Here is a 273261-nt window from a genome sequence, read left to right as displayed (position 1 = left end):
AGCCCCTCACTCTGCTCCTCTGCCTCCCACATCCTGGCTCACCCCCCGCCCCGACCCTCCACCCTGTGTCCACCTTCACCATCAGTAATCCGAGAGTCAGTCCAGGAGCACACCAGACTGTGTCGTGCCCTGGGTAATAGCCTCTAGTGGCTTCCCGTCACTTAAAGTCAGACACGACCTGCCTTCTGGTCTCGCCGTAACCACACTCGCACTGCCACAGATTCTCCATCTCTCTGGTGTCCAGGCTTCTCCACGTGGTGCTCCCTTCCCCTGGGACACCTTTTTGACTCCTTTGTGTCCTCGGAGTCACTGCTCATAGGCATCACCACCTTCTCGAAGGCTTCCCTTACCCCTCTAGCTGGTGCTACCCAGCCAGAGCTCTTGCCACTCACCGTTGTCCCCGAGGGCTCACAGGTCTGCCCCCTTCCTGTCCCCACCAGCACAGAGGGCTGCCTAGCTTTAACTCCTAGTGCCAGCGGCGTGCCTGAGTGAGCAGGGGGAGCTCGGTGCGCTTGCATGGAACCAATAGAAGACAGTTACAGTGGGAGGCGGGATTGAGGAATACTGGGCAGAGTCCTCAACAGGGTCCAAGACCTCTTCGCATTTTGCCTTATGCTATCTGGCAACTTCCCTCTCTCACTATGCCTCATGGTGCAACCAACATCCGGCCTCTCAGCCTTGGTCATCTGTCCCCAGACAGGCACTCTCACTCCTTTGGGCCCTTGCCCATAGAGTTCCCCTGTGCTGGAATTCCATTTCCTCTCTTTTCCACTGGGGAGCTTCTGCTCATCCTTCAGTGTCCAGCCCAACTGTCACCTCCTCCGGGAAGCTGTCCAGGCTGCTCAGGAAGAATGAGCCATTATTCCTTCTATTCGGGCTCCAGCTTTTGTCCTCACCTCTTTAGATACTGAAGCTCAACTTGTTTGCATCTGATCCCGCCTCCTGAACCATGAGCCCTTTGAGAGGAGGGATCCCTTCATTCTGGCTCCCCAGAGCCTACCCAGCCCCTGGTAATGGAAGAGGCCTACGGAGGGTATAAGGAGAAAGTGCTTAGGCTCCAGGGGAGCCCAAGGAGCCAGGCTCTGAGCCATGCTGCTGGGCATGCTTTCCCTCTGACATGGGCGAGGCTCCCCAGCCTAGAAGTTGGCCTGAGCTCCTTGAGGGCAGGGGAGAGGGGAAGCTGGTGGCAGCAGTTCTGAGCACACTCAGATCTCCAGACCGCCCCCGCCCCCGCCCCTGCCCCCAGCAGTTCTGTCCCCAGCTCTAGGAGAACACCTGGCTAAGATTGCCAGAGGGCTGAGGGCAATCCTTCAGGAATGGCTCTAAGAAGGAAAAGAGAGGGTACATGGGTACGGGGGCAGGGGTAATCTGGATTTCCACTGGGACAGATGGCGGATTCTGCCAACTTCACTGGGTGTGTTGGAGGCGGCCACCAGGCAGGAATCAGAGATAGGTCATTGAGGGATGACCCCTGAACACCGAGAGGAAGGGGCTGGGCCCCTCAGAACAGTCCCTGCATAAGCAGCCACTTCCTTCCAAGCTGTAGGTGCTGGGGCAGCAGACCAGGGAGTTACTGCAGGCACAAGGTCTCTCTGAGAGGCATCTGACCTTATCTTTTATGGAATCCCTGTGAAATTGCAAAAGGAGGGAGACCGATCGTGGTTATTAGAACGAATATTCTGCACTGTTGTAACTGGTGGATAGACTGACCTGTGCTCCAAGGAAGCTGATTCATGGGTTGGTATCACATTAGATGGACATGTTTAGTGGAGGACCACAGGGCTCTGTCTTCACCCATGTCTGATCTGGTATGTTCGCCATTGACTGGATGGAACATTGATAATCTGATGATCAGATTCATCGATGACAGCACCTGGGGAGCCTCATAAATAGAGTCACTTTCTTTTTTTTTCCTTTTTAAAAAAGAATATTTATTTATTTGATAGATATCACAAGTAGGCAGAGAGGTAGGCAGAGAGAGAGGGGGAAGCAGGCTCCCCGCCAAGCAGAAAGCCCGATTCAGGGCTCAATCCCAGGTCCCTGGGATCATGACCTGAGCTGAAGGCAGAGGCTTAACCCACTGAGCCACCAAGGCGCCCCTAGAGTCATTTTCTAAAAGGACTCACTAGACTGGACAAATGGAAGACACTGAAGAAGGTGGAACAGGACAGAGAAAATTCCCTCACTCTGAAGCCAGATCCCAAGCGAACTTTCTAAAATTGGAATAGGATAGACATCATTTAGACGCAGCATATTTAGGAAGGATTTAAGGGTCTTCAGTGGTCACAGACCCGATCTGAGTCAATACTATCCTGTGGCTGCCAAAAGGGCATGTTATCTTAGGCTGCATCAACAAAGACATGATGTCTAGAATGGGGAGGTGATAAGAAATATACAGGTGGTCAGAATCCCTATCTTCAAATACTTGAAGGATTATAGAGGATTTAGACCAAACCTGGCTGAATCTGTGAGGAAGCTTGTTAGGATCAGATAGGGTTGGGAAACCTGGGTGGTTCAGTCTGTCAAGTGTCCAACTCTTGATTTTGGCTCAGGTCATGATCTCAGGGTCCTGAGATCGAGCCCCACAATAGGCTCTGTGCTGAGCTTGGAGCCTGCTTAAGATTCTCTCTCTCCCTCTCCCTCTCCCCCTCCCCCTTGCACATAAGTCCACACTCTCTCTAAGAAAAAGACAAAGAATTAGGTGGGGTTGCCAGATTTGGCTAATAAAAAATACTAGGGAAGGGCGCCTGGGTGGCTCAGTTGGTTAAGCGTCTGCCTTTGGCTCAAGTCATGATCCCAGGGTCTTGGGATCGAGGCTCACATGGGAGTCTCTGCTCAGCAGGGAGCCTGCTTCTCCCTCTCCCTCTGCCTCTCCACCCTGCTTGTGCTCTCTCTCTCTCTCTCTCTCTCTCTCTCAAATAAATAAATAAATAAAAGTCTTTAAGAAAAATACTAAGATGCAAGTTAAATTAAATTTGAATTTCATGAACTTCATATTTGGGGCATACCTATACAAAAAAATATCATTGTTTATTTGAAAGTCAAATTTAACTGGGTGTCTTGTAGTTTCTAGGTCAGTCCTGCCTGGGACCCACCCCAGACCTACCGAACCCGAGTCTCTGGGGGATTGGTCACGTCTCCCGAGTGATTGTGATACAGACTCTCTCTGGACCAGCCGTTGGGCGCTGGTGTCTGGAGCAGCAGTTCTCCAGATTTTATTCTGCATCAGAGTCACCCAGAGGGTTTGTTAAAACACAGCTTCGGAGTTTCTGATTCAGTAGATCCGGGGTAGCGTCTGAGAATTTGCATTTGTAACGCGTTCCCATGTGCCCTTGATTCTGCCTGTCCCCCGTCACACTGAGAAGAGGAAGGACTTGGGCAATCTGGGCTGTTCCAGAAGAAAGCCAGGACTCCTGCGGGAAAGTCGGCTAGAGCGGACTTCAGCTAAGCCCAAGCCAGATTTTTTTTTTTTCCCCCTTAGCAATCAAACCTTTAAGAAAAAAAAACTAAGCAGTTCAGTTCATCCTAATATAAGCGAGTTCCCCATCACAGGAATGTTGGAACAGGAGGTAGACATCTTATCCGCTCGACAAACACCCACCCAGCATCTACTCGGGCCCGATCCTATGAAAGGCTGGGCATTTGGAGATGAACATGACCCTATCCTGGCCATCTGGGAGCTCATGGACCAGTTTGGGAGACCAGATGGATGGTGCAGCTGTTTCCGGTGATGGGGAACATGGAGGGCAAATTGGGGGTACACTGAGAGCGAGGAGCTTGTGGGGGTCAAGCAGGCAGGTGTGGAACCAATGGCCCAACTCTCACCCTGACCCTAATACGATAAGGTCCTTGGGGACAAATACATTGAGTCTCTTGGGGGATACAGTAGGAAATGGGGGAGTCTTTTCTGCGGATTGGCTGTGAGACCCTGAAAAAGTCACTTCCCCCCACTCTGGACCCTTCCCCCCCCACAGGTCAATGAGGACCGTAGACTCAAAGATCCTCAGGCGTTCTCCCTCTCTGGAAATCTAGGTAATACTAACTCCTATGTAACTGCCAAACCTTCAGCCCAGTTCCTTCCTGTTGATGTGGTCAGTGGCCAGAGCCGCACCAGCCACCCCCAGAGCTCAGCCCTGAGGCTGTCCTCAGCATGGGCTCAGGTCCCAAGGGCAAGCCACACGCAAGTGCACGTTAAGGATCTGGCTGATGGCTGATGGGGAGCATCTCCTCTCCTCCTGGCCGGGAAGTGGTTCAAGGGCCAGAGCCCTGACTTCCAAGGCTTGCGGCTGAGTCCCTGGGCTGGCCTCCATCCCCCAGACCCCCAGCTGGGCTCGCCTGAGCTGGCCTGGCTGAGAACAGGATGGATGGAACGCAGTCTGCATGCGGGTACCTTCAAGTCCAGCTCTGCTGGGATAGATTAATGGAAGGTGAAACAGCCCATCCATATGGCAGGGTCCAGGCTGCTGACAGGCTCAGGTGCAGCTAATGAGCTCATCACTCAGCCCAGGGCTCAGAAGGCGAGGATGCTCCGGGCCTGGCCAGGTCTGGGAGAGAAGGCAGCGGACCACATATGGGTCTGACGGGGGAGAGTGGCATGGGTCCCCGGGAACCCCGGTTTGATGGGGAGACAGGGACGCTTTGGAGGGAACTCATGAGCTGAGTGACCTTGGTCACATGACTAAAACTCTATGCCTCAGTTTCCTTGCCTGTAAGATGGAACTAATAATAGCATCCTCCCTCTCGGTTTGTTGTAAAGGACTAACCCCTGGGCAATGCTACCAGGAAATGTGCCTGGCATGCAATGAGCGTCTCATAGGTAGTACTGGTCGTCACTATCGTTGCTTGTCGGGGCAACTGTCCTCTTCTGGACACAGCGGGTGTGAGGAACCCCTACACGTCCTGAGGATGCCCAGGGAGCCTTCTATCAGGTCTGGCACTGGGGAGGAGGCTATGACCTGGGCCTCACTTGGGAGTTGTCATTACATTGGGAAGACTGAAACCCAAGAGTGAACCAGGTAGTCGACTGGGGAGGGAGGAGAGGACAGAGGTTGGCCGGGGCAGGGGAGTGGGCACCATTCCGAGGAGTTTGCTGGACTGACCTCAGCCACTTTCCCTTCCCTCCCTGCCGGCCACTTCTCCTCCTCCCCATCTCAGCCTCCAGCACTGGGGCACCCCCAAGGCAGGCACCCCAGGGCCCCTCTGCTCCCTAGAGAACAGCACCCTTCTGTTGGGGCCTCCTTCACCTGTCCCTGCCAGCGAGAGGCCCACCTCCCCAGATACAGTGCCAGGACTCGAGGCCACCACCCCTTCAAGGTACAGATTTCCATGGCTTCGAGCAAGTCCTGGATCCATGGTCACACAATTTAACTGCTATCCTGCCACTAAGGTCCTTCTTAGTGGTGCCACTAAGGTCCCTTCTCCAACTGGCCCAAGACAAAAATGGGGAGTAGGCAAGGAGCACTGGACTCGGAGCCAGAAGACTTGGGCTTGAATTCCAATTCTACCACTTCTGTCTGGGTGACTAGGGGAAATCCTTAAATCTCCCTAAGGCTCATTTTTCTCATCTGTAAAATGGAGACGATACCCCCTACTTCATAATGTGGTGGGACGGTTCATTCTTTCCGTGACAAGCTTGCTATGAAGACAGATCCTGATGACCTTACCCTACCCCGTGCTGGGGGAACAAGAAAGAGACCAGAGGGGGTCTGTCTTTGTTTGTGAAGGCAATGGTGTTTGAATTGGCCTTTCCAAGATGAGTCTTGATGGTGGAAGGGAGAGGGAGTGGAGGCGGGGCACAGCACAGGCTGAGGGCAAAGGCCTGGCAGGGCGCAGGGACCTGGGACTAAAAGGGGCAGGGTGTGTGGGACACCCAGTGTCGTGAAGGTGAGGTCTCTCAGAGCGGAAGGCCAGTGTGTGGGCAGGGTTTCCCGGACAAAAAAGATTCTGATGTGGCCCATCAGAAATGTGATGGAACTTACAAACTCATAGGAAACCAGGTACTCAGGTTGGGAAACTAAGTCTGGGTCTTTGTAAAAGTGAGTGTGCGACCATCCCCACTGGGCCCAAGGAATCCGAGGGTGCCCCTACCCCACTCCCATCCCTGGCGCTGACATGTCCCCTGGAGCAGAAGGGGGAGGTCGCTCTCCTAGTACCCCTCCCCTCCCTGGGGGTCCCTTCTCCCAACCTCCAGGCCATAAGCATGAGCATGGGGAGAGGGGCAAAGTCATCAAGTAGTGGGTAGAACAAACTAGAAGCCTTTCCGTGCAACCTGTCCAAGAGGGTAGAGGTGGGGGCTAAGGGCCACTGGGCCACGGAACAGCCCCCTCAGCCCAAGGTTCGGGTCGCAATAGTTGTGTCACAGCTCTTCACCAAGTGGCCACTCTGGGGCCCCCCAGCGGATAAGAGATCCAGGGGAAGGTGCACTGATGCTGAGTGCTGGGATGAGGGATGTGGCAGAGACAGCAACTGAGTTGGGGTATGGGGAGGAGCATAGCTGGGAGGTCTTCCTGGAGGCAAGATGTGAAAGCATAAGGAGGAGTTTATGGGACAATGAAGGGGAGGATGGATGTCCTGGGCAGAATGTGGAGATGTGTGGGAAGAAGACTTGAAGAGGAAAGATGGGAGAGCGTAGGCTCGTGCCTGGTGCCTGGCTGAGCACAGAGGGCGGGGGACAGGGTGCTGGGCAACTGAGGAGCTAGGTCATACCCTGCAGGTAATGGGGAGCTCGTGAGGGCTGTTGAGCTGGGGAGGTCATGGTCAGGTTTGCCTTTTTCGAAAGATCTCTCTTGCTGCCCAGTGCCCTCACTTTTAGGGGTCCCTGCCCTTTGGAGAGAGGTCTGACCCTAAGGGTCAGTCCAGCCCAGGCATAGACCTGCAAGTGGCTGTTCAAAGTCACTTACTATGTACCCTAAACTGACTTAACGTCTGTGCTCAGTTTCCTCATCTGTAAAATGGGATTACTATAAATGCCTTCCCCGCTTAGGGGTGAAGTAATTAGCCCTCAGATTAAGGGTAGGTAGAAGTGTTAACTGCCAGTTTTACCCATAAACAATGCCGACCAGTCTAAACCATTACAGGCGGGAGTTAATCACTAAGACCTGTAGATCAGTATAAATCAGAACAGATCAGGTAGATAAGTACCATTCCAGATCAGCACCAGCTTGCAAAGACCAGCAGGCCAACACGGGCGGCTGCTCACAGAGACCAACCCACACAGACCCCTTTCAGCTGCTAAGAGACCCTGCAGCACGAGGCTGGGGGGTAAGGTATTCAGGCCGGCCGGCAATGAGAGGGTTAAGCAGAGCGCGCTGCCTCCCAGCCTTCTTGGAATCTCTTGGGAGGTGCTGGCACTGCTGTTTGTTACCCAACCCTCGGGAAGAGGACGCTGCCGGGAGGGAGGGAGAGCCGCAGAAAGCCTTCCTTTTAATTATTCAGTACCCGGAGCTTCCTGCTGCCCCCGGAGGAGCCAGGAGGCAGGCTCTGGCCTGAGCCCCCCAGGGCTGGGTCTGGCAGGGGTTGGAGGAAGGGCCGGTTCCAGGAGGAGCAGGCAGCCTGGCCCACGGGGGATGCTGGCCCCACAGCCTGGGCTGTAGGGTCCCACTCCTGCCCCCGCAGGTCCAGCCCTACGGCCAGGCCCAGGAAGGCCCCCAGGCCCCGGGCGCCGCTTGGAGCTGTCCTCTGCCAACAGTCTGGGTCTGCTGTGGCATGGAAAGGGCGGGGCTGGCCAAGTTCCTAGAGCCAGCATGGGGTGTCCAGGGCAGGCAAGGGAGGAAGGGCAAGCCCACTGTCCACAGGAGAAAACCCAGGCTGCTTAGCTGACACCTGAACAACCTGTCCAGCCCTACACTCTAGAACACACCAGTCCCTGCCGCTCCCTCTGCCTGGAATGCCCTTTCCTTCCATGTTTTCCTACAAGACACACGGCTCAAGCATCTCCTCCTCCAGGAAGCCTTCCCTGACCTCCAGTGGCGGGTGCACCTCTGCTGTGCTCCCAGAGCCTTACGGGCTGCCACGCTCTGCCTTTACTTCTTTCTACTGTGACTTGTCCCTGCCCTAGTGGGGGCTCTGCGAGGAGAGTGGCTCCAAGGGCTCTCCAAGGGTAACATTCATCTTTGTGTCCCTCGTGCCCAGCACAGATCTTGGCACAACACAACCACGTTGTGAACCTTACTTAAACCATCTGTGAACCTTTGTTGAAATCCAGCCTGTGTTTGCGCTGACAGGGAGCTCACTACTTGTTTTTTTACCACTTCCAGAGACCTCAGTAGGAAAGGTCCCTGGTTCCTGCTTCAGTGTGCCCAGACTTTGTGTGTCCGTTGGCATTTTTACACAGGTCATATTGTCATATACTCGCTAAACCTCGGCGTTCAGCTTTGTCTTTGACGGGGTAGAAAGGACTTGCTTGGCACCCAGGCTCTTGCCGATCAGCCCAGGGCCTCTGTCCCTGTTCCTGTTGGCTCCAGTTTGGGGTCCCAGAGCAGAGGTCTTGGGTGGCAGGTCTCTAAGGACAGGAGGCTTCAGCTGTCGGCTCCCTACTGAGGAGCCCACAGCAGAGGCGGTACAGCCCAGACGAGACCGGTACAGACCAGCATAGCCCAGGACAGGCCACAGAGAGCCTGAAGCCAGAGTTCCGACCAGACTCACCCACAGAGGCTGGGGGTGGGGCGAACCCACAGACCAAGTCAGACCAGGATTATAGACCAGTGGAAGAGAGCAGACCATGTAGTACCGGTCATCGAAAATAATGCAGACCAGTGCAGATCTGTACACACCAGTGCTGATCCCAAACCAACAAGCAGTCTTCAGTCCCCCTTCCCTGTGCTCCGCTGGAACAAAGGAACCCCGTTCCACCCAGCCCACTCTGCTTCTCTTCAGGGTCTCCTCTGGCCTTTGGATAGCAGATCGTGTTCCCCTAGCTGCCTGAGCTAGGATGGAGATTTGAGGTTCAGGGGTGGCGGGGGGGGGGCAGGGCAGTAACCTGAGAAAGGAGCTTTTCATGGCTGAGCTGTCACTGACAGCATGGGCTGCCAGGGAGTGATCTCTGTGTCCTGGGGAGGGTCCAAGCCAGATGGCCTTGGAGAGGCATCCTAGGGAGAGACACCTGTGTGCCAGGAGTCCGTACTCTCTGAGGCCTCTCCCTACCTGGCCTCTGGGGCTGAAGCTGCAGTGAAAGCAGTTGAGCCCGTGGGCCCACATCCGTTTCCATCATACCTTTCCCCACCTTCTCCCTGAAAGGATCAGATCCCTCAGGCTCACACCTGCGAGCTGGACTGAGGAAGAGTAAGACGGGCCAGAAGCCGTAGGATCAGATCTCTTTTCCTTTTTGAGACTCAGTTTCCCCATCTGGACAAAGTGTCAGTGGCCTGACTACTACTACTGGGGCCAGGGTAGGGCTGGGCTCTGAGTCTCTGGTGGTCTAAGGCTTAGAAGAGTCAAGGTTGGTGGCGAGGGGCTGCCCTGGGAGCTCTCAGCAGGAAGGATGTGTGCGGGACAGATAGACAAGCCCCTTCCACCCACTGGGGAGGGTGACAGGAGAAGGCAGGGCAGCTGCCTCCACTGCCCACACAATCTCATTATGGAAAATTCCCTCTATTGACTCAGCTCTAATCAAGCAGGCTGCCCTGGGCATCCCCCCCCACCCAAGGTTTCTGCTGGGCCGGGTGAGATCAAAGACAGAGCCGGGCTGGGGGCTGGAGGCTCCTCTGCCGTTCCCATCGATCCAGATGCGCCTCCTGTTGCTAGGCAACCGCCTCCAGTCTCTTCTGGTCCTTCCTCCCCCAGGGGCCGCAGGATCGGGCAGTAAAGGGGGAGAGAGAGAGAGAGAGAGAGAGACCCCACGTTCTTTCTCTAGGTCTTCCCTTACGGAGCTAGAGATCTCTGTCACCAAGGCCCTCCTCTTACCCAGGGAACACCCTTCCTATCCTGGCAGCTTGACCCTCCCCCAGAAATGGACCCCTATTCTCCTCTCACATTTGTATTCATCTCCAGAATACTTGAAATTCACACCTCCTGTGTTGCCCATAAACACTCCGTCAGGAAGACAGGCCCTGGGATTCTGGAGAGGAGAAGAGACCCCACAGGGGGTCTGCAGAAAAAGTGAAGGCTACCAACTTCCAGCCCAGCGTTGGGCCCCTAGATGTAGGAGCCATTTAAGCTTAAGAGAGTGGCTCTGAATTCACACTCCCAGTTTTGAGTGGGTTGGCACTTTTTTTTTTCTTTTTCTAAAACGTAGGATGCATTTCATAGTAGTTTTTTTTTTTTCTTTTTTGTTTCAAGTGCTGTAATTTAAAACTGTAAGTTGTGTTTTAAAACAGGCATAAGAATGTACTGTGGGTTTTGGGGGCTGTAATTGACCAAATGCAAATCTGTTCACTTGATCACATTTTAATATTTTGCATATTTCATCTACCCTATACTGTACATCTTTCCCTTTTTTTTCTTTAACCAAATATATGCATGCCATCCAGCAGGGATGGGCTGACCTACTTATATAATGGCTTATTTAGGATTTTAAGGTCTCTCCCCGTTCTGAGGTCTTTACAGCCCTCAGGGATGGAAAGTATCTCCCTTTCTCTCTGGTCCCTCATTAGACCTTTTCTTAATGCAACTAAGAGACAGGGCGAGGGATGTGTTTCCCAAAGTATGAAGAGCCAGAACTCGGGAGTTCAAGGGCACAGCCCCCAAGAGCCACTGGGAGATGCACAGTCCCTGTGCAGCCGTCCGGGTGCCGCTGGTCCTGCCACTGCCTGCCACCTGCTCCCCCAGCTCTGCTGTACGGTGACAGCTCCTCCCTGACTCCCCTGCTCAGCCCCCATCACACACTTCAACTCTGAGAGGCACAGCTTTCCAGGGTCCTTGACAAATGGTAGCCAATTAATGTCAATTAATCTGATTAGCCTAAATAGTTAATTAAGCAGTTAATTAACAACGTCATTGACAATAACCTATGGCTCCTGAGGGATTGTGGGTGGGAGGCAGGGATGGTGGGGGGCTCTCCTTGCTCTGGAAGGGGTGAGTCCCTTAAGGTCAGACTGGGTGACTGGGCGGGGGCTGCTCTCTGAGTCTCCACTTTGCTCTGTCATCAGCCCCAGAATCTTCATAGGGCCCTCGTCTGACACCTTCCCCCCTCCTCCGCTGCCAACAAGCCCGCCCCTGGTCCCTGGCCAGGATTGAGAGGGTCTGATTTATGCTGGAGAGGCCACACCTCAGCACAGCAGAGGAGAGCTATTGTCTAGAAGCCTGTTCTGCCCTAAAATCCCAGACAGGCGTCCCTGTCTCTGCTGCTACTACCCCCACTCCAGACTGTGCCCCTCAATGCCTCAACCCCTGTCAGGGCCATGGACTTCCCCACGCTGCCAAGCAGCCCTGGAGGGGAATCATTGCCCTTAAGCCCATCCTACAGATGACTGCCCCGAACCCCTCCCAGAGGCCAGACCCTGTGTTTGCACTGGGGACCCACAACAGTGACTAACACAGGGGTTCTGCCCTCTAGGAGCTCCTAGTCTGTGGTCTCATCAAACGGTGAGGCGTCTTTTTTACTACGGTGTCTTAGCTGGGTGATGCTAGGCACCGCTCTGTGCCTCAGTATCCCCCTGCTGTGCGGCCCGACTACCTCCTAGGACGTTGTGAGGGCTAATGAGTTAGTCCATGGGAAGCCCTTAGAGCAGGACCCAGCACATGGGAAATGGGGTGTTTACCGTGATTACCGAGGGAGCCAGAAGGGTAGACGACCAGCCAGGACAGAGTACAAGAGGGGCCGGGAAGGAAGTAGCACGGGATGCTTGGGGGCACACGGAGGGAGGAGAGCTTGGAACATGGTATTGTTCAGAAGACACATGAGCAGAGGCTGAAATTCAAAGAGGTAGAGGAGGGGGGAGAAGGGCATCCGGGCAAAGACAGCAGCACGGGCAGAGTGAAGAGGTGCTGGTCTCCAACTCTGGCATGTACACTCGCCTGGGAGCTTTAAAAAATGCAGATCCCCAGGCCCCATACTGAATCCATCTTTATGGGTGAGCCCCAGGAATCTGCTTTTCATAGGCTGTTCTGGAAACCCCGATGTAGCTACCCTGCACCTAGAGACCCATGGCTGCCGTGGACCTGGGTGTCCCAGGTTGGGAGGAGCTGAGCTGCAGTAGGAGACGCCCCTGATCATGTGACACATGTCGCAGGCCCCCAGTTCTCTCCATCTGTCCGCATCACGCTTGCCCTTCGGGGGTGACCTTCCTGAAACCGCTCTGGCCATTTGCTCACCTGCTGGAAACATCCCTGGGTTTCTCCACTGCCCACAGGAGAAAGGCCAGACCCCACCGCCCACCCCCTGGACTGGCACTAAGACCCTTCATGAGGCCTCCCTCTTCAGCCTGGTCCTCAGCCCCTGGGCCCAGACCCCGACTCTCCAGCCACACTATCCCCCAAGAGCTCGGTGTTTTCCCTCCGCACCTCTGCTCAGGCTGTTTCCTCTGCCGGATATGCCTTCCCCTTTCCCTCCCCCTGGCAAACCTGTACTCCTGTCAAGTCCGTCTGCGAAGCCGGCTCCGAAGTCAGCTGGGCAAGCAACCTCCCCCATTGCCAGTGCCCCAGCTGTCCTTGGAATGCTCCCTCATTAACCCATATTCTGTCTCAAAACATTCACCCGTTTATGGGCCTCGCTCCCCACTGGACGGACGGCTGCTCCTCCCCTTCTCCAGTGCCTAGCACAGAATTTGGGGATGCCTATGGTAATTCAGCTGTTGAGTTCAGAGGAGCTGCTGAGCCAAAGTCTGATGTATGTATGAATGAATGAGTGAATGAATGAATGATCATCTCTGCTTTCTGATTCACGAGGAGCAGGGGACAGAGGGAGAGAGCATTTGAAGGCAGGGAAGAGAGGAATTCTGGGGACACTGATGGGTCACAGGGATCAATAAGCACGTGTCAGACTGGGCCAGACAGGGAGAGGGGACAGGGCTGCCTGGAGGCAGGACCAGCTGAGTGTTCCAGCTTCCTTCCCATCCCAGAAGTCCCCTCTGGTGCCCTCTTGGGAGAAGGGGTGGCTTGGCTCCTCTGCCAGTCCTGAAGCCTCCTCCCCCAGCCTGGGGTTCTCTGATTCCGAGGGCCGGACCAGTAGCTGAGGCTGGGCGCCCCATCCTGCCCTGCCCCTGGCCCACAGGTCTTTCTTTCTCCCACGTGCACGTACGCCCTTGTCAGCTCTCCCAGCGTGCGTCTCCAGTGCGTGTCCCCTTTGCGGTCACCTCCTCCCAACCCCCGGCCTGTTTGTCTTTGGTCTCTTTCTTTCCGTCCCCACCCCAGCCCCCGCCCGAATGCAACCAGAGTGGGCTTCCTAGAGTGCAGATCTGACTATTTCGTGACAATGCTCCAAAGCCTTTTTTGACTTCCATTGCTTTCCAAATAAATCCCCAGCTCTTACAGTGGTTCTTAAGATCCCTCCCAACCCAGCCGGGCCTATCCCTGCCCCCTGGGCTGCCCTCCGCCTTCTACTCCCAGGCGTGCCCTGTGTGCCATGGCCACATTAGATCATTCCTCACCCTCTTAGCTCACTAGGACTTTTCATTCCTCTGTGCCCACGCTGTTCTCGGGAGTGTCATGCCCCTGCCTTCTCTGTCTGGCACCCTCCCTGTTGTTCTCGAAAGCCCAACTTCAATGTTCCCCTCCCAGAAGCCTCCTCTGGCTGCCCACTGTGGTCGCCTCAGCCCGACCAGAACATCAGCTCTGTTCCCTCGTGCCTGCCTTTCCCACTAGTTTGGGCGCTCCTCAAGGTCATGGTTGGTGTCTGATTCGCCTGGGTCCTCAGCGTTCGGACTGGGACCAGAAAATAGGAGGCACCCAGTAGATCTTGACCATGTGGTCTCACACTCAGATGACTGCCATGTCTGGGGGTAGTGCCCTGGATTTAATCCTGGCCCAAGTCACTTCTCATAGCACATCTGGAGGCAGGTATCCTTATGCCCATTGTACAGGGGAGGAAACAGACCTGAGTGTAGAGGTTGGGGCCCAAAGGAGATCAGAGCCCAGGAGACTGGTAATCGCCTGATTCCCCATTCTGAGCTTTCTTCTGAGGTCTTGTTGGATCCATGGGGATATATGACCCTCACATGCTCCTCCTCCCCCAGCACCTTTGGCCCTCCCCTCCTCCATCCCTGGTTGACTGTCACAGGGCCAAAGCCATCTCTCCAAAGGAACCCCCCCCACCCGCAAGCCAGAAGACCTGAAAGGTGTGCCCCACCCAAGAATGAAGGGCTGGGGTGGGGGGGCAAGATTCTCCTCCCAGCTCTCTCGGGCTCCCTTGGGAAGCAGCTCCAGCCTTCAAATAGCCATTGAAAGCAAGCTTTTTGAAGAATCTTTAAAGACATCAGAGAATTCTCATGATAGAGTGAAAAATAGAATGCCGGCTTCCCCCAACAATGCGTTCCCAGTCATTTAACTCCATGTCACTATGAACACACGGACAAAATCCTGGAGGCACCATTCCCTGTGTTCACAGTGGCTGTCTCTGGGTGGTGGGACTACAGATGAGCTCTATTTTCTCCTTGGCTTTTCTATTTTCTCAAGTCTTGTACAAGGAAGATGTGCCATTCTTCGAATCACAAGAATTCAGTGAAACTTGCTTTTTACCTGTCTCCAACCCAGGCAGTTTTGGGGCGTGGTGGTGGGGCTGGAGCTCAGTACGGGAGGGGTCTCAGAGCCACAGGCCCTACTCGAAGCTAGAAATAAAATCGGTAGGCCAAGAGCTCCCCAGCTCAGGAAGCTGCCTGCACCCCAGGGTCTGGTTCACTGGGCCCAGACCCTCTCGTAGGCCTCAAAGACCCCAGGAGGATGCTAAGGGAACTGTGGCCCCGCTTGCCAGCTTCGGCTGGAAGAGCAGCCTCTGCAGCGGGCGGGAGGCCAGGGAGGGGCTGGCAGGAGGCTGAGGCCAGCCAGGCTGGACGCCCGGGAGGCAGCGCCGCAGGTGGATGGGCTGGTAGAGTTTGGCTGGGGGTAGGGGTGTCCCTGGGGTCGGGGGCTGCTCTGCGGCTAAGGCACACATGACCACTGTGGCCTTTCCCCCAGACCAAGAGAATCAGCGTGGGCAGCCTGGACCTGCTCGCCTGCCCTGGCCCCCTAAGGCCCCCGCCCCCCATTCTGGCTGGCATGGAGTTAACAGGGCTTGGCCTCTGGGAATGGAGCTGTCCCCCTCCAGTGCCCAGAAGAAGGTGAAGGAGCAGAACCCAGAGGTGTCGGCAGGCCCTGAGCCACAGTGAGAACCTAGGCTGGGCCAGCCTGGGGTCTGTAACTGTTGGTGATGAGCCACCCCCCGTCATAATCCCTCTGCTCATCGCTCACTGACCCCTCTCTCCCCTCACAGAGCAGACCACCCCCCCTTCCTCTCTGAACCCCCCCCTCACCGAGTGCCCTCTCTGATCCTTCCACCTCCCTGAGCCCCCCACCCTTCCACACCTAACACAATTAGTGTTAGAATTGAGAAGGAACGTTCTTGCCTGACCTCCTCTCCCCGCTCAGACTGGACTCGTCCCCAGACCAGCTCACGCCCTCTCCGGGGCCCTGCACCGGCTTTTCAGAGAAACAGCTGGAAAACCTTTCCCTCTCACCCAGACACCACGAAAAAGCCTCAACTACCTCACCCTTGCCACTTCCCTGGGTTTGGGGCCTGTGCACTTTTGTCCTGGGAGCCTCCTGGAGTTTGGTGAACAACTCGGGGAGGGCATCTTCAAAGTGTCCCTATAAGTCACCTCCTTATAGGACGGTGACGGCTTGAAGACCTAAGAAGGCTAAATCCTGGCTCTGAGAAAGAACCTGGGGTCTCCACGTAAGCCACTGGGTCTCTCCAAGTCATATTTTCCCGCTTTAGCTAAGACCCCAAGATTGCAGATGAGAGGGACAAGTGAATTTTAAATCTCAGCTTCAACTAGTAAGTCAAACTCTGGAACACTTGGAGGTGACTTCTACCTCTGCCCATAGCACCACAGGCTTCCCGACATCCAGATTTACAGAGCAGAGAGATCTTAAAATCGTGCTGCTGGCAGGGCTTTCGGGGGTCATCCAGTCAAACCCCGTCATTTTATGGCTGAGGACACTGAGGCCCAGAGACAGGAAGGGACCTGCTCAAGGTCACACAAGGAACCAGGGGCGGAGATGGGCACAGAAAGAAGGTCCTCGGACTCCTGTCCCAGAGCCCTGCAGCCACCTCTCCCTCCCGCCGCCTCCCACCTTCCGCCGGCCCACAGTGCCCCGGCTGACCGTCACCCAGGAGAGCCTAGGGAATTGAGGACAGAGTGATGTTGTGGAAGCCACACGGAGCCCCTGCGGCAGTGGGTGTGGGCTGCACCAAGACCTTGCTCTGTGACCTTGGGAAAGTCACAGCACTTCCAGGCCCTGTTTTGCTCCTCTGTGAAAGGGAACAAAAAAACCACCTTTGATACCAGGTTTTGGGAGGGTGAAATGAGGTCATGTATGCGAAGTGACAGGTGCATGGCTGGGGCTCGGAGGGTGTGAGGGAGTTAAGCAAGAGAGGGTGGCTTCCCTCATCTCCTCAACAGAGCCCCTGATTGCTGCTGGGACAGGGGGAGCCTTGATTCTGCCCCCGGGGCAGTACGAAGTGGGCAGAGGAAGAGTAAAGCCAGTAGGGGAGGCTGACCCCAGCAGCGCTGGCAGTGGCTTGTGACCATGGCCCCGTCTCAGGGGGTGGGGGCTATCCGCTCAGAAAGGAACAGCCAGTCTCTGGCTTGCTGAGGTCAACAAGAGGCTGGCAGGCAGAGGAGGTGAAAAGTGGGCATGGCAGTGAGCAGTTGGGCCTGCCAGACCCGCTCTGGCAGGCATGACAGCGACAGGGGTGGGTTGTGCTGGGGGCACCCAGCTGGCCAGTTCAAAGCACGTTCCACCTCCAAATATCCCAGCGACCTTGGGGGAGTCAGCTCCCCACTGCGCTGCACACCCTCACTCATAGGTCTCAGGCTCCCCACCTGGAAAGCCGGCATCCCGAATCAAGAAACTAGCATTTAACTGGGCATTGCTATCAAGGGGCTGGGACAGGTCATCAGCTGCACTTCTGCCCCAGAGAAGACGGCTTGGGTGGCTTTGTGACCTTGGGGAAAGATACTCCAGTCTCATTTCTCAGCTGTGAAGTAGGGACAATGGTGCCCTCCTTGGGAAGCTTTTGTGAGGACTGACTGAGTCATCTGTAGCACTGTGCCTAGCACGGAGCCTGGTACCAGGCCCTGGGCCAAAATCCACCGCCTCTGGGAAGAGACAGACGTGCTTCAAACAACGCTGAAAACTTTCCCACCTTTACCCAGCTCCTCCCGAAGAAATTCTTACTTGCCTTTCATCGACTAACACTCGCCCAGCATTTTCCAGCCCCAAAGTCATCTCCCTTCTATTATCTGGATTATGTCTTGGAACAGCAAAGTAGATGCTGCTAACGTGACACCTGTTTTACAAATCGGGAAACAGGTTCAGGAAGGAGAAGCGGCTGACCTGAAGTCATGCAACGGAGATCTGAACCCATCTCTCAGACTTCAGAGTCCGTGACACCCTACCTACTTACCCCCACCTCTTAAAATCCAATCAAATCTTTATTCACCCTTCAAGAATTCCTCCTCCACCTCTCACAGGAGAGTGGGATGGGGCATAAAGTTAAGAAACCCCAAAGCTGGTAATGTGTGGGAGCAAGTTCCTAGACAGCTTGGTCCTATTTCTGGCTGGGGTAGAATTTTGTACCTGCCGGGGCCACGACCTTAAGATGCACAAAGAAAGTCTCCAGCCCCTGCCTTGCTCTCCGTCTAAGTTCCTGCCTTTTCTCTTGACACAGGACCAAAGGCCAGCCCAGGCCCTCTGATGCCAGAAGTGGGTGAATGAGTGAGGTCTTAGGGGAGTGAGAAGTCGTGGCTGGGCTAGAGCACAGGCATTGGAGTAGCAGGCTAGACCTGGGTGTCCTTCTCTTGCTTCCCACCAAACCCATGCCCACGATGGACCTGCTGCCAGGAGCAGGAACTGCAGGAGGCTTCGACACTGCCCTGGCAGGAGCCCTGGGAGGGAGGGGGAGGAGGCTGCGAGGCAGAGGCTGCGTCTCTTCTCTCATCTCTCCTTTTGACCAGGAATTTGCTCTGAGCTCGGGCCCACTCTGAGCTTCAGAAACTCTCCCTGGGCGTTCGGGGAGGCCACAGAGAACCCCCTGAAACTCCTTGTGGTTTTCTCTTCTCTGCCCTCCATCCTCTTTCCAGTGTGAGAGTAAATGCCATCCTGTGTGAGACCCAGTTCTCGTTGCCAGGCCTGCCTCCCTAGGGGCATTTGGGCAGCTGGGAAAGGGGCCAGCCTGTCCCCTGTGCTGCCACCCTCTGCTGGACAGAAGCCCAGCATTCAGGTGGGGACTTGCTCCCTCCACCCTTCCCAGGGAGCAGCATCTCCATGGGGTCCCTGCATTGATCTTTCCCTCCCTTAGGGAACAGGTCCTTCTCTTCAGTTGGGGGGAGGGCAATTGCTCTGCAGCTGGGGGCCTCCCTAGCATCCTCGTGGGACAGGCCATGGTCATTTATGCCCAGGGGAGTCCTGCCCATGACCCCGCAGTGTTCCCACTTTCTCCATTCCTCTCAGTGAAATGAACAATGTTCCTTATCTCTGTTTCCCAGTGCCTCGCACCCCGGATCAAACACTCTTGCAGTCCCCCAACCTGCTCTGGGGCCTGCGGACTCTTGAGCCCCTGTCCGACTGTGGAGGCCCGAGGTTCAACCCAGCCCCAGCCCCTCTGGGAAATGCCCCCGCCCCACTAGGGGCTCTCACCTCCCCGCTGACCGCCGCGCTCCGCCGGGTGCTGAAACCAGGCCCTCCGGCCCCGCTAGTCCCGGCTTCTTCCTCCGCTCGGCTCGGCAGCGCAGCTCCGCGGCCCCGCGGCCCCGCGCCCTCCGTCTCCCCGCGGACGCCGCCGCCGCCGCCGCCGCCGCCGATTGCTGAAATGCTGGACAGCGCACCACCATGGAGGTGGCCTCCCTGCCCGCCCGCCGGCCAGAGAGGCCCGGCCCCCACAGCGCCCCCCGCAGGCCCGGAGGGCCCCCCGCAGGGGAAGCCAGGAACGGGGCGTCGGGCAAGGACTCGCCACCGCAGCGACATCAGTTCCACTCCCCGCGGGTGGGAGCACAGCAGCTCCCGGGGGCGCCCGGGGCCAGGAAGGTTTTTAATTTGGAACTGGAAGCAGAACTCGCTAGTCTGAGTTCTCGCCAGGACACTGACTGCGCCGCTGGTGTCTGATAGGGCCCTGGGGTCCCATGGGAGACGCCCCAGGAGGCCCCCCGTTATCATGCATCCTGCATCCCGGTAGCTGCTAACCGAGGCTGGGAGGGGCGGGGGAGGGTCTTCCTAACTGGGAGAGGAATTCGAGACTGGAACCTCTGGACCTTCCGTGGTGCTTGGTTGGGCGTCTGGAGTCGTGAGTTCAAGTCACCCGTTGGTTCCTCTTTTCGTGACTTCGGGCAGCCTGTCTGTCCTGCAGCTCCCGCCCTCCCTTCCTTGACGAACAGCGAGCGGGGGGCTGAGTGCGGGGGGGATTCAGGGGTAGCGCAGGCTCCCGAAGAGGCTTTGGAAGCCCAGAGACCTTTCTCTAGTGGAAGCCTGGGACGTGAGGCCTTTGTGGGGTTGGGGGTGGGGCCACTAGTGGTGTCCCCATAGAAGCCTCCTGTCCCAAGGAACAGGGCTGGAAGTGCCAGAGCAGGCCTGAGCACTGAGACTAGGGTGAAGCGGGTGATGGTCTTGGGGAGCAGATTTTAAGAGGGCATTTATAGGACACCGAGAGTCATCCATGCATGGAGTGTGTGTGTGGTGTGTGCGGCTTTATGTGCCTGTGTGCCTGCCTGTATACATGAGTGTCTGTGTGTGCCCTCCTCCCCTCCCGGCTCCCCCCACGTTTCTTCACCCACATGTGTTTTTGGAGTGTGTTCGGGTTTGAGTGGTTGGGATCCTGGCGCTGCTGGCCCTTTCCAGTCTGCAGAACAAAGCTCAGGGTGGGGGAGAGGGGTGGGCTACAGCTGCTGCCTCCGTTACCAAAGCCTCGTAGCCCCAGGGGCGAGTCCTCTGCTGGTCTCCTGCCTTCTGGCTGAATGAATATTTCATCTGCTGGGGCCTTGGGCTGGCTTAGCACCAGTGTGCTCCCTCCTCCTGCCCCCTTTGCCTGGCCAGGGCTCCCAAAGCAGAGCGGGGAGTAGACAGATCAAGGGCTGGGAGAGGGCCCTGGAGGGGGACTTGCCTTGCCTGGGGAGCCGTGGCTGAGTGTGTGGAGGGGCTGTAGGGGAGGCCAGAGAAGGGGCAGGGAGGAGGCATTCTCGGAGGGAAGCCCATTCCTTAAATAGAGTCATGATGGCTTTAGGAAACTGCACCACACTGATTTGGTTCCTGGCCAGCCCTGGCCTCAACAGTTTGGGACTAGCGCCTGGGCACACCTTGCCCTACCCGGGCACACCCCCTCTGCCCTCCCCTCGTCTTCCTCTGCAACCCCTGTCCCCCCGCCCCGCCCCGGCTTCATTGTGGAAGGTAGTTCAGGGCAGAAGGGAAGGGGGGCCTGCAGCTGGCACAGGCTAGCCTTCCCAGCTGCCTTGGACCCTCTGTCTACTAGACCTGGGATGGGGGAACCCCGGATGCCTGGGCAACCCCTCAGCCCCAGTACCCCCCTTACCCCTTGTACCTCCTTGCCCTGCCTCAAAGGAATAGGTTTCTACTTTGGGCTCGCTACCGGCCAGCTAATTTTCCAAAAAGGGCTCCTTCCCTTGTGTTAGTCATTTCAACAAATGGCATCAACATCTGTGCTGGGTTTTCTCTATTTGCCCCTCTGGGTCCATTCTCCTCCCTTCTCTGCCCTCCTCTGGGCCTTACGAGGCTGACCTCTGCAGGCCAGTTACCCGGGTTCCCTTACCCTTGGCTACTGGTTAGGTTCATTCATGGGGAAGCATCACCAGGAGAATGAAAAGCAGGAGGAAAGGGAAGCGAGGTATTTATTCCCCTGATGAGTTCCTCCCCGGCTCTGGTCCAGTGACCCCTCCTCCAGGGCTCCTGGCCCGGCTCTGGCATTGTTTCCTCTCTGTGACCCATCAGGCAGTGTTGGTGGCTCCCACTGCTCTGAATCTGGGTGCTTCTCTGTTGTTCTTGGCTTGTTCTCAGATCCGATCTACAGCTCTGTGCAAAGTCCCTTTATCAAGCTCCCTTCATTTCCTACTTGATGCCGGGTCCCTGCCCCATGCACCTCCCTGCCCCACACCCAGCCTCTAAGTCAGAGCCTTGTGAGGCCTTAAGCCCTCTGGTTTTTCTACTTTCTGCAGACCTTCTGCCTCCTGGAACTTTCTTCACCTCCATGCTGTCTGCCTGGTCCAGGTGCTGGGCCCCTGTCTGGTGTCCGCTCCTCCCCATTCCCTCTCCCCTGGAACATACATCTCTACTCAAATCCCCGTATAGACTAGCATCCCCCTGCCCAGCGCTATTGCTCCCTCTTACCCTCCTTAAAAAAAAAACACAAACTATCGTGGTAAAATAGATATACATAAAATTTACCATTTTAGCCATTTCAAGCGTATAGCTCAGTGGCACTAAGTCCATTCACAGGGTTCTGCAGGCATCACCCGAACCCAGACTGGAACTCTACACTTGAAACATCGGCACCTTTAATGTTGCTCTCTATGAACGTGACCACTCTGGGGACCTCGTGTATGTGGGATCCTATAGTATTTGCCCTTTTGTGACTGGCTTATTTCACTTAGCATCGTGTCATCCAGTGTGGTTTTTTTTGTTGTTGTTGTTAAGATTTGATTGATTGACTGATTGATTGAGCATGAGCCGGGGCGGGGGGGTCCGAGGGGAGAGGGAGAGAAAGACTCTCCGGCAGACTCCGTGCTGATCGTGGAGCCCGACGTGGGGCTGATCCCACAGCCCTGAGATCATGACCTGATGCTCCCCCGACGGAGCCACCCAAGCGTTCCCCCCTCTTTAAAATTGTTAATAATAGGTGTGAAGCTGGTGTCTCTTTTTGGCTTCTATTTGTATTTCCCTGATGACTAGTGATGTCAAACGCCTCTTTGTGTGCTTAGCGGCTGTTTGTCTGTCTTCTGCGGAGAACCTCCCTCGTGTTTATCTTGTCAACCACCATCCTATCACTCACCTGCTTGTGGGTTTTTTCTGCCCTCACACCCTAAACCTTGAGCTCCACGAGGGCGAGGATTCTGTTCCCAGTTCTCACACATGGTGGGTCTGCTCACTAAATAGTTACTGACTGGGGCGCCTGGGTGGCTCAGTGGGTTAAGCCTCTGCCTTCAGCTCAGGTCATGATCTCAGGGTCCTGGGATCGAGCCCCGCATCGGGCTCTCTGCTTGGCGGGGAGCCTGCTTCCCCCTCTCTCTCTGCCTGCCTCTCTGCCTACTTGTGATCTCTGTCTGTCAAATAAATAAATAAAATCTTAAAAAAAAAAAAAAGTTAAGGATTGAATATCTAAATGTGTTCCGTGATGTTTTCCCGGTCCCTCTCTGTCTAGCCTCAGCAGCCAAAAGTTGGTCTGTCTCACATCCTGCCGTTTGTATCGTGAGAACAATAAGGACATCCATGAGGGGCACCTGGGGGGCTCAGTCAGGTGAACGTCCAACTCTTTCTTGATTTGGCTTGGGGTCATGGTCCCACGGTCCTGGAGTCGATGATAAGGATGGAGCCTGCGTGGGATTCTCTCTCTCTCTCTCTCTCTCTCTCTCTCCCCTGCTGTCTCTATTTCTCTCTCTTTGTCTCAAAAAAAAAAAAATTTTTTTTTTTTTTTTTTAAATAATGCCATGAATGATCCTTTCCAAAGTAGATCCAGGACCCAGGGCCTGATTCAGAGCCTGGCACCTGGAGCCCATTTGTGCTCTCCCATCCCCCCCATAGCCATACTCACTTGCCTGCAACCTGTCACTCGGCTTGGCAATCCCCATGTCCCCCGTCTCCTCCCCTCCCAACCCTGGCATCCCCTATTGGCCTTGGTAGTTGCTTTTCTCCCAACTATAGCACCGGTTCCTATGTCCCTGTCCTTCAACATTCAGCTCCAGGGAGAACTCCCCCACGCCCCATGCCTGATCAGCCGTTCCAGGGGCCTCACACTCAGGGGCACGAGCAGGAAAGACCCTGTCATGAGGGGTCAGGCCAGGCTGGCATCCTTCACTCACCAGAGTTCCAGGCTCAGAGAGTGGCCTTGACCTCGGCACTGTCCCTGCCCCTTCTCTCTCATTCTGCTGCGTCTCTGCTGCCCTCTTTCTGAGCCACTTTTTGTCTAGAACATGACCTCCATGAAAGCAGGGCTGGGGCGTGCCTGTCTCCACGTCTCCCACTCAAGCCACAGGAGACAAGAGTCATTGCTTGCTGAATCAAGTTGTCTAGTTTTCTGTCTGTCTTCAAACAGCTCTCTGTCTTTCCCCCTTCTTTTTAAGTTTGTTTGCCTGTCCACCCCTCAGTCTACTCTGTTCTCTTTTTCTCTGGCTCCGCCTTGTCTCTTTTCATTTGTTTTTCTGTGTGATGTGATGGAGACGTGTACTTGGGGTCCTTGATCTTAGAGTCTATCCTTCTCTTCTGGTACCTTTTTTTTTTTCCTTCAAGATTTGATGTATTTATTTGACAGAGAGAGACACAGCAAGAGTGGAAACAAAAGCAGGGGGAGCAGCAGAGGGAGGGGGAGAAGCAGGCTTCCCGCCGAGCAAGGAGCCCAATGTGGGGCTCGATCCCAGAACCCTGGGATCATGACCTGAGCCGAAGGCAGATGCTTAACAACTGAAGCACCCCACTTCTGGTGCTTTGAGTGTTCCCTCGATCCCCCACATCAGAGCCCCTTTGGATGCTTGTTGAATGCGCTGCTCTCCAAGCCTCCATCCAGACTTACGCTAACGATAGCTATTGCTGTGTAACAAATACTCCAAAACTTAACGACTCAAGACAACACCAATTTTATTATATCTCACAAATTTGGGGGGTCAGAAATTTGGGCAGGGACTGGCTAGGTGATTCTTTTGCTCCACGAGGCATTGAATGGGGTCACTTTTCATGGGATGGTTTTCAGCAAAGGGGTGGCTCGTGGACTGGAAGGTCCAGGACACTTTCCTTCACATGTCCGGGGCCCCTGGCGGGGACCGCTACAGGGCGGGACTCATCGCGCCTTCTCTCCTTCTCCATATGGTCTTGGGTCTGTCCATGTGGCGTCTCCGGCAGAGTCTTCAAACTTCTCCCACGGCAGCTCAGGACTCTGAGCGCAAGTGTTCCAAAGAAGAGGAAGTAGGGCACGACATAACTTTCCCCATTTTTTATTGGCCAAAGCAGTTATAGACCACAGTGGGTTTAGAATAGTGCATTGTCACTCGTATTCAAAGGTGGGGGACATAGATCCCACTTCTTGATGGAAGAAGGAGCAAGCAGTGGCTGGCCATCTTTTTTTTTGTTCGTTTGTTTTCATTTTAAGATTTTATTTTTAGGGACACCTGGGTGGCTCAGTCAGTAAAGTGTCTGCCTGCAGCTCAGGTCATGACCTCGGGGTGCTGGGATCGAGCCCTGCATCGGGCTCTCTGCTCAGCAGGGAGCCTGCTTCCTCCTCTCTCTCTCTTCCCCTCCCCTTGCTCATACTCTCTCTTTCTCTCAAACAAATAAGTAAAATAATTAAAAAAAGATTTTATTAAGTATTTATTTATTTGACACAGAGAGAGAGATCACAAGCAGGCAGAGAGGCAGGCAGAGGGAGAGGCGAGGCAGGCAGGCTCCCTGCTGAGCGGAGAGCCCAATGCGGGGCTCGAATCCAGGACCCTGACCTGAGCCAAAGGCAGAGGCTTAACCCACTGAGCCACCCAGGCGCCCCAATAAATAAAAACTTTACATTTACTTTTATTTTTCTGTAATCTCTACACCCAGGGTAGAGCTTGAACTCATAATCCTGAGATCAAGTGTCCCATGGTCCACTAACTGAGCCAGCCGGGCACCCCTTGGCGACCATCTTTAATCCACTCTATCTACAGAGTCATACTCCGCAGTAGACCCCCAGATCACGCTCCTGGACTTGAAGACCCGATGCTATGGCCCTCACCTGTCCAAGAGCTCATACCCCTCCACCCCTGGGCTGTTCCTTCGCCTGGCACGCCTCCCGGCCCTGTCACCATGGATTTAGACTGCATTCAGCAGTCCCCTTCTTTGGCCTACCTCCGCACAGCACACGGTGACACTTGTGTGAGACACGTGGGTCGGCCACAGAAGGATGGCAGGATTCAAGCACACGCGGCCAGCAGGCATTTGCAAGAGACCGCACCAGCCAGGCGGTGGATGTTGGGCGATTGCATAATCCTGTTCTCACCGGAGAGAAAGGCCTGGAACCGGGAGATAAAAATAGTCCCTTGAACCTCAACTCCAGGGGATTTGTGCAAAGCCACCCAGGGCACATAAGACAAGAGGTGACCCTCTGAGGCCACCAGGACTTGTTGATCCTCCAGTAGGTGAAGAGTGTGTGTCTGGTGTGTCCCTGCTGGCTGTGGCTCTGGGGACCCTGAAGGCACGGCCACTGTCCTCCATGCAGGCAAGAGTGGGGAGGGGTCAAGGTGCCTGAAATGTCTTCCAAGACTGGCTGGACTTGAGCCCTCAGGAAGCTATGGGAACAATCTGGGAGGTATTTTTGGAGGAGAGTCTTGAGCTGGGCCCAAAGCGTGGGGAGGGTGTGACAGACTCCGTGGGAAGAGCAGGGTCTGGAGCCAGATTTGCCACTGACTAGCTGTGTAGATTTGGAAGGGCGCTTTAAGCCTTGCAGAGTCTCAGTTTTCTCATCTGCAAAATGGGGCCAGTAATACCTGCACGACTGTTGTGCTCCTTTTCTAATTATTATAGTTCTTCTCAGGACGAGAGCCTGAAGTAAATTGGTGATGTGGGTGTTAGGCCAGTGATGTTCTGGTAAATGACAAGCCCTGGGCATCTGGGTCACTCGCCCTGTCCTGGTACCTTAACTGCTCACTCTGCCCCCAGCCTAACCCACCAGTGTTTCTCTGAAGTGGTCCTTTCTCCTTGGTCCCATCCCTGACACCCTGGTGTCTCATCTATGCCCAGCACTATGTGGGGTCTACACTGCATTCAGGGGGCCATCGCTTCTCTCCTTGCACCCCTGCCTAGCCCACCACAGGCTTCCTCTTCCGGTCCATTTCCTTCTCCTCCTCTGGCACATCTCTCTCCCTCTCTCTCTCTCTCTCTCTGCAGAGCCTGGGAAATTGAGGAGTCCCCAGTGGCAGACGGGCAGGGCTGACCTTGAAGTGGATCTTTAATAAAAAATGAGCAGAAGCGGCAGCTTCCCCTGCTCGCTGCCCCTCCTCCCTCTTGCCTCCTGCTCTCTTCCCCTTCGCCTGTGAATCTCCCATAGGGGGCACTTGGTCTGGGGTAAGCATCGCCTTCATTAGGGAACTCTCGGAGGGCACAAATCCCTGGGGGTGTGGGGACGTGAAGGAAGGGAGCTCTTGGTGGCTTTGGTGAAGTGGTATGGAGAGAGGGGGCTCCTCTCTGAGGCTATGGGCCCTGCCTGATTCTGCCTTAGGGCTTTGCAGGGGACTTCACCCCACCAAGCCTCACAACTGTCCCAGGGATTCCACCCCCACTGTGGCCGAAGGCCATCATGGACTAGAGTTGGGGGGTCGTCAGCAGCAGCAGCAGCAGCAAGCAGACTCAGGAGCGAGAGTGGCTCACACTGTCGACTCGCCGTGGTCCCAGCATCGTGTTCATTTCTCATTCTTTCAAATCCTCGTGATGAGCCTGTGAGCTGGAGATCATTCTTCCATCTCACAGATGAGGTCACCGGGGATTAGAGAGGTTCAGAGCTGCCCAAGCCACCTAGTCCACAGGTGACCAGGGCGATGATTTGAGTCCCAAACCCAACTGTCCCCCCAGAACCACTGGCCTCAGAGCTGTACACAGTCTTACCTTTCCTCCCTGGGTCTGGGGCCCTGACCACCGCCCTGACCAGGGCAACCAGCTTCCCTTCCCCACTAAGGCTGGAATCCACTTAGGCTCTTGAATGTAGTCCCTGCAGGAGGGACAGGCCTCCCAGAACCAGGTTGCCAATTCCCTGGCTCCTCAGTACGATCTTCTTTCCCCCAGGGCCTTTTGGGACCCCGACCTCTGAACGGTGCACATGGTGGGTGTGTGACCCTCGCTGGCCCAGCCACTGTGCCCTTAGGGCTTGACTAGGTCTTACAGGTATATAGGAGGTATAGACATGTGTATGGATGCATGTGCACAGATGAGCAAATATAGCACATGGAAAGCGTGGGGGGGGTGGAAATGACTATGAATTTGCAACTGAATGAATGAATGAGTCACTTGATTGGATAAATGAATGAGGCATTGAGTCAGTGAACTCTGCTTGTCAGGCAAGGTAGATCCAAGGGCAGACACTATGTCCTTTCTGGGCTCTCCCTTCCCACGAGGCCCACAGTGACAGAGATGCCCACCACCTGTTCATGCTCCCCTTCCAGAGAGGATAGTCGTCAATGGGATGGGAATACCCATCCAAGGACTACAACTCCCAGCATTCTTTGCATGCAGACAGATCATGTGACTAATTCTCACCAATGGAATGTGGGCAGAAGGGACATTTTGCTGGCAGAGGAGCCTAAGAAGCAGGTGTGCCCTCTTTCCCCTCTCTTCCCCCACCTGCTGGCAGGATGCACAAGGCCCTGGAGAGGGGTGAGGGAGCCACAAGAGGGAAGGAGTCGGGGTCCCCGTGTCATCGCGTGGAGGAGAGCTTGCCGGCCTACCAGGCACATCAGCATAGGACTGTTAGAGACTGAGAAATGATGAGTAGTGATAAGCTGCTGACACTTGGCGTTCCCGGTCATAGCCACTCAACGAACACACAAAAGCTACTTGTTCATTGTCAATCTATGGAACTTAGTGTGGGCCGTGGAGACGTCAACAGGTGTCTGTGACGAGGGTAGACAGCACAGTCTCATGGCTTTCCCCTCACTCCCAGATTCAGGGACGAGTTCGTGCTGCTTCTGGGTTGAGGAAGGGGCTCCGATGAGGGGGCTAAAACTGACTAATGAGCCAAAACTAACCTACGGTGTCAGAAGTCAGGATGCTGGGGCGCCTGGGTGGCTCAGTGGGTTGAGCCTCTGCCTTCAGCTCAGGTCATGACCTCAGGGTCCTGGGATCGAGCCCCATATTGGGCTCTCTGCTCAGTGGGGAGCCTGCTTCCCCCCCTCTCTCTGCCTGGCTCTCTGCCTACTTGTGAGTTCTCTCTGTCAAATAAATAAATAAAATCTTAAAAAAAAAAAAAAGAAGTCAGGATGCTGGTTTTCTCTGGAGGGGGGTGGGACTAGAAGGAGCACACGGAGGGCTGGGAGTGTTCTGTTCCTCGAACTAGATGCTGGGTGCTTGGGTGTGTCCTATTTGTGAAAATTCAGGGAGCTGTATCTGTACAATTTCTGCACTTCCTGTATGTTTATTGTATTTTGAGAAAACACATTTTAAATGCCCAGCGGAGGGAAGGCAGGGTGTGGAGAGAAAAGGGTGGAAGGAGATGGGGTGGAAACGGGGGTTGGGTGTTAGCAGAGGGAGGGGGAGGGGGGCAGCCCAAGACGGATACCTCCTCTCTCTCCTTGGCAGGCCACCATAGGCCATCACACACCAGCCATCGTCCCCCCATCCCATACAGGCACCTGCTGTGTCCAGGTCCAGGAAGCATCCAAGCTGTCCCCCTGGGCAGGTGCCATGGCTTGGGGACCCTCACCCCCGGGGAGTGTACAAGGCCTGGAGCACGCCCCTTGGGTCCATGTGTTCCGCCTGGGACAGGGCACACAGGGTGGGGGTCAGGGTCAGGGTCGGGGGGAGGGGAGGGGGGAGGATGGCTGCGGAGAGGGCAGCTGAGGCTGTCTTGGAGGATGTGACCCGGTTTCATTTCCCGTGTCCGTCTGCCGGCAGACTAGATTCCGGTCGTCTGAACCCCCTGCACACGTCTACACAGCACACACACCAGACTCACGCACAACTCGACTATACCTCATGTACGTGTCCCACGCACGGTCCCATACGTGTGCCACGTGTGTGCCCCCGCACTCCTTCATACCCTACACATGCCCGTAGACACGCCCCCCACACGTGTCCATACCCGTGCCTCATGTACACACCCTGCACACGTGTCCACACTCAGGTCACGTGCATGCCTCATAGGAGCCCCTCCCATGCCATATCCACTCGTCCAACACACCTCGGTCGTGAAATGGCTACACCTCCCGGTAAAACGCGGCTACACGCCACAGCGCGCACGTCCTGACACACAGCACATACACACTCGGCACGCACGTGTGTGTGCGTGCACCAGCACCTCAGACCCCGGGATAGCGAGACGGCCTGCTTTGGAAGGAGGACACCCACAGTAACCGGGACCCCCAGGCACCCCGAGGCAGGAGTGGATCGACCAAGGTTCCTTCCGTGGGTCTCGAACCCAGGCTCTGCGGCGGCTAGGAGGGCCTTTCCCGACTGTCCTGCCTCACGTGAAAGGTGTCCTTGTCGGGATCCGCCAGAGCCCCAGGCCCCACCCCAGCAGCGGGGGCAGCCGCCAGAGTGAGCTGGGGGCGGGACGCGAGGCAGAGCTAGGTGGGAGCCCCCTGGGAAGCCCCCTGGGAACCTCAGCACGCCCACTGGGGTGCCCCGTTCTGGGGACGCGCAGATGGCTTGGAGCCGGCTGTCGGGGGGGACAGGGAGAGAGCCGGCTACCTGGGAAAGGACTGCACAGGTGTGCGTGCCCACACGTGGCGACTGGTTCAAGTGTGGTGCATTTCACTGCACGCTACCAAAAATCTCCGGCTAAACTGACGGCAGCAGCACCTCCTTCTCCCCCCGGCCCTGCTTTAATGACGTCTGCAGGGCCCCTGGCTGGCTGCGTTTGCCTCCCGAGCCCGAGGCCAGCTCCTGCAAAGCAGGACGGGGGGCAGGTAGGTCCCGCACGTCTGCTCTGCCTGTGGCTGGCCCGTGGACCCCCAGTTCTTTATCTCTGACTCCCGCTGGACCCGGCCAGAGCCTTCCTTCCAGCAGCCCCTGTTCTCAGACCAGGAGCCTGCCCGTGAGCCCCAGGAGGGCCCTGACCTCCAAGGGAGGAAAATGACAAAGACAGTCACCATTTACCGAGTGAATGACTATGGTGTGTTGTGGACTTTGTTACTTAGTTTTCGCCACGAGCCTGGCCGTGGGCAGTGTCAGCTCCGTGTTCCTAGTGAGGAAGCTGGGGCCCAGAGAGGTTAAGTAATTTGCTCAAGGCTCCACAGCCTCGGCAGGGTGGGCGGGTTGGGGTTGGGCAAGAGGTCTGGGGTCTGGAGTGAGGTGACCTCCTGTTGGCCCTCAGCAGCCTCCTCTTCCAGGCTGTCCTTCCAGACTAACTCTCCCTTCTGGAAGGTTCTGCCACCCTGGGGAGTATAGAGTCAAACTTATAATGCAGCATGTTGCCCGTGAAATTTGAGCAATTCGAGAGTTCCGTCTCCACATTCTTGTTCCCCCGAGTGCCTTCTGTCCTGCTTGCTCTCAAGCGCTTTCTCGAAATCAGCTCGTGTTTGAGCTCAGCCTCGTGTGAGCAACGCGGCCCAGGATGAGGCAGGCTTGACGTGCTGGTTTCCAACATCGAGACACACATCGCAGTACTTGTGCCCAAGCCATGCCAGGGCCCCATGGAGAGGCCTGGCCTGATGCCCAGCACCAGCTCGCGGTCCCCGCGTCCGGCCCTGCGGCCTCTCCCACCTGCAGCGACCGTCCCTCCCCTCTGACAGTCAGGCTGACGACCCTGCTTCTCCCTATAGAAAGCCCCCTGGACTGGGGTCACAGGTCCCAGCCAGCAATCACTGCGGGCAAGGTCACTTGACTTGAGCCTCAGTTGGCTAATTGTCCTCACACCATTCCCATGCCTAGTAGGTGCGGGGTGCAGAGTAGCCGTCCCACAAAGGCGGCTGTGGTTGCCCTGGGCTCCCGCGGGGAAGGGGAGAGGGCGGCCGGGTGGCGCTCTGTGCCTCACCCTTTGTCATAGAGCCCTCTGCACAGGCAGATGTGGAAAGTTCTGGTAGGACAGGATGCTCTGGGAGGCACCCAGGCACTTCTTGGTTTGCTCCAAACAGGCAGCAGCGGGGACTCAAGGGTCCCACCGCACCCCCTCTTTCCTGAGCCCGGTTTTTCCCCCGAGCCCAGCCCAACACAGGTACACCTGGCACTTGCTTTCAAAGCTTCCAGTATTGGCTCCCCAACACACACACGCACCCACACGCACACACACACCACACACACACACGCACACACAACACCACACATACCACACACACACAGTCACCCCAGCCCACAAAAAAATCATTTGCAATCACCCCCAGCCCAGGCACCCAACGAGCCGACCTCCCTAGCGGGAGGAGAGTTAACCTAATTACTGGCCTGGTCTGGCTGTCGCCTGGCTGGGAGAATGTTAACACCAGCAGGAGGAGCCTGGGAGGGAGAGAGCAGGGCGGAGAGGAGTTATTTTAGGCGATGGGGTGGAGTTTGCAGTGGAGCTGGGCCCTTGGCTTAGGGAGGAGGGGGCCCAGAGGGCTGGGGGGCTCAGGTCCGAGGATAGAGGCAGCCTGGCTCTGGCCTCCTGAGGAGGGACCAGGCCAGCCTGGGGCTCCCAGGGATGGGGGGAGGGGATTTGCCAATGTTCCCCAGCAGAGGGGTCACACTGGGTGGGGGCGGGGGCTGGGGAGAAGGCTGAGCTGACAGCCCCTCCCCCTACACCCACACACAGAGAGAAAGGGTGGGAGCAGGGTGGGTCCTCTCTTTCCAGCCTTTGAGAGTAGCTGGGCAGTGGCAGAGACTGTGATGTGACATCTCAGCCATGCCAGTCCCCCTGCGAATGACCTCTATTTAGGCCCCAAGTTGGGATCCATCCATCTGCCAAGAGTCTGCCTCCAGGGGGTGGGGTGTGCCACACCTCCCCCAACTCCCCCCACACCCCCCTGCCCCCGCCCAGAAGCCTGTAGGACATCGGAGCACCAGTGAACCAGGAACCCAAGAAATTCAAGGATCTGGTTTCAAGGGACAGAACCAACCCACGTGCAGGGAGGGTTTGCCCCGCAGTGGAGGGAAATGGTAAGAGGCGAGATGTCTGAGACACGGCCCTGCACGGACTGCGGGCACCTTACCGAAGGCGTTCGAGTCCCGGCTCATTTCACCCGCTGTGTGACCTTGGGCAAGTTCCTCGGCCTCTCTGAGCATCAGTTCTCTTGGCTGTGGAACGGAGATGCTAATTGTACCCACTGGAGAAGGGTGTGACGAGGGTTCAAAGGAATATGCCTGCCAGCACCTGGGACGGGGGCGCCAGCCGCAGCAATCACCACAGACTCGGTGGCTTATTATCTAACAATTATCTAACAGTTCTGGAGGTCAGAAGTTCTAAAACCAAAGCGGCAGCCGGGCTGCTGTTGTTCCGGAGGTCTAGGAGGATCTGTCTCCTTGCCTGCCTGCCTTGGCTGGTGGCCCCCGCCCGTCCTCCAGGCTCCAAGCAGCACCTTCCAATCTCGCTCTGACCTGCTTCTGTCCTCCTGCCTCCTCCTCTGGTTCTGACCCGTCTGCCCTCCTGCTGTGATGCTGCAGGAGACTCTCTCCAGCTTGTAATACTGAACCTAATCCCAGGTCCCAAGTCCCCTTGGCCATGTAAGCTCGCATATCCCCAGGTTCCAGCGATGAGGAGGCGGATGACTTTGGGGGGGGCTGTTCTTCTGCCTCCTGCAAGACCTGAGAAGTAGGCAGGACTTAGCCGATGTGAAAGAGGCAAAAACTGTGCTCACGGCCTGGACAGGGTGATCCAACTTACGTGGTGGGAGATGGTGTCATCAGTAGAGCCTTCCAGGGGCAGCCAGGAAAAGTTGACCCTGTTTTAGGCAAAACGTGACATCAGAATAGGTACCAGAGACATCACAACTCCCCGCTGTGCGGGGCTTTATAGTTTGTAAAGGGCTTTTCGCGATCTCTTGGAAGAGGAAACTGAGGCTCGGCCAGTGGACAGTGCTTCCCCCCAAGGTCACTTGGGTATAAATAGCAGAGCTAGGACTGAATCCCGGGCTGTTGGATTCCAAGGTTGGGGGGAGGGTCTTCCCACCACCCGCCGGGTGCCACTGTGCCCACCACAGCTGATGAATGTGGGATGCGTCGGAGGCCGGAACACTGGGAGTGGGTACGGCACCGTGAGAAGAGCAAGGGGGCTTGGGTTTGGGGGTCAGCAGCCTGAGCTCCCGCCCTGCACGGTCACTCACACTGTGTGAGCTGGGGCAAGTCACCCTCATCCGTAAGAGGGGCTGTAATGGGTGACCACTGCATTACATGCCAAGACCCAGGGGTAAACACAGGGCGTGGGGCTAGAGTCTGGGGTCTAGTATCTCAATAATGTGCTTTGGAAAGTCACAGGTTTTAATTTAAATTAAAAAAAATTTTTTTTAAGGGTTGGGTTTATGGAGGACAAATGACCTCTTTATTTATTTATTTGACAGAGAGAGACACAGTGAGAGAAGGAACACAAGCAGGGGGAGTGGGAGAGGGAGAAGCAGGCTTCCCACTGAGCAGGGAGCCCAATGTGGGGCTCTATTCCAGGACCCCAGGATCATGACCTGAGCCAGAGGCAGATGCTTAAGGACTGAGCCACCCAGGCGTTCCTCTTTTTTTTTTTTTTTTAAAGATTTATTTATTTGAGAGAGAGGAGAGAGAGAGCGCTTGCCAGTGCCTACACACACAAGTGGGGGGAGGGGCAGAGAGCGAGAATCTTCAAGCAGACGCCCCCCTGAGTGTGAAGCCCGACCTGGGGCTCAATCTCATGACCCATGAGATCATGATCTGAGCTGAAACCGAGAGTCAGGCTGACCGAGCCACCCAGGCACCCCAAATTTTCATTTCATAAGTGATACTCATTATGCATTCCGACCTCTGTTGGGAGGGATCTCTTTCTCATGGTGCAATATTTAGCTCTACAGAGTGTGTTGGTGTGTTGGGGCTGCTGGATCAAACCACCGCAGAGAGGTTCAGGCAACAGGAATTTATAGCCTCACAGTTCTGGGGGCCAGACCGAGGCGTCTGGTGCTATCAAGTCCTTTGGGGGGCCACGGGGGAGACCCCGTCCAACGCCTCTCCCCTGGCTTCTGGTGGTCCGCTGGCAGTATGTGGCGTTCCTTGGCTTGCAGATGCATCGCCCATTTCTGCTTTTGTGTTCACATGATGTTCTCCTTGCGTGTGTGTCTGTGCACAAATGTCCCCTTTACATAAGGACACCAGTGAGCTTGGATTAGGGGCCCCACCCGACTCTGGTGTGGCCTCATTGTACCTAATTCCGTCTGCAACGATCCTATTTCCAAAGAAGGTGGCACCCTGAGGTGCTTGGGGTTAGGACTCCAACATGGGAATTTTTAGGGGTGCAGTTCAGCCCATAACATAAAGCGTATGGGATAGAAAGCTGAGAGTACCCTACATAAAGCAAACACTCCAAAGACAATTCCCTTCCTCGTTCTCGAAGTTAATACCAAGCTAACTGGCATGAATTCCTTGGAGACCTTTTCCTATGCATTTACATTCACACACAAATGGGTATTTGGGGGGTTCTGTGGGACTTTTAAAAATATTGTGGTTTTTCTACCGTACATGCAATCATATTACACAGTTTCGTTTTCATTTATCAGGTGGGGGAGAGTCTTTTATGTCAAATCGGTGCTTCAATTATTAGCTTTGGCCCTGGGGAAGGAGATGGGGTGGGTGAAGCTGCTGGAAACTACCCTAAACCCAGGGCCTGGACCCACCCTCCCCGGGCTAAAGCCAGGCTGGACCCGCCCGCGCACCCCGCGGTGAGCACCACCAGGGGGCGCTGTGCAGGGATGGGCGCCTGTTCTCCAGCCTCCCTCTCAGGTTACCCTGCAGAAGGGGACCCGCTCCAGGGTGGTATTAAAATATTTAACCCCCCCCAAAATAATAAAATAAAAAATAATAAATAAATTTAACCACCAAAAGCACGTCGGCACTGGCCAATCGTTTCGGGAGCCCCCCCCCCCAGGGGGGGGGTCCCAGGGGAGGGGCCAGAGGCCTGGGGCAGGAGCTATTTACTAGTCAGTTTCAGGGATTTATTTCCCAAACCAGATTTGCTGTACTGGGGCAAACCAGCCAAAGACCAACCCACCTGGCCCACCCGGCATCCGGTTCTGGGCGACCCTGTCGGATTTTCCGGGGGAATTCAGTGAAGCATCCAGAAGGAAAGAAAGGGCACGCAGGAACACATTTCTGGTGGGCCAGCTCGGGCTGCTTTTAGGAGTTGGCCCCAGGCAGCGAACCCGCAGGCCCAGGGGCAGCTCCGTCGAAGCCCCAGGGGAGCAGACACTGGAGAGGTCTGGAAGGTTCAGCCTGGGAACTCGGGCAAGCACCTGGAGACCCCAGGTCACATCCCCTTGCAGGGCCTGGCGAGGTCCTGGGGCTTTCTCGTTAACGGACGTGCCAAGTTCCTGCTGCTCCACCAACTGCGGGGATGGGGTGTGGAGGGGATGGGGGCTGGGCCTTGGATCTTGGGCCAGGTTAATGGGGAAGGGGGTGTTCTTCCCGGACCCCCACCTCCCGCCACCTCCTCCCTGCCCGTTATGTCCCTCGGCCGGTTTGCGCAGACCTCCCTGGGCTGGCCCCCAGCTCCTCTCCCCCAGTCGAGGCAGCCGCCACTCCGATCTGGGTGAGCCGAAGCGACACAGGGCAGAGAGCCGGATTTGGCTCCGGAACGCTAATCCTTGCTCCGCGGCCACCTGGCCCGCCTGTCCCTCGGAGTCGCTTTGTGGCCTCCAGCTCCCTCTCCAGGCAGTTTGGGAGAACTGCAGAGGAGGGGGCCTGCGCCCAAGTTCCTCCTAAGCGGGCTCAGGGTCATTCCAGGTTAAGCTGTTCAACTCTAGCCGCCAGGGCGCCATACTCCTCTCCTTACAGTTAGCCAGCCCGGCGGTGTCCACCCCCGACTTCCACGCGGTCCCTCTGCACCACCAAGTCTTCGGCCACGTAATTACCCCTCGGTGGGGGCCGTGCGGGCGCCCAGGCAGCTTTTGCACCGGGTGTCCCTCCGCACTCTAAAGCCTGGTTCTTGGCTTCTCCCAGCAGGGGGGCCTCAGCCGCTCACCACGGTCATTACCACCACCGTACACCCAATCCCCGGGTTTTCATCCCTTGACGGGGGGCCAAAAGGCGGGGATGGCGACCAGTCCCGGGACCAGGAGGCACTTTACAGGGCCTTGCAAGCCAGGGGTGGGGGGCGGCGCACTTAGCTTAACCTGCCCGGTACCTGGCGTAGGGACCCCCCAGTGGTGGGAACGGAGCTGGGAGATGAGGCTTTGTCTCCGTGTTCCTGTCATCCCTCCTGCTCACTGCCACCCTGTTTTGGGCCCTCAGCCCTTCTGCTGCTGAGCGTCCTGAGTGGGCCCTATGGCCGCAGCTTTCCTGCTTAGAGGACAGCCTGCAGGCCTGGAGCGAGGGGGTCCCCTGGGCCCCACCCCAGGCCTCTGGGATCGTGTCACCCTCCCTGTCCCCACTTCCACAGAAGGAGGTCCAAGTTCCTCATCCTGGCATTCCAGACCATCCCCAGAAGAGTCCCATTCCCTCCTCCCGTGCCCTCGGCCGCAAGCCCGACTTGGGCCCATCGGCTGCCGGGCAAGCGGGTCCTGCTCTCCCTGCCGTGGGCATCCTGCAGAGGCAGCCTGCAGAGCCTACTCAAACGCTCCCCCTCCTCCCTCCCGAGCTTGCTCGCTGCCTCTGCCAAAATATCCAGCAAGAACTGGGTCCTGAGTCCCGCGCTACCTTATCTGCGCTCTTCTCACAGGCTGTCCCGTACCCGACCTGAGCCCTGAAAGGCAGGAGGCCCGCGCGGTAGAAAGCACTCTGGGGTAGCCAGCATCGAAAGCGCCGTGTGTCATCTCCCTTCCCCAGCAAATTCTGGAAGAGCCGGCAGTGTTTTCTGTTCTTGGCCCACCCCCCTTCTCAGACTGCTAGGTCAGAACTTCCGAGGGGTGGGGGGTTGGCATCTTTAGCAAAGCATCTGGGAGCCCCCCCCCCCGGCCATCCCCGTGCGGTGACCGCTGGTACACAGAGATGCACAGGGATCTTCTTGAATCAGACAGCCTCCTCTGAGTCACCTGCACCAGGGTTGCAGCAAGGATCCCATGACACAGCGAAATGCCCCCCCGAGGAGCCGGCATGGCGTTTCACACATAGAGCTTCCGGGAGCAGTTAGTCCGAAGGCAGTGTCCAGAGTCGAGCTCTTTACAGTAGCGAAACCCTCAACAACCTAATTAACCAACGGCAGTGGTGTAGTTACTGTGGGCTCCCCGTAAGGTGACCCCGTGGTGACAAGTGATAAGGGAAAATACATCCGGGGGCGCTTGGGGGCTCAGTCGTTGGGCATCTGCCTTTGGCTCAGGTCATGATCCCCGGGTCCAGGGATCGAGCTCGGCATGGGGCTCCCTGCTCAGTGGGAAGCCTGCTTCTTCCTCTCCCAATCCCCCTGCTTGTGTTCCCCCTCTCGCTGTGTCTCTGTCAAATAAATGAATACAATCTTTAAAAAAAAGGGGGGAGGGAATACACCTGTGCTTATAGTGGTAGCGTGTCTCCCAACTTAGCCCCCAAAGAACCAGGCCTTCCCAGGACTCCCGCCCTTGTGTGTCTGGTCCGCTCCCACTACACGCCTGGGCCTGCCCCCGCACTTGCTTTCACCTCCAGGATGGGACCGGTTCTGGCCTGTCCTACCGCCAGGCAGTTTCTGGTTTTGCACTTTCGGGAACCCCAAACCATCCAGTAAGAGATCACAGAGGCCCCGTGCAGACCCCGTGAAGAAGGACAAGCCCGGCCACCCGGCATCCCTACACAGCAGCCACGCTCGAGCCACCGTCTCGGAGGTGCCGGCCTGCTGTGCCCTGCAGCTGGGGGAACGGCAGCCAGCAGGGCCTCATCGACCTGCAGAGGGGCTGTGGCGGAACGACAGGTGACGACACAGAAAATGGCTTTAAAGCAACTGTGCACGTGTTTCACCAGAAGAGCGGGCCACAAAATGGCACCTGAGGCCCTACCTCAACTTACAAAAGCAGCAAAATTAAGAGGACAAATACCATCTGATCTGTGATTATCTTCTGCTTTGTTTTTTGGCTACATTTTAGGTTTTATTTTTTTATTATTTTTTTAAGGTTTTATTTAACAGAGAGAGAACAAGCTTTGAGGGGGGGCAGCAAAGGAAGAGGGAGATGCAGGCTCCCTGCTGAGCAAGGAGCCCGATGTGAGACTCGATCCCAGGACCCTGGGATCATGACCTGAGCCGAAGGCAGACACTTAACAGACTGAGCCACCCAGGTACCCCACATTTTAGGTTTTAGACAGTGGATGCCTATTACTCTTATAAGGAAACAATGATGTCATGGTAACATCCATTTTAAGGAAAAGCTGCTATACCGGTGCCTGGGTGGCTCAGTGGGTTAAAGCCTCTGCTTTCAGCTCAGGTCATGATCCCAGGGTCCTGGGTTCGAGCCCCGCATCGGGCTCTCTGCTCAGCAGGGAGCCTGCTTCCCTTCCTCTCTCTCTGCCTGCCTCTCTGCCTACTTGTGATCTCTGTCAAATAAATAAATAAATAATCTTTTTTAAAAAAAAAAAAAAAAGGAAAAGCTGCTGTAGATGGGAGTATCCCCTCCCGGGGCAGAGCTCCATCCCCCACCTGCCCTTTCACCGTGTCACTAGAAGGTCATCACCTGCTGCCGCCCAAGTTCGTTCTCAGGAGTGGGGCTCTCAGCTTCCCCTTCCAACGAACAGAGCACACCAGACGCTAACGGGAACAGGTCTTGCTCTAATCCCCCCCATTTACCCCAAGCCCCGAGGATACAACCAAGTTCCTGTTTAGCCCCCGATGGGGACATGAAGCCAGCCCTCCTGTGTCCCCCACACTGCCTCGGCAGCTGGCATTGTGATTTCCGCCCCCGCTCCCGCCTTTACCCCAACTCTGGCCTAGCACGGCCCCCGCCTGGACACCGGGCTGGGCAGGGGAGGAGGAGACTCGGAGCAGGACAGAGGTCAGCTGAGGCAGCTCCGATGGAGAAGCCGGAGCCGGAGGCCGAGCCAGAGTCTGCCACGTTGAGACTGGGAAGGGCAGCTGGGCATGGGCCACCAGCTGTCACCTCGGGACACTGAGGAACCAGGCCGGAGCCGAGCCTTCCCCGGGCTCCTCAGCTGAGGAAGGCAGCGCCGCAGAGCAGGGTCCGGAGAGACAGCTACTGATCAATTTTTCACACTTTCTCGAAGCTGCTGATGAAACCAGCATGCGTCATCCTGATATTTAAGTCATATCTCATTCTGGTTCACGGAGACACCAGACAGCCCCCTGGAAGCAGCCTGAACGGGGAAGAAAGCACACTTGCCGAGACCTTGAAAAAGAAAACCAAAGCCTGCTTTTACTGATGCGCCCAGAGACGGACCCGCGATTTGGAAGGGACGGCGACGCTAGCACGACACTCGTGGTTAACAGAACGCAAACACGGGGGCGGGAAATGGCTTTACAGAGACATGATGCCTTCATAAGTTAGGGAGACGGACCGCTCGCTGGCTACCCGCTCATTTCATGTTCTTCACGAACTCCTCGCCCTTCTTGATGGAGGCCTTCAGCTCGGGGATGGCTTCCGCTATCATCTTCTCTTCGAAAGGGGAGATCTTGCCGATGCCTAAATTCTTCTCGATGCCCTTTTTCTGGAGGAGATGGGAGGGGATAAAATTGGACAATTTAAAAATTAAGAAAGATCACTGCAATGCTGTAAATTTTACAACAGGTTTCCACGAACCAGGCTGTTGAGGAAAACCTGACGCGTAACTTCACGACCCTGCCTGGCCCACCTACCCGGGAGGGAACCCGGCCACCCAGTGTGAGCCGCGCGCGGAGCCCACGGTTCAGGCAAGCTGCCCCCGACTGCGATCCGGACCCTGGCCCTCACTCCACGTGCACCTCGGCCACGGCGGTTTCCTTATCCAGAAAATGGGCGTCCTATCCACCCCAGAGGAGGCCGTGAGGACGCCCGCGGGCGGCTTGGCCCACGGAGCACTCAATCCCCAGCAGCACCGAACGTCATTCTCCCTGACACGGGGCAGACTTTCGGGTTCTTGGCCGCCGCCAAGTTGGTAATATCCACCCAAGTCCGATGTAATCACGCAGGGAGATGGGAGACGTCAGGAAAACAGGTGTCTGTCACCGTGTCACCGCCACGGCTGAGCGGGTGTGTCTGCGCCAGCAGCCAAGGCTTCCCAGTCGCCTCCCTGGAAAGCCTGCTCTGACCCCAGGGCCTGCACAGCCTACCATACCGCACAGTTCCAGATTAGTCTGCTTAGTGCCTATCTCTCCACCCCATGGGGTCCCTGAGGCCTGGGGCCACGTCTCAGGGATCTTTGGACATCAGGGCGTCTGTGAGAAGGGCTTCTGGGTGGCTCGGAACATTGCTAAACCATTTCATTCTGGGCAGGAGATGAAGGCAGCCACCCCTCTGCCTGTCTGGTGCAGGGAGGCCTTTCCTTCGGGACAGTCACGGCTGCCTTGAGGTAGAGCGAGTGTCTCATCAAGAAACACAGAGACCAGCCTCGGGCCGGCTCGCCACCGGCTCGCCAACCCGCGGGGAAGGCGTCACAGGCCAGTGTCTTCCCACCCCCGAGTCTGAGGTTTCTTCCTGCTCTTAATTCTGGGACGTGCGCGCACCCTCAAAACCCCCTGGGACGCCGTCCCCGCGCCGGGGAAAACGAACTCCGAGCGAGCAGGCCAGGGCTCCCGCTGTCACGAGACCCGGCCCCCGGGATACGCACCCCCAGCAGTAACGGCGTGGAGAAGTAGCCGCAGTCTGCCTCCTGGGACTTCACGAAGGAACACTCGACGACGCCTTCCTTTCCGTTCATCGCATCCACCAGGGAGAAGACAAACCGTGCTCCGGCATACGCCATGGACAGGGTGGCCGAGCCTAGGAGGACCAGGCAGGTCAGTCAAATAAGCATCGTGGCCGCGAGATCCGGACCAGCCGGCCCTGCAGCCGAACACAGCAGCCGCAAAGCCCTCCGCGTCAGCTGCGAAGGATCTGGGTCGGCATCTCGTGACTTGACAAACTCAGGGATGGCACGACCTTCAGCGCCGAGCCACTCCACAAAGCCAGGCTGCCCCTGGCCACCAGGCTGGCTTAGCCAGAGAACGTATAGGAAGACGAGAAGAGCACTCGCTGCCTGCCCGGGGCCTTTCCGGTCTTCAGCTGGAAACTACCGGCGCTGCCCCCGAGAACCCACCTGCTCCAGCTTTGGCCTTCACCACCTCCGTGCCGGCCTCCTGGATCCGCCCCGTGACGGCTGTCAGCTGGTCCTGGGGAAGGTCCACCTTGGGAGTGCACTGCGGGCCACAGCCACAGGGACCACGTGAGCAGGTGCTGCCACCACTCCCAGACACCTCTCCCTCCTCCCCGCCTCATGGAAGACCGCTGCCCCCCGCACTGCCACTGTATGAAAACCGAGACCAACTCGGCTTTAAAAAAAAAAAAAAAGTCAACTTTATTTGCTGTAACGTGGCCCTTGAACCCACGACCTCAGATTGAGTCACGTGTTCCCCCAACGGAGTCAGCCAGGCGCCACCCACCACCCATCCCTACTCATTTTAAAAGACCTTTTAATATTTTGGACTAATTTTAGAGAGAAGTTGTAAAAATAGCACAAAGATTTCCCACACTCGGCTTACCCTAACGTTAGCATCTTACGTAAACCACAGCGCAATTATGGAGATGAGGAAGTTATCACCGACACATTACGTACAGACCTTACTCAAATGTCACCCACTTGCTCACTGCTGTCCCTTTCCTGTCCCCAGTTCCCATCCAGGGGCCCACCTCAGTCCATTCCCTAGCAGTCCTGTCTTCCCAGATACTTGTCAAGAGGGCTGACCGCTTGTTTTGTAGAACGTCCACGATGTTAGATTTTATAGAAGGGTTTTTCATGCTTTTCTCATAAAGTTATACGCACTTTTGGCAGGAACAGCGCAAATATTTTGCGTCCTTCTCAGTGCATTTTACTCAGGGATAGGAACTGACTTAATTTATCTTATCCTCGGTGGTGGTCACCTTGCCTCCACTCAATTTATTATTATTTTTTTAAATTTTAAGTAATCTCTACACCCAGCGTGGGGCTCAAACTCACAGAGCTGAGATCAAGGGTGCCAAGTTCTACCGATGGAGTCAGCTGGGCGCCCCTCTAATCGTTTTTAATTAGCAATAATCGCGCCTCGGATAAACCTCATTGGCTACGATACTGCCACTGCGCAAAGCCCCTCTAATCGTTTTTAAATAAAGCAGCTGTGCCTGCTCTGACCCAACTGCGAATTCGGGGATTTCCTGCAGCAGTTTTCGTTGTGTGCTGGGAGCCGGCCGCTGTGAGCACCTTCTGACCACACTCACTCCCACGGGCATGGACCCCCGAAGTGCTGGACCCTGACCACAGCCCCGCAGGCCACTCAAGAATCTGCCTGCCGCACCCCCAACCCCGGACAATGGCTGGGGCTGTATCCGTAGCAAGAATCCTCCCAAAGTACGACAGATGCTTAGTTCTTTGTCCCTCTGACTTCAGTACCTCGAGGTGGAACCTCCTGAAGGTGCGGCTTCCTGGCAAGGTGACACACTTACCTGCGAGATCAGGGGGATGATGGTCTTCCCGGCATGGCCGCCAATGACCGGAACATTGACTCGAGCGGGATCCAAACCCTGGCCATCAGAGTACAAAGCTCTGTTAATTTTTTTTTTTTAAAGATTTTATTTATTTATTTGACAGACAAAGATCACAAGTAGGCAGAGAGAGAGAGAGGAAGGGAAGCAGGCTCCCCGCTGAGCAGAGAGCCCGATGCGGAGCTCGATCCCAGGAGCTGAAGGCAGAGGCTTTAACCCACGGAGCCACCCAGGCGCCCCTGAAGCTCTGTTAATTTTTAAAGCTCTTTGAGAATAAACTATGTCATATCCTCCTAAAGCACCAACACTGGAAAAATCCAGAAGCCAGAACAAAGAAAGCACAGAAGCCCGAGTCCAGCTGTGGTCAGATCGCCTACCACGGCCCGCCACCTGCGGACCATCAGCTGGTGCAACGCGGAGAGGAGTACGCGTCACCTGGTGAGGTCCCTATGGGGGTCTTCCTTTACAGGGAGAAGAATACCGCCTCCTTGCAGGGTCCCCACACTGGTCCCCGTCAGTCTGGTATCTTCTGAGAATCAGAGGATAGCCGTTTCCCCCAGAGCTAAGGTCATTCCTCACGCACCAGCCCAGATTCACGTCCCCACCCTCAGTCACAGAGAACGAGTCCAGTTCCCTCCCCCTGACTGTAGAGCAAAATTCCGAACAATTCCAGAAAACCCTGGGGGTGAGAAGTCTGTCACCGCAAACAGTGATCAGGACAGAATAAAACGGAGCTGTAATGGGTCAGAACACCATGGTTCTTTGTCAGCGCTTAACAGGAGAGGCTGATTCATTTGTTAAACGGGAGGCACAACGCCCCCACAAATCTGTGGACCAGGTATTTCTTCCACTGGTCCAAAAAAAAAAAAAGAAAAATTCTGGTGGGAGTTATGGGAGGAAGTCAGCAATCCCCCCAATGACGTCACCTTCCCCAAACGCCGCAGCTGCTGAAGAGAGCAGCCCCAAGTTAGGAACCCGCCTTGTCCAAGAAAGGAGACCCAGCATCGAGAGGGGGCTGACCCCTCAGGACCAAGTTCACGGAGCGGGATGCTCACACAACAGCGCCTACGTGCTAAGGCAGCGTGCTGGTCACCAACGACACGGGTGTGGACAGAAAGAGCCCCTGCTTTTGAGACCCTCACTGTCGATTACGAGGCAGACACAAGTGGCGTCCCTGTGTGCTGCGCTGAGATGGCCACACGGGGTGGCCCTGGCAGCAAGGGGAGCACTTCATCAGCCTGGGAGAAGTTTTCTGGGACAGACGTCACGTCATCTGGGAAGGAGCAGCAGGACTTTGCCAAAAGGAGCGTGTTCTGGGCAAAAGAAGCAGAAAGAGCAAAGGCCTGGGGCGTCAAGAAAGCGAATCCCATCAGCGGAAAAGCCAAGAGAAGTGGCCAAGGGGCCGGAATATGGCCGAGAGGACCGAAGGAGGCTCCAGACACTGGAGCTTTAAGGGCCAACTTTCATTCCTGTTACAATTCAGGATTTTTCCAGAATGCCCGAGAGCCTAGGGGGAGAGGACACGTCCCTGAACTGAAGCTTGCAAGCACTAGGTTCTCTCCCAGGCCCAAGATCCCCTTTTCTCCACCGCAGACAGAACTTTCCAGTCTGTGACAGCCCCGTCCCACAGAGCTGTCCGTGAGAATGCAGGAGCCTGTGTCGCCACTGAGCATCTGAAATGTGGCTGATGCAACAGAGGACAGGTATTTCTCATTTTCTGTAATTCTAAGTCATCTAAACAGCCACGTGCAGCTAACTTGTGGCAGCAGGACCAGAGGCCGGGGGGAGATGGCGTGCTTTGGGCCCCAAGGGCTGGAAGCGCCCAGAGAGCCCAGAGAATGAATACTGTGGCTCCTAGGAAGTAGGGCCGGGAGCCCCAGGAGGCCCGAGCCCCACCCTCCAGGCCTGTCCTCGGTCAGACTCAGTGGGAGTGCACGCTCCTCGGGAAAGCCTGTCCTGACTCAACCTCCCTCCACACCCATGCCCAGCTGCTGACCCAATCCTGCTGGCTCTTGAGTCCCAAGGGACCCCCATCCCTCGGAGAGGGGCTGCAGCGTGAACGAGAGCAGGGCACCCCGTTCCAGAGCGGATCTGTCTGGAGCACGGGGCAGTAGGATCAAAATCAACGGTCTTATGGGTGCAGGACAACTGCTCCTACTGGCCCCCTCATCTGCAAAGGCAGGAAGAGATGGCCCGAAGCTCCAGGGGGACACTGCTTCAGGCCAAAGGAAGCGGTGCTGCCGGATCCACCATCGAGCTGCGAGGGGGCACCAAGGACGCCAGGGCCGGCACTGGTGTCGATGCCCCCCACCCCCCAGCACGGGCCCAGTGAGCCAGAGGCGACTGCAGTCAGAACGACAGGCCGGGAACGACGATCCCGACATCTCAGGAGTTCAGGAATGTCCCCCAATTTTTCACGTTTGCCGATTTTATCATTTCTCTACCGATTAGCAGGCAAATCCTTTTCCAGTTTTCAGAGGCAATGAACTTCGAGAGTACAGCCCAGCTGAGCCAGCGAGAAACCCGAGGACAAAGCCCAGACCCTTCCACGCACCAGGGTGACAGAGAGGGAGTGGCATCAACACTCTGGCTGGCTGTGGCTGAAACGTGCAGGGGGCTGGGTGGATCCCCCAAGGAAACCTCAGAGCTACTCTCCCCCACGGGGCCAGCGCCAAGAGCACTGGAGGCCCCCTGGTCTCCCATGTCCACCGCTCAGCCGAGGACGGCCAAGAGGGGAGCCGGAAGGACACCTGACGCGGCCCTTACCTTCAGTTCCGCAATGAACGTGTTGGCTCTGACGATGTCCAGGGTCGTCACCCCGAAGATTTTATTGGGATTGTACGCCCCGTGTTTCTTGAAAACTTCCGTTGCGATTGGGATGGTGGAGTTCACCTGGCAAAGGCAAGAGAGAGGCGTGACGTGCCCTGCATCCTGAGAGACGAGCCACACACGGCAACATCTCTTCCCCAGACCGCCGGCAAGTCCTAAGGGGCCAAACTGTCCCGATAACTTTGTCTACGGGCAAGCCGCCCTCGCTGCGGAACAGGTCATAGTGGGGCGACTTCCTACTCTCCCCTCCTCAAACAACCCTTCGAGGCAGCAGGCGCTCCTCCCCGTAGGGGCCCCGGGGCCCACCATTCGGAAGTGCACGTGACCTTTGGGCTGTCAACAACAGGTGAGGCTGGGCCCACGTGACACCCCCCCCCCCGTGCCCACTGGGGCCAGCACCTGGACACAGCACCGCACTGCACGGGGCCAAGACCTCAGCCAGCCCCGGGGACAAGTCCCAGCTCAGCCACCCTGTGAGGTTAAGCCCAGGAGAGTGGTTTCCTCACAGCAGAGACGACCATCAACTTGAGGCTGTGAAGGTTCTGGAACTTAATACACAGCAAGTGCTGACATGGCGCCCAGTGCCCAGAGAGGGCATAATGAAGACGGACATAACCACGGGATTTCCGTCAGGCGCTAGGCGAGCGTCCCAGCCAAAGTGGCAGCTGCCCCGAGGGTGAGCTACTTGGGGATCGGCTCCCCAGAGGCCCTGGGAACAAGCTCTAGGGGCGGCCTGGTGGGCACGTCCTCAGTCAACATCACTGTCACTGCACTTCCACCCAGAACCTGGGCCTCAGAGGCCGGCTTCCCCCCGCGAGGCAGACACCGAGGAATAAATGCGACCCATGGGACTGCTGGGGAGCTGCCTCGGTCTTCTTGGGGAGGGCGCGGCACGTGCGCTTTCGGGATTGAAGGAGAAACTCCCACAAAAGCTGTGAGCAGGGCCGGGGTGGCTGAGCAAGCCTGATGGGGGACCAGGAGCTGCAAACCCCGAGCAGAACAGGGTAAGGGAAGTGAATGGGCCACCATTCAGGCCTCAACAGAGCCTCAAAAATGGATGTTGCGCGTGGGGAACGGACACAGAGAGGGGAAGTGATGCGTCCAAAGGCACACGGTGGTGGGAAAACCAGGCTGGAATTCACACTTGGTTCCTCTGATGTGTCTGCTGCGGCCCCTTCACTGTATTTTGGTCCCCGTAAGCACCTTCGCCTCCTCCTCCTGCTTACTGGGGGGGGGGTCAGGAACGGCATTAGTGGCCTCCGCCAGCGGCACTCACCGGATTTGAAATGATGCAGATCATGGCCTCGGGGCAATGCTGGGCGCAGGCCGCGGTCAGGGTGGCCACGATGGAGGCATTGGTGTTGAACAGGTCATCCCGGGTCATGCCTGAGAGTGATCCAAATCGAGATGTTCACAAAGCACGGGACGATCCGCCCGGTGCCTGCCTAGCGCCGTGGGGCAGTTGTTAGAGGGAAGCCAAGTTTGAGCGGGACAGGGTCCCTCTTCCAAGCCAATCTATCTTGTAGGAAAAGCAGCCTAGAGTGACAAGTGCTCACACAGAGGCTTGTGGGGGGTCGGAGCGTGGGGAGGGGGTTTAGGGAGGGAGGGACCTGAGGAGGCTCCAAAAGGGCCAGTAAGAGCTCCCCGGGAAGACAGCGTGCCTGGGAGCACCAGCCCGGGCAGGGCACAGACACGGCAGACATGGGCCAGGCCAAGAAAGGGATTTCTCTGGAATTCTTCTCTGCCACAGAGACACGGACTCAGCCCAGTATAAGGGAGAACCACGTCCCCACCTGACTGGCAGGGGGATGCGAGGCAAGGCTTCCGAACACACACCTGGTTTTCTGGGGACTCCGGCTGGGATAACCACCACATCGCAGCCTTTCAGGCAATCCGGCAGCTGCTCAGGTCCGAGGTAGCCTAGACACCGCCCCAGGAGAGAGCAAGTTCACATTCTCTGATCTGGAGAGCCGAGGACATCTGTGGGGATGGAGCCGGGGGAGGACGGCCCCCGCTGGGTCCAGTGTCAACCCCGGGCCTCCAGAAGGGCCGCAAAGCCCAGCTGCGAAGTGCTTCCTGACCACTGCTGCTCGCGGGTCTGACGGTCCCAGCCGCCCTTCAGGCCACTTTCCTCCAGCCTCCGACTGCCTGGGTCCCACCCCCGTGGAAAGGATCAACCCTCTCGCCACCCCCCTCCCCCACCCAACCAAGTTCAGCCACTTGTCTTTACTGGACCTGCTAGTACCTGTAAGGCCTTCCTGGCTCCCAGTTCCAAGAGCGGCTTGTCCCTTCTCCCCCTCCCCCACCCATCCAGTCGTCCTAACAAAAACTCCATGTCGGGGTCAGATCACAAGACACGCTGAAAGCCCCATGAGAAAATCACGGTGCTGCTAAAGTAATACATCTAGTATTGATATCTCTTTTGTTTATTCCTATCATCGGAGGGCGAAAAAGGTCCATTTTCAAAGGTTACAAGGGAAATTTGCTCCACTGACCAAAATCTGCTTGGATTTAGGCTTTTCCCTTACTGCAGGAGCTTTCAGAAGCTCCAAAAGAAAACGAGCAAACAAATTCAGAGACTCCGGAAGGCACATAAACGTCCCAGCTGACAGCTGACCTCCCGAGCTGTGCCCGCCGGAGGCGGAGGACGCATGTGGATGCTGTCACTCGGGGCAATCCCACATACCGGCAGCAGAGACAGGAATTACTACCACCTTTCTGGCCCGCAATCTGGGACTTTACAGGAAGAGCAGATTTCCCAAAGAAGGCTGTGCTTCTGAGAGGCTGGGAGAGGAGCCCGGGGTGGCGGGAGGCCTGACCCACGGCACATGAAGGCAACCTGCAGCCCACGGGGACAGCATCCTATGGCGCCACCTCCGGAAGTCCCCGGACATTCCCCTTCCCCATCCTATTACTTTTCACATGAGAAAAAAAATTAAAAACGGGAAGATGAGACCACCTCCGTCTTTCTGAAAGACGCTATTTAAATTTTTACAGGCTCAAGTCCAGAAAGACGTAGTCATTCGTGAATTCAACCCAACGATGAACGTGGAAACCGCATCTCTGATCTACTTGCACTGAAGAACTGTGTCCTATCTCCTGGTCTGGTCTGCTGGGGAGAAGGGGAGCACAGCCTCCAGGCTCAGCATGTCCGGTACCTTTCACGGTCGCTCTGGTCTCAATGTGGCTCAGATCTGCGGCCACTCCGGGCGTGTGAGCGATATCGTAGAGGGTCAGGCGGCTCACTAAGGGACTGTTCTTGAGGAGAAGCGCCAGGGGCTGCCCGATTCCTCCAGAAGCCCCCAGCACGGCCACCTTAGCATTTTTCTAAAAAGAGGCACAGAGAAAGGACACTTAACACAGAATCAGTATCAGAAGTAGTCACATGAGAGCCTATAAAATACACCGCACTAGGTCTCTTTTACGGCCCTGGTGCCTGGTCCCAAGGTCCAGTTTCCTTCTGAAGCGGAGAGGCTTATCTCAGGGAAACAGGGAACTTACGTCCACAGATGTTGTGACAGTCGGGGTGCTACTGCAAACAGCCCCCGAAAGATGAACAAGCTTTACTCGGGCAACCTTCCCTTCAACCCGCAGTTTTAACAACTAGAAACCACCACACTGGGCACCTACTGATAGGCCGGTCACTGTACGTGGGGAAGCAGGAATGAAGAGCCCTGCTGGTTCTGGCGGGGGTCAGGGAACTGATGAGGGGTGCACACAGCATCAGGAGGGACACACGTTTCGGAAGGCTCCCTCCCCCGCAGTTCAGTCAGATCTGCAGCCTCGGTACCCGTGCCCCACGCTCCGGGTCTATCAGGATTGCCCACTGGGTTGACAAAGCCCACAGAGAGCCAGGCTCCTCAAAGCAGGACACGGCTCAGGCCTCTGTATTTCCAACCAGATTTCCGGGTGACTCTGGCACTGGCCGGAGTCTGAGAATCACTATGGCCCCACACCACGCCTGGCAGAACAAGCCGCAGGTAGCTCTGGGCATGTCAGCTGCAGGAGGGGTTAAAAAGTGATAGCTGAGAGACTCGACTGCCTTGCTAGCATCTAGAAGGTTGGAGCCAGCAGAGCTTCTGTCAGTTTATTGGTCACCTTCGTGGAGCTAAAAGTCGAAAGACCTGACCTCCAACAGCCACTCTGGAGCTAAGTACATCTAATGACCGGCAATTGCTTAATCCCCTTCTTTTTCTTATACCAAGGAGTGGGACTCAGGAGTCACGTGGCAACTCCACGTTTACTCTTTGAGAAAGTGCCAGACTGTCTTCCAAAAGGGGCTGCTTATTCATGTTTAAGGCTCACCTCCAATTCAACAGGCACGGCCTTCCTACCTGCCACACGCCAGACTGACTTGCCAGCACCAACAAGACCTGCAAACCGAAAGGCGTGCAGACCGAAAAACAGCATCTAGTGTGACAAGTGCCACGGAGGTAGACACTAGGAGAGAAAGTGTGAGGGGGCTTTGAAGGAGGAGCAGTTTACCAGATGGATGCCAGGGGGAGGAGCTGTGGACTATGGCCCAGCGAAGGGAAGCAGTCCCCCATGGCTCTGGCGTTGCTGGACGCACGTGGAGGAAGAAGGTAGGGCCGAAGCTGAGAGCCTAGCAGAGTCTATCTGGTCCTTCTGGGCAACAGGGAACTGGTGAAAAGCCTTAGAAGCTGGGAAAAACGTGTCCAGAGCGGCGTTTTATTATTTATTTATTTTTAAAAGATTTTTATTTATTTGACAGAGAGAGTGCGCATGAGAGAACACAAGTAGGGGGAGCAGCAGAGGGAGAAGCAGGCTCCCCATTGAGCAGAGAGCCCTCTGTGGGGCTAGATCCCAGGATCCCGGGATCATGACCTGAGCTGAAGGCAGTCACTTAACTGACTGAGCCACCCAGGCACCCCAGTGTTTTAAAAAGGTATTAGGCAGAATGGAAGACCACCTGGAAATATCCAATGGAGGCAGGGAGACTACTGCAATAGTCCAAGCATGACTCAAGGGTGGGATCCAGGCAAGCAAAGATTGGGCAGGCTACAAGGGATTCGGTCACCCCCCTCCACTTCCATCCAGATGGTGAGTGGAGGGAGGAACCTGGGATGACAACTTGCCGGCCTGAGTGGACAACATTGCCTTTAAGCAAGACAGGGAACTGAGGAGGGGTAAAGGGAGAAAGGATAATGAGTCTCATTTTGCATGCTGGGTTTGAGCCCCTTGAAACATCCAGGCACACACGTGCCAGTAGGCTAAAGGCTTGGTCTGGAGGCCCTATGCATCTGTACTGAGATTACTGGTAGCCCCAGAAAGCACAAAGGGGAACACAATGACAGGAGCACTAGGGACAGAGCCCTGTGAACACCAGCATTTAGGGAGGAAGAGGAGTCTGTGAAGGATGGTGACCAAATGGGGCTTACCACCACCCCCACCCCAGCCATTTCCAACAACTAAGTCAATGACTGCCTCCTGGTAACCTTTCCTACGAGGGGCAGAATTTATTATACAGTAGGACTTCACCTGAAACTCACGCCACCTAGCAACCTTATCTACTGGGAATACCAGAAGCAAAATAGTAGCCAAGGGCCATTTGTCAGTCTGTCCTGTAGCTGGAACTGAGCTAGGTATTTCCTTATCTGACGCTCAGAACTCCATTAAGCAATATTAACTGACTCATTTTACAGATGAGGAACTGAGGCACAGAAGTTGTAATACACCTGGGCCCCAAAAGATAGCACATGATGATGTGGGATACAAGCCAAACACAGGCAACTTGACCCTTCAATTTGGGCTTAAAAAAAACAAACAAACAAAAAAAAACAACCCATCTATTCTAAGCCATGGCCTACAGCTCACTCTCATTATACAAAAGGTACCCTTCCCCACTAGGGCTCACTCAAGGCCTAAACAAAACAGTCCTCAGTGAGCTTTTTGTACCCTAACCTTATGAATGAGAAGGGAGCCTATTCTGGGCCAGCAGATAGCTGCCAGGGAAGGAGACAGACTAACAGTGGGGACCAGAACCCAAAGTCCCACACGTGTCCTCTTGGGCAGCCATCTGCTTTGGGTCCCTAGACTCTCACCATAGACTGTATTTTACAACGGCCCCTAGTAATAATGGCCTTTGGTTATCAAACCCTGAAACCAAAGCCCCAACAAAACCCAAGCTGTGTCATCTGCTTAAGAAAGGTAAACTCTAAAAGCACATAAAACCAAAAATCTTGACTTCAGTTTTGATTTTTTTTTTTTAATTGGTGCTATAAAGGGGGACCCTTAACTTCCCAGAAAGCTTAACTAGCCAGATCAACCCAGAACTGAGGTCTGGCAATCTCTACTTCTAGATCGTCAGTCATCACTCACATCTTGTCTCCGTTCCTAGGGACCTCCAATTCCAACTCCCACATTCCCAGCTCTGTTAGGCATCCAGTAGTGCCATAAACCTAACTGTCTAAATAAATGTATGCTTTCTACCTCTCCCACCCTGTTCCCAAATAGGACCGGTGTTCTCCCAAATTCAAACCCTTAGAACCATTTCCTGCCTCTTCCCTTATCAGACACCCAGTTACGACATGGAAAACCTGACATCTCAAACATCTTCCCAAGCTCCCCCTTACCTTCCGTTCCCATTCTATTATCTACGGCTCTACCTCAAAACCATCTTTCTGAAAACTGACTTTTAATCATTTCATTTCCTTACTGAAAAATCTCCTTGAAGTCCCTCACGGCCAGATTACTCAGCCTAACTTGCAAGGTTCCACTGTGGAGCCCAACACTGGAGTGAGAGAAAAGAGAAGAAAAAAGAAAAGAAAGAAAAAAAAGGAAAGAAAGAACGGAAAGAGACTAACCCGATGCCTTCACTAGGGTCTTTAAGTAAATCAGTCCCTTACGATACCTAAGATGACCTCCTCACTCATTCTGTTGCTTCGTGTTGAGGTGACGTGATTATTTTGTATTACAAAGTTTCATCAATGTCCTTAATATGGATACAAACACAGCCCTTCAGTGGTGGAATCTTCACAGTGTAGACGCAAACTGTTGTACCGGGGAGATTAAGTTATGATCTCTTTGCAGAAGACCAATCTCCAAACCTGCAGATCTTCTCTGCATTGAGGAGTTGGTTGTTAACAGCACACACTCAGCAACTTCTGCAAAGGGGTAACACTTCCCTCATTTCTAAGTCTGCTTTACAATGTAAGTCTCTTATGGTTTGCTTTTAAAGTTCTATTTTTTAAACTTAACATCTCAAACTGAGCTAATATCCTCCCCCTACCCAAACCCACTCTCCTCCAACAGCCTTTCCCATCCCAGCAATTTCAAAGTGGTCCCCCTCATCCAACCGTCCCTCAGCAAATCCCACAATCTTACCCGAGATCAGTTCCCCTCCTTCCCCCACTCCTCAGCATCAGCCTTCGGCACCTCCACCTGTCCTAAGTTGGGGCCTCTCTCAAGTGCCGCTCCTTACTCATCTTGGTCTCTCCTGCAGCGCCCAGCAGGAGCAGGGCGAGTGTGGATACTCAGTGCTCCTGTGTACTTCTTTTTTCAAATGAATCTTATAAACAGGAAACTGATCTGAAGGACAGAACCTAAAACAGAAATCTGGAATCTCCTTTATTAATCAACTCCCTCCTGGGTGCGATGCTTAAAAGAGGCAATGTGGGTTCGCAAACTTTAGTTCTATTAGAATCACCGGGGCATCTGGTGGACATGTAAAAGGGGCAGGTCCTACCCTCCTTCCATGCACCCGGGCGGTTCCTCATTAGCTTTCAGGTGATTCTAACACGCACAGGAGTTAGAAAACCACCATCCTTAAGGTGACTAAAAATAGCTTAGGCTCGAGCACTCCCAGCAGCCCTGCACAGTCACCACACCTGGGGGCAGGCCCAGTCCGCCCACCGCAAGCAGGATCCTACAAAAGGGTCCTGAAGAGGAGGCAGCGTCTTCACGTTCTCAGAGGGAAAGCCTGGTCATCCAAGCCCCACTGACAGTGGCCAGGAGAGCGGGCTTTTAATTCTCCAGCCAAACGACTGTAACCTTGGACCAGTTCCCCACCCTCGGTATCTCAGTCCGCCTGCACTACGGAGTTAATAATTACACGCTATTTGCATGGATGCTACAGGAACAAGGTTAGTCGCCTCAAGTACTACAGAAAGTTGCAAACAAACGTGAATTATTTTCGGCGCTACAGCCAAAGCTTCTCAACCCTGAAGCTGTGCAGACCCAGTGCAGGCTCTCTGGGGGGTCCGGGGGGACGAGCCGGGGGCTTCCCCCCTCCCTCTCCCGGGCTTTCTCTAGGCACTTCCCTCCCGGTATCCGGGCCGGCCTACGGCGCCACAGACGCGGGTACCCGACGACCCTGCGGTCTAGGCTGGCCCGGGGATCAGGGCTGCTCGCGAGCCCGGAACCCACGTGGCCTCCGCCGGCAGGCAGCCCCTCGTCGGGCCTACCTGGGCCGAGGTGCTGAAGCTGCGGCGGAGAGCGGCGCCGGCAGGGCGGGCGAGGGCGGAGAACATGGCTGGAGCGGGCGGGGAGCCGAACGGCAGGCGAAGGAGCTGGCGGCTGGCAAGTGACACCAACGACCTCCACACTGCACCGGGCCTCCCGGCTCCGCTCCGACCGGTCTCGCGAGAGTGGCCCGGCTTCCGGCCCCGCCCACCTCCCAGATCTCGCGGTATCCGGTCCGTCGGGGCCGTGCCGGGAGGAAGGCGGGGGGAAGCTTCCTGCGCACGGGGAGCGCGGTCCGAGCGGCCGCTGGGGGAGTCGCGGTCGCGAGTGGGAGGGAGAGTCCGCACCAGACAGGTGGAAGAGGACGGGATTTAGGCTGGAAGAGCCTTAGAGGAGCCGTTTCCAGGTGGGGCTCCAGGCAGAGGCTCTGACAAGGAGACAGGTCAAGGTCGCGCTGCAGGCCGGGCGAAGTGGGTGCGGTCCGGGCCCTGGACCTCAGCCCGAACCACTCCTCCTGCTCCTGGCTCCGGAGAGCTCTGGAAAGGAGCGTGCGGAGAAGAGGTTGAGTTTGGGGGGTGAGGTGGGAGGATGGGATCCCCTGTGATCAGTCATTTCAGTGCAAAGCGCCCCCCCCAGCCCCCCCACCCCGCACAGCCCAGCAGCCAGTGCCCTCGTCCCTCAGGGGGCCCAGGACCTTCACAGACACCCGCCATTGAGAATGGCGGACACAGCACTGCGGGCCAGGCCCCGCCGCACGAGTTTGCGGAAGAGCAGCCCCGTGTTACAGACGAGGAACCTGGTATCGAGGTGGTAACTTGCATGTCCCCCGGTCCCTGCTCCTCAGGTCTGCGCAGCCACATTGTTGCTGCTTTAGGTGCGAAGGAACTGGGGCTGGATTTGTTGAGTTTATCCGGATGGAACGTAAAGCTGCGGTTCTGGTTCACAAGGAATGTATCGTTCACATTTACAAGTGGAATTAGAAGCTTCGTTCCCCCATCTCAACGATTTTCTGGGTATACCGAATTCCTCAAGGAGTTCAGGCAGGTGGGGCAGGTGAATGTGCAGCAGGCTGGTGGTTTCACAAGATCTGCCCCATTTTCTGCCTTTTAAGGAGCCGAGTCTATGCGGGGGAGACCTATGTTGCAGGCAGCGTGATAGGGGCAACACGGAAAGTTAAGAGCTGTGGCGGGAACGAAGGAGGTGCATTTTTTTTTTTTAAAGATTTTATTTATTTATTTGACAGATCACAGGTAGGCAGAGGGAGGAGGGAAGCGGGTTCCCCCGTGAGCAGAGAGCCCGATGCAGGACTCGATTCCAGGACCCTGAGATCACCACCGGATCCGAAGGTAGAGGCCCAACCCACTGAGCCACCCAGGCCTCCCAGGAGGTGCATCAAATCCACATTTGGGGTGGAGGCCATGTGAGAAGCACCTCAGGATGAAACATGTAGGCAGAGACATTCAGGAAGGAGTTACTCCGGGGGACCATTCAGCTGGAGGAGGAAGAGAGCCTCACCTGGGCATGGGGGTTCAAGTGTTTAGATGAGAAAGGAGCCCAAAGTCAAACCTGGGAGTGGAAAAACCCAAGTCCGTGGATGGTGAACAGATCCTCTCTGGGAGTTGGGGACAAGCAGAGGAGCAGTGTCCTTTATCTCAACACTGTTCTCTGGTTCATCACTTACCCTGCATCTTACCACTGGAACTGAGAGTTCCTTGTGGTCAGATATATCTGTCCTCTCTGAGTCTTTATTGTACAACCACAGCACCGGGCTGAGAGTGGGTCTCTGTTTTGGAAGAATTGGATAGTTTTAGATAAGGCTGGCCAAAGCAGGGCGTGCAGGACCTCCGAAGGTTCGCTGAGAAGTTTGTATTTTATTCCTGGGGCAGCAAGTGTTTATCAGAGGTCTTTATGAGGCCACCGGGTCTATGCAGAAGATCGGATTGACCTTGGTGCGCCAAGGCTTCCAGTGGAAAGATATGGAGGGCAGGGAGATTGTTCGAGAGGCTGTCTTAGGAGATAAAGATCTGAGTTATGATGGTGGCCATAGAAATGGAGGGAGTGGGGCAAATGAGGAAGCAGTCTCCAGGAGAGAATTGATTAGTCTGTGCCTATCTGGGTTTAAGCAATGAACGTAAGGGATGAAGAACATCAGGCTGAGAGACGTTATCTACGGGTAGAAATGGGATTTGGGGTTGTGGGGAAGGAGAGCTGGCTGGAGGAGAAGGTAAAGGGTTCCGTTTACATGGTATGGATTGGAAGTGATGGTGAGTCGTCCACATAGATGTACCAGTGGGCAGATGGGGAGTTACTCCAACATGAAATGTGGGACTGAATGCCGGAGAGAGGGTAGGGATGAAGGCATCTCTGTAAAGGGGAGAGGGGAGGCCATGAGATACAGGAGAATCCTAGATTCTCAGGCTCACCCCCAGCACCGGGAGTTCAAGTCCTTCCCCATCCCTGCCAAGTGCTCTACTCAGGCCACCCCAAACAACTTGACTGGTAGCAAAACCAGCCTCACATTCAGTTCGCAGCTGCTTCCCTTTCCATCCCAAGATGGTTCATAACCGTATTGACAGCTCCTGTATTAAGCACTGACCCTCTGTTTTTTTTTTTTTTTTTTTTTTTTTTTTTTAAAGATTTTATTTATTTGACAGACAGAGATCACAAGTAGGCAGAGAGGCAGGCGGAAAGAGAGGGGGGAAGCAGGCTCCCCGCTGAGCAGAGAGCCCGATATGGGGCTCGATCCCAGGACACTGGGATCATGACCCGAGCCGAAGGCAGAGGCTTTAACCCACTGAGCCACCCAGGCGCCCCTGACCCTCTGTTTTGCATGTGTACTTAACACTGAACATGTTTAGGAAGCCCCTTGCAGTCCTAAAACAGCTTTGTCATCTTCCCACGCATGCTTGCTTTTTCTTAGCTTGTTCTTGGGTCACACCGAGGCATGAGAACAGACTCGTTGCAATCGCCTCAATGTCCAGTTTACATTAGTTGTCAAATCTCAACTTGATTCAGTGTCAAAACTTCTCTTCCCCTCTCAAGCTTGCTTTTGGCTCCTACTCTTGGAAGGGAGGATGCTGGGCTTCTCCATTTCCCCATCTTGCTTCCTCCCAGCCCCTCCTCCCCCGTTAGACTGTGGCTTCGGAGCCTTGGAGGTTGTAGGAGTAGAGATGGGGGAAGGCAAGTTCCCCCTGTCATGTGACATTAGTATTCTGAGCCGGACGGGAGTTTGTAGCTGATCCCCTTCATGTGGTGCTTTTGGGGTGTGGTACCTTTGACCTAGGTGGTGATGCCTCAGTCTCGCTGCTTTCCATTGTTCCTTCAGCCTCTGGTTTCTGGAATTCTGTTCTACCTGCAGTTGACCAATCGTTCCCCTAGGTGACAAGTCTTGGGCAAAGTCTCTTTACAATGGCTTCTAGTTGACCGCCTCTCTTGCCTGTATTTGATTTACAGGAAACACTGATGCCTCCTTTGCCCCAGCAATCCTGGGGGTGTGTGGTGCAGGGCATTTCAAATGCATCTGCCTCTCCAGGTAGCCAGCCTCAGACTTTTCCAGCACCAGCCTCTCTGCCTACACTAGCTCCAGGGGACACAGGCCAAGCTATTCGGAGGGTTTTCTGGTTTCATGAATTGTTTCAAGAAAGCTAAGGCTTGTGAATGCTTGAATTCAGAAGGATGCTAATGGAGGGAGAAAGCTTTGAGATTGCCGGAAGGAGAGAAGGAGGGCGGTTCACACTCAGGGGCCTTACCCTTCCCAAGCAAGAACCAGGAAATGAGAGAAGTTGCTCCATGGGGACCCAAGGAGGGCTGAGGAGGTTTGGAGAATAGTTATAGCAATTGGGAAAATTCTGGGCAAATGAGCAGCGAGACAGACATTTGCTGGTAGCTGTGGAGGCCGAGCTGAATTCTGCAGTGTGTACTGCGTGTCCAAGTCCACGTGGTTCCCATAGCCCAGACCCCACACCAAGGTCATCCGTGCGCAGGTAGAGCTACACACAGAGGCTCCTATCCACACACACCCGCATACTCGTATCCCTGAACACAGAGGCACCTGGATCTACCTGGGATTCCTTTTTATGGCCACATAGTTTACAGACAATACAGTATACAGATCTTAAGTGTTCAATTGGATGGTTTTGACAATTTATGCCGTTAACCACCACCCCCCAAAACAATCTGTAGAACATTTTCATTGTTCCAGAAAGTTCCTTCATGCTCCTTTCCAGCAGTCCCCCAGGACTGCTACTTCCTGATTCCTATCCCCATAGTTTCATTTTTGCCTGTTCTGATATATTTTTGTACACACGTTCAAGTACACCAACCCCCTCCCTGCCCTACTCCGCACACATGCAAGCCATACGCCCCACATCTGCTGACCATTTTTGTGCCTTACAGTAAGCTTGGACCACGGTTACAGACTATCCTGTTCTTGCTACGATGCCAGTATATGCTACCCTACCTTATCTTCAACCCTAAAATCGAACCTCAAGTGATGTGTTTTATGTATTTTTGTTATTTTTATTAAGATATAATGTATTATTTGCCCCAGGGGTACAGGTGTGTGAATCATCAGTCTTACACATTTCACAGCACTCACCATAGCACATACCCTCCCCGATGTCCATCACCCAGCCACCCTATCCCTGGCCCCCCACCACTCAGCAATCCTCAGTTTCTTTCCTGAGATTAAGAATCTCTTATGGTTTGTCTCCCTCCTGACTCCATCTTGTTTCATTTTTTCCCTCCCTGCCCCGCACGACCCCCCGCCCTGCCTCTCAAATTCCTCATATCAGAGAGATCATATGATAATTGTCTTTCTCTGATTGACTTATTTCGCTCAGCATAATACTCTCTATTTCCATCCATGTCATTGCAAATGGCAAGCTTTCATTTCTTTGGATGGCTGCATAGGATTCCATTGTATATGTATACCACCTCTTCTTCATCCATTCATCTGTTGACAGACATCTAGGTTCTTTCCATAGTTTGGCTATTGTGGACGTTGCTGCTATAAACATTCGGGTGCACGTGCCCCTTCAGATCACTACATTTGTATCTTTAGGGTAAATACCCAGTAGTGCGATTGCTGGGTCATAGGGTAGCTCTATTTTCAACTTTTTGAGGAACCTTCTTGCTGTTTTCCAGAGTGGTTGCACCAGCTTGCATTCCCACCAACAGTGAAGGAGGGCTCCCCTTTCTCCGCATCCTTGCCAACATCTGCCGTTTCCTGACTGGTCAATTTTAGCCATTCTGACTGGTGTGAGGTGGTATCTCATTGTGGTTTTCATTTGTATTTCCCTGATGGCCGAGGGATGTGGAGTACTTTTTCATGGGTCTGTTGGCCATCTGGATGTCTTCTTTGCAGAAGAGTGATATTTTAAGCCTCTTCTTTCAGATCCTTGGAGCTAGTGAAAAGTCAGAAAGGTGGTAATCATCCCACCTTGCACAGGAGTTTTATTTTTCTCTAGGTGTTCTAGGATATTTTAAAATGGAACTGTATTTGGGTAAATAGCTTTAAATAGCCACGTGGTGGCCCATGCCTGCCGGAAGCCCAAGGATTTGACTTCCGAGATACATTCCAGCAGAACGAGTGGGAGGTGGTGGCCTAGCAGGGGCAGAGGCAGCAGGAAGCACCAGCCAGGAGCTCCCAAGAGTGGAGAGTTGCTGAGGGCGGCAGATCGGGGTCAGGACCGGAGCCTTCGGTCTCCCAGATCGGTCAGAGGTCAGGGAACTTGGAGCAAAGCCAAGTCCAGAGGCTGGTCAGGGCTGAGGATCTGTGTCGGGAGCGGAGGGTGCGGCCTAATTTGATCAAGGCACAGAGGAGAAGCAAGTGCTGAGGACAGAGGTGGAGGAGGTGAGACCAGATGTCATGGTCACAGCCTTTGGGAGACCGCGTTATAGTTGACCGGCCCCTTTGCCTTCCAGGTGAACTGCATGGAACACACTCTCCCAGGACTGCAGGTGTCCCTCTCAGGTGTGTAGTGCGCCTAGGTTTGGAGACGTGGGAGCAAAGGCAAGATAGAAGACAAGGGATGGGGGGGAGCGCCTGGGTCTGGGCCTCTGGCCCAAACCTGTTGCTTCTGAAATCCAGAGATACTAGCGATCCCTAACGATAGTACTGGGTGCTCCTCTGAACCGAGAGACTGACAGCGAGACCGGTTCTGACCTCCACAGCTCGGGGGTGCTCTAGCCTGCAGCCATGTCCTCTAGCTTTGCCAAGGTTCAGGCCACAAGGAAGGTGTCGGCTGTGACTGAGGAAAGATCATCCCAGATCCTGGGGGAGCCTGTGCCTCAGGCAGCAGCCAGGGCTCCCTCCGCTTACAGATGTGGTCAGCCCCTGCTCTGTTCTTGGCCCGAGAGTCTCCGATGGCGCTCGCTCTCTGTGGGATTTGTAGCTATCGGAGGCTGCTGGGCGAAGCTGGGAGGAGAGAGCTAGGGTAGAAGTAAAGGATTACCTGTTTCCTAAGCTCCCGCCCGTGCCGGACAGTTGGTGTGGGTCATCTCGACATAACCTTCCTACAGCCTTTCCAGGAGGATCCTGTGTCAGCTGCCTCCCTTTACAGGCGAGCGTGTTGAAGTCTGTCACTGTATTAAGCTTTGGCCGTCTTGGCCCAGCCTCTGCTTCATACAGAGAGCCAGGGCATAGGGGGGTTATCTCTGGATCCTGAACTCTGTCTGTGCAGTCCCCTGGTCCCTGCTCAGCCTGAGCCCAGAGCCCAAAGTAAAGGTTACGGCCTGGCTTCTCCAGGAGCATTGTGCCTCTCCTCTCCACCGGAAGCAAATGGCCATCAGTTGTGTCCGCCCAGACTGCCTGTGGCTGAGCAGTAGATCAGACTTTCTGTCCTGGAAGTCCTTTGAGAGGCCTGATGGGAGGCCTGGCCTCTGACAGCCGTGCCATCAGTCAGAATGGAAGGCCTCGTGTGTTGGTCAAGGCCAGGGAAGGAAGAAGGGCTGGGTCTGGCCAATTTCCAGCTTCATCTCCGGCCTGTGATGACCCTTAAGGAAACATCCCTTCCCCGGTTGGCTTGTGTTCCCCAAATATAGACAAGTGTTCTCACTGGAGTTGGGTTCAGCAGCCTGGCTGCGTCCAGACAGCTCTGGGCTGACAGCCACACACAAACCTCCTGGTTTGGAGATAGGCCAGGTCCCTGCAGGGGAGGGTGAAGAACTTTCCTACCAGTGGATGTCCAGTATGCAAGGACCAGGCTGCTGCTGGCCCCTGGCTCTCCCGATAGAGTTCGTGGCTTTGCTTGCCATCCAAAAAGCTGTGTGGATTTCCCAGACTGGTCAGTTCATAGGAAGGTCGGTCTCTCTGACCCCATGAAGCCAGATCTTCAAAGTGCTCCCTCTGGCCACTCTTCCCATCTGCCTGCCCCATTCACCTGCAAGGAGCATCACACTGAACCCCTCCTGAAAGTCTCCGAGTGCTATCTGTGCTCAAAGAGTCCACAGGGAGATGTCTTCAACTTGCCATTTTGACGCTACTGTTCTGAACGGGTCACTAGGAAAATCACTACATACGAAACAGTGGCAGAAACCATACCAGGTCAATGCTGCTGGCAGGAAAATCTGACTAAGGAATCAAATCTTTTTTTTTTTTTTTTCTTTAAGATTATTTGGCAGAGAGAGCGTGAGCACACAAGCAGGGGGAAAAGCAGACTCCCCTGAGCTGAGCAAGGTGCCTGATGTGGGATTTAATCCCAGGACCCTGGGATCATGACCTGAGCTGAAGGCAGACGCTTAACCCGCTGAGCCACCCAGGCGTTCCTAAGGCATCAAATCTTTATTCTAAAATCTTTATTGTAAAAATCTTTATTGTAAAATTCACACAAGAAAAAGACTTGAGGGGCGCCTGGGTGGCTCAGTGGGTTAAAGCCTCTGCCTTCGGCTCAGGTCATGATCCCGGGGTCCTTGGATTGAGCCCCGAATCGGGCTTTCTGCTTGGCGGGGAGCCTGCTTCCTCCTCTCTCTCTGCCTGCCTCTCTGCCTACTTGTAATCTCTGTCAAATAAATAAATAAAATCTTAAAAAAAAAAAAAAAGACTTGAGCTTAGGAAAACTGATTTTGGCTAAACAAAATTGAAAGTAAAAAAAAGTCAGAATTGGTTAACGGTGAAATATGAAATCAAGGAATTAAATTGGCTTAACGGAGCTCACTAAGGAAAATACCTTTGGCAGAAACTTGTCAATGTTAGTTTAATGGTCTATGTAAAAGCTCAATGTCCAAGTATTCTTAGGACGCAAATGGCAGAGCCAGGGACATCTGAAACCTTGTAGAGTTTGGAGTAGCGCTGAAAGAGGGGGTGAGCACTCCGTCCTCCACCTGCCCAGGCTAGCAGCGCCCCGATCTCAGTTCACAGGGCTGCGTCCTCTCTCCAAACTGTGTTGTTAGGTTAGGAACGGTTCTCCTCCTTTATCAGCGGCGAGGGCTGTCCTTGCTTGACCAGGAAGAGGGCTTCTTTTGGGAAGGAAAGAAGTCTGGAGGCGTTGGTTCCTGGAGCTGGCTTTACCCCTGGATGCCTAAAGACAACCCCCGCCCCCCCCCCCCCCGCCCCAAATAAGGGGATGGAGGCTGCAGTGGGGAGAAAGCGGATGAGAGTTTGTTGATGGGCTTTGAGCTATGGACGAGATAGGTCAGGAGCCAGCATTTAGGTTGGCTTACGGAAGCTGTAGGACTAGATCCAAAGCTTGTCCTCTCTCCTCAATCCACTGCCTCCCAAATGCCCTGAGCATTGGGCTTTCTTTCAGAGACAAGAGGATCTGGGATCTGCCTGGGGTGGGAGTGGGGAGGTCCTTTGGTGCAATTCACCAGTGGCATCAAGTCAAGATGGCCCCATCAGTGAAGACGGCAGGAATGGTGATGAACAATGTACTCATTCCGTGCATGCTTGTTGAGTGTTATTGTGCACCAGAAATCCTGCGTACTGGGTGGGGATACTGTGAACAAGGAGGACAAGGTTCCTGTCTTTATGATCCATACATTCCAGTGGGAGATTGATGATAAGCAAACCAATGAATGCAGTATTGTCGGATGGTGGCGGCCACGTAAAGATTAGATTGTAGGGAGGAAACCGGAAGCAAGAAGTATAGTTGGGAAGTATGACATCCTCTGAGAGAGAAGCCAGTACCTTAGTCTAGGATGTTAGCCCTGGAGCTGGAGAGAAATGGTTGGGTTTGGAATATATTTAAGTACTGAAGCTAACCGATTGGGTGTGAGGGGCTGGAGAAAAGAGGGATTCAGGGCGTGGACTGAGCAACTGGGTGGATAATGGTGCTGTCCTCTGAGGCTGAGAAAAGGAAAAGACAGGTATTGGAGGCGGGGGCACGTGTGAATGGAAAGTTCTGTTTTGGCCGTGTTACGTTTGAGATGCCCATGAGGCATCCAGGTGGGGTCCAGATCAGTGGAGAGCTCAAGCAGGGGCTATGATTTGGGACTCATTGGTATACAAATGGGGTTCAGGTCCCTTAGACCCTAGATCTTAGGGCGGTGGTTCTCCAGTGGTGGGTGACTTGTCCCCTTCTGCCAGGGGACATCTGGAAACATTTTTGGTGGGTACACCTGGGTTGGGGGAAATTGGCTACTGGTTGGAGGCCAGGGGTGCTGCTAGGAATCCTGCTATACCTCCCACAGCACGGAATTATCTGGCCCCGAATGCCAGTGGTGCTGAGGTGGAGAGCCCTGTCCTAGAGCGAGTGTAGACAGAGAAGGGAAGAGAGAACAGCCCCAGGACCTGCCTAATGTGAGGAGGTAGAGCTTCCCACACAGAGCACTGAGTGGGGTGTCCTGGAGGTGGAGAGTGTTGGGGAGGAGGGGAGCTAAACTGGGCTTAATGTGGACAGACTCCATCCTTCAAGCCCAGAGAGAAGCAACAAACAGCTTAGGCAAGACAGACATGTTGATGACCTTGACAAGAGCAGTTCCTTGTGGTCTGATGGGTTAGAAGCTCCGGCAGAGAAGGCTGCGTTTCTTCCCTGATGGGAATGTCTCGTGTGTGTGCTTTCATTAATCCACACCCAGCAGGGAGGTTCTGTTATCCTGGCCTTACAGAACGGGCAATATTACTATTCTGCCCATTTTACAGAGGTAGAAACCGAGGCACAGAGAGGCTAATTACTCCCCACGGTCAGGCAGCCCACAGTAAGTGGCACAGCTAGGAGGGTTTGGAGGGGAGGCACTGAAGGCAGTGAGCAGTGTCTCTGTGCAGGAGAACGGAGACGGGTACAGAGGAGGTTTGCCCGCTGATAGGAATGATCCATGTGGAGGCTGACATGGACCATGTTGGAGGGGAGGCTGAGAATTGAAGTCTGAGTTCCTGAGAAGGATCCCGGGGCCCATGCTGAGGGGTTGACCTTTCCCAGGAGCAAGATTAACCCTCGACTCACCTTCTCTCCCACATGCCCGCCCCCCACCACAGCCCCACTAGGCAGCTCTCTGTAGCTCCCCACCCTGCTGCAAGGTAGCCTCCTTGTAGGAAGTGGCTGCATGGGCCCAGCCCTTCCCACTCCGTGTCTTGGGGCACCAGAGGCCAGATGTGCTCGGGAACCAGGATTGCAAGTAAGGGCAGCCCTGCGGTCAGGAGCCAGAGCCCGGGCTGGCTGGGCAGTTGTATCAATACACAACAGTGGTATTTCCACCCAAACCTGACTGCCGCCATCCTTATCCTAAGCCTACAAGGCCGTGCCCCAGGGTCTTTGCTCATCACTCTCTGCCTGCGGTCGTCACCGCACCAGCCTCCGGTAGACTCTCCCGAGTACTGAATGTCTTGCTTTCTTCACCCTCTCTCCCTTCTCTACCCCGCTGAGTCTTGGCGTAGCCTCCTCAATCAGGAGGCTCAGCTAGAGAGGGCTGTCTGGGAGGTGACTGCTAGACGAGGCCGTCCTGTTAGCGCATGCGACAGTGGCTGCTTCTTCGGAAGCCCTGTTCCCGTGTATAATGTGGGTTTTGGTGCGGTGTCTGTATTCCATGCAGGGCTGTAAACTTCATGAGGGTGGGTCTAGTTGACCATTTATTTCCGGGACCTGGCATACAGTAGGTGCTCAGTCACTATTTGCTGAAGGAGGAAATGAATCGCTGACTATGTTATAGCCCATTTGGTATTTCTCTGGCTGGCGCGTACAGGTTGCATTCAACACCTCATTCCGCTCAGCACACATTTTACTACAGATTCTTGATGCTTGCCTGATCCCCCGCGTGACTACTTCCATCTTTGTTTGAAGGCGTGTAAAGGAGTTTAATCCGGTATCTGTGGCCATTCATTTAAAATAGAAAGCTAGGGGCGCCTGGGTGGCTCAGTGGGTTAAGCCTCTGCCTTCAGCTCAGGTCGTGATCTCAGGGTCCTGGGATCGAGCCCTGCATTGGGCTCTCTGCTCTGTGGGGAGCCTGCTTCCTCCTCTCTCTCTCTGCCTGCCTCTCTGCCTACTTGTGGTCTCTCTCTCTCTGTGAAATAAATAAAATCTTTAACAATAAAATAGAAAGCGATACTAAACTTGTACATTATTGATTCTTCCCAATAGGATGGCTGGTTTGGTGTTGTGTGAACCAACAGAGCTTTACAACATCCTGAATCAGGTCACAAAACTATCCCGACTGACTGAACCCAACTATCTCTGCTTATTGGGTAAGTGCCTTAAACACACACACACACACACACACGAAACTATGTTGTGTTCAGTGCCCTTCAAATTCTATTTTAGGTAAAGCAACAGACTTATGGGGCTTGGGGAATAAATGACTTTAGAAAAACTGTTAGGCTTCTTAAAGATAGCTTAAAATGGTACCACTGATTGTCCCTTGACTTGGAATGAACTCCAGATGAAATGTAGAAGTTCTTGGAAGACGTGTGTTCTTATTGAGTGAAACATTTCAAACACCTAACACCTACATAGTAAGACTAATAAATGCCCACGTACCCATTGCTCAGATGTAACATAATAAACGTTATGCATAGATATGTACCCCTCTTTCGTGCCCCCCTTCCCAGCCCCATTGCTTCTCCTCCCCCAAAGGTGACATCTTCTGTATTTTTTACATTTTGACTATATATGCAGGCATCCCAAAATGTGAGGCTTAAACATTTACACACATTGTACCATCATGTACCGTTACTCTGCAGCTTGCTTTTTCTTGAAGTTTTTGAGGTTTCCCCCAAGTCTAAATGGGAAGATCTGTTTTACCTGTGAGTTGGGGCAGTAGCCATTCCAAATCAGTTGTGCCGTGCTGCTGGCATTTGTGTTTCTGTTCAGAACAGTGCGGCACTGCCGGGGAGAACCTTGACCTCTTATTTACATGCAGGAGTTTCTTCTGGATACCTCCCTAGAAATGGAATTGCCAAGTTGCAAATTCCGCTTCGTTACATTGTCCAGTTGCCCTCCCAAAAGATTGTATCCATTTACATTCCCATGATCCGTGTAGGAAACATACCTACCCCACCTGGTTTTGTCAGCCTTTAGAATTTTTGCAGTCTGATTAGTGTGAACTTGTGATGTTTGCTCCCCCGAATTAAAAAAAATTGTGATAAAATACGCATAAAACGTACCAACTTTTTTTTTTTAAGATTTTATTTATTTATTTGACAGAGAGATCCCAAGTAGGCAGAGAGGCAGGCAGAGAGAGAGGGGGAAGCAGGCTCCCTGCTGAGCAGAGAGCCCGATGTGGGGCTCGATCCCAGGACCCTGAGATCACGACCTGAGCCGAAGGCTTAACCCACTGAGCCACCCAGGCGCCCCAAACGTACCAACTTTTAAATGTGCAATTCAGAGGTGTTAAACATGTCCATGTTTTACCGCCTTATGGGCACCACTTTCCCTCTCTGTAACTCTTTTATAAACTTGGAAATGAGCTCTGTACCCAGTAAGTACTAACTGTCCTTCCTCCGTCCCTTAATCCCCTGGAGATCCCCATTCTCCCTTCTGTCTCTATGATTTTGACGGCTGTAGGGCATGTAGGTGGTATCATACAGTATTTGTCTTTGGCTTATTTCACTTAGTGTCATGATGTCCTCGAGGGTCGTCCTATTATAGCATTTTGCTGTCTTCCTCTTTAAGGCTGACTACTATTCCATTGTATGGATAGACCACATTTTCCCCATCCGTTTATTTATCACTGGACATTGGGGTTGTTTCCACATCTTAGCTGTGGTGGATGATAATGCTACGATCGTGGGTGTACAAATACTTCTGAGACCTTGCTTTTAGTTATTTATTTTGGGTATATAAACCAGGAATCACGGGGTCCTATGGTAATTCTGTTTATAAAGTCTGAGGAGCTGCCCTACCAATTTTCCATAGTTATGTGAGCCCAGGGGTCCACACGTTTCCCATTTTTCCATGTCATTGTCGACACTTGTTATTTTCTGGTTTGGGGGCGACAGTAATCATTCTAATAGGAGGGAGGTAGTATCTCTTTATAATTTTTTTTTTAAAGATTTTATTTATTTGACAGATGGAGATCACAAGTAGGCAGAGAGGCAGGCAGAGAGAGAGGAGGAAGCAGGCTCCCTGCTGAGCAGAGAGCCCGATGCGGGGCTCAATCCCAGGACCCTGAGATCATGACCTGAGCCGAAGGCAGAGGCTTTAACCCACTGAGCCACCCAGGCGCCCCTCTTTATAATTTTGATTTTCATTTCCCTGACGATTAGTAATGTTGAGCATCTTTTCATGAACTTCTTGACCATTTGTGTATTTTTGGAGAAATATCCAAGTCCCTTGCCCACTTTTGAATCAGGTTTTTGTTTTGTTTTTTTATCTCTAGAGTTTTAGGAGTTACCTACATGTTCTGGGTATTAATCCCTTATCGAGATTTAATTGTCATGAAGTTCAGTTTGTCTTTTTTTTTTTTTTTCTTCTGTTGTCCATGCCTTTGTCCTATCCAGGAAATCATTGCCAAGCCCAATGTAATGAAGATTTTGCCCTATGTTTTCTTAAGTTTATACTTTTAGGTCTTACATTTAGGTCTTTGATTCATGTTGAGTTGATTCATGTATGTGGGGTTAGATAAAGGTCCAACTTCATTCATTTGCATGTGGGTATCCAGAGGGAGAGGGAGAGAATCTCAAGCAGGCTCTATGCCCAGTGTGGAGCCCCACGCGGGGCTTGATCTCACGGCCTAAGCTGAAATAAGACTTGGATGCTCATCGACAGAGCCACCCAGGTGCCCCTCATTGACATAATTTTAATAAGTACAAATACATGGCTTTAGTTTCAGAACCTAATGTAGGCCTGATAATCAAAGCCTTCTTTTTGGAAGACAGGTCTTAGGTCCCACTCAATCTCCAGTAAGGTATTTTCACACACTGCAGTACTTTTATACCATTAAAAGTTTAAAAGGTGGGGGTGGGGGGTGGGGGGTGTGTGTGTGTGTGTGTGTGTGTGTCCCCGTAGCAACACCAGAATAGTTACAATTCACTTGAGGCCTCACCTGTAGAAAGAAGCTGTCACGGGACAGTTTGTTAAAACTCCACTCTTAGATTTTTTAAAAGAGATTTTATCTATTTATTTGACAAAGAGCGGGAGAGTGCGAGAGCCCACGTGTGCACAAGCACGGCAAGTAGCAGTCTCCCTGCAGAGCAGGGACCCCGACGTGGGCCTCGATCCCAGGACCCCGGGATCATGACCCGAGCTGAAGGCAGCCACTTCACCGACTGAGCCACCCAGGCACCCCAGTCAGATTTTTTTCATCAGTGTTTTTTCCAGATCTTTCATATTGTACTGCCAAAAATCTGAAACCTGCCTCAAAGAGATCATCCGATAAAAGAAACGAATGATTATTTTGGAATAGAACCCAGGAGATCAGAGTGGTTCAAGATTCCCCACTGGAACCACACTTTATATTTTGCTGCAATGTGTAATGGTTATCAGTGAGAATTGCCAAAAATCCTATGCATGCTTTCATACTCTCCGGTGACTGGCTAGAGAGGCTATAAGAAGTTTGGGAGTCTGTACCCTTTTTCATGCAAGCACCCCCATAGGGTGAGTTAGTTGGGGGATTAAATACCATTCATTCAAGGCCTCACCACTCAAACTATCCTGGGCCAACCAGGACGCCTGCTAGTTTGTGAACATCCCGAGAAAGCACGATTTTGTAAAGATTTTATTTTTTTAAGTCCTCTCCACACCCATTGTGGGGCTCGAACCCATAACCCTGAGATCAAGAGTTGCACGTTCCACTGAATGAGCCAGCCAGGCGCCCCAAGTGTGAATTTTTTGTCCAGATTATATCTGAGTTTCACCATCCTTTCTCACTGTATTTATGGGAAGTTGTAGCGGGTCAGCCAACAACCCTACCACCTGCCTTATCCCGAATTTGTTCTGAAGCTCTCTGGTCTGTATCATTTGAAGGAATAATCATGCCTCCTCCCTCCAGCTCTGCAGTTTCCAAATATCACTTGGTTTTTGATTCAGCTGAGTAGCTGAATATGGACAGCAGCCGCCTGTGAAGAAAGCGTTTTCTCAAACACACGATTTAACACTATGATTTAGGAAGTAGATGCACTGAAATCGGCCAGGAAAAATTACTGATGGTTGGTATTTGAGATAAAAGTCCCTTCAACATAGAGCCTAGTCGTTGATCTATTGCAAAATGAAAACTGAGAGCTGTGAATTTACTATATCCATTAAAAACGAAGAACCTATGAAATATAGATTTGGGCTTAGACAGAAGACAGGGAAATCAAAATCAATGTATTGAACCTGCGTGTTTCATTTGCTCACAAACTTTTACACACTAGTATTCTACAAAAGAAACTACTGTAGCAAAGAGAATTGCCCTTTTGATTTGCTTGATTTCTTTGTCGACCCATTAGCATGCTGTCAGAGGTCTGCCTTTTTGCAAACAAGCTGAAAAGCATCCTTCCAAAGAGACCTATATAAATATTCATATATAGGTCTAGAGTATTACTGTTCAACATAAATGTTATTTCTAGAAAAAACTTAACAGAATTTAGAACAACAACGTGTGACATCTTTAGCCACTAAAAAAAAAGTCAAAAATTCAAAATCACTGTTTTTATGACAGTTAATATATACAAATAAATATTGGCCAAAACTCAGGAAGTTAATGCCTGGGTTGAATAGTTGGGAGAAATTTTGTTCAGCTGAAATGCCTTATCTCTCTTTTTTTTTCTTTTTTAAAGAGTTTATTTATTTATTTGACAGAGATCACAAGTAGGCAGCGAGGCAGGCAAAGAGAGAGGAGGAAGCAGGCTCCCTGCTGAGCAGAGAGCCTGATGCAGGGCTCGATCCCAGGACCCCGAGATCATGACCTGAGCCGAAGGCAGAGGCTTTAACCCACTGAGCCACCCAGGCGCCCCATGAAATGCCTTATCTCTTAACAAAAAGTTTAAGTGCTGACATACCAAGCAGGCAAATTCTTCAAGTAATTTGTTGCTAAGTATGCAGATTTGAATGGAGCTACACAAGGAATGAGAATGAGCTGAAAGTGAAACAGGAGGGTAGACATGGGACGAAAAAAATGACCAGTTGTAGCTGGACAGATGCTACTGTATCATCCTGACCCACTCATTTCAATGAATTGCATTGAGTTCACAGATAAGCTGTCTGCTGATTTGTTATACTAACTCCCCTAGATGTGCTAAAATTCCTGTAACAATCAGTAGGCACCTATGACGTCTTAAGGAAAAGCCTACCACTGACAAAATCGGCCTTGCACACCAACTCAAGCAATCTTTAAAATGTGTTTATTACTCACTATTACTGTGAACGAATATAAACTCTAATTGATCTTCCAGATTAAGAACTTTAGCCTTGTCCGAAGTTTAATGACTTCAAGGGGCCCCTGGCTGGCTCAGTCCCAGGAGCCTAGCGACTCTTGATCTCGGGGGCGTGAGTTCGAGCCCCACCTTGGGTGTAGAAAAAAAAGTTTAATGACTTCTGCCAATCAGCTGTTCCTTCCAGAAGTCTTCTATTAACCAAACGGTGATTGAAGTAACCTTTACCATGAACTAAATGGTGATTTGCCATAATCCTTTTCCTTCCTACAAGAAGGAGCACTCTGTTTTCTTCGCTGTCTGGAGTAATTTTTGGCCTTTTCACTGCTTTTGAGTTTTTATTCAGTAGTAGTGGAGCCGGTGGGACTTGTACTTTCCTTTATTTATTTGGCGGAGACAGGGAGAGAGGGAGAAGCAGATCTCTGGTTGATGCAGGGCTCAATCCCAGAACCCCCGGATCATGACCTGAGCGGGAGGCAGACGTTTACACGACTGGGCCACCCAGGCGCCTCTGGTACTTTCCTTTAGACTCATTCCGCATGTTGGAGTTTTCCTTTTAAGGATCTTTTCAGGAAGGAGGCGTTTTGGGAATTAGCTTCTCAGGAAGAGGACATTCCAAGGGAGGAGGTGGTCCTGTCCCACCAGGGTGTGTGCGTGTTGGGGGCAGTGGGGGGGGGGACAGGCCCCTCCTGAACAGGCTTGTTGCTTTTTTCTCTTGATTCATGTTTCAGCGTTTTCATCTTTGTGCCTTTATTTTATTTTATTTTTTTTTATGCGGGTATCTTGCTTTTTACTCTTTTCCATTTTGCTGTCACCTTTTGGCACTTACTAGCTTAAAATCTGCTTTCTACTTTTTAAGATTTATTTATTTTAGGGAGAGAGAGCTGGAGCAAGTCGGGGAGGGGGAAGGGCAGAGGGGGAGAAGCAGACTCCCCACTGAGCACAGAGCCAGATTGGGGGGGGGGGCTCAGTCCCAGGACCCTGAGACCGTGACCTGAGCTGAAATTCAGAGTCAGCTGCTCACCTGAATGAGCCCCCCAGGTGCCCTTTTTTTTAGTGTATATGCAGGCATTTATTTTAGTTACTAAAATCTATACCTACAGGCTTTTTCTGTAGAAAAACAAAGATAGAGTACCCTCTCTAGAAGGGTGCGTGCCCAGGCAATGCCTGCAGCCGCTGCCACCAGGCTTCCCTACTGTCTACATAGAAACCATAATAAGAGGCTGTACCCGCCCCTCCCAGCCCAGCTCCCCACTTACCCAGGCCCTGCAGTTGGTATGGCTTGACAATTTACACGCACACCTAATGTCTTAGATATAAATATCCCAAAAAAGACTGTTTCTGGAAGGATAAGCAAAAATTGGTAAGAGTTTCTGGGGCGCCTGGGGGGCTCAGTCAGTTCAGCCTCCGCCTTCAGCTCAGGTCATGATCCCAGGGTCCTGGGATCGAGTCCCATGTCTGGTTCCCAGCTCAGTGGGGAGCCTGCTTCTCCCTCTGCCCCTTCCCCTGCTCATGTTCTCTCTCCCTGTCAAATAAATAACATCTTTAAAACCGTAGTTGTTTCTGGGAAGGGGAACTGGGACGGCGTCTTTCTCACTATGTGTCGTTTTACCCTTTATGATCTTTGTAAACCATGGGCATTTTTTAGTTTTGTTTTAAGAAAAGATCATTACAAAGGGAGAAGTAACCCGAATCATGTTACCAGGGGCGTCTGCGTGGCTCAGCCAGTTAAGGGTCTGCCATTGGCTCAGGTCATAATCCAGGGGTCCTGGGATCGAGCCCCATGTCAGGCTCCCCCTACTGGGCAGGGAGTCTGCTTCTTGCTCTCCCTCTCCCTCTGTGATCTCTCTGGCTTTCACTTTCTCTCATATAAATAAATAAAATCCTTTTAAAATCAAGTTTCCAGGGCACCTGGGTGGCTCAGTAGGTTAAAGCCTCTGCCTTTGGCTCAGGTCATGATCTCAGGGTCCTGGGATCGAGCCCCGTATTGGGCTCTCTGCTCAGCAGGGAGCCTGCTTCCTCTTCTCTCTCTCTCTGCCTGTTTCTCTGCCTACTTGTGATCTCTGTCTGTGAAATAAATAAATAAAATCTTTAAAAAAAGAAAAAAAAAAAAAGAAACCATCCAGGTCAAGTTAGCCTTGCAAAATAAACTGAATTAAGCTTTGTTTGCATGACCTAGTTTGGCCCAATCAGGGAATTTGCAAGGCTGGTCTCTGTTTCTGATTTTAACAGCCTCTGTGGAAAGGAACATACAGTTTTTCTCCTTTAATATCTCCGTGTGCTTTCCTAGTATGACATAGTGTGTTATGTAGATCATAATGTATTTTGATCATCGTGTATTTTGCGAACACTGTTAGATTTGGCTTACCATGATTTCTGATTTTTACATTTAAATGAATGGATAGAATGAGCTTATGGTATACTCTGCTCGGTTTTGCTTGTTTCTTAAACCATCCAGACCATGTATCTGACTTCTTTTGCCCATGGTTATATTGCTAAAATTCACTCCTACTGTTGTATGTAGCTACAAGTGGTTGGTTCATTTTCGTTGCTACATCAAGGGTAAACAAAGGCAGGCTGTGGTTAAAGTGGTAAAAACACTACCAGGTATTTACCCGAAGAATACAAACATAGTGATTTGAAGGGGCGCATACGCCCCAGTGTTTACAGCAGCAATGTCCACAGTAGCCAAACTTTGGAAAGAGCCCAGATGTCCATCAACAGATGCGTGGATAGTCATGTGCAGGTAGGTGTGTGTGTGCACGTGTGTACAGGTGTGCATATGCATATATAGTGGCCTATGACTCAACCACCAAAAGAATGGAACCTTGCCATTGGCAACGATGTGGATGGAACTAGAGGACATTATTCTAAGCGAAATATGGCAGTCAGAAAAAGACAAATCTGTCATTTCACTCATGTGGAATTTAAGAAACCAAACAGATGAACGTAGGGGAAGGGAGGGGAAAAAGATGAAATCAGAGAGGGAGACAAACCAAGAGACTCTTAACTCTAAGAAACAAACTGAGGGCTGCTGGCGGGGAGAGGTGGGGGGTGGGAATGGGGTAACTAGGGGTTGGGCATGAAGGAGGGCACGTGATGGACTGAGCACTGAATGTTCTGTGCAACTGATGAATCCCTAAACTCTATCTCTGAAACTAATGATACACTCTATGTTGACTGATTTTAAATAAAAAATAAATAGAAAGAGGTAAGGACAGATTTTAATCAGGAACGAACGTACTGTTTCAATAGGAAAGAGTCCAGCGTGAACCAAGTCTGCTTGGGTTTGTGCAGAGGTGACTGGCTTACTTAAGGGGGGGGTGAAGGAGTAGGGGGGAGGGAGGGAGTGGGGCTCAGGGGACTGGGGGAGTGAACAATTACAGGAAGGGGAGGGGATGTGGTCCCTTTGAGACCCATCTAGGTTGGCTAAGTGGCATTTATTAAAGTTAAGCTCCTACCTTTCCCGGGAGACTGGGAGGCAGGGGCCCTATCTTCGGGCGTTGGCTGAGACAAACAGAAAGTTCTTTTGGTAGCCTTGAGTTTTTTTTCAGACCAGCACTGTCAGGGGAGCTGGGCCAGCCCCGGGCTGTGGCCTTAAGCTGTGTCTAAAGATGTCTTAAAGGTATCTTTAGATGTCTGAAGTGTTTGTTACTGTTTTTTTCTTTTTTTTCCCACCCATTGAAAAACTCTAGATACAAGACTTTTGTTACTTTATTGCAGATCTTTTTTCTCACTCTGTGGCTTGCCTTATCACCTTTTTTTTTTTTTTTAAGGTTTTATTTGTAAAAGATTTTATTTACTTATTTGACCGAGAGATGGAGACCCAGAGAGCACAAGCAGGGGGAGCGGCAGAGGGAGAGGGAGAAGCAGGCTTCCCGCTGAGCAGGGAGCCCAAGGTGGGGCTCGATCCCAGGATCCTGGGATCATGACCCGAGCCGAAGGCAGATGCTTAACTGACTGAGCCACCCAGGTGCCCCAAAGATTTTATTTATTTATTTGAGAGAGAGACACAGAGAGAGATAGCATGAACGGGGGGGAGGAGCTAAAGGAGAGGGGTCAGCAGACTCCCCACTCAGCAGGGATTCTGGGACTTGATTCCACGGCCTTGAGATCGTGATGCTTGACTGACTGAGCCCCCCAGGCTCCCCTGCCCTCTCACCTTCTTAATGTTGTATTTTGATGAGAAAATGTAGGTGTTCTTAATTTTATTAGGATTACATCTGCCCATATTTTCTTTTTTGGTTAGTGCTTTTTTACATCTTTTTTTTTTTTTTTTAAAGAAATAGACTATTTTGGGGAGCAGTTTCAGGTTCACAGCAAAATTGAGCAGAAAGTACGGAGATTTCCTAAGTACCTCTGTCCCCCCGCGTCAGCACGGCCTCTCTGACTATCCTCAGCCCCTGCCAGGGTGCTGTTTGTTACAGGGGAGGAAACTATACTGGGCCCTTGTTATCACCTGAAGCCCCGAGTTTCCAGTCAGGTTAGTGTCACGCATTCTCTGGGTTTTAACACATTGATGGGGACATGTGTTCATCATGACCGGATCCTACAGAATAGTTTCACTGTCCTAAAAATCCCGACTGCTCAGCGTATAATTCCCTCCCCCACTCCCCCCATTAACCCCTGGCAACCGCCAGTCTTTTCCCTGTCTGTACGGCTTTGTGTTTTCAGGAATGTCTTATAGTTGGAACCATGCAGCAGGTAGCCTGAAACTGACTTCTTCTTTTTTTTTTTTTTTTTTTTAAGATTTTATTTATTTGACAGAGATCACAAGTAGGCAGAGAGGCAGGCAGAGAGAGAGGAGGAAGCAGGCTCCCTGCTGAGCAGAGAGTCCGATGCGGGGCTCGATCCCAGGACCCTGGGATCATGACCCGAGCCGAAGGCAGAGGCTTTAACCCACTGAGCCACCCAGGCGCCCCAAATAAATAAAATCTTAAAAAAAAAAAAAAAAAGAAACTGCCCAGCAGTCTTCCGTAGCGACTACGGTTCTGCGTCCCACTAGCAGTGAATGAGAATTCCTTTTGCTCCACATCCTCACCAGCATTTGGTGGTGACCGCTTTTTGGATTTTTGACGTTCAAGAGGCATGTAGGGGTCTCTTTATTTGTTGTTTAAATTTGCATTTCTTTGAGGATAGACGCGTAGTGTATTTTCTGAGGCTTGTTTGCCACCTGCGTATCTTCTGTAGTGTGCTGTCTGTTCAAATCTTTTGCCCATTTTTATTTATTTGAGAGAGAGACAGTGCCAGGGAGAGTGGGGTGAAGGGCAGAGGGAGAGGCAGACTCCCCGCTGAGCGGGGAGCCTGAGGCGGGACTCGATCCCGGGACTCCAGGATCATGACCTGAGCCAAAGGGAGACACCCAACCAACTGAGCCACCCAGGCACCCCTTGCCCATTTTTTTTTTTTTTGAAGATTTTATTTATTTATTTGACAGAGACCCCTTGCCCATTTTTAAATCAGGTTGTTTGTTCTCTTGTTGAATTTTTTTTTTTAAGATTTTATTTATTTGTCAGAGAGAGAGAGAGAGAGAGCAAGCACAGGCAGAGAGGCAGGCAGAGGCAGAGGGAGAAGCAGGCTCCCTGCAGAGCAAGGAGCCCGATGAGGGACTTGATCCCAGGACCCTGAGATCATGACCTGAGCCACCTAGGCGTCCCTGTTCTCTTGTTGAATTTAAGAATGATGTTTTAGGGCCCCTGCCTGTCTCAGTCAGTGGAGCTTGCGACTCTTTATCTCGGGGTTGTGAGGTTGAGCCTCGCGCTAGGTGTAGAAATTAAAAATCTTAACAAAACAAAACAATGTTTTGGATAACCTCCCTTTTTAGGATTATGGATGAGGCTCTGTCCCTGTTCCACATCCCTCCCAAACTTTGAGAACATCAGTCCTACCTTCTGCCCTAGCAGGGACATTAGGACCTCAGTCCTTAGGTTTTAGAGTCTGAATTAGGATCTAAAATTCCAGGGGGCATGAGCTCACTCTGGCTTTGATTTCTCCCCTCCCCACTTTCCTGGACCTCAGAGAAAACTTCCCTTAAAGATACAACATTTCACTACCCTTACATGGATGTGTAGGCATGGGTATGACGGGGCAGAGGCGTCCTGCGGGTCGTCCTGTGGGTAGCCTAGAATAGTGGGACGACACACCTCGAGTTTTATTTTTTCTTATTTTTTGAAGATTTATTTGAGAGAGAGCGTGCACTCGCGGTGGGGGCTGGGGGGCGGTGAGGAGGGGCAGAGGGAGACGGAAAGAGAGAATCCCAAGCAGACTTCCTGCTGAGCCGAGGCTTGACGCAAGCTCCTCTCACAACCCCGATGTCACAACCTGAGCAGAAGCAGGGGTTGGCGGCTTCGGCGACGGAGTCATGCACCTTGAGTTCTAAATGGACAATTACTGTCCCCTAACTGTCAAATGTCTGTCGGGGATGGTGCATGTATCCCAAGTAGTTTGGTCGTACGCTCCTTTGCAAATACAGCCCTTAAACACTTCTCCTTTCTAGACGTGCGTTCCAAACGGGAGTATGACGAAAGCCACGTGATCACAGCCCGTTGGGTAAAGAAGGTAAGAGTGGCAGAGCTGGAAGGTGGGGCAGGCTGGCTATCTGACGGGAGGGTGGGGGGCAACGATGGGGGATTTTATCCCAGATCTGGGAGGCAGCATGGTGGGGGAACACTGTGGGCAGCAGAGGCAGGACCACCCCTGGGTGGGATGCTGGTCTCCCACGCCCCTCCCATGCTCCTTGAAGTGTCCCCGCCACCGCCATCAGGGCCAGTAGCTTCCCTGAGTAAGTGTTGATTTAATTCCTTGAGGGGCCAGCACTGTTCCGGACCTTGGGGGCTACAACAGAACGCAAGATGCCCCTGGCTCATTGTTTTCTGTCCTCCTTATGCTGCTTATGGAACAGACAGTAAGAAAGCATCGAGGTAATTACTATAACCCAGACTGGCTCAGACCGAAGGGCAAACAACTCTCGATCTCGGGGTTGCCGGTTGGAGCCCCACGCTGGGTAGAGAGATTATTTCTAAAAATAAACTTTAAAAAAGTATAATGCAAAGATGGAAGCCACTTCCCTTCCCCATTTGCCTGCCCCTCCCCCATTCCGCCTCTTAAAAAAAAAATATTTACTTGAGAGAGAGTGTGCAGGTATGCGCAGGATGGCCCAAGCAGGGGTGGGGCAGAGGGAAAGGGAGAAGCAGACTCCCCGCTGTGCAGGGAGCGGGACCAGGAGATCCCAGCACTCTGGGATCATGACCGGAGTCCAAGGCAGATGCTTAACCGACTGAGCCACCCCAGGGCCCCTTATTCCACCTTTTTAGAAAGACTGAGCTCTGCACGCAGTCACTGTGCCCCCCCCACCCCTGCAGTGAGCCCCCTTTCTCCACCCCCAGGGGGTATCTTCTCTCTCTGGTCATCACCAAGCCTGGCAGCCTCGGCTTAGGATCCATCTCTGTCCCCTGTCCTGACCCCAGTCTCCGCCGCCTTCTCCCAAGGTCCATCTGTCTTCCCTGGTTTCTCCTCTGTGTCCCTGGTTCAGCTTCCTTTTCTCCTGGCACTGCTGAAGAAAGTCACTGGTTGGTCCTTGGTCTCCTTCGGATCTGTCAGCGCACCTGCCTGCTCAGAGACCTCACTCAGGCTTCCAGCCTCAACTGCCCAGCCGCGGTCAGCGGTCCTGTCCGTTTTGCTTCTAAAGCCCTGCGCTTCCCACCGCCGGCGCCGGCGGTGCTGGGATGACTCTCTGGCCCTTTGCCCCGGGCAGCTCGATGGGGAGCCTGGGCCCTGGCTCAGGCATTTTTCCAAGGTCATCTCGCTGCTCGCTGCTCGATGCTCGATGCTCGGGGGGTATAGCTCAGTGGTAGAGCCTTTGACTGCAGGATGAGCTTGCTGCCTAACACCGCCCCCTTCCCACCCAGGCTCCCTGCACCCATCATTACCTGCTGCCCCCACCCCACCCCCTCCAGGGTGGGGGTTTCAACTGTCTGGCTTCAACCTTTAGCTCTTAATCCGTATTTCAGAACTTTCTCTGCTTTCTGCAGCCTGTGCAGAGCCAAGCCCCTTTTCTCATGTGTGGCCCTTGGTTTCTGGTTCCGCTCCCAGATCTGCATATCCCTTGGATTCCAGCAGCACCCCCAACTCTGGAAGAGACCTTCTCTGGGGCTCAGTCAGGCTGACACCTCTTGGCTCCCCTCCCCAGCTTTCCTGCCCGCAGCCCCAGCATGGCCCCAGCAGGACACACACAGCCCTCAGCTGGGGGGATGCCTCTGTCTCCGGCAGGCAGGCATACTCCGGCTCTTTCCCACACCTCAGGAGCGTTGCCCTGGCTGCATTTTCTTGGTTCTAAATGCACATATCCCCCCCATATTTGAACATTTCTGAAATTGAAATATACCTTACAATTGATATGCACTTATTTTTTTAAGTATTTATTTGAAAGAGAGAGAGAGAGAGAGAGCAGTAGCAAGAGACTCCAGGATCACAACCTGAGCCAGAGACAGATGCTTAACCAACTGAGCCATCCAGATGCCCCCACCAACGGTCTAGGACCTAGAGTCCGTGCAGCCCCCAAGCACGCTGCTCTCTCAGACCTCCAGGCCTTTCCCTGGGAGCACAGGGATGCGGGATGCAGTGCCTCGCTCACCTCTGTCCCGGAGGCTCTGTCTGGTCCTTGGCATCTGGGATGTGCTCCGCACGTTTTTTGACGAGCATGAACGACTAGAAGCTGTTCCTTCCGCCTGGAACGTTCTCCCCACCCTCGTCCGTCCGGCAGATTTCCCCTTGCAGCCCCAGCTCCAATCCCTCCGGCCCCCCCCATGGCCTTTCTGAGTCCTCTGGGCCAACTTGGGTGTTTCCTGGGCCGCTTTGAACCTCTGTATTCCAGAACCCCCCACGGCGTAAGTGTAGACCTTCAGCCTACGCTTATTGAGTGAACAAGCGAATGTCCAGCCACATCCGTCCTGCCCTCCCACCTGCCCCCCCCCCACTCCCTCCCCTTCGCTCATGTTCTGCTCCGCACGCAGAAACCTCCGTGCATACCCTGCTCGCACCTGCTCTCTCCTCCCTCCAGACAAATAGGACTCCTGCCCTCTCCGTCCCAGAGAACTGTCTGGTCTCTCCTTCCGCGGGCCTTGCTTGACTGCCTTGTGGTAGAATCGATAGAAGCTCTCCCTACCCCACCTGCAGGTCCTCGGTGGGTTCATCTTTGTCAGCCAGACAAGGGCGCAAGGGACAGGGTCAGGCCCAGTGCCCGCTGAGTAGCGGGGGCCTTCGGGCAGCAAACTTGTGAACACTAACCTCTCAGCCAGGCCTCCTTGAGCTTTGGGACACCTTTTGGGGTCCTGGGCATTGTTCCTGCCCCCGTGGCCCACCTTCCTGGCAACTCAGCCGCTCCCGGCTGCTCATGATGTCCTGGTTCCTGCTTGCCCTTTCCTCCCTCTGACCGTATTTATAGCCACGTGGGCATGGAAGGTGCTCGGCGTCCAGTGCACTCTCCAGTCCCTTCTCTGTGCTCCCAGGCCTGTGGGTGTAGTCGGGGTGGGGGGAGGGCGCAGTCCTCCCTCCAGATGCACGCAGGGCCGGAGTGCGGGGAGCATGTGCCCAGCTGAACCCACCCGCCAACAGACCTCTCCTCCGGTTTCTTTAGAGGGCGAATGAGTATCTCATCCCGGATTCCGTGGATCTGGAGTGCGTGAGACACTGTGTGGTGTATGACAACAACACCAGCACGCTGGAGCTCATCTTTAGAAGGGAGAATGAGAACGAGGAGGAGGAGGAGGATCTCTCTGACAAGAGTAGACGAGGTAGGTTTTTATGCGCGTGGCCAGAACAGTAGCGGGCTGTGGTCTAGCCCTTTCTCACCGAAGGCTCTCCCTGGGTCAGCTCCTGGGGTCTGCAGAACACGCCCCCGAGAACTGGGTTATGCCAAGGACAGGGGAGGGCCTGGGAGGTTTCCTTCCTTGCGAGATGACAGGTGAGCCTGCCACAGTCTCACGAGTGCTGCCAGAAGACGTGAGCCTCCTGGGTCAGCCGATGGACTTTATTACTCAGAGCAGTGAAGGTAGCTGGAGTGTTCATTCCCTGACCTGGCGCCCAAGCCCCCGTCCTTACAGGGTGACAGGAAGAGGGCCGAGGAAAACCTACCCGCACAGTGGGTTGTATTACAGGAGAGCTCTGAGCTCAGGGGACTGAAATCTTTTTTTCTTCTTTTAAAGATTTTATTTATTTATTTGACAGGTCACAAGTAGGCAGAAAGGCAGACAGAGAGAGAGAGGAGGAAGCAGGCCCCCCGCTGAGCAGAGAGCCCGATGTGGGGCTCGATCCCAGGACCCTGGGATCATGACCCGAGCTGAAGGCAGAGGCTTTAACCCACTGAGCCACCCAGGCGCCCCAAAATCTTTTTTTTCTTTAAAGGTTTTATTTATTTGAGAGAGAACGTGAGCACCTGCAAGAGGAGGGAAAGAGTTCTTGCCAAGCAGGGAGCCAGATGCAGGGCTCGATCCCAAGACCCTGAGATCATGACCTGAGCCGAAGTCAGATGCTTTCCCAAGTGAGCCACCCAGGTGATCCCAGGGCCTGAATGTTTTATAATGGGCAGAAAGCCTGCCCACCCCTGGCTCTAGAGGGAGAATGGTCTAGCTTCCCAGCCTCTTTGACATATAGATACTTTTGAAAAGCCAGTACCTTTGCTCACAGGACACTTAGAAACATGAGAGGCCATGGAGAATGGTCTCTAATAGGTAACACTCCCATTTTATAGATGGGGAGATTGAGGCCCAGAAAGGCACATGTAGTAACTTGCTCAAGGTCCCACATGTGTCGTGTTAGCTGTTTATTGCCATGTAACGAATTACCCCCAAACTCAGTAGCTTAATACAGCAAACCTTAATGAATTAACAGTACCAGGTTCTAGTACAGCGTGCCTACTGAGATCACAGTTGAGATGGTGGCCAAGGTCACTGGCCTCTGAAGGTCTGACTGGGCTGGGATGATCTGCACCCAAGGTGTGCCCCACTCTCCTGGGTATGGCCAGGAGGCCTCGGTCCCCCGCCATCTGGATCTCTCTGTAGGACCGCTTGGATGGCCTCGTGACACGGCCGCTGGTTCTCTCAAATATTCTTCCTTGTGTTTGGGAGAATCTGTTGACTGTTTTTGGAACCTCCACACCTAGTAAGTGGTGCGGCCGGGATTTGAACCCTGGGCAGGCTGGCTCTGGTCTCCCAAGGCCTGGAGAGCAGTGCAGAGTGACTGCAGTTCCGAGCTCAAGCGTGGTCGGCTCTCATCTTCTGTTTTGTGAGGCACCCTGCGCTCTCCGCCCAGCCCGGGGTTCGGGGCTGACAATCCCTCGCCGGTGCCATGGCCCGGGCGTTCCCGGCGGCGGTCACTGGGTGGCGCTAGGCTTCCATCTTTAATCAGACCTGTCTTCCCAGGAGGTCCTTTGCCAGGATTTTGCTCCGTCTTCCCCAGGTTTATCCGGTTGGGTTCCAGTCTGCAATCCTAGAATTGTAGGCTGGACCCTAAAACCATAGGAAACCATGGTCAATAAAGAGAAGCCCCTCTGTGTTCTATAGATGACCTCATGGAATTGTAGGCTGGACCCTAAAACCATAGGAAACCATGGTCAATAAAGAGAAGCCCCTCTGTGTTCTATAGATGACCTCATGGAGCCCCCATTTCACCCAGTAGGAAACCACACCAGCGAAACAACACAGCAAAACCCCACACTGCGCACGTGCGTGTACACACACACACACACACACACACACTCACTCACCTTGTCCACTCAAGGCACTTTCCTCCTTTAAAATGGCATCTTCCAGGGCGCCTGGGTGGCTCAATGGGTTAAGCCTCTGTCTTCGGCTCAGGTCATGATCTTGGGGTCCTGGGATCGAGCCCCGCATCAGGCTCTCTGCTCAGCGGGGAGCCTGCTTCCCCCTCTCTCTCCGCCTGCCTCTCTGCCTACTTGTGATCTCCCTGTCAAATAAATAAATAAATTTTTTTTTAAAAAAGGGCATCATCCAGGTGAACGCAGAATTTCTGGGGTAAAAGAGCATTTTGAGGCTTCTCTCCCCAGCCCCTTTCCACTGGTAACCATTCACCTCCTCACCTCCCAGGGGAATCTGGTTGGGGGCGGAGCCTCCATTAGCTCCTAAAACCACGGATCTGGCTCTGCTCCTTTTACCAGGCAAAGGGTGGCCCCTTTCTTGGAAGAGCAACCTTTCCCTTATATTAAACCAGCCTTTCTTCCTTGCCACATGTGGATTTTATAGACCACATGTGGGCTGGAACTTCACCAGGACTGTGGGAGGAAGCTTAAGGAATGTGGGCATGTTTCTTCCTCTCTGAACAAAGCCTGACTTTCAAGCCAATTGCCTGGCAAAGGACCAAAAGTAATTGCACTTAAAACTCGCTGCTGAGTAGAGAGCCCCTTTGGCCTGGATGGGGTCTCCTGTCCTCCTGGAGCAGTGAGTGCCCCAATTCAAAGTGAGAAGCTTTGTGTCATTGGAGAACTCAAGATTAATGGAATTAAAAATAAATGTAATGTTAATAACCCCATCATATCTGTGGCTGGGTAGCCTGGGCCCCGGACTGTCCTCATGGCTTTCCTCTGGAGTCTCTAATCATTCTCCTGGAAACTGGCCCTTCTCCAGCACTGACCCCCGTGGCTCCCCAGTGAAGGAGCCCCCAGCAGGTCATGTGACACTGGGGGGAGCAGCTGTCTGGTTTAAAGGCAGCAGCAGTGTCCCTGGGACTCCCCTCTCCCGCACCCTCTGATTCCTCCGCCATTATTCAGTCTGTTGCTCAAGAGGGAGACAGTGTTGAGACACCTGGGGACTCTGGCTTCGAAGCAGGGCCTTCTAGGATAGGGTTTGGCTCCTGTCTCGCCAGCTACAGTTCCTCTCCTGGCCTGGCTGCGGACGCCAAGGCTCTGGATCCTCCAGATCCAGTCCCCGAGACGGGTCTCAGGCCCCCCACTGTCAGCAGTCCCTGCTCCAACTGGCTTTCTCTGGACAAAGGTTCGGTGTAGAAGTCAGAGTCTGAGCCATGCCCTTTCCCCTTTCAGCTGGCTCCTCAGGGTCTCCAACAGGCATTTGTCTTTAGGGCTTAGATCCTGGCCTGGGGTTGGGGGGGCGGGGGGTCTCTTAGCTTGGCCTTAATTATGCAAACTTGCTGATAGATACCTAATTTGCATACAGTCTCCCAGTGATCTGCAGAGCAGTGAAGGCATTTAAATTAAGTCAATGTCGGGGCGCCTGGGTAGCTCAGTGGGTTAAAGCCTTTGCCTTCAGCTCAGGTCATGATCTCAGGGTCCTGGGATGGAGCCCCACATCAGACTCTCTGCCCAGCAGGGAGCCTGCTTCCTCCTCTCTCTCTGCCTGCCTCTCTGCCTACTTGTGATCTCTGTCTGTCAAATAAATAAATAAAATCTTTTTAAAAAAATTAAATCAATGTCAAAAGCACAGTGCACTGTCCCATCACTCCCGTGAGAATGGCCACGAGCACAAAGATGGGTATTCACAGACTGATGAGGCTGTCGAGAAGCTGAAACACCCCTGCTCCACGGGTCAGAGCTATCGGATAGATCGGGTGCTAGGGGCCAGTTTGGTGTTTCTGTCAAAAAGTTAAACACAGAGTTATGGTGTGGCTCAGTTCTGCTCCGAGGTGCGGACCCAAGCCAGGGGAAGACACATGCACATGAGCGTCCACCCCAGCACCGTCCAGAGCAGCCAGGAAGCGGACATGACCCCTGCACCGTGACGGACGCGCGGATAAACGCAGAGTGGACGAACGAGTACTCAGCCCTGAGAGGGAACGCAGTACTGGCAGCGGTGAACTTGGGAGACCCCTCTGCTAGGCAAAAGAAGTCAGACACAAAACCAGACACTGTAGGACTCCCTCTGTATGAGACGTCCACAACAGGCGAATCCCCAGAGAGAAACTGGGTTAGTGGTTGCCTCCAGCTGGGTGTTTGAAGAAAGACGAGTAAAACATTCTTCCGTACGGGTTTTTTTTGGGGGGGGGGGTGATGGTTGCACAGCTCTGTGGCTATGCTGAAAACCATTACCTTCCCACTTCGGGGGATGGTACGGTACACGATATGTGATGCGTATAGAGAGACCTGTCCCTTCTGTTAAATCCTTTTCTCCTCGCGATAACGCAGAGATCTATGTCGTCTAAGAGTTTACAGAGGGGAAGGATCAGCTTACTTGGTAGCAGGTGGCTTTTTAAATTTGAGTTTCTAACACTCTCCTCCCTTTAGAGCTGCTTCGGGGTCCTAGACCGCTGCGTTTCCAAATCGAGTGGCCGTCGACCAGAGCTTTAGGCCCACGGTGAGCACGCAGGGGCCATTCACCTCTTTGGTCTCTGTTCTTAGAGCTGGTGCCCGGAGCAGCCGTGGAGTGTGGCAGAGCGCTGGCCCCCCTCACCCGCCACCCCGTGTGCATCCTGAGAGGGGGCTATGAGCGCTTCTCGGCCACGTACCACTTCTTCCGGACACAGAAGATCATCTGGGTGCCGCAGGTGAGGCAGGGTGCCGAGCCCGGGCGGGCTTGGGTGGACACTGTGGTCCTCCCCCCGGGGACCGAGGGGTGGGGAGCAGGGTAGGGGAAGAGGAGGCGGATGACACGGATGGATGGAGGAGACTGGTTGGGAAGTAGACCTGGGGCAGCCAGGAGGTCCAGGCCACGAGGGTGAGTTTCTCCTCGCACGAGGGTAAAGAGGTGAGGCCCGCCCAGAGGGCAGGGGTCCCAGGGGGAGCTTTGGGTAGGCAGGGGCGCCTCTCCATTCTCAGCTGTCTGGACCCACAAGCCCAGAGGACACAAAAATGATGAGGAGCTCTTGGCTAGAGGAAGCGACAAGGGGCGCCCCAGGTGTCTGGAACCCAGAGGTGAGGCCCCTCCTGGAGCCAGCCCCGAAGGAGGAGGAGGAGCTTGCCAGGAAGAGAGGCGGGTGGAGGGTGGCTGAGGCTGGCCTGGGTGGCCATGACCTACAGGTGGGGGCTGGTCCCTGGAGGGCATCATGCAGGGTGGTGGGTGCTTAGTGGAGTCTGAATGCAGTGGGATGCAGACACGCGGGGTGGGGTGGGGGGCTTCATTCTTTCTAGTAATTACCTTTGGCTCTTAGCCCTTAGCCGAGTCTTGGGCAATTCCAGAAGTTCTGGCCACTGCCAATCTGACCATAAAGTGATCGGGGAAATGTGTGTGTTAACCGGATCTTTCAGAGATACAGAATGAAGCATTTATGGGATTAACATGACCCCTGGCATTTCCTTCAGGATAATCCTGGTGTGTTGGGGGAATGGTGAGGATAGAGTTAAAACTAAACAGGCTGTTACTGGATGATGTTTGCAAACGGGCAATCGACCAGGTGTTTATTATACTGTTCTCTCTACTTTGGCATGTTTTTGAAATAATTTCCTAAAAGAGCGGAAAAGCAGTCGGGCTAGTTCAAGCCAGGCTATGTTAGCATTCCAGTGTCAGCTCTGAATCCAGTCTCCCCTCTTCCCATCCCCCCAGAGCTGGGCAGTCTTCAGTTTGCGGGGCTGGGAGTGGCCAGGGGTGTGGGTTAGGTGCGGGGACCTCTCCTCTCTTCCCTGCTCTCAGGCCTGTGACTTTGGTGCTGGCGGTCCAGGGTGGGGCCTGTCTTGCGGGACGGGCTGCCCGGCCGTGTTAGGGCCGTGCCTTCTCACTCTGTCCAGCCCCATTCTGTATGTTGCTGGTGGCCTGAGTTGCTGGTTTCCTTGGGGCCCAGCTCAGGGGCCCCGTCTGCTACTAAGGATCTTTCAGAGAAAGCCAGCTGGGACTTCCTGCCACGAGCACGCCCCAATTCCTCGTTTCACTCGGGCAGTCGATGACCCCCCACCCCCGCCCCCGCCCCCGTATGCTCTCCTTCACACAATGATTTCTAGCTCTGCTGGTGTACGGTCAGTCTCCCTGTCCTGCCAGGCCCTGCTCACACCTAGAGGAGCAGCCCTTACTGGCTTTTCCATGTGCAAAATAAGCATTTCTCTAAAAACCTCGTCCTGCTCGTAACTCATTTCCTTCCTTTGGAAAACAAGCCTCAGTAAGGCTCAGTAACCTGTAAGTAAGTTCGTCGACATCGAAGGAACTGCACGTAATTAACCGTATGTTTTGGTCCATGTTCACGTGTGTCTACACCTGTGACTTACCCTTGCCCGGTCTTGTGTAGACTGGGAAGCGTGGTGCGTGGTGGCTGGTGGTGGCAGCTAGCAGGGGTTCTGCCCTAGGGGTCTGCGGCCTACCGTAGAGTGTAGGCACCTCGTGTTAGTCTCTCCCTGCTTCGGGACCTTTGTGAGTCGTTCAGGGGCCAGGACAAAAGCCCCAGTCCCCTCCTATGTGTTCTGAGACGCTGGAAAACAGGGGTATCCCTGCTGCTCCCCAGGGACTCCTTCTAGGAGAGCAGGTGGCGGTGCCGAATGTGGCCTTTAGACAGAGCGACTTCTCATTTCCTCTGGTTTACACGTGACCTCCCTTAAATGAGATTTCGCTCGGAGCAAGAGGTGTTGGGACTACAACGTGAAGCCCACACCAGAGAGAGGGTGGTGAGCCCCGGGGGCGGGGGCGGACTGGTGCTGTCAGGCTGCGCTTGCCAAAGTTCCGCAGCGATCAGGGTATGGAAAGCAGACCCGTGGGGGCTGCCGGGTGGGTCTGGGGAAGGTAGAAGCCCGCGATGGCGAGTAGAGGACAGATTCGGGAAACACTTGGGCAGTGGCACTGATGAGACACTGGGGTGGGGGAGTGAGGGTGGGACATCCGGGGGGGGGGCGGGGAAGGAGCCTGGGATCAGTGCCTGGGTTCTTGGTGTGGGTGACAGGTGGGGGACAAGAGAGGTGGAGGCAGTGTGGGGGAGGGCAGCGGGCTCAGTCTGGACATCCTCATGGATGTGGGTGTCAAAGTCATGGCATCTAGAATTAAACGTGCTTGCTCTCACCAGCCCGGCCTGTTTTCCCTGCCCCGCAGCCGCAGGACAGAAAGCAGGTTTGGAAGCAGCAGGAAGAGTTGATAAGGTCTGTGTCGGGTGTTCAGGGAGATTTTCTGGATGAGGCTGGGGGTGTCCTTTGGCTCCAGCAAGCTGAGCGTCCTGGGTGCAGTCAGCCCGAGCCCTGGGGAAACTTTGGGTCGTATGGAGCGGGCCTGCCTGCAGGTAGAAGGGTCGTGCGTCCCTTTTGCACACTTAAGCGTTGGCTTGGCTCGCTGTCTGTTGTTCGAGAAAGGCTTTTTGAGGCTGACAGCTTGGGAAGGATGTGGGCTTGCAGGAAGCTCACTGGGAGGGGTGTGGGCTGAGGGGCAGGAGGCCTGCAGTCCTTCTGTCTGAGTCCCACTCGGAGCCAGAGGAATTTTAGAACTAGGTTTGACCTTTGAAATTACATAGGTCAGCATTTCCCATGGAACACTCCCGCCCAAAAGGGCTTCTAAACAGATCGTATTGGAAACAACAGTTTATACAACGTGAGCAGGGGTTTTGTTTGTTTTCCTGAGGTTATGCCTAGCTTTTATTGTACTAAATATCACAAATAATTTTATTGTACGAAATATCACAAATAATTTGCAACCCATGTCAATAATAAACCTGTAGCCACTGTGTTAGTATAAACATCTGGGCTACAAGAAGTCTGCCCGAGGAACCACTAGGAAGGTTTTCAGCAGTTCCCCGGAGGTACCCTTTGGGAATAGTGTTAGCCTGCCATGTTTTTCTGGCTGTTTTCCAACTAGTTTATAAATTATATTTATAAGTATATATGTTATAAATTATAAATTACTATTCGATGACAATTTTCTTAACGACTTGGTTGACAATGGAACAATCAGATTCTGTAAAATTTTCCCTTCAATTTCCTTGAGATAAAATTGACACAGAACGCATGTAAGTTTCAGGCATATGATATGTTGACTTGATACGTGTGTATATTGTGAGAGGATCAACCAAATAGGGTTGACGAACCCATCCATGACCTCACCCAATTACCATTTTGTGTGTGTGATGGTGAGAACGTTTAAGATCTCCTCTCCCAGCAACTTTCAAGTATGTAATACGGTATTGTTAACTGAAGTCCCCACGCTGTGACCAGATCTCCAGAACTTGTGCCTCTTACATCTGGAGGTCTGTGCCCTTTTGACCAACATCTCCCATTTCCCCCACTCCCCAGGCCCTGCCAACCACCGTTCTACTCTCTGTTTCTGTGAATTTGGCCTTTTCAGATCCCACATATAAGTGAGATCCTGCAGTAACTTTCTCCGTGTGACTTATGGGTATGCCTTGAGAATATTGTGGGTTTGGTTCCAGACCACTACAATAAAGCCCATATTGTAGTAAAGCAAAGCAAATGAATTTTTTGCTGTGTATAAAAGTTATGTTTAGAGTATACTGCAGTCTGTTAAGTGGGCAGTAACATTACATCTAAAGAAATGGACATACCTTTTTTTTTTTTTTAAAGATTTTATTTATTTATTTGACAGATAGATCACAAGTAGGCAGAGAGGCAGGCAGAGAAAGAGGAGGAAGCAGGCTCCCCTCTGAGCAGAGAGCCCGATGCGGGGCTTGATCCCAGGACCCTGAGATCATGACCTGAGCCGAAGGCAGAGGCTTTAAGCCGCTGAGCCACCCAGACGTCCCGAAATGGCAGCATCTTTGAAGCAAAAGTAAAATGAAACAATAAGATGTGGTATTCCCGGGTTTTGCTCAGCGTCATGCCCTCAGGGCCCACCCACGTTGCCAGGAACGGCGGGAGATCCTTCTTTCTCACGCCTGAGTCATATCCCATTCTGGACACAGGCCGTGTTTTCTTTATTCATCTGTCAGTGGACTCTGAGGTTGTGTCTGTGTCTTGGCTGCTGTGAGTAGTGCTGGAAGGAGCACGGGAGGTACTCCCTCAACACCGTGATTTCCTTTCCTTTGGATATGTACCAAGAAGTGGCATGGCTGGATCATAGGGTCGTTCTATTTTTAAGTTTTTGAAAAGACTCCATACTGTTTTCCACAGGGGCTGTGGTTAGTGGATTTTTTTTTTTTTTCCTGTCTTTTCCTTCTCCTGCCTTGCCTTGGTTACGTACGTTGTGGATTTCTGAGACAGGGATATCCTAGGTGCTGTTCCCCATGTGTCTTTGATTCTCGAAACCCTTTTTTTTTCCCAGAGTGCCTTGGAAGGGACCACTGTTTCCTAGGACACACTTTGGAGGAATGTAGGATTCGTCTTTCTCATCGTGTCTTTGTTTTTCAAAGAAACCCCGATTTTTCATATCATATCTTTGGACCTGGGATTCCAGGGAGCTCCCATTCGGTGGTGTCCTGTCCTCCCTCCTTGCCCACGTCAGAACTCGCCAGAATTCATTTCCTAATGACACATAGGCTCTCTGTGAGTAGTTTCAGTGGTTTTTTTTTTTTTTTTCTTTTAAGAAGGTGTTAAAATTCTGGTGACCTCCAGAAATATAGTACAATTATAATTATGTCATTAATATATAATATATAATTATATAATAAAAGGGCTGTCCCTTCAATGATAATAGAATATAATTATAATACGTAATAATAGGGGCGCCTGGGTGGCTCAGTAGGTTAAAGCCTCTGCCTTCGGCTCAGGTCATGATCTCAGGGTCCTGGGATCGAGCCCCGCATCGGGCTCTCTGCTCAGCAGGGAGCCTGCTTCCCCCTCTCTCTCTGCCTGCCTCTCTGCCTACTTGTGATCTCTGTCTGTCAAATAAATAAAGTCTTTTTAAACAATGTAATAATACAAGGCTTCCCACCCTCCCCTTTCCCCCTACTGGATATACCCTGGATTTATGCAGTTCTGCATCGAGGGGTATTGGATGCCAATCTTTGTGCACCCAGCAAAGTGCCCACAGGTGCCATGGAGGGTAAGTGGGGTGTCCGTGTTCGGATGCAGCGTGCTGTCCCCTGGCTCAGTGGCCCCATCCAATGACTATCAGCCTTCTAACTCCTCCTGCGACTCAGGCTCATTCATTATTCTAGATTATCTTTCTAACACTGAGCCACTTTTCAAGAGACAGAAAACAAAAACAAAGAATCCAACAACAGAAAACAAAAACTGTTTCTTCCCTGGGGTAAGAATATCTTATCCTATGGCCTACAGCATACGTATTCTGTACAGCAGCCTCTCTCCTTCCTTTCCCTCAGGAACTGGATGCTTTTCAACCCTACCCTGCTGAAATAATTCCAGGCAAGATCTACCTGGGCAATTTCAGGCAAGCCTGTGACCCGAAAATTCAGAAGGATTTGAAAATCAAAGCACATGTCAATGTCTCCATGGAGACGGGGCCATTGTGAGTAGAAATACTATTGATTTTCTTTTTTTTTAAATTAAGATTTAAGCATTAAATTAAGCATTTACATAAGATTCCTAGTGCCATGCGTTTCTAGAGCGGAAAGGGCCTTAGAAATCGGCATCCGCTGGTATAGGCTCTGTACTTCCCTTCATCTGTTCGTGGTTTGTAGTCTGTTTCCTGGCTTGGCCATGGCGTCCTCTGCCTCGAGACCCAATACTTACCCTTCAGATCATAGCAAAAGGAGGGCTTTCCTGGTATTTACCATTATGGTACAGAGAATTCCATTTACCCTACTTCTCAGGGCCTCTGAGAAGTGACCCCTTAGTCCACTGGGGCTCCTATAGCAGACTGCCACAGACTGCTGGTCCATAAACAAATTTCTACATTGGATAAAAACCGTAAATAACGTTTATCACCAGAAATAATTATGTAGATAAATGTGAAACACTTCCACTGTCACTGTTAGATCTCTTCAAAACATAACTGATCACCAGGAGCACTTGGGTGGCTCCGTCAGTTAAAGCATTTGACTCTTGATTTTGGTTCAGGTCATGATCCCAGGTTCATGAGTTTGAGCCCCGTGTCAGGTTTGTGCTGGGCCTGGAACCTGCTTAAGATTCTCCCTCTCCCCCTCTCTCTGCCCCCCACCCTCTAAAACACAAAAACAAATAAGACAAAAAAACAAACCTAATTGATCACAGAAAAAATAGTAACAATGTATTTTGAGATTATGACATGTGTAGAAGTAATATGTGAGCCCACAGTTTCCTAGGCAGGAAGAGGCAGAATAGAAGTAGACCCTTGGAAGGGTCTTACTCTACATGAAGGGGTATAAGGTGATAAAAAGTTGAAGATGTGTTCTGGAAATTCTAAAGCAACTACCAAAAGCTAGAACAAAACAAAAAATAAAGGTAATAATTAATAAGACAACAAAGGGAAAAAATGGAGTAAAAAAAATCCTAAAGAAGGCAGGAAAAGAGGAGCAAAGAGATGAGGCCAATAGAAAACAAACAGCAAGATGATCATGTCAATGATCACCCTAAGGAAAATGGTCTAAAAACCCCTAGTTTAAAGGCAGAGGTGTTGTAGGCTATCTACAAGAAACTTTATCTTTTTTTAAAGTTTGTTTATTTAAGTAATCTCTGCACCCAATGTGGGGCTTGAACCCATGACCCTGAGATCATGAGTTGAATGCTCCTCTGACTGAGCCAGTTGGGTGCCCCAGAAACATACTTTTTAAATACAAAATGAAGATAGGTTAAAATGGATGGAAAAATATACTTAAGGTTATGACTAATTAAAAAAAAACACCAACTTTTGGAATGACTCCATTATTAGATAAACTGAACCTCATAGCGAAGAATCCAACCAGATATAAAGAGGGTCATTTCATTATGGGAAGTTGGCCAACTAATCTGGACCGTAGATTCTAGAGAAATCCACAGTTATAATCAGATTTCAATCTCTCTATCAATACACAGAAAATTAGGTCATAATTTCAAAGACTAGAAGAGCAAAATTGCCTAACTGACAATTATAGGACACTCCACCCAATAACAGTAACGTTATTCTGGTCTTTGAATGTGTTCTACAAGATATGTTCTTTTCAAGAAAACATGGAATATTTTTTTGACAAGATATACTATTCTGGGCATTAAAATAAGTATCAAAAGAAAAATAATTTGTTATAAAAAATTATGCTCTCTGACTACGGTGGAGTTAAGTTAGAAGCCAATAAACCAATCAAGAAATATGGGAAGCATCCCAAATGCTTGGAAACTAAGCAATACATTTCTAAGTAGCCTATGGGTCGCAAAGAAACCAAAAGGGAAGTCAGAAGGTATTTTGGACTGAATGAAAATAAAACCCCGCATACCAAAATTTGTGGGTGCAGCTAAAGCAGTTCATAGAGGGACAATTATAGCCTAAATGCCTCTATTAGAAGAGTTTCAAATCAAATCAAGGACCTAAACTTTCAACTTAAAAAAATAATTTAGATTCCTGGGGCACCTCGGTGGCTCAGTGGGTTGAGTTTCTGCCTTCGGCTTGGGTCATGATCTCAGGGTCCTGGGATCAAGTCCCGCATCGGGCTCTCTGCTCAGCGGGGAGCCTGCTTCCTCCTCTCTCTTTGCCTGCCTCTCTGCCTACTTGTGATCTCTCTCTCTGTGTGTCAAATAAATAAATAAAATCTTTAAAAAAAATTTAGAAAACATAAGAAAGAGGAAGGAAGGAAATTATAATGATAAGAGCAGAAATAAATGAAATAGAAAACAACACACACACACACATATGCACAAAATGCAAGCAAAATTGGGGAGATCTGAATACAATTGATAGGTTGTATCAGCATCAATATCCTGGTTGTGCTGTTACAGTTTTGCAGAATGTTACCATTGGGGAAACAAGGCAAAGGGTACAGTGGATCTCTCTGTATTTCTTATAACTGTAAGTGAATCTACAGTGATCTCAGTAAAATTTTTAACTGAAAATTTAAAAAGAATTAGGAAATGTTATGAGTGATTTTATGTCAGTGTGTTTGGAATTTAAATTAAATGAACCAGTTCCTTGAAGGACTCAAGCTATCCATGCTCCCTTAACAAGAAATGGATCATAGAATAGCTCCTGATCTGCTAAAGGAATTGAATTCATAGTTAAAAACCTTTTCACAATGAGGACTCCAGGCCCATATAGCTTCACTGGTGAGTTCAGCTGAACATTTAAGGAAGAAATAATACTGATCTACACAGTCTTCCAGAAAATAAAAGGAGGGGACACTTTCCTATTCGCTCTTGTGAGACCATCATTACTCTGATACCCAAAGCTGACAAAGACTTTTTAGTAAAGGAAAACCACAAACCTCATGAACATAGGTATAAAAATTCTTGATAAGAATTTTAGCAAATTTAACAAAATTACATAAAGAGAAATACATGACAAGGTATTTCTTCCAGGAAGGTCACTTTGGGTCAGCATTAGAAAATCAATGTAATTTACCATAGTAACAGGGAAGAAAAAGAAAAAACTTAAATTATCTTCAGAAGAGAAACAGAAAAATGGCATCCTTCAACTGCTGAATCTATTTTTAAAAACATTTACATGGAGGGGGACGCCTGGATGGCTCAGTAGGTTGGGCGTCTGACTCTTGATTTCGGTTCAGGTCAAGATCTCATGGGAGTGGATAGTGTGGTGGTCATGGGCTCAAACCCCGGGTTGGGCTCCCTCAGTGGGGAGCCTGCTTCTCTCCCTCTCCCTCTGCCCCTCCCCCCACTCACACTCATTCACGTTCTCTCTCAGATAAATAAAATCTTAAAAAAAAAAAAAGTTTCCGCGGAGGGAGCATTTATAAAACTTGACAGTATGAGGGTCCATAAAGCAAGACGCCACTGATTTCAGGAGATTTAAAATCACATACCGTTGTTTTTCAATGTAGGAAGTTAGAAGTTAGAAAGCTTATAACTCCTAACTTAGAAAGCAATAATTTAAAAATCTAACCAGAAAATTACTGGAAACTGGGACGCCAGGGTGGCTCAGTGGGTTAAGCCTCTGCCTTCGGTTCAGGTCATGGTGTCAGGGTCCTGGGATTGAGCCCCACATCGGGCTCTCTGCTCAGTGGGGAGTCTGCTTCCCCCTCTCTCTGCCTGCCTCTTTGCCTACTTGTGATATCTCTCGCTCTGTCAAAAAAAAAAAAAAAAAAGGAAATTACTGGAAACTTAGAAATAAATTTTTATTTTTATTTTTATTTATTTCAGTAGACTCCATGCCCAGCATGAAGGGCTGTGGGGCTTGAACTCACAACCCTGAGATCGAGACCTGAGCTGAGACCAGGAGTTGGAGCCATCCAGGTGCCCCTAGAAATAAATGTTTAAATAGCGTGGGTTAAAGGAGGACTCATGATGGAAATGATGAATATTTTCAACTACATGATAGTAAAGATACAATGTATCAAAACTTGTAGAGTGCAGTTAAGCTGTGGGTAAAGGGAAATTTATAGCCTTAAATGCATCTATTAAAAAGCAGGGCTAATCATTTCAAGGGATGACCAAAGGAACAGTAAACTAACCCAAATAATGAAGAAGGAAGGAATAGTAGTAGCAGATTATTGAAATAGAAACAACGAAATGGAGAGGATTGAGAAAGTCAGAGTAGTTTTTATTTTTATTTTTTAAAGATTTTATTTATTTATTTGACAGACACAGCGAGAGAGGGAACACAAGAAGAGGGAGTGGGAGAGGGAGAAGAAGGCTTCCCACAGAGCAGGGAGCCCTATGTGGGGCTCGATCCCAGGACCCTGAGATTATGACCTGGGCCGAAGGCAATGCTTAACGACTGAGCCACCCAGGTGCCCCCACAGTAGTTTTTAAAAAACGAATAAATCTGATAAATCGTTGGCCAAAAAAAGGGTACAAATAGCCATTTATAAAAAGAGACCCTACTTATTCTATAAATATTAAAAGGATCTTAGGATATATGAAAACCTAACTGTAAGTATGAAAATTGAGATGAGTGAATTTTTAAAAACTACAACCTATCAAAACTGACATCCTACAAAATGGAAAATTTGATTAGTATCGATAACTAATAAATTTCTCCTAGAGAGAATTTGGGCTTCAGTGAAGAATTTTACCCAATGTTTAAGGAGGAAATAAAGCCAATATTAAATTTGTTTTTTAGAGAATTTGTTTTTTAGAGGAGTAATTTTCAGCTGTTTTATGAGACCAGGATAACTCTGATTTTACAGTCTGACAACATAATGCAGGATAACTGTAGACTAATTTTCTTCAAACACAGAGATGTAAAAATCCTACACAAAACATTAGCACACTGACCACAGAACAAGAGGAAGAGGCTGATACGTGATGACTAAATTGGGTTTATTCCAAGGGTACAGAGGTGTTTCAGCGTCTGAAAAATCTGTCCACGTAGTTAACCGTATCAATAACATAGAGGGAAAGTCAGGATTATTTCAATAGATGCAGTGAAAGCATTTAATATTTACTGTACATTCACGATTTAAAGAAAAACTCCAAGCAAACTGGGAATCAAGGGGAATTTTGATCAAATGAAAAAAAAATCTATAAAAATCTCTACAGTGAACATCACATTGAATGATAAAATATTGGAAATTTTCCCTCTGGGTCTGGAAACCAGGCAAAGATGCGGAGCTGTCACTATTTAACACCGTATTAGAGGTTCTGGTGAGTGAATTTGACAAGAAAAAGAAGATAGGAATTGAAAGGAAAAAAAAATTAATCAGGCAATATAATTATATAAGCAGAGAAGCGGAAACAAGTTACAGAGAGATTAGTAGACTTAAGTAAGTCTACTGGGTTCCAGAAATATACAAACATCATTTGTTTTTCTGCAAACGAGAAACAAACTGAACATTTAAAAACATACAATAGTGTAAAAATATTAAGTGCCTAGGATTATACCTAATTAAGGGTGTGTAAGAGCTCACCAAAAAATTACACAGCATGGGGACGCCTGGGTGGCTCAGTTGGTTAAGCAGCTGCCTTCGGCTCAGGTCATGATCCCAGCGTCCGGGGATCGAGTCCCGCATCGGCTCCTTGCTCAGCAGGGAGCCTGCTTCTCCCTCTGCCTCTGCCTGCCACTCTGCCTGCCACTCTGCCTGCCTGTGCTCGTTCGCTCTCTCTCCCTCTCTCTCTCTCTGACAAATAAATAAATAAAATCTTTAAAAAAAAAAAAATTACACAGCATGACTGGGAATTATTAAACTACCTGAATAGGGGTGCCTGGGTGGCTCAGTCATTAAGTGTCTGCTTTCGGCTGAGGTCATGATCCCAGGGTCCTGGGATCAAGCCCTGAGTAGGGCTCCCTGCTTTGTGGGGAGCCTGCTTCTCCCTTTCCCGCTCCCCCTGCTTGTGTTCCCTCCCTCTCTGTCTCCACCCCCCACCCTGGTCAAATAAATAAATAAAATCCTAAAAAAGGATTTTACCTGAATAAACAGGAGGTTTTATTTTATATTTTTATAACAATTTTTTATTTTTATTTATTTATTTTAAAAATTTATTTGACAGAGAGAGACATCACAAGTAGGCAGAGAGGCAGGCAGAGGGGGAGGGGGAGGCAGGCAGAGGGGGAGGGGGAGGCAGGCTCCCCGCTGAGCAAAAAGCCCCATGCGGGGCTCGATCCCAGGACCCTGAGATCATGACCTGAGCTGAAGGCAGAGGCTTAACCCACTGAACCACCCAGGTGCCCGTAAGATATTATTTTAAATTACCTGAATAAATGGAGGATGTACTGTGGGTGTGGATTAGAAGCTCCATTTTGTAAGGATCTTGGTTCTTGTCCAATCAATCTATTGATTCTGTGTAATGCCCATAAGAGTCCAGTAGGTTTTAGAGTAATTCTAAAATTTATATGGAAATGCAAAGCGTCAAAGTAGCTGAATATCAAAGAACAACAAATAAGAAACTTGCTTGACCAGATACCAAGTCTTAAGCAACAAGAAAGTCGTTGTGATATTGGTACAGGATAGAAGCGTATACCAATGGAGCAGAATAGAGTCCTAGGAGACCCATGCCTATATAGACGCTTGAGTTTTGACAAGGATTTTCTCCTATATTTTTTGCTAAAAGTTTTATGGTTGTAACTTGAACAAGTTGTGATCCATTTTGAAATAATTCTTGCATATGGTGCCAGATGGAGAATAAAGTTCACTGTTTTGCCTATGGAGGCCGTTATTGGGGGGGAAAAAAAGATCCTTTTCCTGTTGACTGATTAGATACCTGTGTTGAAAATCAGCTGACCATATGTGTGTGTGGTTTTATAACTGGACTTTTTAAAATCAGTCAATTGTTTAAATTAACATGTAATGTACTATTTGCTCCAGGGGTACAGGTGTGTGAATCATCAGTCTTAACACAATTCACAGCGCTCACCGGAGGACATGCCCTCCCCAGTGTCCATCCCCCAGCCACCCATCCCTCCCCGCCACACCCCAGCAACCCTCAGTTTGTTTCCTGAGATTAAAAGTCTCTTATGGTTTGTCTCCCTCCCTATCCCATTTTGTTTCATTTTTTCCTTTCCTACCCTACCCCCCACAACCTCCTGCCCTGCCTCTTAAATTCCTCATATCAGGGAGATCATATGATAATTGTCTTTCTCTGATTAACGTGTTTCGCTCAGCATAATGCCCTCTAGTTCCGTCCACATCGTATAACTGGATTCTTGATTCTTTTTCATTGGTCTGTGTTTTTCTTTAAATCAGTTCTGCACTTCTGTCTACTATAGCTTTATAATTATAAAATCTGGGAGAGCTAGTCCTCTCCTTCTGTTCTTTTTCACAGTTGTCTCCTTTGCATGTCCAGTACATTTTGGAATCCTCTTGTCAGTCTCTACAAAGACCTTGCTGGAATTTTGCTCAGGATAGAATTGAGTCCAGAGGCCCATTTGGGGAGAACTGACATCCTTACCCATGTTGAGTCTCCCGATCATGAGCACGGTCTGTCCCTCCATTTATTTACTCTGCTCTTTCATTTTTCTTGAAAATGTTTTATAGTTTCCAGGGTACAGGAAACTTGCACATCTTGTGTCAGCTTTTTCCCTAAGTATTTGGTGTTTTTGAAGTGGTCATTAATGGTATTTTTGAAATTTCACTTTCTGGGAACCTGGGTGGCTCAGTGGGTTAAAGCCTCTGCTTTCGGCTCAGGTCATGATCCCAGGGTCCTGGGATCGAGTCCCGCATCGGGCTCTCTGCTCAGCGGGGAGCCTGCTTCCTCCTCTCTCTCTCGGCCTGCCTCTCTGCCTACTTGTGATCTCTGTCAAATAAATAAATAAAACCTTTAAAAAAATAAAATAAAATTTCACTTTCTGACTGTTTGTTGCCGGTGTATAGAAATGCAGTTGATTTTTACATAGTAACCTTGAATCCTTCCACCTTCTCCATCTAGATGCCTCCGACCTTGCAAAGCTTTCCCCAGCTTCCTCGTCTTCTCCCTGCCCTTCCTCTCCTGTATCACGCGCAGGGCTTTATCCGCAGACCTAGCCCATTGGATTGGGGCTATTTGTTTCTAGGTCCACCTCCCCCACTAGACTGGGAACTCCTTGAAGCTGGGAGATGCCGGCCCTCTTTGGTTCAGCTTCTGTGCATTAGGGTCCAGCTCAAGTTCTGGCACACAGTAGGCATTGAGTGTCTGAGGGAAGAATGAATAGATGGATGGATGGATGGATGGATGGATGGTTGGATGGACGGTTGGATGGATGGATGGATGGATGGTTGGATGGATGGACGGTTGGATGGATGGATGGACGGTTGGATGGATGGATGGACGGTTGGATGGATGGATGGACGGTTGGATGGATGGATGGATGGTTGGTTGGATGGATGGTTGGTTGGATGGATGGATGGATGGTTGGATGGACGGTTGGATGGATGGATGGTTGGATGGATGGATGGATGGATGGACGGTTGGATGGATGGATGGACGGATGGACAGATGGATGGACAGATGGATGGATGGTTGGATGGATGGATGGACGGATGGATGGATGGATGGATGGACGGATGGATGGACGGTTGGATGGACGGTTGGATGGATGGATGGTTGGATGGATGGATGGATGGATGGGTGGTTGGATGGATGGATGGTTGGTTGGATGGTTGGTTGGATGGTTGGATGGATGGTTGGATGGTTGGATGGATGGATGGTTGGTTGGATGGATGGATGGTTGGATGGATGGATGGATGGTTGGATGGATGGATGGATGGACGGATGGATGGATGGACGGACGGTTGGATGGATGGATGGATGGGTGGACGGATGGTTGGATGGATGGATGGATGGACGGTTGGTTGGATGGATGGATGGATGGTTGGATGTATGGACGGATGGTTGGACGGTTCGATGGATAGATGGGGGAGGGAGAGAGAGAGTGAGAGATAGGGAGGAAAGGATGAACGGACAGATGGATAGATGGGAATTGTTCTTGTATCTGCTGAAACTAAACCAGCCTCTTTTTGTTTCTGAATCTGCTGCAGCTTTCTGCATGCTACGGTGGTCTACATGCTGCCCAATGTCACCAGTAGACCAGTCTTCATAACTAACATTGCCCACATACTATGTGCTACACATTCTGCAGGCTCCTCATAGGCCTCCTCTCCCTCCTCTCTCCCCCTCGTTCAGAAGTTCTAGCCACTCTTACCTCTCTGTTGTTTCTCAAGTCCATTAAACATGCTGCCTCTCCACACCTTTGTACTTGTGTTCTCCCCTACCTAGAACCCTCTTTCCTTAAACGGCTGCCTGGCTTGCTCCATCACCTCCTTTAAGCCTCTACTCAAAGCCTTCCCTGACCACCCTGTCTCAGAGAGCCCCCCTCCCGCCACCCCAACACTCTCCATTGCTCTTACCTGGCTTTCTCCATTCTACATAGCAGGTTCATTCTCCAAGCTCATTACCGGTTCCTTTCCATCCTCATTTGACCTTCTGCACCATACTCGAAGGAAGCACCATGAATGGTTAACGGTAATGATGTCACATTTATGTGCCAAGCAGATTGCCAAATGCTTTCCATGGAGTAACTGACTTCACCTAACTGACACCCCCGTGAGGCAGGTGTCGGTTTCTGAGACAGCTCGTCGTCGGCCCACCTCCTCATCCTCGGCATCCCTTCCACGTGGTCCCGTCTGCCATGCACAAGGCTCACTCTGGTGGGGAGGGGGTGCTGTGTGCGAATCTGCCTGATTTCCTGGGCTTTCCTTCTGTTTAGTTTCGTGGATGACAGTGACAAACTTCTGCACATCAAGATAGAAGATTCCCCGGAAGCCAACATTTCCCCCTTTTTTCGGCACCTCTGTCACTTCCTTGGTAAGGAGCGATCTCTGACCAGGCAGTGGCTGGCCTGTGCCCAGGGGCCAGAGGGGACTGTGGCACCTTGTCCACAGGCCTGTTCCTGAGGGTGACAGCCAGCACTGAGGAGAGGAAGGGCAGGGCCCAGCACCAGCCCAGCCAGGGTGGCCAGGCCCCGGGACAAGCCCGGCCCTCGGGAGCCCTCGGCAATGTGGACAGCCACACATTTACCTCGGGGGACGTGGGGCCGAGTAAGAGCTCCACACTGCCCATGGAGCGCCCTGTGTTGTGGCCCTGGCTGGACCACTAGGCCCTTTAGGGTCTGGCCAGGCCGCAGTCCTGGCCTCACCGAGCCTCTTGGGCAGTGAGCGCGTGTTGGCCCACTGTGAGTGCAGGCATTCAGGGAGGCTGCTCGGGGCTGGGCCCTGGGGCCTGCAGGCGAGTCATGCTCCATCCCTGCCCTCCTGTCTGGTCTGCGGGTGGGGGGAGGGTGGAAGGAGAACTCTGGAACCCTCCCAGCTCTGACTTCCGCGATCCCCTCTGTGTGTGTACAGCGCCCCCTTAGCTCTCCCACCACACCTGGCCATGACCGCTCATGGGAGGTGGAACTGTCAGTCATTTGGGGGCTCAGGATTGCCCCAGGAGAGCACGATCGCTGGAGAGAGTGAGGTCAAGTCGGGTCCTGGGCCCCAGCCCGGGACCACCTGCTATACCCCAGGGCAGCCCCGGCTCGCCTGGCTGCATCGGGGGGCTGGAAGAGGATGTCCCTTATCTGCCCAGGAAGTTCAGCTATCACTTGACTAGTATCTGAGGTTGCGACTTGGCCGCGTGTCCCGCTGTAGGGTGACGGAGCCCTGTGGCCGAGAGGGTCCCTCTCCAGCCCTGCCTTGCTGGGTGGCTCTGGGCCAGCCCTTAACTGTTCTGTGCCTTTGTTTCCTGGTCCATATGATGAGGCACTTGGCCTTCATCAGCTCGTAGTCCTCCTCCAGGGCTGACGGTCTGTGATTATCTCTGGTCCTTGGGGGTGACCGGACTAGCCTAGGAAGCCAGCTTGGCCTTCCTCCGCACCGCACCCCCCCGGCCCTGGGCAAGACAGCCTCAGGGGCTTCGTTAAGTGTGATTATAGCTGACCTCCCTCGGCCAGGTGCTGGACTGGGCACAGCGCAGAGTCTCATAGGTAGTCTACTGACCCCCCGGTTTCTAGATGACAGAGCGGTGGCTTGGGATACCACGCTCAGGCCCCACACGCTGTGAGTGGCAGGGTCAGGCTTCACACCTCGGCCAGGCCACGCCGCCTCTGTCAGTACCCGAGGGCTGGGGTTGGGGGTGTGTGCGGGGGGACCATCCCTTCATCCCAGCCCGAGAGGCCAACTGGTAACACAGCTTCCCGGGCTGGAAGCCTGGAGAGCCAAGGAAAGACCTTTGCACGATCATGCTGAACACCCGGTGTGGTTCTCTTGAACTGCCGGTGAGGTCTGAGGGGCCCTGTTTGCCAGGGGACAAAAGCGTGTCCCAGAGAGGTGACATGGCCGGCCTGGGCCATGCTGTGCTGGGTCTGAACTCACTCCTGGGCCACGGGCTCACTGAAGTCAGCAACTCACATTCAGGTCCCCCCACTGGCCTCCCGCCCCTTTCTTTCCTCTTGCAGAAATTCACCTGCAGCTCGGCTCGGTCATCCTGGTCTTTTCCACCCTGGGCATCAGCCGCAGCTGTGTGGCCGTCTTGGCCTTCCTCATGCACTGGAACGAGCAGACCCTGAAGGTATGCGTTGCCTGGTCGAGGCTCGGACTGCAGCTCCCTCCAGCGGGCAGGCTCAGAGCTGGACCTGGGAGGAAGGCGGCCCTGACTGGAGGGTGGGAGGAGAAGGATCTGGAAAGGACACTGCAAGTCCAGTGCTTTACCCAGCATAGCACACCCAAGGTCAAGGTCCCCAAGGTCCCCAAGGTCTGGACCAGAGGCTGAGGCTGTTGCATTAGGGCCCAGGGGACCCTATGCATTAGGGGACAGGCCCAGGGACTCAGGCTGGGCAAGGCCATGGCCAGCAGCACCATCTGCGTGTCCCCTGCTGCTGTCTGTCTGTCTACCAGGGTCCATTCAGCCTTCTCCAAGGAAGGTGCTTTTTGGCTCTTGGTTGGAGCCAGAGAACTATGACCCTGGCAGGGCTCCAAGGGCACCTGCTCCAACGGTCTTGATCCAGACTGGAGAAGGGGGTTAGAGACCTGTCACCACAAACCCCGTGGAACCCGCGCTCCTGACGCCAAGGGCGGTGCCTTTCCACAGCACGAGGTGATGGTGGCCTGCCCTAAGGGGAGACAGAGCTTGTGCCAGACTTTAGAGGGCTTCGGTGGGGCCCAAAACACCCATGTACGCCTGGGGCTGTGCTGGAAGGAAGGGGAGGGTCAAAGAATGACCACGGTCAAGCCCATTGCCAACGGCTTTGGATATTGACCCCATGTGCTCTTTGGGGAAACTGCTGGCTAGGAAGAGTGTCAGGTGGCCTGCTATCCCACCTGGAGGTACCTGCTCGAAGGGAGCGGAAGCCAGGGCTCAGATGTTTGTGGGGTCCTGTTCGTAGCAGCGAGACTCACCATCGCCAAGACGTAGGAGTAACCCAGGTATCCACGACACATGACAGGATACTGAACGGATGGTCTGTCCGCACTCTGGAGTAGTCCTCAGCCTTACAAAGGAAGGACATTTTGACACCTGCTGCCACGTGAATGAACCAGGAGGACGTTAGGTGCGGGAATGGGGAGTTGTTTCCTGGATCATGTGAACATTCTGGAGGTGGACAGTGGTGACGGTCGCACAACGTGGTGAATTCTTGCCATTAAGCCGTAGCTCCGAACACGGTGACAATGGGCCATTCTCTGTTACGTCTGTTTTACCACAACTGAAAGAGGAAAGTGTCTGGAGGCAGAGTCATGGGGCCTGGAGCCAGAGGCCCAGAGCCCGGTTCTCACCCTGTGCAAGGTGAATGGTCGGGGGTCCTTGCCTGCTGGAGTGTGCTGGGGGGAGGGGTGAAGTTGCTCGCAAATCGGGAGGGAGGCCTGTGCCCTGGCTCCCACAGGGACGGCTCTCCGGCCACCTCCCCACGAAGGGGCTCAGGCCTGCAAGGGGCCTCTCCTTTGCTGCCTTGTGAGCTGGAACCTGGAGGAAGAGAAGCAGGGGGAGCTGGGGGGAGGCAGGCCGAGCTCTCTGCCTGCAGGGGGCGCTCCAGGACTCGAACTCCCCGGAGCTTGAATGGGGCCATTTGGAGCCCGGGGCCTGCGGTGGTCCTGGCTCCCTGATCACTCACAGGGACATTTGGGCACGACAAGGTTGACAGCCTTGCAGCTCTGACATTTCGTGATGCTCCCAGCCCACACCAGCCAGCCACGGCCCTAGTGGCCTCCAGAGCTGGCTCGGGTGAGCACAGAGAGAGAGGACTCCCACCTGGCTCTGAGTTCTCCAGCAGCGAGGGCCAGGCCCCCCTGGCGACAGGGCACGTGTTGGCCCGCACTCTGACCTTTACTGGCCCCTGCGTGACTCCAGGAGGGAGGTTGAGGCCCGTCCGGGTGTGGCTGTCCGGCTCAGTGGTCAGTGGGAGGACAGGTGCCTGGGCCCCCGAGGGCCAGATCGTCCTTGCTCTTGGGAGAAGCCCCGGGGCTCCCATCCTGGGGCAGCAAACTCTGCCTCACGTACAGGAAGGTCCTGTTGCTGGGTGTTCTGCCCTGAGATGCCACCTAGAGAACTCGCGACAGAAGGGGCCGCGGGCACAAGGGACTGCCGAGGGGACCTTGCTGGGTCCTTTCCAGACTGAGTCAGTCCTGGTTGGCGGTTAGGTTTTCTTGCTACCAAGCAATGCCCTGGGTTGCTGGCAGAGGTTGACCTGGGCTCAGCTCTGCTGCCGCCCGGGGTCCAGAGAGACGGTCCCCCCTCCTGTTGTCTTTGTGGTCTTGGGGGCAACTGTGCTCCTGGCTGTTGTTAGCTCAGCGGTGATGGTCAGAGCCCAGGGGACTGGCAAGAAAAAGGGGGGCGGGAAGTGTGGGCCACTCTTGGGCAATATACTGCTTCCTGGGGTTAATGGTCCCTACTCCGTTCCTTGGGGTACCAAGACCAGGAATGGGAAGTTGAGAGATGAACTGGGAGGAAGCTGGCACCTGGGGCCACTGTGCCTGTCCTTGGCTTTCAAAGCTTTGGCATAAGGGTGGATGGGCTCCCAGAGCCAGCGAGCCCTTAAGAAATTTATTTCAGGGGCGCCTGGGTGGCTCAGTGGGTTAAAGCCTCTGCCTTTGGCTCAGGTCATGATCCCAGGGGCCTGGGATCGAGCCCCGCATCTGACTCTCTGCTCGGTAGCCTGCTTCCCCCTCTCTCTCTGCCTGCCTCTCTGCCTACTTGTGATCTCTGTCTGTCAAATAAATAAATAAAATCTTAAAAGAAAAAGTTTAATTAAAAAAAAAGAAAAAGAAACCTATTTCAGCTCCTTTAACCTACTGGGAGTAACTTTGTTCCTTAACGGTCTTCAGAGGGAAAAAAAAACAAAAAAACAAAACCACAAACCAACTGCTGAGGCATTGTACAGCTGACATTGGCGGAGGGCTTCCCACATGCGTTTTCGAGGACTTCATGTGTGTTGAAAACCCAGTGACCCCATAGCATGTTATTAACTGTGTTTGGCAGGAGGCCTAGAGAGGCTGAATAATTTGCCCAAGGCCCCACAGTTGTAAGTAGCAGAGTTGGAATCCAAAGCCACATGACCCAGTAAGTTTCAGAATCTGGGCTTTCCACGGGGCCCTAAGGCAGCAGGGGAGCACTGGCCTGTCGTCTGAAGAATGGGGCAGTGAGCTGGCTGCTGCCCGTTTCCGAGAGTTACCTGGCCGTGACTCTCCCCCCAACCCCCAACTGCTTCTACCCACAGGTGTTCGCTGTGTCCCAGCAGGTGCTCTGTGGGCTGGAAAGGGGTTGTGAGCAGTGAGCATGGAGGGGGGGTAATGGTTACACTTTGTCCTCAAGGGCCCAATCTGACCTGACCAGGACTTAATAAACCTTACAACTACATAGGTCTGCCCGGGGTACCATGGATTTTTTTTCCCCCATAATGGCAAAATGCACATATCACATCTGTCATTTTTTTTTAGATTGTTTTTAAAATTTATTTGACAGAGATCACAAGTAGGCAGAGAGGCAGGCAGAGAGAGAGGAGGAAGCAGGCTCCCCGCTAAGCAGAGAGCCCGATGTGGGGCTCAATCCCAGGATCCTAGGATCATGACCTGAGGCTTTAACCCACTGAGCCACCCAGGCGCCCCCATCTCTGTCATTTTTAAGCACACAGTTCAGCAGCATTAAATACATCCCCCTGTGGTGCAGCCAGTCTCCAGAATTCTTTTCATCTGGCAGAACTGGAACTCTGTGTCCATTGAAGAGCATCTCTCTAGTCCTTTCTGTCCCCAGCCCCTGCCAGCTACCATGCTACTTTCTGTGTCTATAAACTTGGCTCCTCTAGCTACCCCGTATAAGTGGAATCACATAGTATTTGTCCTTTTGTGATTGGTTTATTTCACTTAGCATAATATCCTTAAGGTTCGTTCATGTTATAGCATGTGTTCAAATTTCCTTGCCTTTTAAAGCTGAATACTATTCTGTTGTATGTGGTATTCACCAGTGAGTCCCTCTGGGCCTGGTGGTTTTTTTTTTGGAAGATCATTTTTTTAATTGATTCGGTTTCTTTAATAGATATAGGCCTATTCAGATTGTGTGATTTTTGTGTGAGTTTTGGCAGATTTTGTCTCTCAAAGAATTGGTCTATTTCATCTAAATTCTATGTGGACATGGAGTCAGTCATTCATAGTATTCCTTTATTATCCTTTTAATGTCCATGGGCTCTGTACTGATGTCTCATTTTTCATTTTGATATTAATAATTTGTATTTTCTTCCTTTTCTTAGTAACCTGGCCAGAGGCTTATCAATGTTGCGGCTTTTTAAAAAAAGATTTTATTTATTTGACAGAGAGAATCAAAAGTAAGCAGATAGGCAGGCAGAGAGAGGGGGGAAGCAGGGTCCCTGTTGAGCATAGAGCCCGATGAGGGGCTCAATCCCAGGATCCTGAGATCATGACCCGAGCCGAAGGCAGAGGCTTAACCCACTGAACCACCCAGGCACCTTGTGGCTTTTTTTTTTTTTCCCCCCCAAAGAACCAGCTTTAGTTTTCACTGAATATTTTTTCCTGTTGATTTTCTGTTTTCATTGTCATTGATATCTGCTTTAATTTTGTAAAGATTTTATTTATTTTTGAGAGAGAGAGAGGGGAGGAGCAGAGGTGGAGGGAGAGAATCCCAAGCAGACTCTCCACTGAGCACAGAGCCCGATGGGAGGCTCCATCCCGACGACCCCAAGATCATGACCTGAGCTGAAACCAAGAGTTGGAAGTTCAACTGAGCCGCAGGCACCCCTGCTCTAATTTTTATTATTTCCTTTTTTTTTTTCCCATTTATTTTGGGCTTCATTTACTCTTCTATTTTCCATTTCCCAAGAGGGAAGCTTAGATGATTGATTTAGATGAACGTTCATCTTGGTGACTGTTCCATTTGACTTGAGAGGAATGTGTGTTCTGTTGTTGGATGGACTATTTCTACAGATGTCAGTTATATTGAGTTAATTAATGGTGCCGTCATGTTCAACTGTGGTCGTACTGATTTTCTGCCTGTTCTATCTGTCCATTACCGATAGAGAGGTGATAAAGTCTCTGTGACAGTGGATTCATCTGTTCCTCCTTGCAGTTATGTCACTTTTTGCCTCACATACATTGATGCTCTGTCAGGTACATACCAGTGTGTGTGTATCTGTATATATACACACATTTTATTTATCCCTTCTTCTGTTGACGGGCACTTGGGTTACTTCCACCTTTTGTCTATTTTGTGAATAATGTTGCTGTGAACATGGGTGTATGAATATCTCTTTGAGATCCTGTATTCAATTTTTTTTTGCTTTACTCTTTATTAAGACGTAATTGATGCATAACATTATATTAGTTTCAGGTATACAGCAATTCAGTGATCACTATAAAATGATAACATCCACCACTACATGTAGTTAAAAAAGTTTTATCTTGTGATGAGAACTTTTAAGGTCTACTCTCTTAGAAACTTTTAAAATAAACAATACAATATGAACTATAGTCACCATCCTGTATATATTCATAGGACTGATTTATTTTGCAGTTGGGAGTTTGTACATTTTGACCACTTTCACCCATTTTCCCCAGCCCTGGCCCTTACCTCTGGCAACCATTACTCTAGGCTCTGTGTCTGAGTTAAAAAAAAAAAAATTTTTTTTAGGTGCTATATACAAGTGAGGTCATATGATATTTGTCCTTCTCTGTCTGACTTGTTTCACTTAGCATAATGCCTTCAAGGTCCATCCATGTGGTCACAAATGGCAGGATTCCCTCCTTTTTAATGGTTGAATAATATTCCATTGTGTGTTCCATTCCATTCCACATCTTCCTAATCCATTCATCCATCACTGGCCATTTAGGTCGTTTCTGTATTTTGGCTATTGTGAATAATGCTACAGTGAACATGGGGTACAGATACTTTTTTGGGTTAGTATTTTTTTTTAAAGATGTTATTTATTTATTTGACAGACAGAGATCACAAGTAGGCAGAGAGAGAGAGGAGGAAGCAGGCTCCCTGCTAAGCCTGATGCGGGGCTCAATCTCAGGACCCTGGGATGGTGACCCAAGCTGAAGGCAGAGGCTTTAACCCACTGAGCCGCCCAGGTGCCCCTGGGTTAGTAGTTTTGTTTCCTTTGGATGAATACCCAGAAGTGGAATCCTGGATCATATATGGTAGTTCTGTTCTTAATTTTTTGATGAACCTCCATACAATTTCCTAGTAGCTGCACCAATTTACATTTCCATCAGCTGTGCATAAAGGTTCCCTCTTCTCCTCATCCTTTTCAGCACTTGTTATTTCTTACGTTTTTGGTAACAGCCAAAACGAGATATCGCCAGGTATGAGGTGATATCTCATTAGTGATTTTGATTTGCATTTCCCTGATAAGAGATCTTGAGCACCTTCTCAAGTACCTCTTGACCATCTGTATGTCTTCTTTGGGAAAATGTCTATTCAGATCTTCTGCTCTTTTTAAAATCAGATTTTTCCCCCCATTGGGTTGCAAGAGTTCTTTATATATGTTGGATATTAACCCCTTATTAGATGTGTGATTTACAGATATTTCCTCCCATTCCATAGGTTGCCTTTTCACTTTGTTGGTGATTTCCTTCATGGTGTAAAAGCTTTTTAGTTTGATGTAGTCCCACTTGCTTATTTTTGTTCTTGTTACTTTTGCTTTTGGTATCAAATCCAAAATATCATCACCAAGACTGATATAAGGGAGCTTACTGGATATGTTTTCTTCCGAGCACTATGGTTTCAGGTCTTACATTCAAGCCTTTAATTTTGGGGGGGTTGATTTTTGTGCATGGAGTAAGACATGGTCCAGTTTCCCTATTTTGCGTGTGGCTGTCCAGCTTTCCCAATTCCATTTATTGAAGAGACTGACCTTTACCCACTCTATATTCTCTTCTCCTTTGTCATAATTTTTTTTTAAAGATTTGTCTATTTATTTATTTGACAGAGAGAGAGAGACACAGCGGGAGAGGGAACACAAGTAGGGGAAGTGGGAGAGGGAAAAGCAGGCTCCCCGCTGAGCAGGGAGCCCGATGCGGCGCTCGATCCCAGGACCCTGAGATCATGACCTGCACCGAAGGGAGACACCTAACGTCTGAGCCCTCCTTTGTCATATAAATTAATTGGAAATATATGTGTTGGTTTATTTCTAGATCATTTTGTTCCATTGATCTTGGTGTATATTTTTATGCTCGTACCATACTGCCTGGATTACTATAGCTTCGTAATATAGTTCAAAATCAGGATGTGATGCCTCCAGCTTTGTTCTTCTTTCTCAAGATTGTTCTAGCTTCTTGAGGGTCTTTTATGGTTCTATACACATTTAAGGATGGTTTGTTCTATTTCTGTGAAAAATTCCATTGGAATTTTGATAGGGATTATATTAAATCTGTAGATGGCTTTGGGTAGTATGGACATTTTTTTTTTTTAATTTGACAGAGAGAGATCACAGTAGACAGAGGGGCAGGCAGAGAGAGAGAGAGAGAGGGAAGCAGGCTCCCCGCTGAGCAGAGAGCCTGATGCGGGACTCGATCCCAGGACCCTGAGATCATGACCTGAGCCGAAGGCAGCGGCTTAACCCACTGAGCCACCCAGGCACCCCTAGTATGGACATTTTAACAATATTAATTCTTCTAATTCATGAGCATGGAATGTCTTTCTATTTATTTGTTTCTTCCTCAGTTTCTTTTTATCAATGTCTTAAAATTTTCAGTGTACAGGTTTTTACCCCCTTGGTTAAATTTATCCCTGGTATTTTGTTCTTTTTGATGCAGTTGTAAATGCTTTCTTAATTTCTCTTTCTGATAGTTTATTTTTAATGCATAGAAGTGCACCTGATTTTGTAAAAAAATTTATTTATCTATTTATTTGACAGAGATCACAAGTAAGCAGAGAGGCAGGCAGAGAGGGAGGGGGAAGCAGGCTCACCACTGAGCAGAGAGCCTGATGCGGGGCTCGATCCCAGGACCCCGAGACTATGACCTGAGCTGAAGGCAGAGGCACCCCACACCTGATTTTTGTACATTGATTTTGTATCCTGTAACTTTACTGAATTTGTTCATTAGTGCTAACGCTTTTTTGAGGGAGACTTTAAGGCCTTTTTTTTTTTTTTCTTTTTCTTTTCCTTTTCATTTTTTCTTTCTTAGTTTTTATTTCTAAGTAATCTCTATACCCAGTGTAGGGCCCGAACCCACAACCCTGAGATTAAGCGTTGTATGCTCCACCAACGGAGTCAACCAGGCACCCTTCAAGATAGTTTTGATTTCTCTTTTGATTTCTTCATTGACCCATGGGTTGTTCAGTAATATCCATATATTTGTGCATTTTCCAATTTTTTCTTATAATTACTTTCTAGTTTTATACCATAAAACTAGGAAAGATGCTTGATAATATTTCAGTCTTCTCAAATTTATTATGATTTGTTTTGTGGCCTAACATGTGATCTGTCTTAGAGGCTGTTCCATGTGCACTTGAGAGGAATGTGTATTCTACTGCTTTGGGATGGAACGCTCTGTAAATGTCTGTTAAGTCCATCTGGCTTATTGTATCATTTAAGGCCAGTGTTTCCTTATTGATTTTCTGTCTGGATGACCTATCTGTTGATGAAAGGGGGGGATTAGGGCGCCTGGGTGGCTCAGTTGGTTAGGTGACTGCCTTTGGCTCAAATCTTGATCTCAGAGTTCCAGGATGGAGTCCTGCATTGGGCTCCCAGCTCCATGGGGAGTCTGCTTCTCCCTCTGACCTTCTCCCCTCTCATGCTCTTTCTCTCTCTCAAACAAATAAATAAAATCTTAAAAGAAAGAAAGAAAGTGGGGTATTAAAGTCCCCTACTATTAATATATTACTGTCTGTTTCTCTCTTTAGGTCCGTTAATATTTACTTTATATATTTAGGTGCTCCTGTGTTGGGTGCATAAATATTTATAAATGTTATATCTCTTTGTTGAATTGATTAATTTATCATTACATAATGACATTCTTTGTCTCGTATTACAGTCTTTGTCTTAAAGTGTATTTTTTCTTTTTTTTTTTTAAGATTTTATTTATGTGTTTGTCAGAGAGAGAGAGAGAGAGAGAGAGAGCAGCAGGCAGAAGGAGAAGCAGGATTCCCATTGAGCAGGGAGCCCAATGTGGGACTGGATCCCAGGACTCTGGGATTGTGACCCGTGCCAAAGGCAGAAGCTTAACTGACTGAGCCACCCAGGCTCCCGAAGGTCTATTTTTTCTGATATAAGTATAGCAGCCCCAGCTTTCTTCTGGTTTACATTTGCATGGAGTATCTTTTGCCATCCCTTCGCTTTCAGTCTGTGTGTGTCTGAACATCTGGAGTGTCTTAGGTAGCAGATAGATGGGACATCATCGTCATTTAGTCCCTCTGTATCTTTTGATTAGAGAATTTAGTCCATTCACATTTAAATTAATTATTGATAGGTATGGACCTACTGCCATTTCGTTAGCTGTTTTTTGGCTGTGTCTGTAATTCCTTTTTTCCTTCTCTTGCACCCGTCCTTTGTGATTTGGTGGTTTTTCTGTAGTGGTATGCTTATTCCTTTCTCTTTATCTTTTGTGTATCTATTATAGGTTTTGAGGCTTACATAAAACAACTTATAACAGGCTGTCTTCAGTTGATAACAACTTACATTTGCACACAGCCTAAATCTCTGCATCGTTACCCCCCAGCCCCCATGTTTTGTGGTTTCGATGTCACAATCTACATCTTTTTATCTTTTATGTCATTACAGAATTATTGGAGTTACAGCTGTTTGTACTATTTTTGTCTTTTAACTTTCATGCTAGATTTATAAGTGAACCCACCACCTCTACATTAGGTTATTCTGAATTTTACTTTATCAGTGATATTTATGGGTGCCTGTTTTCCTGATACTAGTCAGTGCCATTTCATTTCAGCCTAAAGAAGTAAAGACCAGTAAAGCTGGTCTAGAGGTGATTAACGTCTTCAACTCTTTTTTTGTTTTGTTTTGTTTTTTTAAGATTTTATTTATGTATTTGACAGAGAGATCACAAGTAGGCAGAGAGGTAGGCAGGTGGGGAGCAGGCTCCCTGCCGAGCAGAGAGCCCAATGTGGGGCTCGATCCCAGGACCCTGGGATCATGACCTGAGCTGAAGGCAGAGACTTTAACCCACTGAGCCACCCAGGCGCCCCTCTGTAGAGTATTCTTGGTGGGCAGGCTTTTTTCTTTCAGCACTTTGAATATATCCCCTCACTTCCTTCTGACCTGCAGGGTTTCTGCTGAAAATCTGCTGAGAGTTTGATGGAGCTGCCCTCATGTGTATCAAGTTGTTTTCCACTTGTTGCTCGTAAGATTCCCTCCTTGTCTTTAACTTTCGACAATTTAATTGTGATAGGTGTTGGTGTGGATCTCTTTGGGTGCATCTTTTTTGGAATTCTTTGGGCTCTGGGTATCTATTTCCTTTTCCAGGCTAGGGAAGTATGCAGTGTTACTTCTTCAGGGAAGTTGTCTGTCCCTTTCTCTTTCTTGTCCTTCTGGGTCCCCCCGTAATGTTAACGTTGATTCTCTTGGTATTGCCCATAAGTCCCTTAAGATATGCTCACTGTTTTTCTTTTTTTCTTTTCCTTCCTTCCATCTTTCTTCTCTTCTCCTGCTTTGATTCTGCTCCACTGTCTTTCAGTCCACAGACCTTTTCTTCCACTTCATGTGTCTGTGGTTGAATCTTTCCATTGTGTTTTTTCAGTTCAGTTATTGTATTCCTCAACTCTGTGACTTGTTTGGTACTTTATGTTTTCTCTCTCTTAGCTGGAATTCTCATTTTGTTCATGCATCGTTTTCCGGAACTCGGTGAGCATCTTTATGACCTGAACTCTTTATCCAGTAAGTCACTTGTTCCCGTTTCATTAAGATTTTTTTTTTTAAAGATTTTATTTATTTATTTGACAGACAAAGATCACAAGTAGGCAGAGAAGCAGGCAGAGAGAGAGGAGGAAGCAGGCTCCCCGCGGAGCAGAGAGCCCGATGCGGGGCTCAATCCCAGGACCCTGGGATCATGACCTTCGCTGAAGGCAGGGGCTTAACCACTGAGCCACCCAGGCGCCCCTCATTAAGATGTTTTTATGAGATTTTATCTTTTTCTTTCGTTTGATTGTATTCCTGGTTTTAGTTTTTGTTTTTCTTTTTCTTTGACTCTGTTGGTTTCTGTGCATGAGGGAAAACAGCCACCTTTGAAGGAGTAGTTCATGGTTGTCTCTCAAACCTTTCCCATTGTCCAACCAGCTTGCTTTGTTCTTAGTGGCTCCCAGTAGCGGAAGGTTTGCCAGGACCTTTTAGTGCCCTAAAGGGGAGGATCTCAGTCTGCACCTGGATTCAGGCTGATTGGAAGCAGACTTAAAAATATGTAAATACATCTTTTTCAGGGGAAGACCAGAAGATAGGCATGCCTGTTTGCTCCTTCTGCACTGAGCCCTGAGAAGAATTATTTCTTGTTTTGCCACTGTGCTGTTGAACCCATAAACACAAGCCCCACTGGCCACCTGCTTTCAGTTATTTTGGGCAAATATCCAGAGTAGAACTTCTGGATCATATGGTAATTCTATTTTTACTTTTTTGAGTAATCACTATACTGTTTTCCAGGCCAGTTACACCATTTTACATTCCCACCAACGGCGCACAAGGGTTCCAGTTCCTCCACATCGTTACCAGCACTTGTATTCTCTCTTGTTGTTTTTTTATTAAATAATAGCCATCCTAATGGGTATGAGCTGGTATCTTATTGTCGTTTTTTTCTCTCTTTTTATTGGGTTAAAACACACATAATGTAACATTTACCATCTTAACCACTTTTTATTTTTAAAGATTTATTTTAGAGAGAGCACGTGCAAGTTGGGGGCAGGGCAGAGGGAGAGAGAATTTCCAGAAGACTCCACACTGAGTGTGGAGCCTGACATGGGGCTTGATCTCATGACCCTGAGATCATGACCTGAGCCAAAACCAAGAGTTGGATGCTTGACGGAGCCATCCAGGCACCCCTTAACCATTTTTTTTGAAGTGTATAGTTCAGTGGTATTAAGTACTTTCTAACCATTATCCATCCCCATAACTCTTCTCGTCTTATAAAACAAACTCTGTACCCATTAAACAGTAACTTCCTGTTCTCCCCACCCCTGAGCCCTGCAACCACCGTTCTGCTCCCTGTGTCTATGATTTCAGCTACTCTAGACTCCTCCTATCGGTGGATTATCGGTATTTGTCTCTTTGTTGCCTGGTTTATATCACTTCTCATAATTGTTGAGAAAATCCATATTGTCGCATGTGTCAGAATTTCCTTTTTTTTTCTTTCTTCTTTTTTTTTTTTTAGAATTTCCTTCTTTTTAAAGACAGAATAATATTCCGTATGCCACGTTTTGTTTTTCTGTTTGTCCATTGGTGGATGCTTGGGTTCCCCCATGTTTTAGACACTGTGAACAGTGCTGCTGCAGATACGGGTGTACTAACATCTCTTCAAGACCCTGGGTTCAGTTCTTTCGGGTAGATACCCGGAAGTGAAATAGCTAATTATATGGTATCTCTATTCTTAATTTTTTAAAAAAGATTTTATTTATTTACTTGAGAGAAAGCCAGAGACAGAGCGTGAGCGGAAGGGGAGGGGGAAGAGGAAGAGGCAGAAGCAGGCTCCCTGCTGAGCAGAGAGCCCGATGTGGGGCTCGATCCTGGGACCCTGGGAAAATGATCTGAGCTGAAGGCAGACGCTTAGCCAGCTGAGCCACCCAGGCGCCCCTCTATTTTTAATTTTTTGAGGAATTTCCATACTGTTTTTCCATAGCGGCTACACCATTTTTACATTCCCACCAACAGTGCAGAAGGGTTCAAGTTCTTCTACACCCTTGCCAATGCTTGTTGTGTTCTGGTTTTTAAAAAATATAATAATTATCTTCATGGGTGTGAGGTGGTATCTCCTTATAGTTTTGATTTGCATTTCCCTAATGATTAGTGGTGTTGAGCAAATTTTTTTATGTGCTTATTGATCATTTATCTGTCTTTTGGAGAAATGTCTATTCAAGTTCTTTGCCTATTTTTTAATTGGATTGTTTGGGGTGTTTTGGTTGAGTTTGAGGAGCTCTTTCTATATTCTTTGTATGAACACGTGAATGTAAATCAGATACGTGACTTGGGAATGTTTCCTCCTATCCTGTGGCTGCCTTTTCACTCTGTGGATCATGTCTTTTGATGCATAGAAGTTTGTTATTTTTAAAGTTTTAGAATTAACATATATGTATTATTTGCTTCAGGTCTGTGAGGTCTGTGAATCATCAGTCTTACAGAATTCACAGCGCTCACCGTAGCACATACCCTCCCCGATGTGCATCACCAGCCACCCCATCCCTCCCCCCACCCCCCAGCAACCTTCTGTTTCCCGACACTAAGCAGATGTAGTGTAGTCCACTTTGATGTAGTCCACTTTGTCCTTTTTTTTTTTTTAAAGTTTTTTTTTTTTTTAATTTGTCAGAGAGAGCACAAGCAGGCAGAGAGGCAGGCAGGGGGTGGGGGGAAGCAGGCTCCCCGATGAGCAGAGAGCCCAATGCGGGGCTTGATCCCAGGACCCTGAGATCACGACCTGAGCCGAAGGCAGTGGCTTAACTGACTGAGCCACCCAGGTGTCCCAATTTGCCCATTTTTAAAAAAAGATTTTATTTATTTATTTGACAGAGATCACAAGCAGGCAGAGAGGCAGGCAGAGAGAGAGGGGGAAGTAGGCTCCCTGCCGAGCAGAGAGCCTGATGCGGGGCTGGATCCCGGGATCCTGGGATCATGACCTGAGCCGAAGGCAGAGGCTTTAACCCACTGAGCCGCCCAGGTGCCCCTGGGTTAGTTTTTTTTTTTTTTTAAAGATTTTATTTATTTATTTGACAGAGATCACAAGTAGGCAGAGAGGCAGGCAGAGAGAGAGGGAGGAAGCAGGCTCCCCACTGAGCAGAGAGCCCGACGCAGGGCTCGATCCCAGGACCCTGAGACCATGACCTGAGCCGAAGGCAGAGGCCCTAACCCACTGAGCCACCTAGGTGCCCCCCTGGGTTAGTGTTTTTGTTTCCTTTGGATGAATACCCAGAAGTGGAATCCTGGATCATATAAGGTAGTTCTGTTCTTAATTTTTTGATGAACCCCCATACAGTTTCCTAGTAGCTGCACCAATTTACATTTCCATCAGCTGTGCATAAGGGTTCCCTCTTCTCCTCATCCTTTTCAGCACTTGTTATTTCGTACGTTTTTGGTAACAGCCAAAACGAGATATTGCCAGGTATGAGGTGATATCTCATTAGTGATTTTGATTTGCACTTCCCTGATAAGTGATTTTTGTGCATGGAGTAAGACATGGTCCAGTTTCCCTATTTTGCGTGTGGCTGTCCAGCTTTCCCAATGCCATTTATCGAAGAGACTGACCTTTACCCACTCTATATTCTCATCTTCTTTGTCATAATTTTTTTTAAAGATTTGTCTATTTATTTATTTGACAGAGAGAGAGACACAGCGGGAGAGGGAACACAAGCAGGGGCAGTGGGAGAGGGAAAAGCAGGCTTCCCGCTGAGCAGGGAGCCCGATGCGGGGCTCGATCGCAGGATCCTGGGATCATGACCTGAGCCGAAGGCAGAGGCTTTAACCCACTGAGCCACCCAGGCGCCCCAATTTGCCCATTTTTTAATCACCTGTACTTTTGATGTCTTAGAGAAATCATTGCCAAATCCAACTTATAAAGCATTTCTTCTATGTTTTTATCTAGGATTTTTATAGTTTAAGCTCTTACATTTAAGTCTTCAATCATTTTGATTTTTGCACATGCTGTGAGATAGGGGTCCAGCTTGGCTCTTCTGCGTGTGGATTTCAAGTTTTCCCAGCATCGTTTGTTGACAAGACTGTCCTTTCTCCTTCGAACGGTTTTGGCACTCTCGTTCAAGCCATTTGGCCATACGTGCGAGGGCTTATTTCTGGGCCGTCTGTCCTGTTCCTTTGGTCTAAATGTCCGTCTTTATGCCAACACCACACTGTTTCGATCACTGTAGTTTTGTGATAACTTCAGAGATTTGAAATCAGGAAGTATGAGAATTCCAGTGCTGTTCTCTTTTTTCAAGATCGTTTTGGCTACTTGGGGTTTCTTTCGATTCCATATGAATTTTAGGATGGGTTTCTCAGTTTCTGCAAGAAATGCTGTTGGGATCTGGTAGAGATTGTATTAAATCTACAGAGGCTTTGGGTAGTCCCGACGTCCTAACAGTATCATCTCCCGAGCCACGTACAGAGGATGTCTTCCCATTTATTTGTGTCTTTTTCGGTTTCTTTCCGCCATGCTTCGTAATTTTCAGGGTACAGGTCTTTTACCTCCTTGGTTAAGTTTATTCCTAAGTATCTGATTCCTTTCGATGCCATTGTGAATGGAATTGTGTTCTTAATCGACTTTTCACATTGTTCATCATTAGTGTGTACAGATGTAACTGATTTGGGGTGTGGGATTTCGTAATGGGGCAACATCGCTAAATTCATTTATTCTGGCATATTTTTGTTTCTGGAACCTTTAAAGGTTTTCTACACATAAAGCCATGTCATCTGCAAACAGGTAATTTTACTTCTCCAATTCGGACTCCCTGTTGCCCTCCCTCCCTCCTTTCCCCACTTCCTTCCTGCCTCCCTTCCTTCCTTTGGTGGTTAGGACTTCCAGTATAATGTTAAGCAGAAGTGATAAAAGCGGGCATCCTTGTCTTCTTCCTGATCGTAGGGGAAAAGCTTTGCATCTTGCACCGGTACCGTGTTCCCCGTGGGCTCGTCCATAGCCTTCATTATGTTGCGGTGCGTTTTTCTCTTTCTGGTTTGCTGAGGCCCCACTTGGGTCCTTTCCTTTTTCCTCTGTCTTCGGTCTAGACGGAGACCGGCTTGTCCTCTTCCTTCCTGTGTTTCAAGGTGGACACTTGAAAGCAAGCGGCTTCAGTTTCCCTCCTTTGGGGGGGAAGTGCTCTTCCCGTTCCCGTGAATTTATCCGTTCGCAGTGCAAACCCTTGTTGAGGGGGCATTGTGTGCTGGGCACGGCCACGGTGCGCTCCTGCCCACGGGAGTTTTCACCCACGTTGCCTGAAGCTTCACGGGGGCCCTCTGAAGCAGGAGGGGTCCCTGCGTCCGTGTCCAGCCACAGAGGGACTTGCTCAAGACAGAGCGGCTCCCATGACTCTTGCATCGGCGCGGGGCTGCTGCCGCCTCTGTGTCCCGCCGCGAAGCCCTGCTGCTGGCCCCTGGGCAGACGCCTCCCGTCCCGCCGCAGCTGTATGTAGGTGGAAAGGCCCCGGTCCCATCCCGGTCAGCTTTCTCCTCCTTGCATTGACAGAAGTCCTGGGCCCATGTCAAGAAGTGCAAAAACAACGTGCATCCCAGCCGGCGCTTGGTGGCTCAGCTGTCCGAGTGGGAGAAAGTCATCCTCGGAGACGCTGTCACAGACATCTTGGATCTGCTCTACTGATCTTCTCTGTGGTCCAGCTCCGGGTCCTGAGGGCCTCCTGGGGGTAGTGGGCCAGGCCGTGTCACCGGGCTGGTGCGGAAAGAGAAGGCCTTTGCCGCCTGGAGTCCTGTGTCAGCCTCTCGCAGTTCTTCTCGGGCTCCTCGTCCACACCCCGAAGCCGGTGTTCTCTGCCCAGACTCCGCGAGAACCCCCGTCCCAGGGTTTTCCTGGCCCACCCCCACCGCTCGACGGAGGCTGCTTCTGGAAGAGCATTGGGCTTCTGAGCAGCTCTCCCATGTGCCCCCATGCCCTGGACCCTTCGGGGGCTGGTTAGGAGGAGCTCCAAGGGCTCCCCCTGCCTTGGGTTGGCTGATAGGCTGTCGCAGTGCCCGTGCACGGCTGGATTCACTGGGCCCAGCCTTGGCCCAGGTGCCAGGCTCCGCAGCTCTGGGAGGCTCCTGGCACAAATACAGTCTTGTCTCACCCCGGGTCCCAGCCCTCCCCACCACTCTGCCCGTTGATGCCATGTTCCGATTTCCTTTCCTTCCTCCCCACTCGTTTCCTCCTGGCTGGGTTCCTCAAGAAGAGATTTCCACCCCTCCTATCTCCTGCACCCCTGTTTCTAGAAATTCCTCAGGTCTTAAAGGGAATTTTCTTCAGAATGTACTCCCCAGCGCTGGCTGCACCCTCAGCCCCAGTCGGGAGAGGGCAGAGGGTGGGACTGGCAGGGAATTTAGGATGCCCACGTCATTCAGCAGACACTTCCTGCCCCCTGCGGGCAGCTGGGGAGGGACGGAGAGGTGAAGGTCCTCTCACCTCCCAGGACTCTTTGCAGGAGGGGGGAGTCCCCCCTCCCCCACGGAAGCCCAAGGGCTCAAGGAGTGGGGTTTTGCTCTAAGGTAAGGGCTGTCCCGTGGACTCAGGCTTGGGATCAGTTAGGACGGGAGCCGGGACAGAGACTGGGAAGGCTGCAAGCGATGGCTCTGGGGGTTGGGGGCTCCAGGGCAGAGCCCTGGAAAGTTTCCGTCAGGGGCACGATGTGGAATAGCTTGTGCGTTAGGCCCGGCCGTCTGCCGGCTCTGGAAGATCCGCCGCGGCGAGCCTGGGGTCAGGGAGACCGGCGGCCGCCGCAGAAGAGCGGTTCAGATCCTCCCCCTGCAGAGGCACCGCTTTCCCAAGGACAGAGTCTTCGAGGCAGGGGTCACCTCCGTGCGCCTCGGTTTACTGCCAGCGCGACGGGCCGGCGCTCTGTGGGCCGCCGCACGCGGCTGGCACGACCCGCGGAGCCCCAGCCAGGAGCCACCGCGCCAGCCCCGGGCCCGCCGAGCGCCGCGGGGTGAGCGCCCCCTGCTGCCCTTGGCCCCGCCCCGGCCCCGCCCAGGGCCCCGATTGGCTCGGGCGGGGGGCGGGGCTAGCGCGCTGGCGGCCGCAGGCCTTTTCCCATTGGTGGCGGCGGCGGCGCGAGCCCGGAAGCGGTCGGGGGCGGCGGCGGAGGCGGCGGGGGCCACTCGGGCGGGCCGGGGTTGCGGCGCGGTCCTCGACTCGGCTTGTCCGGCGCGTGGCCCGGCAGCCATGCATCTCCCGGCCCCGGGCCCGCTGGGGGACTGCCTGCGGGACTGGGAGGAGCTGCAGCAGGACTTCCAGAGCATCCAGGTGAGTGCCGGTGCGGGCGCCCGGTGGCCCTGAGCCGCGGCTCTCTGGCTCGAGGTCAAGGGTCGGGCAGCCGCGGGTCAGGTAGTGGGGGGCTCGGGGTCAAGGGTCGTGGACCCTGGCGTCGCTCCAGAGGGTGGCGACGCCCCGGGTCCTGGTGGTCCTAGCTGGACCCTCCCCTCGGCCTGGGTTGCGTGTCCGGCGCAGCCCCCACGGCCGCGACCCCGGCGGAAACTCGCGGAGCCGGGCGCACCTGGGGCCTTCGTGGAGGCCCCGGAAAGCGGCCCTGACCCAGCCCCGTCCTCTCCCAGGAGAGTGACCGCCTGAGTCGACGCGGGCCGGGCCCAACCTTGGGTCAGTCACTCAGCAAACAGGGGGCGCCGGCGTGGCCGGAGCCGCCCTGGGGCAGCGCTGGGGTCTGGGCTGAGTGCGGCGGGGGAGCGGTCCGGAGGGCCCGGCCCAGACAGGGCGAGTGTCCAGGCGAAGTGCCTGGGTGGGGGCGGCGCCCGTCCAGGGTGAAGGACAGCACCCGCCGAGGCAGGGTTGTGTGGCCGCTGGAAGGAGAGCGAGGGGAGAAGCGGGTGGGCCAGACCCTCCAGGGGGCTCCTGGGCCTGGACGGGATTGGAACCTTTCGGATGTCGCCAGGGAGCTATGGGAGGAACCGTGGGGAGCTGGCTCGTGCGGACCGTGCGGTTCTGTGGGGAGGCAGCAGGGAGACCGCTGCCTGTCTCAGGAGAGAAGTGGTTGGCGGGCAGATGTGGCCCGAGTTGGGTTTTTACGGGGCGTGGTGGCCCCTTCAGGGCATGAGAAACAAGACGTGAAAGGACAGAGCCCGGGCAGCTGTGGACTCGTCCGTCCTGCCTTTCTCTTTCCTGGGCCGCTTCCTGCCCCTTCCTGCCGCCCCCAGGCCTGACCAACGCCGCTAAGGCTAGTGCTCCTGCCCGAGTGCCGGGCCGGGCAGACCTGCTTCCCAGCCTGGCCACCCCGGCCTGACCCTCCTCGCACTGCCTCTGGTTGTCTCCAGGCTGCTCTTCTGGAAACTCACCCACCGGGGCAAAGTGCTCCGGGAGGCTTGGGGCCAAAGGTGCGGGGGGAGGGGTAAAAGGACTGGTCTCCACGGCAGGAGTTCTAAGGGCTGAAGCCTGATGACCTTTAACCTGGGAGGCAGGCTGCTGGGACAGCCCCGGCACCCCCTGCACCAGCAGGCTGGGCAGGCGGGAGCATCTGAGAGAACCACAGTGGCTTCACAGTCTGGTTGGTCCAGAAGGTAGACCCTTGCGCCTGGAATCCAGACTCTGGGTGGGACAGAGAGGGGTGGGGACAGCTAGTAGGCGGGCGGAGATGGGACCTGGTCCGTTTCCGGATGGGGTGCCGTGAGAGCTTCTGGGCTTGCAGGGGGAGCCCCCTCTCCTGGCCTGCCTCGGGGAGAGGGTGATCTCAGGGGGTCCCTCGGCTGGCTGACTCCTTTCCCGCTCAGACCCTCCCGGGGAGCCCCGCCCTGCCCTGCCCTCTACCCGGCAGGCCCCAGCTCACTCTGGCCCCCTGCCCCCTCCCCAGGAGACCCACCGGCTCTACCGCCTGAAGCTGGAGGAGCTGACCAAGCTGCAGAACAGCTGCACTGGCGCCATCACTCGGCAGAAGAAGCAGCTCCAGGAGCTCGCTCTTGTCCTGAAAAAGTGAGGACCCTCCTCCCCCGTGACCCCCCCCCCCAAGCCTCCCTACCCCCTGGCCTAGGGCTGGGGCTGGGGGTCAGATCTGCGGTGGGCCGAGAGCGGGCACTGACTCCGGCGTGTCCCAGGGCATGGCTTCTCCCCACTCCCCTCCCCACGCCCCCTGGGGCCATGTTCGTCTCCTGCCCCGCAGGTGCCCTGTGTGATACCCCGGGGGAAGGGGGGCTGCCCTGACTCTGGCTTCCGTGCCTCCACCTACAGATGCAAGCCCTCCTTGCCGTCGGGGGCCGGGGAGGCCGCCCAGGAGCTGGAGAACCAGATCAAGGAGCGCCAGGGCCTTTTTTTCGATATGGAGGCCTATTTGCCCAAGAAGAATGGGTGAGACCCCTTTCCCCCAAGCCCAGTGCCCAGATGCCCCTGGGAGAGCAGCCTGAAGCGTGGGCAACTCTGCTCCGTCACTCGGCCAGCAGGTGGTCCCTGGACCCGCTGGGGGCTGAGCAGTCAGGCTGGGGAGACAGCTCGAGCGACGGTGACCGCTCCCGGAGGTGGGGGTTTTGTGGCGGAAGGACAGGGAACGGAGGAGCGCAGCGGGGGACGCCTCGCCCGGCTTGGAGGCCGTGGAAAGCGGAGAGGACGGAGGAGGGAGCCTGGCAGGCGCCGGAGGGTGGAAACCACGCGTGTGGCCAGAGCTCAGGGTGGGAGGTGGTGATGAGACAGGAGGCGAAGCCAGGCTTCGGGCCCAGCAGGCTGGGCAGAGCGACCCTCAGGTCAGCCGCAGTCACCGAGGGAGACGGCAGGGGCCAGTGCGCAACCCTAGGGTGAGTAAAAATCACCCAGCAGAGGCCTGGGGCAGCAAGACGGCTGTGAAGGGCCATGTCCCCGGGGACGACAGGGGTAGGGGCGGCCGGTAGCCTCAGATCAGATGGCCCCGAGGGGTCAAGAGCCACACAGGAGGGGCGGCGTCTCCGGGGAGTCCGGGGGAGGAGCGCTCCGCAGGACGGTGGAGGTGGAGGTTGCTGATGGGGGGCCAGAGAGCTGGGGGGCCAGGCGAGTGCAGGCAGCTCTTCGGAAGCTCAGCTGTGAGCAGAAGCGGAGGCTCGGGGGTTGGTGTTACTTGGTACTGGGTACCCAGGGAAGACTGGAGCGCCTCTCCCTGCCGAGAGCCGGGGCCAGGGCCCTCGGAGCACAGACCCAGCAAAGGGAAACCCCTGGGGAGGTGGGAAGGGCCGGGCGTGGGCCCTTCTCCCTTGCAGTGGGAGAGTGTTTCGAGCCGGCGAGGAGGGTCCCCACTCCACCCCCGAGATGTCAGCCTGGAGGGAGGGTTTGACAGGGCCTCTGCGGGGATGGTGTAGGGAGCCAGTGGCGATGCTGAGAGGCGGCTGGGCCAGGTGCCTGCTGTACCCCATCGTCTCTTCTTGGTCTGGGACAAGTCCCTTCACCACTCGGAACCCGTGCCCACAGCCCGAGTGGGAGCAAGAGGTCACGTGTGGGTGTGCCATGTCGTGCACACGTGGGACACGGTCACCTCTTGGGGTTCATGTGGCCAGACAGGCTCTGTCGGTGGAAGTGACGGCGGAAGGAGGCTGGGGGTGGTCGGGTGGACAAGAATGGGGCTGCTGTGGAAGGGGGCCCTGGGGACTCGGCTGGCTCGGGAAGGGAGACCAGGGTCGGCGGCCTAGAAGCCTCAGTGAGGGCCAGGGTCCGCCTGGTGAAACCAGCTTGGGAGGCCGGGCACTCGGGGTCAGAGTGCGAGCAGAGTGTCTGAGGCGGCCCCTCCCGGCCGGGAGGGGGCCCTGCTGGGGCCCTGGTGCAGGTGCCCCGGTGCACTCAGGGCAGAAGGTTCTCAGAGACGGTGGGAACCTGGGGGTGGCCCACGGGGGCCGTAGGAGCTACGGGCCCAGCTTCCGCGGGGTGGGAGAGCCCGGCCGCCCTGGAGGCCCTTCGGTGGGCTGCTGGGGGTTGGGGGGGAGACAAGGGAGGGGATGTTGGTTTACCCAGGAGCAGGCCTGGGGAGCGGGCAGAAAGGCTGCGCCCCCGTGTTTCCTTCCTGTGGAGCTGGTCTGCAGTGCCCCCCAGGTCAGAACCCTAAGCCGCTGGGGGCGTCGGGGTAAGGCCGGTGGCCCCCCCTGCTCTGTGCCACTGGCTTTCCCCTCAGTGGGGGCCTCTCCTTACTGGTGTCCCCCTCCTGCAGGTTGTACCTGAGCCTGGTCCTGGGCAATGTCAACGTGACACTCCTGAGCAAGCAGGCTAAGTAAGTGGCTGTCGGGGGCTGGGTCCCAACCCTGTGCTCGGCCCTCCTGGTCCTCCCCGCCCCCCCCACCCCCCCACCCCCCCCACCCCACCCGCATCCCAGGCTCGCCCCCGGGGTGCCAGCCCTGAGCCGCCTGCGGAAGCCCGACCGGGCCAGGAGCCTCCCTCCGGGCGGAGGTGGGGGTGAGCCCCACCGGCACCCCAGCCTGTGCCCTGGGTGTGTGCCCCCCCAGGTTCGCCTACAAGGACGAATACGAGAAGTTCAAGCTCTACCTCACCATCATCCTCATCCTCCTCTCCTTCACCTGCCGCTTCCTCCTCAACTCCAGGTGGGTGTCCTGCCGCTCGGGGCCGCACCCCGCTCCCTGCCGGCGCCGGCGCCCACCCTCTGTGCCCTCCGCAGGGTGACAGACGCCACCTTCAACTTCCTGCTGGTCTGGTACTACTGCACGCTGACCATCCGCGAGAGCATTCTCATCAACAACGGCTCCCGGTGCGCGAGGCCGGGGCTGGGCCTGCTGCGGGGCGGTGGAGGGAGGGGGGCGCCTGCCGGAGCCCCCCGGGGAGGCGGGGGACCGCGGGCCTCGGGGGGCTGGCTTCCTCCCGCCGCAGCCTGGCATCCCGTCCCCAAGCTCCGATCCTCGGGGCCGAGGGGACGGGAGTGACAGCCGCTCCCCACTACAGGATCAAAGGCTGGTGGGTTTTCCACCACTACGTGTCCACTTTCTTGTCGGGAGTCATGCTGACATGGTGAGTGGCCAGACTGGCTCCCGGGCCGTGGGGGTTGGGGGGTGGGGGGCGCGGGGCAGACACAGGGCGTCTCTGAGCTTCCTGCCCTTTCCTCCGCTTTCTGCCTTAGGCCCGACGGCCTCATGTACCAGAAGTTCCGGAACCAGTTCTTGTCCTTCTCCATGTACCAGAGTGAGTGTCTCGGGGGGCCCTGCTCCACGCGGGAACCCCTCCCACAGGGAGCCGGCTGGGGGGCGGTGGGGACTTCGGGCCCCAGCCCAGTTCCGCTGCTCCCCGGCCCCAGGCTTCGTGCAGTTCCTGCAGTACTACTACCAGAGCGGCTGTCTATACCGCCTGCGGGCCTTGGGCGAGAGGCACACCATGGACCTCACTGTGGGTGAGTGGGGTGCGGCCTCCGCGCGCGGGCGTCCTGAGGGGGGGCCTTTCCCGACCGCGCGGGGCTGAGACCGTGCCCGCCCCTCCCCCCGCAGAGGGCTTCCAGTCCTGGATGTGGCGCGGCCTCACCTTCCTGCTCCCCTTTCTCTTCTTCGGCCACGTAAGTTGTCTCTGCCTGGCCCCCGCCCCGTGCGTCCGGCCGGCGTCCCCGGAGCTGGCTGTGGGCCGTCGCGGGGACCGGCTTCTGTTTGAAACCCTCCATCCCTCCCAGTTCTGGCAGCTTTTCAACGCGCTGACTCTGTTCAGCCTGGCCCGGGACCCAGAGTGCAAGGAGTGGCAGGTGAGCCCGGGGCCCTGGGCTGGGGGGCGGGGACGCCGCGAGGGCCGCGCCGGGCCCCGCCCTCACCCCGCTTCCTCCCCCAGGTGCTCATGTGCGGCTTCCCCTTCCTCCTCCTCTTCCTCGGCAACTTTTTCACCACCCTGCGGGTCGTGCACCAGAAATTCCACAGTCAAAGGCGTGGGAGCAAGAAAGAATGAGTCTGGGCCTGCCTGCCCGGCTCCCTCCGGTGCCCCAGGCCTGGCAGGGGCTTCTGTCCCCTTTGTTGAGGTGGTAGGGGGCTCTCCTCCTGCAGGAGGGTCTCTTCTGCTCTCCCTGGGGTTTTGTGGGCCCTGTGGGCCCCGAAGGCGCCGCCGGAGAGGAGGGCCGGGCCTGCAGGGAGCGGGGGGCCAGCAGCCTGAATAAAGGAAGTGTGGCAGAGAGGCGCCCCGACGTGTGTGATCTCCGAAGGGTCAGGCGGGGGTCTCGGCGCCACCACCGCATGGCCTGTCGGGGCTCTGAGTTAAGCAGACCCGGGGGAGACCCCAGACCTACTCAAGCAATAGCAAATACAGAAAACAGAACTTTATTTCAAGGAGCAGAGATTATTTAAAATTATTTACAGTCATTGAAAATAAGGTGGAGGGGTTGGGGCTCGGCCGAGCTGCGCAGAGCCCCGGCTGTACGGGCCCCAGGGGCTTGAGTGTTCCCCGAACACACACCCCGTGCCCCGGGGCCTGGACCGGTCTCCGTCGCCGGGCCCGCCTCCCGGAGCGGGGCCCTGCGGAGACCCCCCAGGAGACTGGCGGGAGGGAGCGAGGGCGGGGACGGGAAGCCGGGCTGTGGGGCCCGCGGGGCCGGCCTAGCTCCACACGTCCAGGGAGTAGCGGCCCTTGGTCATCAGCTTCTTGACGTAGTCCACGGCCTGCGCGTGCTCCATGGCCCCCCCGTCGGCCACGATGTCGTAGAAGGTGTTCTGCACGTCCCTCGCCATGTTCCGAGCGTCCCTGGGGCAGGAAGGAAAGCGCTGGGCAAGGGGCCCCCCCCAGGCAGGCCGGCCTCGCCCCCCCCCACTGCGCCCTCACTCACCCGCAGACGTAGATGTGGGCGCCGGCCTCGTGGATCAGCTGCCACAGGTGCTCCTTGTCCCTCCGCAGTAAGTGCTGCACGTAGACCTGGGGGTGAGGGCGCACCGTGAGGGGGGCGGTCCCAGCACAGTCCCGGCACCGCGGCGCCAGGGCCGGCCGAGGCCTCACCTTGTGGGGCTGCTCCCGGGAGAAGGCCACGTTGAGCTGGGTGAGGGAGCCGTCCTTCTGGAACCCGGCCAGCTCCTCGCGGTACAGGTAGTCCTCGTCGGCGCGCCGGCAGCCGTAGTACAGCAGTGTCTCCCCGACCTCCTTGCCTGCGGGGACCGGGGTGGCGGGCAGGGGTGAGGTGGGGGCTGGGCGGGGGGGGGTGCGCCCGACCCCACGGGACCCGTCCGGGGCGCGCGCGCGCTCACCCTGCTGCCGCAGCCAGGCCCGCTCCTGGATGAAGCCGATGAAGGGGGCCACCCCGGTGCCGGGGCCCACCATGATGACCGGCGTGGTGGCCTTGAAAGGCAGGCGGAACTGGGACTTGCGCACGAACATGGGCACCAGGGCCCGGCGGCCGTTCTCCCCGGCCGGCGCCTTGGCCCGCAGCCAGCTGGTGGCCACGCCCTTGTTGACGCGGCCGGCCTTGGTCTCGTACTCCACGGCCACGGCACAGATGTGCACGGAGTTGGGGTGGACCTGGTGGGGGCGGGGCAGGGGTGAGTACGGCCCAGGCCCTGGTCCCCCGGGGCCCGTTGCCGGAGTCGCCTCCGTACCGGGGTTCTCCCAACTCCCGCCTGGGGCCCTCTGAGGCCCCCACGGCTCCTCAGAAGCCCCCTCCCAGCAGCTGTCCTGGCCGGTTTGACACAGGCCAAGAGCAGTCAGCAGCCCCGCGGCCCGGAGCACCCCCCGCCGCCCCCAAAGCGGGCCCCGCACCTTGGAGGACGAGGCGATGGAGTAGTAGCGGGCCTGGAGGCGGGGCAGCAGCTCGCACAGGTGGTCGATGGGGGGCCGCAGGGACGGGCAGTCCTGCAGGATGGCCAGGATGTGCCTCCGGGCCTCCACCACCCAGCTCAGGTACAGCTCCTGGGGAGGACGGGCGCGGGGTGAGACGCGGGCGCGGGGCACACGGCCGAGGCGGCGGCACCCGGTGCGGGCAGCGGAGGGGCAGCGCCCACCTTGCCGTCGCCCGAGGACGAGGCCATCTTGCGCAGCTGCTCCTGCTCGGCGGGCTCCGAGGCGTACTGGGCCAGCTCGTAGAGCACGTTGGTGCGCGGCGGGTTGGTGATGTCCAGGTAGTAGGTGAGGGCCGTGCGGTACGACGTGGGGCAGGGGAAGGGGTGCTTCTTGTTGGACTCCTCTGCGGGGGGAGAGGACGACCGGGCTCAGGGGCTGCTGACTTGTGGGTCTGCTCCAGCACCCGGGACGGTGGGGGCTCGGGGCGGGGGGGGGCGCGGATTCGGGGACTCACCGTCGAGATTGTTTAGGGACATGACGACGTCCAGGTCGGCACCCAGGATCTCGCCGAGCTGGCTGACCAGGGTAGAGTCATTGGCTGGGTAAACGGCCACGTGGTCCCCAGATTCATACCTGGGGGGTCGAGGGGAATGTGGGGCTCAGGAGGGGTCTGGGCCAGTGGCGATGGCAGCCCGGTGGCCCTGGGCGGGCTGGGGCAGGGGGCAGCCGCCGGCACCTGAGTTTGGAGTCGGAGATGTCTAATTCCAGGTGCATGAGGTGACGCTCGGTTCCCTGGTTCAGCTTCCGGTTGGTGGTGACCGCGGCCAAGAACGGATTCTTGGCATCGAAGGGGCTGGGTGGGGAAGAGAGCGGTTCTGTGATTGGCCCGGCTCGTCTGCATCTCCCTGCCCCCACGGGATCCTTCGGGTTTCACAGGACACAGGGAACCTCAGAGCTGGCCTCCAGGGCCCCAGCAAGGCTCTTCCAGTTGTGTTAAAGGTTCTCCCAGCCCGATCCAAAGCAGTGCCCCCCACAACCCCCCAAAGCGGGCAGAGCTAGGTTATCGGTTCCCTGTTTGCAGATCAGGAAACAGAGGCTGGCCCCTAAAACCCAGGGAGACCCTCCACACGCCACCAGTGGGCTGTGTGCGCAGGAGAACCAGGCCCCCTGGACAATGGCTCCCCCAGACCGAGCCCCCCCCCCACCCCGGCAACCGCGGAGCAGAGCTCCTTCACCTCACGTGCCCTGCACCGGGCACAACAGAGCTGAACCCTGCACAGTCACTGAAACGTGCACTCCCCTCTTAAAGCAGGGCCGCTGGTCTGAAATCCTGGGGATACTGGGGGGACTTACCCTGGGCGGCACCCAGGGGTAAGACGAGTCAGGGGCCCAAGAGAGGAATGCTGTGTTTGGACAGAGAGTCCAGATACCGAGGTGGGTGTTAAGGTAGGTGAGCCCTTCTGCCAAAGTTCGGCCAGACTCACGCTGTTCTGGTCCGGGCACGGATCTGGGCCTCCCCACCCCAGGGTCTGTAGGGAGCTAAGTGTCACAGGAAGTGCTGACGGCCCAGGGCCCGTCTCGCAGCTGCTGTGGCCTGGCCTGGGGCACCACTGGGAGAGGCCGGGGCAGCCTCCACCTCTCTGCTCTAGGCCTTATGCCCTCCTGGGCGGTGGGGATGATATCGCGGGTGCCCCCACCCCTGCCCGCTCCGGGTGAGGGTGGAGGTGAAGGGACCCGGGACTGCCAGGTGCTCCGGGCGCCCAGGGCCCCCACGTGCGTGCTCAACTCACGGTTTCTGGTTCTCGTAGCTCTTCAGACGGCCCATCTCCCCCACATACACCTTGGCCGGGTCTATGTCTGGGTGGACCACAAGCTCATACTGGCGGATGCTGGGAAGGGGACACAGGGTGAGATGGGGAGGGGCCTGAGAGGAGGGAGGCTGCCTCAGGGACAGGGACTGAGAGCCTTCCGGGGGAGGGCCCAGCCATGGTGGGAAGGAAAGTGAGCTGACAGGGAGGCGGGGAGGGCTGGGGCAGCCCAGTTTGCCGCGGGCTTCGAGGCCATTCCATGAGAACATAAGGAAGCCCCCTGCCACCCGGCACTTGTGGGCAGAGCCCAGGCGCTGGGTCCTGGGGCCCTCGCGCTGTGCCTGAGCTCCTCCTGGCTTCTGGTGTCCTCGCTGGGACCCCACCAGGCCAGCCTTCCCCCTCCGCCAGCCCCCGGCCACCGTCTCACCTGGACTCCTCTCCCGTGGCCTCCACTCCGAAGTGCTCGCACACGGCCGGCCAGAACTGTTCTCGCCACGTGATGAAGTCCTCCTCCAGGCTGGGGACGTGACGGAATGAGCCCAGCCCTTGGGAGTCCCCGGCCCCACGCAGCCCGAGGGCCGCTCAGGGATGTAACCCAAGGCGCCGGGCAGCATCAGGAGGGTCTGTGCTAACCGGGCGCGGCTTCCCTCTGCGCTGGGCTGGCTGAGAGGAGGGGGCGAGGCCAAAAGGGGGACGGGGACGGGGACGGGGACCGCCTTCCTTTGCCCTGGGTGATACCTGGCAGGAGGCTTGCTGAGGTGTGGCTTCGCGCTCCCCTCCCCTTGTGTGCACAGTCGGCCCTAACCCCCTGACCCCGCGGGCTCCGGGACAGGGGACCAGGCACTCACTTCCCATCATCATCGCCCATGCCCAGCTCGAAGATGCGCTGGGCGCCGAGCTGCTCCAGCCGCTTGTCCACGTACTTGCCCATGGCATTGAAGTGCTCGTAGGTCTTGTTGCCAAGACCAAACACCTGTGTGGACAGAGAGGCGGGTCTGAGGCCAGGTCCGGGGTCAGGGGTGGGTACCCCCACCCCCCAGCCAGCCATGCCACAGGCTCAGGCCTCCACGGCTGCCAGACACCTGGCACTGTGAGGTGGGCCACTTTGGCCCCTGGAAGTGGCTGGGCTTTGGTGACCCGCAGCCTCTAAGCCTCCACCCTGGGCAGGGCCGCGGGCAATTCACCCTCCCCCCCCCCCCCCCCGGTGCTCCTGGCCCAGCCGAATCTGGGCCAGCCTGGTCCACCTTTCTCGCCCGTATTCTCCTGTACCCAGTGTCCCTGGGAGCAAAGCGGGGGTGGGGGGGGGCAGACAAGAGGGCTGTCCCAGGAGCAGCCTTCCCCGGGTCTCACCCCCAGGCACCCCCAGCTTGAAGCCCCCTGTTCTCAGTCGTGGCTGATGAGAAGGAGGCGGGAATGGGAGGCTTTCTGCTTGGACACAGAGGGGGGCCGGATGCCCAGGGGAGGGGCCACAGGCTGGGCAGGCTCCTGCAGGGAAGCTGGGGTGACTCACCGCATACTTGACTCCAGAGAGGTCCAAGTCGGTCTCCTGGAGCCAGTCATAGAAGTCCTGGGCATTGTCCGTGGGGTCCCCCTCACCATAGGTGGCCATGCAGAACACAGCCAGTGAGTTCTCGATCTCCGACAAGCTGCCCAGGTCGGCCTGGGGAGACAAGAGCAGGGCCCGGGCCCAGCGACCATGACTGAGCCATGTCAGGGCTACTATGCCTGACGGATGCGGACGGGTGAGCCCAGGCCTTGCCTGGGGCAGCTGCCATGTCCCACAGGCTCTGGGATGGCAAGGGAGTCCTTCAGGAAGGGGCACCAAGCAGTCATGGAGGGCTGCATGGAGGAGGCTGGCTTGCGAACCGGTGAGTGGGACAATTAGTTCTGAGTCGAGAGGAGGATGCATTTCCAGAGGAAAGGGAACAGCAGACAGATGAAAACATGCGAGGGCCTGGGTACGGAGCCAGCAGCCGTTCCCAACCTGCTTCCCTGTGCCTCGGGCCTGGGCCCCTGGGGGAGAACCTCCTCGTCCCACAAAGTCCTAGGAGCACAGTGGGGCCCTAACCAACTGTTGGCCAAATTAACACAGAGGGCTGTACACAGAGTTGCGGGGCGGTGAGGGTCACCGAGACTGAAGGTTGGGGGTGGGGCAGTCGGGGGACAGGAGTGCGGGTCTGGGAGAGGGCCCTGGGCAGTGCGGTGCGGGAGCTGCAGGAAGGACCCCATCAGGGGACGAGCAGGAAGGCAACTCTGGATTCTCCCAGGACCCCTGCTCCCTGGCCGCTGCCTCTACCTGGGGCCGGGGGCCGGGCTGGCCTCGGCTCTCCTACCCCCCATCAATAGGCAAGCAGACAGCTGGAAGTTTCCATCACCATGCTCGGGGAAGGATGAAGAGCCAATGGCAGGGGGCGCCCGAGCAAGGCCAGCCCACATGGCACCCCTCTCCGAGAGAGGCTGCGGGCAGGGGAAAGCAGGATGTGAGCCCCAAGTCCCGCAGACAGGCCCGGGTGGCCTGATGGAGCACCGTGTCGAGGGCAGCTGATAGGGAACAGGGGGCCTTAACCCCCAATTATCAGGCTCCCCTGGCCCCTTCTGGCCCTGTTCTGGTTACGGTTAATACATGAGATACTATAACCTCATTTTATGGCCCAGCTGCAGGGCTCCGTGAGATGCCCCCCCACTGGGGTTGCATGGACCACCTCCCCTGCCACCGCGGTTTAGGGGCACAAAGGAGAGGCGGAAAACACTTCCTCCCCGGACTGCTAAGACCCGTTCAGTTTTTAAGCCCCACTCGATCCACTAGGGGCTTGAGTCCCACCTCCCGGCACCGGCCAGCCCGGGAAAGCCGTGGTGTGTGCGGCAGGGAAGGCTGGGTGTGCATGGACCCGGGAGCTCACACCTGCAGACCCGGGGCCACCAGGGCCGGACCAGTGACAGGAGATGCCCATGCCTGTCCGTCCCTTGGGCCGGCTCAGTCCCTTACACGTTTCTATGCTCCAGACACCTTTACCAACGCTACTGGAAAGGCCAGGGGGCAGGGAGTGCTCACCAAGTCATACTCCTCGGGGTCCGCGGCCATGCCCCGCAGTCCGTAGCGGTGGGCGTCCTTGGACAAGCGGTTGGCAAACTCCTCCGCCGTCCCCGTCTGGGAGCCGTAGAACACGATAATGTTCCTGCCCTAGAGAAGGCCGGACACGGGGTGTCAGTGAGGGACCACGAGCCACAGGCTTCACCAGAGCCTCCAGACGACCGTAGGGCAGGCTGGGCAGGTGGGGTCCCTCCAGGGGACCCCCTTCCTTCCTGCCTCAAGTCCTCCTAAGTCACTCTGGGGCAGTCCTCGCTGCCATGGCGACTGTGGCTGTCAGTGATGAAGGCCACCCAGACAAGCAGCTGCTCGAGATCACACTGTGGACAGATTATTAAATGACACAGGAGAAAACACGATGTAACGTTCAGTTAAAAAAAAAAAAAAAAAAGACGAAACAAAACGTACCATATACTCCCACTTTGTTCTCGACCCACAGCGTGCGTATGTACGTCTGTGCGTGTCTATACTCACGCACACACGAGGGGAAAAGACCAGCCAGAAATACAGCAAAGGTCAGTCTGCACGTGGAGAACCGTGCGTGAATACAAAATACTCCTCACAAAAGTCTAGGTGACAGGAAAGGTACCCAGCGGGTGGGCTCCCGCGCTCTTCCCTCCGGCTGCCTCCTGTGGCCTTCACGGCCGCTGGTGAGAAGCCGGACCTCTCTTCCCCAGACTCCCTGGCGGACTGGGGTGCAGCCAGTTAGGCCCAGCCGACCGGACAGGCCCTGCAGGATCCGGAAGACGGAAGCGAGGCCCAGGCCCCCTTCCGGTCCCTTCACGCAACGTGAGGTTCGCTCCGCGGTAGGATTCCAGAGCCCTCACCCCCTACAGCGCTGTCTGGTTTTTGCCCGGAGCCCACATGTGTGGCTACAAAGGACAAAAGAAAATGTATGGATTCTAACTGCTTTAAAGTCTTCTCTTACCTTTTCTAGTTCCCGAATGTCCTACAGATCATCCAAAAAAGTTCTTTTAAATCACTGTTACAGAACTGCTTAGTAAAACAGGAGAGTCTTAGGATTTCAGGTTAAGGGGACAAAACAGGATATAAAATAGTAGCTAAATGTTTACAGCGGCGTTGAAACGTGAGAAGTCCTCAGGGAGAAGCGTCCCAGGAACTTGCCAAAAGCTCCCGATGAAGGATTCAGCCACAGCGAGAGGCACAGAGTTTGCACAGAAAGACGAGACTGAATTCAAGAGGTCTGTTCTCCCGGCACCAATCCAGAAGGCACCACCAGCCAGAGCAACATCCGAGCAGCTCTCTCTCCCTCCACAACTTCATCCTCGAGGTCAAAAGGAGAGAGAAAGCCCTCTGCTGGAGTGCGATTTGGCGATGAGAAGGAAAGCAGAGCCGGCCCGTGCCATGAGACAGAGCCCGAAGCCATGAGGATCGGAGAAAGGAGCCGGTCACGGTCACGGGAGGATTCTGTTTCTAGGAAAGGCCCCCAACAGGCAACCCTCTAAGGGGCGCAGCAAGTAGATGAATGGTTGCTTCAGGCTGAGGGGGATGTGGGTTAGGGAGTGGGGAGTGGTTGCTAATGGGTACAGGGTGGCTTTTTGGGGGTACAGAATGTTCTAGAACAGACTGTGGTGGTGGTTGGTGCAAATCTGGGAATACGCTGGAAGTTCTTAAGTGTATATTTTAAAAGGTGACCTGTGTGGAATGTGAGCTGTATCTCACTGAGGCTGTTACATATAAAATAACAGCCAGGAAGGAGAACGGGAAAATAAGAGCCCGGGTGGGGCTGGGGGCAGGGCCCAGCAGTACGGAAATGAAAGCGAGCTCTGTGAAACCTCCGAAACTCAAACAGTACGACACTGCCCACAGATAGCCTGACCACGTACTGCGACAGGAAAAATCTAGAAAAAGGCCCAAATACATATGGGAATCGTAAGACGGGCGCCGCGGCATGGAGCTCAGTGGGGGATCGACGGCTCCCATGGGACACCGGGACAGGTTCCCAACAGACCGGATTTTAACTACGAACAGTGAGAAAGTACTAGAGGGCACTGAAAAGAAAATGGGCGAGAGTTCTTTTCCGTTTACAGTTAATGACTTAAACTGCAAAGAACTGGGAGTCCGGAAGCCACGGGAAGAATCAAGTGCGTGAATAACGACACGGTGACACGCACGTGCGCATGAACCGGGGCACGACACAAACGTGTCACCGGTAAAAATATCTGTAATTGGTGTCACGACGGGGTTCATCTCCCTCCTCCCTTCCAGGAATTCCTCGAGAAGGACCGATCGCGGCAGAAGAGCAGGCGGGAGATTTGCAGAGAGAATCCATAAAGCGCGAAACACCGTCCCAACACGCGAAGACCTGCTGAAACTCATTCATAAGAAAAATGCAAATTGGAAGGACACAGGGAGAGCTTTGTTTAACCTAGAAAACTGGCAAACGCCACACTTGGATGATAAACTCTCCTGGCAAAGCTCAGAGGCACCAGGTTTGCCCCCACACTGCTAATGCGAGTGCACCCGGGTGACCCTGGGGGCGGGGGGAGGGGGCAATCTGGCAGCTTCTACTGCTCAAGTTCAAATGCGCACGCCTTTGGATCCCACAGATCCAGTTCTGGGATTTTACTGTGTTTGCTCATATGGACATGGGTCACCAGAGTCCGGGCAGCACCATTCATAAGAGCTAAGGGTCAGAAGGAGTCCAAGGGCCCACTGACGGGGCGGAAAGACAAATGTCACGTTCACGGTCGCGGAATGAAATCACTACAGAGCTCGGTAGAGGAGGCGGCGTCTCTGAACTCTGCGAGGAGCTCTAACACAGACCAGTCGCTTAAAAAACAGCAGCTACGGAAGAGCCTGGTTTATGACCGCACGCGGGTAATACGCCACCCTTTGTGTTTTAAAGAGATGTGAGAATCTGGGGGCTTTTGGTATGCGCATACGGGAACTCTAGAAGGATCCACAAAAGGCTAAGAACCACGGTGCTGAGTGGCAGGGACAGGAGGAGAGAGGCTTCCTCCTGAACAGTTTGGGATTTTAAGCATGTGGATGTAGTACTTTCCCGGAACGTGCAATACTTCATCAAAACCAGAGAAAACCACGGCTGGGCGCTGGCCACAGCCGTGTGAGGTTTCTATCTGCGCAGGCCCCGAGCCTGGACGCGGCAGGAGGACAGGGGACAGCACGGAGTCGGAGGGAGGGGCTGGTCTCACAGCGTGGCTGGTTCAAGAAGTAAACATCCAAAAGAGAGCGGAAGCTTTCCAGGCCAAGCAGGACAGCTTCGGGGCTTTGGTGAGACAAGAACGTGCCTGTCCTCCCCTCTCCCCCCGAGTTGGAGCTGGCCTCCCTCCCCTGTCCACCAGGGCCTCGACCCCTCAGGGAAGGGCAGACATAGACAAAACTCACCGTCTTCTTCATCTTTTCCACAAAGCTGCTGTCCTTGACGGAGGACGTCCTGAAAAACAAAAGTACCCGGTGGGCACGGGGTGCGCGTGGTCTGGGGGCAGGACTCTGAGTCCAAAGCCTCTCGAGACCCGCCCCTCCTGCCAGAGCGGGGATGGGGGGCCATCCCCCAGGATCAGCGAGAACAAAGGGTCCAGGACGTTACTCCCATCCCTCACCATCCAGTCAAGGGTCCGGATGGCCCTGTCTCACCTCCAGTCCCCGCAGGCTCCCACGGCCACCGATCGGGGCACGCAAGTCCCTTCAGAAGCTTCGCCCCAAGCCCCCCTTCCCGTCCGAGCACTGGGGCCACAGGGACCCGCTCCCTTCTCCATGGCACCTTCTGGGGTCCTGCACCTCGTCCCCTCCAGACAGCAGCACCACTGCCGGCCCACCCTCCCCCTCCCAGCCACTGGCCTCCTGCCCCCCCCCCCCAGCCGCTTCCATTTCCTGTCCTTTTCTCTTCCTCCTTGCCCCAGGCCTGCGGGGTCATCTAAAGATGCGCAGTGAGGGGTGCCTGAGGGGGCGGGGGGCGCAGTCAGCTGAGATCGAGCCCCGTGTTGGGCTCCACACACCGTGTGGCGTCTGCTCGAGATTCTCTCTCCCCCTATGCCTCTGCCCCTCCCACCCGTGCTCTCTCTCTCTAAAATAAATAAATAAAATAAATAAATAAATAAATCTTTAAAAAATAATCAAAAATAAAGACCCACCCAGTCAGCCTTGCCAGGGACCCTCAGGCTCCAGGCAGCAGGCACAAAACCCAGACCTCTCCCTGAAGGGCAAATCTTCGGGAAGCACGCAACGTGGCCAGTCTGAACGCTAAAATGTGGTTGTCTCAAGATGGCACTGTTAAGGACACGAGAAGTGAGCCACGACACGGCAGACGTTTGCAACTTCTGTGTATCTGACAAAGGACTTGGGTGGAGAACGTAGGAAAAACCCGACAGATCAATTAGCAAAAGACGGATAATCCAACAGAAAAAACTATCGAAAGACCTGAACAAGCACTTTCTTAAAGAGAGCATCTAAGGCTACTATCAGGAGAAGAGGCCTTACTAGTTACCAGGGAAACAGAAGAGAAGACCACGGCGCAGCAGACTGTGGCTCGGCGGCTCCCGAACGCTGCTCGGCGGTCTCTCCTGTCTGCCCACACCCCAGCACCTTGCTCCCTGGTGCAGAGCGGATGGAACGCAGCAATGCCCGTGCACCGAGATCCGCGCGTAGAATGTTCCAGCAGCGTTCAGACATGTGGGTGCCAAACGGGGAACAACCCTAATTAACGTCCACCCGCAGAACAAACAGAGAACAGAATATTCTCCATCGTGGCGTGAACGATCACTGTGCACACACGGATGAATGAGTCCCAGGGCGGGAAGCCGAGTGCAAGAAGCCAGACGGGAGAGAGAGTGGGAGCACGACTTCGTTGTACAAAGTCCCTGAACAGGCAAAACCCAGGCACAGGGACCAGAGTCAGGCCACGGCGAGGGGCAGCCGGGGCTCCCAGGGCGCCGAGAACAATCTGTGCTTTGATCTGGGAGGTAGTTAGCCCTTGCTCACGTGCTGAGGTCATCTCTCTGTATGTCCCTTTCTGTAGAGACGCTATTTTCATAAAGGTTATGCTTCCACAATTTGCTTCCCAAATCTGCTTTTTCCCCACAAACAACACCCTTGGGCCGGCAGGGGCGCAGCGAGGTGGGGGGTCAAGCAGAGGCTCGGGAGCTGGGCAGCCCGGGCTGTCGCGGCCAGCCTGCCAATTCGCAGCCAAGTGAACTTGAACCTGGGCTTTGTTGCTCCTCATCTAGAACACGAGCCTGACAGATACCACTGTGCGGGCTCTGGCAAATGTCACACAAAGAAAAGGACATAAAGGGTGCAGCGCTGTGTCCGGGGGGGATCGGTGTCCACCTTCCAGGGAGGCTGCCGGTGGCCCGACGGCAGTATTTGTGCCCAGTAAGGGGGTCTGGCAAGGGCCCGGCCCCAGTCTGACTCCAAGGTCTTTGCTCTTCCCACGACATCCTGCGGCCGCCTGTGCACGCACAAGTGCAATAAAGTCACACGGAACACAGACGCAGGCACATGCGCGTGCAGACACACGCACCCCCACCGTGGCATGACAGTGCGTCTGTGTGGCCCGGGGGCTGGAGTCTGCAGGGAGACCTACAGGGAAACTTCCTTTGGAGGAGGGCTCTGCCAAGCTGTGTAGACACGTGATTTTGCGAACATAAAGGTAACAGAGCTCCTACCTACGCCCCCTGGGTTTTTCACTACATTAGGTAGTGAACATTTTCAGGGCCCCAGAGTTCAAGGGCATGACCTGTGGGGACCCACGGGCCCCGCCCACCACCCGCTGCCCAGACCTTCCCACCCAGACATGACCCCGCAGCCCAGGAACCCAGAACAGGCCCTCCCCTCAAGGCAGCAGGCCAAGAGCAAACCTGCAGGCCCTCAGGCCTACACCCCTGCCCTCCCCACTCCAAAGGGGCCCGGTGTCTGGACATCTCGAACCGCATGTCTGGCATCTGTCCCTGCCCGGCCTTGAGCAACCACGTGTTCCCTGCCTTTCCCGTTCATGCTCCGCCCAGACCAGGGCGCTTACAACCCCGCACGCTCTCCCGGGGTTCGGTGCCGGGACCCCCACCGCTGCATGCCTGGTGAATTCTGAGCCATGAGAGCAGATGACCTACACTGAACCAGAAACTCGAGCGTGAACGGACGCTTCAGCGAGAGAAACGCTGCGATGAGACGGGGAGAGAAGTGCAGGGATGAAACCACACGTGACTTCCCTCTGGACGTGGCCACAGCCGCACGAGGGCCACTGATCTGTACTTCTTAAAAAATGGTCAGAATGGCGAAGTTCACAAGGTGTGAACCGACAAACGAAAACAAATGAAATGCACTTAGTTGACACCTAAAAAGCAGCCCCTCAACAGTGCCCCCCCCACCCCACCACAGACCACGACACGGTCCAGGGTAAGAGGCGCGACCCACGGGATCCAAACAAGAGTCTGTGTCCTTGAAAAACGGAAAGCACGCTACTGATTACTCCCAGAAACGGCCTCCAGAGAACCCCAGCACCTTGAGAGGGGAAATGGCGCGATTAGAACACGAGGCAGGTGGTTCCTATGATGTTTCCAATTTTGGTTTTTCGTATTATAATTACAAATACACTTTACAGTTATAAAAGTGGGGGGGACACAACTCCAATGTCTAAGAATTAGGGAGAGGCTGGACAGGGGAGCGCAGATCCCACCCACCAGCGGGGAAGGATGCTCGTGACACGCCGCTAAGTGGAAAACGCACGTTACAGAATAAGGCAGGTGGCACGATCCCATTTTGACTAGAAGAAGGGAAGGTCCGGAAAGGCCCACGCGAGCGCGCGGAGAATGGTTCTCTCCCAGGGCTGAGCGACTGTCTGTTTCCTTCTTTGGCTGACTTCTAGGCCCGTGCCCCCACCCCTCCTCCCTACAGCGAGCATGAAACGTTTCTGCACCGAGAAAATGAAAACTGTAGCGTAGGTTTAGAAACGTGCATGGAGACAGATCTGGAAGGCTCCGTCCGACGAGGATGATAAGAACAGCGAGGCCCCAAGCAGAGACCAAAGCAGAGAAGCTACAGAGCCCTCGGGTGTGGAGCGCGCCTCGCGCCCGCCGGATGCCCTGGGCCACACTGACCTCCCGCTCACGGCTGCCCGGGCGCCTCCGCCCACAATGCTCTCCGTCCCATGAACTCCCGCGTATCCCTTCCGACGCGGCACACAATCTTCTCTTCAGGGCACCCTCGCTGCTCCTCACATGGGAAGGCTGTCTCTCACCACCTTCAGCGTGGCCCAGGCTTTCACCCGGGCCCGGGACTCCACGTCCCCGACCCATCGCTCCATCTGCGGCTCGGAGGCATCCGCTTGGGCCTCTGCACTCAGCCCCGTGCCCGGCACCTGAGAAGGTGGCTGGAGAGCTCCCGGCCCACCTGACATCAGGCTCCGACATCGGCAGAAAAGCCAACTCCTGCCGCTTCTCAAGGACCGCGGTTCCGTCTCAGGGAGGGGGACATGAGACTTGCCCACGGGAGGCACGAGGGGTACCCCCGCCACGCCAGGAGTGCCAGCGCCGGCCTCCACGGGCAATCGTGGAGGATGGGAGAGCGCACCTCCCATGAATTCCGGACCTGCCACCAAGCGGGCCTGCGACGGACAAGCAGTGGCCTCGCAAGGCCTCAGACTCCTCTTACTGAAAACACCGCGTCTTGGCTTCTGCGGCCTCCCCTCCCTGACCTGTACGCCATCTGGTTAACTCTGGGACTTCAAAGATGCCCAGCGGCCCCAGGTGGACCAGACCGTCCACCCAGAGGGCACCCCAAGACACCAGCAAAGGCCTCCCAGAACTGGGCTCTATTCTCAGAGACAGAAAACGGCTCCCAAGGGAAAGCCACAGAAACTGGGCAGCCAACGGGCTCTTGGATGAGGCCCACGCGGCTGGGGGGGGTGGGAGGGTGGGTGGGCGGAGCCGAGCTCTGGACGCCCTGGGGTGCCCGGCCTCTGACACAGGCCTGGGGCGGGAATTCCAGGCTGGCTGCTCGGAAAGTGGGGGCCGGGGGGGGGGGCTCGCCGGGCAGGTCCTGCTGGGAACTTTCGAGGGCGGGCAAGACGGGCCTGCCCTCCCGGGAGGAGGCGACATTCTCTCGAAAAGCGCGAGCACCTCTGGGGGCCAGCTCGGGCTCCTTCAGCAGCTTCAGCCCGGGGAAAGCAGGAACACAACACCCACCCTCTCCCCTGGGCTCTGGGGGTGGCTTCCAGAGTTCTGGGGCGGACCACGCTGCCTGGGGAGAAGGAGAAAGCCAAGGAGACTCAGGACGACCCTGTGCCTCTAGTCACCGCCCTGACACGACTTGACGCAGTTTGCTGATGTTCCCACCGGCTACACATGGCCTCGTGGAGCAGCAGAACCTGCCCCCTCTCCCCCCCACCCCCCCGCCCCAAGCCTGGCTGCTAGGCTCAGGGTGGCAGAGCTCACCGGCTCTGTCCACGTGGGGCCACACCTGAGTGCCCTCAACCAGCCCGACCCTGCTGGACGGCTCCACACCGGGTGGTGCACCTGGATCCCGCTCTTTCCCAGGTCCGGGAACCCGCGACTGGGCCCTTCTTGGTTTCCAGTCCAAATCCCTTCCTTCGGAAGCAGGGAATGCAGCCTGAAAACCAGACCCAAGAGACCATGGTCCCACGAACCCGGTGAGCCGCCCGGGGGACCACCCAACTCTGCTGGTCAGCTCCGCAGGGCGCCCCCTTCATGCCTCCATGGCGAGCCTGCCCAGCCAGGGGGCCCCTCCCGAGGGGCATCGGTGTGGGCTGCTACGGGGACACGTCCGAAACTAACCTTCTCAGGGTGGGCTCGTCCCTCGGAGAGGAGTACGTGCACCCCATGGCTTCTCTTCCGACCCCAGGACTTAAGGGAGAAGGCAGGTTCCGGCCGGCTCCCGGAAACGGGCAGGGAGCCAGCGGCCAGGAACGCGGGCTCTGTCCATCCCTCCGCAGTGCTGGCGGGGCCGGCAGACGGGCCGAGACCTCGGAGAGTGCCCTGGGCACCCCAGCCCCGCCGGAGCCTCTGCCGAGCCCCTGCCTGCACCGGTCCCCACAGGGCAGACTCGCCACTCCAGCCCGGGACCTCCCGTGATCCCCTGCGTTGGGGCACACCCCCCCTTATGTATGGACCGAGGGAAGGAGAAAACCTTTCCAACCCCGACTCGGGTCTCCTTGGTAACTGTTTATATCGGAGCCCTACTTCCTCCCCCTTTTCCAATTAAAAAAAACCAAGTCCTGAGGCTGAACACAGCCCTTCTGGACCCTGGAAGGCGGCTGTGCACGTTGCTATGACGAGGCCGACTCCACAAAGGAAGCCGCACTGATCCCGCTGCCGGGGTGCGTCGGGATCCTATTAAATTAGCTCTGGTTCCCATCTTCCTCGCCACAAAAGAACTGCGGCCCACGGAGCCCCCAGCGCCGGGCCCACATCACCCGGGGCAGGCGCCCCGCACCCATCCGCTGCCGAGACGTCTCCTCCTGCGGGGCGGGCCTGCAGAGGCCCCCCGAGTACAGAGAGCCAGCGGCCCGGCCCAGGCTCGGAGCCCAGAGACCACGCGGGTCCAATTAGGGCTTTCCACCCCTAAATTGGGAGCAGGAGTCTCTCTGGTTTGGGCCCCAGAAGTCAGCTGCAGGCCGCCGTGTGGGGAGGACTAAGGGAGGGGGGGCGAAGGCACTGAGTCACTTGGAAGGAGATGAAGCCCGCCATCCCCGTGAGTCACTTCGTCTCCAGTCCCGGCAGCACGCGGAGGACGTCGCCAAACTCCCAGCTCAAATGCGATTCTCTCGGGGCGCGGATTCCTCCTGAGACCTTCCCTGCCCTTGGCGACACGGGGTGGGGGGGCAGCTGCTGGGGACCGGCTGCCTCCGGAGCCGGTGCAGGGGCAGGTTCTCCACTCCCCGGGGCCGAGGCTCCTGCGACCAGAGAAGGGTGAGCGCCGAGCTGCGCTGTGGCGGGCAGAGCCGGGGGCAGGCTGGCTGGCACGGGCTCCACGAAGCGGGCTCAGTTTCCTAGCCGTGGGCAGAGCAGTGCCCGGGCCCCGTGGCTGAAAGCGAGAGCTGCCCCACGTGGAAACAGAGTGATCTGCTGGGGCTTCCACGCGACCCATCAGCTCCCTCGCCTAAGGAAGCAACCCCGGGTGTGCACCCGGCGCAGATGGTGCCCCCCACCGCCGCCGGCCAGAGGCCCGTGGGAGGGCACGGGTCAAAGCCAAAACATGGAATGGGCACTCTGACGTACTGAGTGCCTACCATATGCCAGCTAGTACTCAAGGAGCTCTATATCGTATTTCTTTTAACCCCCCCTTACCCTGCCGAGTGGGCAAGGACTTCTATCCCCATTTCACAGCCGACAGCGAGGATGGGGGAGGGGTGGAGAGGGAGGGGAGCAGGAAGCCAACTCCAGGCCATGAGAGCCCAGAGCCGTGGCAGGCCACGACCACCCCAGCAGCAGAGCAGGCTGTGCCTCCCCCATCCCAGCCTGCGGGGCCGAGCACAGCTCATGGGAATCCCCAGACAGGCTCTGCGAGACCATCACGGCCTCTCCCGGGGCTCTTCGGGGATGCTCAGCCCTCATCACTGGGGGCGCTCTGAGGCTCCAAGGGGCTGCTGTTTCCCTCAGGGACAGCCTCCCACTCAGCCTTCGGCCGGAGTCACCAGCACGCGGATCGGGGCTCCCCACCGGCCACGCGTGGCCCAGCTGGCCTGCTCTCCCAACAGCATGGGGCAGCGTGCCGGCTTCGCCCCTCCAGCCCTGCAGACCCCCAGGCTGGGGGCCCCCATTTCTCTCAGTGACCCTCAACTCCCTTCCTGACAACCAATTCCCTTGGTGACCTCGCCTGGGGACACCCCTCCCAGAGCCGCCCCACCGGTGCTCGCCCTGAGCTCCCGCACACACTTTTGCTCGACGCACCCTGCTCGTGTGTGCTCCTGTTTTCGCGTCCGCCGGAGCCCAGCACCTCTCTCTAGAGAGAGTGACCCCGAGTTGGGCGTGGAAGAACTACTTTACACAGACCGACATGACGCTGTCAGCCTTGACTCCCGGCCTGCCCGGCCCTTCGGTCGAGAGCAAGCCCCGAGATGAAGGTCACGCTGGAAAATGAGCTCCTTTGTGGCTTTTCAGAAGCAAGCCCCAGTGGGATGCCATCAGCAAAACCCAGACTGTGGGAAACTGAAACAAACGGTCTGGTTTCTGGAACAAAAACGCTGCGGGGAGACACGAGGGATGGAGAGGCAGCCCGTCCGGAGAGAGACTTCCTGCCACGTTAAAGAGGAGGAGGCAGGCTCGAAAGGCTGTAGCTACGTCATTCCATTCGCAGGACATCCGGGAAAAGGCAAAAACTACAGGGACAGAAATAAGATCGCGGTCACTCGTGGGGGTGGGTGGGTGTTCACTGCACAGGGTCACAGGGAATTTGGGGAACGGAGGAATGTTTTCTGTCTTGACTGTAACACTGGTTCTACAGCTATACCTCTGGCAGAACTCATCAAACCGGACTTTTTTTTTTTTTTTAAGTAGGCTCTGTGCCCCCCATGGAGCCCAGCACAGGGTTTGAACTCACAACCCTGAGATCAAGCCAGAAGCTGAGATCAAGAGTTGGCCGTGTCACTGGCTGAGCCACCCCGGCGCCCCGAACTGTATACTTTAAAATGGCGTGTTTTGCTGCAGGTGGATTATAGCCCAATGTACCTGACCCCCCAGGAGAGGGACTTACAAGATCTAATTATCAACTGCCGTTTTGCTTAGATCCTGAATTTAAAAAAAAAAAAAGTGTTAGAAAAAAAAAAAATCCATCCGTTAATCAGGAACTGTGAACACATGCTCCTGAGGGTTTGGGGATCCGGGAGCTCGGGGCTGGCTTTCCTGGCCGTGAGGGCGGCCCCGAGCTGCGTGCAGACAGGAGGGCCCTCGGATTTCAGAAGGCGGGACTATTTTTACATTTCACATCATCTCATAGGAAAAATCTCTGTGATCTGCTACGAAATCATTCCTTTTTTTCAGTCCTGGATGGCAGGACTGCTTGTGACATACGAGGGCTCTCAGATAAGCCAGGAGCCGCAGGGAGGGGGGAACAGGACTCAGGCTGGCTGGAGAGCTGTTTCTGCCTGCGACCGGCGCTGGCGCTCGAGTTTGCTCTTCTGCGCTCTGTGCATTGGGGTTTGTCTGAAAGGCTCCACAATAAAAAGCTTTGTTTTTCTTTAAAGCTCTCTCGGGCGCCAGGCATGAAGCCGAGGTATGTGTGGGGGCTCCGCGGTGCCCCTTATCTCCAACGGAGCAGAAGAGCCCAGCGGCCTGGGCGGGGTGCAGACCCCCTACAAGGGTGACCCCTTTCAGCTCCACCACTCCTCTGATGGTTTTTCTTTTTTCCAAGAGAAGCTGTAAGTCTGGGTTTTATGTGCCAGCCTTTTCAATGTTCTAATTTATTTTTTATTTATTTTTTGGGAGGAGGAGGGGTAGAGAGACAGGGAGGGAGAGACTTTGAAGCAGGCTCCACGCCCAGCATGGAGTCTGACATGGGGCTCGATCTCATGATCCTGAGATCACGACCTGAGCCGAAATTAAGAGTCAGACGCTTAACTGACTGAGCCAGCCAGATGCCCCTAAATGTTCTAATTTAAAACAATGTTCTAATTCCAAGATCTAAAACCCCTGGGCAAGCCAAGGTCAGCCTCTGGGCCAGTTGGCCCTGGGAACAGGCTTAGCGCTAGTAACAGCTAATGTCCCACACGAGGGTCCCACGCAGATGAGGGGCCCTCACTGCCCCAGGGCAGGCAGAAACACAAATGCCCACCCGACAAGACAGGTGCCCCACGGGGAGTGCTGTGTTCCATGGGTGAGCAAAGTGGGGTCAGTGGGGAACCCTGGGGCTTCGGACTCCTGTGGGAACCATCATACCCAGTGGTCTCTGACCAGGAGCCACCCTGGAACATTCTGTTCCAGGGCACGAGCCAGGTGGAGGCTGAGGACAAAGTGGGAGCGGGTCGGAGTAACTACCGGCATCATTAGAAGGATGCGCCGCTCTCCTTAACAAGCCTTTAATTGGTACTACAAACAGTTCAAAAGGCCTCCCCAGGGCATACAACCGTGTTTGTGGACCAGTGGACTCCATAGTATAAGGTGCCAATTGATTTATACATGCGATCCAATCCCGACTAAAACCCCAGCAGGGCTGGTTCTAGTCCCTCTTCGGATTTGGTGGACACTGACATGCTGGTTTCTACACGGAAATGTCAGGGGCCCAAAGAAGCCAAGAGAATCCTTAAAGAACAAAGCTGGAAGTGGCTTGCCAGATACAAAGTCAAGAGTGACTTCAAAATCACAGAAAACAGCATAGTGCGTTATTGACGAAGGGACAAAAAAGCAGATCAAAGAAACAGAACAGTCTAGAAACTGACCGGCATTTCACAGGTCAATCACGGGTATCTGACTGATGTCAACACTGGCGCTGAAGGACGGTGGGAAGACAGGGGCCTTTTTCAGTACCTGGTGCTGGGTGCCGTGGATGGACGCCCACGAGGGACAGAAAGAACCCGCAAGTGCCACACGACCAGCCAATACCAAGTCATCGTCAGCTGGATGGAGGTCGAAGTTTAAAAGCTACACGAGAGGGGCGCGTGGGCGGCTCAGCGGTTCAGCACCAGCCTTTGGCTCGAGTCATGATCTCAGTCAGGGTCCTGGGACTGAGCCTCAAACCTCCCGTCGGGCTCCCTGCTCGGCGGCGAGTCTGCTTCTCTCTCTGCCTTTCTCCCTGCTGGCGTTTTCTCTCCCTCCCTCTCTTTCTCTCTCTCAAATAAATGGATAAAATCTTGAAAAATAAATAAATAAAAGGTACACTGAAGGAAGCTTTTTTATTTTTAAAAAAGATTTATTTATTTATTTTAGAGAGAGAAAGAGAGTGCACGAGCTGGGGGAGGGGCAGAGGGAGAAGCTGGGTGTGGAGCCTGATCTCAGGACCCACAGATCACGGCCTGAGCTGAAACCAGGAGTCAGATGCTTAAACGACTGAGCCATCCTAAGAATCCTAAAAGGTGCCCCTCAAGGAAGTTTTTTTTTTTTTTTTTTAAGAGATGACCAAGCTTTTATTTTTTTAAATAATGGGCTAAAACCAGTGATCCAACTGTATGCAGTACATATAAATTTTTTTTACTAACATATAATGTATTATTAGTCCCAGGGGTACAGGTCTGTGAATCATCAGGCTTACACAATTCACAGCGCTCACCATGGCACATACCCTCCCCAGGGTCCATCACCCAGCCACTCCAGCCCTCCCACGTGCCTCGACTCCATCAAGGAAGCTTTTAGAAAAAAACGTAAAAAGAACATCTTTATGGCCTTGGGATAAGTTAACCTGGACAGAAAAACATCAGCCGTGAAGGTTTAAGGTCAACCTTGAGGAATTGGACTAAGTTTAAGTCAAGCGCTTCTGACCATCCAAAGACATGCGTAAGAGGGTAAGGAGGCAACGTTTACCGTCTGTCCATCTAACGAAGGCCTCGTATCTAGAACATAAAGAACCCCGACAAATCGGCGGGGCTGATAACCCACTGGGAGGTAATGGGCAAAGTCTGGAAAGGCCCTTCACCCAAGGTTTCTAAATGGCCGGTAAAACATACGACAAGGTCATGGGTCTTCAGAGAAATGCCAATCGAGACAGGGTGCCATCACACGCCTGTTGGAATGGCCACAAGAAGAAAGGTGACAAAAGCCCGTGTGAGGACGGGACGTGCCGGCGGCGGGCCGGACACCGGGACAAACACACTGGCCCACTGTTTAGCAGGACCCACTAGAGCTGGATTAAACCTTCCCCACGACTTGCCGGCTCCACGTCACGGCACACACGGAACAGAACAATGTCCGTTCGGCAACCAAACGCGCCTACTAGAATGTTCAGGGCGGTACTGTTCCGAACCGTCCTCCCGACTGGAAACCCTGGGAATTTCCGTCATTATCAGAATGAAGAGATTATGGTAATTCACAGCACAGAAAACCAAATCGAGACCGAAGAATACCACACCCGCCGCCGCAGAGTGGGTGCTCTGACATGGGGGGGGGGGCGTTCTGGTGACTCGTCCGTCAAAGCACGTTTGAGTTATCTGCACTCCGGCAGAAAGGTGACCCGACAGAAACAAGGCAGTCCTTCCAGAACCAACCTTCCCTCTGACCCTCCCTGGTCTCCTGCTCCTCTCTGCCCGCCCCCTCCCCCCATGGCCAAGGGCACCAGACAAAGGGGCGGTTAGAGAGTGTGGTTAGAGAGCTGAGGGCAGCTCTCTCAGCTTTAACACAAAAAACAAAAGCCTTTAAAAAAAAAAAAAAAAGCCATGGTCTTCCTTCTAGCAGCCTGGCCTCCCTCTTGTCTGGTTGTGCCATCCCCCACCGCTTGCAAAGGATCCAAATCTCTTAACTTTGGGTTTTGCTCGGCTCCCTTGCCCCGCCTCGTTCCTCCCAGAGGCTTCCTCAGTTTCCCCAATCCCTGAGCCTGCTCTGAGCAGCTGCCTCGCGCAGACTCCCCCTGGCCCTCCCGGCTCTTCACGCCCAGGCCCCCATGTCCCATCGACTGTGCCTTCGCTGTGCGAGCCCCAGGACTCCCTTCCCTGGCCTCCCCATCTCTCTCAGGCCCGCTTCCTGGAGCGCCCCCTCCACCCGCCTCCCGACAGCCCCTCATCCATCCTTGTCCATCCCCCACGCAGCCCACGGGGTGCCCTGCTGGTCAGCTCTGCCGCCTCGTCCACACCCCCGGCCCCATCACATGCTAGTCACACAGCCCAGGGCCACGCACAGTCCCCACACTAAGCCCTGAGACTCCCCACTGAGCCGGTGGCCGCCGAGGCTCTATGCTGGCTGGGGACCGAAGTGGTCAGGGACAGAGGTGCAGGCTTTACAGCGGGACGGCCAGGCTTGTGTTCCTGGGGGCCAGCCAAGTGATGTCTCGGAGTGTGTTTTCTCAGGTATGAAACAGGGGACTGGTGCCACCTTAAGAGGCTGAGGGCATCGTGGCGAACGGGGAAGCGTGGCCTGTGGAGTTTGCAGGTCGGGCCCGACAGCCAGCTCTGCTCCCTGTAGGTCAGGCGACCTGGGTCCTTGGTCACTGGAGTCTCGGTAGGCTCATCCGCAAAGTGGGGTGAGCCCTTGAAGGGCTCTGGTGAGACTGGACAGGGTACAAACAGTAGGGATAAAGATAATGACACGTGCCATCTGGGGACGGGGTCACGGCCATCTGCACCTGGACGAAGCGCTCAATGAGGACTGAGATTTGAGTGATTAGAGTGGTTCAGTTTGCCGTCCAGGAGATAAGCACGGTTATGACCTCTATTAAGAGCCAAGGGCAAGGACTCGGAAAGGTTAAGTCACGGGGAGCATCGCACGACTACTAGGAGGTAGAGGCAGAACTCGAACCTTTGTCACCCAGCTCTGGGGCCCAGACCCCTGCACTGGGAAGGGGTCCCCCACGGAGGGCCTGCGTGAGCCAGCCCCAGCTGGCTTCCGCACAGTACAGTCAGGGACAAGAGGGGCTATGCCGCGGCAGACACACCACGGAGAAGCCAGAACCTCACCGTCACAAGGAGGGACGCCTGGTTTGCCACCCCAGCAAAGAGACAGACTCGACAAGCCACCAGCGCCCCTGGCCTAGCAGTTTTATGTCAGGCTCGTTTTGCAAGGCCAGAGCGGTGCCGGGAGGTTGGTGGCTCCACGTGTTCCCGTGGCACATGCACGTCCTTTCCTGGGGCCCAAGTGTGCAGGGGACATCTCCACTTTACAGACCAGCAAACTCAGGGCCACCGGAAACGGGGACCTGGTCACCGGTCCCTTACCACACATTTTTCCCCCAAAATACCTTCCACGTCAGGAAGGCACGTGGGCCAGTCACCACGCAAGAGGCTGGAGTCCTACTCACCGGCCGGTCTGTCCCTCCTGCCTCTGACCCTCTGCAGGCAAAGCCCTCCAAGCCTCGGGGCGTGACAGCACCTTCTAGAACCGCTCAACCCCACCTCCCTAAGCATACCTTGCAGGTCCTTCTTAGAGTTCCTGGAGCCTGCCTGGCTCGTGGGGCCACGGCGGACATTCTGACTGGACAATGCACTTGAGCGCATTTCCTAAAGCATTTCTACAAAGCACCCCCCGATGTCCTGACTGCACATTTTCTTCCATGTAAATACCACCTGCGTGTCCTTGTAGCGCCCAGCGCAGGGCTCAACACAAAATACACTCTGACACACGCTGCAGTCGCCAGCGCCAGGAACACGCTGGTGACATCACCTAACGCCCACACGGGCCCCGGCGGATGGGGTCATTGCCTCCATTTAGCAGATGGGGAAACTGAGGCAGGGCGAAGGAAGGGTCTTGCCCAGGCCCCGCCCAGCGACAGACTGCGAGCCTGATGAACACAGGGAGTTCCCCTATTTTGTTCGTGGCTATCGCGGCTACCTGGGGCAGAGTGGGGTCTCAGGAGATATTCGCTGAGATTTTAAAAATGGAAAACTATTGTCCTGTCAGTGGTACAAGGACTGTGTTCTCTAAGCATTGGCTCTGATGTTTGAAGACTGTAACTTTTCCGGGAGAGGCAACAGTCATGACTGAAACAGGGAATTAGGAGCCCGTGGGACCCGGAGTGCCCAGCCTGGGTATGCTGGCCGGAGTGTGGCCCCAGGGCCTGAACCTGAGACTGGCTCTGGGCGGGACTCGGGTACCCCCTGAGGGCAGGCCTGGGCTCTGTGGCTCAGCACAGCAACCACCCCCCTTGGGCCCCCAAACCTGCCCACAGGCCCCTCGGGTTGGAGTCTGGGTAAAACACAGGCAACAGCCAGCGCGACAAAGCGACCTGGTTACAGGAGCGATTTGGAATTCAGCCTTGGGGGGACAGCGGTTTCATCTCTTTGTCACACTGTCATTTTTCTAAATCCAAAACCGCTGCACTCTTCCTTACTACTTGCTTTCAACGAATCTGCCTTTTCACTTAAACCTTTTTCCAAGGAAGCTTTATGGAAGGTTGAAAAAGGAAATCAGTAAAGTAAAAAGAAAACAATGTTATGAATAAAATCACAGACACTGTCTGTGACATCATGACTTCTAATAAATACGTGTTCGGTCTTTGCACCCTCTCCCGCACGGGGCTCCGAAAACCCTCGCCTTCCCTAAGTGAAAAGAGCAACGAAGGCGTCTCCATTCCTCAGAACCGGCCCCCTTTGGCCACACCGGAGTTTATGGTAAGAAAGCCATTTCTGGAAAGCCCCTAAGGATGGGCCGGTTGGCAGGCGACCCGACCATGTGATCAGAGGGCTTGAACTTTCAGGCCTGCTGCTGACCTCCAGGGAGGGGAGCGGAGCAGAAGGTCAATGAGTCCCCAGGGGCAAAGGATTTCATCAGTCACACCTGCACCGAGGCAAGGACGCCTCCATTCAAACCCAAGGCACAGGGTTTGGAGAGCTCTGGTTTCAGGGTGCCGAGCACTCCCTTGGGGTGCTGGGAGGGTGGCACCCCCGGGGAGGGCATGAAGCATCACAGCCCCCCTCATTGCACCTCTTCCCTCTGGCTGTTCCTGACTTACATCCTTAATGATAAACCCATAACCTAGTAAGGAAACTGCTCTCCGGAGCTCTGGGAGCCGCGCTAGCCAATGACTCAAACCTGGGGCGGGGGGGTGGGGGGTGGGCGGGGGGCGGGTTCTGGCAACTTCTGCTTTATAGCTGATGACGCTGGGACGTGCGACTGGTGTCTGAGATGGGGGTGCTTGGGGGATCCCATGCTAACTCCAGGCAAGCAGTGTCCCACCCAGCGGTGTCCCGCGGCTGGGAGACAACTCCCCACACATCTGGGCACAGAAATGTTCAGTGTGGGTCTCGAGAAGAGGCAAAAAACAGTTCTCCTCGCTGCTGTCACCCCCGGAGCTCTAAGCTCGAGGGCCAAAGCGCGATCCTGCCCACGTCAGCAAGGCCGTGGGACCGAAAGGCAACTGTCTGCATCTCCACGTGCGGCCCTGTGCAAACGGCCCCTCCCTGTCCCATCGCTTCCCGCGACAAGATCACGGGCCTGGAGGGAAATATTAATTGGGTGCCGGCTGTAGCTCTGACCACCTTTCATGCCGCCGAGCCTCAGATGAGCTACCCGTGGAACGGGGCCTTCTACTCTGGTCCCTGGGAGGGTCCATCAAGAAAGGAGAACAAGAAACAGACCCGAAAGAACCTCGTGAACCCCCACGCGCTGTGGACACACAAGGGGTTAAGGGAGAGCCGAAGTCCATGCCACCAGTAAGGCACCACCCACGCAACTCGACCCAAAATGCTGCAAGGAAGCTCGCACCTCTCGCCTGGCTCCCTCCTGCCCCGGGGCCCGCAGACAGGGCCCCGCCAGGGACCCACGGAAGGGCTCTGGAAGGCTGAGAGAAGGATCCTGAGTAGGGTCACTTACACTGGCTGAATTTTGGTGAACTCCGGGATTTCGTCTTTTTTCTTTCTGAAGAGGAACCAGTAGGTCAGGAGGCCCACAATGAGGGAAAACAGAATCATGTCTGTCATGCTGAGGAAAGACACTTCTTCGGCCACGGTCTCCGACACGGTGGCGCTGGCGTCCATGCTGGAGTCCCCCATGTTGACAGGAAACTGCAGGGAGAAAGGACAGGGTCAGTGGGGAGAAGCAGGGTCTGCCTGAGGCCTGTTGGGGAGCACCCTTGAGCCCCAGAAGCTTCAGCTTGGGTCTGTAGGTCCCAAGGGGGGGCAGCACCAGGGTCAGGAGCTGCTGGCCCCACACATGGTCACTGGCCCCTCCGAGACACAGCTACAGCCTCGGACCGAAACTCAAGTAGCAAACAGCCCTGCGGTGTCCACGGGGGTCCTACCGCTGGAGCGGGGACTGGGCCCCTGCAAACACAGAGAATGGAAGCCACAGTTCCCAGTACCACCGAGCACCCTCCAGCCCCACAAGGGCTTGGAAGGGTTGGTTCCACACGAGAGCGGGGGCCACTCGGAGGCAATCTTTCCTCCAGCTATGCGACAGGCCTGGGCTGCCCCAAACCCTGTCCCTTTTCAAGGCCTTCAGGACTGGCCCTTGGATGGCTCCTGGGAAATCCCTTCTAAGCTGGGAATATGCCACCTGGTGAGTGTCTCTGTACACCTGAGACCTTGGGCCACGTGGATGATTTACTCCAACCCTGTCATTCGGGATGAACGCCGAGGGCTCTGAATCCCATCGCATGGATGTGACCTCTGGGGTGCTGGAGCCTGAGCAGATAAGGTTAGAGACGCGGTGCTCCATGCCTCCGAGGCTGACTCCCAGCACAAGGCCTGCACACCAAGGCACCCGCGAACTCCCGTGGTGAGTAACACTTTATACGTGTGGCCAGGCATGGTTGCTGGGAGCGCTGAGCCCCTATGACTCCAGTGGCCAGGGACAGCGGGAAGCTCATGCCTGGTTTCTCCTGGACTCAGCCCTGAGGAGCCTCTCCCTTTGCTGGGTTCGGTCTGTATCCTGCCATAATACACAGTAACGGGGGTAAAAGAGCTTTTCTGAGTTCAGGGAGTCCTGGGGAAGCACTGAGGACCCCCTGAACCCCAACCTTGTTCGTTCCCTTGAAAGATGCCCAGCCAGGGCATCCACTGTTGACACCTGGCCGGGAAGCAGATCTGAGCCCGCGCAGGTCGGCGAGGAGTACCCTAAGCCCAGCAGTGCACTTCTGCACTGGGCGCGGCCGGCCTCATCCCCGGGGTGCACGTCGCTCCATTTTGCAATCCCCGCGGTTACCAAACAGGCTGTCTCCCCCACAGCCACGGCTCCCAGGCTCAGTGGGGAAAGCCTCAGTCCTAGCTCAGCAGCTCAGGCCTGGGAGATGGCCTCACGTCTCACTTGTGCTCACTGTCCCTGCCTCTGGGAGCCACCAGGGCTGGCCCCCCACAGCTGCCCTGGCATCCGCGGGCCCTGGGCACCAGCTCTGCCCTCCTAGGGCCCGTGGGGCATCGGCCCGCTTGGAGCAGACCCTCAAGCTCGGCTCTCTGCTTTCTCATTTGCCCAAGGTGCTTTTCAAACAGTTGAGTCCCCGTGATCATCTCAGCACACCCTCTTTGCCCCCTGATGCTACAGGACAAATTTACCTCTAGAGCCCGCTGTCGATAATCAAGGATGAGTGCACGCAGGTCGAATATCTAGCCCGTGTTTGTTTGGCACACCTTCCTGTCCAGCCCTGCCAGGGTCGTCTGGCACACCCACAAGCCTTCTGTGTGTCAAGCTCTCACAGAACCAGGGAGGGAGAGGACCCGGCCCACAGAGTCATGCCACGCAGACCCTCGGGGCCCGGCCGACACAGGAGAGCGCCCGCTGCCATCGGTCACGTAGCAGCAGTCGGCCAATGTCCGCTCCCTGTCCGATTACCCTTCTCCCTCCGGCTCCGGTCACCTAGCCCCCTTACTTTACTGAGGGGAGACTTGTGGCCATGAAGCGAAATGATCAATGACCATTTCCTGATACATATGTGAGCTGCCCGCCCCACCCAGAAAAGCTGGTCCTCGGGGGTCCCTGCAGGGATGGTGTGCTGGAAGGCTGGGGATCCACACAGTCCCACACGTCCCATACTTGGTTCCAGCCACCCAGGCCACTGCCATAGACTTCTAAGGGGCCAGCTCCGAAGAGTAGCTGGAGAGCGCTTTTTAGAAAGTAAGCCAGATCATGTCCCTAAGCAGACCCTCAGATGGCTTCGTGTCCTACTTAGCACCAAATCTAAAGGCCTTAGCCGGCCTCTAGGCTCCACAGGGTCTGGCTCCTCACCTTCCCTCACTTCTCCCCAGTCACATCAGCCTCCCTGCTACCCTTCAAGCCTCCAGGTCTGCTCCTGCCCCAGGGCCTTTGCACATGTTAATGCTGGGGCCTAGACTCTGTTCCTTCAGTTATCTGTAGGGTTCTCTCCCCCACTTCATTCAGGTCTCGGCTCGTGTGTCACCACCTCAGAGGGATTCTTCCTCAGTATAGTGTCTCGTCCTCCCTCCCCGAGCCCACTCACAGCACAGATCACTACCTGGCACTGCGTCACGCGTCCTTCCCGCTGGCCATCTCCCCGACTGCAGGGTCGCCCTGCAAGAGCAGGGACCCCACTGTTCACAGCCTGACATGATGAACACCTAATGTCAACTCCTTGAAAAAACTACCATGTGATTCCAGAGGGGGTGGCTTGGCAACGGCCGGCACACACATTACCCAGTGGTTTTATAACCCGCAAAGCACAACACAGGGGCATCATTACCACAGCGTGTGAGGCTACGTTCACTCTCCTTCAATCTGGCTGTGTCGCCGATACCCTCGCTTACCGCTTCCTTCAGCGTCCGGGCCACTCTCCTCAAGCTCAGAGTAAGGCCCCCACGCAGTCTCGCCCCTTGTGCAAACGCCCAGGTGCTGCCCGCTGGGACGCCGACTCCCTGCAGCGAGCCGGGGCAGGGCTCCGGCCCTAAGGTCCCACCAGAACAGCTGACAGTGCCAGCACTCGGGGGGGTCTCAGGAGCACTGAGAAGGTGCTCCTGAAAATCCGATCCCGGTACTTCCCGTACTAGGACAGGAGCAGCGTGCCTAGGGCTGAAGCTGGGAAGAAGCTGTTAAACCACGACTCTCTTACCAAGGGACTGTTTCCACATTGCAGCTCCCATAGACGCCCCCCCCATCTCCCCAGCCTGAGCCTCTGCACTCCTGCCCCAGTGCCTTTACATGTGCCTGAGCTGCTTTTCCTCTCGTTGCTTCCTGCTTTGGACCAGAGGTCTGATGACCTCAGCTCGACCGTCACTCCCATCGGTCCTACTTTCCTGGCACAGAGCTTAGCACAGCATCTGATGCTTGGTAACTCCCCACGGAGCTTCCCACGGAAGGAGTCAGTGAACATGCTAGCACACACGGAATGTAAAACTGGCATGAACTGATAACCCAAAACAAGCAGACTGAAGAGAAATCTGGGGGCCCCCTGCACCTGGGGCTGGTGATGTGCCCATGTGGTAATCCATGAAGACAGACAGGGCCGAACTTTCTTAGTGCATGGAGCCCCGTGACATCATGCCATCACAGCAAAATGTCTCTGGCATCCCCAGGCCCATGGGAATACCTAAGAGATCCATTTACGGAGCAGTCAGGTCCGAACAACCACTGAAAACCCAGCTTGGCAGAGACACGAGTGATCCAGAGGAAGGCATCACGATCGCACATTAAACCCGGAAGCAATGAGAGCTGGTATAAACCTCACGCCGAGTTTGACAGATGGCACTTTGGCCGCGCTGATAAATTAGGAACCTCCGGGAGTCTGTCCCGAGGCATCCCTGCCTGGTCTGGTATAAAATCACTCTCCTCTGCTGTCTGAACTATTCTGATGAGAACATTCTGTATGTCCTGCCAGCCAAGAGTGTCCTCCATGTTGAATGTGGCAGGGTGACCGCAAGAGGGTCTACCAGAGACACTCCAAGGAGACTTCGGGAGCCCCTGTGCACCCTTTTTGCCCTAAGAGGGTCTTTAATCTGTGGCCGTTTCTTCTTTCCACATTTAGTGAAAAGGAGGAACACTGAACAGTGCAGAGCTCTTGGGGACCGAACGCAACATGTGTCAGCAACAGAAAGCAAAACAAAACCAACGATGAAACGTATGTGATTAAACACAGCAATTTCTTAACTACAGCAGGCCCTGCCGCCCCAGCTGGCTGGGACTCACAGGCGAACCCCTTACAGGCAGCAGGCTTTCACGGTCTCATCTGGAAAATTAGTCACGGGAAAAGGGCGCAGATCCAAAAACCAGCCAGTGAGGTCCTGCTAACCCCCAAGAGACCAGAGCATAACTGACCTTTTATTACAAATTAGGTCTACACGTAGAGCTTTCATTTTTATTATAAAAGACATTATACATACAGGAAAGGACATACATAAATAGGCAGACATATAAGAGAGATACCACTTCTCCTGAAGTTCAACAGCTGATGCCACAGGCCAAGGGCAACCCATCCTGGCGCTTCTGAAAAGGGAAACAAGGCAGAAGGGCCCTTTCTCCGTCTGACGGTCTACAACACTGCAGGGTAAGATGATCCTCTAGGAAGTACTTGTGACTTTGCCTTTACTGTGTCCAATTTCTTTTTCTTTCTTTCTTTTTTTTTTTTTAAGATTTTATTTGACAGAGAGAGTAAGCAAAAGCAGGCAGACGGACAGGGAGAAGCAGGCTCCCCACTGAGCAGGGAGCCCAATGCGCGGCTAGATCTCAGGACCCTGGGATCATGACCTGAGCAGAAGGCAGACGCTTAACCAACTGAGCCACCCAGGGGCTCCCTGTACACAATTTCTGACCAGTAAACAAGACCGATCAAACAACCCGGCCCCAACACAGGAGTGAGCTGGTTGCCAGAAACAGAGACAAGGAGGGAAGAAGCCTGAGCAAGTGATTTGGGTGACCTCTGCAGTATGCAAGTCACCCAGTGGTAAACAGTCACGGGCACTTCGTGGCGTCCACTCCCAGGTGCAGTGGGGACGACATCCACTCACGTTCACGAACCTCTGCCAATGATTAGTGGTTTCAAGATGAGGGAAAACCCTCGAGGGAGCCACGCCTGCTTGCACATGATAGCTTATCCTCCAGCGACAGGGCCCTAGCCAAGACAGCCACTAAAGAGCAGTGCTCGAGAGAGCCATGGACCAGATCCCTCTCTAGCTAGCATGCCCACAAAGTTTATCCTCCAAACCGAGATAGAGCCGGTATGGGTATCACTGGAGTTATGACTTTTAGAGTTCATTTGGCTTCCTGAATCTGTAGGTTTGAGGACTTACAGCCATTGTTTCTTCTATAAGTGCCTTTTCAGCCCACCCTCTTTCTCATTTCCCAGGACCACAATGACATAAATGTGTTTTGTGACTGGTCCCCCAAGTCCCTGAGGCTCAGTTCACTTTTTTTTTTTCATTCTGTCTAGCTTCTCACTGTTGCTCTCCATTGACTGGGTAATTCTGTGATTCTATCTTCAGGTCCTCTGACTTCATCATTCTATGATGAAGCCATCCACAGAATTCTTAATTTTCACTGTGGCATTTTTCAGTTCTAAGATGTCTGTTTGGCTCTTCTTTACATCTTGATGCTGGTGTGTGCTGATTGTTTTTTTCTCATTCAAGTTGAAATTCTCCTAGTTTTTAGTATGGTGAGTGATTTGTGATTGTATTCTAGACATTCTAGGAATAGTGTTGTTACAGCTTGAATCTTATTTACATGCTCTCTTTTATCAGACAGCCATCACACGGGGGTATGGAGGGTGCCAATTCATTGTCATCATTCACAGGCATGTCCCAGCAGGTACGATGCCTTGGGGAAAAATTGGGCTCTGAGGAAGGGGAAGACAAGATGGTCAGAAACAGTCAAAGAGGGGCACCCAGGGACTAACATCTGAGTCATGGAAAATGACCTGGGTCCACCAGCCAGATAAGGAAGATAAGAGGAGTCAGGGGAAGCCCATGCAAAGGCCTGAACTATAGAAGAGCAGAGGTGATAGAATCTGGTGTGACAAGTGTGGTATGATGGGATGCATTTGTATGTGCAGGTACAAGGGTGTTCAGCAAGAGATGAGCCTCCTGAAATACACCGAGACCAGTGTGCAAAGGGCCCAGAGCCCTCTACATGTCTGGGGTTTTGGGTCCTGGGCAGCCAGGGACAACTGGGCAGGGATGTGGGCATGATTACAACTATGTCATAGGTGGGAACCCGGGCAAAACTGCCTCCATGTACCACGGCAGTACAATCACGAGGCCATGAGCAAGGCAACCTAGCCCAGGACACGCCAGGCCAATGTTCCACAGAAGACAATAACCGATGACCTCTCCCCTACATAACAGGGCCTATGGGTGTGATCCGGAGACACATGACTGGCACTGTGTGTGATGCAATGATGTAAAAGAGGAAAGAAGCCAGAACACTGGATGTGTGAAAGCATGACTTGGCAAGAAGCAGGCAGGACAGCCAGCATCACTCAGCACAATTTGAGCTGACCAAGCCTCACAGGAGCAGACCCCTGGAAGCGCAGCTGGCACGGAGAGCCGCGTGGGCTGGTTTCTACCATCCCCTCTGGGGCTGCGACGCCCTGGCCTGAGCTCCAACTGGGGTAGACCCACAGCTCCCCTATACCCTTGGCAAATTCTCCTGGGCTTTTTGCGGGCAGACTTAGTAACACTATTAAAAGTTAGCACAGGGGCGCCTGGGTGGCTCAGTGGTTTAAAGCCTTTGCCTTCAGCTCGGGTCATGATCTCAGGGTCCTGGGATCGAGCCCCGCATTGGGCTCTCTGCTCGGCAGTGAGCCTGCTTCCTCCTCTCTCCCTCTCTGCCTGCCTCTCTGCCTACTTGTGATCTCTGCCTGTCAAATAAATAAATAAAATCTTAAAAAAAAAAGGTTAGCACAGGGCAACCTATGGGCACAGCATACTTCATAGGAGTTCCGTGAGATAACAGAAAATACATATATTGGTCTCTGATCCTAGTTGCTGGGACAGAGATCCTAAACCTCCTGTAATTTCTTAAGTGATAAGAGCACTAGGGGCATCTTTTATTCTAATGTGGCTCTGGGTGGGCTCCTGGATAGGAAATGGTCACCCGAAAGACCAAGCCACAATTAGCTTGGAACTTTCAGCCCTGCCTGTCCCCTTCTCTAGGGAGGGCAGAGGGGTTGGAAGTGGAGTTAATGACTGATCGTGCGTACCGAGGAGGCCTCTACAAAGACCCTGACAGTTCAGGGTGCACAGAGCATCCAGGTTGGTGAATGCATCCACATACCGGGAGGGCGACGCACCCCAGCTCCACGGGGTCAGAAGCTCCGGGGCCCAGGCCCTCTCCCAGACCTCAGCCTGTGCATTTCTTCATCTGCTTGTTCATTATCCTTTACTGTGTCCTTTAACAAGCCAGTAAATGTAAGTGTTTCCCTGAGTTGTGTGAGCTGCTCTAGCAAGTTAACTGAACCCAAGGAGAGTGTGTGGGGAAGCCCCATTTGCTGCTGATTGGTCAGAAGCACAGGTGAGCACCCGGACTTTGTGGCTGAACTGTAGGGAGCAGCCCCGTGGGACAGAGCCCTTAATCTGACACCAGCTCCGGGCAGTGTCAGAAGTGACTTAAACGGTAGGGTACGGTACCCAGTCCGTGCCACAGAACTACTTGTTGTGCAGAACCCCCACCCCCACATCTGGGGTCGGGAATGCTGTGCGCGGCCGCAGTGTCACAGGAAATGAGACACTGGAGAAAGAACTGGGCGTTTCTAACACGAGTTCACACCAGTTCGTCCTCCTGACTACCTCTTCGCCTCAAATTAATTTCGACTACGGATGAGGAAAAGCGAAACCCGGGAAGCTGGAGGACTTGCCTGGGTTTGCGCGAGTTCTGGGTGGAACAGTTCTGAACTCTGCTGGGCCTCTAGAGCGTGAGGAAGCCTAAGGAGCGACAGGCTCATGAGCCCCCGACGGGCAATCAGAGCCCCCCACCACGGCTATATTCACGCAGCAAGCCTCGGCAAGGACGATGACACTCCCCCATGTTTTACAGAAATGGGAATGGGATGGGCCAACGCCAGGCTGGCCTCCCCAGACGCTGAGGGCTCACGTAGACAGTTCCAGAAGGGCTCTATACTTCACACCAAGATAAACTGGAACACAATCAGAAAGAGTCCCCAAAACCCGCCACGTGGGAAACAGCACAGAACTGGAGAGGTTTACCCTAAAGACAAGAAGATTCAGAGGCAACAGGCCAGTCCCTTCTCTGGGGAGTCATTAAACAGGACGGAGAAGGGCCCTGAGGGCAGAAGTCAGCCCTCGTCAGAGAGGACAAAGATTAACTAACACACCGTCTGAGAGCTTTGTTACAAAGGTGACTAAAGACAGAATGAGCCAGCGGCTGTGAGGCAGGGCCCCCAGCCCAGATGTGTCAACAGAAGGCTGGGTAACTTAGGGACAGAGAGGGCACCTGCCACCCCAGGAGCCAGTGACGCAGACCTGACTGAGGTTGGTGACATCGCTGGGGGGGGGGAGGCAAACCCCAAGTCTCTGACCTGAGTTAATAAATAATGATCCCTGAGTCTCTTTCACTGAACCCTTTGAAACACACACACACAGAGTTCTAGTTCACGATCAACAAGGGCCACAGAAAGCAGAGGCAGACAACAACACAGTGATGGGGATCCCATGGCGGAGCCCTGGGACTCAGGAAAGAGGAAGAGAAACAGGGAGGCCCAGAACAGAGCTCTGAAAAATGCAGGAAGGGGGACTACTGACTCTCCGCATTAAAAAAAAAAACACAGTTCCAAGAACAGTGTGTGCTTCTCACAGAGCGGGGCTTTCAGCTTTATTTTATTTTTTTAAGATTTTATTTAGGGGCTTTCAGCTTTAATGAGGAGCCTCCTGGGGGGGTGGGAAGTGAGGCTCCCGCCCCCCCACCCCAGGCACACCAGCACCTCCTCTGCACTGTGCCCGTTCCCACCCACCTCAGTTTGCACAGACAAAAGATGCTGCGCCCGGATGGTCCTTTCCCTGCCCCTCTGGCGGTGAGGGGGAAGCCTGGGAATCTGTAAACTGTGACAGAGAGGAAGGAATCCCACACCCCCCCGCCGTGGGCTGCAGCAAGCATCTGTGCCCAGGAATTTTAGCCTTTGCCTGACAGCCTCCAGCCACAGAGAGGCCTCGCCACCTCCCATCCTAGCCTCCCCGTGCTCAAATGCTATTTGTTAAAGGGTAAAAGCCACGGAGTTGTTTTCCTTCTGGATTTTTCATTTCTTCCGTACATAAATACATCACACGTACACATATACGTACGTTCATACAAAAAAGATAAAAGGTACAGTTGACCCTTGAATAATATGGGGGTCAGGGCCAACCAATGCCCCGTAGTCAGAAATACATGTATCACCTTTGATTCCCCCCAAAATCTTACTACCACAAGCCTACCGCTGACTGGAAGCCTTACCAATAAGAGAAATAATCAATGAACACACTTTGTATGTTATACGAATTCTATACTGAATCTTACAGTCACATAAACTATAAAAAGGAAAACATCATTAAGAAAACCATAAGGAGGGGCACCTGAGTGGCTCAGTGGGTTAAGCCTCTGCCTTCAGCTCAGGTCATGATCTCAGGGTCTTGGGATCGAGCCCCACATCAGGCTCTCCACTCAGTAGGGAGCCTGCTTCCTTCTCTCTCTCTGCCTGCCTCTCGGCCTACTTGTGATCTCTCTCTCTATCAAATAAATAAAATCTTAAAAAAAAATCATAAGGAAAGGACGCCTGGGTGGCTTAATCACTTAAACATCCAACTCTTGATTTCAGCTCAGGTCATGATCTCAGGGTCATGAGATCGAGCCCTGTGTTGGGCTTTGCACTGAGCATGGAACCTGCTTAAGACTCTCTCTTTCTTAAAAAAGGGGGCTGGGGAGCACCTGGGTGGCTCAGTCAGTTAAGCATCTGCCTTTGGCTCAGGTCATGATCCTGGAGTCCCCAGATCGAGCCCCAGGTCGGGCTCCCTGCTCAGCGGGAAGCCTGCTTCTCCCTCCTCCACTCCCCCTGCTTATGTTCCCTCTCTGGCTGTCTGTCTGTCAAATAAATAAAAACTTAAATAAATAAGTAAATCATAAGGAAGAGGGACTGTATTTACAGTACCACGTGGGTACATACTGACAACAATCCGCGTAGAAGTGGACCTGTGCAGTTCAAACCCAACTTGTTCCAGGGTCAGCCGTATTCTGTTTTGTGAAACATTCTTCCGTGTTGCTGGGGGGCCCCTTATAATGATATCCTCTTTGGCTGCCACCGATCTGTTGTACCGTTGTTTACTTAATTCCCTGTTCTTCGTTCATTCAAGTAGGTTTGATCACTTAAAATATACATGGGCACGAGGGAGAAAAGACGACGAAAACCCTTCCCACGCTGAGGAAGTTCACAGGCTGATCAAGGAAACAGAACACTGTGGACCAATGTGAGCAATGCTGCAAAAAATCTACATTTACCGAGTGCCATGAGGACAGAGGGGAAGAAGTTCCTGTCCCAGGGGAGAGGAGGAGCGCACCAGTGCTCTAGGGGCTGTTCCCAATTTCCCCCTTTGCTGGGGACCCGCAGCATGGGGGCCCACAACAAGCAGACGCCGGGCCGGGCCCTTGTGAGGCACCCCTTTGCGGGTCAGCCGACCCAGAAGTTACTGTGACCTCCTCCTAGCCACTGAGGTCAGAGCTCCGACTGGCTTATGTGGTGGGTCCAAGGCCACATGGCTGGCAGGTGCTGGAGCCTGAATTAAAAATGTGGGTCTGGTTTTCTGAGGTCCACCCTGATGTCTGTTCTACATAGAAAAGCATCTTGAAACAAAGCTTTTCTCTTAAAAAAAAAAAAATCCTTGAATTCTTAAGGAGATAATGAATTTTTATAACTCTTGATACAAAACATTGCTCTCAAATAGGACCAACCTCTAGGCAGACGGATGAGCGAAGAAAGAAAAAATGGCGTAAATTGCCAATACATGGAACAAAAGTGCAATAACCATTAGAGTCTGCCCAGATTACAAATGTAACATGGGAAATTATGACCAACTTGGCGCCAACATTTGATAACTTCGATAACGTGGATAAATTTTTTGATAGACATAAACCACCAGAGCTCACCCAAGAGAAACAGCCCTGTAAGAGAAGGCAGATTAGTAGCTAAAACCTTCACCAGAAGCGAACTCCAGGAGCAGACAGCTTCACGGACACAGTGTACCAAACATCTGAGGAAGACATGACACCAGTTCCATACACATTCTTCCAGAAAAGAGAACGGGAGGCCGCCCCGCTTGTTTTATGAGGCCTGTATCACCCTGATACCAAAACCAGACAAAGAAAAAAGGCGATGGGCCAATACGCCCGTGGGGCAAGGGTCAATGAGTGGGGGACACGAGCACGCCGGACGACGTGTAGTATCTCGCTCTGGGGGGGGACGGCTGCAGAGAGCCTGTTCGCGTACGAATTTCCCAAACCGCACACTGTACTGTATGTAAGTTACACCGTAGTGTACGGGCGCGTCCACAATCGCGCGTGTGCTCTGCCCCCGTGACGCAAGAGTATGGACGCACACGCTTAAAACGGTATGTGTGAGGATCGTTGCAGAAACGGTATCTCGGGGAGGAGATTTCAATTTTCTTCTCGCCTTTTTAAAAATGTATTATTTGCTTGGTTTTCAAATTATGAGCGTGCGCTATTTACTTCATCAGAAGACCATCTTAGGGGTGCCTGGGTGGCTCAGTCAATAAAATTCTCAGGGGAAACAAGTGTCCAGCCCTCAGGGTGCAGCGATTCTCTTCACCTGGGCTGTGCTTCTCACCAGGACCAGAGGCACATTCCACACAGCACTGCTGGGAAGGGCCCCAACCTGCTTAGGTTTTCAGTTCCGAACAACGGAATGCTATGCAGCGGTTAAGACAGAAGTAGGTGGAGGGGCGCCTCGGTGGTTAAGCGGCCGACTCTTGATTTCGGCTCAGCTTGTGACCCCAGGGTTCTGGGATGGAGCCCTGTGTCAGGCTCCACGGTCAGCGGGGCATCTGCTTGGGATTCTCTCCCTCTCTCCCACTTCCCCCATATACTCTTTTTCTCTCTCATATGAATGAATAAATCTAAAAAAAATTAATAAGTAGGTGGACTATAGTACTCTCACTGAAAGACTGACAAAACATATGGCATTTAAAAAAGCTATTTTCTCACTGTGAGATTATTAATGAAATAAAAAGTATGTATTTCTCCAGGAAAGTGACCCATCATGACTTCCTCTCGGGAGTGTCGACAATATGAGTGGGGTGGTGGGTGTCTCAAGGGCCCTTTGCTTTGTCTGTCCTTTTCCAATGAGATGGCTGGTATTCTCAGTATTCATGCGCTAGAACTAAAAAGAAATCCACACCAGCTGGGTTTCCTGCCGCCGAAGAAGGGAGCCACAAATGTGCAAAGAGAGAAAGGAACGGAGAGTGCGGTGTGCACTGGAACGGGAGGTGTGAACGCACACGGACGTGTGCACGTGGATGGTCTATTTCTTACCTAGCGCCCAGATCCTGGTTTCTAAACACTGTTCTCCATCCGGAGGAACCAGGGTTTCTTGGAGGGTTGGCAGACTCCAGAACTAGGGCAGGAAAAGCAGTGACTGAGCCCGGGTCACTTTGCTGTGCCAACCAGGAAAGAATGGCTCAAAGAATGACAGAGGACATGTCAAAAGGACACAGGGTCCTGGAAGGGGTTCCCACTAGCCAAATCCGAGACCCTATGAGTGCCGAAATAAACCTCAGCGTGACAGATTAGAACCATTAGGACAAAAGGATCGCACACAAGTCAATACTGGTATGAATACTTACACCAATCAATAAATACACCCAGATGACTAAAGAAAGTTCTTCTGTACAGTGGAATACGAACTAATAAAATGAAAGACTTAGAAAATCACCAACTGGTAATCTCTGTAGTGATAACCGTTTCAGGCAAGGATCGTGAGTGCTACAACTTGAGGGTCAAAGTTTGATGAGAAGTTTACTGATTGCGTAGGGCGGGACAACACTTTACAGAGGACAACCAGGCTGACACCAAGTGATCAAAGGTAAAGGCTCCAGTCCTGGGTCAGGGACAGTGCCACCACTTGCTATGCTGCCCTAAAGGACACAACGCCATTTCTGTGATATTTAGCCAAAAATACACAATCTTATCATTGTCTTATCAGCAGACAAATCCACACAGGGGACATACTACAAAGTGATGGCCTGACTTTTTGGAAAATGTCAAGGGCAAATATGATAAAGAAATAGTGCATCGCTTTGGGGCATAGAAGAGTGGTTACGGTTCCACGCAACCTTGGGCCAGGAAAAGAAAAAGGAAGAAAAGATTGTTCTTTTGCTATAAAAGACGTGAATGGCAAAACATAAATAAACTCCACATTCGGAAAAACAGCGTGTCGGTGTGAATTTCCTGGTGGGAACTACTGGACTACAGTTCCGTAAGAAAATGTCCTTGAATTTTAGAAAGTAAACACTGAAGTACTTATAAAAGAGCGTCCTAATCGTAACCTACTCTCAAGCAGATCCATGAAAAAAATATTTAAGAAATACACACAGAGAGAATGATAAACACGGTAAAATGTTAATAACTGGGGAAACTGAGTAAAGAGTATTCAAGAATTCATGATTTTTGCAACTTTTCTGTAAATCTGAAACGATCTCAAAATAAAACAAGTTAAACATATACATGTTCAGGGGTGCCTGGGTGGCTCCGTGGATTACACATCTGACTTCACCTCAGGTCATGATCTCAGGGTCCTGGGATCAAGCCCCGTGCTCAAGTCCCTGCTCATACCAGAGCTGCTTCTCCTTCTCTCTCTCCCTCTCTCCCTGCCTGTTCTCACTCTCTCTCTCAAATAAAGAAAATCTTTAAAACAGAATGTATGATCATTGAAAAAATACGCTAAATTTAAAAACAGGAAGCAAAATAATGTAACTCAAACGTGTATTGTTTTTCTTCTACCAGTTTTTTGTTATTTGGGTTTTTTTCTTTACAGATTTAATTTTTAAGTCATCTCTACATGCCACGTGGGGCTCAAACTCACAACCCTGAAATCAACAGTCACACTCTCCGCTGACTGAGCCTCTCCGCTGACTGAGCCAGCCAGGTGCCCCTGTTCTACCAGTCTTTTTTATATGTATATTATAAATTCACTTTTACTATTATTGGTTTTACACTACATGTAATTTTGTCCTGCCTTTTTTCACATATGAAACTGGAGACATTATAAATTCTCAAATATTATCTTAGCCTATGAACATACAAGTCGCTTGCTGGATATTTTCCCCATCGCAAATAATGCCATGATAATCACGATTGATAGCTTTTCAAGACAAATCAGTGTGAAAACCTCTGACTACTTCCTTAGAATGGAGTTTCCGAAAATATCTTGGGAATATCTCTGAATCAAAAGGAATAAATATTTTTAAGGCTGTTAAATTATGTTCCAAAAAGCAATTTATTTTCAACATTTTTCTGGTGCTTTCCCTGCGCGAGACCCCCTGCTGACCTGGAGCGAAGGGAAGCGACTTTACAAAGCGCCCAGCTCACAGAAGCTGGTAGGAAAAGAAGTAAAAAACAAACCCTAAGTACCAGAATCAGTAAGCACTCTGGGGAGGCCACGCCACCTGTGCCCCAGAAGGGAGAGCAGAGGGAAGCAACTGGAAAGACAGGTGTGCAGACCAGACAGGCCTTCTCAGCCAAAGAAATCATTCCCAGGAAATAAGACCCCGAGTGGCAGTTGTGGGACAGGTGTGCATGGGCGGTGCTGGCCCAGGGTCACAATCACACACCAACCCAAGCACCACAGCTTCGGGACATACGAGTTCCACACTCAGCACTCCACTCACCACCGGCTGTTCCTCCGGCCCCCAGGGAGGGGCGGGGAAGACTGTCCAGGCAGGGCACTGGGTAACACAGGGAGGGAGAACCGGAGTCTTGGGGAAGCACATTTCAATAATCACATCCACCACTCGTGTCTGGAAATGGGTATGTTTAAACTCCTTACGTCAAGACAACATCACACACACACACATACACACACATCTCAAAGCCTCTCTGAGCTTCAGTTTCTTCCTTTATAAAATGGGGATATTACCACCGACCTCACAGGGCTGTTGGCAGAATTACGAAAGACAGAGATACGTGCAGGGTGAATTTTGCATAACCAAGACGAGAACAATTGTTCCGTGCCTAGCGTACTGAGTGTGCTCGAGCTACGGGAAAGAACACTGATGGCAGAGTACTTAGGCTCTGTCCCCTGGAAGCCAGCCTAGAACTCCCAAAAGCTCTTCAGTTTCCTTGAGTTTAGAGAATACGATCTGGAGAAACCCGAAAGCTCTGGAGAAATCCAACCTTTACTGAGGGGAAAGTAAGCTTTGGGTTCTGGGGTCTAGAACTCCAGAATCTGTCCAATTCTGCCTTTCACCTACCAGAAGGCTTGCCCAGAGATTTGCCTCCAGCTGAGCTAGAACTGGAGGAACCAGCTCCCCTCTTTCAACCATTGCCCCTAGGGCCAAGAGGAGCAGGGTGAGTTCCCACACAATGTCTTTCAACCGTCCTTGACCAGCTCACCTTGACTTCCAACAAGAAAGCCTTAACTTATGTCTAGGCCCAGTCACTTTATAGCTGACGCAGTACAAGTCCCTCTAACTAAAGGGGCAGAGGGCCGGGAGTGGACAAAGGCCCCAGAGGCTACTGTGAGGGGGACAGAAGACAATGCCTATCGAAGGGCAGACACAGAAGAACCCAGAAGGCCTTCGGTTACTCTAAAAGCTACTGCAACAGCCCTCCTGGCCTCAGAGCTCCTGCCAAGCCCAGTGCACCTCTGGCCCAATTTTTCTACCACCTGTAGACAAGGTTAGCTCAGTTTTTGCAAACTTCCACCAGCCAGAATGGAAACTGATGGCACCTTTACCCCACCTCACCTGTTTTCTGGCATGAAGAAGAGCCTGTATTATTTCAGCAGGAAGATAAAACAAAACGAAAACAAAACAAAAACCTACCTCCCTTTTAAGTATTCCTCTACAATGACAGTATTATGTCAAAATTTCAAATGCCCCCATTCCAGGATCCCCTAAAGAAAGGGAATAAAAACTCCTTCTGCATCATCTACTGATTCCGGAATTTCTATATTCTATATTTCTATATATTTCTATATATATATTCTATATTTCTATATTTCAGTATTTCTACCATAGCAAAGGAAATCAAGGTTACTTTCCAAAAGTAATACTTGAGCTTCTACTAAAATCATGACTTTTCTGGCTAGAAGTGGTTCCACTGAAAAGAGACTGTAACATTGAGGGAAGCAAAACAGCCCCAGCCTTTGCTCTGGTTTCTTTCTAGTCCACTGGATTATAAAACAGTATCAGTAGCCAAACAGGCTAGGGATGTAATGAAAAGGGTGTGGGACTTGTGGGAGTTCAGGGAACCAAATCTGAGTATTGGCTTTCCCACCATCTTGGTAAATCATTTCCCCTCACCGAGGCTTGGCCAACAGGATGGGCACTCGTACTAAAGAACGGCTCTCCCACAGCCACCAAGTAGGCTATGTGCCCAGCACGGCGTCCGCTGGACAAGCAAAGACAGACTAAGTCAGGGAATGTTCTCTGCCCTTCCTGCGGAAAGAGACACAGGGCAGCTACTTCCTTGCCAGAACGAACGGTACAGATGGCTAGCATCAGTACATAGCTGGGCGAGGCTGCTGTGAGTCCAAGTGGCTAGGGAGGGCTTCTTGGCAGAGGGAGCCACAAAATGGGAGGTCACAGAAAGGTTGGGGGGAAGAGTGTCCAGAAAGGCCTGAAGGGAAACTGGGCTCACAGCTTTGTGGGGCAGGGGGGGGGGAGTCAGTTCAAAACTGCCCTGCCACTTAATGATTCTAGGACTTTGGGCAAATCTCAATTTCCCATGGCCACTTTCCTTCCTAAAGTGGAGTATCACCACCACGGACAACTCTAATAGGGGGAAACGGCAGACACGCAAAGAACGTTGGATTACTGTCCCTCTCGTTCCTGTTCTCTGGAACAGATCAGAGGGAAAATCAGCACTATCCCCAAGCACCCACATTTTGGTTTCTAAAGACCATTCTCCAATTAAAGGAACGAGGGCTTCTTAAAGAACTAGCTGGTTCCAGGGCTGCTGTGTGGGAAACAAAAGATGAGCCCGGAACATCTCACAGTGACATAAATTAAGGAAAAGCTCAAGGAAACATGGGGCTTGAACCAGGAGACATCCCAAGGGAGGTCCCGATGGCTAAAGCAATTAGCCATTGCTAATTTAAGCGCCCAAATAAATAATGTTCTTGGATTGGGGGGGTGGGTTTGTGATTCATCTCTAAGGTTATTTTTTTAAAATTCTGACAAAATACACACAACCTACAATTTGCCATCTTAATGTGTACAGCACAGTGGAATTGAGCACATTCACAATGATGTACCAGCCATCACTATGGAAGTTTTTCATCACCCCAAAGCAAACACAGTACCCAGGAAGCAATCAATCTCCATTGCTCAGCCCCTGGCAACCTCTAATCTGTCTCTGTGAATTTGCTTATTACAAACGTTTCACATGAATGGAATCCTCCTATCAGCAGGTCCTTTGTGGCCGGCTTCTTTCACTGAGCATCATGTGTTCAACGTTCACCATATTGTAGCAAGGGTCAACCATTTGTTCCTGTTCACGGCTGAATACTATTCCGAGGTATGGATCTACCACATTTTATTCATTCATTAGACAATGGAATTTGGGTTGTTTTCACTTTTTGGCTATCACAAATAATGCTGCTACATTTATGTACGAGCATTGGTCTGAGTGTCCGTACTCAGTTCACTGGGTTTGTAACTGGACATGGAATTGCGGAGTCATACAGTCATGCTAAGCTTAACGTGCAGAGGAACTGCCATGCTGTCTGCCCCGGTGGATGCACCACTTTGCATTCCCATCGGTAACATACAAGAGTTCCAATTTCTCCATGTTCCCACCAACATCAGTCACTTTCCAATTTAGTTTTTGTTCTAAGTAGTCATGCTACTGAGTGTGATGCAGTATCTCACTGGGCTTTAGATCTGCTTTTCCCTAATGACCAAAGATGTTGAGAATCACGAATGATGCTGAGAATCTTTTCATGTGCTTGTGGCCATTTGTGTATCTTCTTTGGAAAATTATCTATTCAGGTCCTTTGCTCATTTTTCAGTTGGGTTTTCTTGTTGTTGTTGAGTTATGACTGTTCTTTACATATGCTAGATACTTGAACTTTATCAAATATATAATTTGCAAATACTTCTCCCCATTATGCGAGTTGTCCTTTCACTTTCTTGATAGGCTCCTTTGATGCATCAAAGTTTTTAATTTTTAATTTTTATGAAGTCCATGTCTTAGCTCAGGCTGCTATAACAAAAAGATCCTAGACTAGGCAGCTCAAACAAGGAGCATTTATTTCTCACAGTTCTGGAGGCTGGGGAATCCAGATCAAGGCACCAGGAGAGCCAGTGTGTGGGGAGAGCTTGCTGCCCAGCGTGTAGAGAGCTGCTTTCTCATATTCACACAAGACAGAAAGCAGAAAGAGAAAGCAAGCCCTCTTGTCACTTTTTTTTAAAAAAGGATTTATTTATTTTGGGGGGGGGGGTGGAAGGGCAGAGGGAGAGAGAGGATCCTCAAGCAGACTCCCCACTGAGCAGGGGCCTGATGTGGGGCTCAATCCCAGGACCCTGAGATCATGACCTGAGCCATAATCAAGAGTCAGCTGCTTAACTGAGCCACCCAGTCACCCCACTCTCTTGTCACTTCTTATAAGGGCACTAATCCCATCCATGAGGGTTCCACCCTTATAACCTATTTACCTCCCCGAAGCCCCACCTCAATACCATCACATTAAAGGTTAAGCTTTCAACAGATGAATACTAGGGGCACACGTTCAGTGCAAAACAGCCCAATTTATCTGCTTTTTCTTTTGTTGCATAGGATTCTGGTGTCATATCTGAGAAACCACTGCCAAGTCCAAGGTCATTAAGATTAACCTCTATGTTTTCTCCTAAGAGTTTTATAGGTTTATCTCTGACATTTGTTTAGGTCTTTGATACACCTTGAGTTGATTATGGTATACAGTGTAAAGTCAGGTAAGGGGTCCAGCTTCATTCTAGCTGTGTGTGGATATCTGTTGTCCCAACACCATTTGCTGAAAAGACTAGTTCCCTTTATCGAATGGCCCTGGTACTCTTGTCAAAAATCACTTAACCATATATGTCTGAATCAGGATCTGGATTTCAATTCTATTCCACTGACCAATAGGTCTATCCTTATAATAGCACCACACTGCCTTAATTACTAGCGCTTTCTGGTGGGTTTTGAAATAGGGAAGTATGAATCTTCCCATTTTGTTCTTTATTCTCAAGGCTGGCTATCTGAAGCTCCCTGAGGTTCCACAGGAATTTTAGGATCAGCTTTTCCATTTCTGCATAAAAAGCCATGGGCATTTTGTCAGACATTGCACTGAATCTGTGTTCTGTTTTGAGGGGGTGATGCCATTTTAATGAATTATGGCTCCTGGTGTGTCCATGAACACAGACTGTCTTTCCATTTATTTAAATCTTTTTTATTTTCTTCCAGCAATGTTTTGTAGTTCCAGTGGAAAAGTCTTCAACCTCCTTGCTTAAATTTATTCCCAAGTATCTTACTCTTTCTGATACTATTACAAATAGGACTGTTCTCTTAATTTTTCCTCTTTGGAATGTTCACCGCCAGCTAGCAGAGTACTGGGTCTCGAACAGCAGAACAAATAAATATCCGTGACTCCATCGTGATATAATTGAATAAATACAGCAACAGGAGAGAAGGCACAGCTCTTCCTCACAGAATTCCAACTAATAAATGGAGGAGGAAAGAGGGAAATACGGAATTGCCATTAGACAGATCCCCAGTAAGAATTATTGCGGATGAGACCTCCCAGCAGATGGGCTAAAATTAGTGGGCAAAAGTCTGGGGAGAACAGGATTTGCACAGTCTCAAAGTTCTCTCTCCCAAGATACTTATTTTTTTTTAAAGATTTTATTTATTTATTTGACAGATCACAAGTAGGCAGAGAGGCAGGCGGAGAGAGAAGGGAGACAGCAGGCTCCCTGCCGAGCAGAGAGCCCGATGCGGGGCTCGATACCAGGATGCCGGGATCACGACCCGAGCCGAAGGCAGTGGCTTTAACCCACTGAGCCACCCAGGCGCCCCTCTCCCAAGATACTTATTAACTACAAAGAAGAAAACAGTAGCTTTGCAGAGGAGAAACCCTGCAGACACCAAACCAGCCAAGAGATCTCTGTAGGCGTCACTAGTAACAAACCACTTGAGACAATGTACTCAGAAGGGCATGGCACCATCTTGGTGGTTTTCTTGCCAAGGATGCATAACCTCCCTCCAAACACGAGAAAACAATGGCCAAAACCCAACTGGGGTGCGTTCTATAAGATACCATGGTGAGGACAGGCAAAGGGACTGTCACAGATGGGAAGAGACTAAGGAGGTATGACAACTTGGGTCCAAGGCAGGATCTTGGACAGGACCCTAGGACAGAAGGAAGGCTTTAGTGGAAAAACAACTAGCAAAATTCTAATAAGGGACGTTTAGTTCAGGGGATGGCAAATTATGGTCAAGTACTGACCCAGGCTGCTGACTACTTTTGAAAATAAAGCTTTATTAGAATACAGTCACACTCATTTATAGATGACCTACAACTGCTTTCTTGCTCAAACACCAGAGTCGGGAAGGTGTGACAGACATCTTACAACACACGAAACCTGAAGTATTTACTTTCTGGCTCTTTGCAGAAAAAGTTTGCCCAGGGGCATCTGTGTGGCTCAGGTCATGATCCCGGAGTCCCGGGATGGAGTCCCACCTCGGGCTACCTGTGGAGCAGCGAGTCTGCTTCTGCCCCTCCCCCTCCCCCGCCCCTGCTCCTTCTATCACTCACTTTCCCTCTCAAATAAATAAGTAACATTTTTAAAGAAAGAGAAAGAAAAAAAGAAAAAGTTTGCCCACCCTTGGTTTATAGTTAATAATACCATACCAATGTTCATTTCCTATTCTTGGTAACTGTATTATAATTTTAAAAGATATTAACACCAAGGGAAGCCAGATGGAAAAAAAAAAAAAGGAGACCATTTTGGCAACTTCTCCGTAAGTCAAAAATAGGTTAAAAATAAAAAGTTGAAAAAAAATAACCCCACGGCATCCTCCCTGCGAAGCCTTCCCATTAGCTTCCCTGAACACATCTTGCACTGCTGCCTCTTTTTGCTTCACTGCTCTTCCTCCTAAGAATGTTCTTCCCTTTTCTACAGTAGCCACCAAAGCTATGTCTTCAAGGATGAACTCACGTGCCGCTTCCTTCATAAAACCCGCCCCTGCTCCTTCCTGCGCATGCCTGGTGACGGCAGGAAGCAGCACCTGCCTCGAAGGTGAGTCCCTTCCTTCCCCATCTCCTTCTCTCACCTGATCAAGAACAACTTAGGATCAAGAGTTACGGCTTAGGGGCGCCTGGGTGGCTCAGTGGGTTAAGCCTCTGCCTTCGGCTCGGGTCATGATCCCAGGGTCCTGGGATCGAGCCCCGCATCAGGCTCTCTGCTCAGCGGGGAGCCTGCTTCCTCCTCTCTCTCTGCCTGCCTCTCTGCCTACTTGTGATCTCTATCAAATAAATAAATAAAATCTTAAAAAAAAAAAAAGAGTTACGGTTTAGGGGCACCTGGTGGCTCAGCTGGTGACATGTCTGCCTTCAGCTCAGGTCACGATCCCGGGGTGAGCCTGAGTCCTGGCTCACGGTGGTCCCAGTTAGTTCCCATGCTGGGTCACCCTAGGTTCGGCCAGCAGTAGGCTGAGTGCACCAGGGCAGCGAGGACCAGGCAGCCACGGAAGGCTGCTCTGGGCAGCAGATCCACATTCAGAGCAAGTCTCAGGCAGGAGGCCTTCTTTTCGTCCACCAAGCGTCTTCACAACCCACCGTCCTGCCTGTGAGTGGACAGGAAGCCAGGGTTCTCATGGCAGACTTGTGAAGGAGACGTGGGCATCCCCCTCCTGGGAGGCCAACACTGTCCAGAGGTCAGGTGAGACTGCCGGCGGGCTGAGGTCTCAGACGACACCGTGCGGAACCCCCAGCTCCACCCGTGCTTCACCTTGACCTTTGACCATGTGGCGCATCGGATCAAATGTGTACTGGGGTCATTTCCGTGATCTGTGTCTACGGACTTGCGCCATGCTTGTAAGCCACAAGGTGTGGGGATCCGGCTTATGAGAGACTCACAACAACGTGAGCAAGTCCGTAATAACCAAATGATAGAGGACCAGCCCGCAATGTCTATAAAAGCACCCACGATGATCGGACCATTTAAGGACTGTCCGCCAGCACTAAAGCATTAGCTTGTAACCCTTCCTTACTGCCCCGACCGCGCTCTCTTTGGGGCCAGGTAAACAACCCTCTGCTGCCGGGCTGACCTTATCCTGTGCTGTCACCTGGGATACCGGGTCCCGCAAGGTGCTCCCGAGCCTGACAGTTGAATCTGCCCTGTGACAGCTGCTGCCAGGACAGCTGCTGCTTCCTACGCCACTGCCAGCCTCCCCTGCAGGGGTCCTGAAAGCCACGGCCCCCACTGCACCTGCTGCGGCTGCCTGCTGGGAGAGAGGCGCCCCACATCACACGGCACCCCCCCAGGGGGAGGGACAAGGAGGACAGCTTTCTAGGCCACCGCACCGGGGCAAGGTGTCTTCCTGACACCCACACACACCCCGAGGAGGAGCTCACCCTCTCATGTGACACAGTGTCTGGTGAAGGCCAGGTGACTCTGTCCAGCTCTCGGCTCCCCTAAGGGGACTCAGCAGTGCAAGCAGCTCTTTCCATGTGACTCCATGACCCCAGTGTAAAAAGTGCAGGTGGCTGGGATGGGAGGAAGACTGTGAGACGGACCAGCCCCCGCTCTACAGTGCTTCAGGCCAGAAGTGACACACGCTGCTCCCTCTCAAGAGGGCTAAAAATTTGGGGAAGCTCAGAGACACGCGGCACCCATCTGCCACTGGTGTGCACAACCCGCTTGAGGTGACGGGCAGCCGGGGGCAGGACCGGTGGGAATCCAGCTGCTCAAGGACTCATGGCTTTTTTTTTTTTTTTAAAGATTTATTTATTTGAAGGAGAGAGGGAGAGAGAGGGTACGAGCAGGGGAAGGGGCAGAGGGAAAGAATCCCAAGCCAATGCCCCATCTAGCACAGAGCCTGACTCAGGACTCAATCCCAGGACCCTGAGATTGCAACCTGAGCCGAAATCAAAAGTTTGACGCTTAACCAACTGAGTCACCCAGGCACCCCAAGGACTGTGGCCAGTTAACTGGATTTTTAAAAATGGAGATCTAATTCATGTACCATAAAATTTATCATTTTAGAACGTGCAACTCAGCAGTTCTCAAAATACTCTCCCCGCCATGGCACAACAGTGAGCCATCCCCACTGCCATCTAATTCGTGAACATTTCCATCCCCCGCCCAAAGAAAACCTCATACCCATCGGCAGTCACTCCCCCTTCCTGATCTGTCCTCCCCTTTGCTCTGGACAAACTCCAGGCACCACTGGCAGCCACACACCATCCTCAACCCTAGGTCTCCACCACCATCACTTTCCATTTGCCTCGTCTATTTATATCTAAATAAATACCAACCGCAGTTACAACGAACAGGCATTAAGCACCTGTACTAGAATGTTCTCCCATTTCGTTTCATCCTTGCAACAACCCTCTCAGGTACAGGAGCTCTAATTACCGCAGAGGTTAGTTACCTGGTCCAAAGGCAGGGATAAGCGGTCGCATTGGGATTCGAACCCAGACCAGCAGGCATCAGAGCCACCCTCTCCTCCATTTCTTTGCCCTGCGAAACCTTCTCGGGACAGGGCAAAGTTATGGCTAAAAGTTGCTTTGCTGAATGACCTGGGCTGCGTTTCGCAGTTAACATCCCAGCGGTACCATCAGGAGATGGCGCTACTCAGAATGAAAGCACCCCCGGAAACACGGGAGGGGACGGTGTCCGGCGGGAGCCACCTCCTGTCTCCGAACCCCCAGTGCCAGGAGGCCTGGCCTAACAGGCGCTTGGCTGATGGCTGCCGAATGGCTGCGTCAACACAGAGTCATCAGTCCACACCGGGGGGTACAGCCTGCTGGCCCCGCAGCTGGGAGCATTGGGATGGGATCAGCACTGCCTTTGACATGTCCTGGCTCCCCTGTGGTCACTCATGAAGGGGCAAGAAGCCAAGCCAGGCCTTTTGACTTTCCTAGCACAATGGCAGGACACTGCATGGGGGGGGGGGCGGTGTGCTAAGAGCCTCACGACCTCCCTTTGGCCAGCCTGCCTCCCACCTGCCAAAGGGACTCTCCCCACCCACTCTCCCAGAGTCTCCCGCTTTCCTCCTTTCCTGCCGGAATACAGCCCGGCAAGTCTCCTCTTGCTCCCATCCCCCAGGGTCTGCCTGTGCTGTATTATAATGGAGACCCAAGTTCTTTGCCCTTACCCGAGCGGGTCCCAGGAGGGCTCCCTGTGGGCCACGTTCCTCTGTTCCATGGAACACTCCCTCCGCCAGGGGCCTGAGTCTCCATCATCCTGCCGGGCCTATCCACACACAAGCATAGTCCCAGCGCCCCTAAGAGGGCCTGGTACTCACGGGTGGGCTACGCATGTCTGCTGTGTGGAAACTGCTGGCCACTGGCTTGTTCTACAAGCCCCGGGGGAAGGCCCAGAGAAAAGTGCTTCTCTTGCTAAACTGACCTGCTTCCTTTTCCCAATAATGCTTGCTGTTCAATCCCCTCCTTCTTCAGCCTGCCTTCGAGGAAGCTCTGAGCTGAGTTTTATGCTTAATCCAACAGCTTCCCTTGACTGACCTTTCATAGGATTACCTGCCTCCCAGGGTCCTCTCAACTACTAGGCTCTCAGCTTTTAGTTATTTCCTTTGGGGTCTGGCCGAGTAGAGTGTTGGCCTTGGAATTCAACTGACCTAAAACCCAGGTAAGCCATGAAAGAACATGGGTCTTGTAGGTAGACAGACCTCAGTTCAAACCCCAGATATGCTGCCTCCACACAAGGGGACCCTGGGCACATGACCACTCAGTCTCGAGCCCCTCACTGACCATCCTCGCGGTGTTCCGATGATGACACGAGACATAAAATACCCAGCACGGGGCCTGATACACAACACACACTCAAAGGTTACCCTAGAACCCTTTTATTTATTGCAGTAGCATTTTTAAAATAAACACACTGATTCATGTTTTTGGCCTCCAAATAACAATCTAGAGAGACTTTGGATACTATGGGGGAGGTACCCAAGTTCCTCCTCTTTCCCAATTATAAAATGATTCATTACTGAATTACTGAATAAACCAGTAACTGCAGAAGGAACTTGAGACATTTCAACCGTCACACCGAGATGCGAAATTAAAATCGTCCCGAAAGTTCATACTGCACTCAGAGTAATCCTAAACAACACAGATCAGCCCTAACATGTGTATCTGGGCTCAGTCCATATGCAGGAGGAAGCAAGGGACTACGGAGAGAGAAGTCATGATCACTCGCTCCCCTGGTCAGCCAGTGAGCACTCAGTGAGCGCCTACCTTGTGCCTGGCTCGGTACCACGCACTGGCTTACTCTCGTGGCAGTGATGGGGAGGTTCCCTGTTCCCACTGAATTCACATTCTGTTCCAACCACACTGCCATTAGGGAGAGGGAGGATTAGGCTCCTTCTATTACAAGCCACTTCCGTATCCTTTGTGGGGGGCAGATGGAGGAGGAAGGGAACGGCAGCAAAGGATTCGACAGCGAGCGCGACCGTAAATCTTTGAGCAAAGGGGGGCTGACACTAGCAGGGCCTGGAGATCGATCCAGCGTGGATGGACCTTGAGAAGCAGTGGGGAGGAGTGGGAAGGAATTACGGACTCAGGGAAGCCAATTAGGGGCGAGTGTGGCAGGAAATGAAGGGGCTGCAGTAAGACCGCAGCAGGGGAGAAAGAGAGCGCACCGAACACTACAACTGGACAGGACTGCCTGGTGGTGGAAACCCAGAACGAAAAGGAAGGCAGAGGCCAACCGGTCTTTTGTCTTTAGAGCATTCAGGTACCAGGAAGACAGTGAAGTCGCTAAGAGGGAGAAAGAGACCTCCTGGGGGAGGGGGGAGGGAGCAGCTGGGGGGGGGCCAGTGAGGGATGGGCGTCTTCATCTCTGTTGCCATGCTGAACGACTGGTTTAGAGTTTGCAAATCACCTTACATAAAGCCAGCCACGCAGCCTGTCCACGTGACACTGTTTGGTTTCTTAAACAATCACAGAGGTTCTGATACCCCTAACTGAAACCAGCAAACACTCTTCTTCACTGGACCGCAAATTCCTGATGGGAAAACCTGCTGATGCCTGAGATGTGTCCCAATCTACACCCCACCCCTAGAAGAAGCTGGGCACAATAGGCTGGAACGTTCTTCCGTGTACTCAAGAACCACTATCCCTGTTTGCAGTGCTGAAAACCGACCCAGGTGACCTACGGATAGCGTCAACACCTCTGAATTCAGGGGTGAGCACAGTTCATGTGTTCCTACCCAGCCCTCAAACCTTTGTACAGACCTAGCCTACCCAGTGCACTGTTGATGTGTGCTAGCGAGGATCGAAGTTTCACAAGGTCACAGTGCTGTTACGTGAGCACCGAAGGACCAGGTCACGGGGAAGGCAGAGCTTGGGTGGGGGCTGGAGGAGTCACAGGAAAAGGCACCGAAGATAAAAAAGGGGAGATAAAAAAGTGACTAAACATAATTCACAAATTTCACCCGGAAACAAATTACATTAAGTCCCACATCAGAGGACACACCCCGTAGAGTCCACCTTTCCTGGGAGGACAACCAGATAAACAAAAGCCAACTTTTTCCACTCGATTTTCCTAGCACAGGGTCTCTTAAAGAATCCAGTCCTCTGAGGAGCAATCTACGGCCGATGACACCCCCATTTGGCCCATCATTCTGGTCCAGTTTGGCCTTGAAACGGATTCGTTTCTGGGAGGCACGTGTCTGATTCTCTCAGCTGTGTGCAGACGCTATGCAAAGATCAGAATGCCTCCCCCCTTCCAGCACCCCAATTAAAGGAGATTTCCCCCTGCCATGTAAGTGAAACAAGACCCCATACCAGCAGTTTTCTCCACAAGACACCCAGAAGGAGGACTGGGACCCCCACGCGCCTTGTTCACAACCTACTCTGGGGCTAGCCGACTTGGCACACCGACCGGCATCCATTGTAACAGGCTGATGAATTTGGCTCTAGTGGACCCAACTAACAGACCAGCCTTCAGAGAGCCACGGTCTGCCCCATGGGACTCCGCCACTACCACCTACACACACACACACATATGCACACAGCCCCGACAGTTCCCCAGGAGGGGGCTAGGGGAAGGAAAAACGCTTTGAGGACGTAGAAGGCCGGGAACAGTAGGATACAGACTGAAGCAGAGTAGGATTCCCAAATGATGAATTCACCCAGAAAGGAGGATACTGACCGTAGAAAAGTCTGAAAACCCAACACGAGAACATGCTGCTCTGTGCTAGTCACATCACCGACCTATTTCAAAGCCTTCTCGTTGGGAGTGTTCAGTCGGTAAAGCGTCCGACTCCTGGCTTTGGCTCAGGTTGTGATCCCAGAGTGGTGGGACGGAGCCCTGCACTGAACGTGGACACTGCTTAAGATTCTCTCCCTCTCCTGCTCACGTTCTCTCTCTCTCTCAAATAAATAAATGCCTTCTCCTCGCTTAGCATGGTTCACAAGACCCCGAAGGCTTCCTAGCCTCATACAACCTACACTCTCCACGGTTCCCACCCGGGGAGGTGTGCCTTGGTGGGTTCAGTGAACTCCTACCTACCCTCCAAGGCCCCAGTCAAACGCTACTTCTTCTGCGGAGCCTGCATGACCACCCCCCCCCCCAGTAAAGGCCCAACCTGAGTGCTCCCCAGCGCACTGTGGGCTCAGCACCAAGGACAAGCACTTCACACGCATTATCTCAAGAATGAGCCCCACACACCCTGCCCTAACCGCTTATGTTTGCTCCCCGCCACGTCCGAGCTGTCGAGGGCCTGAACCAGGCCCTAAACATAGATGCCTAGACCCTGAGGGTCAGAGATGTGTTTTTGAAGTGTCATTCCACTGGGACGGAAACACTGCCAAGAATGGCGAGAATTAGCTGCCGGAAAAAGAAACACCTTTTGAACTGTCCTGGGAGGCAGGTGAAGCAGGTTTCTCTTCCCCCCTGTATGGCCGAAGACAGAAGGCTTGGCGTGGGCCAACGCCTGCATAAGCTGGTAAGCTACCTCTCACCCAGGAGCCTCTCCCCACCCTCCATCTATCAAATGCCAGACAACAGAACTGCACAGAAAAGACAGCTTTGTTCTGTAGCTTATATAATAATAATAGAGAACTGGCATTACTTATCTCTCCACAAGATACTCATTTCATTTGTGGTTCTTCCACTAGAGTGAAATGGACAGTGGGACCTACACAGACATACTGAGGGGCACCTAAGCCAGTAGAACATACTCTCCTCCTACCCCCTCCCAGTTAGCCTCCCTGCATCCGAGGACAATCTTTATATATGGCCTTTTATGGTAACCATCCCATTCTTTCTTTTCTTTTTTTTCTTTGAGATAGACAGCATGAGCTGGGTGTGGGGGAGTGGGGGAGAGGGAGAAACAGAGAGGGTTTTAAGCAAGCTCCACACCCAGTGTGGAGCCCGAAGCAGGTCCGAACTCACGACCTTGAGATCAAGACCTGAGCTGAGATCAAGAGTTGGACGCTTAATGGAATGAACCACCCCGGGATGCCCCTCCCCCCCCCAAATTTTTGTAATTAAAAGAGACAGACATACTTATTGGTGCTCTGGTATTGGAAGCGGGGAGGAATAATCATATTATTAAGTAATTATATGTATTAGGTGATTTCCCTTCCACCAAAATAAAAGACACTCCTCTACAGTCAGAAAATGTGGTAACACAGCACAAAAGGGAAGTGAGGGTTCTGGAAGCAGACGGTCCTGGGTGAGGTCTCAGCTTCACCCTTGGCCTTGGGCAAATGATAGCCATCTTTGTGAAGTGGGTATGAAAACACCAGTCTTTTGGGGTCATCAGAGGAATTAAAACACTCACAGGCAATGTTGTGCGTGTGCCTGCACACACACGTGCACACATAATAAAAAACTTAGTGCAGAGTCTAGCATAAACTTTCCTAAAATAAAAGCATCTCTGCCATTAGCAGCTCGTCTTCACAACGGACCTGAGGATTCTGACTTTAAAAACGTGAGTCTCTGCTGGTGGGAACGTAACAAGGGAATGTTTCTGGAGGGGAATTTAGTACCCACTGACATCAAAAGTCACACCATTTCTACAAACACATACACACACGCACCCCTTTGTATTATTTTCTTCAGTCAAGAAAATGTCTTAGTGGAAGGCTCCGAAGGACATTCACTGTCTATACGACATACTCCTGTAATGGTCTTTTTTTAATAATGAACATTTAGTTTTTCTGTAAACAGAAAAAATACATTCTTATTATATAAAGTCACTTCTCCATTTCACTTCTTTGCGGATTTTAATTTTTAAATGAATCTGATATGTCACCAAAAGTTAAGTCTCAAATTACGTATCATCATTTGACAATCATGTGCGTTGTTTGCCCCCAGGAAGAGATTAGACCCACGGAGGATGTGTGTTTTGTTGACTGCTAAAACTCCAACCACGAAACAGTCCCTGGCGTGGAGTATTCAGTATCTGCTAAGTGAGGACACTGAAAAGTTCATGAACATTGATCCAGCTCTCCCAGGAGTTCATCAAGCAAAAATATTTGCCCAATCATACAAAGATAAAGAACAGAGGCTACTCACTGTCCCAGAATTCATAAGAGCAAAAGCTGCAAAAAACCACATTTTTGTCCACAATACCAGGGACTCGAATACTCCATCATTTTTAAAAAGAACGAGGTTTTTAAAAAGAATGAGTTGGAAAAAAAAAAAAAAAGAATGAGGTAGAAAAAAAAAGTGAGATAGAGCTTTAGACAGTGATCTATCATGGTAAGTAATTAAAAGCAAGCCTCAAAACAGTATGACAGTACGACTTTGTGTTTCAAATTTACGGTAAAATTAAACAGTAACACATCTCTGTTTACAGTAAAAAAAATTAGATAATAAATGTCTTTATATGTGAAGAAAATATCCGCAGAACTTATACTATACCACTAGCGGTGATTTTTTTTTTAATCTCAGTATAAGGCTATGAGGGAGGCTCAGTAACCACACTGTGTATTTAACAGTTTGATTTTTAATAATGAGCACTTATTATTTTTATGATTTTTAATAATGAGCACTTATTATTATTTCTGTCAACAGAAAAAAAATACATTTTTTATACAAACAGCCATTTCTCCATTTCATTTTTTTTTCTGATTTTAATTTTTAAATGAACCTGACCTATAAGGTAAATCCCAAAGCACTAAGTGGAGGCTCACTGGCCTGGGGCGGTTTGCCAAAAGGCACACGGTGCTAGTGCCTGAGCTGTAAGTCAGGGTCCTTGACCCCTCCTCCCTACCCCATCAGGTGCTTCGCTCCTTCCTAAAACACAGGGAAGCAGAGATGCTGCAGGGGCACCTGGGCTCTCTGGAGACATGGAAGGTCCTAAAACTGCAGAAGCTTCCATGAAGGGGAAAAGAACTGCTTTAAGAGCTAAATTCTCATTAACCTGAACCGTTCCACAGGTTTAGCCAATAAATATTAGATGTGCCAGCAGTTCTGATTCCAAAAACTCTCCTGAACACAGGTGGACTTACCTAATTCAGATCCTGATTTTCAAGGAGTTCAGGGAGTCACTGGCGGGTCCTAAAATTTCAGGTTTGTCAGGCAACCAACAAAACCAACAAATCCTGTGGCCATTTCCAAACTCGTACCACCCAGGAGGATTCACCTGCCTTACTCACGTCGGCTGAGATCAAACATGTTTTCTGGTGCTGAAGTATGTCCCTGGGCTTCCTTGCATCTCAAACCTAACGGCTCTTTCTCCAAGTGCTAGACACGAAGAATTGCGGAGAGTTAAGACCCCACCACCTGGGCAGTTTCCAATGCCCCCAACACAACCGGAAGCTAATATTCCATTCTCTGAAATGTGGCCCTGTTTTCTGGGCAACCCAGACAATGATCAAGCTATCTGCCCAATGACACAGTTTCCCCCATCACAGCTGCTAAGCAAACTCATGAGAAGCTGGAGAACTTCCCATTCCCTCCAAAAGAAAAGAAGACTTCCTTAGAGGGACGCTGAGAAAAGCAAGGGATCCCTTCTGGGTTCTCTGCTCTACCAACTGGCGCTTTGGGGCTGTTTTCTGGATCAAGCCAACCCCACGACCACTCAGAGGGGATCTGTAGGGACAGGACTTCCAAGTACTTAACCAAGGTCTTGTCTGCCAACGAGAGGGCCTAAGGAATTACAGCACTGCATGGGAAGGACTCCGGATCCGGGAGGGTTAGTTAACGGCTCCACGTGTAGGGAATATTACAATTCTCAATGTCACCCTCCAAGACCAAGACCTTCTCTTTGGAGCCTCAGGACCTCAGTCCTGTGTGGGTGGCAGAGTGGGCGGTGTCACTAGCTGTACTCCTTGGGGGAGAAAACGAAGTCTCGAAGAAGTTAAGTGTCCTGCCAAGGGCCCAAGATTCAAATCCAGAACTACCCACTCCAGCCCCGTCTCCCTCGGCGCGAGCACAATTCTCCAGTTTGGCCGAGCTCAGCGGAAGGCTGTTATTTTATAAAAGTCTAACAAAAGGAGGCAGCCACGTCTCCGAACTGGACCCAAACTCTTCAGTACCGTTCACCAGCTTACACAACGGTCTTCAGAAATGTAAGCAAAAAGTCGAGGTCAAGTTCCCTGCAGCCCCCTCGCCTCCCAGGAGACCTCGACCTCTTACCCAATTGCTCCCACGAACTAAGGGTGTCACGGCTGCCCAGCGGAGCCCAGCAAAGATGAGTCGCAGCGGCCACCGAGGCACCTGCCCGGGAGAGCCACTGCCCCCCCAGGGATGCCCTTGCCCGTACCCAGAGCGATTCTCGGGAGAGGCAGGGCTGGCAGGCTCCCCGGAGCCCTCAGCTGAGCCCACCTGATGCTGCAGGGTCAGACTCGGGTCGCAGGCGCATTCACCGAGCGTCTCCTACGTGAGTTACCTCAATAACTGGCCTCTTCCTGAGGCCCATTGTACAGACAGGGAAACTGAGCCTCAGAGAGGAAAAGTGGCTTAGCGGAGGATGGCGACGCGGCGGAGACTGGAGCCCGAGCCCTCGGACGCCGAGACTCGGCCCTCGCCCGTGGGGTCCGTCGGGCGCCCTGAGCCGCGGAAACCACCCCCCGCAAGCCGCCGCGAGACGTCAGCTTGAGGCGAAAGGCCGCCCCGGGAAATAGCAGGGTCGAAGCCGCGCTCTCCGCGCAGCCGTCAGTTGAGAGAGGCAGCGACGCGGCCCGAGAGCCCGCCCGAGCGTGAGGGCCCGGGCAGCCAAAGCGGCCGAAAGCCGTCGGGTCTCGGCCCCCGGCGCCCTGAACCCCGGCGCCCTGACCTCACAACCCCGCGACCACGACCGCGCGCACTCACCCCGGGCGGCCAGGCAACACTGTGGCCGCCTGAGCAGGACGCAGGCCCGCACCACTGAGGCGCTACCACCGCCCGCGCCGGCCGCGGGGGTGGGGGCGTGGCCGTCGGGGGCACCGCCCCGCCCAACCGAGCCGCGCGCGCGCTCTCGGGGCTAGCCGCCCCCGGCGAATCTGAGCTCTTGGTACGGCCCGGCCCCGCCCCCTCGGCGGCCCCGCCCCGGCCGGGCCCCGGAGCCGGGCCCAGCGTTCTGCAGGCGGCAGGAGGCTGGGCGCCGGCGGTGCTCGCTGTCGCCCACGACGCCGCTGCTCCGCCTCGTGGGTCACGGTGGGGGCCGTGGCTGTGCGCCGCGGGGCCTGGCCTGCTGCCGCCGGCTGCCGCTCGCGTGTGTTCGCGCTCTCTCTCCTGCACCCCCCCAGTACCCCCCTAACCTGGGTCGCGGCCACCCGACCGCAGAGGCCCGGGACGGGAATGCGAAGCGGCTTGGGGCGGGGGAAGGGAAGCGACCAGGCAGGGGGCGCGGACTGGACCGAAGAGGCGGGGAGGGGGCGGAGGGCCTCGGGCGTGAAAGGTCTGGCTGCCTGGGCGGTGGGTCGGAGTCCCACTAATGCCTCCTGCTGCCGTTCTTACTTAATAGGGTCAGGAGGATCGGGCCGCGTAACTCGTGCTCCTGAAGGAAGTAACTCAATGCGGTGGTAAGTGCTCGAGAAATGGAAGTCATAGCCGTTGGTAGTAGTAGTACGTGCTCTGTGGCGAATTCCTTTCCCAACAGTCGGCAACTCCCCGCCTCCAGAGGCCGTTCTCCACCTTTAAAAACAGGACCAACCACCAACAACCAATACGTTGAAAATAGTAAAGTCCTGTGTAAACAGGATTATTCCCGGGGGCCCCCGTTTTAGACTTCCAGGTCCAGTCTGTCAGGAACCAGTCCTTCCAACAGATGAAATGAATGCCATCGCCCTCAGGGTGGGGCGCACCCTGTCCAGCCAAGGCACAGAATGGGTAACTCCTTCACTTGGCCCTCAAGAGAGCAGTGGGGAATTCCTCCTGCAGATCTCTGATCTCTCTCTCCCTCCCACCTTCCCAACACCCTGGTGAACATCTTGTGGGGGTGTCCCAGGGAATCGGCAGTCTTTGATTCTGAATCCTTGTATCCTGCTTCTTTGAGGCCAGAAATGACAACTGGAGAGTTCTCTCTGCTAATAATAGATCACCCAGGCAGGAACAGGCATCTTTTTTTTTTTTTTTTTCTTTTCCCCACTGAACCAGTAAGTGAGTCCTGTGGCTTCTATTTCTAGGACCCTCTCCCCACTTCTTCCCTTATCTGCTGCCCCTGCCCTAGTTCTGGCCTCCCTGGGTTCACCTCTCACTTGGATGACCTCAGCGATTCCTGACTGTGCGTGTCACTCCGGTTTCTTCTACACCCACTGCCAGGGAAACTTCTTCACTCTGCTCACGGCCCTACCTTCCTGACTCTATACCCATCCTCCCCCAAATACATTCTCACTAGCCCGCAGGAAAAAAAAAGAAAAAAAAGTAGGTTAGATGCTCACCTTACACTTCCATGAATAGACATTCTTGGTAGATAAAAGATTTAAACGATAGAGAAGAAAGAGGAAAAGTCCTACAAAAAATCATGGGAGAATTTCTGTTACTCTCCAAGAGGCCTTTCTGAGTATATGACACAGATCCCAGAAGACATAACTGAAAAGACTGGAAAATCTACCTACCGAAAACTCAAAGCCTGTTGTGTGACAAAGACCTACAGGCAAAGTCAAAAGACAAACGGGAGATATTTGCTATTATTAAGAGTCAAAGGACACGTTTCGCTCATAAGGATACCCACTAATTAGTGAGGAAAGGAAACGAATCAACATAAATAGACAAAAGATACAAATGATCAGTTCACAGAAAAAAAGAAATACAAATGGGGGCGCCTGGGTGGCTCAGTGGGTTAAGCCTCTGCCTTCGGCTCAAGTCGTGGTCTCAGGGTCCTGGGATCGAGCCCTGCATCGGGCTGTCTGCTCAGCAAAGAGCCTGCTTCCCTCCCCCCCTCCGCCTGCCTCTCTATCTCCTTGTGATCTCTCTCTGTCAAATAAATAAATACGATCTTTAAAAAAAAAAAAATGGCTTTTAACCATACGAAGAGATTTTCAACCCCACACGTTCAACCCCACACGTGAAAGAAACGTAAATCAAAACTCGAGCTGGGAAACTTTCTTCCCCTGTGACGATGACAAACCAGAAGCTTGATGACACACCGCTGGTGCAGGTGTGGGGAAACGTGCAGGCATTTCTTGTTGCTACACCCGAATGTGAATATCACTCAGCTATTAAAAAAAAAAAAAAAGGAAATGAGGAAGCTCATTGCTGAGATGAATTGATAAAAGTAAAAGGACTTGTAGAAAGCACTTGTAGAAAGCTACTGTTTTTAGAAAACATCCTAGCGGGGAGGGAAGTGGAGGAAGGACATACAGACTGTGTATAGATTTGGTTGTACTCCCATTGCCTCTGGAAAGACAAAAAAGTGCTAACGCTGGTTGTCTCGAGGGGAGACTAGGAAAATTGGGATGGAACGGCGGGTAACGAAGGAGGTATCTTTTACACATTGCGCCTTGCTAATGTTCACTTACCCGAAGTTGAATACATAAATACTTTTTTTTTTTTTTAAATAACCAAACAATCCTTTCTCTGGCAGAAGAACCAATTCTATTGACTACACACTTCATTTTTCTGAATTCAAAATCAGACACGTGGGGGTTACAGATAAAGAGTTTCCTGTCAATTCCCCTCCATTTCTCCTTCATCTTCAGTGCCCAGAAAGAATCACCTTTTACCTTGTTCAGTGCTTTATTCTGGTCCTCACTTCCACGCTGGTAAAGAAATGTCTTTGTGGCTGGCTGTCGTCCTACATTTTATGTGCTACCTCTTGAGTCCTGCTAACGATGAGGGAGGTCATTAAAACCGCAGCTTGGCTCCCCCGCTCCCACAGTTCAACATGATTATGTATATTCCTACTTGACTTCCTCGTGTTGGTCGTCTTTGTAATTGAAGCAGCAGCTTTGGACCCTCCTTGATCCATCCATCCACGGCAGGCACATTATCAGCATCCTTGTCCTTCTCTTTGCTCTGTGCCCTCACCTCTGCTTCCCATCGTTAGCTGCCTGACCCTTGACGTTTTCACGATTGAACTTGGTGGTTATTTACATTCCACATGTGTTTTTTGCCTACTCGATGGCTCGGGTCACACGGGGGGTGTCCGGTCGACAAGCTGCGCTGACGCCGTTGTAACATTGGCAGAGTGTGCGCAGATGAGCCAATCGTCCCTACAGGGCTCTTCTTGTACAGCTGTCCTTTCCCCCACCCCCAACTCTGGCATGATTTAAAAGAAACAGATCCCCAATCTCACCCTGGAAGTGGTTTATCAAGCTTTTTCCAGATACCCTCTTCAGGGTTCTCGGACAACCCCCCTGCTCCCATCCAGATCGGTCACTGTCAAGGATGAAGTCTGAAATACTGTTTCCGTTCTCACAGCAGGTGCGCAATCGAAGTGTGTGGGGTGGACGGATCGCCTTGGTCTGGAATGCAAGGGCGTTCAAAAGCTGGCCCTGACTCATCTTTCAAGTTTTATCTTCGTAATTTTCCTCCAAAAACTCTTTACTCCAGCAAGATTGGACAAATTCTGGTACACGCTGTAAATTTTAATTGTAGCCTCTGAGCTCTCAAGAATGTCATTTTTTTTTCATGTATTTTATGTCCTTTAAGGGTTCATCAAGAATGTGTGGTCTTCAAAGGGAGTGATGAGGGGCTACTGGGGTAGGCCTTTCTCTGCTGTCGGCAGTCCAGTCCCACACCTGCCCCAAATAAAATTCTCTCAAACGTGAACAACGTGAAAGCTCATTGCACCCATAACAGACAAAGCGTCTATCCCTGGGAGCAGCTTTTAAAAACGCAGCATCCCACAAAGCTCGTCTTACCTTCTATCAGTACCTTTTGATCTCCGTGATCCCTTGGAGTCTTCCCTTGTCCTATACCTGAACATTTACTTAGCACTTGCAATGCGCTCCCACTTGCTGTGGGATAGAGGGGACTACCTACCGTTTACTGAGTACCAAATAGATCCCAAGCACTGTGCTTAACATTCTATACACGTTAGTGCAAATCTTCTCAAAAGTATCCCTTTTGGGGGCGCCTGGGGGGCTTATTGGATTAAGTCTCTGCCTTCAGCCCAGGTCATGGTCTCAGGGTCCTGGGATCAAGCCCCGCATCGGGCTCGCTGTTCAGCGGGGAGACTGCCTACCTCTCTGCCTACTCGTGATCTCTCTGTCAAATAAATAAATAAAATATTTTTTTAAAAAAAGTATCCCTTTTTATCCCCACTTGACAGATGAGTAAACAAAGGCTCAGAGAGCGAAGGGATTTGTCCCAAGTTCCCCGAGATCCTACAACTAGGAAGTGTACACTGTGATAGGCCTGGTGCCCATCAGGAAGCTTGTCAAGTCTGTTCAAACCCTTTCCACCGCACTCCATCCCTGGGGTGCCAGGCCTGGCTCCCCAGGGGTAACCACGCAGCCCTGGAGGTCTTTGTTCAGCTCTTAACTTCAGAGGGAAACCCTTCCCCATGCTGGTGCGGGCTCTCCGCCCTTGCACCCAGGGTAGCCCCTTCTCCCAAGGGCTCCAGACTTAGCCTCTCAGGGCCCCTGTCCCAGCAGCCTGATTCTAACCCACTCCCTCTGACTCAGGTCTCCTCCTATATGGGCACACAGACTCGTAAAGAATCTCCAAGGTCATGCCCTGCAAGCTCTTGTCTCGAGCAGGAACTCCCTCCAAGCGTGCCTGAAAGGGGCTGGCCTGTCCTCTTATAAGAAGAAAAAGAGGATCCCAGATTGGAGAAGTTGGGTTGACATCCCCCACAGATGCCGAGGGATGAGGCTGGTAAACTTTGAGCCTCCTCTTTGCTCAAACACACTCAGTGTCACACCAGCTCTCCAGCGGGGTGTCTGAAATGCCACCAGGGGCCCTCCAAGTCTGTCGAATTAGGCATTTCTCTGGCCCTTTTCCAATGGGAGGTTTCCAGGCGTGTGCAGGGGAAATGATTGTGTCGATTTCCTGATGCCTCCAGGGCCAGGGCAGTCCCCAAAGCACAGAGGCACAGAACCCCCATCAGGAGATAAAGAGGCAAATTCTGCTTTGACTGTAACCAGATGTGTGAGGAGTCTCTTTATGTCCCTTCCTGGATAAGAAATCAGTTTCCTTCTCAGCAAAATGGAGGGGAGGGAGGGGGTGGAGATCCTGTCCCTGCCACTTCTCCCAGGTGTCTTGAGGCTTGTGATACGCAAAGGATGGACGGACGGAAGGATGTATGACAGCAGGGCGGAAGGCAGGGGCCCAGGCAAGCCTCACTGTTGAAGAGGAGACAAGGGAGGCGCCTGAAGACAAGCCTCCCCAACCTCTAAGCCCAGGGCCAAACTCACACCTGACCTTGTGCCTCGGAGGACCCTGGACTTCCTGAAGCTCTTTGACGAGCACGTGGTCTTCTCCCTACTTTTTCAGGTGAGGGATCTGAGACAGGGAACTGGATCCGCTGCCCCCTCTGCCTGGTGCACCCCGAAGTCAGTTTTTTCTGCACAGAGAAGGGATGCTTCTCTGCCTCAGTCCCTTTTCCACAGGGCTCCAGACCTCCTAATTCCCTTCAGAGGTCAGGGACGGCTGGCTCGGCCTGCCCAAAGCCTGCTAGCTCTCAGGCCTCCTGTCTGGTCCTGAGCCAGGTCTCTATGGAACAAGCACAGGGCCTGGCCACTGGGGCCAAATGTCCCAGGTGTGTGTAGCCAGCTGGCTGCGGGGTGACCCGGCCAACTGGGGACAAGTGTGGCTCTGCCGTGTGGACACACTGCTGTCAGGGCAGGACAAACTGTTCCTGGAGAAAGCTGGAGGCAGCTGGGGCGCTGGGCCAAAAAATCCCTGCAGCCTGGGCCCCACAGGGGAAAGCCCGGGCCCTGAATATTTCAGAGGCCGGTGAGCGGGCTGCCTCCGTCAGGATCATCACGGGGTGTGTCCACCGGTTCAGTGTCCGTTCCTAGGGCATCCCTACCCCAGCTACTGGAGCAGGATCCCTGGAGGCAGAAATTGACATTTTAAATAACCTTTGTTCTTAGCCACATGGGAATAGGAGAACCGCTGCCCGATTGGGTTAACTCGGCCCAGAACTGGGGGGTGAGGGTGAGGTGTCCAAAGTCTGGCTCCGAGGGAGCCAAACACAAAACCAGATTGAGAAGGCAGAGCTGGGGGTTTGCTAGGAAGAGTGAAGCCCAAATGAGGACCGGCCTGCCTCCCTGAGGTGTTAAAAACATTCCCCCAGACCTTCTTCTCCCAGCCTCCCTGCCGCCCCCCCACCCTGGGGCCCCCTCTTCACCACATCTCAAGTCCAACGATTTCAAAGAGGCAGCCCTGAAATGAAGGAACAAACGGTCTTTGGCAACAGCAAATGGGGCTTCCAATCTGGACACCGCCAAGGCCCCACAGGCCGTGTGACCTTGGACAGGTCCCGGGGGGTCCTTGCAACGTGGCCGCTTGGGGTCTGGGTGAGGAACGCAGGTTCCTGTGTGTCAAGGCCAAATGCATGGTGGTTCTCAAGGGCCAAGATTCCTTCCTCCTTCTGACTCCCTACCTGGGCACCCCCCCCTTCCCTTTGTTCCTCTCTCCGTTATGCAACCGAAGGTAAATCCTTTGTGGGTTCCTCTGCAGCTAGAGTGGGCGGGCTGGCACCTGGCCGCAGCAGCGCCAACAGGAGTGGGGCCCTGCAAGGGAGGCTTTGAAAGCCACACTGTCCACGTTCTTGGCCACGTGCGGCTAGACCAACGACCTTGGCCCTCTTTCCCCCAATATTGCAAAAAGGCCCGTGATTATGTTCCCCAAACTGTCTGGCGGCGGCCAGCTGCTATCATGACAACCAGCTCCCACTGACAACCATTTGGGAAAGGCCTCGAAGGACGAGCCTGCTTGGCTTCTGTACACGCGCGGTTCAAACCGTCAAACCACACGCGGAGAGCGTCTACCCCGTGCCCGCCCCGAGCAGCCACCTCGCGGAAACCAAAGCGGCTTAGAGCTGGTCCCTGGCCCTGAGGGGCTGGTGACTGATGTCCTGGCCGACTCCCCATTGAGAACCCACGAGTGGTTCCGTGATTCTCCAAGTGTGGTCCCCAACCCGGGAGCATCGGCCCACCTGGGAATTTGTTAACAATGCCCAATTTTGGACCCCTTCCCCGGTCCACTGAGTCAGAAACCCCGGGGGGGGAGAGGGGACCCTGAACTCTGTGTGTCAAGGAAAGCCCCCCCCCCCTTCCAGGAGATGCTGCTGTAGGCCGCAGATCTCGTTAAAGCCTCACACAATCCCAAAAGAGGCCTACTACTGTTTCCAGGAAAAGAGGCTCTGACCTGGTCTGGGGTGCGGGCGAGCTGGCAGTGCAGGCAGGGTCGGACTCTTGGGTCCCCCCTGGCGTCACAGTCTACCTCTATAGCATCTGTGTTACAAAAACTTCTTCCTGGGTCCCACCTGGAGAAGCCCAGGCCCATGGAGGTATCTCACACCTCATTCAGCAGGGGTAGGGGCTCTGCGGGGCCTGAGCATCAAGGTAGGGGCGCGGGCTCTCAGAAGGCAAGAGCCTCACCATGGGGACAGAGAAGAGCCGGAAGGAAAGTAGGGGAGAGCGGCCCCGGTGACAACCACTTGCTCCAAATGTAGCAACACTGAGCTGACATAAGGTCCCCCAGCTGAGGCCATCCCGGCTTCCAAGCCTCTTCTGCCCAAACCCCATCCTGAGAACTTTTCTCCTGTGCTCACTTCCCTCTATGCTCCCCTGGTCCCTTTCCATGCACCTGTCGGAAATGGAAATGGAAACTCTCAGGGTCCCATCTTAAACACACAGCGTCTGCCCAACCACCACCCCCAATATGGAATCACTCCTTCAACTAATGGCTCCAAGGTTCTTTTTTGCATCCACACCGCGACTGGGCACTCACTGCCTTTTCGGGTCACCCATTCATCTACGAAATCTCTGAAACGCTTGAGTTCCCTCGGAACGAGCCGACATACCTCTATCCCCGTGTCGCTTCTACCTTTCCTAAGAGGAGTTAATCTAATCCCCTCCAGCAGAGATTACAGGCTTATTTTCAAAGTCTGATACGAGGTAAGAATACTATACCGATGCGTCCCCGTGAACCTACCACCCACCTCTGCAGATGAACAAAGCAGGTGAAACATACCAGCCCATCCCTTTGAGGACAATAGGAACAAGACCGGGCTGGGCGTAGGGAGGGGAATGAGGAAGGACAGGAGGAGGTGGAAAGAAAGACAGCCACCATCCTGTCACCTACTACTCCCTGAGCGACCCTGGCAGGACTGGAGGAGGTTTTGCAGGGCCTGATGCATACGGGGGCCCCCTCAAGGGAAAGAATGCGATATTACCAATACAAACACCCAAAGCTTCTTCCATTTTGAGAAATAAAGTCACGGACGGATCGTCTGTAATGACGGGAAAGCTAAAACTCACACTCGGTGTTTTCAGCAATGATTTTCAGGTGTATTCTTTCTTTCGGCAAGTGGGGATCGTGGGTAGGTGGTCCCCATCTCCTGGCCTCATTTTCTCATCTGTAAAACAGGACCGGGCCCACCCGCTTTCCAAAGCTCAGCACTTTGCACGTGGGAGGCCCCCAGCCGTAGCTCCCCAGAAGAACCAGTAAGTTCGGAGGACTAGCTCTCTAGTAAAAGACAGTAATCGACCCCTTGACATCAATCACTATACTGGTTTTCAGGATTCTTTTTCAAAAACTTCTTTCCCGGGGCGCCTGGGTGGCTCAGTGGGTTAAAGCCTCTGCTTTTGGCTCAGGTCATGATCCTGGGGTCCTGGGATCGAGCCCCGCATCGGGCTCTCTGCTCAGCGGGAAGCCTGCTTCCTCCTCTCTCTCTCTGTCTGCCTCTCTGCCTACTTGTGATCGCTGTCAAATAAATAAATAAACTCTTTAAAAAAAAACAACTTCTTTCCCAGGTGGTCATCCCTCAGTGCATTTCTGAGGAAGAGGCTTTGCCCCGCATTGGGCCCTAGAGGTACTCTTCCCCCCTCAACACACCCCCCCCCGCAGAGGCAACTCCCCATGGCCTGTGAGAAACCCTTCGCCTTTGGGGGGCTCATGTCCCACAAGGAAGGAAACCCGATCTGGCCCCTCCTGGAGATCCGATGGGCCGATAATAGGATTACTTGAATCATTTTGGCAACGTTGGATCTGCCAAGGCTGCCAAGAGGAAAAGATGTTGTTGCTCAGGAAAGAGAAAACAATTGTGACCTCGTGGCCCAGAACGTGTTTTGCAAGAAAGCTTCATGTTTGGCATGAGGAGGAAGGAGCCCTAGAAACTCCCTCCGTGCTCCCGGCCCAAGCCAGGCGCCTTGGGCTGCCCAGTTCCAGACAGCTGCCGACCCAGTTGCAACATGGGGACAGTCGAGCCTGCCAGGCTGCAGGCAGCACCCCCGTCCGCAGCCCGAGTTCTGCCTGTAGAGGGGACCCAGCCTCTCCCCCACCCCTTCCCAGGTCACCTAAGGCAGTGGTTTCCGAACTTCAGGAGGCGGAAGAACCCCCATGCACCCTGCCAGGGTCCCCATTCAAGGGGCCAGGGATCTGCGTTCCATGTTCACCCCGTGGGGGGTCCAGGAAGCACAGAGCTGGAGAAATGAAGGCTCGTTTTCCAGAAACTCCGCCTGACACCCCGCGTAGGGCCGACACCCTTCTGGCTCCCCCAGGCCCGCTGGAAGCATGGAACAAACAGTGTCCTTGACACGCGGGCCGCGCAGCGTTGGGCACTCTGCCCAACTCCCAAAGTCAAAAATGGTTGCGTGGCCAGCCTTCAGGAAGCAGAGAAGATGACCATGAAGATCGGTCCACCTCAGGCCCTGGAAAGTTCCTCAGAGTCACCAGTCTCTGGCTTGGGGACTCAGGGCCCGGAATTGGAAATGGCTAAAGGACGGGACGAGGGTAGCGGCGGGTGAGGCCGAGGAGGTGGCAAGAATGGGGAGCATGTCACCCAGTCCTCCCTCTGACTTGGAGCAGAGGGCGTCAGCACAGAGGAAACTTCCAGACCATCCCATGACACCTCCTCATTTTAGAGATGCGACAACTCAGCCCAGAGAGGTTGAAGCTTCTGCCCGAGGTCACATAATCAATCAGTTGGCAGGGCTGGGACTAGCGCCCTCGGTTCCGTATCTCTGTCCAGAACTTGCCCCACGGTAGTGCCAGGCCTGGGTGCAGGTTGGAGACGGCCCCCACACAAGCTCCTTCCTCTCCCCTTCCTCCCCTCCACGGCCAGCTCGGGACAGACAGAGGACACGGCAGAGCCCCTCCAGCTACCCTGCCTCCTCACACAGGCTCCTCTAGGCCATTCTGCCCACCCCCGGCTGCCTCGGTACCACCGTTCCAGTCGTCCCATCAATTATGCACAGCCTGCACCGGGCCCTCCACGGGATCCAGCCTCCCCTCGGAGGGGTGAGGAGTGCTGCCACCTGTTAGTGCTCGGCGCCCAGTCCCCTAACCCCAGCATCCTGCCCTGCACCCACCTGGGCAGCGAGGGGTGGGAGTGCCCTCGGCAGGGCCGATCAGCAGAGTCAGGTCCTATGTGGGTACAGGCTCAAGCCCCATAGTGGCCTTTTATGGGGCCAAGGGGCGTGGTGTGAGGGATTAGTCCCGGGTATCTGTGTCTAAGAAATGTCCCCACCCTATGTGCCCCTGCTGGGCACTGAAAACATCCGGCTGAGCCTGGAGCCGGTTCCCTGGCCAAGCCCTTCCCCCTCACAAAACAGCACAGAGCCGCAGGCTTGCTGTGCACCTGCGAGCAGGGCCCTGGAGAGTGAGGCCTATTTGGGGCATATGGTGTCCCCAGCTGCCTGCCGTTCACGCTGGGGAGCCTCAAACCCCTGCATTGGGAGTCAGGTATGACAATTCCCACCCACTCTGGGACCTTGAACAAGTTATGCCACCCCCAAGCCTCAGTCCCTTCATCCCTAAGCTAGAAATAATGATAATACTCACCTCAAAGCATTGGCACAGGACCCAGCACGTAGGTACACAGTCACTATTGGAATGAATGAATGAGCGACCAGGCAGAAGGACGATTGGGACAGCGAGGTATCTGCAGACTCGTCCAAATAGACCTTAGCGGCCTTGTTTCCTCAACCCCTCACCTTGTGCGGTCCCCAGTGCCTACCGACTCCGGCTGGAGAGATGGGGGAGGCCGGTCATGGGGCTGAGTGCCCTACCTGGGAGTCTGTGCACACTGGGGAGCCAACAAAGGTTGTATGTAACATGTACACTCTGGATCAGAGGATCCTGGGTGCTCAGGACAGAAGCAAGGAGGATTTTCCCTGGGAAGGGCCAGTGGGGGGGAATTGGGGACCTGGCATCATAGGGGCCCAATGATGGGCCTTAGTGACGGAAGGAGAGAGCAAGGGAGAAGGAAGAAGGGAAGTTTCTGGCAAAAGAGGGCAGAGGACTGTGGCCACCAGTCTCCAGGATGGTCCCCTATGATCCTGCCTCCTGCACCCCATGCCGTATCAGGACTGGCTTCTGTGACCGCTAGCATCCACAGAAAGGATGATATGCGACCCAAAACTAGGTTCCGAAAGACTTCTGCCTCACTCTCTTTTCAGGGACCAGCTCTGGGGAAAAGCCAGCCTCAGGAAGAGACCCCAAGTCTTAAGACAGGCACTGGGCTCTCGCGGCAGTGGTCATGGGAGCCAGCAATCATGGAAACAGACCCTCTGGCCCCGGTCACCTTCCTGGGTGACACTGGCGGTCCCAGCTGTAACCTCAAGACAGGCTGTGAGGAGAGCCATCTGGAGAAGCTGCTCCCAATTCTTCTGACCCACAACAACTGCGAGGTAATATATATCTGGTTTTTCAGGCTGCTGGGATCTGGGATCGCTTGTTATACGGCAAGAGACAGCTCACGCAGGCACCAAGAGCTCCATGATATTGCTCCCCTGCCATCCCTCCCTAGAGTAGGGAAGGTTATTAGTACCACGATGCGGGGTGCCCCCCAGCCCCGTGACCCACACCTTTGTCTACCTCTCTTTGCGGCTTACAGAGCGTTTTCACACAGGCAAACTTGTTGCAACACACCGCAGGAGGTGATTATAATCCCTGTCTTACATGGGGGGAAACTGAGGCACAGTGAGCTGGGGTGACTTGCTCAAGATCATATAGTTTGTCAGTGGCAGGGCCTGGCTGAGAATCAGGCCGGCTTCCAGGCTCTGGGTGGATTCGTGGCCCTCATGAGCCCTCGGTGGGCCCTTGGTATGGCCCGGGGCCTGATTGCCTGTGTGCCAAGCCTGGAGAGCCCGACCACAGACAGGAGCCTGGGCCGGGGGGGCTACTCTGGCCTCCTGGCCAGCCAATGGCCAAAGTGCCCCATGGGGATCTCTCCAGAGTCAGAGTCTAGGCTGTGGCCCTCTGGAGATGGTTCTAGAGTTGGGCAGATTAAAGATTCATGGCGTGGCATTTGCGATGACCTTACAAGGCCAACTGGGGTCTGATGACACCCCTGTTTTAGGTGGCTATTCAGGGAACCCAGCTTCCTCCTCTTTCTGGAGCCTGGGAGTCCTTGAGGGCAGGGAACAGGGGGCCAATCCCATCGTTGAAGAGCTATGTGTGCCGTGAAATGGTTAGAAAGGGAGCCCGGGGTGCAGGCACGGCACCCTTGCCCCACGCTCCTCATTCCCTTTTCCAGAGCATTCCATGCTATGCCAGGTGGGGGGCAGAGGACAGCAGGTTCTGGGGCTGGTTCTGTGGAAAGACTTTAGCCATACAAAGTCAGTAGGTGGTAGGTAGTTTCCACAAGGAAGAAAGCAGGGGAGGGAGTGACAAATCACAGGGTGCTCTTTTAGATATGGGGCATCTCTGATGAGGGGACAATGAAGCTGAGACCTGAAGGAAATCAGAGAGCAGAATCCTGCACACATCTGGGGGAGGAGCCTCCAGGCAGTGGGAGCAGTAGGTGCAAAGGCCCTGAGGAAGGGGCAGGCTCCACACTCGGCCCTGGGCTCAGGTGCTCAGCAAAGAAGGGGCTGCTTCTCCAGCCAGGGACCCACTGCCTCCCCTAAGCCATGAGCACCGGTGGGAGGGGGCGTCGGCTGAGGCACAGAGAAAAGACCTACACTTCACCTCGGCCCCACCTGTGCCAGCTCTACAACCTTGGGCAGGGCTCTGCCATCTGTGCCCCTGTAAATGGCTCAGTGGCAGGGGCCCAGTGGCTGTATAGATGGGCCAGAAAGGGCCCAGATGTCTGGCTTCGGGCACTCTGTAGATGCTCGGGACACCTGGACTGAATGTTCTAGGAAAACCAAGCTGGGGAACAAAGAAGCTAGGACACCTGCTGGGTAGGCACCAGGTCCCACTGGCAGCCACAAGGCTGGGCCCCCCACCTCCACCCCACTGCCCACTGGGGCAGCTCCTTGATCTCTTTCTCTCTCCCCGGCCAGAGGCCAGGAGCCCTGGGGAGCTACTCTCTAGAGAAGTAACTGCTCATCTCCCATCCCGCACCCGGCCCCCTGGACCACCAGGGGTAGGACTGGGAAGTGGGGGAACACACTCCCACACTCACACTCAAGAGTTTCCTGGCCTCTTTGCATATGGAGGGGAGGAGCCTGGGTGACAGGAGGGGCTCCTGAGGGGGCAGAGGGAAGGGGAGCACCCTTCGGGGGGAGGCCTCCCCCTTGGGGGGAGAGGTTCAGGAAGGAAGAGGGACAAAGATAAAGGTTCTCAGCATCTGGACTTGGAAAGAGTCCCGTCCGCCTCCCACAAAACACGCGTGTGCGCACACATGTTCACACGTGCACAAGACGCATGTGCACACGCACCGAGCTCTAGAAGACCTGTGTTGGTTAAGCCACATCCAGCAGAGACATTCTGGTCCTCGGCCCTGCGAGCCCCCCACCCCCGCCTGTGAAGCCGCCTGGACAGTGGTCAGAGCACGGCAGGACCAGTGAGCCGAAGACCAAGGTGTTCATTAAGGCTCTGCCTTTACTGGCCACGTCACATCCCTCCCTGAGCCTCAGTGTGCTCATCCGTAAAATGGCACTAAGAGTCCATACCTCCCAGGGTTGGGTGACAGGCTCAGGATCGCCGAAAGCCCATCAGGGAGAACGAAGCCGGATCTCAGGGACTTAGCGCAGGACTGTGCCTTTCAGGACTGGTGAAGGGTGCCGAGACCGGGCTCCCAGCCCCCGGAGAGGGCCGGCACCGTTACATAACACCGCCCGGAACCTCCCAGGGTGAGTGGCAACCTGAGCTCCAGCCGCCTTCTCCCTGCAGCCCACGGCAACCTGACTCCTGCGAGACTCTGGTTCTCAGGAAAGCTGACCCTCTCCCAGGTGCAGAAGCCACCAGGAGGGCCCAGCGCCCTTGGGGAGGGAGAGGCCCAGGGCCTGCAGGGAGGGGTTGCCACAGGAGGGCTTGAGGCTGGACTCCAGGCAGGCAGGGACACCTCAGACCTCCCAGAGGGCTTGCTGACACCAGGAGGGACTGAGCTGTAGTGGCTCCAGAGGCCTGGGTGGGAGCTGGCACGAGGCATGCGTGGGGCTGGGCTGTTCTCCTCCAGGGGACGCCGTCTCTGGGCCGAACGGGAGGCTGGTGTGTGGGACTTGCCTCTGTGCCCTGTGCAGCTGCGGGACAGGCTTCTTTCCTCTTGGGACCAGGGGGGGATTGGAGGATCTTTCCAGCACAGCCATCGGGACCCCTAGGCCGAGCCAGCCTGTACAAGGGGCTTTCCCACCAGAAGAATGTTCCAGTAGGTGAGTCACTGCGCTGTGTCACCTGTACCTTCAAACTTGTCCGCCTGCTCCCACGTTGAACATGCACACAGGGACACAGCCACTTTGGACGTCCCCAGGCTGCCACACTCACACGCACACTCTTCCCCTGCCCATCATGGGGTGACCCCAGGGAAGAAAGACCGATGGGGTGCTGGTACTGGGAGCCACCGCCCTCCCCCTCCCCAGGCCCCAGGAGAGGCTCCCTCCTTGCATCCCAGGTAAGAAGGGAAACCAGATTAGCGGGATTTGACACCTGTGGTTCGGGCCAGCTGTCTTCCCTTACAGGACAGGGAGGAACTTGGGCTCTGTGGCTCATGGCCATGGTGACAGAGAGCTTCACCCTGCCCCTCCCCCAATCCCCTGCAGCAGAGCCCTCGGGATCTCTCGAGGACAGCAGGGACAGGGAGTTTGTGGCAGGTGGGACCGGGGCTTCAGCCTTCCGTCCAGGGCAGTCAGACTACCTCTGAGGTCAGGTGACCCTTCTGTGCACCCAGAGCCCTGAGAGTTAGAGAGGGGCCACACCTGGGCGTGGAGACCAACAAAAAACAAACAGGAGGGTCAAGGGTTAGATTTCTTCTCTGCCAACCACAGGAATGCCCCTGGCTGGCCCAACACACGGGACACCCGGAGAGAGCTGTTTCGCCCTTTGGCAAAGACTTCAGGCCTGTGGGCGGACCTTGTCCACCCGTCCCTAAACACCCTCCCTCCGACAGCTCCCGGAGCCCTGGGTGCACCGAGGCAGCCTCAGCCTGCTCTATCCCTCGGTGGATTTGTGGGTCTCCCCTCGGACCCCAGCACAGTAAAACAAGTAGGGAAGGGTCCCAGGGGTCTCCTCTACCTGCAGCATTAAATCCAGACCCTTAGTTGGAGCCTAAGAACCCTTCCCACCTGGCCTCTCCACGACCACGTGCCCCTGTGGACCCTTTCTCACCCCACGTTCTGGTCCAGCCAGGCTGAACCCACCCATCCTGACACACGCTTGTCCCTCCTCCCAGAACACCCTTCTCTTCAGTCCATTCTGGGGAGGCCTGCTCCGCCCCCCCCGGGGGGCCAGGTTCGGGGATCACCTCCTCTGGGACACCTTCTGTGGGTCCTGCGGGGCTGGCTGGGCACTTCTCCGTGCTCTGCACAATGTGGGCAGACGTGTCTCCCGGAGTCTCCCGGGGCTGCCGTGGGTTCTGTCTCCCTTACCCGGGACACACTGGGACCAAGCCCTGCTGTCTTTGCATCCCCAGCGCATGGGATGAGGCCCAAGAGAGAGCAGGTACTCAGGTACTATTTGGTGAGAGAAGGAAGGAAGGAAGGAGAAGGGAAGGGAAGTGGAGAGGGAGGCAGGGAGGGAGGGAGGCAGGGAGGGAGGGGTGAAAGGATCAGGATGGCCATTGCCAGGGCTCAGGCTCCCAGGATCCACGATCCTTGGCCAGGCGGGCTCAGAGCACCAAGCCATCAGCAGGAGCAGAGCCTCCTAAGCCATATGCAGATTCCCAGGGCAATAAGCACTGACTGAGCACCTGCTGTATACCTCCCCCCCTCCCCGCCATTCCGTTCCATTCTGAGCGCATCCCCAGCCCCCTGCTCTTGTTCCTCCGTCTCCCTGGAACATTCTTCCCCCTGATCCTCTCATGGCTGCTCCTCGGATTCCTTCAGGTCCCAGCAGAGATGGGGCCTCCTCCAGGAGGCCTTCTCTGATCTACAGTTGCCATTCTCTGTGTCGTCACCCAGCTTTGATGCCCGGCGCTGTGCTATCACTAGTTCAAGGTTTTCTTGTTTGTCTGTTTGCTGATTAGCTTTCCCTCCCTGTCCCCCAGAAACACACACACACACACACACACACACACACACACACACACATCCTTAAGCTCCTTGAAGGCAAGCAGGCATTGGCTACCTTGCTCCTGCCGCATCCCCATGCGTGGAATGGTGCCTGGTACACAGTAGGTGCTCAGCAGATGTTCAGTGAATGAGTGAACGCAGGCTTTGCCAGATGGTCCCGTCCTTCAGGAGATCATGGGAGCAGGTGGACAGACACCTACCTGGAGACGGCCACCAGGAATGGCCCACTTTGCCACAGCTGCCAGAGCCTTTCTGCCCACGCAGGGGCTGTTTGTTGAATGCACAGCCCAGCAGGCATCTGTGTCCCGGCCTCTCCTGCTGACGGCCTCCTATTCCTCCTCTGCAGGTAGGGGGACGGAAGGTCAGCAAGGAGCGTGGTACCTCGCCCGCAAGCTAAACTCTAGAAAGAACCAGTTTTCATCCTCTCCTCCTCATTTGCATCTATGATCTCCCTCTGTGGGGCAGGCACAATGCTCTCTCTTTCCAGACAAGGACCTGAGGCTCAGAGAAGCCCAGTGACTTGCCCCTGTAGCTGGGGAAAGGAGCTGGAGCCTCGGCCCCCACCCCGACCCCGCCGCCTCCTGATCGGAGCGCCTCCTTTGGGCCTTAATGGCGCCAATCCCCAGGATGGGGGTCTGAAGGCTCAGCAGGGGCCGGGTCCTACCGTCATCTCTGCCTGCACACCCCTGGGGATTACACAATCAAACCTAAGTGGCAAAAACTCCTCTCCCCACCCCTGCCCGCACACCACGTTTCTCTTCTAGCCCTCCCATTCCCCGCAGGTTGCCAGTCACCCAAGTTCAAAATGTCACTTCTCTTCCACTTCCCCTTCTCCTGTCCCTCCCGTCAAATGAGAGGATGCTGCTGAGCCAAGCAGGGAGGTGGCGAGGGGTGGGGTGGGGGCTTCCGGCAGGGCCTTGAGTGTCAGCTGGTGGGGGGCGCCCGGGGTTCTGTGCAGGACGGGGATGGGCCGAATGCAGGCGCCTGGGGAGACGGGCCTGCCTGTCTCAGTCTCCCAACGCTGCTGTAACAAATCACCCCTGCATGGCTTCACGTAACAGAAATGTTTTGTCTCACCATTCTGAAGGTCAGAAGTCCCCAAATGAGGCACTGACAGGGCCGTGCATCCTCTGAAGGCTCTAGGAAGGAATCTGTCCCTTGCCTCTTCTTGGCTTCTGGAGCCTTCCAGAAATCCTTGGTGTTCCTTGGCTTGTAGACTCATCCTCCAATCTCTGCCCCTGTCTTCACAGGGCTGCCCCTTCCCTGCGTCTCTGGGTCTCTGTGTCCCTACCTAGGCTTCTTACAAGGATGCCAGTGACCAGACTTAGGACCCGCCCTACTCCAGTGTGACCTGTCTTAACAGGATGACATCTGCAAGGACCTTACTTCCAAAGATCACGTTCACAGGGACCAGGGTTAGGTCTTCAACATATCTTTTTGAGGAACATGGTTCAGTCCACAGCACTGAGGGGTGCTGGGGGCTGGGCATGATTGAAGCTGGGCCAGGAGGCTGCACTGATGGGGTGGGGGGGGGAGACTGAAGTGTGGGCCCTGGGGAGGGGACACTTGCCTCGGCGGTGGGTGGGCTGCTGAGGCCCCATGTGCAGGGGGCCACCCTGTGCTCCCCATCACCCTGGTCTGCTTCTTCCTGGGTGAGGCCTGGGCTCTGCGGAGGGTATGGGGGTATGGCCCTGCATGGGGCAGGGAGCAGAGCCGGGGTCTAGGGAAGAGAACGTTTCTCTTGTGCCCTTATGGCCTCTGCTGAAATCTCTCTTCAGGAGCCTGAGTGGAGGTGGGGCTGATCTCTGCAAGGGGACGGGATTACGGGAGTGGGGGGCAGCAGAGGGCAGTCCCATCCGGGCTCAGGAGGGGCCCTCTCTGCTCACTGCTCCCCAGGGAGAGCCCAGGCTGCAGTTCGGCCAGGGCCTGGCCCAGCCTGGTGGGAGAAGGGGTCCCTCCGCAGAGTCCCCCGCCATCCCGGAAGGGTTTGGAGTGCCCCCCCCCACACCAATGCCACCGCCCGCCGCAGGGGTGGGTCCGATGGAAGAGGGCCTCGGGATCTCGGGATGCCCCGTGAGCACCAGGCCCCCGGTCTCTCTGCCTGGGCTCCTGGCATCCACACACTCCGGCAGGCTCAGCTGGGCCCCGAGAGAGTCCCCACCTGTGGTCCCGGCTGTCTGCCAGCCCACTCCTCCAACCAGCGACCAGAACAGCAGAGCAAAGACAAGAGTCAGGGGACCTGGTTCTCTGCTGGCCCCGTCACAGATTCACTGTGTGTCCTTAGCCAAAGAAGTTCCCCTTTCTGTGCCGTACATTTCTGAGCGCGGTGCGAGCTCTGGACCCGGGTCTTTACCAGCGTCCCATCAGCGATGAAGCTCGAGGAGCCCGATTCACAGGAATGGGCCTCTGATGGTCGGATTCCGGGCAGCGCATGAGAGGCACACGGAAGGGGAGGTTTGGGCCGGGAGGGCTTTCCTATTGCCCTGCTCATCACAAGCCACAAGTGGCCGTGCCCGTTTCTGAAGAGGTTGCTCATTTTCAGATGCTTCCTGCCAGTCGTCTGGTCAATTCGCACAGTACCGGCAGCAGGGGGGTGGGGGGAAAGGCGTGAGGGTGGTGGGAGAGAAGGCCGGGGAGATAGGCTAGGGTCAGATTGGGCAAGGCAGGGGGACGAAAGGGTTAGCGGGTCCCCACCCAGGAAGCAACGTGTATACAGTGTGTCCTTGTGCACAGATGGGCTTGTGCGTGACTTTGTGCACGTACGGGTATGAATACGTCTAGGTATGCACCTTAACCACATATGTGTGCACTTTGCAAACCAACCTGTCTGAACTGATGTGGGTGAGAGCCCAGGTATGTGAGCTCAAAACGCCGTGTCTGTTGAAGGGTGCCTGTGTAGGGTGTGTGCGCGCATGCGCGTGCGTCTGCCGTTTGCGGTTCCCAGCAACAGGTGCACTGGGGAAGCCGGAACCGTCCCAGCGCCCCCTCTTGGACAGCCCGCCTGGCCCTCGGCTCCTCGGCGGGGCTGTAGCTAGGCCCCCAGGAGAAGGAGTTCCAATACGGAGGCAGCCTTAGGAAGTGACTCGGCCATGGCTCAAGGGAAGGATTGGGCAGGCAAGCCTTTGGAGATCTTTCCTGGGGAGGGGCTCTAGGCTCAAAAAGGGACCCTGCAGCAAGGTGTCAGGCGGCCTGTGCTCTGGAGATGGCAGGGTGGTCCCGGAGGAGCCCAGCTCTGGGTCCAGGTTGGGGTCCTGCGCTCGCAGCTGGCATCTGTCCAGGTGTGGACCACTAGCACATCGGACTCGGGAAGCACCCTGGGATGGAGGCCTGGGGAGGGGCCCCTGGGGGTCTCAGGAGCCGCAGGTCCGGCACCCAGCTCGGAGGCCAGCTCCCCCTCCTCCCCCGCCCCCACCTTTCATGCCTGGGGGAAGCTCGAGGTATCCTACAGCATTGTCCTGTTTCCGAGCCGACTCTGGGGATCCCCATCCCCATCCCCATCCCGCCCCGCTCACCAGGAGTGAGCAGGCACCTTCAGGCCGGGCAGGAGCACCAGGCTTCAGGTGGGAAAGCGGAGTGACGCTCTGCGTTCTAGGCTCTTTCTGCCCGTCCAGCCCCACCGTGGGGGCCTCGGGCAGGCTCTCACCACATCTGGCTCTGGCTTCTGCAACTGTCTCTTCTCCACTGCCCTGCCGGCATCTATATCACATGCTCTCCCCAGCCCATGGTGGGGGCTAGTGGAGCCTCACCTTCTGGTCTTTGCTGAGGCTGCAGCCCTCTGTCCGCCTGATGCCGGCCGTTGCCCAGTTACCTCTCAGGAGGCCCTTCTCTGACTCCCCAGATGGGTGCCCGTCTGTCTCTCACTCCATCTCTATAAATCACGTCTCCCTTAACCAACTGTGAGTGCGTCAAAGGCAGGGCTGGTTCTCCTCCACCTTCAGGTCCCCAGAGCCTAGCCCAGGCCTGGACCTCAGCAGTACCTCTCAGCGTTCACTAACTGAAAGAACGAGGCACAGGTGTGTGAGGGAAGGACGCCTCTCACAGCTCTCCGGTTAGCATTATCTGCAGATCTGAGGATAGAAGCCTGATCTGTTATCTGCGGATCTGAGACCCAGCCAGGAGGGAAACTCCTGGACCCCAGCCTCCAGAGCACGGCCCACTCCAGGGGACGTTTGTAGAGGCCGCCCCCTGCTGACCAAGCGGGGAAACTAGACAAGGTCTGGAAGCTTCTCTGGCGGCAGGGAGTCCTGCTTTTGCCTAGGGATAGAAGAGAGGTCTCTAGTACAATGGCTTTCCCTTAAGCTGAACGTGCTGTCCTCTTCCTTCTCCTAACAACGGTCACAGTTAGTGTCTCCCTCCCTCCCTCTCCCCAAACAGAAGGGTGTGTGCTTGGGATCCAACTGGTTTCCAGCTCTCTAGACTGGTCTGGGGGCCTCCAACTAGTACCCAAAGAGCATTGAGTTTCAAGTCCGTGTTGGGCCATAGCTCCCAGCCCCGAGCTCCCCAAGGGCAGGGATTACCTGCTCATCTATCCACTCAATAACTATCTACTGAGCACCGTCACCGGAGTATCTAGTCCCAGCCCGAGCCTCAGCACAGCTCAGTGCCCACTGACAGCGGACGCTCCAGTGTTGGATTCAACAGGTAAGGGGAAGGGCTTGCGATCCGCTCCAGGCCCTAGAAAATTGATCACGCTTATTGTTTATTGTGGGGGAAATGCCCTCCTCTACCCTGGCTCCGGGCTGCCAGCGGAGAACTGCGGCCAAACCATGGAAAGTTCCAGAAAATGCACAGACTTGGAATCAGAGCAGCCATTGCTGGGGGCTGCTGGCGGCTGTTCTGCTAGACCTGGTCTGCCTCCCTGGAAACCACGAGCAAAATGGGTGGAGATGGTTGCACAGAATGACCGCGGAGGCCCCTCCCAGCTGTGACTCGGGGACGCGGGATGGGGCTCTCCAGCCCGACCATACCCACAGCCCATAGCGTCCATGGGCAGGCAGGCCAGAGGCAAGGGAAGTGACCCTGTCATGCTGGGAGCAGGTGGTCCCCTCACCTGCTTCTGGATACAGACCTGGGACTGGAAAGTGTTGAGGGCACACAGAGCAGCCTGTACCCACCAAATGACCCTGTGGGACTGGTGCCCAGTGTGCTTGGAGAATGATGCCCCAGGCTGGGCCCTGTCAGACTTGCTTGGGAACTACGGACAACTCTCAGCTGCAGTCGGGGCACCCAGCTCCCGGCCGGGGAATCTTACTTGACCATCACTCCCCCAGCCCCCTCACCCAGGGCAGGCCACCCACGTGTGTGCCCGTCACCATCTGGCCCTCCCTGGGCTGGGAGCACCTGTGGGTGTGTCTTACTCACCTCTGATACTCAGGACCTACTAAAAAGCCAGCCCAGAGTTGGCCATCCAGGTTCTGGAACAGATGAAGGTCACACATTGTAAGGTCTATGACAACACCTGCTGCCAGTCTGCGGGCTTTCTTGGCCGCTTTGGGGAGCTCCAGCCAATGGGTGGTTGACCAGAAGTCATGCTTCTCAGGCCGGGCAGGTGCCCGTCGGCTCCGAAGCACATTCCTGTCCTCCGTCTGCCCTGCGTCAGAGGGGCTGACCCTGCCAATTCCATTTCCTGGGCTTGTTTGCCAGTGGGCAACCAGCACCAGTCCCACAGGGTCACTCGGTGGGTACAGGCTGCTCTGTGTGCCCTCAACACTTTCCAGTCCCAGGTCTGTATCCAGAAGCAGGTGAGGGGACCACCTGCTCCCAGTGTGACAGGGTCACTTCCCTTGCCTCTGGCCTGGCCAGAGATCTGGCCCGCGGGAAGCCCTGACGGTATATCAGACGGTGAATGAGACCATGGGCAGAGGGGCCGGCCTCTTCTCAGCGCCTCTGGCTTCATGACCAGGATGAGGTCATGCCAGGCAGCCCTCCTCTGGAGGTGCCCACTAGGGGGCAGTAGTGGTCCCCACCGTTGCCGATCCCAGGGCTGTCCAAGCTTCCCGTTTCCCTCTTCAGCTACCCCAGCACCTGCATCACTCACCCCCTACCCCATGTCCGATCTCCACTGGGTGGAGGTCGTCGGCCTGGTTCAACCCGATCCACTTGTCTTCACCATCACACCCGACACTGCTGCCACCCCAACTCCCAACTCCGCTCTCTCTCACCCCAGCCGGATCACAGAGACACCACACACCACACGAAGGTTGGAGGCGGGTTCTTTATACAAAGGTAATCAACACTGTGGTGCCACCAGCAGGCCAGCGCGGTTCGCAATGGCCCGCCTCACCACTCCTGGGGCAGAAGGCAATGGGGGGGGCGGTCATGGTGGGAGGGTGACACTACACGGGCCCCGGGACTGCTGAGCTAGGAGCTCCCGAAGGGCAGACACAGACGCACGGACACTAGAACCAAGAGCACCACACACGAAGACAGGCAGGAAATGCAGAGCTAGAAGGAGCCCCTGGCAGCCACCGACCACCCCAGGGCGCTCTTCTCCCAGGCGCTCACTCTTCGGGAGGCAGTGGGCGGGTGGGAGCCAAGGAGCCCAGCTGGGCCGCTACGGAACTACGGGACCTAATCACGGAGCGTCTTGCCCTCTGCGTCTGTAAACTGGGGACAATCAAATGCACTTCACAAAGCTGTCATGACGACTGCAACAGGGATATATATCAAAATACTCGACACAGAGCCTGGCACATAGAGGTGTTCGATAAATAATTTTTTGTCAAGAGAATCTTGGCTCCGTTCAGAGAGAACCTTCTTCAGAACGCCAAGATGCGAGACAACTTCCCTAGAAATTCTCTTTCAGGGGATCAGGACCCTCGAGCACTCTTTGGAGCCTGCAGCCGCCGGTGTGGCCAGGGCCCCGGAATACACAGTGCCAGGGCAGTTGAGGGGGGCGGGGGGCTGGACCCCCAGGGAGGCACCCGCGGAAGCCGGGTAGACGCCGGAGGAGTTGGGGGTTGTGCCAAAATGGTTCTGTACGTAACACAGGCCGGAGGCTGGCTGGTATGGAGGCAGGCTGGGCATGTGGCCAGGAGAGCAAGCCGGCCAGGCAGCTAGTTTCTGGCCACTGGCGTGCTGCATCTGGGCGACAGGGTGGCTCGGGGACAGGTGAGGGTGGCCACTCTGTGTGGGGTAGGAGCCGGGCACGGGGTTCAGCCTGGAACGCAACAAGAGAGAAGATGGTCAGTCCGCTGGCCATGCCCAGGCCCCAGCAGTCACTGGACGTGAGAAAGGCTCGGGGTCACTGGACCGCTCTGTGTGACAAGCTGCTCTGGAGATTTTCTGTAACCAGCTCCAAGCACCAAGTAAGGAGACTGGTTAAGCTCAACCGATGAGAAAGCATCCCCTGAGAGGGGAGGGCCCACTCACAGTCCCACAATAAGCCGAGGATGAGGGGACAGGGGGCTCGTGACTGAGGCCACCTGAGGCGTAACTGCTCATAGTAGTTTGTCCCCCAGATGGAGACGGGACCTGATCGCAGCTGTCACTGTGTCTGTGACCAGCTCGGCGATGCTACCCAAAGAGAACTGGCCGACTTCTGTGGGAGGGAGGGCAAGAGGGCTCGAATGGGGGTAACACAGGGCTTGGGCCCAGGCCTTGTCTGCTGTGAGGTTTTCTAGCGGTGGCTTTGGGAGTGAAGACTCACAGCTCAAAGTCCCGACCGGCATGAACCGACGAGCCAGATGTGCGCAGCTGCCCGTTTGGAGATGAAAGAACCAGCACCCACCCCCTCCCCCCCGCCATAGACACACGTGGCTGGGACCACAAATGGAGACACAGCCTATGGGTTTTGTCCTCTGAGCCTCTGTGCAGAGATTCAAATATGGAGAATGACTGCCAACACCACTGGTGTTTGTTAGGTGACTGCACCGAATCCACACACGGTTCAGCTAAAACCTGACTTGACAAATGAGCCGCTTAAGGGGACACATGGGTGGCTCAGTCAGTTGGGCATCTGACTCTTGGTTTCCACTCAAGTCATGGTCTCAGGGGCGTGAGATCGAGCCCCCATTGGGCTTCATGCTCCGCAGGGAGTCTGCGTGAGACTCTCTCTCTCTCTGCCTCTCCCCCTACCCCTCTCTAAAATAAATCAATCTTACAAAACAAAAACAAAAACAAAAACAAAAACATCAAATCAGCTGCTTAAATACAGGAACAGAGCAGTTAACATTAACATCTCACTTCTTCTGGGACTCTTGAAAACGTACAGAATCTGGATTACCCGTTCACCAGGAGCCTCCGGGAGGCAAAAGCGTCCGGACCGCTGGGTAAGTGTCAAAGCAGACGCGCGTGCTGTGACGCCTGTGTCCCACTGTTGGGCCCGCCCAGACGTCATGCTCTGTTCTGGGGGCCTGGGGCAGGCCGGGATGACGAGGGATCGTATACCACGCCATGTGAGGGACACGGAAGGACCTGAAGGGTCACCACCTCCCTGCCCCAGATCTCTCTGTCACCATGAGAAGGCATCAGACCTGGCACTCAAGTGTCCCAGGTGCAGCGGGGCAGCTGCTGCTGCGCATGGAAGGACTTTCTCATCAGGGGCTGCCTTGGCGATGGGCCCCCAGCCAGGATGGGGGGTGTAAGTGGAGGTCAGGGGACCACCCTCAGCTGTCTGAGAGGGGGCTCCTTCACAGGGGGCGAGTTTGTACCCAAGGACCCCTGAAGTCCCCTCTTGAGTCTATGAGAACAATTGAAAGCCTAAAAGCCTCAATACTCCTAACTAAATTTCCACAGTCTCCCACATATTTAGGCCCCAGGGATCACTTGCCTAAAATTGGGTGAACGTGTCATTTCTGGTTCTCCCAGTATCCCCCAATATCCCAGCCCCCGATGTCCTCCGCCTTTGAAGTCAAGGTCAGAGGGCCCTGAGCTGGTCAAGCCTGGGGGCGTCCGCCTCCTCAAATAAGCTACAAACACCAATTCAGCCAAAACCCTGCACCCGGGCCGGCGTGGAGCGCAGACCCTATCCCACAGCTGGCTGAAGGCAGAAGAGGGCCGTCCGCCAAGCACCTGAACTTCACACGCGTCCCTTCTGCTGGGGGGACCCCGAAGGAAAGAGAGTCTCCTGCGTGGAGAGGTCCCGGCACGGATGCCCCCAGGGAAGGGCACAAGAGGCCGGCAGTGGGGAACAGCGGAGAGGGGGCGAACAGGACCTGGAAGAAGAGACCCTAGCTCTGGACGGGGCTCTCCTGCCTCTGCGTTACCTCAAGACACTCCTGTCCTCCTCGGGCCTCCTCTCTGCTAGGACGGAGTGAGGCTGCGTGAGCCTGGGCGGCTGGCCCAGCAGCTTCTGCAGAGTTAGCGAGCCTGAACTGGAAGACCCGGAACCCGGCCTTCTCCCGTCGGGCGGCCAGGAACACGCCACCTCCCACGTCCTGCGCTGTCTCACGTCCAAGCTGCCTGGTCAGCCGTGCGGACGGGTGGCTTCTCGCCAACGCGGTGTGCTTGGCAGCAGCGAGGGCTGGTGACAACACTCGATGGGGCCTCTCCCTCCCGCCGTCTGTCCCACGTCACTCAGCGGATATGTGAGCACTTGAGATGCCCTCCCTTTCCCCTTTCGGCTCAGTGCCTACTTCAGACGCAGCCAGGCAGGATCTAGAATGTTCGGGAGGACGTTCCGGGCCAGGGACTGTCTGCACCCTGTTCCCTTTCCCCACGACACTGAACCAGTCACTCTCTCTACAGGCCCTGGAACGGCTTCAAGAATAAGCATTAAGAGTTCTGCAACTTGGGCGCCTGGGTGGCTCAGTGGGTTAAGCCTCTGCCTTCGGCTCGGGTCATGATCCCAGGGTCCTGGGATCGAGCCCCGCATCGGGCTCTCTGCTCAGCGGGGAGCCTGCTTCCCCCTCTCTCTCTGGCTGCCTCTCTGCCTACTTGTGATCTCTCTCTCTGTGTCAAATAAATAAATAAAATCTTTAAAAAAGAGTTCTGCAACTTACTTCCGGCTGTGGGCTGCCCTTCTTTCGGCTGAAGAGCCCGAGATGTACTTGAACACGGAAATCCTCCTCATGAGGCTGAAGGGGAACTTCTGGTCGAGCTTCAGCGCGACGCGCTCGGAGAGGTCGATGGAGTAGCAGTAGGTGAGGCCGTCTGAGGTCGGCGTGTTAAGTAAAACCGAGGCAGCTCCCGGGAGGAGGGCCGGACACGCCCCCGTAGCGCACACGTTCCCACGCTTATCCCACAGGGGGATGAGCACTCGCTCTACCCTACGCTGACGCGGACGCTCGGGGGAAACCGAGGGTCGCGCTTCTGTCCCCTGCCCCTCAGAGGGAACACGGCCCAGCAGTCGAGGATGGAGGCGGTCTCGATACCCTCCGCAGGGGCTGACAGTTTCTTGTCCGCTTGTCCCCCCAGACCGAAGGCACCCTGCCTCGATGTGACCAAGTGAGCCTCACGTGGGCCTCGCTGGCAGCACTTCCCCCACGGGGTCACCACCCCCCCGGGAAGTGATCTGAGGGCACTCGGGTCATCCGACCTGTGTCAACCCGCCACCGCCTAGGCAGCCATAAAGACTTTTGTCTTTATGACTATCGTCAGCTTTCGTCTGTCCATCCATCCATCTGTCCGTCCCTTCGACAAATACTTACTGAACACCCGTGAGACACCAGGAACTGAGGAACGAGCGCCAGACAAGGAGTAAGTCTTTGGGACAGAGGAAGTGGTGATAAGCCATAGCTTATCTCTGAAACAGCAGGCTGGGGACCCTCGCCTAGCATAGGGAGATCGAGAAGGCTTTCCCCGGGAGGCGAGGTGCGTGCGGGACCCTGAACTGTGAGCGGCGGGAGCAGCAGCTGGCGGAGGGTAGTGGTGGAGAGAGGGTAAGGAAGCCCCGGGAGCTGTTCCTTGAGGCCGTGTTCTCCGCTGGATGCTACTGGCAGTCTGATCAAGACGAGTCTGCGGGCTGAGACTGGTCCACTCATTACTGGACATTCGGTGTCCCCAGCCACCGGCCACCAAGTGGCAGCAGCACCTGGCCACTGTGATAACCAAAAATGCCCCTGCATGCTTCTGTGTCCTCTCAGGGAGGGCAGTATTATTTCCAAAGACTGATTTCCAGTGACAACCAGGGCTGCGAGGAAGTCTGAAGTTGTCCCGGCTGATGACGTCAGAATGCTCTTAACAATCGATTCTGTTTCTGACTCTGACCAAGTCCTGGTACCAGACTAGTCCTCCCACCATAAATAACTGTAAGCCGGACACAGCATTTTACGCAACTGTCTTCTCACTTTGGACAGCAAACACTGAACAATACTACGTAGTCTAATATACCTGTAATTGGTACCCGAGAAGAAGAAGAGGAAATAGGATAGGAAAAAATATCTTGGGGACACAGTGATGCTAATTTTTTTAGACTAGATGAAAACTCTAAATTCAAAGATCCAAGATCCAATGATCAACTCCAAGCAAGGCCAATGCAAAGAATATTAACACAAAGGCGTATGATAATTAAATAGCTGAAAACCAATGATAAAAAACTGAAAGGAGCCAGAAAAAAACAATGAATTATGTAAGGAAAATAGTAAGAATGACTACTGATGTCTCATGAGAAAATGATACAAACCATTAAGTCATGCAATGACATCTTCAAAAGTGAAAGAAGATCAGAGAAGGTCAGAATTCTGTATTTAGTGAAATAAAGGCATTTTTAAGAACCAAAAGCTGAATTTGTCACCAGCATACCCACTGTACAAGAAATGTTAAGGGAGGTTCTTCAGGCAAGAGGAAAATGATACCAGATGGAAACTTGGATCCACACAAAAGAATGAAGAGAATTAGAAGGGGGCCTGGGTGGCTCAGTCAGTTAAGCGTCTGCCTTTGGCTCAGGTCATGATCCCAGGGTCAGGATTGAGCTCTACCTCGGGCCCCCTGCTCAATGGGGAGTCTGCCTCCGCCCCTGCCCCCACTCGTGCTCTCTCTCTCTCGTTTTCCTTCTCTCTCCAATAAAATCTTAAAAAAAAAAAAAAAAGAATGGAGAGAATTAGAAATGGTTAAATTTGTGGGTAAATGTTACTTTTTTAAATTAAGAAATATATAATTGACTGTTTAAACAAAAGTAATAGTGATGTACTATGAGGTTTACAACACCTGTGGTAGTAGTAGAAATAAAACATAGACACCACCACAAAGGATGGAACAAGAAAAATAGAAATCCAATTCTGTAAGCTTCTTAAATTATATACTGAGTGGCATATTACCCAAAAGTAGTCTCTGATAAACTAAAAATGTGTATTGGAAACTCTAGAGCAACCACTTAAAAAATAAGATAAAGAGGTATAGTTAATAGCAAATAGAGCAAACCTGTAAGAGCCCATCTTTAAAAAACGAAATACTGAAGGGGCACCTGGGTGGCTCGGTCTGCTAAGCGTCCAACTCTTCGTTTCAGCTCAGGTCTGATCTCAGGGTCGTGAGATCAAGCCCCGTGTTGGGCTCTGTGCTCACCGCACAGTCTGTTTGAGTTTCCCTCTCCCTCTGTGCTTCCCCTACCTCAAGTAAATAAATACATCTTCTAAAAAAAAAAACAATAAACAAAAAAACAAAAACAAAAAAAACAACCTAGAAAAATACTCAGCTGAAGTCAGGAAAAGAGGAAAAAAGGAACAAAGAGAAAACAAAGAGCAAGACTTAACCTCAATAATTATATTATCAAAAATTATCAATAATTATACTAAATGTACATGAGCTAAACATTCCATTTAAAAGGCAGAGATGATCAGACTGGAGAACTAACTACATGCTATCTACAAGAAACATGTTTTAAATACCAGGACACAAACATGTGAGAAACACAAAGATGGAACAAGAGATACCACACAAATCCTAATTTTAAGAAAGAAAACTGGAATAACTACATAGTAATATCAGAAGACAAAGACTTTAGAGCAAAGAATATTACCAGAGATTAAAATGGTCCATTTCACAATGATAAAAGGTGAGTTCACTGAGATGACATAATAATCCTAAATGTGGGGGCACCTGGGTGGCTCAGTGGGTTAAGCCTCTGCCTTCGGCTCAGGTCATGATCTCAGGGTCCTGGGATCGAGCCCCACATCGGGCTCTCTGCTCAGCAGGGAGCCTGCTTCTCCTTCTTTACCTGCTGCTCTGCCTACTTGTGATTCTATCTCTCTCTCTGTCAAATAAATAAAATAAAATCTTTAAAAAAATAATAATAATCCTAAACGTGTATGCATCCAGTCATAGAGCTTCAAAATACTTGAAGACTGACAAGAATTGAAAGGACAACATAGACAAATCCACAATTTTAGTTGGAGATTTCAATAGTCCCCTTTCAGTAACTGATAGAACAAGTGTAACTGTATAGAAGGCTAGAACAATGTCAACACCTTGACCTAACTGACATACATTGAACACCCACCAACTGCAGAATGTCTGTTCGTTTTTAAGTACACATAGAACATTCACCAAGATATATCAAATGCTGGGCCAGAAAAATCTAAAAAAGAAAGTTCTCTGACCACATGAAAGGAAATTAGAAATCATCAACAAAAGGAAATCTGAAAAATCACCTAAAACTGAGAAATTAAGAAACTCATTTGTAAATAACCCTTGGATCAAAGAAGAAATCCCAAGGAAACTTGGAAAATACTTCTAAGTCAACATAAAAATATAACATCAAAATGTGTGGGATGCAGCCAGAGTGGTGTGTACAGGGGATTTCATAGCTTTAGATTTCTTATTAGAAAAAAAAGGTTCAAAATTAACAAAATAAAAATTTTAGAACAAGATAAACAAACTATGTGATCAATGTGTATTTACACACTGCCTACCCTAATAGCTTACAAAATCACAGATTGAAAGAGATTTTGGGAACGTACCTTATTCAACCTCCAACACTACCAATTCTGGTATTTAAAAAAAGGAACCCGGGGCGCCTGGGTGGCTCAGTGGGTTAAGCCTCTGCCTTCAACTCAGGTCATGATCTCACGGTCCCGGAATCGAGCCCCACATCGGGCTCTCTGCTCGGCAGGGAGCCTGCTTCCTCCTCTCTCTCTACCTGCCTCTCGGTAGGGAGCCTGCTTCCTCCTCTCTCTCTACCTGCCTCTCCTCTCTGCCTACTTGTGATCTCTATCAAATAAATAAATAAAATCTTTAAAAAAAAAAAAAAATAAAAAATAAAAAAAAAAAATAAAAAAAGGAACCCACAGTAGAGCACCTGGCTGGCTCAGTCAATAGTGTGTGTGACTCTTGATCTCGGGCTTGTGAGTTCAAGCCTCATGTTGGGTGTAGAGATTACTTAAAAACATTTTTCTGGGGGGGTGCCTGGGTGGCTCAGTGGGTTAAGCCCCTGCCTTCGGCTCGGATCATGATCTCAGGGTCCTGGGATCGAGCCCCACATCAGGCTCTCTGCTCAGCGGGGAGCCTGCTTCCCCCCCTCTCTCTGCCTGCCTCTCTGCCTACTTGTGATCTCTATCTGCCAAATAAATAAATAAAATATTTAAAAAAATTTTTTTTAATATAATAAAAAGAGGAGTGCCTGGGTGGCTCATTCAGTTAAGTGTCCGACTCTTGATTTCTGCTCAGGTCATGATCTCAGGGTCGTGGGACTGAGCTCCACGTTGGGCTCAGTGCTCAGTGCAGAGTCTGCTTGTCCCTCTCCCTCTGCCCCTCCCTCCACCCTCCTTTTCCCTCTCTAAAATAAATAAATAAAATCTTTTAAAAAAAAGTAACACACCAATTTTAGAACTCCAACCTCCAACCTCCCCTCCCACTCGCCGCCAACCATCACTGCCAGAATACTAACACAAGGGATGTTAAGGTTTATCCTCAGTTTCTAATCACCCATAAAAGCCTATCTCTAAAAAATTCTTTTCTGACAGACTAAATCAAACCAAACCAAAGCAAACAAACCTGTTTCCTCTTCCTTTCATGGAATATCTCCAGCTCATGGGTATTTCAGATTCTTTCAATGAAGCTTCTTATCATCATTAGCCAAATGTAGGTTTACACTTCAGTTTATGAGGGAAAAAACCCCAAATCAGAGTACTTCAAAGTGGCAGTGCTAAGCTGGGGTGAGGAGATAGCTACCTATGTTGATGGTTTTCCAGATGGGGAAATTCTGGCCTAGGGGGGAAGTGACCCACCCAAGACCACATGGTTTTCAAAGCTGAAGCTCGAATCTAGATTACCTACATCTGAGCCCACGGTTCTAGCTACGAACCCCCAGACCCTTCACCCTGGTTCACTCTTTGGCATGTCACCACCCTCCAGTTCCCTTCTGGAAAGGATACAAGTTAGCCCAATTCCAAGTCCACAGACATTACTGAGGAATGAGGTCTGGGGAATGAGCCAGGAGGCGCACAGAAGCAGCCACGGCACCAGCATCGAGGGCACAACCATGCCAAAGACCAGGGCCCTCCTCATCCGAGAGCGGACAGAGTTGACTCCCAGCATGGCAAAAGCTACGGGGGTGAAACCTCTGGCATCTTCCACCTCCCCCAGCTTCGACAGCGACGACACAGCTTCAAACGACAGGAAGATGATGGCGGAGAAGATGGCGAAGATCACGGTGAAGAAGCAGTGGCGGACGGTGCCCACGGTTCTCTCGAAATTGCCAGCAAAGCGCCAGATGATAATAGCACCGCAGAGCAGGGAGACCGGGTTCTCATAGACGAAGATGTACGTCACCAGCCTGTAAACTGCAGGGGGAGCAGGGTTAGAGGCCTGGCAGTACGGGGGCTCTAAGGAGGGCGAGCCAGGTTACAACCCACCTCGGAAAGGGGGCGTAGCTGGCTGTCAGTGCCACTGAAAAGCAGCCAGGAGCCACGACGGGCAGGGGGAGGCAACAGTGAAGGACCCAAGACTCAGAGCAGAGCTGTGAACATCCACTCCTTGCTCCTTCCCGGCCCTGGAGCAAGTCCATGACTGGCTTCCACGTGGGGGGAAAAATATAACCCTTTTTAGCATGGGATGGTCTTTGAATTTGTAATGTGCTTTAGAATCCCCCTTTTTTTTTTTTAAGGTTTGCATACTGACCTATCTCACCGGGCAGTTTGAGGGTTAATTAATTGTAACAGCTTCAGGGTGGACTGAGTGGGTGTCACTTAACACTCTTTGTGCCAGTCTCCTCAGCTGTAATCCTGACCTCTCCTTCCATAGTGGCTGTTCAGAGGAAGAAAAAAGGGACCATGAATTATTTTGTACCTAAAAAGATCACAAAACTATCACTAATAAGATAGAGAACGCCGACGTCTTTCTTGAAAGCACTTATCCGATCTTACAGGTAGAACGGTGCCTGATATGCAGTATGACTGCAAAGAAACTCACTCGTGTCTTTCTAAAAGCAGTCATCTCTTACATACTCTTATGTCCCCGCAGGCCAAAATGCTAAAATGGAGGAGGGGACTGGTGAAGTCGCAGTAATATTGAACCTTGGGGGTGCAAAGGCTAAGCAGTGGAATCTTGGCTCGGTCACATCCAGGCTGGCGGAGGGTTCAGTCCAGTCATGGGCCTGCCAGCTTCAGTGTCTTCATTGTAAAGTAACAGGATCACAACTGAGGCCTTGGAAGGTCTCTTATGTGTCAAATACTCTCACGCCCATGAACCCCACACTCAGAGAAGCTGTGAACTAAAGCGGGGAAAGGGGAGCTCAGTTGATACTGACATTTTGCATTTGTCTAGGGGGGTATGCTCTGTGTGTCTAGGCTGGGGAGACCAGTCTGAGCAGGGAGGCAGGCTACGAACCTTATACCTCGGCTCGTCTCTATAAGGCTGTACCATCTCAAGATTACTTCATGATTTGCTGAAATCATTCCCAGTACAAAGTGAAATCCCCAGTATAAATGTGAAGATTCTAGAAGCAACTCTATAGGGTTTGGGTATTAGACAGCCCCAAGGCTCCAGTTCAAAAACATCACACAATAAGAAAAAACAAAAACAAAAAAACCTGTTGCTGTCTCAATTGCACGACTTGATAGCTCTGCAACTCCCCCGCATTAAAGCCTGTTTCACCCAAATGATGGCGAATAATAAAGCCTACGTCACTGGGGTGGAGATTAATGCTCCTGAGTGTGCTTTGCGAAACAACAAAAGGGATACAGCTTTCCCATTTTCCTCCCCAGAAAAGAAGGGGGAAGAGACAGAGACTAGGGAGGTCTCTCGCGGGCGGGTGTTTATCCTGAATCGATCTGCAAAATTTCTCAGTCGTAGATTACACAAACACCTGTTTCCCAAGGCACAAGACGTCTCCTTGTTGGGGAGTTGGGAATCGGAGTCAGGGTTAAGATGCACACTTAAGAGGAAGCAGAAGACACTCTAAACCCCAAAGAGGCCAGGACGCTTCTAGGGGTGGCCACAGACGATGCTCAAGCGTGTTGACGAGGAGAGAGAAACACTTTTCCCGGGGTGCGGGAGTGGGGGTGGGGCGAGGAATGGGGATGGGGATGAGGGTGAGGGGTCAGGCCCCCCAGCAGACGTCGGTGTGTATGTGACCGGGAGCGGGAGAAGACAAATCCTTCTCGGAGAGCGAGCATGGGTGAACGAAGCGAATGGACGCGGGGCCTCGGCCAGGGCTGCGGCGCGGCAAAGGGGGGCGATTTCGGGCAGGGGAGGATCACAGCGATGACGGGGATGCGACTCTGGAGGGACAAAGACGCGGGATGCGAGGCCGGTCCTCCGGGCGGGGAGAACGATGGCGCGGGCGGAGTGGCTGGAGGTGAGGCCCGACGGCGCGGGCGCGGGCGCGGGCACGGGGAGGCCGGAGCCCGGGGCCCGGCGAGGTGCGGGGAAGCGGGCTGGCCCCCGCGGCCCGGCCCCGCCCCTGCTCACCTTGCCAGTTGCGCAGGGCCTCGGAGCGCAGCGAGAGCCCCGACGGCGCCAGGGGAGGCTGCAGCAGGAACAGGCGGGGCCCGGACACCAGCAGCGAGAGCAGCGCGGTGAAGAAGGTGGCGGATGGCACCTCGGGACACAAGGACCAGCTCCGGTACCCGGGCTCCGAGGCCGCCATGGCCGCCGTCGCTCCCGCGCCCCTTCTTGGCGCCGGCTGCTCCTCGGCTCCTTCCGCCTCCCTGCGGCTGTCTCCCCTGGCAACAGCGGCGGAGGCGGCCGGAAGCCCCGCCTCCCCGAGGCCCCGCCCCGCGCCGAGCCGCCCAATCCAGTCGCGCAGGCCACGGGGAGTCGGAGCAGCGCCCTCTGGCGTGCAAGGGGCTGGGGCCTCGCGCAGGTGCCGGGGCTGCGCCCGCTTGCGGGGCGCGGGTTTGGATCTCGCGGGCTCCGTTCCAGATGCCGAATGATTACTGTGTTGCGGTTTACAGAACTCTTTCACACGCACGCGCACGCTCCTGCTTTATCTGCGCTTATCCCCATTCCACCGATGAGGAAGCTGAGGTCTGGGGAGGGCCCTGGGTAATTCAGTTGAATGGCAAAGGCAGATTTCGAACTCAGATCCTGCCCCTGCTAGGGCCTGGAACTGGCCGGGAGTACAGCCGAGGCAGGCTTCGGTGGCTGGATTGGAGAGGAGCGGGCAGATGAGGGCGAAGCGTTAGAATGTAATGGAAGGGAACCTGAGATTCTTTCCATCCTCTATGTGCAGTGCTAAAACATAACTCTATGATTTTTCAGATGTTAATATAAAGCAACGGGACATGTTTAAATGAACACTGGGTGTTTCTAAACTCGTGCTGCTCATGGTGCAGCAGTGGGCATAAAAATCAATTAAGGTTTACTGAACAGGAAGCAAAAATAGGAATCAGGGGTGTGGTGGAGCTGCTAAAATCAGCAAATGGGAACTTGGGTTGCTGGAACCAGGTCCAGGCCCTGGAAAGAGGAAGGTGGGGGGGTGGTCCCCGCTCCTCTGTGCCAGTCCCGCAGCTCCAGGAGTTCTGGGACTACTTCTAGACACACACTCTGAAAAAGGATGTAGAAAATTAGAGTTAGGGAGCCTGGGTGACTCAGTGGGTTAAGCATCTGCCTTCAGCTCAAGTCGTGATCCCAGCGTCCCCAGATCGAGTCCTGCCTCTGGCTCCTGGTTCAGCAGGGAGCTTGCTTCTCCCTCTGCCTGTGGTTCCCCCTGCTTGTGTTCTCTCTCTCTCTGACAAATAAATAAATACAATCTTAAACAAGAAGAAAAAAGAAAGATAAAAAGAAAGAGAATTAGAGTTTGTTTAACAAAAGGAGCCCAGATTGGGAAGGAAGGAGGAGAGACGACTTCAGATCATATCTGATAAGGAACAATTAATTAAAGGAAACAGAGAGACGTCTCTGGAAAAGCTTCAGGGGTCCTGACCGCTGCCTGTGAACTATGTAAAGAGTTGTCCCTAAGGTGAGGGAGTAGATTTATTGTGTGTCACTCCAGAGGGGAGCACTGAGACAGAAAGGTGGAAAAGACAGAGAGACCATGTGACATAAGGAAGAACTTTATGACAGTTTGGGTTGTCCGTCTATGGAATAAGCCGCCTTGCTCAGTAGTGAGCTCCCCATCACTAGTAGTGTGCAAGCAGAGGCCATATGATGACTTGGCAAGAATATTGAAGATATTCAAGCATCACGTTGGAGGTGGAAGTAGATGGCTTTTAAAATCCCTTTGGATGGGGCGCCTGCGTGGCTCGGTGGGTTAAAGCCTCTGCCTTCAGCTCGGGTCGTGATTCCGGGGTCCTGGGATCGAGCCCCACATCGGGCTCTCTGCTCAGCAGGGAGCCTGTTTCCTACTCTCTCTCTCTCTCTGCCTGCCTCTCTGCCTACTTGTGATCTCTGTCTGTCAAATAAATAAATAAAATCTTTAAAAAAAAAATCCCTTTGGATACTCCAGTTCTAAGTCTCCATAAACACAAACACATATGGAGGGTTGATACATTTGCCACTTATCAGGGGGTCCAGGATAATTGCATTTGGTCTCCTGATAGAATGAGAATTGTAGGGACTTCACATATCCTACGGTCAAGGGAGCCTCCAACAGTCTATCTCTCTAACTCTGCCTCCTCCTCCTTTTTTTTTTTTTTCCCAATTATCTCTCCAGAACACCACAAGACCTCTTAAGCTCCGGGGATAGAAAACTGGAATGAGCAAAGCAGAGCCTTCAATAGCAGACAGGCTCGAGGATGGGGCACCAAGGGACTGTGAATTGTTTTTGTTCTATCCATTTTGCCCCTGGTCTGCTAAGAGACTTCTAGGCCTCCAACATGCTGCCCAGGGACGCCTCTGTCTCCGGTTCCACCAAGCATCCTCTGCCCTCCTGGAGAGTGTCTGGCTCTCCAGGTGCCACACTTTCAGGCTTTGGGACAGAAAACACACACCAGTGTGGATGTTTTCAGATCAAATCCACGAGCAAATGCTGTTGGCTCTGCCTCTCACATACTCCCTACCCGGCCTCATGGGTGTTTTGAGGTTTTTTGGTTGTTGGTTTTTTTTGGTTTTGTTTTCAAGATTTATTTATTGTAGAGAGAGAGCGAGAGCGAGTGCAGGGGGCGGGGGAGGGGAGAAGGGGGCAAGGAGCCGAGGGAGAGAATCTTCAGGCAGACTTCCTGGAGAGCTTGGAGCCTGACATGGGGCTTGATCTTATGACCTGTTAGATCCCTACAGGAGCCAAAACAAAGTCAGATGCTTAACTGGCTGAGCCAGCCAGGCGACCCTGAGGATGGTTTTTAAAAACATAAATCAGGGGTGCCTGCATGGCTCAGTTGGTTAAGCAGCTACCTTCAGCTCAGGTCACAATCCCCAGGTCCTGGGATCGAGCCCTGCGTGGGGCTCCCTGCTCAGCAGAGAGTCGGCTTAAAAAATAAATAAATAAAAAATAAATAATAAAAATAAAAAAGTAAATCATGGGACACCTGGGTGGCTCAGTCGGTTAAGCATCTGCCTTCGGCTCAGGTCATGATCCCAGGGTCCTGGGATCGAGCCTCGCGTCGGGCTCCCTGCTCAGTGGGGAGTCTGCTTCTCCCTTTCCTTCTCTGTGTGCTCCCCCCAAATAAATAAATAAATCTTAAAGAGAAAAAAAAAAACAACTCAGAAGAGCCTAGGTGCATCCCATGTGTCCTGTTCCCTGAGAATCTTCCTCAGTCCCGCTTTTACCAGCTTATTTTCCCTGGGGGAGACAGACTAATGGCCCCCCACAGGTGTCCATGTGCTAATCCCCAAATCCCATGTGTATGTTACCCTATGTAGCAAAAGGGACTTTGCCAATGTGATTAAATTAGGAATCTTGAGATTATCCTGAGCCGATGGAATCATGAGGGTCCTTTTAAGGAGGCAGGAGGGACAGAGGGAAGGAGGCAGTATGAGGACAGAAACAGAGTCGAAGCTTTGTGCTTTGAAGACTAAGGCAAGGGCTGCCGGCCAAGGAATGAGGCAACCTCTAGAAGCCGGAAAACGCAAGGAAACAGATCCCCTCCCCCCACCCCCCCACCCCGGAGTCTCCAGGAAGAACGCAGCTCTGCCAACACCCTGATTTTAGTCCCATAAAATCCAGTTCGAACTTTGAACCCCAGAAGTGTTAAGGTTATCAATTTGTGGGGTTTCCTTCCAATTTTAAAATCGTGGCAAAAATACACCCATTTACCCTCTTAATCATTTTTAAGTGTACAGTTCAGCGGCGGTAGGTACATTCGCCCTTAGAGACTGTGAGGTCTGCGAGGGCAGACACCTGTTCCAGAGCCCAGGACGGAGTCGGTGCTCAGAAGTACTTGGTGGTCCCTCCTCTACGCAGCTGATGTCTTTGCATGGGGAAGAGAAGGTTGGTTGAGGAGCTGGAAACAAGCACCCCAGATGCCTCGCTTGGCACAGCTGAGACAGCTCTGCGACCAGTGCTAACCACCCATGTTGGTGGGTTGGGGTGCTCCTGGATTTGTGCCCCCACCCCCATCCCAGGGCATGTCTGCAGAAGGCACAGAATGACTTCAATGCCCCCCGGGGCCTAGGGATGGGGTGGGGGACTGCGCCATGGGTGTGGGACATTAGGTCTGGGGCGGGTGTCCCCAAGGGGTCCCAGCCTCTCGGCGCCAGCGCACGGAGCAGCGCGGCCCCTTGCCAGCCGGCGCTGGACTTCTTGCCCCCGCAGCTGTGGGAGGACGGCAGCAGAGCAGAACGACAAGGGCTGCCAGATCCCCCTTTCCAGCTTCATTCAGCGGTCCTGGGACCTCCAAGCCACGTCCTTACTGCCCCCTGGTGGACAGCTCGGTGCAGGGCGGGGGAAAGGCCCCGTCCCAGGGCAGAATACTGCCCTCTGCTGGCCCTCTCTGGGAGCGGCTCACATCCAGACGGATAGTTTAATCTTGGGGGTCTGGGGGTGGGGGGCGACCGCTGAGTAGCTCCCTTAGGTCCCAAATCCTGCATGGCGACACTCCACGGCAAGATGACTGCAGCTTCCCGCGGCATTCATTTACCACACCATCTCTCTCCAGTTCTCCTGTTCCATACTCCCAGAATGGGGATGTCCAGCAGGAAGCCAGGTGCCTAAACTCACACCCCCCACAAAGGATGGAAGGCTAGGTGCCCCCCCCCCCGCCTTCTGATGGCAGCCCGGCTTCCACAGGGATCCTCAGGATCTCCCCCCCCGCACTTGGCTTCAATGCGTCATGGAAAGTGAGGTAGGCGGGAGCCAGAGAGTAGAGCCCTCCTGGGCTATGTTGTGGGTTGACTGCTCTAGCGACAGCCCAGCCGAAAGTGTAAGGGGTTAAGCTGGGGGAGTCATGACCCATTCATGTTTTAGAAAGTATGGGGAAATGAGCGCGGTCAACATTGCTGAGAGGATTGAAAATTGGTACAATTTCTGTGGAAGGAAGTTTTGCAATGTCTTTCAAAATGACTCACACGTGTAGCTTTGAGCCAGCAACTCCATCCCTAGGATTTTAAGCTACAGACGTACTTGCCTATGTGGAAAATGTCTTATACAAACAGTCGGTCATTGTGGTGTTGATTGCAATTATAAAACGACAGCCCGATGTCCGTCATTGCAGGAATGATTAGTATAGTCTGTCCCTTCAAAGGAAGACCCGATCATTAAAAAAACAACAAAATCAGACAAAAAACAATAACAAGGAAGCTGTAATTCAAAACAGAATTATTGACTATATCTAATTAATATTGGATATATCTAATTAATATCTAAAAGATTTTGCTGAGTGGGAAAAGCAAAGTTAATAACAGTGGATATAGTGCACTACCATAAATATAAAGATGTGGGAGAGATAAACATTCATTTTTTTTTATGCTAAATGACCATTGCAGTTTCATACTCCCCAGGGTCAGTGGGGACCCCCAGTGAGATTGCATTATACCCTAGTTTCCCTCCACAGTCCACTCCCTTCCCTAGGTGCTGACCCCGAGAGTGCTCCGCAATAAATTCTAACCTCCATCTCAGGGCGTGCTTCTGGGAAAGCACAAATTTAATTTTCCTGGAAGTCACCGGTTTTCCAAAGTGGTTTGCTATTTTATACTCCCACCAACGGTAAGTAAAATTTCAGTTGCTTCCTGTCTTTGTTAATACAGATGTGTGTTCTTTTCGGTTTTAATTGGCCTTTCCATGATGGCTGAGCACCTTCTCAAGAACTTGTTGGCCAAAAAGAGGCAAAGAGATAACTCCGGGGGGCGCCTGGGTGGCTCAGTGGGTTAAAGTCTCTGCCTTCGGCTCGGGTCATGATCTCAGGGTCCTGGGATCGAGCCCCACATGGGGCTCTCTGCTCAGCGGGGAGCCTGCTTCCCTTCCTCTCTCTCTCTGCCTGCTTCTCTCCTTACTTGTGATTTCTGTCTGTCAAATAAATAAATTAAAAAAAAAAAGAGAGAGAGATAACTCCGGCTGCTGTGTGGAAGGAGCAAGAGTAAAAAGAGGTGGTCCCGTCATAGTACAGGGTCCCAGATAGAGATGATGAGGGCCAGACACACATCATAGCTGCGGAGATGGAGGGGACCCCTGGGTGGCTCAGTTGGTTAAGCAGCTGCCTTTGGCTCACATCCTGATCCCAGGGTCCTGTCCCTCTCCTGCTGCTGCTCCCCCTGCTTCAGCTCTCTCTCACGCAATTAAACAAAATCTTTTTTGAAAAAGAGAAAAATAAAATAAAATAAAATAAGAATAAATCAGGGATGGAGAGCCTATGAGATGGCTGATGGAGTGGGTGTGCAGGGTAAGAAAAAGAGAGAAATCACGGCGGAACTCCTTCAAAGTGCCCCTTGCAAATCTGGAAACAGGGGAGGGGAGAACAACTTTAGGGGACTGTAGAAATCATCTGGAAGGAGAGGAAGGATCGGGAGAGCCTGAAAGGGCAGGGAAGGCATTGGGGGCAGGGGAGCAGGATGGATGGAGAATGAGTCTGTACAAAGTTGTAGAATCAAAATGGTGTGGTACTGGCCTCAGGACAGGCATATGGACCAACGGGATAGAACAGAGAGCCCAGAAATCAACCCTCATATACACGGCCAACGAATATTCAACAAGACCCACGGGTGTCTTTCCATGGCTGGAAGAGAGTCTTTTCAACAGAGGGTGTTGGGAAAGCTGGACATCCACGTGCAAAAGAGTGAAGTCGGATCCTTATCTTGTACCAAAAAACCAGAAACCAAAATTAATTCAAAATGGATCAAAACCTTCAAACTCTGGGGTGCCTTGGTGGCTCAGTGGGTTAAGGCCTCTGCCTTTGGCTTAGGTCATGATCCCAGGACCCTGAGATCATGACCTGAGCCGAAGGCAGAGGCCTTAACCCACTGAGCCACCCAGGCGCCCCTAAATCACATATTTGATAAGGGTCTGGTATCCAGACCATGTGAAGAACTCTCATAACTCAACCACAAAATGGCAACCCAGTTAAAAAATGGGGCAAGGGATGTGAATGAACATTTCTCCAGAGGAGGCAGACAAACACCAATAAATACACGCTCGACCTCATTCATCACTTGGGAAATGCAAATCACAACCAAATTGAGAGACCTCTTCAGACTCAGTAGGATTTCTGTACTGAAAGAAAGAAGGAAAGAGAGAGAGGGAGGAAGGAAGCATGGGAGGGAGGGATGGGGCGAATGTAAAAGGGTGCCGTTACCGTAACACAATGGCAGTTTTTCCAAACAGAATTACCAAATGGCTCCCAATTTGAATCCTATGCACATACCCAAGGGAATTGAAGGCAGGTGTTCAAACAAAAGTGTAGACAGGAATGTGCATATCAGCATTAATCATAATCAGCCTCCAAGTAGAAACAGCCCGACTGTCCGTCAGTGGATGCGTGGCCAGGTAACACGTGATATATACATACAGAGACGTATTTGGCCATAAAAAGGAATGAAGGGCTGATGCTGAAACACAGATGAATCTTGAAAACGTTAACTGGAGGAGACAAGTCTGAAAGGAGCACAGATTGCGAAATGTCCAGTGCAGGCAAATCCACAGAGACAGAAAACACACTAGTGGTCACCACGGTGTGGGGGAGGGGGAAAGGGAAACGGGGAGTGAGCACTAATGGGTATGGTGTCTTTTGGGGGAGTGATAAAAATGTCCTAGGACTAATGGTGATGGTTGCCTAGCTTTTTTTTTTTTTTTTTTTGAGAAGGAGAGAACACGTATGCGTGCAGGCACATGGCGGGAGGGGAAGAGGGAGGGGGAGAGAGAGGATCTTAAGCAGACTCCATGCCCAGCACCACCTCACAGCCCTGAGATCATGGCCTGAGCTGAAATCAAGAGTCGGAGGCTTTACTGACTGAGCCACCCAGGCACCCCTGGCCCTTTTTAGAGAGCGCACAACTTTTTGAATATACTAAAATCTACAGAATCTGTACACTTAATAATGGTGGATTTTATGGTAGGGGAGTCAAATCTCCACACACAAAAAAAATGTGTGCAGAGAAATACAAATTTAAGAATAAATGAAACACATGATATTAGAGGCAAGATGGCGGGAGATTTAACAGACCGAGATGACATCCCATAGCAGGAGTTCAGCTAGACAGTTATCAAACCATCCCGAACACCTACAAACCCAACAGGAGATCGAAGAGAAGAAGAGCAGCAATTCTAGGAATAGAAAATCAACCACTTTCTGGAAGGCGGGTCCAGCAGAGAAGCGAATCCGAAGCCACGGGAAGACAGACCGCGGGGGGGAGGCGCCGGTCGGCTCCACGGGGGGACGTTGCTGCAGAGGCGGAGCAGGGGTGGGGACCTCGCGGGGACAGCGTGGTCTCAGGTCCCTCGGGGTCCCAGAAGGACCGGGAGTGTCCGAGGGCGGCAGAGCGCGCAGGGATCGGAGCGGGGACGCCGTCCGCAGAGATGGAGCCAAGGAGGGGCTCTCAGCTCGGGGTCGCCTTAACCCGTGATCCAAGGCACAGTTGGGCCACTGCTCTCCACGCAGGGACCCCACACATGGCGGATCCGGGGAGACTCACCGTCCTTCTCTGGGAGGAGTGGCGCCGGAGTGCGGGGCAGGGGGGCGGGGCAGCTGCGGGTTTGCAGACTCCAGAGGGGCCACGCCAGAGACAGAGACGCTCGGTCACAGGCTGGGCAGCTTAGACCGTGGCCAGAGACCAGGGAGCTGGGAGGGACAGACGGCTTTTCTCCCGGGGGCGCACTGAAGAGTGGAACCCGAGCTCTCCACTCCTCCGGGCCAGGGCCTAGGAGGCCGCCATCTTCATTCCCGTCCTACGGACTCTACGGAAAGCGCTCAGGGAACAAAAGCTTCAAGCGCGAACCCGAGCAGATGACTTAGCCCGGCCCCTGGCAAGGGAGGTGCAATTCCGTGTCCCAAAGACATTTAAGAATCAAGGCAACAGGCCCCTCACCAAAAGATCAGCGGAACATCCAGCCAAGACCAAGGTCACGGATCAAGGAGAACTGCGGAAGGCCAGAGGAGGGGAAAGCGACACATAGAATTCATGGCTTTTTCCCCATGATTCTTGCAAATAAATAAATAATACATAAAATATTTTTTTTTCTTATTCTATTTTTTTAATCTTGGCCTCTTCCCTCTTTTAACCTTTTTTAACTAGTTCATCTTAACAATACCTTTCTAAAAAAACCTTTTTAAGCCTTCATTGTTATAGGCATATTTTATCCCTTCATTGTATTTAACCTTATTTTTTTATGCGTATAGGGATTTTTATTTTCCTAAAAAATTTTGGGATTCAATTTCTTCTAATAGATCAAAATATACCCTAAATTGGGTGACTGGGTGGTTTAGTGGGTTAAAGCCTCTGCCTTCAGCTCAGCTCATGATCCCAGGGTCCTGGGATCAAGCCCGGCATTGGGCTCTCTGCTCAGCAGGGAGCCTGCTTCCCCCGACCCCTCTCTTTCTGCCTGCTTCTCTGCCTACTTGTGATGGCTGTCTGTCAAATAAATAAATAAAATATTTTAAAAAATATATACCCTAAATCTAGCACATGGCTTTGTTCTAGTCTCCAGTCTGAGCGCATTCTCTCCTCTTTTTCTTTTTTTTTTTTAAGATTTTATTTATTTATTTGACACGGAGAGAGATCACAAGTAGGCAGAAAGGCAGACAGAGAGAGAGAGAGAAGCAAGCTCCCTACTGAGCAGGGAGCCCGATGCGGGACTCCATCCCAGGACCCTGAGATCATGACCTGAGTCAAAGGCAGAGGCTTAACCCACTGAGCCACCCAGGTGCCCTTCTCCTCTTTTTTTTTTTTTTTTCTTTTTCCAACCAACTTATCTTATCAATTCATTTTTTAGATTTTTAAAAAAATTTTCATCTTTACAGTCATATTCCATCCCTTCATCGTATTTACCCTTATTTTTGTACACACACACACACGTGTGTGTGTGCGTATGTGTATATATATATATATATTTTTTTTTTCTTTCTTTAAAATCTTGGGAGGTAGTTTCTTCTAAGAGACCAAAATACACCCAAAATCATTCTGAACTCTAGATCTGTCATGTTACCAATGTCCGTATTGATTAGGTCTCCAGCCTTCGGTACGGCCTCTTGTTCTTTTTTTTGAGGTGAGTTTTTCCGCCTTGTCATTTTGTCCAGATAAGATTTGCTTTCTCCTGCCGTGGAATTCCGCTGTTCTTGGTGAGTGAAGTTGGTCTTGGCTGGGTTTCTTGTTGATCTTCTGGGGGAGGGGCCTGTTGTAGTGATTCTCAAGTGTCTTTGCTGCAGTCAGAATTGCACCGCCCTTGCCAGGGGCCGGGCTAAGTAATCCGCTTGGGTTCGCTTTCGGGAGCTTTTGTTCCCTGAGCGCTTTCCGTAGAGTCCGGAGGACGGGAATGAAGATGGCGGCCGCCCAGTCTCCGGCCCGGAGGAGCCGAGAGCTTGGGGTTCCGCTCCTCAGTGCGCTCTCAGAGCAAAGCGCCCAACCGCCCCGCCTCCCTGGCCTGCGGTCGCGCCTTGAGGAAAGCAGTCAATTGCTGGAGCTGGAGAAAAGCGCGTGTCGCTTCCATCTCCGTGGCCTCCGGCCGCGCTCCGAGCCCACCCAGCCTGCGACCGGCACAAGGTAACCCCGGGCTGAGAGCTCGCTCCTCGGCTCTGTCGCTGTAGCCGGCTTCCCCGCTCTAATACCTGCGAGCTCTGCGGCACTCAGACACCCCCAGTCCTTCTGTGACCCCGCGGGACCTGGGGTTATGCTGACCCCGCCTGGGTTTCCCCCCGGTTTAGCCTCTGGAGCGATGTCTCCCAGTGGAGCCGACTTTTAAAAGTCCCGATTTTGTGCTCCGTTGCTCCGCCGCTTGCCGGGTGCCGGCCCCTCCCCCCGGGGTCTATCTTCCCGTCGCTTTGGATTCACTTCTCCGCAGGTCCTACCTTTCAGAAAGTGATCGATTTTCTGTTTCTGGGATTGTTGCTCTTCTTCTCTTCGATTTCCCGTTGGATTTGTAGGTGTTCACAATGGTTAGATAAGCTATCTAGCTGATCTCCTGCTACCCGATGTCGTCTCAGCTGCTGCTTCTCCGCCATCTTGACTCCTCCCTACACCCAAAATCAAGTAGGTGGTTCTGTTCTTGTCACCAGTCTAATACATATATATATATATATTTTTTTTTAATTCCTTTTTTCCCCCTTTCTTCTCCCCACAGTTTTCAGTATCTTCTGATTTGGTTAGTGTACATTTTTCTGGGGTCTTTGCCACCATTTTAGTATTTTATTCTCTCATTCATATATTCTTATCTGGATAAAATGACAGGGTGGAAAAACTCACCACAAAAATTAGAACAAGAGGCAGTACCGATGGCTAGAGACCTAATCAATATGGACATGGATAATATGTCAGAACTAGAGTTCAGAAAGACAATTCTCAAGGTGTTAGCTGCTCTCAAAAAAGGCATGGAAGATATTAGAGAAATCCTTTCTGGAGAAATAAAATCCCTTTCTGGAGAAATAAAAGAATTAAAATCTAACCAAGTTGAAATTAAAAAAGCTATTAATGAGGTGCAATAAAAAATGGAGGCTCTTACTGCTAGGATAAATGAGGCAGAAGAAAGAATTAGTGATATAGAAGACCAAATGATGGAGAGTAAAGAAGGTGAGAAAAAGAGAGACAAACAACTACTGGCCCATGAGGGGAGAATTTGATAGATAAGTGATACCATAAGATGAAACAATATTAGAATAATTGGGATTCCAGAAGAAGAAGGGGGGGGGAGCAGAAGTTATATTGGAGTGAATTATAGTAGAGAATTTTCCTAATATGGCAAAGGGAACAAGCATCAAATTCAGGAGGCACAGAGAATCCCCCTCAAAATCAATTAAAATAGGTCCACACCCCCTCACCTAAGAGTAAAACTTACAAGTCTTAGTGACAAAAAGAAAATCCTTAGGACAAGAATTCTGTAACATACAAATGTAGAAATATTAGATTGGCAGCAGACTTATCCAGAGAGCCAGCAGGCCAGAAAGGACTGGCAAGATATATTCAGAGCACTAAATGAGAAAAATATGCAGCCAAGAATACTATATCCAGCCAGGCTGTCATTGAAAATAGGAGAGATAAAAAGCTTCCAGGACAAACAAAAACTAAAAGAATTTGCAAACACCAAACCAGCCCTACAGGAAATATTGAACAGGGTCCTCTAAGCAAAGAGAGAGCCTAAAAGTAGTAGACAAGAAAGGAACAGAGACAATATACAATAACAGTCACCTTACAGGCAATACAATGGCACTAAATTCATATCTTTCAATAGTTAACCTGAATGTAAATGGGCTAAATGCCCCAATCAAAAGACACAGGTATCAGAATGGATAAAAAACCAAAACCCATCAACATGCTATCTATAAGAAACTCATTTTAGACCCAAAGACAACTCTAGATTTAAAGTGAGGGGGTGGAAAAGAATCCACCAGGCTAATGGACACCAGAAGAAAGCTGGGGTGACAATCTTTATATTAGATCAATTAGATTTTAGGCCAAGACTATAATGAGAGATGAGGAAAGACACACCATATACTCAAAGGGTCTGTCCAACAAGAAGATCTAACAACTTTAAATATCTATGCCCCTAACACGGGAGCAGCCAACTATATAAACCAATTAATAACAAAATCAAAGAAACACATTGACAATAATACAATAATAGTAGGGGACTTTAACACCCCCCTCACTGAAATGGACAGATCATCCAAGCAAAAGATCAACAAGGAAATAATGGCCTTAAATGACACACTGGATCAGATGGACATCACAGATATATTCAGAACATTTCATCCCAAAGCAACAGAATACACATTCTTCTCTAGTGCACATGGAACATTCTCCAGAATAGATCAAATCCTGGGTCACAAATCAGGTCTCAACCGGTACCAAAAGATTGGGATCATTCCCTGCATATTTTCAGACCACAATGCTCTGAAGCTAGAACTCAATCACAAGAGGAAAGTTGGAAAGAACTCAAATACATGGAGGCTAAAGAGCATCCTACTAAAGAATGAATGGGTCAACCAGGAAATTAAAGAAGAATTGAAAAAATTCATGGAAACAAATGAAAATGAAAACACAACTGTTCAAAATCTGTGAGACACAGCAAGGCAGTCCTGAGAGGAAAGTATATAGCAATACAAACTTTTCTCAAGAAACAAGAAAGGTCTCAAGAACACAACCTAACCCTACACCTAAAGGAGCTGGAGAAAGAACAGCAAAGAAAGCCTAAACCCAGCAGGAGAAGAGAAATAATAAAGATCAGAGTGAAATCAATGAAATTGAAACAAAAAGGACAGTAGAACAAACCAATGAAACTGGGAACTGTTTCTTTGAAAGCATTAATAAGATTGATAAACCCCTGGCCAGACTTATCAAAAAGAAAAAAGAAAGGACTCAAATTAATAAAATCATGAATGAAAGAGGAGAGATCACAATCAACACCAAAGAAATACAATTATAAGAACATATTATGAGCAACTATACATCTGCAAATTTGACAATCTGGAAGAAATGGATGCATTCCTAGAGATGTATAAACTACCAAAACTGAACCAGGAAGAAATATAAAACCTGAACAGACCCATAACCAGTAAGGAGATTGAAGCAGTGATCAAAAATCTCCCAACGGGGCACCTGGGTGGCTCAGTGGTTAAGCCTCTGCCTTCGGCTCAGGTCATGATCCCAGAGTCTTGGGATCGAGTCCCACAACAGGCTCTCTGCTCAGCGGGGAGTCTGCTTCCTCCTCTCTCTCTGCCTACCTCTCTGCCTACTTGTGATCTCTGTCTGTCAAATAAATAGATAAAATCTTTAAAAAAAAAAAAAATCTCCCAACAAACAAAAGCCCAGGGCCAGACGGCTTTCCAGGGGAATTCTACCAAACATTTAAAGAAGGATTAATACCTATTCTCCTGAAACTGTTCCAAAAAATAGAAACGGAAGGAAAACTTCCAAACTCAATTTATGAGGCCAGCATTACCTTAATCCCAAAACCATACAAAGACCCCATCAAAAAGGGGAATTACAGACCAGTATCCTTGGTGACCACAGATGTGAAAATTCTCATCAAAATACTAGCCAAGAGGATCCAACAATACATTAAAAGGATTATTCACAACAACCAAGTGGGATTTATTCCTGGGCTGCAAGATTGGTTCAATATCCGCAAATCAATCAATGTGATACAATATATTAATAAAAGAAAGAACAAGAACCATATGATACTCTCCATAGATGCTGAAAAAGCATTTGAAAAAGCACAGCATCCTTTCTTGATCAAAACTCTTCAAAGTGTAGGCATAGAGGGTACATACATCTATATCATTAAAGCCATCTATGAAAAACCCACAGCGAATATCATTCTCAATGGGGAAAAACTGAGAACTTTTCCCCTAATGTCAGGAACACGGCAGAGCTGTCCACTATCACCACTGCTGTTCAACATAGTACTAGAAGTCCTAGCCTCAGCAATCAGACAACAAAAAGAAATAAAAGGCACCTGAATCGGCAAAGAAGTAAAACTCTGACTCTTTGCAGATGATGTGACACTTTATGTGGAAAACCCAAAAGACTCCACTCCAAAACTGCTAGAACTCATACAGGAATTCAGTAAAGTGTCAGGATATAAAATCAACGCACAGAAATCAGTTACATTTCTCTATACCAACAGCAAGAAGAAAGAGAAATTAAGGAGTTGATCCCATTTACAGTTGCACCCAAAACCATAAGATACCTAGGAATAAACCTAACCAAAGAGGCAAAGAATCTGTACTCAGAAAACTATAAAGTACTCATGAAAGAAATTGAGGAAGACACAAAGAAATGGAAAAATGTTCTATGCTCATGGACTGGAAGAACAAATATTGTGAAAATGTCTATGCTACCTAAAGCAATCTACACATTCAATGCAATCCTTATCAAAATACCATCAATTTTTTTCCAAAGAAATGGAACAAATAATCCTAAAATTTATATGGAAGCAGAAAAGACCCTGAATAGCCAGAGGAATGTTGAAAAAGAAAGCCAAAGTTGGTGGCATCACAATTCTAGACTTCAAGCTGTATTACAAAGCTGTAATCATCAAGACTGTGTAGTACTGGCACAAAAACAGACACATAGATCAATAGAACAGAATAGAGAGCCCAAAAATGGACCCTCAACTCTATGCTCAACTAATCTTCGACAACGCAGGAAAGAATGTCCAATGGAAAAAAAGACAGTCTCTACAACAACTGGTGTTGGGAAAATTGGACAGCCACATGCAGAAGAATGAAACTGGACCATTTCCTTACACCATACACAAAAATAGACTCAAAATGGATGAAAGACCTCGATGTGAGACAGGAATCCACCAAAATCCTTGAGGAGAACACAGGCAGCAACCTCTTCTACCTCAGCCGCAGCAACTTCTTCCTAGAAACATCACCAAAGGCAAGGGAAGCAAGGGCACAAACGAACTACTGGGACTTCATCAAGATCAAAAGTTTTTGCACAGCAAAGGAGACAGTCAACAAAACCAAAAGACAACTGACAGAATGAGAGAAGATATTTGCAAACGACGTATCAGATAAAGGGCTAGTATCCAAAATCTATAAAGAACTTATCAAACTCAGCACCCAAAGAACATATAATCCAATCAAGAAATGGGCAGAAGACATGAACAGACATTTCTGCAAAGAAGACATCCAGATGACCAGCAGACACATGAAAAAGTGCTCCACATCACTCGGCATCAGAAAAATACACATCAAAACCACAATGAGATACCACCTCACCCCAGTCAGAATGGCTAAAATTAACAAGTCAGGAAATGACAGATGTTGGCAAGGATGCGGAGAAAGGGGAACCCTCCTACACTGTTGGTGGGAAGGCAAGGTGGTGCAGCCACTCTGGAAAACAGCATGGAGGTCCCTCAAAAAGTTGATAATAGATCTACCCTATGACCCAGCAATCTCACTACTGGGTATTTACCCTAAAGATATAAATGTAGTGATCTGAAGGGGCACGTGCACCTGAATATTTATAGCAGCAATGTCTACAATAGCCAAACTATGGAAAGAACCTAGATGTCCATCAACAGATGAATGGATAAAGAAGACGTGGCATATATATATATATATAGCAGCCATTAAAAGAAATGAAATGTTGCCATTTGCAAAGACATGGATGGAACTAGAGGGTATTATGCTGAGCAAAATAAGTCAATCAGAGAAAGACAATTATGATCTCTCTGATATGAGGAATTTGAGAGGCAGTGTTGGGGCTCGTGGGGGCTAGGGAAGGAAAAAATGAAACAAGATGGGATTGGGAGGGAGACAAACCATAAGAGACTCTTAATCTCACAAAACAAACTGAGGGTTCTGGGTGGCGGGGACATATGGAGAGGGTATTTGAGTTATGGACATTGGGGAGGGTATGTGCTATGGTGAGTGCTGTGAAGTGTATAAACCTGACGATTCACAGACTTGCACCCCTGGGGCAAATAATACATTATATGTTAATAAAAATAATTAATTAAAAAAACCAAGAGAGTATGAAACAACCAGAAAAAAAAAAAAAAGAAAAAGAAAAACCTGATAGACCTGTATGCCAAGAAGAATGAATTTTCTTGTATGTAGATTTTAAAATAAATTTCAAGTATGACAAAATTTAAGGTTTCTTGACAGTAGAGCCTATATTTGAATCAAATTTGTACCTCCTCAGAGAGTCTGGTATGTTGCCCTATGGTTAATAGTCACGTATTAAAGAAAATGATGGTGGTGTGGGGCGAGAGGGAGAGTCTGCTAAGCAGCTGCCTTCTGCTCAGGTTATGATCCCAGAGTGCTGGGATCGAGCCCGGCCATCCCCACCGTAGGGCTCCCTGCTCGGTGGGGAGTCTGCTTCTTTCTCTCCCTCTGCCCCTCCCCCCACTCGTGCTCTCATGCTCTCTCTCAAATAAATAAAATATTTAAATATAAATAAAGTAAATAATAATTAGGGGTTCCTGGGTGGCTCAGTCCGGTTAAGCATCCGGTTCTTGATCTCAGCTCAGGACTTGATCTCAAGAGTTGGGAATTCAAGCCCCAGACTGGGCTACTTAACAAAACCAAACCAAAGCCAAATAAAAAAATCTTTAAAAAAAGGGGGGGTGGGCTCCTGGGTGGCTCAGTGGATTAAGCCGCTGCCTTCGGCTCAGGTCATGCTCTCAGGGTCCTGGGATCGAGCCCTGCATTGGGCTCTCTGAGTGGGGAGCCTGCTTCCCGCTCTCTCTCTGCCTGCCTCTCTGTCTACTTGTGATCTCTCTCTCTCTCTGTCAAATAAATAAATAAATAAATAAAATCCTTTAAAAAAACAAAAAACCAAAGTCAAAACAAAACAAAACAAAAAAAAACATTTAAACTACATGGTTAAATCGAAATTATTTATCGAAAGTTTTGGCGACAAGCATTAACACCTCTGGGACAATTGTTCTCTCATTCCCATAGTCCAATACTGGCAAGAGATTGCCATTTCCCAAGGACCGACAAGCTTCCAGCTCTAGAGAGAGCGCAGTGACCCAGAGAGACACTCCCCGAGGTACTGTCAAGCCAGGTCAGTGTGCCCCGAGGCTTCCAGAGAAACCCTCAGTCTGACCTGACCAACCATCCACCATCTCTTTTCGGTCCATTCTGACTCAATTTCCGGTACCTCCTTCCCAGAATTTCTACGCTGGTGTGTAAACCCGTGCAAGCAATAACCTTTCGCTGGGTCACTGAGGTTTGCAGATGTGACCTTCTCACCAAGGCCCTGGAGCACATAGAGGGCAGACACGTCCCAGGTGGAATTTGTTCCCTAGAGTGTGTGATGGGGCCGTGGGGGGGCGGGGGAGGGGTGGGGATGCATCAGCTTTTGAATCAGAGCACCTGAATTCAAGGGGATGCTGAGACCGACTTTCCAAATCTGTGAAGAGGAAAAAACGAGTTCCTATTTGTGGAAGTTTCATAAAATACTCCATAAAATTAATTTACTGCAATTAGTTCTTATCGCTGTGCGTCCGTCCCCAGGAGCGCCGGCCCACCCAGACCCTGCATTCCCCAGGACTCCGATCTGCCCCTTCCCAGCATCCCTGCCCCGGCAGTTCTCGCTGCGTTGCCCTAACCTTGGCCTCTGTTACCGCTAGAGGCTTCCCAGGTCACACCCTGCCTCTGGCTTTTTCCTGGAAGGGAGTAGGAAGCACGAGGACACTGGAGCCAAATCCATGTGGCAGTGAATCCTGGTTTTGCTTCGCCGTCTGGGGACCTGGCTTAATCCTTTCCAGCTGTGAAATGGGCACAATAAAGCTTCCCTGAAAACAGGAGAAGCAAGGTAGGTCAGACACCTGGCAAAACAAGCCATCGGTGCCTGGTAGCTGTCAAGACCGACCCCTCCCCGTCTCCTCCCGCCCCTCCGGTGCCAGATCAACCATCCGAAACCAGGTTGGGCTCCAAATCCACCGGCCGCCGCTCACGGCTGGAGTAGGAACTCCTGGCTTGGGAAGCACGGATCGATCTCCAGGGGGAAGTCGGAGAGACCGTCCATCACGCGGGGATGGCTGAGGCATCAAGGCCTGCGGGAGGAATCAAGGCCGTGAGTAAGCTGGGGGGGTGGGGGGCGGGGAATGATCGAGATCCACCTGATCTCGCAGAGAGAGATCCAGACCTTGGAGGAAAAAAGCAAAATAAGGAGAGGAAAGGAAGCAGAACGAGGGCCTAGTGTGCATTCTTTTGGCAACTAGAGTGAGGAAAGGGGGGCATGCGGGGGCAATCTGGAAAAAAAAACGCGAACCTGGGGGCAAGCGACACCAGGTTGCCCTGGCAACAGACTCCACCCCCACCCCCCCCGCGCAAGTCAGGGGAGTCCTAAAGGAACAGGTAAAATGAGCAAAAAAAAAAAAACAAAAAAAAACCTTCCTTTTTTTTTTTTTTTTTTTTGTAGGCTGCTGAGATTTTGGGGAGGGTGGGTGGTTGTTGTACTATCATAGTGAACACGGACCTATACAGAAATTCTGGTACCTGGAAGTAAGTACAAAAGTTTAAAAAGAGAGGTACAGGTCCAAGAGGGCTGTCGTTCAAGGTTGAGAAAGTCACAGTCCACGTGGTGCAGTGGCAAAACCTTTGTTAAAATTATCCTCTGAGATGGCTTGGTGGGAAGATCATTTAGCTAATAAGGTTTTGACTTTGGGTAAGGCCGTGGGAAAACAGAATTTGGGGTAGCATGAGGGTCTGTTGGGTGCTCTTGAAAAAAAAGTCACAAAGCCAACTATATTTTTAAGGAAGCTGTAGCATGGAAAGAACGATTAATCTAAACTAAGAGAAACAGTGACTGTTTCAATACTTGAAATAACCTCTGGGTCTCCCAACATTTTACAGGAAGGACGCTCAGCCTTCATGAGGTCATGTGGCCCCAGGTCTGTTTCAGATATGGCCACTGGGTTTGATGGTGTAGATGGTGCCCCCTAGGCAGTGGACCCACAAGCCATACAGAGTGACTTCCAGGGACAGAACCAAGTCACTTCCCCCATCCCAGGTGGGCAGCTTTCCATCTTCCCCCTACCCGAGAAAGTTTATTATGGTTAATCTTTCCTGTTCTACTATTCTGTGTTGGTCAATGTTGGGGAGGGGAGGGTCTGGAAATCAAGGACTTTCTCCCGATCCCAGGTAGGGAATTTTTGCAAGGTATGCCCAGGGGGATTTTAGAGGTGCTTATGGAAATATATGATAATTAGGGGCGCCTGGGTGGCTCAGTGGGCTAAGCGTCTGCCTCAGCTCAGGTCATGATCTCAGGGTCCTGGGATCGAGCCCCGCATCGGGCTCTCTGCTCAGCGGGGAGCCTGCTTCCCCCTCTCTCTCTGCCTACCTCTCTGCCTGCTTGTGATCTCTCTCTCTCTGTCAAATAAATCAATATAATCTTAAAGAAAAGAAAATACATAATTAAATTAAAAGACATCTTCTTTGGCATTACATCAGCAACGGGGCTCCGGTGCTGATAAGAGGTTTGTATTTCTCAGTGATTGATAGGTCATCAGTGACAATGAGCTCATGCCTACCTTGACAGTCACTTTCTGAGACGTTGCCAAGTGACATCTGGGTCAGTGTGTTCCAGGCCTTCCAGAGAAACAAGTTTTCTGTTCTGACTGCTCCCTGACCACAACTTCTTCTGCACATTTTCATCCAACTTCCTCTGCTCCCCTTTCCAGCTGCAGCTGAATTTCTCAACACACACACACACACACACACACACACACACATGCCCCTACCTCCATCCCTTGATGGCTCCCGGGACCAAAATATTCCCTTCTTGCTAGAGGTCGGCTCAGTGGTAAACCTCAACTCAGCCGACCAGCCCAAGTTTAGATCAATCTCTTGCTAAAGATTTCAGAATTCTTCTTTGCAGAGAGAACCTATCTTTATGTCATCCAAAGTCCTGAGTCTCCCTCTGAGTCACAAGCAGAAGCACCAAGATGTGCAAAGGCTGCCCTCTCTGTTTGGAAAGGCTGGGAGGAAAACGTCCAGTTGCAACAGGCTTGGCCAACAGAGGGCAGAACCCGTTCTTTGGAACCATATCAAACTGGCCTCTTCCCTTTCAGAGGGTGGCCGTTCACGGTATTAACAGGTGACAGTTATGACCCCCGAAGTGTCCTCTTCTTCAGGTTAAATATCCCCGTGGTTTTCATGGATCTTTATATTTTTTTTAACATTTTATTTATTTATTTATTTGAGGTGGGGGGGGGAGAGGGAGAGAGAGCATGAGCAGGGGGGAGGGGCCCAGGGAGAGGGAGAGAGAGGATCTGAAGCAAACTCCATGCTGAGTCAGACACTTAACAAACTGAGCTACCCAGGAACCCCTTCGTGTATCTTTCACAGAAAGAGGTTAACCCTTAAGTGTTTCGAAAAACGTAAAGTGAAACATACACGTAAGTTATTGCATAGTCCGGATTCAAAATTCAATCTCTGTCCTGGAAACTCTGCTCTGAACACATCCACATCGATTTCCCCACTGAAAAAACAATGCCAACAACCGGCAAGGCTTTGCCTCCTGAATTATTCATCGCACCATTAGTTGTAATGGCAAAAAGAATCCAAAAATTGTCTCCAGTGTGTGTGTGTTCACAGCCCAGCAAAGATACCAATGCTGCCATTTAAAATTGTGTTTATCCACCCGAGAGAAGGGAAAGCGTCTATCCACGCAAAAATGTGTACCAGGTGTTCATTGTAGCATTATTTGTAATGGCCGAAAGGTAGAAACAAGCCATCTGTGCATGAATGAATAAACCAATGTGGTATATTCATGCAGAATTTTAGGACATAAGAGTCTTGTCCAACCATAAAAAAGAGCAGCCCACGGATACATGCTATGATATGGAGGCACCTTGAGAAAATGATGGTAAGTGAAAGAAGCCAGACACTCAAGGCCACCTGTTACACGATTCCATTTGTAAGATATGTCTAGAATAAGCATGTCCGCAGAGACAGACATTAGCTTAGTAGTTATCAGAGGTTGAGGGCAGGGAGGAATCAGGAGTGACTGCTAACAGGTACGAGGTTCCTTTTGGGGTGATGAAAGGGTTCTAAAATTGATCGTGGTGGGGGCGCCTGGGTGGCTCAGTGGGTTAAGTGACTGCCTTTGGCTCAGGTCATGATCCCAGAGTCCCGGGATTGAGTCCCACATCAAGCTCCCAGCTCCATGGGGAGTCCGCTTCTCCCTCTGACCTTCTCCCCTCTCATGCTCTCTCTCTCTCTCTCTCAAATAAATAAGTAAAATCTTTTTAAAAAGTGAAAAATAAAATTGATCATGGTGTGATTACAAAGCTTTGCGAGTATACTAAAAGCCATTGAATGGTACACTTTCGAGGGATGAATTGTATCACAAGTAGGCAGAGAGGCAGGTGAGGGGGGCAGTGGGAGCAGACTTCCCACTGAGCAGAGAGCCCGATGCGGGGCTCGAGCCCAGGACCCCAGGATCATGACCTGAGCCGAAGGCAGAGGCTTTAACCCACTGAGCCACCCAGGTGCCCCATAAATAAAATCTTTTAAAAAAATTTTAGTTTAGTTTTATGTTTACTGAATAGTTTTCAACTATTAGATGGATCTTTCCAAACGTCCCTGTTTAAAGTCACCTTAGCCACTCCACCCAGCGTTTTCACTGCTGAGCTACATCTGGGTTCAGATGCCCCGCCCCGCAGAGCTGCTCACCTAGCAGAGGGGTGTTCTTTTCAGGCTGGTCAGCGGATCACTCAAAAGTCCACCCACGAAGCGCCAACTGTCAACCTTGGCCTTGGCACTGGCTCTGAAGGTGAACATGAGAAGGTTCTGGCCCTCCGTGGCTCATGGTCAGAAGCCCGAGCGGTGCACTCACAATGTGTGCTCTTCTTGGGCTCCAACCTGCCAGGTGTCTGACTGCGCCTTCCACCTCCCGAACGATTCCAGGCTTCTCCATAGTTGGACGGATGCTCTCGTCCTGAGGGAGAGGAACAACTTTCCCTCCCTTCCCATTCTCTTCATGTCTACCTGGGAAAGATGGGGAACGCATCGCGGAAACAGTGTCTCCAAGGAAGGAAAGGAATTCACCAGGATGCCTTGGAAGAAAAGATAATTGGGGCAGAGGGAAGGCATCTGACACATTTGGGGACCTGGAAGCAGTTCAGGGAGCCTCAGTCTATTCCCATCTCTGTTCTTGCTTTCCGCTTTATTTTGGGGTCCCTGTGTGTCCCAGCCCCTTGTTTTTCTCCGTTCATCGCCAGCCTTGCCCTGTGCATTTGGTTGCGATCTGCAGTTTCCCTGACCTGGCCTTCGGTGTTCTCTAAGGACCTGGCTTCTACTCTCTCTCTGCCTCATCCTAGTCCTGGACACTTTGGATAACCTCCCTGACTGGCCATCTTTGCCCCTTGGGACCACAGGCTCAGTCCTCAACAGAGACAACCGGACGGATGCTAACCAGGACATGAAGGGATGGCCTGTAGGGCTCTGTCCTCCTGTCCAATTGCTCTCACTGGTGTCTCAAATAAAGATCGAGAAGCCCTGGTTTTCACGTGTGTGTGCCCAAATCTGGGGGTAAGGGTGGAGACACTGTGGCAGGAGACATTCAGCATCCTGACAGGCTGGAACAAAGGACCAAATGTAAGGAAATGAAATATCTAGACCTCAGGGTACCAAACCATGCTCAGTGCCAGGAAAGGAGGAGCACAGCACAGCAGAACATCATATGAGGAAAGACTTGGGGTGGTTAGAAAGGGAAAAGCTCTGGTTACATTAATAATCTATGTTTGTAAAGGAAGCTCATGGACTCCAGGCTGCATTAATAAAGATCTAACATCCAAACAAAAGGAGGTAAGAGTCCCATTGTGTTCCTGTCAGACCACACGTGGACTCTAGTATCTGGTTCTGGAAGTTACACTATGGAAGCCAGAGAAAAACTTGAGCAATGGTTCTTAACCCTGGCTGGATGTTATCATCACCTGGGAACTTTCAAGACCATAGATGCCCAGGCCATACTCTAGACCAAGGAGAATCTATGGGATTCAGAGAGCTTCCAGGTCAGTGAACACATCCACATTCCAGGAGGGTGACGCACTGCAACTCCATGGGCAGAGAAGCTCCTGGGCTCACCACCCTCCCAGGTCTTCGCGCTCTTCATCATCTCCTTTATCCTATCCTTTCATGACCTGGTACACGCAGCTGTTGCCCTGAGTTTTGTAAGCTGCTCTAGCAAATTAACTGAATCCAAAGTGGGAGTCGGTCTTGGGAACCTCCCATGTGTAGCCAAGTCGGACAGTTGTGGGTAGCCTGTGGACCGGGTACTTGGTGATTGGTATCTGAAGTGGGGACAAGTCTGACATCAGCTCTAGGTGGTGCTGAGTGAAGTTTTAGGACCCCCGGCTGGTGTTATGCAGAATTTCTTCGTGAGGATAAACCTGCACACATTTGGTGACCAGAAGCGTCAAAAGGGAAGTGTTCTGGGGCGCCTGGCTGGTTCAGTCATGGAACATACGGCTCTTGATCCTAGGGTCATGAGTTAGAGTCCTAAGTTGGGCCTAGAGATTATTTAAAAAGTGTGTGTGTGGGGGGGGGGTGTGCACCTGGGTGGCTCAGTCGGTTGGGAAACCAACTCTTGATTTTTGGCTCACATGATCTCAGGGTCCTGGGATCAGGCTTGGCATCAGGCTCTGCACTCAGCGGGGAGTCTGCTTGGGATTCTCTCTCTCCCTCTCCTTTTGCCCCACCTCCCCATGCATGTGGCACTGTCTTGCTCTCCCTCTAAAATGAATGGGTAATTCTTTAAAAAAAAAAAAAGCGTTCTGGGTGAAAGTATGGGAGACTCACAGGAGAAAGGGCGACTGTTTTTCTTTTCCTGATAAAATCTTATTACGAGGGATGTTCACTTGAACTTTTGGTTGGAGTGGTGACTTCTGGGACCCTGGGATCATGACCTGAGCCAAAGGCAGAGCCACCCAGGTGCCCCCCCCATCCCCACCTTTATTCTTTTTTTTTTTTTTAAAGATTTTATTTATTTATTTGACACAGAGAGAGAGCACAAGTAGGCAGAGAGGCAGGCAGAGTGAGAGGGAGAAACAGGCTCCCTGCCGAGCAGAGGGCCCGATGCGGGGCTCCATCCCAGGACCCTGAGATCATGACCCGAGCCAAAGGCAGAGGCTTAACCCACTGAGCCACCCAGGCGCCCCCCCACCTTTATTCTTAATAAAATCTTGGAGGAGATACTTAGGGACCGTGCAAATATCCTGTTTCTCCTCAACATTCTCAGGCAGCGATACTCATCAAAGCTCCCTGTGTGTTTCCAGTGAGTAACCACAGCTCAATACCCCCGGATGCGGGGGCGGGGGTGATTTTGGGGAGTTGCTGACACGGTGGGTGGGATGGGGCTTGAGAAGAGATGACATAAGGAATGTCTGAAGGCCTGGAAAAGATGCAAAGACTAGCGCTTCTGAAGTATTCGAAAGATTGTCAAGAGTGAATGCCCGTTTGCTGGTGTGGATAAATTGAGTCCAGAAAAACTCATTTTTGGAACTGCAAGCGGTCTCCTGGAGCTCAGGAGAGTTTGCTTCAGCTGTGGGGTGCCTGTTCTCTTGTACTGGGGAGTCATTAAGTTTCTGGACATAGGGGGAGTCACTCCTTACCCCATGGTCCCTGGGGAAATTGGTGACATCCCCTCTCCCTGGAATAAGAATTATGTATGTATGGAAATTATGTTCTGTATGGAAGTGTAAATGGGCTCAACCCCCTGAGAGTTGAAATGTAAATTACTTTCTTCTCAACCTCTTTCACACCCCCCTGTCCTTGTGCTGGCCCCTGGGACACTACCATGAATAGTGACATGGGGACTGTGGCAACTTTCTTGCCAGTGGGCTGGTTGGAGGGTTAGAGAAATCTCTTCCAATGTCTGGCCTGTGGTAGACACTCATCCCCGGTAAGTGCTCATTACTTGACAGAGAGCCTAATTTTCGGCTCTAAGTCTAAGTCACGAGCACCTGGATGCTGCTCTTTGGGTCAAAACAAGGACACTGATGTAGAGCTTGGGGGTAGGGCAGCAAGAGGGGCAGGGAGGGCTGGGCTGGGGAAATAAAGCTGTTTTCTGATCAGATAAGGCATCCTTAAGCTAAGGTCACCTAACACGTATCTGTTTCGCATCTACTTTGTTCTCCAGGGTTCTTCTGGATTTGGGGTCCAGAGGTCTACAGGAGGCGTAGAGCCTGGCCCTACCATGGGTTAGCAGCAGAGCGGAAACCAGATTTCAACTCCTACGGTGCCAACTCAGTACTGAGACAGTGCTTGTTATCACCAGGGATGAGAGTTGTGTTTCCTGGGAAACGAGTGGAAATTCTGCTATCAGTCATCCAGCAAAAAGAGGCTAGTCCTTGGACAGTAATACATGGAGTGTCGGGAGACAGGCGTGGGAGTAGTTGGAAAGTAAGAACATTCTCTCTTTCCTGGCCCAACGCCTCTTGTTAAACACCAACGTCGACGTTGCTGTGAACGTTTAATCCAGTAGACCTTGAGTAAAAAACGGCTTACAACAACTCTTTGTAATCTGTTGAAGGCCCTACACGCAAAGACAGAGGGTGTCTGATGGAAGAAAGAGTCCTCAAGACCGGAACACAGACCTGGAACTCTCCCCCCTGCGTTTCCAGCCTGCTCCCCTGCGGAGTTTGGACTCAGCCCTATGACGTCAGCCTGATGTCATAGAATTTCCAGCCTGCTGTCCCGTTGGTAACCACAGTCCTGTGAGCCAGTTCCTTAAAACAAATCTCTGTCTCTGTTCATACATCTGCATCTCTATACCTGATTGGGTGTGCGTGTCTGACTAACTAACCCTTGACTAACACCCGCGGTTTCTCCAGAGACTTGCCCCTGCAGCAAGGGCGGAGCCTGAGAATTGGGCAAGAGCCGTGTTGATGGGATCCTGTGGGTGGACCCTGACTGCAGCCCCTTCCAGGACAGGGATGGTCCGTTAAGGGTCAGCCTGAGACAGCCTGTGAGGCCGCCCCAGCCCTAGCCCACTCTGTCCCGCCCAGGGTTGAGAGTGGTTTTTATATGTTTAAAGTTTTGTTCAAATCAAAGAGGACGATGTGACCGAAACTCCGTGTGGCCCGCGACACCCCAAATATTTATCATTTGGCCCTTCACAGAAACAAGTTTGCCAACATGGTTATGGCTCTCTAACCCTTCGTGTTCAGCATACTCTTACCAGATGTTGAAGTCTGATCTAAGCCGCGCTGTAGGGAATTAAGGGACGTGGGGTGTCAAAGGGAGACTGATGGCTTCTCCAGGAGTCAGAGAGGTAGGGGCACCTACCGTCAGAGAAGGTGTGTGCCCAGGGCGTGAGGGCATGAGAGCTTGAGAGCATGGTCATATCATAAAAGACAGGTGTGCTCAGAAGGCGGGAGGGGAAAAAACTCCTTGGAGCCCATGGGAGGCGGCATCTGGAGGTTACATGCGGAAATCTCAGATGGCTAATATGAGACCCATACTGGGTCTCAGTATGGGCAGAGCAGACTCGAAGTAAATCTCATCTGGGGGCTTAATGAAAATAATGTGACCTTATTTAGAAAGGTCTGGGCTTATCATTTTTGTGGATGGAAGATCGGAATTAACTCAACACGGAAATCGAGTTGGTGAGGTGAGGTGGTGGGTGGGCAAGGACTTGGCTCCTATGTTGGTTACACTGGGGAGGAGCTGAATGTCACCAGTCTCTGCTGAGATGTGGAGACGTGGCCCTGCTCCAGGAACGGGGACCGCTGTCTAATGACCGGACCCTCTGCTCAATACAGACATATACCTCAGATGCTAGAATATGAGAAGGCTACAAAGACAAAGCCGCTTCTTCTAAAGAAGTCCAAAATAAAGGTTTTTTGTCAACTTAAGGGTATACACTTTAAGGGATGCAAATGCCTGTTTGTGATAGATGCTTGTAATATAATAGTTCTAGTATTTTATTAATTTAGCTACAGGTTCACTTTAAAATAACATTATACATCACCATTCATTAATTTACAAATATTGGATTTTCCATTCTGTGATTTCATGAAACTGGTTTGGGGGGTGTGTATGTGTGTGTGTGTGTTTTCCCAAATCTTTCCCTGGATCATTTTTTTTTTTTTAAGATTTTATTTACTTAGAGGCACCTGGGTGACTCAGTCGTTAAGCATCTGCCTTCAGCTCAGGTCATGATCCCTGGGTCCTGGGATTGAGCCCAGCATCGGGCTCCCTGCTCGGTGGGAAGACTGCTTCTCCCTCTCCCAATCCCTCTGCTTATATTCCCTTTCTCATTGTATCTCTATCAAATAAATTTAAATAAAACCCTTTAAAAAATTTTATTTACTTATTTGATAGAGAGAGCACAAGTGGGGGGAGCAGCAGAGGGAATGGGAGAAGCAGAAGCGGGCTCCCCACTGAGCAAGGAGCCTGATGCAGGGATCTGTCCAAGGACCCTGAGATCATGACCTCAGCCAAAGGCAGATGCTTAACCGATTGAGCCACCCAGGCGCCCCTTCCCCTAAATCTTTGACAGTGTCTTTACTATCACTGGAAACCTCCTCTTAAACACACACACACACACACACACACACACACACACACAAACTATCTTTTACGGAACATTTTAAACATACATACAAGTCAAGAGCATAGTATAGTGAAACTCAAGACCCACCACCAGCGGCAATAATTATCAATGCCCTGCCAATCGCGTTTCCCTTTTTAAAGATTTACTTTTATTTTAGAGAGAGGGAGACAGAGAATCTCAAGCAGACTCCCCACTGAGTGCAGAGCCTGTCACGGGGGTCCATCCCCCGACCCTGAGATCATGACCTGAGCTGCAATCAAGAGTCGCCGGATGCTTAACCAACTGAGCCACCCAGGTGCCCCCAGTCTTATTGCCTTTATGCCTGTTTATTTATTCTATACTGCAATCTTTTTCCTTTTTTTAAAAAAATTGAGATAAAAGTCAATTAACTGTTAGTGTAAACGTAACGTAATGTAAAATTAACCACTTTGAAATGTACCCCTCGTTGGTATTTAAGTACATTCACAACGATGTACAACCATCCCCTCCATCTCGTTCCAATGTTTCGTTGACCCCCAAAGAAACCATAAATACATTAAGAACATACTCCCTCCCCTGTGCCCCAGCAGTCACTAATCTGTTGTCTATCCCTATGGATTTACCTATTTGAGACACTTCATATAAAGTTTTGTTAAATTTATTTAAGTAATCTCTAACACCCCACATGAGGCTTGAACTCATGGCCCCGAGATCAAGAGCCCCACGCACTTCCGACTGAGCCAGCCAGGCGCCCCACCCAAGACACTTCATGTCAATGAAATAATCCAACACACTCCCTTTTGTGTCTGGCTACTTTTGCTTAGCATACTGTTTTCAGGTTCACCCAGTTCATAGCCTGCGTCAGGATCGTATTCCTTTTCCTGGCTAAATAATATTCCATTTCATATAGATGTACCGCAATTTGTTTCTTCCTCCCTGCATGGACATTTGGGATTGTTTCCACCTTTCAGCTATTTTGAACAATGCTGCTAGGAGCGTTGATGGACAAATATTAGTGTGAGGGCGTACTTTCCATTCTTTGGGGCACACACCTAGAAGCGGAATTGTTTTAAAGGCGTCTGGAATTAGCTCGAATCCAGTATGGTAAGACATGCGTACATGGAAACCACCATCATGGAGGAAAAGGTTTACACCAACAGATCTCTAGGAGCAGAGGACACAGGGGTACAGGAGAAGGCACCGGAGTCATGTAGGAGGCAAACAGAGGGAGGGAAATGTGACCAAGAGCCTTTACTTTGGTTTCTGGCAGAAGGAACGGGCCAACCAGCATAGGCAGAGTTAGGGTTGGTTAGTGAGGCTGGGTCATGGGGGCTCTGTCTTGTTGTGTGGTGCCTGGCCACAGGGGGACTGGGGCAGGGGGAGAGTGGCCCTGGCTGTGAGAGCCCCAACAAGGAGGTGGCTAAGGGTGTGGGCCCCGCACTGGGTGGTTTGTGTGTGAAAGGTTCACTCACAGGTTACGTGGATTGTTTATCATCTCTAGGAATGAGCTAACCACGGGGAGGGGCGATGTCCTCAGGATCAGCAACGCCCTAGATGTCAGAACATCAAAATACAGAAAAAAAAAAAAACAGATGGGCTTAACCTCCTGACTCCTAGGGTAATTCTGCGTTCATCAGTTTGGGGAACGGCCCCTCGATTTCTTACAATGAAGCTCCACCATTTTCCATTCCCGCCAGCCACGTATCCGAACCAGGGATCAGGATTTCTCCCCATCCTCGCCAACACTGATTATTTTCATTTTGGCTTGTGTGTTTTTTGAGAGGGAGAGACAGAATCGTAAGCGGGCTCCATGGCCGGTGCAGAGCCAGATGTGGGGCTTGATCTCACTGCCCTGAGATCAGGCTGGGTCGCCTGGCTGGCGTAGGTGGTAGAGCATGGGACTCTTGATCTCGGGTTGTGAGTTCAAGCTCCACATGGGGCCAGGAGCTTACTGAAAAAAAAAAAAAAAAAGGAAAAGAAAAAAGAAAAAGTGAACCCTAATGTATACTACAGGCTCTGGGTAATAATGACGTGTACATTCATCAATTTTAACACACATACCCTTCTTTTTTTTTCTTAAAGATTTTTTTTTTAAGATTTATTTATTTATTTATTTGACAGAGAGAGATCACAAGTAGGCAGAGAGGCAGGCAGAGAGAGAGGAGGAAGCAGACTCCCTGCTGAGCAGAGTGCCCGATGCGGGGCTCTGTCCCAGGACCCTGGGATCATGACCTGAGCCGAAGGCAGAGGCTTTAACCCACTGAACCACCCAGGTGCCCCCCACTTAAACATATATATATTGTGACATGCTCAGCATGGTAAGTGTGGCTACCATCTGTCACCATCCAAAACTATTACAATATTATTGGCTGTATTTCCTCTGCTGCACTCCACATCCCCATGACTTATTTTTTTTTAAGATTTTATTTATTTATTTGACAGAGATCACAAGTAGGCAGAGAGGCAGACAGAGAGAGCGAGGAGGAAGCAGGCTCCCCACGGAGCAGAGAGCCCGGTGCGGGGCTTGATCCCAGGACTCTGGGAACATGGCCTGAGCCGAAGGCAGAGGCTTAACCCTCTGAGCCACCCAGAAGCACCCCCCCAACCCTGTGACTTATTTTATAACTGGAAGGTTGTACCTCTTAATCTCCTTCCTTATTTCATCCATCTCCCAACACCCTCCCCTCTAGCAATCACCAGTTCGTTCTCTCTGTATTTATGGGTCTGGTTTTTGGTTGTTTACTCGTTTCGTTTCAGATTCCACATATAAGTGCAATCATACAGTGTTTGTCTTTTTCTGTCTGACTTACTTCCCTTAGCGTAATACCCTCCAGTCTGTCCATGTTGCTGCAACGTTAAGATTGCTTTTCTTTCTTTGCTGCTGAGGAACGTTCCATTGTGTCTAGATCTCATCTTCTTTATCCATTCATCTACTGATGGACACTCGGGCTGCTTCCATTGTAAATATTGTATATTTCTATTGTATATAAATATAAATATATATTTTATATATAAATATATATAAAATATATATAAATATAAATATATATAAATATATATTTATATACATTATATATATTATATATAAATAATATAATATATATATTATTTATATATTATATATAAATAATATAATATATATTATTTATATATTATATATAAATATATATTTTTATAAATATAAATATTGTATATTTATATTGTATATAAATATTTCTATTGTAAATAACGCTGCGATGAACCTAGAAGTGCGTCTATCTTTTTGAATTAGCGTTTCTATTTTCTTTGGGTAAATACAAGAAGTGGAACTGTTGGGTCATATGGTATTTCTATTTTTACTTTTTGAGGAAACTCTATGCTATTTTTTTAAAAGATTTATTTATTTACTTGAGAGAGAGAGCATGAGTGGGAGAACGGGCTGAGGGAGAGGCGGGGAGAGAGAGAATCGTGACCAGACTCCCTGCTGAGCATGGAACCCCACGAGGGGCTTGATCTCCCGACCTTGAGATCATGACCTGAGCTGAAACCAAGAGTTGTAAAATCAACAGACTGAGCCACCCAGGGGCCCCGTACTATTTTTTATAGTGGGTGCATCAATTTACATTCTCACTAACAGTGCACAAGTATTCCTTTTTCTCCATACCCTTGCCCACATTTGTTATTTCTTTCATTCTTGATATTAGCCATTCTCACTGGTATGAGGTTTTGTTTTGCATTTCCTGATGATCAGTGATGTTGACCATCTTTTCATGTTGGCCGTCCTCATGTCTTCTTAGGAAAGAAGTCTATTCCCGTCCTCTGCTCATTTTTAAAATTGGATTATTATTGGGGTGCCTGGGTGGCTCAGTGGGTTTGAGCCTCTGCCTTCGGCTCAGGTCATGATCTCATGTTCCTGGGATCGAGCCCCGCATCAGGCTCTCTGCTCAGCGGGGAGCCTGCTTCCTGCTCTCTCTCTGCCTGCCTCTCTGCCTACTTGTGATCTCTCTCTGTCAAATAAATAAATAAGGCTTTAAAAAAAAAAATATATATATATATATATAAGCATTAGGGGCACCTGGGTGGCTCAGTCAGTTAAGCACCTGACCTTTGGTTTTGGCTTAGGTTGTAATCTCCTGGTTGTGGGATCTGGCCCTGAGCTGGGCTCCGTACTCAGTGTAGAATCTGCTTCAGATTCTCTCTCCCTCTCCTTCTGCTTCTCTCCCCACTTGTGAACTCTTTCTCGCTCTAAAATAAATAAATAAACAAATAAATAAATAAAATCTTGAAAATAATAATAATGTAAGCATTAAATACTATAAATCTCCAACTAGCATTATTTGGCTGCCTCCCACAACTTTTGATATGTTGTGTTTTCATTATTATCCAATTAAAACGTTTTTATAATTTCCTCCGTAACTCCTTCTTTGACCCATGGATTAATTAGGAATGTGTCGTTTAGTTTTCAAATATGGTTTTCCTGGATATATTATTGTTTCTGGCTTTAACTTAACTCCATGGTGTTTGGAAGACATATTCTTTAACATTCCAGTCTTTACAATGTATGGAGCCGTTGACCGAGCACACAGGGTGTTGCAGGGGCCATATGATGGGTGTGCGTTTGGGGAAAATGTGTATTCGGCATTTACTGGCTGTCGTGTTCTCTATGTGTCAGTTACGTCAAGGTGATTCAGATCTTCTACGTCCTTGTTGATTTTTACCTACTTGTTTTATCAGTTACTGAGACAGCTGTATTAGACTATCCGTGAGTGTAGATCTATTTCTCCCTTTACTTATGGGCAAATTTTGCTTCATGGATCTTTAAACTCTATTACTAGGCACATACATGTGATTGTTCTGTCTTCCTGGTGAATTATCATGAAATGTCCCTCCTTGTATTTGTATAGTATATCATTTCCCATCAATTTCAATCCATCTGTGTCCTTATTATTTAAAATGCATTTTGGGGGGTGCCTGGGTGGCTCAGTGGATTAAGCCTCTGCCTTCAGCTCAGGTCATGATCCCAGGGTCCTGGGATCGAGCCCCACATCGGGCTCTCTGCTCAGTGGGGAGCCTGCTTCCCTCTCTCTCCCTGCCTGCCTCTCTGCCTGCTTGTGATCTCTGTCTGTCAAATAAATAAATAAAATCTTTAAAAAAATAAAATAAATAAAATGCATTTTTGGTAGACAGCGGGTAGTGGGGTCTTGTTCTTTTATCCAGTCTGACAATCTCTGTCTTTTCACTGGAGTGTTTAGTTCTGTGTAGAAAAGAGTAAAGATGGGCAGAACCGAAGCCTAGCCTTCGGAAAGCCCGATGGCAAGTTAACCTTTGGTTGGCTTCTGGGAACTTGACTCTTGGTGTGTTCCTAGTCAAGGATTCGCTGATAAGGATGATTCATTGTATCCCGAACATCTGCTTTCCTTTAGGGAGTCTGGAATTTTGATATATGTGAGGCGGAGGCCAGCCTGGCCAGCGTCCAGTAAAACTCTTGGTTCTTGAGTCTCTAACGGGCTTCTGTGTGCAAAAACACATACACACGTGTTGCTACCTTTTCATGGCTGGTGGGGGAGCGTGCTCTGTGTGATCTCTCATGGGAGGGAGAGAGCATGAGGAAGCCTGCGTATGGATTCCTCCAGACTCCACTTGAGTCTTTTTTTTCTTACAGTCCACATGTGCGTACTTAATACACCAGCGCATCTATAGGACTACGTGCTGAGCCCTTTTGGCGAATCGTGGAATGTAGGGATGGTTTGGGGGCCGTTTACATTTAATATAATCACCGATGTAATGGTGTAGGGCTGAAATCTACTATTTTATTTGGCTCCTGCTTATTCTACCTTTTATTTTGTTTTTGTTATTAGTTTCTCTGTTCTCACTTCCCTGCCTTCTTTTTGGGTTAATTGCACATTTACTTTAGTATTTCTTTCAATTTACCTACCTGCTTTTTTGCTTTATCTCTTTATCTCTTTTTTGCTTTATCGCTATCTAATACTTGTGGATTTATTTCAAAACCTTTTTTCAAAGATTTTATCTATTTATTTATTTGACAGAGAGAGTGAGAGAGCACAAGCAGGCAGAGCAGCAGGCAGAGAGAGAGGGGGAAGCAGGCTCCCCACTGGGCAGGGAGCCCGATGTGGGGTTCGATCCCAGGACCCTGGGAACATAACCTGAGCTGAAGGCGGACGTTTAACAACTGAGCCACCCAGGTGTCCCTCTGCATTACCTTTTTAGTGGTTACTTTAAAGAGGATGATATAAATCAGTAACTTTTCAAAGTCAACTTAGAGCTAATATGGTACCATTCGGCATAAATTCTAAGAACTTTGCAGCCACATAGATTCATTTCTTCTCATTCTTCATGTTATAGTTATCATATGTCTTACATCGACCTATGCAAAAAAAACCCACGATAAAATATTTTCTTTTTTACTATAAACAGTCCTATGTGTTTTACACAAATTATCAGAAAAAATATTGTTTTTCTTATTTCTTCACATATTTATCATTCCTGATGTTCTACATTCTTTCCTAAAGACCCAGGTCTGTGATCCAGCCAAATAGCACTCATCAGTCTTCATACATGAACGGGGAGTTCCCGTCTCATACCCACAAACTCAGGTAAGTTCTTGACAATGCTTTTAGGCTGGGGATCCCTAAGCCCATCTTACGGGTAGGAAAACTGAGGCCCAGGGAGAGTTAGTACCTTGACCACTCAGTTAGTAAGTTAGTAGAGCTGAAAACCAAATCTAGGTCTATCAACCCTTGGCCCAGTGTCTCCCCGTGTTTCTCAAAGGTTGCAAAATAATCAGAACCATCCCTGTTGTATAGGCAGATTCACCTGTGGGAGTTAAGATATTCTAGGAGATTGCGGGGCATCTGGGTGGCTCAGTGGGTTAAAGCCTCTGCCTTCAGCTCAGGTCATGATTCCAGGGTCCTGGAATCGAGCCCCGCATCAGGCTCTCTGCTCGGCAGGGAGCCTGCTTCCTCCTCTTCTCTCTCTGCCTGCCTCTCTGCCTGCTTGTGATCTCTGTCTGTCAAATAAATAAATAAAATCTTTAAAAAAAAAAAAGACATTCTAGGAGATTGCATCCATGAAGAGGTCATTCCTTGTAAGGAGCCATTCTTTAGTGTTGTCCATAGTGGCAGAGACCAGGGAGAGGATGAGTAAAGCAGGCTTTCTCGTGTGCCTTGTCTTCCTGCTGAGATGATAAGCCTCCCGAGGGCAGAGATGGTTCATTGGCACAGCATGAGGGTTGGTGTTGAGCTAATGGACAGGGGCTCTTTCCCAGGAGTCTTGGGTGGATGGGACATCACTCTCATGCCATTGCTCATTTCTGTGCAAGGCTTTGCAGTGTGCAAAGTGCTTTTGTGACTCTCTCATGAGAGCTTAGAGGAAGAGCCTGTAGTCCAAGTCCACATGCCCTTCCAGGGCTGAGTCAGAGCACTGGCTCCGGCTTCCCAGGGCATGTGGCTTCCTTGACACACACTGTGTCTTAGAACCCCAAAAGCAAAAGTCTCCCAAGTATCCCAACCTACTCCAGGAGTTTTGGGGTCAAGCCAATGAGAAGCACGCGTCTGACTCCAGACCCAGCACTTGAGTACCCTTGGGCAGGCCAGAGACGTCCAATATCCCGAGGGCGGTCTCAGGTTTTTCTGCCTTAGGGAAGAAATCCAGCTGTGTCAGTCTTGCAGAAAGAATTACTCTTTCACTTCTTGTTTTAGTGAGGTCCTCGGCCACCAGATTTTGTGGGTCAGCAGAATCCGATTCTTCCTCGGCTTCTGGATAGGGGCTATTTCTACCAGGAGAAGGACAGGACCGAGCCTCAAGCAAGCCAGGAAAACTGGGCTCCCTGTCTCCTTCTGCCCTGGGACTCCTTGCCTTCTTTGTAGGATGTGGCCTCAGCTGTGGCCCGTCTGAAGGACCCTTGTGCAATGCTCAGAGGCCTTTCCTCCTGCACCCACTTGGCTTCCCACAAGCTGCAGTTAGTAAATATTTTCCAACGTCCGTGTAAACACCTCCTTGTATCTCTCAGAACGGAAGGACCCTGTGCCCTTTTAGAATGTTTGTCCTGGGGCTCTCCCAGTGGTCCACAATGCAGGCTCACACCTGCCTGGGAGGGCATCTCCTTCCAGCTCCACTTTCAGTAACATCAGGTCGAAAGCTTGAAATCAGCCATCTTAGGGGTATTTATACCATAGGGACCAGCCAGTGCTACCAATCAGAGCTTCCCCCCACGGAGCGAGTTGTCAAACACTGACCAGCACATCACCGGCCCCATCTTACCTGTCTGTCAACCAAGATCTGCCAAGGTGCTTGCTGATAACCTCTGGCGTTGGTATCAGCTGTTTCCCTGTGGAATTCCTGAGTTCTCCTCTCCAGTAGGTCCCCACAGCCCCTAGGGGCGGGCCAGCCAGGTGATGGCAAATGAAAGTCCAGCCAGCAGGCCCTGAATTAGCAAGAAAAAGGGGATATGGGCAGAGCATGCGTAGTTTCTGCTACAAACTGAGAGACACACACACACACAGACACACACACGCCAGTTTACTTTAATACTCGTGGATTTATTTCAATGCATATTGGAGAAAATATAGCCAATATACTAAACCTGGAATTTCAGGGATATTTTTGGGTGAAGTCAATTTTTAAAAAAACCATTCAGTATATAACAGATTGGGTGGTGGGCACAAATGGTAAAAATTATGGAGATGAGAGAATGGATGAAGTTAGGAGTGGGTGATGGGTTCCTAGGGAAGCATCTTAGGCAGGGGAGGGACCAGGGCTGGTTTGCATCTTTTTTTTTTTTTAAGATTTTATTTATTTATTTGACAGACAGAGATCCCAAGTAGGCAGAGAGTCAGGCAGAGGGAGAGGAAGAAGCAGGCTTCCTGCTGAGCAGAGAGCCCGATGCGGGGCTCGATCCCAGGACCCTGAGATCATGACCTGAGCCGAAGGCAGAGGCTTTAACCCACTGAGCCACCCAGGTGCTCCTGGTTTGCATCTTAAGAGGGGCTTTCTTGCCCCTGTGTGCAGAACACCATGGAGGGAGTCAAGCTGGGAGGCAGAGGAATGGATCTGAGAAGGACTGGAGTGGTCCAGGGGTTGTTAAATAGATAGAATCAAGAACAGTAGAGCCATTATCCCATATGGGGAGGGAGGAGGATGATGTCTGCTCTGGACAGGAAGGAACGATACATCAGTTGCCTTTGGGACAGGACAGGTGGGGCACCATGTGCTGTCCAGCCCCTGCGCCCACCCTCTCAACCTCATCTCTTCCCATCATCTTCTGGAACTCAGCACATCCCACTGCTTATCGGGTTTCTCCCTGCCCACGCTCTTCCCCTTGGCCTGGAATGCCCTTGACCCTTTGTCCCCCTGGAGCTCCTGCTTGTCCTTTTCTACGCAGAACCGCGTATTCCAGAGCCCTTGGTAGGAGGGTGCCTTGTACCTTCCTTGTACCTAGAAATGACTTCCCATTATTGGCATTTACTGCAGGTTAGACACCACACCAGGAACATGTGCAGTCGTTCTCTCTCTCTCTGTTCCCATAGCACCCCTGGGAAGGAGAAGGTTTCATGCCTACTTCCCAGATGACAAAATAGAGTCTGGAAAAGCCTAGATCTGAGTCCAGGCCTAATAGCCATGCTCTTCACTCCTCTGCTCCCTGTGCCTTATCACACTATAGTGTAATTATATGTCTCTGTATTTTTTTTTTTAGTGGACTCTGAGCTCTAATGGCATTGAGTCTAAAACAAGTCTTTCCCTCGATCCCAGAACCTCAGAGCTGGGTGGACCTTCTTTATATGAAGCTTGAATTTCCTACTCAGAGCTCCGACAAGAGGTATTTGCATGCCCCCCTTGCTGGGAGTCTCACTATCATCCAAGGTGATCAGATCTGTTTCTGGATTGCTTTGCCCATCTGATGTCTTCCCCCTTGAGTTCTGCCTCTTAATTCTGATTCTCTTCGCCTTGAATGTCCAACATCTAGAAGGCAGCGATGACACTGAGGCATACAAGGGGACCCTTGAGGCCCATCTTGTCTACAGCTCTCCCAGTTTACCACGCGGACGAGGCCAGCTGGTTAACAATGACCTTGGGTCCAGCTGCTGTTTTCCCCCACTGTTCTTGCTAAACTGAGCTCTTTCAAGCCCTACCATGAGGAGACCAAAGGGCATGTTGCTTAATAGCTTCCACCCATCCTCCCCTGCCCTGCTCAGGGTCACACCCCTTCCAAGACCAGGTTTAGGGTGTGCAGGGGAGAAGTCCATCCTGGCAATGGACTCGCTGTGCTTCCCTGGTAGGGACGCCCCCCCCCCCCACCTCCTGCGTGTGCACCTGTTGAAGTCTGCCTATTGCCATGAAGCCAACTTCTCAAAAATCCTTGTGAACCTTGGGCTCCTGAATTTCCAAGACAATCAAAGGTAAGATGTACAGGCTCCCTTCTTTGTCCCAGGAGGCCCCTCCTCCCCTCCCACTCTCCTTGCCACTCCAGATCTGGTAAATGAGGGGAAACCCTCCTGCATTGGGTGCTGAGGCTGTCACTTTGTCATCTCTAGGCCAATGGCTCCTAGGACTATCCCCTGTTCCCAGTCCTCTGCAACTGTGTGTGTGTTTGATGGTGAGGGGGGAAGGCACCACAGGAGGCAGCGATAACCCGAGCCTGCCTTCCTGAGTCCCCTGTGCTCCCCACCCCTGTGCTCATCTGTCCTCCTGTCATTTCCACAGCTTCCAACCCCAGACCCTCTGTCCATCTTCAGCCACCTTTGGTTAGGAGGTTGGGACAGGAATCCAAGAAGGCGGTGATGGAGCCTGAGTAAATGGGGTGGCAGGGAGGGTCGACAGGAAGGGATGCACTGGAGAGCTACTTAGGAAAGAGACTCTGCCTACTGGAAACAGCACCACACAGTATCCCGGGCCCACCTGGTGCTGTGGCCAAGGTACAGGTTCCTTACTAGGAAGACATGGGACCAGCCCTGCTGCATTATGGCTTCGGGGACTTGAGCCAGTCAGGCAGCCTCTCTGAGGTTCGGTTTCTTCCCCGTGAAATGGGGACCCAAAGAGGATCAAGTAAGGGTTTAAAGGAGCCAAGTGGGTCTTTAAGGAAAGAACTGAAGGGATTCAGGTCTGGTGTGGGGGCAGCTTGTCTCCAGAAGGCAGGCCTGGGATAGAGCCCCTTGCGGCTCAAGGACCGCCCCCTTCCCGCCACCATCCTGGGAGATGGGCTTTCAGATCCCCATTTTACAGCAAATGGGCTGTGTTTCCGAGAAGTTCGACACCTTGCCTGGGGCCACCGGGAAAGCAAGTAGGAGCAGGGAACAAACTCAGGAACTCAGTCTCTAGGGCTGTGCCATTGTCATGGAGCTGCACTGTCCATGCCTGGTGCCTGGGCTGGGCGGGGGCATCTGACCTGTGCGATCCCTCTGGGCCTGCTGCATCCTCAAAGGTTCCCCCAGAACCCCTGGGACTCTGGACCCCACAGCCCCAAATAGCTTTCACCTAGACCTGCTTTCCCTGCTGGATTCTACTCTTCCTCGAATGGCCCCATCCCCACCATGCACCCAAGTTTGAAACCCGAGTGGTATCCTCACCACCTCCTTCTCCTTCCTCAACCACCAGGGCACCAAATCTTCTTGAATCCACTTTCTGAGTAGTTCTCACTACCATCCCCTCCCTCCCACCCCCACTGGCTCCACCTCTCCCCCCCGCATTCCTCCCATAGCCTTCACAACAGTCTCTCTACACGGGCTGCCTGCGGCCAGAGTGATTCCTGCAAAACTCCAGACTTGACCAAGTCACCTCTCCTCTTTGACCTTGTACCTGTGACTTCCAGGGTCTGGAACACCCCTCTCTACCAGACCTCCACTGCTACCCTCCTAGGCCTTACCACCTCAATCAGCCTTAATCAGTTCAGGAGGCACCTCTTCTAGAATGTTCTTCTGCTGTCTAATATGGCCAGGTGTACCTCCTCACTGTGGATATCTACCATCTATACCATAATTGCCTTTGTCTCTCATGGCCCAGGGTGAATACCTCCAGGACAGCCCCTGTATGTAATTCCCTTCATGTGCCCGGGGTAAGCAAGGCACTTGGCATACAGCAGTAAGCAATGAGTATGTGGATGGTTGGATGACTGGTTTGATTAAGTTTTATTAGAGGGTCTATGTGAGGGATTCCTTATCCCTGCCAAGAAATACATTTGCCTTTCAATAAAGGGGCCATTATTTCGAAGATAACTGTCCTTGATCTGTTATCAGACTAGCAGGGTGAGGAAAGGGAAGTTTTTTCAACCCCTTAAAACCCATCCTGAGGGGCACCTGGGTGGCTCAGTCAGTTAAGCTTCTGACCCTTGATTTCAGCTGAGGTCCTGATCTCAGGGTTGTGAGATCGAGCCCTGCATCAGGCTCCGTGTTCAGCACAGTCTCTCTCCCTCCTCTTCTGCTTCTCCCCCTCTACTCCTCCCTCTGCCACTCTTGTTCTCTCAAATAAATAAGTAAATAAAATCTTAAAAAAAAAAAAAAAAGCAAAATCAGGGCGCCTGGGTGGCTCAGTGGGTTAAGTCTCTGTCTTCGGCTCAGGTCATGATCTCAAGATCCTGGGATTGAGCCCCACATTGGGCTCTCTGCTCAGCGGGGAGCCTGCTTCCCCCTCCCTCTCTGCCTGACTCTCTGCCTACTTGTGATCTTTCTTTCTCTGTTGAATAAATAAATAAAATCTTTAAAAAAAAAATCCTGAAACATGTATCTGTCACCCAGCCCGAGATCTCAAGAAAAAGGCAACCCCAATATTGCTGGATATATATTCCAAGTCATTTTCCGTCTTCACTGAAGTCTGTTCAAGAGCCAGCAGAGCCCGATTGCCTTGAGAATCGAGGTTTAGGGGCCCAGAAAGGCCCCGCTGACCCCATATATTTGCTCCTCTGCTGTCTAATGCCTGAAATGAGCTTAATTCCTCTGTCCTATCTGATTCCCACTGGATGGTGAAGACTCAAAGTTGCACCACGCTTTGAAGTTTACTGAAAGCTCTCATGTCTACAATTTCTCTGGCTTCTCCTGACCCTGTGAGTCTACACCCGACTCCAGCACATTTCAGAGATGAGGAAATCCAAGCTTGGGAGAAGCGACTGATTTACTCAAGTTCAGCAGCTGGTTAGTGGCAGGTCTGGAACTAGAACATTCCAGCATACCACAGCTGTTCCTTGACCCTCAATCCAGTTTCGAACCTTATTAGGAAACTCACATGAGGGTTTTGTTTTGTTTTGTTTTGTTTTCATGTCCTTTAGGTTTCTTCACTATCAAGTTACTGATTTTCTGTTCATAATTAGCTGGAGTTTGTGGGGAGACACATTGAGGCAACGGAAATACCCCATTTCCCATCACACTTTCACCTTCGAGCTTCAGCGTCCTTGGAAGATCTTCTAGGTCTACCATTTTTTCTCTGTTTGTTAGGTGGCAATCCTACTGCAAATGGAGCTTCCCCTGTGCTGGTCGGCTAGGGTTGTTATAGGGAAGTAGCACCGCCCAGGGCTTCAACAAAAGGAACCTACTGTCTCACAGTCTGGAGGCTAAAAGCTCAAGGTCAAGGCATTGTTCTTCCTCAGGGCTGCGAGGGAAGGCTCTGCTCTGGGCCTCTCTCCTTGGCTTGTCCATGGCCACCTTCTCTCTGTGGGTCTTCACAAAATCTCCCCTCTGTGCATGACAGTGGCTAAGTCCACATTTCCCCCTATCTATTGGGATACCTGTCATTGTGGATTACAGCCCACCCTACTGACCCCATTTTAACTTGGTATCTACAAAGACCCTGTCTCCAGATAAGATCACATTCTAGAATGTGTTTAGGACTCCCATATACATTCTTTTGGGTGGGAGGTAGGGCAGGGTGGGGGTCACAATTCAACCCAAAACATTTACTTACATTCTTATTTTAGTCAATCCATTATTATCACGATTACTGGCCAAATGATTCCAGATTTGGCCAGTGTGAACCCTTGCACACTGCCTCCTCTGTCCTTTTGACTTCCCTCCATGATTCTTTGAGGACTTTGTCACCTTCTGGCCCCCAAAGATGTTCTAGGTTCTATTTTCTCTCCCCCAGGGCCAGAATCAGCTGCTTTTCCAAGGTCTGCTCATTGCTCCTGGTATGTCAGTGTTTCTAAATGATTGCATACGTACAATCACTGATACCTCTGCTTCCATTGCAACATCCTTGGCTTCATTCTCTCCCTCCCCCTCTCCTTCTTTTCAGTGCCCTCCCCCAGCAGTGAGAAACCTAGCTTCCATTGTCCCTATTTGCAGAGACCTAGCATACAAGAAGCCCCTTCTTGCTAAACTGTTATCAGTCATTTATCTGTGGAGTGAATTTGTTTCTATTGCCCTTCTATAAAATAGTAGGTTCACATAACAAGGGACAGAGGGAGTTAGGAGATGCTGGGGACCGAGGAGGGTCATCGGGGAAGAAACAAAGAGAGAGCGTGAGGGGGACCCGAAGCCTCCTTCATTCTATGAAGATAGACACAGAACCCATGGAAGGAAGACTCCTTTCCTGCCTGCTTGCCAGGAAGTGTGTGCAGAGTAGGGGAAGGACCGGGGGAAAACCCACTGTCTCCACTCGCCTCTGCCCTCACGGGTTCAATTTGATAAGTCGGACGGTTGGATCAAAGTCAGGCCACGGGAGGGAGGCAGGTGAGGTCTTTGAGAATGGGCGTGGCCTCAATAACGCCTTGAAGTCCTCACCATTGGAGCAAATATTTTGAAAGTCTCCTCAGTTTCTGCTCTCTGACTTTTTTCCCTTAGTTCTTAATTGAGATAAAATCTACATAACATAAAATTCATTGTTTGAGTGGCCTTAAAGATTTAATTAATTAGTTTGTCCGTTTATTTATTTACGTGTGAGAGGGAGAGCCCTCGAGCAGGATGAGAAGAGGAAGAGGGAGAAGGATTGAGAGATGTCAGGCAGACCTAAGCTGAGTATGGAGCCCCATGTGGGGCTCGATCTCACGACCCCGAGATCCTGACCTGAGCTGAGACCAAGAGTTGACCACTTAACTGACTGAGCCACCCAGGTGTCCCAAAGCCTTTAAAGCATACAGATAAATGGCACACTTGGTACCACCCTCACCACTATTTAATTCTAGAACATTTCTCTCTCTCTTTTTTTTTTTAAGATTTTATTTGTTTGACAGAGATCACAAGTAGGCAGAGAGGCAGGCAGTGGGGGTTGGGGGGGAAGCAGGCTCCCCGCTGAACCCAGAGCCCGATGCGGGGCTCGATCCCAGGACCCTGAGATCATGACCCGAGCCAAAGGCAGAGGCTTAAACCATTGAGCCACCCAGGTGCCCCTAATTCTAGAACATTTCTATCACCCCCAAAAAGAATTTCATATCTCTCAACTACCTCTTCCTCCCAGCCCCCCTCCCCAACACGCACTAATCTACTTTACATCTCTATGGATTTTCCCACTCTAAACATTTCTTGCAAATGGAATCCTACACAGTATGATGACCTTTTGGGTCTGACTTCTGTCATTTACAAAGAATGTATCCGTATGCTTCATTCCTTCATCCTTAACTGAAGAGAATTCCACAGTAGCTCTGCCATTTGTGTTTCTACGTTCATCTTCTCATCTTCTGATGACCCTTAAACTGTTAACATTCTTTTGACTCCTGCAAATCACATTCACTGGCAAGTTTTGGCAGGAACATGTTTCGAGTTCTCTAGACTATATACTTTGGAGTTGAATTGTTGCGTCATATTGTAACACTATGTTTGACTTTTTGAGGAACTGTCAAACTTTTCCACGGCGGTTACACAATCTTCCATTCCCAGGAACAATGTATGAGAGTTCCCATTTCTCCACCAACACTTATTTTGCTTTTTTTTTTTTTTTTCCATAGCCATCTGGGTGAAGTACTATTTCCTTGTGGTTTTGATTTGAATTTCCATAATGATTCATGACGTTGAGTTATCTTTTCATGTACTTATTGGTCATCCGTATATTTTCTTTGGAGAAATACCTAGTCAAATGCTTTGCTTATTTTAGAATTGGATCGTTTTTTCATAAGTGGAGTTCTAAGAATTTTTCTGAAGAATCTAGCTGGGTACTGGAATGAGCAGATGGCTTCCAAATATTTTCTCTCACTATGTGAGTTGACTTTTTACGTTCTTGATAGTATCCTTTGAGTCACAAAGTTGTGTTTGTTTGTTTTTTTTAATTTGAGAGAGAGAAAAAATGAGAGTGAGAAAGAACACAAGCAGGGGGAGGGGCAGTGGGAGCTGGAGAAGCAGGCCCCCCGCTGAGCAGGGACCCCCCCCCCCCATGTAAGCCAATGTGGGGCTGGATCCCAGGACCCGGAGATCATGACCAGAGCTAAAAGTAGACGCTTCACCAACTGAGCCACCCAGTTCCCCCAATTCACAGTGGTTTTCTTGGTTTTTGTATTTTGGGGGGTTTTTTGTTTTGTTTTGTTTTGTTTTGTTTTCTGACAGAGAGAGAGACAATGAGAGAGGGAACACAAACAGAGGGAGTGGTAGAGGCAGAAGCAGGCTTCCTGCTGAGCAGGGAGCCTGATGCAGGGCTCGATCCCCAGGACCCCGGGATCATGACCTGAGGCAAAGGCAGACACTTAACAACTGAGCCACCCAGGTGCCCCCACAACGTTTTTAATTTTAGTAATTAAATTTTAGTAAATTTAGTAAATTTTTAATTTTAGTAAAATTTTAATCTGTGTGTGTGTTTGCTTGTGTCCTTGGTATCATATTAAAGAAACTGTTACTTTATCCAAGGTCATGAAGATTAATACCTACATTTCCTTCTAAAAGTTCTATAGTTATAACTCTTACATTTATGTTGAGTTAATTTTCATATATGGTGTGAGGGAGGGGATCCAACTTCATTCTTTTGCATGTGGATATCCAGTGTCCCAGCATCATTTGTTGAAAAGTCTATCCTTTCCCACCGAATGGCTTTGGCATCCTTATAAAAAATCAGCTGACTGTAGGGGACCATGGGTGGCTCGGTGGGGTAAGCATATGCCTTCAGCTCAGGTCATGATCCCAGAGTCCTGGGATCAAGTTCCGCATCAGGCTCCCTGTTTAATTGGGGAGCCTACTTCCTCTGCCTGCCACTCCCTCTTCTTGTGCTTTCTCTCTGTCAAATAAGTAAATAAAATCTTTAAAAAAAAATCCATTGACTGTAAGTGTGAGGGTTTGTCTGGACTCTAAACTCCATTGATCTGTCTGTCTATCCTTATGCCCATACCCAAACCATCTTGATTCCTTTAGTCTGTAGGAATTAGTGGGAAAGTGAAAGTGGGAAGTGTCAGCTCTGTAACTTTCTTCTTCTTTTTCAAAATCATTCTGACCATTCTGGGTTCCTCGAATTTCCGTATGAATTTTAGCATCAGCCTGCCCATTTTCTTTCTCAGCCTTTCACTCCCTCACTACTCCCATATTTTCAACACCCTATATGGTAGCTCAGGTTGCAACTGCAAACCAGACGTGGGGTCAACGGTTGTGTGACCAAGAGCAAGTTGCTTCACCTCTCTGTACAATCGTATTATAATATCTACTGTCCAAGGTCAATAGTGTAAAGATTAGATTAAATGCCACAATATATTAAAGCTCACGGAAGAGCCTGTGGATTGCTTAGTCATCTCATGGTCTTGTAAACAAGTTGTTGTAATAAAAATAAGAATGACCACCTTTCTGGGGGTTCTTTGATCAATGCCAGACAGGGAACTAAGCACCTGACCTGAATGATCGTGTTCAATCCCCAAAATAGCCCATGAAGTGAATATTGTTATTTCCCCTTTTATAGATGAGGACATGAAAGGTAAGTCACAGAGGAATCAAGTGACATTGGTCACGAAGGTGATCATCCTGGCAGGTGACATTCAGATCAAGAGGGTGGTCCTTGATTGGGCCATGCTACTGGGTTTAGGGAGAGGCTTAAAAAGATAGGTTCTGGGCTGACTTCCAAGAAGTGGGTCTTAGGAAACCTGCAGGTGCTTGTCACCCACACCTTGGGATGCACAAGGGGTCAACCCCCCAGATTCTGCATCTCCCTCTCCTCCAGGCACTTCAGGTAGATCTAACAGGTAAAATGGAGCCAAACTAACCTCTCGTGGCCCCTGTCTCAGTCCTTCATCATCCCTCCCCTGGGCAGCTTCAATAACCTCCAGCCAGCCTCCCTGCCCCTCCCCACCCCTCCCTGGTCCCTCCCTGCCACACCCACTGGTGGATCCAGTCATGTCACTAGACCACAGATCTGACCTCTTAAACTCTGCACGTCCAAAGCATGGGAGACCCTGCTGCCCCCACGATCCAGGCTGAACTTCCAGGTGAGAGGCACTGCATGAGCCTTGAGTTCAGACAGACCACAGTTCAAAATGCCAACTCTGCCCTTGCCTGACCTCTAAAGCCCAGTTGCCTTGGGGATGAAGTGTGGGTTCTTGGCAAGGTGGGATCCAAGGCACTTAGCAACATCATAGGAAAGCTGAGCTCTGCTCTCCGCTGCCCTCCTGCCTGAACTTCCCCATCCTACTCTCACAACTGTCTACTTTTGCACTATTCAGGGCCATCGGGGCCCCCCTCTCCCTTCCTAGGACATGTCTTCAAGTATTTGGACTCATTTCTTATCCAAGCTCACAGCCCGTTTCTTCTAGTCCTTTCTCACTGGGATGTGGCCTAGACCACCCCCCCCACCTCACCCCCTGGGCTACCGTCCACTGGCCCGCATCATGCAGCTTTGGGTTTGATGCCACATCATTGTTCTTGGGGTGACTCACCCCCGAAAGGCAAACGGGACAGCCGCCCTTGCTGCCGTTTCGCAAGGGGGGGACCCCTGCTCCCTGCCCACTGCCAGGGACAGCTCTGCGTTCCTCACCTGTCCCTCTCCTCCCGGCTGCCCGCTTAGTCTCCAACCTCCTCCTCCCTCCTCTGCTGCCTGGGTGCACGTTCGAGGGGTGAGGCCCTCAGAGGGCACCTTGGCCGGGGTTCCCAGGGTTCAGCTATTCCTGGGTCATGGTCACAGTTTTTTGTCCTACGTTCATTCACACTATCCGTCCCGTGACCTACTTTACTGTATTTTGTCAATTTGTATTTTTTACTTTGGGAAAATCTTTTATCGCTGCTATGAATATATAACATCCCTGATCATAGAGCGTCACCTTGATAAGACACACTTGAATGAAAGTGAAATATGCCTGTTTTGGTATCACGTGGTCATGTGACTGCCACACTTGGGGAGAGGCAGATCGGGACACGTCCCCCTTCTCAGATGGAGAAACCGAGGCGGGCAAGGGGCAGAGTCTGAGCTGGAGCCAGGGGGGTTCAGAACACTCCCAGGGCCCCCCTTCTTTCTCCTCTTTCCTCTTCACCTCCTTTCCCCAAGTCTGCTCTGTCCGTACCTGCCGCTGTCTGGCCCTTCTCTGCCCCTCCCCCTCCCCGTTTTCCTCTGCCTTCTCCCCTCCCCCGACTCCTCCTCCTTCTTTCTATTTTCTATTCTGCTTTCCTAGAACCTCCTTCTCTTTTTGCTTTCACCCAAGCCTGGGCATTTCTTTTTTCTTTCTTTGTTTTTTTTTTTTTTTTTTTAAGGGCCTTGAGGAAAAAAATGGGGCATCTGGGTAGGTTCGCTAAGTGTCCAACTCTTGATTTCAGCTGAGGTCATGCTCTCCGAGTCACGGGATAGAGCCCCAGAGTGGAGCTCTGCGCTCAGCACAGACGCTGCTTGAGATTGTCGCCCTCTCCCTCTGCGCGTCCCCAACCCGGCACGTTGGTACTCTCGCTCTCTCGCGTGTTCTCTCTCTCTCTCTCTCTTTCTCTCCCTCTCTCTCTCGAGGAAAGAAAGAAAGAGAGAGAGAAAGAGAAAGAGAGGGCTTTGTCTCTAAAGAATGTTCCTAACCAGGGCAAAGCACCCCACCCCAAACCGTCTCCCCCAGTGACCTTCTGCCATACCACCCACTTGGGTTGCAACATGAGAACAGCACGGGCTTCCTCCCCTGCTCAGCCCTGTCCTCATTCTCCTCCTGCACATGCTGGCTCTGCCTACTCCTGCCACGCGCGGTCCCAGCACTCCCTGACCTCTGGACTGTTAAGAAGCAAATCTGTGAACAGATGTCCTAAGATGGAATCATGGCAAGTCCCTGCATGTATAAAGGGCATCTCATTTAAGTTCCTCCCTACCCTGCCGGGAGAGGACCACCCCTATCCCAGAAACTAAGGGTACAAAGCTGAGAAGGAGTTCCGTGGGGGGCACTCTGTATTTTCCACTCCCTAAAGATGGGCAGTGAAGAGATCAGGTGTTGCTGGACCGGCCCCCATCAGGGGACCTGCCTCCTGACTCCTCCATGTCCACGCCGATCCCAGTCAGGCTGGGCAGAGACCACATGGGAGTCCTTGGTCGAGAAGAGAGGGACTCAGAGTTGGTCCGGCACACATTCATTCAACAAACACTGGCCCTGCTGTAGGTGATCTGCATGGAGGTGGTGGGCGGGGAAATGGGACATTGATCTTGGTGTTCACAGTCCCGTGGGAGACACAGACACACAACTGGCTATCATCCGGGTGACCTGTGACACCGGTGTTGCCGCATGCCCTGGATGGCCAGAGCAAGGAGGCCAGAGAAAGCCGAAGATTTATTTCCATGAGAAATGGAATGGAGAGCATGTCTGTGTCCCTCCAGCAGACCTATGTGAAGGTCTGTCCTGAGGATGTGGGTTTCTAGGTACTTTCCACTTTCTCAGAGCCTATCGGCCAGGTGGCTCCAGCAGCTTGGACACTAGAAATGCAAGGTCACCAAAAGCCAGTGTGTGTGAGAACAAGGTGAAGGGGTCCAAGGGCGTATGGAGGACGAGAGCATCCGTTCTGCTCCAGGCCCGCTCGCTCAGCACCTGTGATGGTTCGTTTACACACATCGGCTCGCGTATCTGCCTCCCCACCCGAAGCCCAGCAGGTCGCGCGTAGCCTAGTAAGAGTTGGAGAACGTCAGCTCAGTTGAATGCGCCTGGGTGGCTCCGTCAGTTGAGCATCTGGCTCTTGGTTTCGGCTCAGGTCGTGATCTCAAGGTCGTGAGTTCGAGCCCCCCTTGGGTTTCCTGCTCCGCGGGGAGTCTGCTTGAGAGTCTCTCTTTCCCTCTCCCTCTGCCCCGCTCCTGGCAAGAGACTTGGTGAACGAATGAATGAATGAATGGATGGTTGGATGGATGGATGCATGCATGCATGCATGCATGCACGAATGGAAGGAGATAGGGTGACTTCACCCACTTTCAGCTAAAGAAACCAAAGTTCAGACAGGCGAGTGACTTGTCCAGGATCCCGGAGGACGTGAACAGCACACCAGGGATCCTTGTCAGCCTCCTGACTGTGCGCCCAAAGCTTCCACCCTTCACTTAGGCGGGGCAATCCTCTCCTCCCTCAGCCTTTGTTAGAAGACGCCACATAACCCCTGACTCAGCTAGGCAATAACTTCCCCTTGGCCAAATTCAAAGGCCTCGAGGACATTCAAGGCAGCCTGGAGGGGGTGGGGGGCGGGGGAGGTTCTATGAGTGCACAGTTCCTCCCATCGGCCCTTATAAAAGGCAGAGGGAGGTCGGGGTGGTCTGAAAGGCATCTGGTCCTCTCCTCCCGCACCCCAGCTCTAGGTCCTGAGCTCCGTCTCCGGCTCATGGCAGGCCTTGCGACACTGGGGGCTGGCCTCCTGCTCCTGACCCTGTGTGCCCACTGCATTGCCCCTGCAGGTAAGACCTCCAAGCTTAGGGCCACCTGGATGGCTCGGTCTTTGGGTGTCTGCCTTCGGCTCGGGTCATGGTTCCAGGGTCCTGGGATCGAGCCCCGTATTGGGCTCCTTGCTCCGTGGGAAGCCTGCTTCTCCCTCTCCCACTCCCCCTGCTTGTGTTCCCTCTCTCGCTGTGTTTCTCTGTCAAAAAAAGCAAAAAAACAAAACAAAACAAAAACAAACAAAACCCTCCAAGCTCAGCCCGGCGCTGTCAGACCGGTCTGCCGAGAGCGTGGCTGGGACGACACAGCAGAGCGTGGAGGACAAAGCAGGCTGGGTTTGGAGGGGAATGTCGAGGAACAGCTGCTCCAGGACTGGGCTGGAGGCATTAGGATAGGGGATGTACTCCATCCCCGAAGCCCAGGGTCTCAGGCAGGCTGGGAAGGAACACGGTTCTCCTCTCTCCCATCTTTTAGGCTCTGCACCCATCGCACCTTCCTGCTGTATGTCCTTCATTTCCAAGAAAGTTCCCGAGAACCGAGTGGTTAGCTACCAGCTGTCCAGTGCGAGCGTCTGCCCTGTGGCAGGAGTGATGTGAGTATCTCCCTCTCCCTGAGCGCCCGGCAGGAGAGGGACAGGGGACATGAACCTCTAGGGTCACCACCTACACAAGGCCCTGCTTTGGGCACGTAGAACTTGACCTTAACGAACCCTCTGGACCGTTCTATGAGCTGGATGGGATTATTCCCATTTTATGGAGAACAACTGAGGCCCAGAAAGGTGACCTCCTCAAGGTCACTGGGAGTCCGGATAACTTCATAGCTGCCTCTCACACAAGGCAGCGAGCGTGAGCTCCCTGTGTAACGGCGGCCTGCTGTAGAAATGTGACCTTGGTATTAGGAGTAGCTTTGCCCCCCGGCACCAGAGCCAGCTCTGTAGCCTGACACCCGCTAGCTCAGAGCTGGCTGGGCCGAGGGCATCCCAGTGCCCCCTTCCTGCCCTGGCATCCTTATGACTCGCCTTCCTCCCGCAAGGCTTGCAGACTGGAGGCATCTGCCTTTTTTCCTGGGGGATTTCAAGGCAGTTTCTCCTCTCCTCTCCTCCCTGTGGGTAGAGATTGTGTCTCTCTCTCTCTTCAAATCCAAGCGTTATCTGAAGGCAGGGCAGGGCCTCCCCCGTCAGACAGGGAGGTTGCTGAGCATGCGCAGAGATGCAGACACCCAGGGAGAGGGCCGTGTTTTCGGGACCCTGCTAGGAGGACTCCCTCCGCCCCTCTGCGGGCCTCCACGCCCACCTCCTCATCTGGGGAAGTGGTCCGAGGTCCCTGCCGCCTCTCACGTGCGCCCTTGTCGCCCTTCCCACAGCTTCACCACCAGGAGGGGCCAGAAGTTCTGTGGCGACCCCAAGCAGCCCTGGGTCCAGACGTACATGACGAAGCTGGAGGCCAGGCGGAAGAAGGCGTCCCGTGGGGTCCGGGCAATGGCCACCAAAGCCCCAGTGCAGGGGAACCCAGTCAACGCCACCGCCATCTAGCACCGCCTGGCCCTCCGCCTGGGGTCCAACGATGAGAGGCGGGGAGCGAATGTTCCTTTTCCCCAACATCAGCCTGTAAGACAGAACCCAAGGCTGGGGAGGCCTGCCCCGGGGGTGCTGAGTAACCGCTCCAAGGGTCCTGGGCCCCTTGCCTTCCCCAAGCTGCAGGAGAACATTCTGGAAGGAAGAAAGGGGTGGTGGCCAGTTGTCCTTCTCCTGGCCTGGGGCCAGCCCTTCTCTGCCTTCCAGGTTCCATCGGAACCCAGGGGCCTGAGGCCTGACCTGCACTCACGCTCGGCCGGCCACCTAAAAACTTAGCCTGTAGTTGACTTCTGTGGGTCCTCGGGGCCTGCAGTGGGACCCTGTGGGCTGACCATCTGTCTGTCTGGGTACGGGGGACCTGTGGACAGCGGAAGCTCGTGGCATGGCCAATGTCCCACTTCCAGAATCCCGGAAGAATAAAAATCTGAGAAAAATGGGGCTCCTTTGCCACAGGAACTGCCAGACCCCAGCCTTCCTTGCACACGTCTCGTGGGCTAAATGGAATGACGTTTTTAGGGACTCGTCATTTTTTTTTTGTCATGAAGCAGGCCTGGAGGATGAGGCTGAGGGGCCAGCCTGGGTAGTTTAAATCCTTGGGGAAGAAGGAGGGTTTGGAGGAGGCGGTTCGCTTTGTGGCATGCCCTGTTCTGTGCTCCTTTGGGGACAAAGACTTGGTGTGCCTTTAAAGGTGGTCTTTCCCTACATTTGGGGGATGGGAAGGTGGAGTGGGGGCTTAGAGGGAGAGGATTCCAGGGCTTTTAAAAATTTTTTTTCCCCTGTATATGAGATAGCATGTGAGGTAGAGGTCAAGGGTGTGGAAACACTTGCTCCTCTCAAATAAGGATCCAAGTAAAATGGGATTTCCCTTTGAAGGTGATTGTGTCTTGACGGTTCTCTTCCTGGAGGGACAGGGTTGGGGTATGAACAATGGAGTGGGTGTCCCAGAGAGCATCCCGAGTTGCCCACCAGAGGGGAAAAGGCAGCCTGAGCCCAGGACATCCTGGGAGTGATCTTGGCCTGCCCTTGGGAGTCCTGCTGTGAACTTTGTAAACCATTCACGCACAGCTGGGTTCAATTAAATTTTTAGAAACTTTTCAACCAAGTACATCATTGCACAAGGCTATGAAATGAAAAAGATGGTCTTTGGCTTCAGAGAATTTAGGAGAAAATCACACACACACACACACACACACACTCACAAATCAAGAGCAGTGTGGGTTTAGTACCGATCCTAGCTCATAAGCTGCATGACCTTGACATATGTCACTTAAGTTCTCTGAGACTCAGTTTCTCTCATCTGTAAAATGGGGACAATAAGCCGTTTTCACTTGGGAGTTTTCCCTGGAAGCAGATCGAAAAAGGAAGATTCGAGAGCCAAGATGATGCGCTGGAGGGACAGGGAGTGACCTCAGGAAGGTGGGGAGGTGATACAAGACAAAGGAAAGTAGCCTGTTAGGGAGCATCACCAGGCAGAGAGCAATTCGAGCTGAAGTTTCTGGAAAGTGGTGTGAGACAATGGCCAGACCGTATATGACAACAGAACTCTGACCCAAGGTCCTGGCAACCACCAGCCCATAACCATCTCGACTTGGCTGGAGATGGCTAGCTTCCTGTTTTTTTCCCCGCTTTTTCCAACTCAGGACCAACCAGAGAGAGCCAACTCTATTCCCAAATCAAACATACAAGATGCTTCTTTCTCCATGCCAACCCCTCCCATAAGAGCATACCTGAGCCTTCCCTTTTGGCCACTCTGGGACTCCCCCAAGTCCCTGGTCTGTCTGGGAGTCTCTGCCAAACACAAGTGAGAGTGGCTGCCTCTCTTGCTGTAGCGAGCTCTGAGTGGAGAACGTCTTTGTCTTCATCCGGGTGGTCTTTGTTTATTTCCACAAGGAAGTTGTATAGTCTGGCCTCACTTTGCGCCTCTGTAAAATGGGCATAACAGAGGGGTTTATCTCATGGGTTGATGGTGAGGACTCAGGGAGGCACACGGGACGTACTCCCCAGATGGCCAGTCTTACGTGATGACATAATACCCTCCTGCCCTACCTCTGGACAGGCCACCAGCACAATGACACCGAGTCACCCACATTCTTTCTCAAGCTCTCTTGGGAAGGAGACATTCCGGAGATGGAGGGTATGGTAGGAGCCGGCCGTGGAGCTGGGTTCAATCTGTGGCCACGTTAGGGCAAAGTTGATCTGTGTTTGGGAGAGCACGCAGCCCTCAGCAAAACTTGTTATGATTCATTAACAGTGAGTTAAAAGCTCTTTGCTAAGCACACAGCTGGTATGTCAAAAGGTTGTATTGTAACCCAAGAGCAGAACAGGAAGGGAGCATTTGAGGCCTTGAGGCCACGGGGTGGGAAAGAGACGGAGACACTACCAGCCGTTCTCCATCCTCGCTAGGCTGTAAATCTGCTGGGAAGTTTTACATCCAGACTCCTGGAGCCCACCCCACACGCGCTGACTCAGGCTCTTACTGGAACACCACGGGGAAATCTGCAATCTTTTAAAAAAGTTGTCC

At 52.5% G+C, this 273261-nt stretch overlaps 6 protein-coding genes across 11 annotated transcripts; 3 read left to right on the top strand and 3 right to left on the bottom strand.

Moving 5' to 3' along the window:
- Positions 1–39399: 39399 nt before the first annotated feature.
- On the bottom strand, positions 39400–54439 carry MDH2 (malate dehydrogenase 2). Its single transcript, XM_080829889.1, has 9 exons — positions 53954–54439; positions 48689–48857; positions 47367–47450; positions 46807–46916; positions 45468–45593; positions 42663–42740; positions 41284–41383; positions 40816–40967; positions 39400–39717 (listed from the first exon to the last, which is right to left on the bottom strand). The coding sequence occupies exons 1-9, from the start codon at positions 54017–54019 to the stop codon at positions 39586–39588; spliced, it is 1017 nt and encodes a 338-aa protein (XP_080686015.1). The 5' UTR covers positions 54020–54439; the 3' UTR covers positions 39400–39585.
- On the top strand, positions 53387–119056 carry STYXL1 (serine/threonine/tyrosine interacting like 1). Of its 5 annotated transcripts, none has more exons than XM_080829892.1 (10): positions 54192–54357; positions 55195–55297; positions 65465–65568; positions 77171–77232; positions 80309–80465; positions 85037–85182; positions 90814–90959; positions 100692–100789; positions 102420–102532; positions 118786–119056. In XM_080829892.1, the coding sequence occupies exons 3-10, from the start codon at positions 65466–65468 to the stop codon at positions 118915–118917; spliced, it is 957 nt and encodes a 318-aa protein (XP_080686018.1). In that variant the 5' UTR covers positions 54192–54357; positions 55195–55297; position 65465; the 3' UTR covers positions 118918–119056. The 5 variants fall into 5 exon arrangements, with proteins under 5 accessions (XP_080686016.1, XP_080686018.1, XP_080686017.1 ...); XM_080829893.1 differs by lacking the exons at positions 54192–54357; positions 55195–55297 and adding exons at positions 54406–54512; positions 59877–59925; XM_080829890.1 differs by lacking the exons at positions 54192–54357; positions 55195–55297 and adding an exon at positions 53387–53632.
- A 1303-nt stretch (positions 119057–120359) lies between these two features.
- TMEM120A (transmembrane protein 120A) lies at positions 120360–126349 on the top strand. Its single transcript, XM_080829706.1, has 12 exons — positions 120360–120549; positions 122105–122223; positions 122479–122595; positions 124409–124468; positions 124701–124796; positions 124871–124960; positions 125152–125217; positions 125327–125388; positions 125501–125593; positions 125688–125752; positions 125864–125932; positions 126016–126349. Exons 1-12 carry the CDS (start codon positions 120469–120471, stop codon positions 126127–126129), a joined length of 1032 nt encoding a protein of 343 aa, XP_080685832.1. The 5' UTR covers positions 120360–120468; the 3' UTR covers positions 126130–126349.
- A 129-nt stretch (positions 126350–126478) lies between these two features.
- On the bottom strand, positions 126479–185013 carry POR (cytochrome p450 oxidoreductase). Its single transcript, XM_080829705.1, has 16 exons — positions 184964–185013; positions 152214–152404; positions 136204–136252; positions 132799–132927; positions 131257–131406; positions 130595–130719; positions 130174–130263; positions 129729–129827; positions 128675–128791; positions 128453–128571; positions 128160–128341; positions 127918–128067; positions 127410–127680; positions 127165–127310; positions 126998–127083; positions 126479–126915 (listed from the first exon to the last, which is right to left on the bottom strand). The coding sequence occupies exons 2-16, from the start codon at positions 152390–152392 to the stop codon at positions 126771–126773; spliced, it is 2037 nt and encodes a 678-aa protein (XP_080685831.1). The 5' UTR covers positions 152393–152404; positions 184964–185013; the 3' UTR covers positions 126479–126770.
- Positions 185014–207843: 22830 nt separating this feature from the next.
- RHBDD2 (rhomboid domain containing 2) lies at positions 207844–219669 on the bottom strand. 2 transcript variants are annotated; one of them, XM_080830875.1, is made up of 4 exons: positions 219430–219669; positions 216894–217301; positions 211587–211737; positions 207844–208804 (listed from the first exon to the last, which is right to left on the bottom strand). In XM_080830875.1, exons 1-4 carry the CDS (start codon positions 219605–219607, stop codon positions 208447–208449), a joined length of 1095 nt encoding a protein of 364 aa, XP_080687001.1. In that variant the 5' UTR covers positions 219608–219669; the 3' UTR covers positions 207844–208446. The 2 variants fall into 2 exon arrangements, with proteins under 2 accessions (XP_080687001.1, XP_080687002.1); XM_080830876.1 differs by lacking the exon at positions 219430–219669 and adding an exon at positions 217639–217759.
- A 38027-nt stretch (positions 219670–257696) lies between these two features.
- On the top strand, positions 257697–271616 carry CCL24 (C-C motif chemokine ligand 24). The gene is made up of 4 exons (XM_080830576.1): positions 257697–257879; positions 269086–269187; positions 269642–269759; positions 270530–271616. The coding sequence occupies exons 2-4, from the start codon at positions 269115–269117 to the stop codon at positions 270696–270698; spliced, it is 360 nt and encodes a 119-aa protein (XP_080686702.1). The 5' UTR covers positions 257697–257879; positions 269086–269114; the 3' UTR covers positions 270699–271616.
- The last annotated feature ends 1645 nt before the right edge of the window (positions 271617–273261 follow it).

Source organism: Martes martes (genome assembly GCF_963455335.1).
Source record: "Martes martes genome assembly, chromosome: 18".
Taxonomy (NCBI): Eukaryota; Metazoa; Chordata; class Mammalia; order Carnivora; family Mustelidae; genus Martes; species Martes martes.
This window is presented reverse-complemented; position numbering and strand designations above follow the sequence as displayed.

Bases quoted from the DNA above. Each gene is read 5' to 3' on its own strand.
- STYXL1 (XM_080829890.1), top strand. From the start codon at position 53,613: ATGGATGCTACAGGAACAAG. The intron at 77,233-80,308 runs GTAAGAGTGGCA...CGGTTTCTTTAG, and splicing joins CAGCCCGTTGGGTAAAGAAG to AGGGCGAATGAGTATCTCAT. The intron at 80,466-85,036 runs GTAGGTTTTTAT...CTCTGTTCTTAG, and splicing joins CTCTGACAAGAGTAGACGAG to AGCTGGTGCCCGGAGCAGCC.
- MDH2 (XM_080829889.1), bottom strand. From the start codon at position 54,019: ATGTTCTCCGCCCTCGCCCGCCCTGCCGGCGCCGCTCTCCGCCGCAGC. The intron at 46,917-47,366 runs GTGTGTGTTCGG...GATCACTCTCAG, and splicing joins CGGAGTCCCCAGAAAACCAG to GCATGACCCGGGATGACCTG. The intron at 45,594-46,806 runs GTGAGTGCCGCT...TGCCTTTGCCAG, and splicing joins TCTGCATCATTTCAAATCCG to GTGAACTCCACCATCCCAAT.
- TMEM120A (XM_080829706.1), top strand. From the start codon at position 120,469: ATGCATCTCCCGGCCCCGGGCCCGCTGGGGGACTGCCTGCGGGACTGG. The intron at 122,596-124,408 runs GTGAGACCCCTT...CCCCTCCTGCAG, and splicing joins TATTTGCCCAAGAAGAATGG to GTTGTACCTGAGCCTGGTCC. The intron at 125,218-125,326 runs GTGAGTGGCCAG...TTTCTGCCTTAG, and splicing joins TCGGGAGTCATGCTGACATG to GCCCGACGGCCTCATGTACC.
- POR (XM_080829705.1), bottom strand. From the start codon at position 152,392: ATGGGGGACTCCAGCATGGACGCCAGCGCCACCGTGTCGGAGACCGTG. The intron at 132,928-136,203 runs GTGAGTTTTGTC...GGCCTTCTCTAG, and splicing joins TGGAAAAGATGAAGAAGACG to GGCAGGAACATTATCGTGTT. The intron at 128,068-128,159 runs GTGGGCGCTGCC...CGTCCTCCCCAG, and splicing joins CGTCCTCGGGCGACGGCAAG to GAGCTGTACCTGAGCTGGGT.
- RHBDD2 (XM_080830875.1), bottom strand. From the start codon at position 219,607: ATGGCGGCCTCGGAGCCCGGGTACCGGAGCTGGTCCTTGTGTCCCGAG. The intron at 217,302-219,429 runs GTGAGCAGGGGC...CTCCCCCTGCAG, and splicing joins GGCCCTGCGCAACTGGCAAG to TTTACAGGCTGGTGACGTAC. The intron at 211,738-216,893 runs GTATCCTTTCCA...CGCCGACCTCAG, and splicing joins ACTTGGAATTGGGCTAACTT to ACGGCCTCACCTACTGCTAC.
- CCL24 (XM_080830576.1), top strand. From the start codon at position 269,115: ATGGCAGGCCTTGCGACACTGGGGGCTGGCCTCCTGCTCCTGACCCTG. The intron at 269,188-269,641 runs GTAAGACCTCCA...CCCATCTTTTAG, and splicing joins CCACTGCATTGCCCCTGCAG to GCTCTGCACCCATCGCACCT. The intron at 269,760-270,529 runs GTGAGTATCTCC...CCCTTCCCACAG, and splicing joins TGCCCTGTGGCAGGAGTGAT to CTTCACCACCAGGAGGGGCC.